This window comes from Amphibalanus amphitrite, unplaced genomic scaffold (assembly GCF_019059575.1).
Source record: "Amphibalanus amphitrite isolate SeventyFive unplaced genomic scaffold, NRLGWU_Aamphi_draft 000028F_arrow, whole genome shotgun sequence".
In the NCBI taxonomy this organism is placed as follows: Eukaryota; Metazoa; Arthropoda; class Thecostraca; order Balanomorpha; family Balanidae; genus Amphibalanus; species Amphibalanus amphitrite.
The window spans coordinates 327,898-590,000 of record NW_024881524.1 but is presented as its reverse complement, the minus strand read 5'-3'; the positions used below and the strand labels follow the sequence as shown (position 1 = coordinate 590,000).

The window sequence follows — 262,103 nt, the reverse complement described above, 5'->3', positions numbered from 1 at the left end:
AATAGAGACGGCGCTAGACCTTCAACAATTTGTCACATTTCCAGAGATGCATGGTGACAGTGCCGACATAAGCTGTGGAGTCGGTAGTCGATACCATCAAAAGGGGATTTATGGACACCGTAGGCTGTAAAATATACCGATATGAGCCCAAAGATTTCGTGATTTATTTGAGGTCATCCTTCACTGCGTGCCTTTCGAGTTCGACACCCCATCTCGCATCATAGTTCGGCTAGCTAGCATGGACGACCCTCGAGCTTACCTCCCAAAGAGCCAGATGAGTGCCATTCATTCACTCCCAGAGCTGCATCAGGACGATCGGAAGGAAGACGAGACAGCCGAACGGCGCTGATCGGCGGCTCCAATGAGCGTCGGCGCTCCTCTGAACCATCCGGTGGACCGGAACGGCGCCGCCGAGTGCCCAGGATTCCTGCGTTCCTCTCTGGTGTCGGGTGGGTCTGTCTAAAGTCCTCCTGTGCTCGCCTCTGTCTCATGAGGCCTGCTTCAATTGTTTCTGTCAGACCTAAGATTGGTGTGCTGTGAGACCTCCTGTATTCAAGCGGGTCTGCTCTCGCTTACCACGGCTCGCCTCGCATGGACTCTCCCTGAACTTCCCCGGGTCTCAGGTAGGAAGACCAGTAGTGAGTGCTGTTCTCCATCTCAGCGTCAGGTGGGTCTTCTCTGCGCCCGTTGCCGACCCGGCACGCCACACGCTCGTTAGCAACTGCTCGGCAACTGCAGCTCCACGGAGACGGAACACCGCTGCGGTGGCGGTCCCAGCTGCTCAGAAACGCCGCAAAACGAGCGGTCGTCACTGCAGCATCCGCCACAGACCAGGCTTCAGAGTTCGGCAGTTCACGGTCGACATTCTCCGGTACACGACAGCATGGGTAGATGTTATAAATTATTATCATGTATCAAACACGATCGAACAGCTCGCAGACGTGGCTCGACATCCGCTCGCCACTGCCGCGTGTGTCCGCCTCCGCGCGGCTGCCGTGGCGTGCCGTATTCCCAGGCATCCTTCCATGCCATTACCGAGCGGTCATATTAGCGCTGCGGGCGGCATTACCACCTCTCCCCTCCCCTCCCCCAGTCCCGAGAGACCGCCCCCGCGAGCTGTTACGCAAGGGAAAGGCGAACTGGGCGACAGTGCTGAGTGTGCAGACTGCCGCGATCGAAGACCTCGCCGAGCTGAGTGGACGCTGCGCTCAACTGACGACTGCTGTACCCCAGTGAGCTCCCGACCGCCTCAGCGACTGAAGGACGTGGGCGGGGGCGGGGGCGGGGGCGGGGGCGGCAATAAGCATGTATGTCCTTGTCGACGCTGTGGCTGAGCGATGGTCGATACGACTCGGATGGTGGAGCTGGCAGCAGCCGCGTGTACCGTCACTGCCAGACGAGTCCCTGGTGTAGGACGGGGAGGAGGTGACGAGAGACGCCCAATGGGTCACGGGGACACCGCCATAACTGGCCACCGATCGGCGCACAACGAGCGAGCGCGAGAGCCGCGACAGGTAATGGGAACGGCGATTAACGGGGAGTGATGAGACGATAGGACAGTGCACTTACGGAGCGTACAATTTGCTGCGCTGCTTTGGTCCCAACTTTTCAATATCTCAGCCCGATGTTGTGCGCGATTGATGTTTTTGAAGCTGGCTGGCACTATCGTTGTTTTTCTTGGCGTATCTTATTCTAAAATGGTTAGATGTTACGTTTTCTGGGCTAAAACTAACAAAGTAATGTTACAAGCTAAGCGCATTCCTTCCCAGGATTGTTTATCTTTCAATTTGTTGTCATCTTTCGAGCATCTTTCAAAATATTTCCAGTGACGTCACAGGAATGCCACGAATCCGGGCCGATCGACCTCAATCACCTCGAAACCAAAACATGCTGCCTGAGCTTAGTCTGACAGCGACTCCCCCGCCCACTTCGGGCTGCCGATGGAGCCGGCCGGCTGTAGTGACAGAGCCTCTCATCCAGGCGGCATTGGACGGCGCCGAGCAGCCGAGTCTATTGGCAGACGGTCTGCCCGGCTCGTATGTGGGTCTGACCACACACAGGGCACCGGCGCGGCGGCACTCCGAGCCGGGAATTTCAGCCACTCCCGACCGAGGCGACAGGTCAATACTGGACGCAGCCCGACCTTTGCGTCATTTTCCGGACAGACCGCTGCCAAAATAAGGCCGAAAAGGTTACCGGTTCAGGCCTGGAAATGGGATCTGTGAGACGGAACTGCGCTAGAAAACATTCCGGTTGTCAAGCCTTGTTTGAAGCGGACTGCTCAAGTTACAAAAGCCCGACTATTTGCCAAACATCCTCTTGGAACGAAAAACGCAAACGTCGAGGCTCGGTCCCAGTGCGGGTATACTCTATCCCGGTGTGACTCTGTTGGTATCGAAGTGAGACCGGCCGGCCACGGGACGATGATTCACAAGGATTCAGTGACATCGGAATATACCTAGGCTGATCATCGACTCGACGAGCAGAGCGGCTCCCCAGCGGCGTTTGGCCGTTCTGCGTCTGGCAGGGGACGAGAGACCGCACACTCAACAGAGCACACCCGGCCGCGTCCCAGTGCCCGTCCTGTCCGGGACATTCGCGGTTATCACCCTCGAATGCAGCAGCGTTTCAGGAGACAGGACGTGGCTATTGGTAGAAGATCACAGCACGGAATGCTGTAGAACATGCTGGCTGGTCACAGAACACGCGCTACACCATACGGGACTTCAACGTAGTGGCCGTAAGCTGTCACTCTCTGTGAATTCAACAGTCCGCTGCACCGGCCAATTCTGGGTGTGTTGTGATTGTAAACCGCCGCCAGACAAGGACAACAAGCGCCAGATATCAGTGTTGGTGTTAGCACGGGCGCTGTAGTGGAGTGGTGAATCTCAACAGCTACAACTACCAGCTGTGAAGCGTGACAGGTGGAACTTATCGTAGGCAGACATACCACGCCAGGTAAAAATGCTGCGATTGCTGAACTTTGCACAAGCAACACGGTCGACGACATGGGAGAAGCTTTATGGGATATCTAACTACATACGTGCTCCTCGAAATAGAAATTAACCGGCTTTGTCCCTGCGTATGACGTAGATCGTATCAATGCTCGGCGAGCACAACGCCAGCCAATATCGGGGTACCTCAGCCGGGCACCCAATGAACATTCCACTCAGCCGGTCATTGAACACCCCACCGAGTCCGTCAATGAATCTCCGTCGGAGGTCGGCCCATCAATGAGTCTCCGCCGAGCTGATCATTGAGCACCCCACCTACGTCGTCCAGGGTCTCAGCCGACACCATCAATGACTTGCCCCTTCTGGTCATACACACGGGGCAGTTCTCTCCGTAGAGTCCATCCGTGCCGTCCTCAAGGTTACGTCTGAAGGAGGGAACGGCGGCTGATCCGGCCCAAGGGAGGGAGGGAGGGAGGGAGGGACAAGTTCATGCTGCTCCGGCCCAGGGGAGCTGATGACGTCAGAGGTTCCGGGCGAGGAGCGGGGCACAGCCGTCGGAGAAGAGGGCTTCCAAGCTGTACTAACGGAGAAAGAGTCCTGCGGCGCGCTGTCGAGACGAGAGAGCCGACGGGCTCCAGGCGACAGCCCACCGAGTTACGTCACCGGCAGACGGAGGAGGTGGAGAAATCCGACCCCACCCACCCACCGCGGTATTTCGCCAACCGGGAGAATCGGTCTCCTGAAATCATCTCACGCCCGTGAGAATCGGTCTCCTGAAATCATCTCACGCCCGTGAGCCTCCCAGTTCAATCTCTCCTGACAGACTCGACTCTGACGAAGACTTCAGGTCAGTCGAGCCGTCAGGCACGGTCAGTCGCCCGTCGGACCGGGACGAGCGCGTTGGCCGGGGTCAAATTGGGCCGCCGACGGGCCTCCGCCGCCGGTCGCGGCGGCGGTCACCTGCGGGGCAGCGCGAGACGCGAGCGACACGCTGGCAGCCGGCCGGCGACACTGATGGATGGATGGCGGACCGGGACAGCGCGCCGCTCATCGGCCGGTGCCAGCGAGCGCGCACTAAACGCGGCGCCCCGAGGCTCGTCCCGGTGACAGCGAGACTGTCGGCGCAGAGACGCCGCTTCGGCTCTGGCTGTGTAAATGGCGCAGTCGATAAGCTAGCCTGATTTGTGTGCATAAGCCTTATTTGTCGTCGGTAAATCCCAGGTAGTGCAGGTAGCCCTAGACTGGGTGGGAACTATGTGAGCCACCTCCTTGACATTCCACTGGCGCGCGAGCATCCGTGAGTGGCGCACCGTCACCTCTGCTGAGTGGGGTGTTTGGCGGTGACTGGCAGTTATTCGGCAGGCTGCGGGTGGCACACAGCGTCCCTCCCCTCCTCCTCCCCTCCCCGTGCCTCGAGCAGCACAGCAGCGGTCATCGCTCGTCAGCGACGGAAGCCTCGGAAGTGGGGACGCCGGTCGGCCGGAAGGCGCAGGAAGCTCTGACTCGCGGCCCACTGGGCTGGTTCCGGCCGGAGCAGCGTTCACCGCTGAGCGGCCAGCTGTATTGTCCGCCCTATTGTGCCCAGCTGTACACTACAGTCCTCCCGCTCACAGCAGATCCGGCACCGCGCCGCCGTCACGTCGGTGACATCCGCCGTACCGGCGCTCGTTTACCGCTAATTCGAGCCGGCGGCCGCGCGCGCCCGCGCCGCCGCCACGCCCCACCACGCGTCTCTCGGCTACCGCTCCAAACATAACGATTTTCCGCTGGCCGGGGCTCGTCTCGCCCTGGCCGGGCGCCCGTCGGCCGTCGCCCGCCGGCTAATCTGGACACTGAGACGACGCTTTGTCTCATCGGACCCGGAGGCGACGTGCGGGGGAGTGCCGAGATAGGCACGCGCGCGAATTATTTATACGACCGACGGTGGCGGAATTAAGGCAGATAACAAACAGGACGAGTATAGTCCGGTGTGTCGTAAAACCAACAAACAAAAGCTGAACAATCGAGGAACTTTTTTGTAACATATAAGTTCGAGCCGAAAGTTATCGAACACGGGAAACAAAAACCAGGTCGGGATTACGTCCCGATGTTTTTACACATAAGCAAACAAAAGTTCTGTCCGAATTCCGAAAACAGAATAGATGAGTCTTGAAGTTGATGCACATTTTATCATATTCGGCGTACTGATACGAAGCTCGTCAGAGGCTGGATAGCACGAAGACGGTCACATCCAAGTCACATCGAATTCAGGGTGAAATGGAGAGACATGACAAGCTATAGGAGACACAAAGGGCGCTTCTGAGACAGCGGAGAGCGGTGAAGCGTCACCGGCCCGCGCCTCTGCTCTGACAAACGACGCCGGCTGTTACGCGATGAGAGCCCCTGTCTGTGATGGACGAGGGTGTCACAACTAAGTACGGTAGTATTACCGAGGCGCGGCTTGGGCCATTGAGTTAGCGCCCCGGAACACACCACTCGGAGAACGGAGAGGGCGAGGGACGAGACACCCTCGAATAAAGCCGGTTATTTATTGCAGGTTATTCCCCAGACACGGTCTAGGGAAGGGAAGGTAAACGATCGCCGATGGGGAGCTCGCTCCCATCGTCTGGGGTTCGTTTTAAATCGGCAGCGTTTGACTCGAGGTGACTAATCCCGAGTTAACGCTCAGGCGTTCATAAAAGACTTTTGCAATATATGGGGCATTCAATTTCATAAAGGAGTTTACGAAGCAGCTATAAATCTTCGATGCAAAGTATCACGCCCACAAAGAGCCAGAACGTAACCATTTCCGCTGATATTAGATGGGCGAGGCAGATGAATCACACACATGGGATCACAGGCGTCAGCTTAATTCACAATCGGACGTCCGAGACCAATCCGGAAGGAAATGAAACGAGGAAATGCCTATCCTTAATTCTCACATTTCACCCCTTGATAAAAAAGACCCAGCGCCAGTGTGCAGCACAAAAGCTCCACTTTCCTCCAACAAGACAGTGCCAGCACGAGCTATAAGCCACGCCACTAAATATGTAGATGCCACAGTGGTGACGTCTATAACGCCACAGTGATGAGGTCTATCAGCCTGCGGCACCGCGCAGGACGGTGCCACCGCCGCCGGCCGGCTCCACCGCGCACGTGGCCTCTCTCAGCAGTGCCGCCGGGGCCGTAAACCAGCGTGTGTTTACCGGCGGACTGCCGTTACCTGCCGGTATCTGACACTGTTTACCGGGGGGGGGGGGGGGGGCTGCCGTTACCTGCCCGGTATCTGACACTGTTTACCAGGGCTGTCGGCTGACCTGTCGGCGGTCGGTGGGATCCACTCGGGCTGTTCGAGATAGGGATAGCGCCCGATCCGAGCTGTTCGAGACGGGAATACCGCTGTCACCGACGAAAGTGTTCGGACCAACCCGCGCTACCGCTGTGCCGCCGTGATAGCCGGCCGGCCGCCGTGCCACCGCGGCGCCGCCGCCGCTCGCTGCAGCCGTCCCGCCGCCGCACCGCCGTCACCCCGTCCAGACTCAGGATGAGTTGTGAGGCATTGTGCAGGGCGGGGCCGCGAGCAGACGCGGCCGGCGGTCGGTACGCGTGCCGCCGACGCTGCCGAGCCGCAGCAGCGCCGCGGCCGCCACCGAGACCGAGATATAAATTAAAGACACGTCGTTTTAAGGCACGTAGGCCGCCAAGCTGGCGCCTTCAGCCACCTCCCCGCTGCAGTGCAAGTTCGCACTCGTTTTGCACACGTCTTAAGCATTGCGTATAAAATGTGGGTCACGTACGACCCCGACAGAGTCTCACTTCGACCGTCGCGCTGTGCGCACGGACTTATCTGCCCCGCTCGACGCCTCGCCCGGCTGAGCGGGGACAGAGTACAGAAGCACGCGCGCAGACCGACTCTCCTGCGCGCAGCCGCGCCCGGCGGGGCAGTGTCAGTGCTTCAGATTTGTACAGTGAATGTGAATTGTGCTCCGTGTCTGCGTGTTTCATCTACCGGTTTTCTTCACAACTGCTTCCGCTTCTTGCTTCGCGTATACTTCAATAAATCCTCTACGGGAAATCTTCACGTCTATCTACAACTGTAAATCGCCGAATATCAAAACCCAGGAGCTCACATAGCAGGCGGGCGGGCTACGAATGTCGCACAAACTCACCGAATAAAATACAGTCCACATCCAACCAGAAAAGAACTCCGAACGACAGTTTGTCGGCGACATTTGCTGGTCCTCCGGGCCGGATCCTGAACTATGGCAAGTGGAGAAGCAAGCCCGTCTCTAGAGCGAATGGGGGAAAGTGACAAAGAAGAAACCGCTGACATGGAAGAAATACCAGCTGAACCAGCCGCTGCAGGTCAAGGACAAGCTGCAGTGACTACAGCCCGAGAAGAACCACGAGAAGGCCAATGCTCCAACGGGGAGTGGCGGCACCTCAGACAGGTGAGAGGTCGTCATCGGGCGGCTCTCACAAGGATTTTCCGGCGCGCTGAAGCTCTCGTGACAGATAGAGCCTCACGCGTCCAGTTTGGAAATATCCGCAGAGAAATGGACAGCGCTTTCCAAGCGTTGATGGCCGTTCACGAATGTATCTCTGGATACACGCATAGTGAGGAAGAAAAAGAAAATGAGGCTCAGTACTTAAACGAAGTTCGTACGGAGAAGGAGAGAATCGAGGAGAAAATCGAGACTTTCATGACAAGCACCACAGACGAACTACAGCTGACCTCTACGAGACAGACTGACTTCAGCGAGGATGGAGGAGGGCAACCTGAAGACGGCTTGGGACGCTCAGTGTCACGCATGACCCGTAGCGTCGCTCGCCGAGCAAGGTCACAGGTTAGTGGCAGCTCGGCGGCCTCTCATGCATCAGCTGAAGCCAGGATATCATCCAAACTGAAGGAGTTGCGTGTGCGCCAGCTGGAGCGAGAAAGGACACGAGAACAAGAGCTGCGCGAACAAGAACAAAAGATAAGGCAACAAGAACAAGAACTGCAATACGAGAGAGACCTTCAGAAAGCCAGAGATGAAGCTGAAGCTGCCCGACTGGAGGCGGACCTGAGGGAAGAAATGGAAGACGAGCTCAATGCAGACAGGCGAGACGATTTTGTGGATGAAAATCTGGGAGAACCGATCACCGAGAAAAGCGTTTCTCAAAGGCCGAACTGCTCCAGATCACAACTTCGTTTCTCCGAGCCAGTCTCCATTACGCCCAGAGAACCTCTAGAACCTCTAACCGAAATAAGAGAAGAACCTCCGCAACTAGAACCTCCACGAATGGCGCCCAGTCCCGGTATGTCCACAAGCCAGACGTCATGGATAGATCAGTTGCGACCGACAGCTGCACCACGTCCGGCTCCTACGACATCCGCGTTCACTAAGAGCATCCCCCGTCTCCAGCTGCCGACCTTCTCAGGCAAGCCGTCTGAGTGGCCGCGCTGGATCGGACTGTTCCGAGCGCTCGTGCACGACCAGCCATCGCTCAGCGACGCGGAAAGAATGGCTCATCTGCAAGCGTCAGTGATGGGACAAGCGCAAGAAGCCATCGCTGGCATGTTATTTGACGGCAACCTCTACCAACAAGCCCTCAAAACTCTACAAGATCGTTTCGGCCGAAGCACGGATGTGATTAAGGTACATCTCGAGAAAGTGTTCTCGGCTGAACCTCCTCAGAAGAACAGTGTTCGATCGTTGGAGTCCTTCCATTCCGCCCTGCACTGCGCGGTCACGCTCATGCAGGCTCAAGGATATGAGGCGGACCTGTACAGCACAGAGAATCTCCGAAGAACGGTGGTCAAACTTCCAGAATATCTACGGCGTGAATGGGGTAAACATGTGCTCGAACTCCACCCAAGACATCCATCACTCATCGACCTGGACGTTTGGCTGCTGAAGCAGGTCCAAATTGCATCGCTCTGCCAAACCGCTGAAACGCCGAGTGACAGGCGAGGGAGAACCAGAGACCAGACGACTAAGCGAGCAGCGCATGCTACCGCAACTTCGTCACCAGCCTCTCCATCAACGGCACAGAAACCAGGTGGGAATGCGTCGTGTCCGAAGTGCGGTGGTGAGCACAGACTGCACCAGTGTCGTGAGTTCAAAAATCTGGACGTCGAAAGAAGAATCGACCTAATATTCGACAAGGGACTGTGCCTCTGGTGTCTGCAAAGGGGACATCTCGCCAGAGAATGTCACAACACCAAGCTCTGTGGTGTAAATGGGTGCCAGAGACGCCATAATCAGCTGATACATGGCAGCACCAAACGAACCACGCCCCTCACCGACCGCTCGGGAGCCGTAGCCAGTCGGCCTGCCAATGAAACAACTTCAGCGGCAGAAGGAGAAGAGGTACGTGTGGTGGCTGCATCTACCTCCATCGGAAAGACGGGCGGAACTCTTCTACAAATCGTTCCAGTTCGAATTCATGGAAAGAAGGCAGGAACTCACCGTGACACCTATGCTCTTCTCGATTCAGGGTCAGAATCTTCCTTCTGCAGTGAAGCTGTGCTGAACCAACTGGGAATCACAGGACAAGACGAACAGCTGTGTCTTCAGACAGTTGAAGGAACTGGAAAACCTCAAGCATCAACTAGAGTGAAGCTAGAGCTGAGCTCTGTGGCCCCTGGGGAAACTCGAAGAATCATCGTGCCTGAGGCGTGGTCTGTTCCATCTCTCGACATCTCCATGCCGAACGTCTGCAAGAAGCAGCGGGAGAAGTGGCGTCACATCAAGGACTTGGACATTCCTCAGTGCTCCCATGGACAGGTGGAACTGTTGCTCGGAGCTAACGTCAGCGAAGCAGTCATCCAGCAAGAGGTCCGGGTGGGTCAACCAGGCCAACCAATAGCTGTACGTACTGCTTTTGGTTGGACCCTGACTGGCGCTGTGTCCGACCTGCACCCTGGAAAACATGGACGAACTAGAAGAGCGATGTTCATCCAGAAAGGCTCCGCTGCCGACGAGGAACTGGACAACATGCTGAAGGACTGGTGGACAACTGAATCCTTCGGAGCCAAGTATGAAAGGTCAGTGTCACAGTCGAAAGAAGACCGTCGAGCGCAAGAGCTTCTAGAGTCAACAACCACCAAGTTAACCGGCAACCGCTACGAGACTGGCCTCCTCTGGAAGACTGACGACGACACGCCGTTTCCAGACAGCAAGGTGATGGCTACAAAGAGACTACACGGCACCGAGAGGCGTCTGGTAAACGATCAAGAGAAAGCAGCAGCTTACCAGGCCACGATCGATGCATATGTAAAAAAGGGCCACGCCAGAAAGCTGTCCAGGGAGGAGGCACAGCTCCGGCTACCCAGACGCTGGTTCCTACCACACCATGCCGTGACTAATCCCAATAAGCCAGGCCGCTTCAGGATAGTCTTCGATGCGGCAGCCAGATCGTACGGAACATCGCTGAATGACAAGCTCCTGACCGGACCAGACCTGCTGAAGAACCTCACCGGCGTCCTGCTCCGTTTCCGAGAAGAAAAAGTCGGCATGGTGGCAGACATCCAAGAAATGTACCACCAGGTCCGTGTCATCGAGAAGGACCGACCTGCGCTCAGCTTCCTGTGGCGCGACCTGGATCAAACTAGAGAACCAGACATCTATGAGATGCAGGTGACCATCTTCGGCGCCAAATCGTCTCCAGCGTCTGCCAACTACGTCCTCCAAAGAACAGTCGCGGACCATGGAGAAGACTGCGGGCTGCCAAAGAAGGCCGTGGAAACTGTGAAGAACAGTTTCTACATGGACGACTTCTTACGATCAGAAGAACATGAAGATGATGCGTTGAAGACGACGAAGCAGGTGACAGAGACACTCTCCCGAGGCGGCTTCCATCTATCCAAGTGGGTAAGCAACTCGCGGCGCGTCCTGGAGAGCATTCCCCGAGAGAAGCGCGCCCAGCCGGAACTAGACCTCACAGAAGCGGAGCTGCCCACACAAGGTGCCTTGGGAGTGGTCTGGGATGCTGAAAAGGACAGTCTGAGCTTCAGATTCCGAGACTCAAGCGTCCCGATGACAAAGCGGGGAGTCCTCCAAAGGACTGCGTCGATCTTCGATCCTCTGGGGATCGCCGCGCCCTTCGTCATCAGAGCCAAAATGTTCATGCAGCAGCTCTGGACCAAGCAACTGGACTGGGACGACGAGCTGGATCGTGAGGAGCAGAAAGAATGGGAAGAATGGCTCCAAGAACTGCCAGCACTGAGAAACATCAGTGTCCCACGCTGCCTCCGTCCAACATCAAGTGACACAATAGCGCGTGAGCTTCATGTCTTCTGCGACGCATCAGAGGGAGCGTTCGGAGCAGTCGCTTATCTCCGTACGACCTCACCAGACAGCACGCATCACTGCTCGTTCATCATGAGCAAGACACGAGTTGCACCGCTGAAGAGACTGTCGATCGTCAGACTGGAGCTGCAGGCAGCAGTGCTCGCAGTGCGCTTGGTGGACGCGCTCCAAAAGGAGATACCAGATCAAGTCAAGAAGGTCACCTACTGGAGCGACAGCCGGGTCGTCCTGCAGTACATCAGCAACGAGAGCAGACGATTCCATACATTCGTCTCAAACAGAGTGGCAGAAATCCACGACCTGTCAGACAAAGGTCAGTGGCGGCACTGCCCAGGACGACTCAACCCAGCCGATCTGTGCTCCAGGGGTGAGACAGTGAAGGAGCTCGCCGACAACCCTCTCTGGCTATCCGGCCCAGACTTCCTCCGAGGCGACGAAGAAGGGTGGCCAGAGCAGCTTCACGTTCAGAAGCTGGCTGAAGAAGACGTAGAAGTGAAAGTTGGAGCCTTCGCCACAGTCACGGTGAGGGATCCAAGGGCAGCACTGCCGACACCGAGCAAATTCTCGTCTTGGACAAAATACAAGCGCACGGTGGCCTGGATCCTGCGCTTCCTCCGCAACTCGAAGCTGAAAGGCGAGCAGAAGCGACAGCGAAACCTAGGCCCACTGACCGTGTCAGAGCTCCATGACGCGGAGAAGACCATCCTCCAGATGGTGCAGGCGGAGGCCTACAGGACCGAGCTGCAGCAGTTACAGGCGGGTCAGCAGCTCAACAAGAAGAGCGGCATCGCCGATCTGTCACCAATCCTGGACGCTGATGGCATCTTACGAGTCGGGGGGCGACTAGAAAATGCCCCACTGGACGAAGACGCTCGCCATCCCATTATAATCCCAGCAGGTTCTGATGTGGCGAGGATGATCATCTACGAAACGCACCGTCAGCTCATGCACGCCGGCGCAGAGCAGAACACACCCTGAACGAAGTTCGCCAGAAATTCTGGATTCCGAGGGGTCGTTCGCAGGTAAAACGAGTCCTTATCGACTGCGCCATCTGTCGCAAGAGAAGGGCGAGACCTCAGCCTCCAAGAATGGCCGATCTTCCCGCTGACCGGTTTAACACCTCCCATCCGTTCAACTTCGTGGGGATCGACTATTTCGGACCGCTCACAGTCAGGCGGTTCCGAAAGACGGAAAAAAGGTACGGCCTGCTGGTGACGTGTCTGGCCACGCGAGCCATTCATCTGGAAGTGTCCAACAGCCTGGATACTGACAGCTTCCTGATGGCCTTCCGACGGTTCGTGGCACGCCGAGGTCGTCCAAAGAAGGTTTTCTCCGACAACGGAACAAACCTGAAAAGCGGTGAACGTGAACTCCGAGAGGCACTAACACAGTGGAACCAGCAAAAGATCTCTGACGAGCTGAGCCAGCAGCAGATCGAATGGTGTTTCAACCCACCAGCCGCAAGCCACATGGGCGGCATATGGGAAAGAATGATCGGCGCAGTCAAGAGAGCGCTATCGGTCGTGCTCGGCGGCGAGGTGACAACAGACGAGGTGCTGTCAACTGTCTTCTGCGAAATAGAGAGCATGATCAACAGTAGACCGCTGACACACGTCACAGACGATGTGAGAGACCTGACAGCTCTCACACCGAACCATTATCTCTTGGGGAGGGGAAGCCGTTGTCTTCCCCCTGGAGTCTTCAGCAGCCAGGATCTGCACTCCAAAAAAAGATGGAGGTACGTTCAAGCACTGACGGACCATCTCTGGCGAAGATGGAAAAGGGAGTACCTCCATACCCTGATCCACAGGAGAAAATGGCAAGCTGACCAACGGAACCTAGCAGTCGGCGACGTGGTGCTGCTAGCAGAATCTGACACGCCCCGAGGTCACTGGCCGCTGGCACGCGTGCTGCAAGTGTTCCCGGGGCCTGACGGCCGAGTCCGCGCCGTACAGCTCATGAAGGCAGCAGGTGGTACGTATACCCGGCCTGCCACGAAGGTGGCGCTTCTGGAACTTGCCCCGTCGCCTCCTCAGCCATCTCATTAGCCGACCGAACGCAAGCAAGAAATGATGCTGGCTTACTGTGGACTGTCGAGCCCACGCCCCCGAACCAGTTAAAGTAAGGAAGAGTATTTTGCGTGCACGTGCTTACCGACGCACTCACTCTTCATTCTTGTTTTGCTTTGTGAATTTGAGCTTCGTAACTCACGCATATGGCCGTCTGTGCTTCGCGTTTGTCTTCTGAACCTGAACTTCATAACTCGCGCATGTGGCCGTTTGTGCTTTGTAGTTTATTCGATTTAGGCGTGTAAATCGTACTTGTTTGTACATCTTTGTCGGTGATCGTGTCATTTTGTGTTCTCCCTGTGGTCAAACACGGGGGTGGAGTGATGTCACCGACGAAAGTGTTCGGACCAACCCGCGCTACCGCTGTGCCGCCGTGATAGCCGGCCGGCCGCCGTGCCACCGCGGCGCCGCCGCCGCTCGCTGCAGCCGTCCCGCCGCCGCACCGCCGTCACCCCGTCCAGACTCAGGATGAGTTGTGAGGCATTGTGCAGGGCGGGGCCGCGAGCAGACGCGGCCGGCGGTCGGTACGCGTGCCGCCGACGCTGCCGAGCCGCAGCAGCGCCGCGGCCGCCACCGAGACCGAGATATAAATTAAAGACACGTCGTTTTAAGGCACGTAGGCCGCCAAGCTGGCGCCTTCAGCCACCTCCCCGCTGCAGTGCAAGTTCGCACTCGTTTTGCACACGTCTTAAGCATTGCGTATAAAATGTGGGTCACGTACGACCCCGACAGAGTCTCACTTCGACCGTCGCGCTGTGCGCACGGACTTATCTGCCCCGCTCGACGCCTCGCCCGGCTGAGCGGGGACAGAGTACAGAAGCACGCGCGCAGACCGACTCTCCTGCGCGCAGCCGCGCCCGGCGGGGCAGTGTCAGTGCTTCAGATTTGTACAGTGAATGTGAATTGTGCTCCGTGTCTGCGTGTTTCATCTACCGGTTTTCTTCACAACTGCTTCCGCTTCTTGCTTCGCGTATACTTCAATAAATCCTCTACGGGAAATCTTCACGTCTATCTACAACTGTAAATCGCCGAATATCAAAACCCAGGAGCTCACATAGCAGGCGGGCGGGCTACGAATGTCGCACAAACTCACCGAATAAAATACAGTCCACATCCAACCAGAAAAGAACTCCGAACGACAGTTTGTCGGCGACAACCGCCCTGTCCTCGCACGACCTGCCTTGGGCAGCGATCCTGTCCGACATGAGCTAGCTACCTTGGACATCACACCGGCCAACGAGGGCTCCCAGATACCATTGGGCATCATAACCTGACCTGACCAAACCGTGTCCACTTCCGGTTTACGACCAACCAACCTTCCGGTCTCTACGAGCTGGCACTTTGGGAACACCAGGGAGGACGGAAACAAAGCACTGAAAGTTACTGTGCATTCTGCGCTGTCTTTTTAACCACGTATATTTTGTTTTTGAAGCACGGACAGTGCTATAACACAAAGAGCATCTGAATCAAACGTCTGCTAAAGCCGGCATTCACGTCGGATATCCACGTCAGTTCATACTTCTACCGAATGTATGTATCAGCGCCAGGGGAACTGTATGATAACTAGGTACGGCCACAAACGGCGGACGTCATGTTTGCAGTGGGATTCAGCGGCGGCCCGGCGGCGCCGGCTGGTCAGCGGCGCTTACGAGTGGAGCCTAATGTCCGCGGCGCGATACCGTATCAGTGCGGCGCTGTACCGCTCTCCGCGCGGGGAAGCGGAGCGGTAGTTGCGCCGCCCCTCTCCTCCCAGAGGCGAGCGGTAGCTGCCCCGCCCCCTCCCCGAGGCAAGCGGCAGCCTGAGGGTGTACCGCCTCCCCCGTCCCCGAACGAGCGGTAGCTACCCCAACCCACCCCTATCCGAGGCAAGCGGCAGCTGCAGGGCGTACACTCCCCCCCCCCCCCCCCGATGCTCCCAGGACGGCGGACAGGTGCGCCGCGCTCTTGACAGGGCCGCGGCGGAGCAGCGGTAACACCACGCAGACGGGTGACCTCCGTTACGTCACGTGTAGAGGAGGCCGATGGACGCAGGACGTTGGCAGCTGAGGGAGACCGGGCAGCTGTGAGCGGACGCTGCAGGAGAAGTGGAGGAGGAGCAATGCAGGGGACTGGGGAGGAGGTGATTGGGTGGATGTAAGCGACATTGCGATAGGACTTGGCAGAGGAAAGGAGGGAGAGAGAGACGGACGGCGGAAGAGTTCTGTCAAAAAAGGGATAAAACACCCTTAGACCTAAGTCATATAGGTACAGCTGAGATACGGTCAGATGAGGTGAGGTATTGAGGAGCGTGCTAGCTTTATCCTCTCGAGTCTAGAGTCTTGATGCTCCACGATGTCGATATGAGATAATGATAATGGACGTGTAGCTAGCATAAGCTGCGGATATTATTCCACCATACGATATGATTCGGTGATTGGTTGGACGACAGATGCGTAACGATGTTGCATGATGTAGCTAGCTCTTGTCAGTCGCTTCATCCGCTCAATTGAGCACAAGATAACGGAGTGATGAGGCATCACTTACGATGCAAATACGGACTTCGTTCCCAGCCTACTCCACCTCTTATCGAACACTTGCATCACAGCTGACAGTAGCGCCTCTCATGTCTTACAAGACATTCAATCAACTGAGTCCAATTATTGCATCACAACAGATACCGGAAGGCCTAGCATCTTCTATTTTCTTTGGTGCAACTTACAACTAACTTTAACGCGTTATTGAACAAGGACGCCGCACGCTTGCATTTCCGTAGGAGAGCGTCCTTATCTGGGCATGCCGATTGCCGATCCTGCTACCGTGAGAACTGTCGTACCCTGCGACCTCACCGCTACAGCTGGCAGCACTGCCCCCGTAAGCCAATCCGCCGGTGCCGTATAGGCGTGAAACGCCAGGTTCGGAACGCAGCAGGCCCGGAATGGACGGGAGCGGCGCGGGCACTCCAGTAAAGGCCCGTTTATGATCCGACAGGCTGGTAGGACTGGAGCTCGTAAAAGTTGAGATAAACTGAGCGATGGAAGAGTTTGTAAAGCGGGCTCAGATGTCGGTTCACGTGGACTCGTATAAGCTGTAAGGTTCATGATCTGCGGAAGATGCGATCGATCGAATGCTTCGCTCCGATCGAGTCGTGCGGTGCGGGGATAAACGGAGGCGGGTAGCGTCCGTGAGTAGCAGTGAACGGTGATAATATGCTATCTTGACAAAAATACACTTTGAGAAACAACAAGTCAGTAGATAAAAGACCAGCAGCAGCCATACGCGACCACCGTTGAAATGCCCCATTCCAGAATGGGCATACATAGGTAGGCCTATTTGAACTACAAACTTCAGGTCGGCACAGGTCAGACGGACACGTCAGGGGACGTTGGACCGCCTCGAGCCCGCACCTCGTCCCCGGGAGGACTGCTGCCGGCCCTGCTGCCCTCCCAGCACGGTACTCACCAGATGGCGTGCAGCAGAAAGAAGAAGGCGCCGGGCACGGCCAGGTCATCACTGCCGATACTCCAGCGGCGCCGGAACGCCACCAGGCCAGGCATCGGGCCGCCTCGCTGGCCACCGAGCCACTGCCGACGGCCGCCGCCGGTGCCGCGAGCCGGCCGGCGCGACGCGATCGATGGACCCCGCACCGGAGCCGGTCATAAGACCTCAGAGACACCTGGCGTCAGAGGATGAGAAGCACTGATAAGGGACCACGACGCCAGAGAGATATTAGCCATGAGGGTCGCGCGGCGTCTACCCAAGGATGGAAATTAATTGAGTTTGTGTGGTGGGTGGGCTGCTCATTTTTTCAACAACAGTGAAACCGGCAAACGGCACGTAAAATGATCGCTATCGCGTAGTGACCACGGGAGTGACACGAGGCCGCCAAAAGCGCATGCTTGTGGTCGGGAGTCATAAATCTACTTCCGTTACCTAATGAGCAAACTCAGTACTCACAGAAAGCGATTAACTCCTACAACTCATTGTCGACTCACGATATCAAGGCTGCCTAAGGCAAGATTGCGAGAAAAAGTAAAAATAAAACTTCGTTCTTTGACTCTCCCGGCCTCTTCGCCGGTCCTAAAATAAATAAAGAACGTTTCAATGACACTAGTGACACCTGCTGGCAGTAGTTAAATAAGGTAAAAAGTTTGCTTGTTAAGTTATAATATTTTTTAATTTTTTGATAATGCAACTTTCTAAGATATTTACTTGAGTTGTAATGACATATCTAACAAGAAAGATTGCAATAAAATATCAAATAATATGTCTTTACCTGTATACCACCAGGTGTCTCCTAAACAGCTATGGGTCGGTTGTTTATTTACCATGAATGTGAAATAACAAGTAACAACGTCCATCGGCAAGCTTGGTTCGGACTTCGGGAGTGCCCATACGCGGGGTATATTAATTTTGCGAGGTGAGGAACATTTTTCTCCGAAGTGTCTAGCGACATAACAATGTTGTTTTTCTTCGCTTGTTTTAGGACATTGAATGGGACACGCCTAAGAGCTGGACTTTTTGATGACGTCTTCGGGTGACGTCATGTCGTGTGTGACGTTTCGTGAGCAGGTAAGGAAAAGTCACCACCGCTGGCGAACATTGGTGCGGTAAATGGCAAACACAAATGCTGCGCAGAAAAGACAAATGTGTAACTTCACACAACATTCGTTCGGACGACAATAGTGTCAAGGCGAATCAGGAAGTTCTTCATGCGATTGTTAGTTATCTGTCGTGCTATTTTTGTATGATTGTTATTAGCAGTTGATTTGTGAAATGTATTATCAAAATCAATGTTTATTGAACGCAGATTCAGTTTATTTTCAGATGTACCTAGGTACCCTTACACTTCACTCATCTCAAGCTGTTCAAACACCCTTGACAAAGTCGATTAAGATGAAACGCTGGGTATAATTTATACTGTGTTTTCTCTGCATTATTAACATATTCATCATATACAATATAAGGGCCACATGTTTTTTACAGGGAGACATGTCAGACAGCCCAGTAGGATGAGGCTTCGTCAAGCGTCATATTTAGCAAAGCTTTTCTTGCTTAAAAGTTAAAATGACAACACTCACTGGGAAATGGTGATATGATATTATTTTAATGGCCATTGAAAATTCTGTATGTCAGATTTGATATTCCGAACAGCTGTTTGGCAAGATATTTTCAGTACCTAAGTAATCCACTTTGCTAGAGTACTTTTGTGCGCTTTTACGTGAATGCATCCATTTCCCCCTGAAATAAACTTTTATTGTGATATCAAGCATCTTTTTTCATTGTGTTCAAACTTTGAATTTCAGCGCCAAATGCTGGCTCTGTTCAACCTTGGACCCCCATTTACAACAGCCAGAATCAAGATTCTTTGTCTTCTTTTAAGAACTGCCGGAATAACTTTCCTATCTTACTTCCCGTAACCTGAAACTTGTGTTTTCTCCACCAGGGTGCAAAATTGGTATAATGGTGGTCAAATTTGATTACCATGACATCATCACTGTAGTCATACTTAGCAAAGCTGTAGTCAAAAACAGTATTGCTAAAAATGACCACTCTTGACCAACCAAACCTCACCCCACTGAGTTCAAACACCATTGTCAAAAGTCCTTACACTTGACTCCCAGCTGTTGTGTCTTTGCTATGCGATGTTAAACATATAAAACATCTTACTATTCATGTATGCGCCATGACTCATGTAATCTTTTCACAGCCAAGACGCTCCTAAGGTACTGGGAATGTGGGGAGTGCAGCAGCATCAGTGCAGCACCGATGGTCGGATGCGACGGCTGCGATAAATGGTACCACTTCCGTTGTGCGGGACTGACTAAGGAGCCAGGTAAGCGCAAATGTTTTCTGTCTCAGTATTTTTGTTGCAGCTATAGTGATCAATGAAATATTTTCCGCACTGTTCAGCCAAACATGTATTTCAAACAATCAGAATCTGCTTCCCAACCAAGGGCGTCACCACAGGGGGGGGGGGGACGGAGGGGATCTCGTCCCCTCCACTTTTTAAAATTTAACATTACGCCTATGGCGTTGCATGGAAAGAATCGACTTGAAATGGTCCTCGTCCCCTCCAAAATGGTCATGTCCCCTCCAGTCGTCGCACCGTGGCGTCGCCCCTGTTCCCAACTACACAAATTTAGTCAAACAATGTGCCAATATGGAATTTTCAGGTTCAGTTGAATGAAATAGGAACAATGATGATTGTATATTACGTATACCTGCAAGAGAGGAAAACAGAATACATTGTATTGCTTGTCCTTCACCGATACTGTTATTTTTCCATTTCTAGAAACACCGACATGGCGATGCAGGTGGCGCTGCCTGGTGAGGCCGCGGTCTCCGGAATCGCCTGCAGACGAAGTCACCTGGCGTCCATCTGCACATCACTTGCAGCAGTGAGGCCTGCTGACAGCGTCTGGCAGTGTCGGCAACGTGCCAGACAGCTATCTGGAGTCCTGCTCACCGCAGGTCGCCGACAGGAGGGGCGACGCATCGTCTCCGAGGTCGCCTCAGCAGCAGTGAGACCCCACTGGCCGTCTTCTTAGGCTTCAACTAGATTGCGAACAACCTATGCTGAGACAACGCCCATGACGTGTGATCCGGTACCGCTACCGCACTGCGTGCCTGTGCCCGCCGTGAGCCGCTAGTGCATGGGTTCGACCATGAGAATATGTGTTTATGTTGCTTTTACTATTGTTTATACGTTGAAGTGACGAATTGTTTATTTTTCGCAAGCCTCCGCTGTCCGGTTGCCTGCAGCTCCATGCAACGCCAGCTGTACTGTTGTTTTAATGTTGTCTCTCCGCTCAGCTGTGCTGTTGCCTCTCCGCTCATAACAACCTATGCTGAGACAACGCCCATGACGTGTGATCCGGTACCGCTACCGCACTGCGTGCCTGTGCCCGCCGTGAGCCGCTAGTGCATGGGTTCGACCATGAGAATATGTGTTTATGCTGCTTTTTATACTATTGTTTATACGTTGAAGTGACGAATTGTTTATTTTTCGCAAGCTTCCGCTGTCCGGTTGCCTGCAGCTCCATGCAACGCCAGCTGTACTGTTGTTTTAATGTTGTCTCTCCGCTCAGCTGTACTGTTGCCTCTCCGCTCATATATGCACCCTCTATATGAATGGCACTACTGATTGTCACACCCACTGTCCGTATTGTCCGTAGTGGTGTCTGAGCAGTAATCGCCGTGCACTTTCAGAATGTGGATCGCTCATGATTGTTCAATACTACAATACAATACGCCCATGTTCATACAGCGTGCAGAATCCAGATTCTATTGAGGAGAGTTGAGCCAAGTCACCATAGGCTCGGGAAGAGAGCAACGTGGAGGCCCACTGCCCCTTCCCCGGCTCCCACTGGGGCGCCAGCCACTCCAACTTTTGACTGGATGTCAAGAGCGTCGCCACGAGGGGAACGAGTCGCCGGCCAGCCAAGGTAGCCAACGGCGTATGAAGGTTGCCTGACCTCGAGGAAACTGAGATGGCACCAACGGAGGTTTTGTTAAGTAGGCGACCAAAATTCGAGCGGCAGCAACCTGGGCACCTTCACAGATAGCAGTGCCGCGTATCAGGGCGCCTTCGACGTTGAGCTGGGCGCCGATCATCAGGACGACGGGGGAATATGACCCAATATCCCTCGTAAATATGTGCCTCGGAAGGGAGACCCAACCATAAAACTAAAAGCTCGCCGTATTTTATCCACTATTTTTCGAGCAGGTCCATAGATTTCCGTCCTCAAAAGTGCGGGGATATTCCCCAGTGTTTGAGCTGGATGGGACTATAGTAGCGTTTACACCGACAGGAGATTCCCATTGCCGGCTGTCGGAAACTACTGTCGGTGTAAACGCCATTCATATTTTCTGCGTCACCCCTGTGGGACGCCCTTACTCCATGGTGCCGAGCTTATCAATTTGGATATCAATGGAATCAAAATCTCTTATCGATCGATGAAGAACTAAATTACCCCGACCCGGAGAGCGTCTTTGGAATCAAAGCAGTAGCACATGACGCAAGACTTCAGGCAAATAAATCCTTCTTGTCTGAAATAAAACATTTGTGTATTGATAAGCACGTTTTATAAGCAATGGTAGCAAGATTCTCCATGTATTTGGTTAAAGTGATAATTTAGTAGCAGATGCTTACCATCGCATTTCGTTTTTTTATTTAATAATTTAAATTGTCAGAACTAGCAACATGTCTCTTCACTCAACAATAATTACAAAAGTGAAAAGGAAATGATAAATTGCTTATATTTTGGTGAAACTAAAAATTAATTCATGGCACATATTTTTTTACAGCGTTGAAGTCCAGCTCCAAAGGACAGCTGACGATCGTAGCCGAGCAGGCTGTTTGGTACTTCTTCACTATTTCTTAGAAGTACCCGTTAGTACCGATCATGTCTCACATAATAAGCTATTGGAACAAAAATATGCATGTTCTTCTAATTATTCTCCTTTCACACTTTAAATAAATACTTTTGAAATGCATTTACTAATTAATTTCACAAAAACGGCTTGAAATTTTACAACGTCAAAATACTTATTCGAATTTCCACCATTAAACCACCACTATATTACTTGCTTACAGAACCGTGCGCACAGTGCGCGCAGTTTTATCGTGACGTCAGAGGGTGCTTCCTCAGTGGCGCCCCCTGGCGGGGAACGCGTGCAAAAAGTCCAGCTCTTAGGCATGTCCATTGAATGTGGTATACGCGACGTTCTACTTCTTTGCGGCTGCGCCACATTGAGTGTTATTTGAAAGAAGCTTTGGCTTTATGCGGTTAATTTATTTCATATGCGATATTCCCTGCCTCATCCTGATTGCACTAAAAAATCAATACCAGGAGCCTGCAAATTATCAAACTTTGCAATCTCAGCAACATTAAGATTGCTTTGGTGTATGGGACACTGCGATCGCCGGTTCATGTCTCCGCAATGATGCGTGGAAAATGCATGGAGTGATGTGGACCATTGGTCATTGGTGGTACTGTGCTGAACCTGTGTGCTGTTGCAACACTGTTGGCAAAAAATGCAAAGGAGACACTTGGACTGGCCAGGGAAGTGCTGACATTTGTTGCTGACTCACCTGTTTAAACTCACCTGTTTGGGGTTCCCTTGGTCTGAGAGTAGCCAAAATGAATGCAGGGATGGGGAGAAGGGAAGGAACCCGCATAGAAAGAGCTCGCCCGATGGATGAGAACACATCCAAACGGGAAAGTGAGCCCACAAGTGCCAAATGAATGAGTTTACAAGAGTGACAAGATACAAACAGCAACATTATAATCGGAACACAGTTAACGGTCATGGGACACAATTCATTTAGATACGCACTAGAGATTAGTATACAAACAGGGTATCACCCAGTGTCACAGATAACATGGATTTGAACCTGGTTAAATCTGGTTCAGACACTACTTCGTCCGGTAGAGAGTTCCATGGAGTGATACAGCGGACACCAAATGATCTAGCACGTAAATCTGTTTGGGGACGGACGTGTGGCAACTTAAAGCGGTGGCCTCGGGTTCCAGAGGATGGCGAGAGCACGAATATATCCGATGGTTTGATTGAGCATTTATCATGGAAGAGTTTCCAGCATTGTATCATGTCAGCTCGGAGGAGCCTGCCCTTGGCCGAAAATTGGTTCAGGGCCTTAAGTCGAGAGTAGTAATCTAGGTTGCCGAGACCATGGACGCGCTTCGTCCAACGCCGCTGGACTGACTCGAGGAGCCTTAAGTCACCCACGTATCCGGTGTGCCACACGCAAGAACAGTACTCGATCAAAGGCCTTACGTGCGTGCTGAAGAGTGTCATCATAAAGTCCGGGGACCTGCAAACAGTAGCTTTAAGCAGGTTCTGAGTTAGACCCGCGGCTTTTGAAATCGTTGCTGTAATATGATTGTGAAACTTCAAGTCTGAATCAACTAAAACGCCAAGGTCGGTGTGGGAGTGGACAACCTGGATTGGGGCATTGGAGATGTGATAACATGGAGGGGGGAGAGCGTGGAATTTCCTGTGAAAACGAAGGACAACACACTTTTTAACATTCAGAGAAAGACACCAAGACTCAGCAGTGCTCTGCAGCATATCAATGTCACGCTGGCACATCTGTGAATCGAGGTCATAGCTGGCATGCGGGATATGACGAATTTTCATGTACATCTTCAGGTCATCTGCAAAAACCTTGTAACGGCATGACAGGTTGCTAGCAACGTGGTTTACAAATATCAGAAATAGGATGGGTCCCAGAACAGAGCCCTGGGGGACACCACTGGTGACACGGTGAGGGCTGCTCAGCTTTGTCTTCACCTGTACGGCCATTTGTCGGTCAACTAGGAAGTCCTCGATCCATCGGACCAGGCTGTCCTGGATACCAAGGAGACGAAGTTTTGTTAGGAGGATTTGGTGAGAAACGACATCAAACGCTTTGGCGAAGTCGAACATCACGACATCAACGACACTTCCACTGTCCACATGAAGTGACACCTCATTGTACACCAGGAGCAGTTGATCCATGGTAGACCTGCCTGCTCGAAATCCGAACTGGTGGTCAGTCAGGATGCCGTTGTCTTCCAGGTAAGCTGAGAGATGACGAACAATGATTCTCTCTAAGCATTTACACGTCACAGAAGTGAGGCTGATCGGTCTGTAGTTGAGTGCGTCGTACCTTGAACCTTTCTTATAAATCGGGACAACTCTCGATGACTTCCACAGAGTTGGGAGTTTGCCTTCTCCGAGGGACCTTTGGAATAGCAGGTAGAGTGGGTAGGCAAGCCCAGTGGCACAGTTCCTGAGAAGCATGGGGTGAAGATCGTCTGAGCCTGCTGCTGAGTTGATGTCCAAGGCCTGTAGCACAGACAGCACATCCTGTGGGTAGATGTCCATGGTTGCCATTTGGCTCGACGCTGTCTGGTGAGCTGTTGGAGGGTTAGAGTGACAGATTGCTTGGTTAGTAGAGAAAACACTGGCAAATGCAGTGGCGAATACTTCTGCCAATACACCAGGATCGTCTGAAAGACTGCCATCGTCAAGGCGGAGGGGTCCAACACTAGGACAACCAACTTTTTTACGCCTCAGGTAAGCATGAAAACCGTTTAGGGGCTGTTTTGAGGTCGTTGATTAGGTCCTGCTCGTACCTGGATTGAGAATCAATGGCGAATGATTTGAGAGCACTGTTAATTGTGAAGAAGTCTCTCAAGGCTAGCTTTGCTGCCGGACTATTCCTACCAGATGAGTAACGAGTGGATAATACCTTATCCCAAGCTTCCCTCCTTCGGTTCCTCAAGCTACGGGGAGGGTTGGTTTTCCAGGGTAGCTTTAACGATGATCGGGAGGGGGGAGCAAGAGGCACATGGTCATCGATTAACAGCTTCAGTATATAAACAAAGTGATTGTAGGCACTGTCTAGATCCCGGTATCCAAGTTCATGGTCCCAGTCTATGTCATCAAGGGCATGTAAGATCTGAGCATACTTGCCTCTATGCCACAAGCGACACTGGCTTGTCTCAGACTGGGGGAAGTCAGTGCTGAAATCAAACACATAGTTACACAGAACGGGGCAGTGATCACACCCAGGGAGCGGGGGACAGACCCGTATGGCTCCAACTCTGTCGTCATCTGTGGAGAGGACAAGGTCAAGTATGTTGCCTGAACGCGGGAACGTAGGCTCAAGTACCCACTGGGTCAGGCCTAGGGACACAAAGACTTCATATCCGAGCCTGTCCGGCACAGAAGCATGCAGGGCTGGGTCCGGGTTACTCCATATAAGTGAGGGCATGTTAAAGTCCCCCAGTAGCAGAACCTCCTTGTCCTCGCAGAAAGTAATAAGAAAGTCTAATAAGAGTTGAGTATCTTGTAGTGACGATGATGGAGGACGGTAGACAACAGCAACATGCATACCAAGCTGAATTGCTGCTTCACAGGTGGAAGATTACATTAGCAAAACTTCATGGTCTAGTTACCTGTCATCTAATCAGCCCACCAACCCTACATTTTTTGCAATCCTATTTTGCAATCCTACTTTGGTTTGCAAATTGAAATGAGGCTATGTAATAAAAGAGTGCTCTCTTTTTAATTTGTGAAGCCCCAGAAACCATCATTACTTAAAATATTTTTGGCATAAATCTGCTATATGTCAAGCTCTACCACAGGCTCCACTTCTTTCTCTCAAGCTGTTTTTCCTTCCATAATATCAGCTTTAAATTAAAAATCAATGCGAACAAAAGCATTTAGCTGATCATTTTGATGGCATTATTAGTTGCTGTGACAGTGCTGAAGGTTAGATTGTTTGACTGGGTTTTGTTAGGTTACCTTTGGTTAGGTTGGGTCAGGTCAGATTAACATTTGTTTTGTTTTATTCATAAAAAGGCTTGTTCAATCCTTCATCGTTTGCTCGAGTGTGTGGCATCAGTTTTATCTCTGAATTTTTTTTTTTTTTTTTGTTCTTGATAGCTTGTTTCAATACAACTTGATGCAGTGGTTGAAGAAGAAAGGCTCCTGTAGGCTGTAGAGTGAGAGGAGCAGAAGTGCTGATGCAATATGGCTTGAAGTTTTACTTTTTTTTTGCTGGATTATTTGGCAAGTTTAGTGGTTGTGGTGATTTTGTATGGTTTCTTGGTGATTTCTGATCATGTTATAATGCTAGAATTGCTTTGCATGCACCTTGCATTTGTAGCTATTTTCACCTTTGTGAAAATGATCTTCTTTGATGTGGGCCAATCAATGTGGATTTCTAGCCTGGTTGACTGGCTGGTGGCAGATTTGTCGCCCCAGCTAGTTCATCTTGTCGACCCTGTTGCCATGCTTAATTTAGCCATGAGGTGTCAAGTTAGTTCAGGTATGGTTAGGCTAGTTTTGATTTGATATGTTTTCCCAAAAGCATGTTTAAAATTATTGGTGTGTCACCTCGTGTAGATCTAAGTTTTGTGGCACTTTGTAAATAAAACCATAATCAAACCTAATCTTAAACCTGCATAGCACCTACTTCATAGCTACTTTGCACCTACTTAACACCTCACAGTAAGTGAGGGGCCTACCCAATCCTCACTGGAAGATTATTCCACAAACATCTAACCCTTAAGCCCTGAAATGGTATGGTAAGGTAAGGTAATTTTGGCACATTTTATTCTAAGGTTTTTGGTGAGTTGCGCATTAAAGTCTTTGCTCTTAAGAAGAAAATGAAATTACGTGCTCAGAAACACTGTAACTGTCAAAAATACAGAAAATATGCAAAAAAAAAAAATGAAGATGCTGCTAGTGCCATGTAAAGAATCCCTAATGGCACACCACCAACTACCACCATCTTTCAACAAATGACAGGGTTAAGTATGCCTGTATGTTTACTCACAATAGGTATCCAAGTTGTACGCTCAGAAATGTAAAACTGGTAGAAAAATGTTGTCACTCCCTCAATTTTTTTAACCCTACATGCGCAAAAATAATCCAAACCACACATCACCAAATGACTGCCACTGCACACCAATGACAACACAGATGGTAACAATCCAGAAATTCCCTCAGCTAACCTTACTAAACCAACCAAACATAAAGGTACAATAAGCATAATCGATAAATACACAACATGATAGATAATACGCCATAAACATGTGGTATCCCACTCTCCTGTCTGCACCTCTAACCCCTGATCTATGGCTGCCTGTAGGGCGGCTGTCATGGCGTCCGACAAGGTGACGCTCGAGGATGCTCTTTCCAACGTGGAGGTGCTCGAAGAACTCTCGCTGCCCGACCAGCAGCCCTGCATCGAGGCGCAGGCCTGCTCGGTCGCCTACCATGCCAATTTTGACACCAACTTCGAGGACCGCACCGCCTTCGTCAGTGGCATGGCGAAGTACATCGAGGAAGCTACGGTGCACGCGAATCTGGTGAGCAGGCTGGGGCGTGAGGGATGGCACTGATGGTGTTCAGCATTTAATGTGACATTTGCTCTGAGTAAATAGTGTTACGCATGACTTTCTGTAACAGCTACAGCAGCAATGATACTAGGATTGTTTATTCATGACCTCCAAGAGTATCTTATTTTTCCCACTCGCTGTAGCTGGTCCTCTCAAACATTCCTGTTGCTGTGGATATACCGCCCTTCACCAAGCTGATAAGTCGCTGTCTCGCTACAATTACCACCCGAGTGTTCCCCCGCCCGGTCCTTCATCACGCGCTGTGACCGTGCCGCCCGCAGAACGAGCTGCTGGAGGAGGGCCACCAGCACGCCGTGATGCTGTACACGTGGCGCTGCTGCTCGCGCGCCATCCCGCAGCCCAAGTCGAACGAGCAGCCGAACCGGGTGAAAATCTACCAGAAGACGGTAGACGTACTCGGACCGGAGGTGGACAAACTGCTCAACTTCATGTACTTCCAGGTACGTCAGAGCGGCGGTCCGGGAGGGGTTTGAACTGTTGATGAGGAAGTACGGTCGCTTCTTGCTTATTTTCTTTTATGGTGGTTGTAATATTCCCGGGCGATCGTCAACGGTTCTGTGGGCAATGAGGTACGGTACACATATTTTTTTCTTGTACTCAGCCTTATGGTGTGTCAATTTTTATCGATGGAGCCCCTCAGCGCCTTGAGCTAGGGCCAGGGGTGCTGCGTGGTTTTCGTCACTTCAACACGGACTCTGATAGTACGATGTTCTGCGAAAGTTTTGGCTCACGGCGATAAACGTATTCAGGTAATGTTGTGGCACGGATCACGTCTGCACGGTAATGTTGTGGCACGGACTGCGTCTAATAGCGTGGTTGGTGCTCTCATATATTGCCCAATCTTACATTAGAGCCCAGCCGTCATTGTGCGCCCTCACACTATGTGTCGATGACCTGACTGCCGTCTAGCGTCGCGGATACTATCTGCCCCCCACACACGCACTTACACAAAACACTAACCCTACCTCCCCCGCAGCGGAAGGCCATCGATCGCTTCTCGGCCGAGGTGAAGCGGCTCTGCCACCAGGAGAAGCGCAAAGACTTCGTCTCCGAGGCCTACCTGCTCACTCTCGGCAAGTTCATCAACATGTTCGCCGTGCTCGATGAGCTGAAGAACATGAAGTCGAGCGTCAAAAACGACTACTCGACCTACCGGAGGTGAGACGACTCTGGTGCCGGCTCGAGACGGTGTGAAAATCATTTATTCTTTCATTTAAACACAAGCCTATTGCGAGAGTACTGGGGATTTTGTATGACATGAATATTCAGACTCATAACCCGGCAGTTGCTGGGGTATTTCGCCACCCACCGTTTGCTGGGGGGGGGGGGGGGGCGTTAAACGCCACCAGCCAATAACTCGAGAACCAATAGGCGCAGCGAAACGCACGAGGCGGCAAACGAAAGGACGCGACGAGACGCTTCAGATGAGTACTTTAAAGTTGAATTTTGAGGTCACAGGTCGGGTCAAGGTCAGGCCAAACACCTGAAATCGGGCTTTCAGTAGCATGAACTTCAGGACTTCGCAATGGGCTCCTCTCGTCATAAACTCCGTCAAAACGGTGCACAATCCTTCATATAAGGCCTACAAGAGTGTCAGCTCCATGTAGGGGTCAGTCAAGAATAGGTCAGGGTCAAGGTCAGGTCAACCGGGTAGGCACATATCCCCGAAAATCAAAACTGATATTCGCAGCCTGGGACACATGTTTTATGGGTTACTTTGGGCGTAGAACACGATGGTGACATTCATTTTATCATATGTGTACGTATTTGGTTCAAAAAGTTCAATTTAAGAAATGCATGTATCATGGTCGTGAAGTAGTCACGAGAAATTGCCAAGATTCAGTTCAATATTTTGGAAATGCGGAATGATAATCAATAACACTGATCAACAGCCAAAAATGTACAGAGAGGTGAGCATTCGTTTCTACCTAATTCGAGGCCGCTGATTCCAAATCTGGGCACTGTTTTGCCCCATCGGGCTCAGTTTTTTGTCTGGCACTTACTGATGCCTTAAATTTTCACTTCTTATGCATTGTTGTTGGCCTATTGTAGATATCCTTAGATCTAGATTATATATCTTTTTAATCCATATTTACCACAGCCAGGCAACACAGATGAGCACAAAACTATTGAATTTGTTGGAACAGAAATGTATATCACACATCACAGCGCAATGTAGGTAATCACATATTGTACAATCACGGCAAAATGCAATCAACCAATGGTATGGTCATCCATCTGTGCTACCTCTCGACCACACAGGCAAGATTTTTGGTCATTTCAAACACTTTGGCATCTTCCTTTCGCTCAGCAACTCTTCTTGTTAGAATCGCTTCTGATTCTTGCTTTGTCTCCTCCCCTGCTGACGTTCCTCTCTCTGCAGTGTCCAGCAGTAATCACCCATCATATTGGGACCAGACTTGCCCTGATATCTGCTCTCCATCACGGCGATGTCCTGATGGAACCTCTCCCCATGCTCGTCACTGACATCTCCAAGATTTTCCGAAAGTAAATTGGATCACTAGCCATGTAATATAAAGACAGAATAACAAGCTGAGTACATGCACCTAAGAAACGGACGCAAACATACTGTAATGCCAAAACCTAACACGATACCCCATTTCTAGTGCCAGATTCGTATTTTGCACCCTAAATTACCCCAGACACAGAACTTTTTCCTTCGAAGTCACCGGCAATGTCATATAAAGGAATAGTGAAATGTTGAAAATAGCCATTCAGAGCAGATACACAGACATACTGGATCTCAAAAACCTAGCCTGATACGCCATTTCTGATGCCAGATTCGTGTTCAGCGTCACAAATTACCACAGAAATGGGTACTCTGCTTTCTGTACTATGACAAAAGTCAAATTTTGTTGTTCAGTGTAATCGAAGATAGCCATTTGATTGTTCATGGTATTGGCAGTCTAATGGCGTTTACGGCATGTCTGTATGTCTATTCTGTGATTTTATATGATTTTTTGAACATATGCCGTTTTTGGTCGAAAACTCAGAAATCATGACGTCACTAAAACCTCGATATCTCAAAAAAAAATTCCGACCGATTTTTTTTTAAACTTTGTCACAATAAACTTCAATCAATTCCCTACAGGTACCCAAATTTTGGCGCGCCTGCGGCGCGCCGTTTTTATGCTATGGCCCGGCGAAAAAGTGGGGGGCGTTTAACGCCCCCCCCCCCAGCAACTCGCGGGATAAAACAGGGAAGCGTCGTAGTGGTTTTCACGTCCATAGGCGGCGGAACGGGGGGGGGGGGGCACCGGGGAACCGTGCCAGCCCCCTTGATTTTGCCATTTTAACATTAGCCCTACTGGCGTTGCATGGAAAGAATGGTACAGCCCACCGCTAAAGTAATGTAGGGTTTTACCAATCTCAACGGTTGGCTTTGACTGGCGATTGTTTATTGCGGAGTGATCGAAAAGAAGATGTCAATAGCTAAAGTTGCAGCTGCAAGGGTGACTATACATATAAGCTACATTCAAAGTTTCATTGTAGTCTGGTTAATCGTTCCTAAGCTTCAGAAGCAGAACATACCCATGACTGAAACCGCACATTACTTCTGCTGTGGACTGTACCAAAAGCCGGCAGTGCCCCCTCCCCCCTTAATTGAAGGTGTTCCGCCGCTACTGATCACGTCTTGTTACCACTCATCGCAATAAATGTTGAGATTTTTTTTTTATAAGAGCAGCGATGTCTGGCACTACCCTCAGCGACTTCTCGGTGGTAACCCGGCTCGACCGTCTGTGCTCCGCAGGGCTGCCCAGTTCCTGAAGGTGATGGCTGACTCTCAGACGCTGCAAGAGTCGCAGAACCTCTCCATGTTCCTGGCCACGCAGAACAAGATCCGAGACACGGTCAAGGAGAACCTGGAGAAGATCATCAACTACGAGGAGCTGCTGGCAGACGTGGTCAACATCTGCGTACACATGTTCGAGACCAAGGTATCGTCGAGAGCGGGCCTGAAACGCAACGCGAAGATGGATGGCCATTTCGTAACATGTACTATCAAATTACTACGATGTACTGCTCTAGTAGAATGTCCATGTAGTTTTGCCATCGATATATTTTGCTGTGGGCTGAGAGTTTTTGTAACAAAGCGGGCGATTGCGATGAATTCTGAAAGCTTTATCCCACATCTCGATCGACTTTCAGCCGACCATACTATCCTGATCCCTCCGGCAGATGTACCTGACACCACAGGAGAAGCACATGCTGGTTAAGGTGATGGGCTTCGGACTGTTCCTGATGGACAGCGAGCAGTGCAACATCAACAAACTCGACCAGAAGAAACGCATCTGCATCAGCAAGATCGACAAAATATTCAAGGCAAGTGAAATGATGACATTATGCGTTATTATATGGACAGTGACATGAGTTTCGTTATGGGGACGGTTTTGTGGATGATTGCTTCATGATTGGAGCTCCTAAACATGTTTTACTGTTGCCACACTGAGTGCTGATGTCACAATCCGCCGCCGCTGACGAGGGCCGTTCCCCGCCGACAGGGTCTGGAGGTGGTGCCGCTCTTTGGCGACATGCAGATCGCGCCGTTCAACTTTGTACGGCGCAGCAAGAACTTCGACCCGGCCAAGTGGCCGCTGGCCAACACGAACCAGACGCACCCGCAGTCGGACCTGCTGAGCAGCCTGCAGCAGATCCGCGACGACCACCTCAAGTATATCTCCGAGCTGGCCCGCTACAGTAACGAGGTGAGGAGAGGGACGGAGACTCAGGAGGCCGGGGCGTTGGCGGGACAGCCCGCCACCGCTTGGCAGACATAGAGGGGCTTAATGATAACCTGGCATGTCGACAAGACTGCGAGTGGTTGTGTGAGCTTCATGAAAAGTGCCAGTGGGTGCATATTTTTTACCAGCTGGTCTGAATCCGTTCTAGTACTTCGGCGGATTTTATAATCGGATTTTGTAATCTCGATTCGTGAATGCTTTACGTCTGGCCTGTTGGAGCCAGATAGCTTTGGTTTGCCGCTGTAATGTTATGTTTGTCATTTACGCCATTTCAGTCTCATTGTGCTAATTGCTACGTGTGTTACCTCTGACGCGTCCGCCTCCTCGCCAGGTGACGACCACGTACAAGGATTCTCCGCGCACGGACGCCGAGAACCGGGCCATCTGCGACCTGGCGCTGCGTGGTCTGCAGCTACTCTCTGAGTGGACCTCAGTGGTGACCGAGTTGTACTCGTGGAAACTGCTTCACCCCACCGACCACCACCAGAACAAGGAGTGTCCCACAGAGGCCGAGGAATACGAACGGGTGAGGGAAGAGGGGAGGAACCTGGCAGTAGAACAAGGAGTGCCCCACTGAGGCCGAGGAATACGAACGGGTGAGGAGGGGAAGGGATGGGACCTGACAGTAGAACAAGCCGGAGTGTCCCACAGAGGCTGACGAATACGAACGGGTGAGGAGGGGAAGGGGACGGAAACTAATACCAGAACAAGGAGTGCCCCACAGAGGCCGAGGAGTACGAACGGGTGAGGGGGGGGGGACTAATACTAGAACAAGGAGTGTCCCACAGAGGCCGAGGAGTACGAACGGTGAGGGAAGAGGGGAGGAACCTGGCAGTAGAACAAGGAGTGTCCCACAGAGGCCGAGGAGTACGAACGGGTGAGGAGGGAAGGGGGACGGGACCTGACAGTAGAACAAGCCGGAGTGTCCCACAGCGGCTGACGAATATGGACGGGTGAGGAGGGAAGGGGGACGGGACCCGACACCAGAACAAAGAGTGTCCCACGGAGGCCGAGGAATACGAACGGGTGAGGAGAGGGGGGGGGGGGGGGGGACTTGTCAGCTGGACAAGCCGGAGTCATGCTCTGCGGTGGAGTATGACTATGAACGGAGACGGATGAGGAGAGAGGAGGCTGGAGGTACCCTTCACCAGAATTAGGAGTGACGATTATCAATGGAGGACCGAAAAGTTTCAATAAGTAGAGAGGCAGGGACATGACATTCGGTCAGCCGCAAACCAATCTTCCAGGATTCATAACGGAACACAGTCTGGAATATACAACAACTTGGAAGAGGCGGGACGTGAACTGTCACTTCCCCACTCATCAGGCATCGCGTAGACATCAATGCACTTTTTCCTCCAGGCTATCCGTTCTGTCGCTTTGTTGACCTTCGCCATCGCTCTCCACTAGGCTACGCGCTACAACTACACGGACGACGAGAAGTTTGCTCTGATCGAGGTGATCGCCATGATCAAGGGCCTGCAGGTGCTGATGGCCAAGATGGAGACTGCCTTCAGCGACGGCATCCGGCGCAACATCTACGCCGAGCTGCAGGACTTTATCCAGCTCACTCTGCGAGAGCCGCTCAGGAAGGTCATCAAAAACAAAAAGGACCACGTCCGAACGTGAGTGGGCGAAGTGGAGGGGTGGGTACGGTTCATCTCTGCTGGTGCCTCTCAATTTGGTGCTTGCAGGACTTAGTTTCCTTTCGCCTTTTTTCTTAGTTTGTTATAGGGGGATAGACGGAGGCCATAGCCATCCATTCGTTCATTCGGACAAAATTGTTTAAAAAAAAACATGCATAATGCTGCTGCCTCTGCCGATGGATCTCATCGGATTTTTTTCTTCTTTAAATGAGATTGAACTCTTGCGGCTCAAACTGTTAGATGTCTGTAAAATCCACGTTCTAACCTCCCCGCCCGGTGTCTGTGTCTCCAGCATCCTGACGTCGATCCGTGAGACGTGCGCCGACTGGCAGCACGGAGTCCAACCGCACGACGACCCCATCCTGCGCGGCAAAAAAGACCCCGACGGCGGCTTCGGCATCAAGGTGCCGCGCCGCAGGGTCGGTGAGTAGAGCAAGGGGATCGGTGCGGACGTATTTCGCACACGGCAGTCAGACCGGGAGAGGACGGCAGAAGATTGACGGCATGGGCGGGTATTAGTCGGGGAGGGATACTGGACTGGTCTTTTGTTGGACGACATGGCCCTGTCGAATTTTGTTACAGTCGCTCATCACCAGCCTGGCTGTGCTGTCAGTGACGACCAGTTGTTACCTAAATATGCCCTTTCTGCCCGCCAGGCCCATCCTCCACGCAGCTGTACATGGTCCGCACCATGCTGGAGTCGCTGATCGCCGACAAGTCGGGCGGTAAGCGCACGCTGCGGAAGGACATCGACGGCCCTTACCTGCTGCAGATTGACCAGTTCCACAAGACGTCATTCTTCTGGCCGTACCTGCTCAACATCAGCGAGTACCTGCAGCAGTGCTGCGACCTCTCGCAGCTCTGGTACCGAGAGTTCTACCTGGAGATGACCATGGGAAAACGCATCCAGGTGAGTTTAACGGATGCAGGACGTAGGAGTGGGGAGAGATGTGGGAGGGCGACCTGGGGTGTTTGTGTTTGGCCGGAGATGAATTCCTCAGCCTGCTGCAGCTGGTAACTTTGTTCCTATTTTGGGTTGCTCGTTTGCTGCGTAGTTTTTTTTTTTAGTGTGAGGTTTCTTTGTTTTGCTGATTTAGTTTCCTTGTTTTTTACATTAACCTGATCTTCATCAACGTTTATGTCAAGGCCAGCCTGGTTGGGCTGGTTTACCCACCAATTCATTGTTTGACCTATTTTGTACGTGATCGATTATGTCTGACATTTGCCAGGATGTTTGATGCTTTCTTGAACCTGCCTACCTGTTAACCGCATTTATGTTGGGCCTTTATTTCGCAATTCGCCATAGTTTTGTTTTGTTTATCCTGTCCACAGCATCTAACTGTAGTTTAATGTAGGTTATCCAGAAGACGTGCCCAACAATAGTTCACGAGGATGTCCATTCGAGGCAGCGTTCAGTCACTTTCTCCCCCCTCTTCTGGTCTATGGCTCTATGTTCGGGTCTCTGGTTTCTCTCTTAATGTATCTGGATTTCCTGTTAAGTATTTGGGCTCTGTTGGCGGCTCTATTTTAAGGTCTCTGGGCTCTGTTGATGTCTCTGGTTTCTCTGTTCGGGTTCTCTGGTCTCTGGGGACCCCAGCCACCTTAGTACTACCCATCTCCGTCTGTCTGTCCGTCCCGCTGCGCTGCTTCTATCCCTAATCTGTGTCGTCGCCGCGCCGATGTAGACGCTAATGTAGCACCGGCCGCTGTCCCAGATCCAGAACGGCCCGGTGTTTTACCGTTGAAGTCGCGGCTTGTTGTCGTCATCTTTTGTAGACAGTTTGAAGCGATATTATTGGCTACTTTAAGTACATAAACTGGCTGCTTGCAGTGCTCTTAGTGCTATTGATTTTTTTTTTTTTGCTAGAATTCAGCGTGTCGATGTTGCTTTTGTTTAATTCCCCTTTTTATTTTAGTGTGCATTGATGCGTTTATTTGCTGGCAAGGATGTGCTCAAGAACAGTTTTTTTTTAATATCGGTGTTATTAAAATATGGCAAAAATTTTGCCTTCCGATTGGAACTGTGATTAAACCATGGAGTATCTCATTCTCCTTTTCAGCTTACATATTTCTTCATGATATTTTGTTCAAAGTATGAATTCCAAATCTTCCTTCACAACAAGGGAATGTGATTTGTCCAAGCTTCAGCTCTCTCAAACAATGAAAACGAAGTTTAGGACGATTCACGTCTTGGGACAATTCACTAGTGGCGTTAGTCGTCATAGATGCTTATTGTCACGCTTTTATATCTTCGTCACCACCGCTTTCTCTGTCATTGTCATTCATTGCTATAAGTTGCTGGTTAATTACTGAAAGTAAAAAGAAAAGTAAATAAAGGAGCGTCCATAGCGTGGGTGTCCATTGGGCCCCGCTGCACTCTCCCGTCCCGCCCCGCCCGGCCCGCCGGCCGTGGAGCAGTAACTGAGCCTTGTGGCGTCTCTGCTCTCTCCCCGTGATCGCGCAGCACTGTGCCGCGCCGCACGAACACAACGACGAGTGCAGCAATCTGGTGGTGATGGAGAAACGTATTCAGGTCAGCGTCGGCCGCAGCGGGCCGCCGGCGGACCGGTAGCTAGCGGCGCATGGCGCCGGGGCGGGCCCGGCCGACCCCCAGAGCCGGGACGCTGCCGGCGGGATCAGTGGGTAGGACCGGAGGTGTCAGGGGGAATGCAGTGACAGCGGGTGTGCTCCGCGTCAGATGTGAGGTTCAGCGGCCGCAGCGTCTGACGCGGAGAACGCCCGCTGTCCAGCCTCCCCTCACATCTCGCCCCGCTGAGTCCGCCGGCGCCGTCCCCGGCTGGGGTACCACCCGGCCCGCCCGGCGGCTGCCCACACCCACACCCACACTGGCCTACACGCGCGGGCTGCTGCTGCTGCTGCGTGCGCGCTCACCGCTGACCGGTCCTCGCATGTCGTGGAAGTAGTAGGGCCTGCGTGCGGCCTCCCTCACTCTCTTCCTCCCTCCCCTCTCTCACCTCTGACCGACCCGGCTGGCCGGCGGCGGTAGCGCAGAGTCGAGCTGTGTCGGTGGTGGCGCCGCTACGCTGGGCTGTGGTAGCTGAATGGGTAGTCGGCAGCATGCTGTGGTAGCTGGGTTGGAACAGAGGCGCGGAAGCACAGCTGTTGCGCTGCTCCTGATGAGTGTTCTAGGCGCGGTGTGCCGTGTGTGTGTGTGCTAAACTGTGGGGTGCTCTGGGTGTGCTGTAGTGTTAGTATTTTGTGTGCTGTGTGCTTGATAGGTGTGTCAAAGGGAAGTGCTGTGATTGCTTCAGCGGAGTGTGCTGTGCTTTGTGTGTTGAGATAGTGTCCTGTGTGATGTGCAGGCCGTGCTTCTTTCTGTGTGCTGTGCTGCGTCGTGCGTGTGCTTTATGGGGTCTGTGGCCTGTGCTATTGTGTTTGATGTGTCTGTTGGGTTGTGCTGTACCGTGCTTTTCGTTTTCATTGTGTTATTTTGTGTAACACTAGTAAGTATGCCCCCTGCCTTCAACCCGCTCCACCCACATCAGCCCTGCAGGCAGCTTCCACATCCCACAGCACAGCCAGCTCCCTAGCCCAGTGCACTTGAGCATTGTAAGCTGACTCCCGTTTTCTGTGTGACGTCTTGTCTACGTGTTTGTGTCGTCAGCTCTTGCGATATTTCAAGTTACGGTGCTTATTGCGTTTTAGCGCTATTTCTAGCACTTAGTGATTTTTTTCTAATATTAATTGGCTCCCAAGTTTTGAGGGTATGTAAGTCAGCATTTGCCGAATGCCTTTTTACATGGAAGCATCACGTTGAAAAGCTTTTCTGGTTCCATTACCATTAATGAAATAACACACTGACATGTCGCATAACAATGCCTTAACGCTAACTGACCGCTCCGCCGGGCACTAATGAACTTTTTGACATGGAGCACGCCACTTCTGCTACGCGTCGGTTTTACTGTCCTAACACCTACGTGACTAACCTTTGTATGTGGCACTCTCGGCTCCGGTATGTTCCAATATGGCGGCCTCTCGGTCCCTCACGGTGTTTCGCTGTACCATTGCCTCTCATCCCTCGGTGTTGCGCGGCTCTTCAATCTGCCTCTGTAGCTAGTTGATCACAGTATGTCACTGAGCACTGCCTACCCGCACCACTCCCCTCCTCTGCCCTCTCCTCCGCCGCTCTCCCTCCTCACTCCCTCTCCGTTAGGGTCTGCACTGTGTGCTGTCGTGTGTCCCGAGCTGGTGACCTGACCAGTGACCCGCGGTGTCTGCAGTTCCCGATCGAGATGTCGATGCCCTGGATCCTCACTGATCACATTCTACGCAACAAGGAACCGTCCATGATGGAGTGAGTACTGGAGACGCCTTCTGCCAGAAACAATCACCCTGCTGAGTAGCTAAGATCACTTACTTGTAGAGCATCGATATTTTGTCTGCTTCTGCTTTTGAAATACTTGGAAATAGAGAGCTTAGAGAACTAAGGGAAATAAAGAAAATTACTTTTGAAGTAAGAGAGCTGGGTTCAGCTTTTGCCGTTGACGGTGCTTGTCAATGATGGGACCGGCAAGCCTGTCTGTCCCCTGTTTGCTGCCGCTCCCCCCCCCCCGCACCGGTGTTCTCGGGACTCGCTAACGCTCTAACTCTCCCTCTCTTCCCTCTCCCCCTCTCTCCGCGGCGGCGTCAGGTGCGTACTCTACCCTCTGGACCTCTACAACGACGCCGGCTACTACGCGCTGACCCGCTTCAGGAAGCAGTTCCTGTACGACGAGGTCGAGGCCGAGGTCAACCTCTGCTTCGACCAGTTCGTCTACAAGCTCAGCGAGCAGATCTTCGCCTACTACAAGAACCTGGCCGGCAGGTGGGGCACGGATGCGGTCTGAGCGGCTGGAGATGTTGACAATCTGAGGACCGGTGAATCGGCGTATGGTTGTTTCTAAAGATGTTAGGTTTCTGCCAAAGTGCATAGGAATCCTTGAGACGATCCGTCCCACTGTTAACCATAGTTTGCATTTCTCTGGCGTATATCGTGGCGGCTGGCGAATGGCGATAATGTGCACCGCTTACCGCTCTCTCGCTGTGAGTTCCTCTCGCAACATTCCTCGTGCCTACCCATATCTCCCCTTGCCCGTCTACCTGTCTCCCCTCCTCGCCACTTCTTCGCCCACCTCATCCACTTCGATTATCTCGCTACCCTATTAACTACAAACTTCCCTGCAGTATCCTGCTGGACAAGCGGTTCCGCATGGAGTGCGCCCTGCTCGGCACCCGGCTGCCGTACCCGCCGGCCAACCGGTACGAGACGCTGATGAAGCAGCGGCACGTCCTGCTGCTCGGCCGCTCCATCGACCTCAACAAGCTCATCAGCCAGCGCATCAACGCCAACATGCAGAAGTCGCTCGACCTGGCACTGACGCGGTTCGAGGCCAGCGACCTCACCGGCATTGTGGTACGTGTGCTGCGGAGGAGGGGAAGGGGGAGCGGGATAGGTAGAAAAAGACGATGGAGGTAGGAAAAGACAATGTGCGCTTGAGTTCGCTCTAAGCATGTGTTTAAAAAATTTAGCCTCTGCGGTGCACCGCGACGACAATGGGGTATTTAGAGAGGGATAATCGTAATATTTCTCGCAAGAGGGAACATAAAATAGCCCGTCTGATGACAAGTGTTCTTTAACTGCGTAAAGTTCATGCACCTAGTGTGCCGTGTGTCTTATCGCGCGTCTGTCTGTAGACTTCTCGGACACCATGTCCCATCCTCAGGTCGAGCTAGATGACGTTGTCCGCGACGATCAATTCCGACTGGTGGTTTGCATTCCAGCATTTGTTAGTACCTGTACCCAGTCTCTGACGCGCTGCCCATTCTCAGGAGCTGGACGGCCTGCTGCGCGTCAACCACCTGGCGCACAAGCTGCTCTCGGAGAACCTGGCGCTGGACGACTTTGACGCCATGCTGCGCGAGGCCAACCACAACGTGCTGGCGCCGTACGGACGGATCACGCTGCACGTGTTCTGGGAGCTCAACTACGACTTCCTGCCCAACTACTGCTACAACGCCGCCACCAACAGGTAGGTTCGGCGGCGGAACGGCAGGGGAAAGAGCCCTGCCCAACTGCTGCTACAACGCCGCCACCAACAGGTAGGTGCGGCGGCTGGACGGCAGGGGGAGAGAGCCCTGCCCAACTACTGCTACAATGCCGCCACCAACAGGTAGGTGCGGCGGGTGGACGGCAGGGGGAGAGAGCCCTCTCCCTGCCCAACTGCTGCTTCAACGCCGCCACCAACAGCTGGAAGCCGGTGCGGCGGCTGTGGGGAGAAGGGACAGAGCTGAGAGCGGCGTCCGACGGATTGCGTGACAGCCTCTGCTGTAAGAAGGTGGTGTTCGTGTGTCTTGTGGTCCCGGACCGTTCCGTGGACGTGTTTATGTATTCGGGTGTCAGAGCATTGAGCGGTGACCTTGTGTATGGGTGCCAGCCTGCTGTGGGCGGACTCTGTGTATCGTATATTATGGGGGGGGGGGGGGGCGCTGCTGACCGTTTAATTTGTCTTATGTCAATATGGGGCTGGGTGGTTACCGTAATTCACCCTCCTTTTCAGGTTTGTGCGCGCCACTGGCCTGGTGTTCTCCGCCGGGGTGAACCGCGAGAAGCCCCCGCAGGCGCCGCATTTCATGCTGTGGGGCAGTCGGGCTCTCAACACGTCCTACAGCAGCATCTACGGCCAATACTCTGGCTTTGTGGGTGCCCCGCACTTCCGCGCCATCTGCCGGCTGCTCGGCTACCAGGTGAGGAGGCGCCACGGGCCGTCTGGCTGTGGTGACTATTGAGCGCTGCGCAGTACAAACGTGTGTAAGTATAACAAGGTGGGGACTGACCGTAGTTTGGTGACGTCGTAGGTAGGTTGTGATCGTAGTAAGAAAGCTGATCATCTGAGTCATTGTTTTGGGTATTTCCTTGGTGCTCTTTCGGTCGAGTCTGTTTTTATTCTGCATTTCCTAATCGAGAATACGCGAATTTTGACACGTGAATTGTGCAATGCAAAATATGGGAGAGGTGTTTAATGTGCGTTTTTTCAATGTCCGTTTCACATGTCTTTGGGAAGCTGTCTTACCCCAAAATGCATCTAAGCCGTAAAACGGTTATGGACGCGAACCGCACTTTTGTGGGCGTGAAACCGCGGTACCGGCGGAAACCCCAGACTAGTAAAACGCCTTTTGGAGAGACCAACGGAGCGCGCGAGTGGGTGGGTCTCGCACGTGCGAATTGGCGAGGGGGTACCTCCAACTAACTTGTGCACTGCACCCTACTAACCGGTCCTTAGCGATGTGACAAATTTGAGCGCAATCGGCCTAGCCGTTCTCGAGATCTGGAAGTGGCACCCTGTACGTGCGCACGTGCAGAATGGGTCCCAACTGACTTTTGCACGGCACTCTACTAACCGGTCCCAAGCCATGTACCAACTTTCAGCGCAATCAGTTCAGCCGTTCTCGAGATCTGGAATCGACCCTTGCACGCGCGCACGTGCAGCAGCACCCCAACTGTGGCACATGGATATGCATTGCCTAGTGGGTGCCTACCTACATGCCAAGTTTCAGCGCAATCGGCCCAGTAGTTACCGAGATATTGCAATTGTTACAAAACTGACACCACTTCGTTTTGCACGTGGCACGTGCATAAGGTAAAATTTACCGCATGTAAATCGGTCAAGTGGTTGCTGAGATATAAGCCTCGCAAAAGCGTCCGCACGGCCGGCCGCTCATACTCAGAAATTTCCGTTAATCTACGAAAGACTGAGCTCGCTCCGCTAGGTCGTTCGATAAGTAAGGTAAAATGTATCATACTTCATTTATATGAAGAATTCAAGCAAAATCAAAAATGCCATCTAAATCTTGTAAACATTTTCTACACAACCTTCGAAACTGTTTTAGGAGCTTGGATCATTGTCCGAACACGGCCGGTACAAAAACATTGATGCAGCAGACTGTTCCGTTCTAAAAATCCCCGGTTTGTCCAAATTCACCTCAAAATGAGTGAGTTGACCCTGATGACGCTATTGCCATTAGCAATGCTTGCTGGTGAACAGTTGGAACGACGATTTCAACAAGAACGCAGCAGTGTTCTTGTTTCGTTTAATAGACAGAGTTCTAGAGCAGGTAGACTTGTGCTCGCAGGCCTCTGCATTTGGCACAATCTGTTAAGTCGGGGAGCTGATTATCGAGACCCAAAGAATCTGCGTGACTGCTTTCACCATCAGAGTGAAGTTGAAACAGTTATAGGCATCATCAGATATGCTTGATATTTACAAGGTCTTCACGAGATAAATACAGAAACAGGTCACTGAACAACAGAAGGACGTCCAACGAGGCATCAGTGTGGGATCGGCTTTGCTTTAGCAGTGCAGGAAGGCTGAAGTACAGCCGTGACCTGGCGCCGTCCCACTTCAACTTGTTTGGACCACCGGAAAACCTGCTGTGTACTTTGGAATCTTAACTGATCAGGCAATCAAGAAAATAATCAAGACATGGCTTTGAAATAGCAATAAGGAGTTTTCCAAGCAGGATTTCAACGCCGGGTTGAGTGCTGGGATAAGCGCGTGCACCTGAACGGTGATTGAATGTAGGTTCGAGTTCCGAAGGCTGGGGAGGCTGACCGAAGAGACCTGCCAACAAATGCTTATAGCCAATGTGTAGACGAGATTTCAATGAACAATGAACATACATACACAAATACACATACATATTGCTAGTTTTCGTGTCGTTGCACCAAAAAGGTGGACTGAAATACGTGTGATTTTTGCCTTACCTTATCGAACGACCTAGTAATAAAGGCTTTATACGTCCCTGGGAAATACTACATTCCACAGGCTCAAAAGGATTGTCTCCCACTGTTATCGCTCATGTCCCACTCCAGGCGGCAGTGTAATCACGTTACCAAAATTTTACGACTTTGTCGTCCCCGTTTTGCTCTCCACGACATTATTTATGGTATGTTTGGGAAGGGCTCTCTGTGGAGCCCCGTGCTAGACAAGGTAATAGATTTTAACCACAGATTGAGAAATCGACGGGTTTTCCTGGCATACATGCTGATGATACGAGGTTTATCTATCTAGTTTCAGCCAAATTTGTGGCTTTAAGGGCCTCAATTTCATTCGTATTCGTGCGAAGCTATATCATTAGCAAAGCACGTCGGTCACCTCTTCCGAAATCGCTAGTCATTAGCATGTGCGAATGACGTGCTTTGTCGTAATGGCGGAAAATTGCGCAGGACTAGGGACATGGGTAGTTCCTGTCATCTAGTGAAGCCTTTCCGAATGTACAGTAACGAATCCTACCACCAGGTGGCAGGTGCGTGCCTTTTACCGGCCGGCCTGTTGGGGGCTCTGATCAAAGTGTCCTCGAGTGATCGATATTGCTTTGTTTATAAGTCTGAGCCATGGCTTTAATAAGTGCAATAATTGGGCGGCCGAAACGCTCTTGTGATTGTTCTTTATGGCTAGGCTGTAGGCGGATGGCTAAGCCCTGGCGGGGCGCCTCTCTGTCTCCTGATCTGTGATTGGCCAGCCCTCTCGGCCGGCATGGGGTCGCCGTGGTGTATTTCTCTGTGCATCCGTCTATCTGTCTGTCTCTGTCTCTCTGTATCTGTGCATCTCGGTGTGAGTGTTTTGTAAATGTATGTGACTAACGGATCCCGCTCGACCGACGGGGCATCGCCGTGGTGTGTCTATGTCTCTCTGTCTGTGTCTCTGTCTCTGTTTCTGTATGAGTCTTCTGTAATGTTATATGACTAACTGGTCCCGCTCGACCGACAGGGCATCGCTGTGGTGATGGAGGAGCTGCTGAAGATCATCAAGTCGCTGATCCAGGGCAACATCCTGCAGTTCACTCGCACACTGATGCACGTGATGCCACAGCGGTGTCACATGCCCATGCACGACTACGGCTCGGCAGGTCAGTCGGTGTGCCACCTCCGGGACCCCTCAGCAAGACACGACTGCGGGTGGACAGGTCAATCAGTGTAACCCTCCCCCTCTCCGCTAGATACAGCTACGGTTTGGCAGCTGTCAGTGAGTATAACCCTCCTTTCGTTACACACGATTACATGACGGCACTATACAGATCAGCCCGCGCGGGTTTGGTCAGGCTGCCCACTACAGACTTTCTCACGCACTACACAAGTTCTGTGTCTGGCCAGGTGCAAAGTGGAGTTCGTCAGCTGTCGGCTGCTCGAGCGTGGCTCAAGGTCACCCCTGTGGCCGGCCTGTGCCTAATTATCTTTGAAAACTGCCGGTCTACCCGCCCGCCGACGGGAAACGGTTCGCCATTCACCGGGACTCGTGAACGGCGCCAGGGGAGCCAATATGCTGTTTGCATCCACATTCCACACCTTTGTTGGCCATTCTGCGTGATACGTGTGCTCCGTATCCCGTCCCAGCTTCTAGTTGGCGAAAGTGATTAGATGGTGTAGATGGGTAGAAGGGCGAACCGGAACCAGCCAGAGGTCTCAGTGGTCGGTACGGGGAGGCGAAATTGGAGACTTGCCCTGCGTTCTGAGTCTCTCGGACGACGAAGATTCTACATCGCCCGCCGTCCGGCCAATCACGTTCCATAACCGCAGCCAAGCCCCCGCTGACCTTGAACGGGATTGGCCGGACGACGTAGAATTTTCGTCGTCCGAAAGACATCGAACGTGGTCAGAAATATTAGGGGATGTCAGATCAGTCGTTGTCACTAGTCTGCGCCAGTTTCAAACCATTCATCGACTCATGGCTCGTCAGATCCCCACACCCAAGAAAAATGTCGATCCACAGTATAGTACCTACCTATCACCCAGTGCGCAGTGGCACCCCTCCCCGGTCGGCCGGCGCGGGACGGAACCACGTCATCTCTGCCGCGGGGTACCAATGCGCCGGTGTGACGGTAAATACCTACAGCTGCGGCCGCTGATTCACCTCGGGTAAACCCCGCTGGAACCGGCGAGGCAGTCTGACTCTGTCTGGCTATGATGATGATATGTGGCAGCACGGAAGGACGGGGTAGGTAGCCAGCAGCCAGGTGCCAGCCGTATAGACGGTAATCTGGCTTTCCATGAGGCCGGTGGGAGGTGGATGGGGGGGGGGGGGTGATTCAGACGGGCGGGCGGCGGTACCAATACCCGGAACTGGTGGCTGTGACGTCGTCTGTCTGTCTGTCGGTCGGCCGGCCGGAGCCGTGCCGCCGGTCCCGGGTATGATGACATTTCCGTGAGAGGCTGTTTTTAGTAATATTGTGAGCGTCGGCTTGTGAGAATTTGTCATCTTTTTCCGCTACATATCGAAGAATGACGTGTAGTGGCGAGTCACAGAGAATGAATAATCTTTTTCTTAGCGTTGTATTATTGAGACGGTAATTCCTTCCCTAGGATATTGTTAATCGCTGGAAACTGATAATAGGCTTGTCTCGTATTTCCCGTGCATATGACGGTTTTTATTTCGCCCATGGAATGCAAATGAGGCGTAATCTGACAACAGAGGTGCAGCTCCGCGTTAGGTTGGCATCGGGACGAGGTCACTTGGCATGTAACTGGTGTCGGGGATGTCCGCAGGATGGCAACGTAATGCTCGTCATAATGAACTGCTAGAACGATGGAGATTGGACATGCATGAATGATGTATGCTTGGCTGCGAGTTCCATTGGAAAGCTTCAGTTATCTTGTGCATATGCATATTACGACGGACGATTGTCATCTTACATCGAAACCCGTGCTCAAAGGCGTGTAGCATAACGCCTGCTATACATCGTTATAATTCAGGGCGCCCCGTCTCCTCCACGCTGAATCGCCCATGTCTAGCCCCACCAGTCTCTTTATGACCAGTGGCGCGGGAACTTCTTCCAGACTTGGGGGGGGGGGGGGGGCTGAACCATAATAGAGATCAACCTAGGGTACCCCCAAATCTAGTTTTCTCAACGGTTTTAGGCCACTTATGTTTCAGATCTTGGCCTTTTCAACCAAGAAAAAAAACGAAAAACAAAACTATTTGCAAAGAAGTGAGGTATTCCGTCTCAGCTGAGTGAAGAAACTACCGCTTTGGCAGCCTGGAATAAAGGTTTTAAGCTGCCAAATGAGTTGCCGAGCCAGTGAAAGAGGTGGATTTTTCACTTACATGCTTTCTTCCTTTGTGACCCGCAACCCCTAATTTGGGGAGGACAAGCTGCCCAACGGTTCCTGGCCTCATGAAAAGTTGTGGAGCACCGCCCCCACGGTCGCAGAGTTGTGGGGGCAAGCTTCCCCCACTGCCTCTTTCCTCGGTTCCCGCGCCTTTGTATGAATCTATGAAGTTATGTAGGTAGATTTCCGATTTCGATTCCTCCAGCTGAGGGGGCTCAAGCCTCAAATACATCACGAGCCCCCCGCCCCGTCGAAAAGTTGGAGGGGCTCAGCCCCCGCTAGCCCCCCCCCGGTTCCCGCGCCACTGTCTTTATCTCTCTCGCTCGTCTACCATCGCAACCCTCCCGGCTCACTGACGCTGCGCTGCTCGATCCGCAGGCGTTCTGGAGTACTACAACGCCACGCTGACGGACATCATCCAGTACCCGGACGCCCGTACCGAGCTGTTCCACAACTTCAGAGAGTTCGGCAACGCGCTGCTCTTCTGCCTGCTGATGGAGCAGGCACTGAGCCAGGAGGAGGTAGGACGGGGGAAGGAAGGGGCTGATGACCGGCCAGGTGGTTTTGAAGAAGGGCGCCTGCGGACGACCTCTAACGTCACCGCTGGCTTGCCATCGTGACAAGCCATATTAGGCTGTCCTGTGACTAGAGACCACTTATGACCCGTGACTGTCACGGTAGCGTTATCTTAGTCGTGAATCGTGGTATCGTTAACTGACCCGCCCCTGTGACCTGGCCTTGCCACTTGTCCAGCTTGCCTGGCCCTCTGACGCGACCATTCAGCCCCTGTAACCCCACCCTGTCCCTCTTAAATCACCCATTATGACGACCTTGTAACTGACCTTCCCCTGTGATAGACCTGTCTCTGGCCAACCTGATCGTTGACCATTGACCTGGCTCTGCAACCTGCCTTTGATATAACTCACCACTTATCATGACCCAGCAGTCCTGACTCGATGATGTGATCCGATCCAATTGCCTCCCCTTATGACCACCCCTCTGACCAACTCTGACCGCCCCCCGCCTCCGTTCGCCAGGTGTGCGACCTGCTGCACGCCGCGCCGTTCCAGTTCATCCTGCCGCGCGTGTTCTGTCGCGAGGGTGAGAAGCAGGAGGTGAAGCAGCGGCGACTGCAGGAGAAGTACGCCTCGCTGCAGGTGGTCAACAACATCAACCAGATGGGCACGCCCAGCGTGAGTCACAGCGGCGGCGGAGAGACAGGGATGAGAGAATGGGGACGAGGGCTGAGGGGAGGGGAAGGGGCTGAGAGACGGGGTCGGCGGGGAACTGAGGGATGGGGACATTAGACAGATGCGGGAGGGATGGAGATCGTGATATGGACATTGGAAGAAGGACGGAAAGTGGGTTAGGGGACAAAATGTCGGCAAGAAGAGTGGTGTGGACAAAAAGCCAGAGGAAACGGGCAGAGGGGTGTAATGGGCGGGAAGAGGAACGGAGACGCTTGCGGGCGGGGAAGTGGGGAGGATGGTTGGCTCAACGGCGTGATCCAACGCCTACATACAATTGAGTACCTCCTCGCAGGTATCGCATTTATCATAACCGGGTAAAAATTGTTGACAATCACATCCCCTCCCAGCCACCAATCCCACCGTCTCACCCCGCCTCCCCTCTCCCTCTCCAGCAAGGCAACATCGCCGAGGAGGGCGACCTGCTGACCCGCGAGCGGCTCTGCTGCGGTCTCTCCGTGTTCGAGGTTATCCTGAGCCGGGTGCGCGGCTTCCTGGACGATCCGATCTGGGTGGGGCCGCCGCCCAAGAACGGCGTCATGAACATCGAGGAGTGCACAGAGTTCCACCGGCTCTGGTCGGCGCTGCAGTTCGTCTACAGCATACCGGTCGGAGACAACGAGTTCACCGTCGAGTGAGTGACGTGGCTGCTGCCGCTGTTGGTGCTGTTGTTGTTGCTATTGATGCCTGTCGTGCTGCGGCCTCTGTGTTGCCATGAGTGCTGTTGAACCCTGGGGGTGGGTGTGGGAGCCATGGCGGGACGTTTGATTGGGAGGTTCTTAGTGCCCGTCTGTGTTATGTCGCTTAAGTCCGGAAGATCGTGTCCGTTAGTAACCATATTTTGGCAGTGGTGTGGGGTGGGGATGAACCAACCGTGGCGAACTGCCAGCACTTCCTTGTATTGCTGCAGCGTGTTTTATCAGACTATGGATCAGGCCCGGTGAGGGGTACCTAGGTTGGTGCCATACTCTGACATATGTCGCAATGGTGCAGCTCTCGCTGGCACTGTCTCTCACCTAAGTAGGGCGTGCAATATCATTAGCCAACGTTGTCCCCTTTCAAATGTTCTGCGAGGGTAAACACTGGGCCGGCTGTCCCGCTCACTGACCTGACCTGACCTGACTCGACCTGTGTTTCTCAGACAAATGTTCGGCGAGGGCATGCACTGGGCCGGCTGCGCCATGATCGTGCTGCTCGGCCAGCAGCGGCGGTTCGAGGCGCTCGACTTCTGCTACCACCTGCTGCGCGTGCAGCGGGTGGACGGAAAGGACGGCGTCGTCACCGGCATCCAGCTGAAGAAGATGGTGGACCGCATCCGGCGCTTCCAGGTGCTCAACTCGCAGATCTTCGCCGTGCTCAACAAGTACCTGAAGAGCTCGTACAGCGACCAGGACAACCTGCCCGTGGAGCATGTCAAGTGCTTCCAGCCGCCCATTCACCTGGCCAATCAGGGCCACTACCAGCGGCCCGAGCAGCTGAGGCCCGTCAGAAAGTAGACCCGCCGCGCTGTCGGCGAGTCCGTCACGCGACTGGAGCTGAACGGTTCGTCCGTGTGTACCGGCCACCGGTATCACTGGAGTCGTGAGTGACTGCAGCGAACTGTGCGGTTCGCGTTCCTTGACACTGGCTTTACTGAGGCTTCGTGATTTACCCTGCCTCGGCTGGAGTGTTGTCTCTGAGGAGATTGACATTGAACGCATGAACTGCCTGAAACTGCGCGAGATTGTGTATGATTAATACCGGCGTAACGCCGAGTGGCAAGTCCGTTATTTTGCAAGTGGACTGGCGTCGTGTTGCTTATTTTGCAGGTGGGCTGCTTTGTGCCGCTACACTTTGCTCTGCGTTTGACCATTATATTTCGTGATGCGTTTCGTCTTTTTTCGCTCGTTTTACTGTTGGCGTCTGCCGAGCGCCGCCAAGATTCGCCATTCCGCGCTGTCGCAGTGGCAGTGAATCTTACTGTGTGTGGTTATTTGGCGAGTATTGCGCTGTGTAAGTTGTGTGTTACGTATTGTATAGACCGTGTACCCTAATGAGCGCCCAAAGTTGCTGACTTGACTCTGTAGTCATCATCGAATTCAGCGTTCGCTCTTCACGGGCCGGGCGGTCCTGCTGCCTTTGCTTTAGCTGCGCACGGCGGGTAACCCGCGCTATGCATTTACATTACCTGAGACGCTGAATAACGTATCAACTGAATGATAAGACCTCCACTGAGTGAACGTCTATTCCGACTGTCTGTCTTCCCGGCTTTTCCGAGAACTGTGCTTATTTGCTGCGAGGACAGGTTCAAGTGGTGTGATTATTTCACTTCACCTTACCGCTGCGGTGGTGTTCGTGTTTTGTCTATGGGGAGGGAGGGTCAGTCGAGACGGCTATTTTATACAGTATGGAGCTGCGACCCTGCCGGTCGGAATATAGCTACGTCGTGAATGTGTTCATCTCGTGTATATTCGGCTTGTGAGAGCGGAGTGTTGTCACCGCCGGTGATTGCGGGGGCAAACTACAGATCGCCCACAACTTTCGCCATTCGCCGCCTGGTATGGCCCCCTATCCCCTGCAGAGAGTGTACGCTTATTTATAGGATTGCAGTAGGTATGTATAAGCAATGATCGCGTAAGCCATGGCGTATAAACATGCCGTCACCGTACTGGAAAGCACAGCTAATCAGCGAGGGATGGCGGAAGGGACTGGAGAGGGGAACCCCTGGCTGCGACAGACAGGCCGTGTTATGGATTGCAAATGCACTGAGGGAGGGGAACAGTCCAGAATGCGGATGTCTACCTTGGGTAGAAGATGTGATAGTTCGCCATGGTGGGAATGGTGGTTAATGGGACGGCTAAGGCCTCGGGGTGCAACTGATATCAACATTCAGCCATAAGGCTGTGGTGCTTTGTGCGAATACTGGGCTCCACTCAGCAGAAGGGTTTACCAACTAACGAGTCATTCAAACAACACAGGAGAAAATATGGAAGACAAACGCTTCCTGCTTTTAATTCATCACATAACATGGGAAATAGTAGACGCTACAATCGGAAGACACATCAGAGTGGACACTGCCGACACTTGACATTATACTTCTTGCTGGGCCATGAGCGCCACCGAAACGGACATTTGAATGGCAGCATTCACGTAAAAACCCCAATCAAAACAAGGTCTACTAGCGTAACACAGACACCCGTTCGCCCTTCGCTCGGCTCGACTACGGCCGGCCAACTGCGCTCGTAATCTGAGTAGCGCAGAATTCTAATGAATGGGCAGAAAACCGGTTTTACCGTCAGAGTAGCCATTGAGTATTCACCGGAGATTTCGCGGTCCGTCGACCGGTTCTGGAAACCGTTTGGGACGAGCGTCGGACAACCCGCCCATAGCACGTCCAACCCTGCGCCAAATGCGCACATCGGAGCAGATGGCGTAAATACACAGCCAAGGCGCGGTGTTTGGCTAGTCGCATCCTCCCTCCCCCACCCGCCCCTCATATTCCCCTCTCCGGCACCGGGGGCCCGGGGCCCGCCGCTGGGTAGCCCCATTCCAAGTACGACGTAGGGTCCCACAACTATGTAATTGTACAAAAAAATCGAGCGTTGTCTCAGAAGCGGTTCACACTGCGATGCCCGTCTCGTCTGCAGCCGATTCTGGCTATCTTGGGTCGCTTCCGGGCCCGACCGGTGACCACACATAGGAAGCACATCCGGTGCTCTGGCGGGGACCGGACGACGTTCCGGCTCAGACCGAAACAGACACTCCGGGGAGAGCTCCGGACGACGACAAACGCGCACAGGCCTGCCATCAACAGACCACGACAAATCGACAAGTGCCCTGCACCCTCATATTTTATTTTTTGCTTAAAATTGGTCTAATGGGTTGTGATGGGTGGGGAAGCCAGCTGTGGCAAGGATTTTTTTCTTCGAACAACGGTTTCCGAGATATAGCCTCGGGCAATTCTTGGAGTTTGCGCTGCAGCCCTATGTTTGGCGGCCTATAACTCAGAAACTATTAGTTTTTTTTTCACGATAAAACTTCATATGGCTCAACTCACAATCAACCAACAAACATTTTGGCTATCTCGGATTTTCAATTTTTGAAAATTTTGATCACGTGACCTTTTGTCCTATTTTTCAAAGAGTGACCTTGATATTTTCCCCACTGAAAGTCGCAATTTTGTCTGATGACCATTAAAGCCTTATCAATTGTCATTCATATGCGATAATAAAAAAAGTGGTTATCGCCCTGCGTTGACCTCAGGTCAGGTCATTTTTATGACCTGTCCATTATTACGAGCGGGAGCGACAGCGAGGTCTCGAGAATAAAGCAAGATAGCGACAAGCGGTAAACGGTAAATGGTACACACGGATAAGGTCTATAATTTTTACTGAGGTCATTTTCAGGTCAGGTCAAAGATGACGTCACAGGAGCTATAAGGAAGTCAAAATAGCGGCACTATACATATATATGAAGTTTTTCTCGAATAACTTTCAATGTATCCCAGCTAGGAACAAACTAATAGCACCATCGGGATCCTCTCGTCGATCCGCATCGAAACATATGTATGTTGACCTCGAAAGGTCGAAAGGTCAAAAGTTGACCCTAGGTCACGATCTAAGGTCAACTTTAAACCTTTCGACCTTTTGAGGTCAACATACATATGTTTCGATGCGGATCGACGAGAGGATCACGATGGTGCTATTAGTTTGTTCCTAGCTGGGATACCTTGAAAGTTATTCGAGAAAAACTTCATGTATATGTATAGTGCCGCTATTTTGACTACCTTTTAGCTCCTGTGACGTCATCTTTGACCTGACCTGAAAATGACCTCAGTAAAAATTATAGACCTTATCCGTGTGTACCTTTTACCGTTTACCGCTTGTCGCTATCTTGCTTTATTCTCGAGATCTCGCTGTCGCTCCCGCTCGTAATAATGGACAGGTAATAAAAATGACCTGACCTGAGGTCAATGCAGGGCGATAACCACTTTTTTATTATCGCATATGAATGACAATTGATAAGGCTTTAATCGTCATCAGACAAAATTGCAACATTCAGTGGGGAAAATATCAAGGTCACTCTTCGAAAAATAGGACAAAAGGTCACGTGATCAAAATTTTCAACAATTGAAAATCCGAGATAGCCAAAATGTTTGTTGGTTGATTGTGAGTTGAACCATATAAAGTTTTTATCGTAAAAAATCAATAGTTTCTGAGTTATAGGCCGCCAAACATAGGGCTGCAGCGCGAACTCCAGGAATTGCCCGAGGCTATATCTCGGAAACTGTTGTTCGAAGAAAAAAATCCTTGCCACAGCTGGCTTCCCCGCCCATCACAACCCCTTACACCAGTTTTCAACGAATAATAAAATATGAGGGTGCAAATTTAATTTTTTATTTGTCGATTTGTCGTGGAACGCCCCAGACGCGGAATGCGTCACCTCTCAGCGCACAATCACACGGACGCCCACGAACGCCGATTTGAGCGCTTCACTTTGTGAAGATGCTGAATGAGTAGCAGGAAGGACGGAATGTATATCACAGTCGTTTGGAGGACGGAAGACAGTGGCGTCATTTGTTCATGCCATGGACGCAGCGGACCTCAGAAGCGGACTTGTTTGATGGAAGTCAGCTGTTGCAATGTGTTCTGAGTCACTCCCCTGTCGGTCACACAGGGGGTTTATAAGATAAAATTTATAAGACAGGGGTCTATAAGACAAGCAGGATAAGAAACACAGCAATACAGCTTCGCCCCAGACCCTGTCCCTTGTCGCCCATTGTAGCGGACTGAGCCGGAGCGGGTTGGCCTGTGCCTTGCTCGACAGGTGGCGCTAGTTGTGGACACAGGTGGCGACGATGTTCGTACTGACCGTTGGATGGTGGCGCCACCCTAAGCCAGTGGTGGCGCAGAAAGTCCAGTGCGCCGCCCATCGACGTGGCGTTTTTTTGGCTGTGTGGCGCCGGCGTGAGACGCATGGAGTTTGTGCGCCGCCGTTCGCCACAATGTGATTCGGTGGAAAAACTTTGGTATGTTCTTTCATTATTTTATATTATTTGCCGTTTCTATTGCATTGTTAATGTGATATGAGCCTGATATGATATTAGAGATATTTCGGCGATAGGTAGACCCATGTCTATCGGATAGAGAGTGAAAATGCGTTTCTGGCTGATTTCAGAAACCTACATTCTACATTCTACCTACATTCTACATTCTACGTTCTACGTTACTACACCGCTACTACTTCTATCTACGGTCCGCATTTCTCCGCTATGCCGCTGTCTTATTTGTCCGTTCCTACCACCAATTGTTCACCTAAACAACTTTGCCTTACCATATCGTTTTCGCTGTTGGCACGCTGCCAGATGACCCTTTTGCCATGAAAGCCTGAATATATTATTTATTTGTTTTTATTTGTAGTGTCTCAAAGCCCTAACCGTTTCCCACAACAGTTTCAAAGTTTCCACAGCCTAGTGATATGGTTGTAGGTCTATGCAAAAGTTTGTCAGAATGCCAAAGGACTTTCCGAACATGATGCTGTTGTTATGAGTGTATCTCATTTGAAGATTCTGTCTTGATCGCCCGAAGAGGCTTCTCAGGGTGTAGGTCGTGTTAATGACAGTTTCTTGTGGCGAGAAGTTTTGTACTTGCTGCTGAGAATTGCAATTGTGACTCAGTTCCTGATTGGCGTTGTGCTGTTAAATCCAGAACATGTCTGTAGCACAATTGAAACAGAAGCGAGGCAGATTGTTAGCTGCACTGACCAGGGTCAGGAGGAGGGCTTTCGTCTTGATTGATACCAGAGGTAGTCGGACTCAGCTAGCGTCAATCGTCCATGAGCTTGATCAGGCACTCGAGCAGTTGGAGGAGATGACAGATAGTTTAGTTTCTGTGCTGACATCTCAAGAGGAAGTTGATCAGGCAAGAGTGTATCAAGCAGAAGCAGACAGGCAGCATGAAGAAGCGGTGACCCGGATTGAAGTGCATTTGAAGGAGAGGAAGGATGATCCACCATCAGTTGCATCAAAGCAGGCGTCAGACTCTGCAGCATCAGACAAGACGTCAGCATCCCGGCTGGCAGAGATAGAGGCCAAGGTGAAGCAGCTAGAGCTGGAGCAGCTGCAGAAAAGGCTTGAGACGGAGAAGGAAGAGCAACAGATCCAGAGGAAGATGAAGCTACAAGAAGCAAAGGATGCTCATGCAGCTGCCGAGCTGCGTGCACAGTTGGCAAGAGCAGCTGAAGATGACCTAGCGTGGGACCGGAGAAATGATTTCTGTGGTGAGACCAAGGTCTGTGAAGCCCAAGGGGCACCTAGTGAAGAAGCTGGTTCGACTCATCTCAGCCGAGCCATCCCACCAGCTGCACGAGCTGTCCAAGGGGCAGCCACTGTTGAAGTAGCCGGTCCGTCTCGTCCCAGCCACACCATCTCACCGGCCGTTGGAGCTGTCCAAGGGGCAGCCACTGTTGAAGTAGCCGGTCCGTCTCGTCCCAGCCACACCATCTCACCGGCCGTTGGAGCTGTCCAAGGGGTAGCCACTGTTGAAGAAGCCGGTTCGTCACGTCCCAGCCACACCATCTCACCGGCCGTTGGAGCTGCCCAAGGGGCACTCGGCGCCGACACAGCTGATTTGTTTTATTACAGTCATGTTCCCCCACCGGCTGTTGGAGCTGCCCGAGCACCCACTACTGAACTAGCCGGTCAGTTTCGACCCACAGCCAGTGATGCAGTCGCCCAAGGGGCGCCCTGTGTTTCATCGCTGCTGCACAATAGTCTTCCGCGCTTGACTCTGCCGAAGTTCGGCGGCGAGCCGGCCGAGTGGCCGAAGTGGTGGGCTTCTTTTAAAGTTTTAGTACATGAACAGATCTCACTCTCCCCAACAGAAAAACTGATACACCTGCAAGCATCAGTGGTGGGTACTGCTAAGCTCACCATCAGTGGGATGATGTTTGATGGGGCCCTATATGAAGAGGCGGTGCGTGCTCTGCAGGACAGGTTTGGCCGCCAGGAAGATGTCGTACACGCGTACCTGCAAGAGATCTTCTCCTGCCCTGCGCCCTCCCAACTAGATCCGGTTGGACTAGAGCGCCTGCACGCATCAGTCCACTGTGCTGTCATGATATTCAGGAGTCTCGGCTACGATGGGGATCTGAATAGTTTCGAGAACCTCAGACGAGTTGTTCAAAGGCTCCCATCTGAGATGAAACGTCTATGGGGAGAATATGTCTTGAACCTGGGAGAGAGGCCGACACTGGTGCACTTTGACGAATGGCTTCGCAGGCAGGTCAGGGTGGCCCTCAACTACGCTGCCGTGTCTCCACAGCAGAATATGGCGACTGGCAAGAAGCCGGCAGGACAGCCTCAGCGGTGGAAGGGCGACGTGAAGCTGAGGCCCGTCCAAAGAAGTGCTCTGGCCACAGAGATTGATACATCAGGCACGACTTGTGTATGCTGCAAGGAGCAGCATGAGGTGACAACGTGTCCGATCTTCTTGAAGAAATCGGTTGATGAAAGAGCCCACTTCATCGCCAGTGCGAGGTGCTGTTTCTTCTGTCTGAAGGCTGGACATGGCGTTCGGCACTGTCGCTCGGCAAGGCCGTGCGGCATCGACAGCTGCAAGATGAGACATCATCAGGTGCTCCATGGCAGCAAGAGGGTCGACCTCAGGAACACTGGCCAGCGCGTGGTAGCAGCAGCATCAGTGAAGGCGGGCGCGACCACAACCCTGCTGCAGGTCGTACCAGTCACCGTCCTTGCCAGTGGTGGCAAGGAAAAGCAGGTCTGGGCTCTACTAGACCCTGGTTCTCAGACTTCACTGGTGTCCGAAGAGGTAATGACGCAGCTGAATCTTCAAGGGGAGCCACAAACCCTCCGCCTGCAAAACGTGGAAGGATGCGGGCGCCTCCAGAACTCCGTGAAGATGAAACTGGAGCTCAAGGCGTCAGGTGGCGACGGATCAAGAATAGTGGTCCCTGAAGTTTTCTCCGTCAGGGACATCAACGTCACGGTTCCAGAGCTCCCTGACAAGAGGATCGAATGGAAGCACCTGCTGGACCTCGACCTTCCAGACTGCTCAGGGAAGAGGGTCGATCTTCTTCTCGGCGCCAACGTCCTTGAAGCGGTGCTTCAGCTGGAAGCGAGGACAGGGAAGGCGGGCCAACCGGTGGCCATCAGAACCGTCTTCGGGTGGACGCTGACGGGCACGGTGAAGGGATTCCTGCCAGAACGAACGCGCCAGGTGATGCTGATCAGGAAGATGGCTCCAGACGATCAACTGTCAGCAGCACTCCAGGAGTGGTGGAGCACGGAATCGTTTGGGAGCAGGTTTGAAGGCCAGGATGCCAAATCTCCCCAAGACGTCAGAGCCGTGAAGATCATGGAAGACACAACCAGGAGACTGGACAATCGCTACGAGACGGGACTCCTGTGGATGAGTGATGATGTGTGCCTACCTGATAACAAGATGATGGCGGCCAACCGGCTGTACTCCCTGGAGAAGACCCTGATGCGACAATCTGAGAAAGCAGAAGCTTATAAGAAGGTTGTCGAGGGGTACGTCGAGCGCGGATTCGCTCGCAAGCTAACCCCAGAAGAAGATCAAGAAGCACACCCAAGGAAGTGGTACCTGCCACATCATGGTGTAACGAACCCCCGGAAGCCCGGGAAGCTCAGAGTAGTGTTTGATGCGGCTGCGAAGTGTGGCAACACTTCTCTGAATGATGTGCTGCTCACGGGACCTGACCTTCTTAAGAATCTGCCCGGCATCCTCCTGAGGTTCAGAGAGGAACCCGTCGCTCTGACCGCTGATATCGAGTGTATGTACCACCAGGTCCAGATAACTCCGCAAGATCAACCAGCACTGAGGTTCCTCTGGAGAGATTTGGATGCAACGAAGCAACCAGAACCATACACCATGCAGGTCGCGATCTTCGGGGCCAGAAGCAGTCCCGCATCAGCAAACTTCGTCCTGCAGCAGACCGCTAAGGACTGCAGCAGTAGCACCCCGGCAGGGAGAGCAGCTAGAGAAGCGGCACTTACAAGTTTCTATATGGATGACTTCGTCCACGCTACGAGAACCGAAGAAGAGGCAGCTGAGATGCAAACCGAGGTGACAGAACTTCTCAGAAGAGGGGGGTTCAGGCTGACAAAGTGGATGAGCAGCTCGCGGAAGGTCTTGGAACGGATCGAAGCCGCAGAGCGCGTTCAAGACATCGATGTCGCGGTTCAGAGTGTGCTAGGCTGCGCCTGGAACACCATCAACGACACCTTGGGAGTCAGAGCTGTTGACTCACGTGTACCGTCAACGAAGAGAGGAGTAGTGCAAGGAGTAGCTCGACTATTCGACCCTCTGGGGCTAGTCGCTCCGTTCTCTCTCCAGGCTAAAGTTCTCATTCAACGCCTCTGGGCGGGGAACTACGACTGGGACGATGAGCTCGAGGGGACGGAGCTGCAGAGGTGGTCTCAGTGGCTCTCGGAGTTACACTATCTGGAGCGGGTAACCGTCCCGCGATGCTTCGGAGGCGTGTCGGCAAGTGACAGCTGTCGGAGAGAGCTTCACATCTTCTGTGATGCTTCTCAGGATGCCTTCGGTGCTGCCGCGTACGTCGCTACGACGATGCCTGATGGTCGCCGCGTCTGCTCCTTGGCTATGGCGAAGACCAGGGTGGCACCCCTCAAGCAGATCTCAATTGTAAGGCTGGAGTTGCAAGCAGCTGTGCTGGGCGTCAGAGTAGCAAACGTGCTACGGACGGAGCTGTCGGTCAGGGTGGATAGGGTCCTATTCTGGACCGACAGCACAGTTGTTCTGCAGTATGTGGAAAATGACAGCCGCCGCTTTCACACATTTGTCGCTAATAGGGTGGCAGAAATTCGAGAGTCTTCTTGCCCTGATCAGTGGCGACACGTGCCGTCGAGTCTGAACGCAGCTGACGTTGTTTCCAGGGGAGCTACGTTGTCTGACCTGTCATCAGATTCTCGCTGGAGCGCGGGTCCTGGGTTCCTGCTCCAGGAGGAGAACTGCTGGCCGGAACAGCCATCTCTCACGAGTACGGCTGTACTGAAAAACGACCCAGAAGTGAGGACGGAATCAGTCATGCTCACTGTGAAGCATGACTCTGATACTACGGTGCTTCCCGACGCTTCGAGATTCTCTTCGTGGACGAAGTACAGAAGAACCGTGGCATGGGTACTGAGGTTTGTGAAGAACTGTGCCCCAAAGTCCTGTCAGGAACGAGCAGACTGGAGACGCGCAGGACCTCTGTCAGCAGAGGAACTGAAGCAAGCAGAGACGAAGGTACTGAAAGACTGTCAAGCTAGATGCTTCGCTGAAGAACTGGCAGAGATCCAAGCTGGCAAAGAAGTGAAGACTGAAGGGAAACTGCGACAAGTGACACCTTTCCTGGATGGTGAGGGTGTGATGAGAGTCGGTGGGCGTATCGACAAAGCGCCCGTGGCCTATTCGACTCGCCACCCGGTGATCCTGCCATCGAGAGACGACGTTACTCGCCTGGTAGTGACGCACTGCCATGTGAAGGTTCTTCACTCAGGACAAGAAAGAACGTTGACAGAAGTCAGGAAGACATATTGGATTCTGAAGGCCCGCTCGACAGTCCGGAGGATCCTACACGAGTGTACCGTGTGCAAAAGACGAAGAGCGATCGCGCAGGTCCCAAGAATGGCAGAGCTGCCGGCCAGCCGGTATGACACGTCCAGAGCCTTCAGCACGGTAGGAGTCGACTACTTCGGGCCAATGTTCGTGAAGAAGTACAGGAGGACCGAGAAGAGATACGGCGTCTTGTTCACCTGCTTCTCGACCCGCGCAGTACACCTGGAGGTAGCAAACGCTTTAGATACGGACAGTTTCGTCATGGCACTGAGGAGATTCATGGCAAGGAGAGGGAAGCCAGACTCAATGTACTCCGACAATGGGACGAACCTCGTCGGAGGTGAACGTGAGCTCCGTGAGTCTCTACATGAACTCGACCAAACTCGCATTACTGACGAACTGAGTCAGGAGAACATTAAGTGGACTTTCATGCCTCCCAGCGCCAGCCACATGGGCGGCGTATGGGAAAGGCTGGTGGGCAGCGTAAAGCGCGCGCTCAGAGTGACTATCGGATCTCAGTGTGTGACCGATGAGGTACTCCACACTGCGCTGCTCGAGGTGGAGTCAATGGTCAATGGACGGCCGCTGACACACGTCAGTCCTGACAGTACGGATGTTGAGCCACTGACGCCAAATCACCTTCTGCTCGGGTGTGCCAGCGCCAACATGTCTCCTGGCATATTTCAAGACAGAGAGATCAGCAGCAAACGACGTTGGCGTCAGTCACAAGTACTGGCAGAACATTTTTGGAAGAGATGGCGAAATGAATATGTACCAACACTAGCCAGTCGGCAGAAGTGGTTGTGCGAGAGAAGAAATCTCAAAGTTGAAGACGTCGTGCTGATGATTGAGGCAGACTCGCCACGCGGGTTCTGGCCCCTGGCCCGAGTTGCAAGAGTGTTCCCGGGCTCGGACGGAGTAGTTCGTACCGTGGAACTGATGGCAGCGGGGGGAGGCAGGTACCGGCGCCCGGTCAGCAAAGTGTGCCTCCTGGAGGAGGCTGAATAAGCTCAGAACTGTTCTGTGTCAGAGCTGAGTTGAAGGATGGCTGTTATGTTGGTGACGACAGTGTTGTCCTATCACGTATATCCCAAGTATCCTATGTTTTCCTTTTGTTTCTTCCTAACAGATCCCTCCTGATGGCGGCTAGCTGCGGCGGAGGTGCTCGTCGGCTGAGGCGAGCTGGAGTCCTCCGAAGCTGCGTCCGGGGACGCTCATCGGCGGCGGCGAGCTGGTGCTCTCCGAGGCTGCGGCGAGCTGGTGCGCTCGTCGGCTGCGGCGAGCTGGTGCTCTCGTCGGCTGCGGCGAGCTGGTGCGCTCGTCGGCTGCGGCGAGCTGGTGCTCTCCGAGGCTGCGGCGAGCTGGTGCGCTCGTCGGCTGCAGCGAGCTGGTGCTCTCCGAGGCTGCGGCGAGCTGGTGTTCTCCGAGGCTGCGGCGAGCTGGTGCGATCGTCGGCCGCGGCGAGCTGGTGCTCTCCGAGGCTGCGGCGAGCTGGTGCTCTCCGAGGCTGCGGCGAGCTGGTGCGCTCGTCGGCTGCGGCGAGCTGGTGCTCTCCGAGGCCGCGGCGAGCTGGTGCTCTCCGAGGCTGCGGCGAGCTGGTGCGATCGTCGGCCGCGGCGAGCTGGTGCTATCCGAGGCTGCGGCGAGCTGGTGCGCTCGTCGGCTGCGGCGAGCTGGTGCTCTCCGAGGCCGCGGCGAGCTGGTGTTCTCTGGAGCTGTGGCGGAGACGCTCGTCGGCCGCGGCGAGCTGGTGCTCTCCGAGGCTGCGGCGAGCTGGTGGTTCTCCGGAGCTAGTACTGCGGGAGCTCGCCTGCCGCACGGAGCTGGTGGCAGTGGGCGGCGGAGATGACTGCTGCTCTCCGGAGCTGTGACTTCGGCAGCGAAGCCGATACCATGCGAGGCGTGGTGTCTTCAGGATGAACGCTGTATATGTGTGCGCGCGGCTGTGGCTGTTGAGTGGGCAACGTACCGAAGAGGTTTTGTGTTCAGGCTTCCGTTATCCCCGCTCAACGAGGTGTCATTACGACACCGGGGGGAGGATGTAGCGGACTGAGCCGGAGCGGGTTGGCCTGTGCCTTGCTCGACAGGTGGCGCTAGTTGTGGACACAGGTGGCGACGATGTTCGTACTGACCGTTGGATGGTGGCGCCACCCTAAGCCAGTGGTGGCGCAGAAAGTCCAGTGCGCCGCCCATCGACGTGGCGTTTTTTTGGCTGTGTGGCGCCGGCGTGAGACGCATGGAGTTTGTGCGCCGCCGTTCGCCACAATGTGATTCGGTGGAAAAACTTTGGTATGTTCTTTCATTATTTTATATTATTTGCCGTTTCTATTGCATTGTTAATGTGATATGAGCCTGATATGATATTAGAGATATTTCGGCGATAGGTAGACCCATGTCTATCGGATAGAGAGTGAAAATGCGTTTCTGGCTGATTTCAGAAACCTACATTCTACATTCTACCTACATTCTACATTCTACGTTCTACGTTACTACACCGCTACTACTTCTATCTACGGTCCGCATTTCTCCGCTATGCCGCTGTCTTATTTGTCCGTTCCTACCACCAATTGTTCACCTAAACAACTTTGCCTTACCATATCGTTTTCGCTGTTGGCACGCTGCCAGATGACCCTTTTGCCATGAAAGCCTGAATATATTATTTATTTGTTTTTATTTGTAGTGTCTCAAAGCCCTAACCGTTTCCCACACCCATCTAGTCCCACCTCGCCCCACTGCCTCTACCCCATCTCACCCCACTGCGTCCCAATACCGCCCGCTGCTCCCATCCCGCCCTTTCCCGTACCTCATCACATGGGGCGGCGTGTCCTTGACGAACAGTGCGTAGACGGAGTTGGGTCCCGAGCGCAGGCCGTAGCAGCAGTGGTCGTCTGATATCGAGTAGGTCTCCGTGGCCTGCGCGCCGTCGCTGCCGCCTCCGCCGTCTGCTGACACTGGCGGCATGGCAGACAAAGGTCACCAGATGCCATGCAGCGAGCACAGAAACATACACATACAGAGACTGGTGGCCAACGTAGACGGAGTGCGGGAAACACGGCAAGGGAGTGGCTTGATTATTTCTGGAATGCGAGTCATGCAGAACTCATGCGGGGGGATGTGAGTCAAGGAGCTGGCGGACAGAGCACGGTATACTGTAGACTCCTAAAGCGTGGACGCCCAGCGGCTTTCGAACGCCTAGTTTTCCGGAGGCCCCAAAACATAGTGTTTCCAACATCGCGTCTCACGCCCATCACGAAGCTGAGCTGCCCATTGGATGTTTACGCAGTAGGTATAGCGCTAGCCGTGATCCGGATTTCAAGTCTGTGTCCAGTGCATTGGATCGAGTCCCTCCCCACATCTATCTAAGAGGGTGTCTCTTCCTTGACCTGACTGAGGTGCCTCATCCCCATCCCGACGTCGGGCTGGCAGCTGCCCCGGTATCCGTCTGTTGAGTTCTCACACGGACCGGACAGGGGAAGGGCAGGGCAGGTGACCGAAAAGATGAGTCACGAGTCCACTACAGTCGAAATCAATGAGCGACCCCAGGCCCTCTGCGCGTTTACCGCGATCATCGGCTTTAAGAAAATATACGAAAGGAAGTCCGACTTACAGTCTCTGGTTCGAAACGATTCCACACATTTATAATCATTTATGAGCAATACCAGTTTCCCCATGTTTTCCCATATTCGTCTCTACAACGAATCCAAACATCAGAACAATAGCGTCCATTCTGGCATTCAATCACGTACGAGACTCGTGCCCATGCCTATCTCCTGGCCCGGGGGGCTGCGTTCGGCTGTCCGGCAGAGTCGCAGTGTTCCCCGAAGCGCCCTGCCACCATCGGTGGGCTTTCCTGTCGTAGCCGGCCGCCGTCGTTCTGCAGTCTGCAGCCGGCACGGGGTTTCCGGGCGGCGGAACGGCCCACCAGTTGCGCCATTCGACACCGGTGCCAAACGACCGACGGAGGGGGACAAGGGAGACAGACAGGGGAACAACCAACAACAAATGACCAGGCGGGCAGCACTGAAAGAGTGCTGGGACAGCCGGCACCGATCCGTAACGATGGACCGGCACTACCAACACTAATGAGCCCGTACAAATGACACCAGGAGACCGGCCGGGACAAACGGCGGGCCGGCCCCAATACATTGGTCCGGGATAACGCGCACTATTGGACACCGCGACAACTGTCACTATTGGTCCGGTACAACGGGCACTATTGGATCGGGACAATGGGCACTATTAGATCGGGACAACAGGCACTACCTATTTGACCAAATGAACGGACGCTATTGGACCGAAGGAGCGCCGGCACCAACACACCGCGATGACTGGCCACCGATGACAAGGAGACACAGGTCACGGGAGGCATGCTCGGAGCAGCGAATACAGTACTCACCTGGCGCTGAGCCGTCGAATCGGCCTGGATGCAGCTGACTGGCAGACATTCGGTAGAAGGCCCGCAGCTGGCGGCGGCGGCTCTCGATGGCGGCGGCGGCGGCAGCGGGAGCGGGGGCGGGGGCGGCGGCGGGCCTCTCGGGGACTCCGCCGTGGGGGCTACAGGAGGCCACACAGCGCTGGATGGCATCGCTCTCCACCAGAACACTGCGGCAGAGATCAGATCAGGGGTCAGGTCAGACCAGAGGACAGGTCAAATGTCAGATAAGGGCTGCCACAAGAAACCAAGTCGGGTAAGGTTAGGTAAGGGCAGGTCACAGGTAGGGTAGGTCACAAGTAAGGGTGGGCCATAGGGAAGAAGAGGCCGCAAGTAAGGTCAGATGTCAACGGCACCATCCACACTGCAAGGACGACGGAGGTCAAGTCAGAGGCCATGGGTAAAAGGTCAAGCCAGCACGGTCGCACTCGGCACTCCAGTACAAGACCAGCCCCATCCCCACCATAGACTGCATGAGCCACAGAGAAATGTAACGGCGTCTGCAGCAAAAGAAACAGTGTCCAAAGCACAGCAAAGCAAACACACCATCACAAACAGCGTTCAAAAACAACAAACAGCGCTCCTCCACACCAAACAACGCCCTACTTTTGTGGACGACCTACTCATGTTGTTTTGATATGACTGAAGCCTGAGCGACGAAGACTTGGCATCTCGGATCTTTTGCTCAGCCATGCTCACTCAGCTCAGCTTTAGCTGCTGGTAGAGTGCGGCCCCAATGTATGGCATTGCCGTGCGCGTCGTACGGTGTTCAGCTCGTGCAATGCACTGCAGTTCGGAGCGGGGCTAGTGTTATTTAGCGGTCACATTAAGCAAACACCCACCGTTGTTATTAACATACACAACCATCCAATTCCTGGCGTATATCTGCCTTAGCCTGGGAAATGTCGTAAGACCGTGTGTGTATACGACCCACGTGTAACATGGCGTCACCAGCAGCCAAACAGATGAGCCATGCGCGTACTCGTGCGGAACGGAAAACCCAGTGACGCGCGGTCCGCCGGAGGGCTGGGGTCGGGAGCGTGCCGGAGAGTCGGGGAGCGGAGTGGGAGTAGGGCCAGAGAGTCGGGGAGCGGAGTCGGAGCAGGGCCGGAGAGTCGGGGAGGCGGGAGCGGAGTCGGAGCAGTGCCGGCGAGTTTACACATGAGTCCGATCACCAGCCACCGACCAGCTGAGCGTCGTCTCTGATGGACCGCGCTGGTCCTAACGCAGGCTGTCAGCTTAGCCCTAACTAGTTATTTGGAGAAGGCGATGATTCAGGTTCCGACGCACCAATATACATGTTCTTCGATAGTTAACCCTCGCCCGCACATGGGGGGGGGGGGGGGTGGTTGCCACACCCCCCCCCAGGCAGTCTTTCTGCTCTGCACTCAACATTTTTAAAGCTAGAAGGCTAATTTTTTGTATAGCTGCTCGTCTATTCTTTCTTGATGTCCACAGAAAATTTCGAGTTTCTGTGATTTTTGGTTTCGGAGATATGACCTTGTTTTTCAGGTCATATCATGACCCAAATGGCCAATTCTCAACATTTTGCGTTTGCCATGGGCCTTGTGAGCTTTTGACACCCTGATTTCGGCCTTTTTTGCCAGTCTTACCTCCCACCTATCATGGAACATGTTGTTCGACGATGTACAGGGGTCAAGGTCAGGGTCAAGGTCAACCTAGGTCATCTAAGATAATTGCGTTTTAGGCAAGCTGAATTTACTTTTTGTGAAGTTTTTTGACTGCATTTTTGGTAAAAGCTTCTCAGATCATGATTTCATGTGATATGAACCCAAAAACAATCGGTGCACACATCAGTATACACACAGACACACACAGACATACAAACACATATCATTGACCTTGACCTAACTTGACCTGAAATGACCTCAGCAGCAAAATTCTGGTCGGATAGTGTGACAAAGAGGTTCTAGCTGGCTTGGCACCAGAAAACAGCATCGTCATCGGTATTTGATAAGCAGCGCACTTGATATTCAACGGTGACCCAAAACAGCAACATTTTTTAGTTTGACCTGACCTGGAAGGTCAATGACTGACCTGAGAAGGTAAAACTGGGCATCATTGGATTCGTCTCTTCCCAAAGAATCTTTTTGGTTTTTACTGCTAAGCTCTATCTCCAACAGGAACGAAATGGCGCGGGGGGTGGCAACCACCCCCCCCCCCCCATGTGCGTTCTAGGATGGGAAAATGGCATGTGCGGGCGAGGGTTAAGGGCTTGGATATTCTACTCGAAGGCACATTTTTTTTCAAGCAAAAAGTCTTCTGATGACCATGCAGCGGGATCGCTGCATGCGTCCTGCTGCCACCGCTGCAAGGCCGCCCCACGCTGACACTGGACCTCGCATGCCGGTTGCGAGTTTTTGGGTTTTCGGGTTTCTTCAAAGTCAAATAATATAATATAAGCTGAGTGACCCACACTACCATCTAACAAGCGAGTCTGCATGTTTTTAGCTTGCGAGCCACCTTGCATCGCATTCCAAAAGTTGATTTGGAGTCAACTTTCGATTTTCCTCGCTGCGAGTTCTGCGAGGTTTGCGGGGATCGTTGGAGTCGAATTTAGGTTCGTTGCGCTGGTATTGCGACTATGTGTAATTTTCTGAGGGTGTACCGGCTTCACTGCATTCATGAAGTTTCCATAGAGGAACGGTCTAACCACTCTATGAATTAGTATTATGCCTGCAAACTCAAAACCCGCACTCGCAACCCGCATGCGAGGTCCAGTGTGGGTCCAGACCTCTAATAAGACAATTGTATGGAATTGGAAATGCGCACGCATGTGTACGCCAATGTTCGTGAATCTTATTATGTGGATGACAACGGCCTCTTCCAGGTGTACCCTAGTTAGTAAATCACTGAATGATAGCCTACCATTACATATGTGCCAGCCGAATAGCATCGTGTATGGATCACAATGTATTGTCACAACTCGATAAAAAAAAAAACAATGGCCCGCATCACAACCAGCTCATACCTATTCGTATACAGAAACAGTGTGCGCGCACACACAATCATTAAAGCTTGTCATTGCCTACCCGAGAATACCGATCAGACAATCTCGTACTGAACATGGCAGCACAGAATCCACATACCGTGATATCGAGACAGCAGCAACCAACTGCGCTCGACACTCGCCCCAGCAACCCTAATACCGACACTCGATGAGCGAACGCGCACACTTGGCGAGCGCTTCGCCGTTTCAACATGCCCTGAGAGGCTACACGTCCGGTGAATACAGGACAGCACGCACATCCTTTAGTCGGCGATCTTGATCCGGTTCAGCTTTCTGTTCAGCTTCTTAGTGATGCTGCGCTCGAGGCCCGGCACGAGGAACTTGACCAGTGTCTTGCTGTTGGCGTTGATGATGTTCTGTACGAAAGCGCCGACGTTGCCCAGCTCCTCCAGGAAGATGCTGAGGTCAGCCAGCTTGAACTTGGCCGTGGCGTTGTGCAGCACGATGTCCAGCTGCTCCGGGTCATCCGGGTTGATGTCGAGCATCCAGTTGGCGCGCACCAGCACGGTGAGGTTGCTCAGCTCCAGCTGCACGCGCGGACTGGCCGACAGGAAAAGGTAGCTGATCTTGGCGAGGCCCGTGGCCGTCACGTTGGCGAACGAGAGGTTCAGCGCCAGCTCGTCGCTGCTGAACGTGATGTCGTTGATGCTGAGCGTGCTGATGCCGTGCACCTTGAGGTCTCTGACCGAGGTCTGCACGCTCTTGCCCTCCTTCGGCTCGATGTCGTCCAGCTTCAGCGGCTCGAGCACGATATGTTCGCGGGCGATGTCGAGGCCGGTCTGGAAGTTGGGCCGCGCCTTGTCGATGGCGCCGCGCAGCAGCTCGGCCAGACACGGGCCGATGTTGTCGTTCTCGCTGCTCACCTGGCAGAAGGCGAACAGCGCCTGCAGCGGGATGCCGCCCGCCAGCGTCTCGAAGCTGGAGCGGCGCGGCCGGCTCAGAGCCGGGGAGCCGGCCGCCAGGCTGGCGGCGGCCAGCAGCGCCAGCAGGGACACCAGCGGCCGACGGGTGCGCGCGGCGGACATGGCGACTACAGCGGGGCTCGCGGACGGTCTGACGGCCGGCGGCGCGCCGGCGCCCTTATAGCAGCTGGGCGCGCGGCCGTCCCCCTCCCCGCCCCGCCCCATCCTGCACCGGACCGAACGGGGCGCCGCGGACAACGCAGCAGGGGCACCCCAAAACACTGTGCTCAAAACACACTGCTCAGGTACGGATAAGGCGCACTATTTATTACATATATGCACGTTTACCCTAGTTACATGGGCTGAATGGTTTGTGAGCCTCCGATGGACGCACATTTCCTTCTCTCCACGACCAAACTCCTATCTTGATCCCGGGCCGGCCGGACGGTCACCACTCACCATCATCCGACGGAGGATCCCCATCAGAGCAAGTGTTTTCATTTGGTGAGGTGGCTGTTTACCGATGATAAAGTCAAATTTGTTTCTTCTCTTAAGTCAACGGGATAAATAACAATTCGAATCGCCCTTGCCCACGCATAAGGCGTTTTAAATAATTGCAAACATGCTACAGACATCAACTTTATGCCGCATAAAAAACAGAATGTTATGATGGTCTAGGTATGACTTACGAAGCCCCATGGCATAAAATTGATAAAATTGATGTATTGACAAGCACGAGCCGTATGGCAATCAAATATCCACGCATCATGCATATCACATGCGCGGAGTCAATTGGAATGCCGCTTGGCTGCCGCATCGCCATTAGCTCTCCATATAATCAGAGACTTAGACAGTTCAGTGCCAGAGACCAGAAGAGGTTTTAGACAGACAGTACGCACAATCATTTACATAGAATGACTTTAACAAGGCCTTTTAATTCAGCTGATTTGACGCAATAAGTCGGAGATGACGTAACAACACTAACAAGCGACTACTCAACTCAACCTTATCGAAACTGGACACGCCTGGCGTACTGGACATTGGAACTCCGAGATAAACAATGGTCAATGGCCACAGGTCATTGGGTATTCAATGTGAAGCACATGCCAGCGTGAACTTTTGGCACGAAAAATGTCATCCAGCATGTCATCTCAAATATCAGCATCTGGCTGTAGAGTGCAGACTGCGGGCCCCGGTAAAATTGATCGCCGGAGCCGTTCAATTTCGCCAAGACGCGGAGCTGCGGGGCGGCGTTTCGCGAGACGGCGTCCCGGTATCCGACCGCGCCGGTCACGTCTCTTCCCTTGGTAAGTACGCACCGCGCAGCAGCCCAAAGTGGTTCCCCGGACCGGGTGGCCGTCTGCAGAAACATCCCGGCGCGCAGACGGGGGGGGGGGGCGTGGGTCACCGAGGGAGGTCGGGGCGCCAGGCCGCTGGAAATCCCAGCTCTTCCCCTCCCTCCCCTCCGCCACGTGCACAAGCACGAGAGGGGCAGCAACGGAGACCCACAGCCCGGCTCCAAACGCTCCAGTTGTGACAGTTCGAGCCGCGGTGGTACACAGCACAGTAAATTCGGAACTGTTCCGTGACGCTGTACACGGCCAAGGTCGTAGATGAGAGCTCGAGCCTCTGCACGGGGCGTGACCTGTCAGCCAAATACAAACAAACTAACCGGCTGGGACAGCGGGACCGACCGACAATGCGGCAGGCTGTGTATGTGTATGCTAGGACATCGTGTTATACATTTGACGGCAGAGATCTGCACACTGAAGCTGGTATGCAGCCGTGCAATGCTTACAAACGACTTTCTATATGCTCCACGGTACAGCCTCTCAAGAATCCACTAACTTTTCAAGTATTTGCGCCCGTGGTGACTCGTGAGCTAATACAGAAGTACGTAAGTACTGAGAAACTACATATGCATCAGGGACGGATCATGGTGCTTCCCACATAAAAACAAAAACTCTCCCAACCGTCCCGAGCCTCGCAAACTTCGCAAACCACATCCGTTCCTATATTAAGCAATAAGCAGTGACCTAGGTGGGCGGTATATATCGCTCCAGAAACATCACAGTTTACAGACGAGCGACCATTCTTGGCTGGCCACTGACGACTGCTGAGGATGGCCTTGTCAGCTCACTGGAGACGTCAGTCCGACACCGACCTAGTCGGGGTGCCGCAGAGAGGGAGTTGAGCGGGACGATATATAAAGAGGTGGGGGACTGACAGCGGGGCTGGGTACAGCATGGCTGAACTGAGCACGACGGGATACAACCAGCACTGACCTAAGCGCAGGGCAGGGTACATACAGCGTGGCTGACCCGTGAGTAGTGAGGAGACCGTGGTGTCCTGTGGGGTGCAGCCGAGACGGGATTCAGCACTCTTCTCACTGCGTGATAGGTATTCTTTTTTTGACAAAACATAGAATAACTCGAAGAGAAATAACTATGTTATAACTCGAAAGGAATTTATAGAACAGAGAAGCGCCATGGCCCACTCTGTCAAGTGGGCCTATCATTATCTAAATCATACGTCAAGTGTCCCAACAAATGGCATAAGTTTGTTTTACGCCAAATATAAACCTTTGTATTATATTGCAGCCAGACTGGATGGAAAATGTAAACACGATAACACGCCCAACGGCCTTTTACTGCACCTGGCTCTGCCGGAGTCGGTGACACGGTCACTGACGGCAGCTGCCGCGGGCGCCGGGGGAGCCGAAACTGCGCCGGCGTTCGGCCCCGCGCCGCGGCCGGTCGGTTGGCGGGGCACGCCACCGACGGACAACCAGACAGAGATCGAGCTAACCGTATCGCAGCTGCTGCTCGACTACCTGACGCCGGAACGACTGTGCGGTGATAACCAGTATTACTGTACCAAGTGCACCGGCCTGCGGGACGCCGAGCGCCAGCTGCGACTGCTCTCTCCGCCAGCCAACCTGGTCGTCTCCTTGATGAGGTTCGCGGTTGACCGGCGCACCGGTGCACGCCGCAAGGTTCTCACCCCTGTGGAGCTCACCGAGTGGCTGACAGTGCCGCTAGCCACCGGCCCGCCCGCCCAGTACCGGCTGTATGCAGTGATAGTCCACGCGGGCCATTCGCTGGACGCTGGCCACTATTTCTCATTCTGTCGCGCCTCCGGTGGCGGTGGTATTGATGGGATGGACGATACCGGCTGGTGGCGGCTGGACGATACGTCAGCGGTGCCGGTGCCGGCGGCCACCGCGCTGGGCCGGCCGCGCCGCTCCACCGAGGCAGCCTACACGCTGCTGTACCGGCTGACCGATGCAGCGGTGGCGGGGGCGGCGGGCGGCTTGTCGGCGCTGGCCGCCCTGCCTGGCCCGCTGCGAGCTGCCGTGGAACGAGACAACGCCGTTTTCCGACGGGAGCGGCAGAGCCGGACGGCCAGCGCACTACCGATGGTCCACGACGGACGGCCGCCGCCGGGTGCCGGCTGCGGCGGCGACAGCGGGCCCGGCGTCCCTCGGATGCGTCAGCCGACGACGAGGCGAAGCGGTCCAAGCAGGAGAACGGCCACAACGGCGTCAACGGCCAGGCGGCGCCCCTGATATGCGTCCGCCCCGACCTAGACCCGCTGCCCCGCCCTTCTGATCTGCTTGTATTAATTAATTAAATGCATAATAACATAATGCACTTGATGCATGTTTCCATTTTTTACGCCCAACTAAGGTGCGGAGCCTCGTCCATCTTGGTGTTATGCTTTACGAGTGACCGATAACATAGTCTTCGAGTTATTAATAATTTTGTCGGGGGAAAAACGAATACCTACCGGCTACCTCGCAGGTTGATGACGGCTATACACTTTAATGTATATTGTGTAATGTATAACTGGGACTAGCCTGAGCGGGCCGGGGTACAGCTGGGACTGACCTGAGCAGGGCCGGGTCGAGCACCACCGATGCAGGCAGGTCGCGGGGATGCGCCAGCTCCTGGAGGCGCACTGTCTCCAGCACGGGTCCCCAGTGGCGCACCGTCTCTCGCTCGAGCTCCTCCAGGGATGGAGTCGGTCCGCAGAGGACACACACTTCTGAGACCTCGGAGAGCCGGCAGACGAGGAGCCGGAACGGGACCTGGACGGCAGGGGAAGTGTCCACGTCAGGGCCGGATCACACACGGACACGGGCGCTGACATCGACACTGATGTGAAGACGGACACTGATATTACGAACACGGACACCCATAACGACAACGACACAGCTACGGTACGGATACGAATACGGACTATACGGACACGGACGCAAACACGGATACAGACACTAGGACAGTACAACAGACACATTCATGGACGCACGTCGTTGACATTATGATTGACACGAGACGGGGTCTGGACACGGGGGTATTGGACATGCAGTAAACAAGGGTTTTGGGGTTTGATAGCTGAGCACTCAGCATGAAATAAAATGGAACACAGCCTGACAGTTGGTTTAGCAAGTTTGTAGCACTCAGCATATAAGCCAAACAATCAGAATAACTGATATTGGACAGTGCATCTTGCTTTGTGGACAGCTTGGCGAGCTTGCATTATGCATATAAATATTACATAGAATACCGTGACACATTGTTTCTGCCAATTAGCAAACATCATGTGCCTTTGTAATGCGCTTTAACCCCTACTTCTACATAGAACTAATTGACCGCTAGCATTCTGTGCACGTTTATATGACGCAATACTTGCAAAAGGTGAGCATATTATGCCTGTGTGGCTTCCCTGTGGGCGGTTTTCCCAGCGATGCAATGACGTGCCGCAGGGACGTGATCAAATAAACAGTAAAGAACAGGTTACGGGAAAGGTAGGAACCACACAGAAGAGGAGCAGATGCCACACCAGATAACGGTAAAAAAAAAATAGTAACGGCACAACAGGGATAATCCTTCGTCATAAGGAAATATGAAGGACAAACATTATACGGGAAAGTCATCAGAGCATCCACACTCCACAGCCAAGAAAAAAGCAATAATTTCACAGCTAAGACAATGGCAAATCCAGATCAAAGGGCAAAAGACATATCCAGGCGGCCAGGCCTAAACGTAATAGAGCGAGAAAATATGTAAAGTTAAGCAGACATTTACATGCGACAGTTCGAAAAAGTGCCTTTTGTCATATTTGAATTTTTAGCATAAAGTCATCGCTAAGACAATTATAAAACCGGACACAACAACCGGACCATGTTGAGCCAATATTGTTAAATTTAGCCCAGGAACGTCAGAAATAGAGATTCCCTGGGTGGGAGGGCCCTAAAAGCGTCTACTGTCCGTTCGCCGTTACTTTACCAGCTGCAAAGAACAGCGGGGCGTAGAGATATTGAGTGGTACGATTGAATGCACTACAGCGCCTCCTAATCCCGGGCCCTGTTTCACCGGTGATAGCTGCAGCACGCTGCTATGAAACTGCGCGAGCTGACATAATGTGATGACGTCACACTAATGACGTTTCGTGTAATCCGTGAGCTTTTTCATAGCTGCGCTGGGAACGGGGTTGCTGTCTCGTTGAATGCGTTTGATACACATGCTTGATCGCACGGCCGTGAAGATGTTAGCAGCAATATTTGATGACATCACACAGATTGATGACGTCACGGTTTGTTGATGTTTCCATGGAAACCCAATTTGACACGTGTAATAGCAGCGTGCTGCTATCACCGGTGAAACAGGGCCCCGGTGAGTTGTATATCCCTTTTCCCATCCGCTCCCACCCGTTGCTCACGTGCGGGCTCTTGACGGGCAGAAAGACGGAGACGTCCCGGGCGGCGGCCGAGCCCCGGGCCGCGCGAACGTACATGGCCAGCAGGCAGAGGTCGCGCGCGGCCAGCTGGTGCCAGTTGCGCGTGGCCGCCGCCAGCCGGCCGTGCACCAGAAGGCAGCCGTAGGTAGAGTCGGCTGACTCGGTCACCAGCTCCAGCGCCATCTGTGCAGCGGGGGAGGACACTCAGTCACCAGCTTCAGAGCCATCTGAACAACGAGGGACGATACTGAGTCAGCAGCTCCAGCACCATCTGAACGGCGAGAAGGCGAGGGCAACACTCAGTCATGGATGAAGGAGAACCTGGATTGGAAACTAACAGCTGATTGCGTTCCCTTCGGTAAGTGCCCGAGAGCACGCGCGGCGTGGGTAACGAGAGGGACTGCGGGGGCATTCCACGTCAAATCAAACACCGAAATCCGTCATCCCCTTCGATTTTTCTGAAAATTTGTAGGCAGACTGGGCATGGTTCAAAACTGAGTTACGTGTAATATTTTCGAAATTTGATAACGTATCGCCGAGATATAGGTCATCGAATATAGCCAAAAATGCCACACATCATTTTTTTAAATGCTTATAACTCTGGTTCCTTTTCTGTTATCAAAATGATATTAACAGGGTCTTGTAGGCAATTGATAAGGCTTTGATTTTTTATTATAAAATTAAATTGAAGTGACCTTGAAATGCATTTGACCTTGAATTAAAACAAAAAAATTTAAATAGCAAAAAACACGCCACCTTCGATTTGAGTAATTTTTACATATTATGTCCGTCACAATGTTCCTAACCATCTGTGAAAAAATTGGAGTGGGCCATTCATAACTTTCGCGGCAAACGCCGTTTTCATGCATCAACATCACGCAACCGCGCGTGACCTTGAAAGACAGAGTCAAGACATGCTTGCTTGTGTGCACTTTCTGAAATGAATGATTGCTGATAAGTGATATCCCAAACTCTGCGAGAATGGAAATGCATAGTCATTGTAGTCAAGCATTCACGTTCCATTGTAAAAGTGTCTCAGGCAAATGGTATTTTGCGGTGAATTTTGAGCCGTGTGGAAATGCATCATGAAATAAATTCAACGGAAACATTATCACGCAACGATATCTTCACGTCTTTTGATCTTAACTATACGAAAGAACATACATGTTTGAGTATGTATGGGGAATTTCTAGTTAATCCGATAATAAATATGGCAGTTTGAGTCCTGCTAAGAGTAACATGTCGCGCGGGAAACGCAGCAGTCACAATTTTGTGTTTACACGTTCATATTTCAATTGTTTACCAACCTATTTTCAGAATTCTTTCACCATAAGATTGCCTGTACATTTCTTAGTCTTCTCACAAAATTTGACGCGAATCGAACGTAATCAGCGGTAAGGAGCGCGATGTAAAGACGGAACCGTTCCGTTCCGTCCCGGCACAGTCTACAATTCAGGCGGCGCGTAGCGGTCGGCGCCGGCTGCCGAGTCGCCGCGTCGCCGCGGCGACAGGATGTTCACTTTACACCGCTATTACTAGAACAGTTGTGAACCGATTTTCTTATTGCTTGCACGATGAGATGTGCAATTCAATTCTGGACAGGTAGCCATAAGTAATTTCGCATCAATATTATGAGATATTGGCGAAAAACAGGAGGGGTGGGGCGAAATTCACTCTTCCCCCTCCACTGCGCGTGCTAACATACGTTTGCATATGTGCCATTTTCTTCAAAACTTATGAATGGCCCACTCTAATTTTTTCACAGGTTGTTAAGAATATGGTAGGCAATAAAATATATGAAAATGAGCCAAATCGAAGGTGGCGTGTTTTTTGCTATTTCAATTTTTGTGCTTAAGAACAGAGTTAAGCAAATTTCAAGGTCATATATTTAAGTCGATGCAATTCTAAACAAATGCTTAAGAAATTACCTAAGCAGTAAGGTTTATTTCATTCAAATCAAACAAGTACAACCAAAGTTATGGTCGTTCAAAAATATAAAGATGCAACATTTTGTAAAAATTTGATGCCCTATATTTAGAAGACCTGTGGTCAGAATGTGCAAAAAACATCAATGTAATGTCCGGGGCGACACAGGAACTCGCTCACAAATTTATAATGAAATCGCTGATGGTAAGGTGCAAAACAGCCGATTTTTGTTCGATTTGACGTGGAATGCCCCTGCGGCAGCGGGAGCCGCGTCCACCGCGCATTCACTGGCGCCGCGTAAGCTTTCACTGGCGCCGCGTAAGAGAAAAACACTAGAAATGGCCATCACTTTCAAGGTCGCCTGTATGCTGCCCTCGTGTACGAATTTTGTGCGCAACGGAAAATAATAGTTTTGGCCTCATTCGATAGCCTGATCAATTTTGTCCATGGCATATATTTTCTAAACCTAAAAATAAATGCGCATTGCGGTCTAATACCCGTTTAAAAACAGGCCGCCCCGCGTCCCCCAAAGACCGTAATGCTCAAGGTATATTGAGTGTAAAGGCCTGGCTACACTATGCGTTTTCTGCGTGCGTTTTTGCAGGTTTGCGTGTTTTGCGTAATATCGTTCTAGGAAAAAAGTTATAAACAATATAATTTTTACTTTGGTTATATACAAAAGCTAATATAACTCTTATGTAACTAAAATTTAAGGTGAAAAACATCACAAAAACGTAATATCGTTCCTTTTTCTAGAACGATATCACGCAAAACACGCAAACACGCAAAAAACGCACGAAGAAAACGCATAGTGTAGCCAGGCCTTAATGCTTACCGGCGGGTGTTTCCAGCAATGATACCTACCGAACGTTAGGTGGCAGGGCGATCGCCCGGAATGCTGCCCGTAATGTGAAAGGAATAGGAGTTTCCTATCCAGGTTCTTTCATCCATGACTCAGTCACCAGCTCCAGCAACATTTGAATGGTGAGGGAGCACACTCAGTCCCTAGCCGTCTGAGCGGCGAGGCAAGAGCCTCAGTCACCAGCCATCTGACAGTGCAGGACGACACTCAGTCACCAGTCAGCTGACAGTGCCGCAAGACACGATTACAGCCCAGTCCAGACGGCACAGCACGACGCGATTACAGTACGGATAGTCATAGAGAATACGATTCGAGCGCGCGCACACACCAGAGCATTCCTCCACTACATTCCCAAAATAACGACAGGTTGACCGGCGTGGTCACTGACCTGCAGTTTGGTGGACGGCGGCAGTAGCATGACGTCCGGCAGGCCGGTGAGGTCGCAGAAGGTGTCGTGTCCCTCCTCCAGGCCGTCCAGCAGGCGATCCACCAGTCGGTAGCAGCCCTGAGAGACGTAACACAGCGTCACACATAAGGGCGGGATTCGTGTCACAGTAACGCTGAACGCATCATATCACCGAGTTGGGTAGTGTGCCGTTAGCCGCGGGGTTGTTCGCACAATGAATAATGGTACAATGGTAATTGGTATGAATGCCGGAAAGCTCAAAACACCTTCATTTACTTATGCAAAGAATTTACCAAATGGCAGTCACTTGTAAGCACATGTGCGCTATACTCGTAAACATGCAAAAGAAGCATCGGATTTGCTGCATTCGATGTTTCTGCGCCTTCACGAACCTTGAGTTGCCGTTTGACCTTTTCGACGTTGGCCATGTTTGCGAGGTCATCGACCCCGACGCAGAGAACCATGGCGTCCCAGATCTGGTCCATCAGATGGTCCAAGTGGATGGGGTCGCCGGTGGACAGCTCGCAGATCAGGATCACCGTCACACTGCACGGAGTCGGTCAGAGTTACACATCCCTGTGCTGGTACGTCAGCGACAGGTTCGAATGTTGAAACGCCCTAATGAATTTTGGTGGGCCGTTGATCGTTACATCGTTAAATACGATCGCGTATTTAAATAGCATCGCGCATTAGGAGCCTGCTCCAGCGACGGTTCTTTGACGTCCACGTCAAATCCACTAAAATACATAAAATCTTAAATAAAATGTGCACAAGTAGGTACAATTGAAGTAGCACGGCAATTGATAAATATGAGATAAAAGGGTAAAATCAACCTCGCTACTGTGCACCAGTTAATTTGTTAGGACAACTGAGGCTCGCACGTGGAATCGAATGATCGCTGCATGGCTGCAACATCTCCCTTGAGCAGTATCTACTCAATAGTTTCGACTATACGTTCGAATTTCTCCCACTGCTTCCGGATCGACGATCAGTCGGCGAGAAAGCCTGTCGCCAATCGCTGATTGTGAATGTCCGCAAGTTGTCGAAAGGTCGAGCCATCTAATGACTGACTGCAGTGCAAATCAATACGATGCATGAGACATACCAGGATCAGATCAGAGTATAACTGCAGCTGGTAGATCAGCTCACCTGTCCTGGAACTCTCTCCATCTTATTTGGCAGCATGTTGTCTCCACACTTAGTAGATGAACATCAAATGACTTGCCAAAAACAAACGCTCCATTTAGGGCAGCCTGGATTGGAAATGGTAGCTGAAAAAAAAAACAGAAGCATCAGTTTATAACAGAGAACTTATGTTATGATATTTTTCCTTAGTGTCATCAGGTCTTTAACCAGGTCTTAAGCATAAATTATATGGTTCTGTAAACTTAAATGAGTGAGGCAAGATTTGTGTAAATATCTCAAGAACATAAGAGTCTACCAAATTTTCATAATTAGGTGGCAGCATGTGAGATACCTTCTATAAGAATACCTATCGAGTTAGGTAGTAGGTACCTATCTAGTCTGCAAAATTAAGAGTTTTTAACCCGCGCCCCGTTGGGCTCTGCCGAGCAACGCGCCCTGTTGGGGGGGGGGGGGGGGGCATTTTGGCCCCCCCCCCCCTAAGATCTCGAGAACCACGCAACCTAGCGACAAGCGGCAAACGGTGTTGGATAGCCCTATCAGCGAACTACCTTGTGACCCAATTTTATTGACCTAGATCAAACCAATGACGTCACAGGTCAGGTCAAAGGTCGAATTTTCACCGTTTACAGGCATTTCAAGAAATGCGTTGTAAAATCGAGTAAAATGCATTTCATTGAAAATCATCGATGGGGAAATGTTCTTCAAACACATATTTTACTATTTGAGGTCACTGATAACAGGTCAGGTCACAGAGGTCAGGTCACTGGGGGGTCACAATATGAAAGTGTCGTGTAATACATGTTTTATGGCCCATTTTACATGACAAATGCGATTATGTGGGTCAGGCAGCCTTTGGGGCCAGCTTAGGTCACGTTTTGGTCAAGGTCAGGTCAAGGTAAGGTCAAGGTCAGGTCAAGGTCAGGTCAAATTAGGTCAAATTTTAAAGTTGATATTTTTGCATAAAATGGGTATCGATTCGATGCAGCTCGTCACGGGGAGTTCAATGGTGGTCTTTGTTTTGCCCTACGTGGTCTAGAATCGCTAAAAATTGAGTTAAAAAATTTGACGTCTTCATTTTTGAAGTTTTTTCGCTATAACTTGGCCAAAAAACGAGATATCGATCTGAAATTTGGTATGTATATAGAAAAGCGCAGGGACTATTACATATATTCCAGTTTTTCGAAATCCGGAAATTTTTGGTTTTTTTATTTTTTCTAAAAAAAAATCATTTTTTTTTAATTTTTTTGGGGTCAAAAACCCAAAATTTTCAAAATCCGAGATAGCAGTTTTGTAGCGCCGCTTTTTGTCTACTAGACCATATAAAGAACTTTGAAATTGCTTTGTAACTGTAGATTTGGAGGGTGTTTCAAGATTGCATGTTTTTTGCCCATTTTTGCTCAAACATGACCTCAGTTTGACCTCAATAACTCCTGACCTAAGATGACCTAAGACTTGAAATTTGGTGTGAAGGTGTCAAATTGATGCCCAGGAAAGTACTGAAAATTTGGCGGCGCTGTGCGCCGCCGTTTTCTTGCTATTCAGGAAAAACCACAGGGGGGGCTAATTGGCTCCCCCCAACGGGGCGAGGGTTAACGTATACCAATCTTGGAGTTGCACTAGAATATACCAGAATTAGAAATTTTGTGACTGATCATCCAACTCATGAGAATTCAGTCAATTAGGATCTAGATCATAGGATATTGATGTTGACATTCTGTCAGCCCTTTTCAATTATCGTGTTAGCATGGTTTACTTACTTCCTATACATTACATGCAAGAAAGCGATGCACTGATACATGAAATACAGGCAAGAACAAGAATTTGTGATCCATGGTAGGAACCTATCAACATGAATCCATTAACTGAATGATAATTAAAATACTTTGTCAGCTATAGCCTGTATGTATTATATATATAGGTACGCACCAATTAGGTCAACTTACATTGGCAATGTCACCCTTCTTTTTGCAGAGTACAGGAATCCCAGCTGGTGATGATATACAGCATAGATAACTTGGCATTGCCAGATTTTCATTAAAAGCATAATAATAAAACAAATCGTCCCAAACCCCTCCCCCAGCGCGCGGCCAGGGCCCTGTTTCACCGGTGATAGCAGCACGCTGCTATCAAATTGCGCGAGCTGACGTAATGTGATGACGTCATACTGCTGACGTAAGGGGCAATTCTGGCGCACGATTGCCGCAATATTGTTTTACGTCATCAGCTAAATGTTCGAAGTTTATGTCCAAATTTTTCCTAAACCCAACTTCTTTTAAATACATCATATTGAAAAAATATATATCAAAAATATATATACTATTATGACTGCGTAAACTCTTACTTTTAGGCTCATACGTCACTTAATGCCGCCGCCAAGGTCGCGGCAATCGTGCGCCGGAACTACCCATTACGACAACAGTATGGCGTCACGACATGACGTCAGCTCGCGAAACGTGATAGCAGCTTGCTGCTATCAGCTTGCTGCTATCACGTTTCGCGAGCTGACGTCATGTCGTGACGCCATACTGTTGTCGTAATGGGTAGTTCCGGCGCACGATTGCCGCGACCTTGGCGGCGGCATTAAGTGACGTATGAGCCTAAAAGTAAGAGTTTACGCAGTCATGATAGTATATATATTTTTGATATATATTTTTTCAATATGATGTATTTAAAAGAAGTTGGGTTTAGGAAAAATTTGGACATTAACTTCGAACATTTAGCTGATGACGTAAAACAATATTGCGGCAATCGTGCGCCAGAATTGCCCCTTACGTCAGCAGTATGACGTCATCACATTACGTCAGCTCGCGCAATTTGATAGTAGCTTGCTGCTATCACCGGTGAAACAGGGCCCCTGTTTCAGCGGTGATAGCAGCACGCCGCTATCAAATTGCGCGAGCTGACGTAATGTGATGACGTCATACTGCTGACGTAAGGGGCAATTCTGGCGCACGATTGCCGCAATATTGTTTTACGTCATCAGCTAAATGTTCGAAGTTAATGTCCAAATTTTTCCTAAACCCAACTTCTTTTAAATACATCATATTGAAAAAATATATATCAAAAATATATATACTATCATGACTGCGTAAACTCTTACTTTTAGGCTCATACGTCACTTAATGCCGCCGCCAAGGTCGCGGCAATCGTGCGCCGGAACTACCCATTACGACAACAGTATGGCGTCACGACATGACGTCAGCTCGCGAAACGTGGGCCCTGTTTCACCGGTGATAGCAGGGCCCTGTTTCACCGGTGATAGCAGCAAGCTACTATCAAATTGCGCGAGCTGACGTAATGAGATGACGTCATACTGCTGACGTAAGGGGCAATTCTGGCGCACGATTGCCGCAATATTGTTTTACGTCATCAACTAAATGTTCGAAGTTTACGTCCAAATTTTCCTTAAACCCAACTTCTTTTAGATACATCATATTTCAAAAAATATATAATAAAAATAAATGTACTATAATGACTGCGTAAACTCTTACTATTAGTCTCATACGTCACTTAATGCCGCAGCCAAGGTCGCGGCCATCGTGCGCCGGAACTGCCCATAACGTCAGCAGTATGGCGTCATGACATGACGTCAGCTCGCGAAACGTGATAGCAGCTTGCTGCTATCACCGGTGAAACAGGGCCCAGCACGCTGCTCTCACGTTTCGCGAGCTGACGTCATGTCATGACGCCATACTGCTGACGTTATGGGCAGTTCCGGCGCACGATGGCCGCGACCTTGGCTGCGGCATTAAGTGACGTATGAGACTAATAGTAAGAGTTTACGCAGTCATTTTAGTACATTTATTTTTATTATATATTTTTTTAAATATGATGTATCTAAAAGAAGTTGGGTTAAAGGAAAATTTGGACGTAAACTTCGAACATTTATTTGATGACGTAAAACAATATTGCGGCAATCGTGCGCCAGAATTGCCCCTTACGTCAGCAGGATGACGTCATCACATTACGTCAGCTCGCGCAATTTGATAGTAGCTTGCTGCTATCACCGGTGAAACAGGGCCGTGATAGCAGCTTGCTGCTATCACCGGTGAAACAGGGCCCTGTGCCTTCTGCGCCAGTGCACGCAACAAGCGCGCAAGAAATGGATGATCTTTCACCTATGTGGTCTCGAACCTAGCGGAAATTTGGAAACCTTCTATTTGAGGTAAATGTTTTGCATTTTTATCTCAAACATGCAGTAAATAAAAACTGAAATTAAAATTTATACATTTAAATAAATTTAAAAAACATTTTATTTATTTATGGAAATCATTTTATCACAGGTATAACCTAGGCACTAATGACTAAGGTGTACCTTGGCATTACTTTATTGAATTTGAGCATTGCGTTTTGTGGGGCCTTGGTAACAACTGGATTTCCATTACGTCATGGGTGATGGGCCCTGTTTCACCGGTGATAGCAGCACGCCACTATCAAATTGCGCGAGCTGACGTAATGTGATGACGTCATACTGCTGACGTAAGGGATAATTCTGGCGCACGATTGCCGCAATATTGTTTTACGTCATCAGCTAAATGTTCGAAGTTAATGTCCAAATTTTTCCTAAACCCAACTTCTTTTAAATACATCATATTGAAAAAATATATATCAAAAATATATTTACTATCATGACTGCGTAAACTCTTACTTTTAGGCTCATACGTCACTTAATGCCGCCGCCAAGGTCGCGGCAATCGTGCGCCGGAACTACCCATTGCGACAACAGTATGGCGTCACGACATGACGTCAGCTCGCGAAACGTGATAGCAGGGCCCTGTTTCACCGGTGATAGCAGCAAGCTACTATCAAATTGCGCGAGCTGACGTAATGTGATTACGTCATACTGCTGACGTAAGGGGCAATTCTGGCGCACGATTGCCGCAATATTGTTTTACGTCATCAGCTAAATGTTCGAAGTTTATGTCCAAATTTTTCCTAAACCCAACTTCTTTTAAATACATCATATTGAAAAAATATATATCAAAAATATATATACTATCATGACTGCGTAAACTCTTACTTTTAGGCTCATACGTCACTTAATGCCGCCGCCAAGGTCGCGGCAATCGTGCGCCGGAACTACCCATTACGACAACAGTATGGCGTCACGACATGACGTCAGCTCGCGAAACGTGATAGCAGCTTGCTGCTATCACCGGTGAAACAGGGCCCTGGGCCCTGTTTCACCGGTGATAGCAGCAAGCTACTATCAAATTGCGCGAGCTGACGTAATGTGATGACGTCATACTGCTGACGTAAGGGGCAATTCTGGCGCACGATTGCCGCAATATTGTTTTACGTCATCAGCTAAATGTTCGAGGTTAATGTCAAAATTTTTCCTAAACCCAACTTCTTTTAAATACATCATATTGAAAAAATATATATCAAAAATATATATACTATCATGACTGCGTAAACCCTTACTTTTAGGCTCATACGTCACTTAATGCCGCCGCCAAGGTCGCGGCAATCGTGCGCCGGAACTACCCATTACGACAACAGTATGGCGTCACGACATGACGTCAGCTCGCGAAACGTGATAGCAGCTTGCTGCTATCACCGGTGAAACAGGGCCCAGTGCCCCCCGGACGTGACGTAGTGTGCTCGCGCGCGTGCAGGGCCCTGTTTCACCGGTGATAGCAGCAAGCTACTATCAAATTGCGCGAGCTGACGTAATGTGATGACGTCATACTGCTGACGTAAGGGGCAATTCTGGCGCACGATTGCCGCAATATTGTTTTACGTCATCAGCTAAATGTTCGAAGTTAATGTCCAAATTTTTCCTAAACCCAACTTCTTTTAAATACATCATATCGAAAAAATATATATCAAAAATATATATACTATCATGACTGCGTAAACTCTTACTTTTAGGCTCATACGTCACTTAATGCCGCCGCCAAGGTCGCGGCAATCGTGCGCCGGAACTACCCATTACGACAACAGTATGGCGTCACGACATGACGTCAGCTCGCGAAACGTGATAGCAGCTTGCTGCTATCACCGGTGAAACAGGGCCCAGCTTGCTGCTATCACCGGTGAAACAGGGCCATGATGTCACACCACGGGTGACGTTTCACTGCTGCTGCTGCTGTCCACGGAGGGCAGCGTTTGTGAGTGGAAAACAGTAGCAAAATTGTAAATGAAGGCAGTATTGGCGCTTATGCTACATATGAAATTTATAACAGGTATCAGTGTATGTTTATTTTTGTTACTTTTCATAAACCCTCCAGTTTCCAGGGTCTGCATGCAAAAGTTCTGGGCCCTGTTTCACCGGTGATAGCAGCAAGCTGCTATCACGTTTCGCGAGCTGACGTCATGTCGTGACGCCATACTGTTGACGTAATGGGTAGTTACGGCGCACGATTGCCGCGACCTTGGCGGCGGCATTAAGTGACGTATTAGCCTAAAAGTAAGAGTTTACGCAGTCATGATAGTATATATATTTTTGATATATATTTTTCCAATATGATGTATTTAAAAGAAGTTGGGTTTAGGAAAAATTTGGACATTAACTTCGAACATTTAGCTGATGACGTAAAATAATATTGCGGCAATCGTGCGCCAGAATTGCCCCTTACGTCAGTAGTATGACGTCATCACATTACGTCAGCTCGCGCAATTTGATAGCAGCGTGCTGCTATCACCGGTGAAACAGGGGCCCTGTTTCACCGGTGATAGCAGCAAGCTACTATCAAATTGCGCGAGCTGACGTAATGTGATGACGTCATACTGCTGACGTAAGGGGCAATTCTGGCGCACGATTGCCGCAATATTGTTTTACGTCATCAGCTAAATGTTCGAAGTTAATGTCAAAATTTTTCCTAAACCCAACTTCTTTTAAATACATCATATTGAAAAAATATATATCAAAAATATATATACTATCATGACTGCGTAAACTCTTACTTTTAGGCTCATACGTCACTTAATGCCGCCGCCAAGGTCGCGGCAATCGTGCGCCGGAAGCGTATTTACAAATTGCAACCGAGCTCCGCCGTAGGGTATTTTATTTCCGCCGTAGTGTATTTCACTTGGGGGATTTTCTACCATACATCTGCCTGAGCCTAGGGTAATTACAATTTGTCGGCTACGTTAAAAAATGATGCACCTTTTTTCGCAGTATAGGATATCGCATGTGCATATTTCTGCCTTTTGGGTGCGCTTTATCGGTTTTTCGTGAGTAACTCGCGTAAAAACCGTCCGATCGCGACGAAACTTTCAATACCCCCGATTTTATCAATTTTACACCTACCCTGAAAATTTCATGACCCTGACCCAAATGACCTTTGACCTGGCTGTGACCTATTTCTCGAGACCATGTTTGGCCCGAATCGCGATTCGGCGTATGTCGGCTCGCACTAGCCGCGCGGTTGCAGTCTTCACGTGGTTTTAAGCGTTGAAACATGTGATATGATGCTGGTCCCATGCATTAGGGTGGGTGTCAAGGTCAGGTCAGCTCAATGACCTCTGATGACCTCGGTTCACTTTTTCGAGTTTTACATGTTTCTAGGCTAGTTTTTGGAGCTGATTTCGAATTAAGCAACCATTTGAACATTACAGGGGGTGTAACGAAATTATCCGGACACCTTTCTTCCCGCTGTAAAAGTAAAACAATCTGGTACTTTTTTAACTGAGCTTGAAGCCACCTTTCATAAAAACACAGTGGCGACTGGCGAATGTTCTGGAGCATTTCAGCCAATGGATTCTCCAGCACACTGGCTTTGATGCGGACCAACGCCGTCTAAACCTGTGCCTGCGGTTGAGCAGTGCTTATGGCGGGTGGCTCTTCATACACCTCCTGCTGAACAAGAGCCCAGGTTTTCGATTGAATTGGGATCGCGACTTTTTCCAAGTCATAGGCGTTAGCCCAGAATGATTGAAGGTTCTATCGGCATCACTTCCCGTTCTTTTAGGGACTTTTAAGTAGCGCGCCGCCCCGCATGAAAACAGCTTGGCTTGAATCAGGCATCAGTGCGCGTTCAGAAACCATGCCCTCCTAATATGCCGTCTGGTTGAGCGCCTCCAATCATGCTCCACCGTACCTTCCCTGGAAAAGCCCTTGCCTATGGGGCAAAATATAAGGGACAAAAACACAAAACAAGACAGATAAAAACAAAGCAAAATTAACTCATTACCTAATGAAATTCAGGCTGGAGCAAAAACATACATAGGTAATAGGTATATATGTCAAATTAGAATGAAAGATTAAAATCAACCTGACCAGGCCCTACGGTCTGACCGGGTCCTAACCACCTTACTTCGCCTAACTTAACCCAATTCAACCTAGCCTACCACAACACCTGCAGAGGTACCTTCCTGGAAAAATGACGCCCAGGGAGATGACTGTCCAACTTATTGGAACACTACCATGATTGCTTGTCAAAATGTGTGTCATCATGCTCTTGTTTGACGAGTGATGTATAATAAATGTGATATTCAATAATTATCTCCTGACTGTTGACTGTTGAGTGATCAAAATATTCAAATAATCAGGGTACAATGCTGTACATAGTGCACACTAATCATGTTGTTTTTGTGTAGGCCCTCTCCACATTGTTGTGTGCACTGCTATGTGCACCTTAAGTAAAAAAGTGACTGGTGGTACATGACAAAAGGAATTGAGCAACTGTGAAGTTCATGCCCTTGGTCTTGCTGGTGCCAAATGCCTATAGCTATAGCAGGATCAATGAGGGTTGTAGACATGCTACATACATTGTGCATTGAAGATATTGGCACAAATATATATATTGAGACGGGTTACACAGCACATTGGGTGGACTCATTATATATTGATTGGGTGGTCTCAATATATATATTTATATTTGATATATAGATTGGGTGGTCTCACAATATATATATATATATATATATATATATATATATATATATATATATATATATATATATATATATATATATATATTTGTCTATTATTACTCAACATATTGGCACAAAGTTAATCCGTAATTACTATGCTTAACACCTAATGCAAGAAGCGACATGAATGCCTAGATGATAAAGCTCTCTGGTCAACATCACACAAATTTATTGACATACCTTGCATGTACATATTTACATTCATGGCAAATACTTTCGATTTGATTCAGAAACTAGTTGCTAAGCTTGCATTTTTGTAGGTACAACGACCATATATTAAATCATAAAAAACCTTCTCATGGCATTCATCACATACCTTTTTACTGAACAAGTACCTAGCTACCATGCAATGATTCTACAATTTGTCCTCAATCCATCTATATCTCAACTGACACAATGAATTTCAAATACCCTAACAAAACCTATAACTGTACATCAGAAGAATGCAATACTACAAGAACTATGAATTTCTTAAGTTATTCTCACATGCTGGAATCAGGAATTTTGAAACTCTACTTTTGTCGTCCATTTCTATGTTTGATTGAGCCATCATATAGAACCGTTTTCGTTCTTCAGTCACAAGCTTTCACACAAATCTTGAATTTTTACACATCATCTTGAACCATGCTCCAGTCTTTCCAACAAGGTACTATGTAACATCAAAGCAATTTTGATTTGTTACAACAGCTTCAGATCATGATAGGCTTGAGGGTTTGTTACACCATTTGCCAGACAAATCTCTACAAAATGTGTATCAATTCCCAAACTAAGTAATTGATCATATCAGTATTTGCAGTTTCCACACAATGTTTCATAATACTATTTTATGTTTGTATAAAGAAACTCAAATAATCCACAATTCACAGCAATGACTCAGAAGCAAACAAACATTGCGCCAGATTTCGTATGAAACGCGCCATCGTCCTGAAGTTTCTACCACAGACGGTAGTTCAACCGCAGCCGTAGTGCGAAAACCCCTGCCCGCCTTACCCCACGGCGGAGCTCGGTTGCAATTTGTAAATACGCGCGCCGGAACTACCCATTACGACAACAGTATGGCGTCACGACATGACGTCAGCTCGCGAAACGTGATAGCAGCTTGCTGCTATCACCGGTGAAACAGGGCCAGGGCCCTGTTATTTTAGAGTCAAGCTATTGTACTAAGGGATTTATTTTGGCAATTTAGTCGTGTGTTAGGTTATAAGGCTGCAGAAACTTTTAGTTGAGGTTGGTATCCACTATCCAGTTGCAGCTATAATTGTGTCATATTTTGTATCATTTTCTGAACATGTTAACACCTACCTATATGAATTCAAATATTGTGATTGTAGAAAAGCAGTTACCTTCACATTGCAGCGGGGATTAGAACAATTAACCACACTTGTTAATGTTATACAAAAAGCCTGTTCGCCATCAATTTTGGGAATTCAAATTGGGTATTGGTAAGGTAGACATAGCACAAGCTGCCCTATGCACGAGAATGGGTCTTTTTAACCAAACCCTTTCTAACCTGACCTAGAACCTACAGCCTTAAACCTAAAATTTACAACCTATGACCTAGTCCTACGGTATGGCATATCACGACAGCTTGTGCTACGTCTGCTACCATGACCCAACTTTGTTCCAATTCATACCAACTTGGGATGACAGTCACTGCAGATTTGTGCTGACCATGTAGGTCTTTGTTACATTTGCAATTCTATTGTGTTACAGGTTCGGCGTTCTACAGCTGCGACCCGCCATGGCTGGGCCACCGCGGCGGCATCACCTTCAGGGTGGACCTTCCCGTGGCCACCCACCAGTTGGACCCGCCTGCAGTCTGCAGGGAAGCTGCCCTGCGAGCCATTGTAGAGCTCCCGCACCCGGACGTCACTATCTGGTCGGACGGCTCGGCTCGCGGCGGGACGGAACAGGGCGGCGCAGGCGCGCTGATCCAGTTCCACCACCTCAACAGAGAAGAGACCGTGCGCGCTCCTGCAGGGGCGGTCTGCTCCAGCCTAAGAGCAGAACTGACCGCCATGCGCGAGGCGTTCGCGGTTGTGGCCGGCCTGGAGGACGGGGAGTTGGCATCGACCAAGTCGGTCCGCCTCCTCACCGACTCAAGGTCTGGGCTCCAACTACTCGGCCGCGGACCAGCTAACCAGACCATGGCCCTGGCCGCCGAGGTCTGGAGGCTGCTGAGCACCCTCGCCGAGAACGGCACCGAGACTGTCTGCACGAGTGGGTGCCAGGCCATGCCGGGCTGGACGGCAACGAAACCGCCGACCGCCTGACTGGCGACGCCACGGCGGGCGACCAAGACAGCGCACCGATCGACCTGTCGAGTGCGCGGGCCGCCGTCACGCGCCATGTCCGGGAGCTGTCGCGACAGAGGGCAACCGCTGCCCACCCGCACCCGGACCCCACGCCTGGCCACGACTCCCTGGCTCGCTGGGGGTCGGTGACGCTGTCCCAGCTGAGGACTGGCACATCACCGCTGACCCGTGACACGCTCCACAAGATTGGCCTGGCAGCCGACGACGAATGCCCCGCGTGCGGGGAGCCCGACAGCGCGGCGCACCTACTGACCGATTGTCCGGCCTATGAGGCGGCCCGCCGCCGCCGCTGGGGTGTCGACCCTCGCCTGGTCGACGTCCTCGGCGGCCCGGCGACGAAGGTCGTCACCTTCATCGAGGATGTTGGGCGGACCGAGCCGCCGCTCGACCCGCCTGCGCCGCCGCCCCCCTGAGCGGGTTGGCGGTGGGATGCAGAAGAAGAAGAAGAAGCAACTGCCAGCGCGCCACGGCGGCGAAGCCGAGTTCTGCCGCTGGACCGCCCGCGCAATGGCCAGCACAGACAAGAGACAACCGAATCACAACACCTACAATTACGTTATTGTTATGGTATTGTTACAATTAACCCTGCTCTTTCGAGCGTGGATGCACGCTGAAATTGTCGCATAATTCCATGCAGCTTCCACCCTTCTGCAATACAAAGCTTGAATACAAAGTAGTCTTGCAATAGGTTTAGAACTTATGTGCAGATTGTCGATGCTGGTTGACTTGATGATTGGAATTGTGTTTATCTGTTTCATCTGTTTTGACTTAAATATATGGCAATGGACTATGGCCTACCTTGGGAAGTGTCTCTGATTTCAACAAAACATTTTTCATCAGGGTACGCTGCAGGGTACATAGTACAACATACGTAGTGAAAATTTTGAGCATGTATGGGTGCGCATGTGGAGATGTAGACTGCGAATGAGGCGGACTACGACGGTTTTTGAACAAATTAAATCTGATTGACAACATAATGTAGGACTAAAAACTGTCAGAAGAATATTCACAGAATATTCACTTCACCCGGTACAACGAAAAGGGAAAATCAGGGAACAGAGGTAGGGTACATCTCGAAGATTAAATAGCAGGTGCCGATTGGTTATGGATCATCCAGCTCAAGGTACTGCCTTGTGCTGCTTTATTGTTAACTAAAATTGCTTCCACCTTGTATAAAAAGAAGTCATTATAAAACGTTTTAAAAAGGTTCTTGAAAAATGTTAAATAATTTGAAGTTATATTTCTGCAGAATTATACAACTGTATCATTCTTTACATGTCAATATTTGTATATTATTTAGCATATAAGAAAATAGTGGCCTCAAGTTTCCAGGAAATATCTGATTTTGCTCTCTGGGCCACCGTAGATCTCTAAAAAGTTAGGAGCCGTCTTTATTATTTAATGTATGAAACAAAATAAATTTTCACTGCTCAAAAGTGGAAGAAATGACAAATGAAAAAAAAAGTTTTCCTACAGCGTTGCAATCCAGATTTGAGGATAGTGATGGGCCACTAGAAAGCAAGTAAAAGGTATTGTAAAAGTACTCCACAAGGTAAAAGTAAGGAACAAGAATATCCTTATACTGTTTCAGAATTTGGTAACAAACATTTTTTATGTGTTTTAAATACCCGTATAAATTGATACCAGAATCAGTCTTGATGATATTATATGGTTTTTGTATGGTGTTGGTGGTACTTGAATGACCAAAGTCAGTACATGTCCATCACCTTTCGATGGGCCTGTTCCAGCGCCTCCAGAAACCTCCAGAAAGCTCCAGAAAGCTCTAGAATCCTCCAGAGAGCGTTCCAGCGCCTCCAGAAAGCTCCAGAAAGCTCTCGCCAAAGCTCCAGAAACCTCCAGTAGCCTCCAGAGAGTTGAGAGGTCCAAATTTCTCTGGAGGCTCTGGTCTACAATTATGGTGCACATGTGACAATCACGAATGTAAACAAAGGACATTTGACTGATTATTTTACAACTTGAATGTAAAGAAAATTACATTGCTATAATTTTATTTATCTTTTTAACTAAAATTGAAAACAAATTTTGCGTTTCAAGAGAGAACAATCGTCATTCTTTTGGTATCTATGACGCCAATCTCCAGAAATCTCCAGATTGCGTTCCAGCGCCTCCAGTAAAACCTCTGGTAGAGCCTCCAGTCAAGAATTTCTTCTGGAGGCGCTGGAACAGGCCCGATATTTCTGTGGTGCTCTCTCCCATTTCATAGCTGCTCACGGTGTTTTCTGCTGACGTCATATGGTGCTGCTCCACTAGCGCCACCATACGGCGTCAGCTGGCGAATTATCCAGTTAATACCAGAGCCCGTTTTGTGTGTGAGAGAGATATTGATATAGGGGCGAGGCTACAAATCGTGGTTTGTGTTGCATAATACCAATACTGAACATTTGAGAGACGTTTTTTATATTATTTTTGTGATAATTATTATTGGAATTTTGCGTCTGGTAATTCAAGTGATTAGCTTTAAAGCTGAAATTGAAATGGCCTCAGCCTTGCTCGAAAGAATGAGACTAATGTGAAGAATTGTTTTTTTCAGTTTGTTACTTTGTTATGATTTAAATTGTGTTTTGATCTCCCCTTACATTATTATCGAGATCTTAGAAGTAGCTGGATAAGCATTTCAAACATTCGAGTTTATTGTTCATTGAATGAGGCAACTCTCTGCAATAAACGAACAGACCATTATGTTGAGTGCACAGTAGGTACATACGGTCATGCTCAGGTATGCCCCCACGGAAACGAGTGGATGCGAAACGCAGGCACGAGATCTTGTTGCGGAAGCTAAAAATGAAAATGAACGTGGTAACTTCCCCAGTAAGCAACATGATGGTCAAAAGAGACATGGCATAATCCGCATTACAGGAAGGTCTGGAACGCATGTGAAAGAAACACTGGATGACTCGTAAAGCACACGCAGTTACGACGAACACATGAGTGCGCACATGACTCGTAAAACACACGCAGTGACGACGAACACACGAGTGCGCACACCGGGCGCTTGTCGGGTACATGTTGTGCATCACTGGGCGCTAGTAGTCGGTAAGCAGCACATAGGTGGCGCAGAGATACTACAGATCGAGAACATCACGTGCGAACCGTCGGCGACCCCGAGAGGACGGTGGCAGCTCCCGGTCTGAGCGAGGGGTGGTTAGGGAACGCGAGCACGGGTGACAGTGATTCGGGAGACACACCGGTATAGCAGTAGGCTGTCGGTCAGGGGAGTGCGTCCCTGATTCGAGGGCCACAGCTGGAGGGGTCGCCGAGGGCGATGAGGCAGCCTCCAGCGTAGACGCCGACCGGCCCCCGTTACTCACTTGGATGGTGGCAGGGAGGGTTCCCCAGATCGTAAGTCGGGCCCGGTTGGCGGTCGAGAGCGTGATACGTGACGGCAGCAAGGACGACCGCCGCACACCTAGGGCGCTGAGGGTATCCGGGCCGCAGCAGGTCACTGTGGCACCCGTGTCAGCCACTGCCACGCACGTAACTGGTGGCGGGACCGCGACACTGTCACGGGCCCGGTCGGTGCATGGGAGGCTGGCCACGTCGACTTGGACCTGCACCGGCAGACGGTTTGATGCTGGGCCAGCGTCGGCGATGGAGCTGCTGCTCGGTTCCAGGATAAACCGGGAGCTCAGCTCTAGGAGAGTGGCGTCAATCTCATCTGCTGTTTCTCTACGAGCGGGCTGACGAGGCCGGTGTTGGCTACGGCAAACAGCTGGCAGATGGCCACGACGACCACAGGTGCAGATGTGGTTGACTGCCTTACACTGGCGATGGTGGTCGTGGGCAGCCTCCCCACAGTTGCGACAGACTGTGGGGGATGCCTGGCCGCTTGGCTGTGGCGGTGCGTTGGTGCGGGGTCCAGAAAGTTTCAATTTTTGATACGAGGAGCGAATCCGACCCAGTTCTTCACTCTGGATAGCTTGCTGGCTCCGTTTGGCGGTTTCCTTCGTCACTGCATACTGCTCGGCCGCCGCAAGTGTAAGCGGAGTTTGAGTCAGCAACTCTGATTGCACCTCGGTGTCGCACAGGCCCGACAAGAACTGGAATAGCACCATTTCCTCCTCGAAGCTTACTGCCCGGTCACAACGGCACTGTACGACCAAGTGACACTGTCGCGCCACCTCACGCAGCCTCGCCGCGAATTGCGCCACGGGCTGACCGGGATCTTGCTTCATCCGCTGGAGCTTGAGGATGTGGGATAGCCGGTTCTCAGGTCGCACCATGAGGTCTGCGATATGAGTCAGGAGTTGGTGCTCGCTCAAGGATGTGAGTCCAGCACCAAATCGGGCGTACAACAGGCTGTACGCAGGCGAAGGCAGCGCTTGCAAGACAGTGTCTGGGTCATCGCCAGATATGCCGGCCCTTCGCTTGTAGGTCGTGAGCTGCTGCCTGAAGACCCCCAGCGCCGTGTCTGTTACAACACCATCTGGCGAGACCTCCAGTGTTGGTAACTTGGCCTTCTCAGGGGCGGCAGCAGCGGTTGGTGGGTGCGACGCTGCCTGATGCATCTGCAGCAGCTGAATGCCCACTGACCCGTCAAGCGCCGGAGTCTGGAACCCACAGTTGGGCCAGGGGCACTGCAACTGGATTGCAGAGGGCGTAGGTTGAGCAGGAGTGGTCATAGCTGTAGTTGCAGGCTTGTCGGCTCGATCAGATAGCAAAACTTCAGTGGAGTTGCCTCATAGCTGGATAAGCATTTCAAACATTCGAGTTTATTGTTCATTGAATGAGGCAACTCTCTGCAATAAACGAACAGACCATTATGTTGAGTGCACAGTAGGTACATACGGTCATGCTCAGGTAAGAAGTAACTGTAACACTACCTGAGAAATACATTTTCAAGGCCCTCTGCTTTTGCCTTTCATTTTGTTGTATGGGTGGAATCCGAAAACAGGCTGGCGGCTGCCGGAGGGCATTTTTAGTCACATAATTATTAGGATATGCTTCCCCTCTTGGTACCTTTGACAGGCTTATTGTCTTTTGATTAGGTCAAGCAAATTTCAAGATCCTTGATCACATCGTCCCAGGTGCCCTGTTTTCATATTCCACCATTGGGTATTGGTAACCGTGGCGTCACCGGGGCGGTAATGTTTTCATTCAAGGTTAGGATTTCCTGTATTAGGCCGCCGTGCCAGGCCGAAGCATGCTGTGTCGTCACTGGAAGAGAAGATAACTTACCACGCTTTCAGATTGAAATCGACTCAGACCGACTCAAACTCAGACTGACTCAACCGACTCAAATAGATTCCGATCGACTCAAATCGATTCCGATCGACTCAGACCGACTCAGATAGACTCAGAACGACTCAGACTGACTCGGATCGACTCAACCGACTCAAATAGATTCCGATCGACTCAGACAGACTCAGAACGACTCAGAGAGACTCAGGCAGACTCAAACCGACTCGGCCGACTCAAACCGATTCAGATCGACTCAGACCGACTCAGACCGACTCAGATAGACTCAGAACGACTCAGACTGACTTGGATCGACTCAACCGACTCAAATCGATTCCGATCGACTCAGACAGACTCAGAACGACTCAAACCGACTCAGGCAGACTCAAACCGACTCAGGCAGACTCAGACCGATTCAGATCGACTCAGACTGACTCAGACCGACTCAACCGACTCAATTTGATTCCGATCGACTCAGACAGACTCAGAACGACTCAAACCGACTCAGGCAGACTCAAACTGACTCGGCCGACTCAAACCGATTCAGATCGACTCAGACCGACTCAGATAGACTCAGAACGACTCAGACTGACTCGGATCGACTCAACCGACTCAAATCGATTCCGATCGACTCAGACAGACTCAGAACGACTCAAACCGACTCAGGCAGGCTCAAACTGACTCGACCGACTCAAACCGATTCAGATCGACTCAGACCGACTCAGATAGACTCAGAACGACTCAGACTGACTCAAATTGATTCAGAACGACTCAAACCGACTCAGGCAGACTCAAACTGACTCGACCGACTCAAACCGATTCAGATCGATTCAGACCGTCTCAGATACTCAGAACGACTCAAACTGACTCAGATCGACTCAACCGACTCAAATCGATTCCGATCGACTCAGGCAGACTCAAACCGACTCAACCGACTCAAACCGATTTAGACCGACTCAGACAGATCCATCGGTTTGACCTGAATCATCAGACCTGAATCGGTTTGAGTCGGTCGAGTCAGTTTGAGTGTGCCTGAGTCGGCTTGAGTCTGTCTGAGGCTGTCTGAGTCGTTCTAAGTTTGTCTGAGTCGATCGGAATCGATTTGAGTCGGTTGAGTCGGTCTGAGTCAGTTTGAGTCGTTCTGAATCTATCTGAGTCGATCTGAAATTCTGAATCGGTCTGAGTCTGCCTGAGTCGGTTTGAGTCTGTCTGAGCCGGTTTCAGTCTGTCTGAGTCGTTCTGAGTCTGTCTGAGTCGATCGAATTCGATTTGAGTCGGTTGAGTCGGTCTGAGTCAGTTTGAGTCGTTCTGAGTCTATCTGAGTCGGTCTGAGTCTATCTGAGTCGGTCTGAGTCTGCCTGAGTCGGTTTGAGTCTGCCTGAGTCTGTCTGAGTCGTTCTGAGTCTGTCTGAGTCGATCGGAACGATTTGAGTCGGTTGAGTCGTTTTGGGTCAGTTTGAGTCGTTCTGAGTCTATCTGAGTCGGTCTAAGTCGATCTGAATCGGTCTGAGTCTGCCTGAGTCTGTCTGAGTCGATCGGAATCGATTTGAGTCGATCGATTTGAGTCGGTTGAATCGGTCTGAGTTAGTTTGAGTCAGTCTGAGCAGATCTGAATCGGTTTGAGTCGGTCGAGTCAGTTTGAGTCTGCCCGAGTCGATTTGAGTCTGCCTGAGTCGTTCTTTGCGTTATCTTCTTACCCATTGACGTCACAGCATGCTTCGGCCTGGCACGGCGGCCTGATGCAGGAAACCTTAGCCTTGAACGAAAAAGCTACCGGTGACGCCAGGGTTACCGATACCCACTATTGTATATGGCAATAGGCACGGTAGGTACTTGAGTTTACATATCAAAGAGGGCCCAAAGAGTCTTAAATGACCTCCACTTTGGTGAAACCATGCAGCAAGCATAACAACTTTTGCTATCTACAGGGTGTTTCACTAAAAGTGTCAAAAAGTAAAAGGCCTTAATGCACATAATAACAATGTTTTCTATGGACATTTGCACATCATTCCATCCGCGATTGTTGGACATTTGAATATATAAAAATGATATCACCGTCACTCAAACCTATTCCACATATCCGCCGCTTCTTTTGATGCACCGTTTCGGCACGTGACCGGAGGTGCCTCACAGCCCGTTTTCATCTTCAGCGTCCAGACTGTCGGCAAAGCCTTGCATTGTGCTATTCAGCTCCAAAAGTGATGCGACTTAAGTCTTCCTCAGCTCTGCGAGAGCTACTGACCAAAACCAGAAGGCTAGCGGTGACAGATCGGGGCCTCGCGCTGGCCAGGGGCGGGCGGTGAGGCAGCTGATTATTCGGCCCGGGAACGGAACTTCTGGTCCAGCCAGTTCTTGGTGGCTACAGCCGTTACAGTGGTTGTTTCTGATAAATTGGGGGCTTGGCTATTTCTGATGTTGAAATAAGCTTCTTGTTATCTTAAAAGGCCCTAAAAAGACCCTGAACTTTTCAACGATTTCCGCCGGGAGGTGGGGGCGACCCGCCTTTTTTTGGACTGGAACCGGCATCAAAGGAACCTTTTTAAACCTCTCAAGAAGCCCTTTGAAGCTTTTACAATCTGGGTCGTAGCGAGGTGAGAGAGTGAAACGTTTCCTGAAAAGTCGGCGTACGGTTTCAATGTTTCTGATAGCACCAAATGTAAGTGTAATCCACCGCTCCTGTTGCGGTGTAAATAACCTGTTCTTGTTCTGTATAAGGAAAAAAACGACTAGTAACTTTGGCCTCCTGCCCTCGCTCCGTATGAGTGTAAAATACATCTTAAGTGGCCAAAGCATAAATGTCCAAAAATTTGTAACAAAGCCACGTGCGCAACCACATGCTTTGCGTATTTTATATATCTTTAATAAGCATTTACTTTTTGACACTTTTAGTGAAACACCCTGTATGATAGCTTGATTTTGTCTGTGTGGGGGCACTCAACCAGCCTGGAGTGTAGTGCAGATCTACTGTGTTTCAGCACAGACTTTGTATAGATTGGTTGTGGTGTGGGTCCTGATGTGGTGCCATTAGTCTCAACATAAGGGTTCAGGTGACCAGTAGTTGGAATATGGTTTAAAGACCTCAGTTTATGTCCCTAATTGCATAGGGTGGGGTCATGGGGTGCACTTTTTCCAAGGCTGATGGCTGTTGACTGTCAGTCTGACAGCTCAACTTATTGGCATTTTTGTGCTTTTTCTAATCACAAACATATTTTTAAGTTGCATAGTAAAATTATTGGCTTTTTGCAGGCCAGTCCCAAATTTCAGTGCTGTTTATGTGAACTGACATTATATGTGTGACACTGGGCTGCCCACTTTGTTACTCTGGTTTGGAGCCAGCTGACAGCTCATCTGCTGGCTGATCAACTGGCCATTGACATTAGCAACCATAAAGCAAAATGACAAAGTGTTCTTCTCTCTATAATCACTTACTCACAATGATTTTCACTGGTCTTGAATGCTGATCAGCCCATTGTCATGTGGCTAAGAAATTGGTGAAGTTCTTAAGGAAGTCTGAAGAGTTTTACCCTTGGTTTAGGCTAAGCAATGTCGTGCATGACACAATTATTTGAACCTAATGAGGATAAACAGGGGTGTTTGAACCCCTCCTTCATATTAATAGTTTGTTCTGGTGACTGGTCAGGTGGTTTTTAGCTACTGGTTTTTCTTTCATGCATTTTCTTTTCAGAAGCAATGGATTCAGGCAAGGCAGATCTGCAGAGTGTTGTCAACAAAGCACTTGCTGACTTTGTCCAGGAGCACATCCCATCTGCTTCCTTGGAGTAAGTGGTGTCATAGAATGTCAGGGTTGGCACCAGCACACATCCTTGGGAGGAGTAACGGCTAGGGAGGTTGGAATTTTACCATTGTCAGTTATGGCTCAGTTTTGCTGTCTTATTGCTCACTTTCAGTCTACTTGCATATGCTGGCATTACAATGGTGCCTGATCTTACGATTTACAACATTATGATATTGTGTTATTTCTATCAAAAAGTTTTAGCTTAGCAGCACCTAACTGATCTCGCTACGCACTCTGTCTTCCAGCTGCGTGGACGACATCGTGTTGAGCTACGTGGTGGGCATCCTGGAGGACCTGGGCGAGGACGAGGACGGGTTCGACGTGGAGGGCTTCACCGAGATGCTGGCGGCCTACATCCCCGAGTTCTCCGAGATCAGGCCCGAGCAGGTGTGCGAGTGGATCTTCGGTCTGTCGGCGGAGCTGGCCAAACGCCGCAAAGGTGAGGAAATCTGCCCGCCGGACTCCCGCGGAATGCATAGTTTGTCGGACTTGCTATATGAGCGACAGGCACATCACACAGAGTGAGTGTGAATCGTACTTTCTGGCCTGACCTGACCTGACCTGACTTTTAACCTAACTGTCTCTGTATACAGAGGTACGTCAGACGGACCCCGGCTGTGTGACCCGGTACCCTGACCTGACCTGTCCGCTGACCTGACTGTTGTCTCTGTCCTTGCCCACAGAGGTACATCCCACCGCTAAAGTAATGTAGGGTTTTACCAATCTCAACGGTTGGCTTTGACTGGCGATTGTTTAATGCGGAGTGATCGAAAAGAAGATGTCAAAAGCTAAAGTTGCAGCTGCAAGGGTGACAATACATATAAGCTACATTCAAAGTTTCATTGTAGTCTGGCTAATCGTTCCTAAGGTTCAGAAGCAGAACATACCCATGACTGAAACCCCACATTACTTCTGCTGTGGACTGTACATCACACGGACCCCGGCTGTGACCCGGTACCCTGACCTGACCTGTCCGCTGACCTGACTGTTGTCTCTGTCCTTGCCCACAGAGGTACGTCACACGGACCCCGGCTGCGACCTGGTACCCTGACCTGACCTGACCACTGACCCTGACTGTGTGTCTCTGTCCACAGAGGTGCGTCACACGGACCCCGGCTGTGACCCGGTACCCTGACCTGACCTGACCACTGACCCTGACTGTGTGTCTCTGCCCGTGCCCACAGAGGTGCGTCACACGGACCCCGGCTATGACCCGGTATCCTGACCTGACCTGACCACTGACCTGACTGTGTCTCTGTCCGCAGAGGTACGACACACGGACCCCGGCTGTGATCTGGTACCCTGACCTGACCTGACCACTGACCTGACTTTGTGTCTCTGCCCGTGCCCACAGAGGTGCGTCAGACGGACCCCGGCTGCGACCTGGTACCCTGACCTGACCTGACCACTGACCTGACTGTGTCTCTGTCCGCAGAGGTACGACACACGGACCCCGGCTGCGACCCGGTGGCGCTGCTGGCCTCCCAGATGGAGACAGCCGTCCGGCCGCGGCACAGCTCGGCTGCCTCGGGCTCGGAGGAGACGGCCGACGGCTCGGCCGGCGGCCGCACACCGCGCCTCTCCGAGACCAGCGAGGCAGGATCGGACACCAGCGACCAGGCCGTGGTCGAGGTGGGTGTGAGGAGGCTGGGAGGAAAGGAGACTACACTGCAAGGAGACGGGCGGGTACCGTGGAAAAAATGACGTTGGTTGTTGTTATTATCGCTGTCCCTCCGCTCAATGATCAAGCGTAGCCGAACGGCCATGGAAGGACCTGGCAGCGGACGTCAGACTCGGAGCCGCCACCAATACGGCGTCTCAGTCTCGCAGGTCTCTCACTTGTGGATAAATAGACCCCAGCAGGCGCATGCGGGTCCCCATGAGTGTCGGGCAGCGCGCCAGCACGTGCCCCGGCGTGTCCGCTTTCTCTTTGCAGATGGGCACGCGAGGCGGCTGCATTTCTCACAGCGCCTGCCGGGTTTTGCGTCCAATCATTCAATTCGTTGAAGATTCAAAAGTGTTAGCAGCAATTGACCTCATCCCAAATCATGATTGAAAACGAATTGAAAGTTTTCCAGACACAGCCCTCAGCAGACTCGTGGTAGCCGTTAGGTATTTTTTTTTTTCGACAAAACCGGTATGCTATCAGTCGGTCGGAACTTACTGCAACTAGAGGCGCCATGCTCCACTCCTTCGATTGGGGCCTATCACTAAATAAAGTACATATATGCCTTGTGTGGCAACAAAATGCAAAAGTTTGTTTTGGGGGCAATTATAAACTTTTGAGTTTTGTTGCCAAACTGGATGGAAAATGAATACGATGGTATTGCCAATCCAAGGTGCGGAGCCTCGCGCGTCTTGCTGTTACGATTTCCGAGTGACGGATTGCATAGTACCCGCGTTAAGGCCGAGCTACACTATGCGTGATCGTCCAGGAAATAACGTGCTTGATCTGCGAGTTTGCGGGTTTTGCAGAAAATCGGTACGCAGGTCAAGTTAAGCTGATAGGAAATACACAGGGTCAGCTACACTGGGGTCACGCAGATTCAGTCAAGGAAATCCCGGACGTTTAGTACAGGGAATGCCTGACAGTCAGGACGGTCAGGATGTTCCGTACCGATATAAAGTTCAGAGCTACGAACTTTTTTGCAGAATCTGCGAGACTGCGTGATATGAGACAGTTATTGGCTCACTTGGTGGCGCACCGTATGAATCCAAGTACGTAATTAATAATTGTTTCTTTTATTTTCATGTGTTATTGATGTTTTATTAACAAAATAAACCATTTATCGATTAAATGGTATAAAAGATAGCAAACTTCAGCGCTTGTTGCGAAACCATTTAATAGTTATTATTACGTCAGCGTACAATAATTCACGCAAATTCTGGAAAATCGCAGAAACCGATGTCAAGGGAGTCTCGCAATCACGTATCTGCATATCACCTACGTAATTTCCTGCAGTGTAGCTCACGCATAGTGTAGCTCGGCCTTTATTCTCGGTTTTGTCGAAAAAAGAATACCTACCACGCAGTTTGCAGAGGGCTGTACTATCGATAGGAGCCGTGCTACATAGTTTTGGTTGCTGTTGAGAGCACGTCCTAGCTGTAGCCAGTGGCTGGACTGAAATTCTTATTCTGCCCACTTCCTTTTCACCATGACCTTGTGTCTGACCCATTGTCCTGACTCCTAGTTCCGGCTGACTTCTCGAATACCTCGACTGACCTCTCTAAACCGACTGACTTCTCTGTTAGGACGACTGACCTTTTCTAACGCCATTGACCTTCTAACCTAGGTGTCAGGTGACCTCTGGCTCTGTCACGCTCCTACTGGCCCCTTATACCCTAGCTTACCTCCATGCCCCCTGGCTGACCTATCAACATCCCCGATTGCCCCCTATAACCTGACATGATCGACCTCTGTTCACTCGGACGACTGACTGTACTGCCCTGACCCCTCCCCAGGAGGAGCTGCGTATGCTGGCGGACATGTTCCCGGACGACTGACTGTACTGCCCTGACCCCTGCCCAGGAGGAGCTGCGTATGCTGGCGGACATGTTCCCGGACCACTGACTGTACTGCCCTGACCCCCAGGAGGAGCTGCGTATGCTGGTCGAAATGCTCCCGGACGACTGACTACTGCCCGGACCCCCTTCCCCAGGAGGAGCTGCGTATGCTGGCGGACATGTTCCCGGACCACTGACTGTACTGCCCTGACCCCCAGGAGGAGCTGCGTATGCTGGCGGACATGTTCCCAGACTGCTGACTGTACTGCACTGACCCCCAGGAGGAGCTGCGTATGCTGGCGGACATGTTCCCGGACCACTGACTGTACTGCCCTGACCCCCAGGAGGAGCTGCGTATGCTGGCGGACATGTTCCCGGACCACTGACTGTACTGCCCTGACCCCCAGGAGGAGCTGCGTATGCTGGCGGACATGTTCCCAGACTGCTGACTGTACTGCACTGACCCCCAGGAGGAGCTGCGTATGCTGGCGGACATGTTCCCGGACCACTGACTGTACTGCCCTGACCCCCAGGAGGAGCTGCGTATGCTGGCGGACATGTTCCCGGACCACTGACTGTACTGCCCTGACCCCCAGGAGGAGCTGCGTATGCTGGCGGACATGTTCCCAGACTGCTGACTGTACTGCACTGACCCCCAGGAGGAGCTGCGTATGCTGGCGGACATGTTCCCAGACTGCTGACTGTACTGCACTGACCCCCAGGAGGAGCTGCGTATGCTGGTCGAAATGCTCCCGGACGACTGACTACTGCCTGGACCCCCTTCCCCAGGAGGAGCTGCGTATGCTGGCGGACATGTTCCCGGACGCGTGTCGTCTGGAGCTGCACCACTGCCTGTCGCTGGCGGCCGGCTGTCTGGAGAAGGCCGCCCAGCTGCTGCTGGCCAGACAGGAGAGTGGCGACGCCATCACCCAGCAGCAGCAGGTGAGTACGGGAGACGTTGTCACCCAGCAGGGGGTGCGGGAGACGCCATCGCCCAGCAGGGAGTACGGGAGACGCCATCACCCAGCAGGGGGTAAGAGAGACGCCATCACCCAGCAGGGGGTACGGGAGACGCCATCACCCAGCAGGGGGTACGGGAGATGCCATCACCCAGCAGGGGGTACGGGAGACGCCATCACCCAGCAGGGGGTAAGAGAGACGCCATCACCCAGCAGGGGGTACGGGAGACGCCATCACCCAGCAGGGGGGTACGGGAGATGCCATCACCCAGCAGGGGGTACGGGAGACGCCATCACCCAGCAGGGGGTACGGGAGACGCCATCACCCAGCAGGGGGTACGGGAGACGCCATCACCCAGCAGCAGCAGGTGGGTACGGGAGACGCCATCACCCAGCAGGGAGGTACGGGAGACGCCATCACCCAGCAGGGGGTACGGGAGACGCCATCACCCAGCAGGGAGGTACGGGAGAGGCCATCACCCAGCAGGGGGTACCGGAGACGCCATCACCCAGCAGGGGGCACGGGAGACGCCATCACCCAGCAGGGGGTACGGGAGACGCCATCACCCAGCAGGGGGTACGGGAGACGCCATCACCCAGCAGGGGGTACGGGAGACGCCATCACCCAGCAGGGGGTACGGGAGACGCCATCACCCAGCAGGGGGCACGGGAGACGCCATCACCCGGCAGGGGGGTACGGGAGACGCCATCACCGGGGTACGAGAGACGCCATCACCCAGCAGGGGGTACGGGAGACGCCATCACCCAGCAGCAGCAGGTGGGAAGTGACTAGTGGCAGGCCGCGACGGGTCCTGCAATTGCAAACGGCTGCATGCTCGGCGTCGGGAAACTTCGTCATTAGATAGCCAGGAGCAAACACTAAAAAAGGACCGAGTAGCATGAGGTCATTCTTTTCAGCTTTGTTTGTTTTGTCCGCTGTGTAAAGGTAAAGTGAGGGGCGTAAAATGAAACCACAGAGCTGACAATGTTTGCTTCGCATGTCCAGGTGCTGAGCCGCCGGCGCGGCGACCGCCGGGAGCTGGATGACGAGTCTCTGAAGGCCAGCATCATCGCCAAGTACAGCTACCAGGACGTGGACGGCAGCAAGCGCCAGCACAAGCCGCACCTGCCCAAATCGGTGAGTCGGGGACTGGCGTGAGTACAAACCGCACCTGCCCAAATCGGTCAGTTGGGGCCTGACGTGAGCTCGGTCCACACCTGCCCAAATCGGTGAGTCAGGACCATACCGCGAGCACAAGCCACACGCCCTCCTAAAGTGGTAAGACAGGGCCACAATGCGAGCGCAAGAGGCACCTGTCCAAATCGTTCACCGGACACTGTCGCCGGAGCAGGCCATCGGGGCTGGGATGGCTCTGCTGGCGCCAGGTTACCGGCTCCTCGGGCTCATATTGAGAGGCCAAACCGTGGGGAGAAGACGTGCAGGTTTTTTAACACAGCATCTCTTTGATGGGCCCTGAGTATGTGCTTCGTATTTTGTGGTACCGTAATTCACCTCATGCTGCATGGACGGCGATGGCCGCACTAAACTGTAAATTGTTCGCAATTACTCGACTTTGATTATGATGAGCTCAAACACTTGATTTTGTCTCCTCACCTTAGCACCTCATCACATTGCCAGCAATACAATTATTAGAACACAGCGTGATGTGCGAAGTCCCTACGATCTCGGGTAACATCCTTGCGACGTTCCGCTCCCGCAGTCGCCCAAGAAGCTGGTGCGCTACCTGGACAACAAGGTGGTCTCCCTGAAGGGCGAGCGTTTCACGGAGATCAAGCGCAGCCCCGAGACCAAGGACGAGATGAAGAAGACGTACGTCAGCCTGAAGCCGCTGAAGCAGTACCGGTTCCACTAGTGTGCGGCCGGCCGGCGGCGGCGCCGCACCCGGCCGCCGCCGCCCCGCCGGCCCAACGTCAGATGATGCTGGCCGGGGGCCCGGGCGCCCCCTGCTCCCCAGCACCCCCGGCGGCCGGAGGTCCGCCCACTCCCCGTATCTGTCCCCGGTGTCTGCGGACGAGCGCGTGTCGCTGGGTGTGCGTGTCGCCGTCGAGGTCGGCCCCTCGGCGCGGTGTCGCGGTCTCGGTGTTCGGTATGTTTCCCTAGCACACGCCGGGCTCACAGCACACTTGGCCGCACGCTCAGCAGTCCACAGGGTCGGGTAGGAGAGATTAATTTCACTTGTAGGATGCTCCGAGCCTGGGAGCTTTTCGATATGTTTACACAATTTAGGAAACGTTGGTTTAACGTTACAGAAGAAATGCGAACTCGCAAGAATTATGCTGAATTCGACACGAAATCAATTTTAGGGTTAGTTACGATACGACACGATAACCACCGTCGTAATATGAAGGGTGTGGGGAACGGGCTCTCATAGTTAACAAAACTGTCACCATATGGTAATGGTATTCAGTGGCCGCGTTGTGTGTTCTAGTCACTCCAAATTTTGTAACCTTATGTGATAAGTTAACCGTAAGCACGATCTTCACTATTGTCCCGACATGTCCCCATTATATGACGCATTAAGGGAAATTACCACTACCGTTTTGTTATCGCTATTATGAACGCGACGTTACAAAATTTAACGGAGTGATAATTTTTCGCAAGTTATAGGAACGACGTTTATGCCTCATTCTTTTCTTTTTAGTGTTACTTGCTTAATTTCATCGTGTTCTCAAACTTGCGTGGCACCATGTGAAACATTCTCTTTGCAGAAGATAGGAAACAAATATGATTGTCTTTCAAGTGTATAATGTCGCACTGGTCGCTTTCTAAAGATCTGAAACCAGTTTCTCCGTTTTTTTTTCACAGCTTTCCATTGCATGTATTTTGTTTTCTTATACCTACTTTCTTTGAGGTATTGAGAGATACGAGCGCTGCCGATCGGTCTTACTCCGCTGTCTTACTCCGCTGTACCGCCGCCAGTCCGGTCTGTTGGTGGCACGATCTCGCTGGTCTCGCCGCTGCCGTATGTGGCTGCGCTGATCCGCTCCGGGCCGAACCGGCGTTAGATGGGTCGGGGTTGACCGTGTGCACATCTCAGGAGGTACCCGGGCATTGTCAGTTGTGAACGACCACAGCTTGATGTTAAACGCGCTGCACTTGCAACCCGTTCGGTCTCACTGATTATGATGTTTTCTGACGGCGTGAGCTGCTGGTTTGTTCCATTATTTGACCAAGAAGGATGTCGTAGGATGCTTGGACTCACATTAGTTCCTCTGAGCGTATTTTGTGTGTTGCACACGTATTTTTCCGTTAACCGTCACCCATGTACCGATGTATGTGTTAAGCCAGTAGGATGTACGGAGTCTGTGCGCGAGTGGCACGATCGCTGTGTCTGTAAGAAGTTCGGCTTGACGGTTTGGAGATGGAGCATTATCGCTCAGCTTGTGCCAAGCTGCGTGTTGGACCCCCAGCCCTCCAGGCACGGTCGCCAGTCGCACGCTCCGACACTCTGTCTCCGGCTCTTTCCTCGCTCTGATCTCTGTCATTGGTTGGCGCCGTGCTCCGCCGCTCTGCCGGCTCTCTGTGTGTGTCGCGGCGCCCTCGCCGGAGTGTGTGTGATAGCGGTGTGTGCCCGGTAGCGCTGTGTGTTTGTTGTGTAGTACAATGTTATTTGGCCGCTGCGGGCCTGTGAACTGCCCGCTGACGGCGTCACTAGAGATTACTATATGTTGCTGCCGTTGTGTCATTTTTCACTATCTCAGAGAGTTTCATTCGTTTGGAGTCCGTGTTTTGTCACAGCGCCGGTCGTTGGAGGCTGCGCACTTCAGCTCGGGACACCGTTCTTTTCTTCACTGCGCAGCTACTGCCTGCTTTCTGAGCTTTGTAGACGTATGTCGTCATGAGACCAATTCTAACTGTTCCACTGTGCGTATGTGTGTACTGTGAGTGGCTTTGTGCTCACTGAGTGACGAGAAGGCCCTCTGGTGACCGCACCAGCACTGTACCGGTGTGTACCCGATGAAAGGGACGCGGTGAGGCCGCCGGCACGGGGGACCCCGGCCGCTCCGGCTGGCTCCGAGTGGCCGCGCTCATCAGTCGCCGCACGGCCGCTGCCAAATACACGCGGTATGTGTGTACCGAGGCTGCTACTCTGACAGAGTGGGATATTCAGCACATACGTACTGTTTGAGATGGTTTGTAAGTGAGGCAGCTGCCCTGCCCAAAGCAATGCGGTGAGGTCTGGCATTGGGACCAGAGAGCCATACCCTCTCCTCTCTTCAGATTTTTATTCTCATAAAAGCTATGACGTTTCTATATCATCAAAACGTCGGTTTGGAAGCCGAAGATGAGCTTGCGTGGCTCCTCTTTTCATTGCAACTAATTGAGCATGCAAGTTGAGATGCACTTGTTTCCGACATATCGGTAAGGTTCATGCTTGCTGACCAATCTGAAAAGGCAGCTAAATCCACAAGCTTGTTTTGCTCTTTTGCACGGAAATGTTGAGACTCGTCTCAGATTTTCGACTAGTTAGGCGGATGCAGATTGAAGAAGAAGGATGTGCTGGTGCGTGCCTGGCAGATGTATGATGCACACAGCAGAAAGACTTCAAAGTTGTCTGCTGGGGCCTGAGTGCATACATACCCTGGGAGCATACGGGTGATTTTTTTGCTGATCAACCAGTTTGTTGATCAACCAACCACACTACTGCGGGACCCCAGCTGGTGTCGGCAGTAGCGGCGGAACACCTTCGGCTCTGACGGGGGGGGGGGGGCACTGCCGACTTTTGGTCCCATTCTTTCCATGAAACACCCAATGTTGAAATGCCAAAATCAAAGGGGACACGGTGCCCCGGTGCCCTCGGCCCGTTCCGCCGCCTATGGGAGTCAGGCTAAATCAAGCTGCTCATCCAGCAGCTGACAGATCTGCTAATCGATAATGCCGGATGGATTTTAATCTGGAATGGTGCGTGATGCACGCTGTCGCTGAGGCAAGGCCCTAAAACATACACTGGTTTACATAGCCTTGCATACGCTTAAGTAGGTGCGCTCGGTGCGCTGAGGCAAGCGCTGAGGTGTCTTGAAAGTGGCACCTCTAGTCAAATCATGTTCCATCACTTTGTTATCTGATCAGTCTTTACTGGGGCACTGTTAGAAATTGTCTGAAAATTAAATTCATAAAATGATTTATTTTATACAAATTGATCCCATTCATCAATCTCAAAGCCGAAATTTCTTATCAGAAATGACTAGTTTCCCAGTACTAAATAACTAACCGCCGAAATCCGCCATTTTCGTTCGGCGTGGTGGTGCTTTGGGTCCGTTTGTGGTGTAGTGTGAAAAGTGTGTATTTCATACTCATGTGTAGTTGAACATTGCGATAGGTAAGTTTATGGTTCGCTTGTTACCTTGATGCATTTTGACGTTTTTCAGTTACTGGGAATACGAGATTTTACTTGCATGTTTCTTAGCGTGCACTTGCCGGTGTGCGCCATTTCTGTCTTACGCTTATTTTTGCTTTATTAACTGATTGACTCATGTAAGATACGTACAAGATCTGCTTTTTCATGTTATTTTCTGTAAGTGTTTCCTCTCATTGTTGTTTTTATGTATATTTATGATTGGGATTGGTGGGTAGTATTGTTTTCATTTTCAGAGAATGGTAGGTATCTGCCTTTCTCAGTCAGTTGGGCAAACTAGGCGGCGGGAATCAAAATATGGAGGCATCAAAATATTGATTCTAGTGGGCGGAGCTTTGACCATATATGGGCATACGTGCAGACCATCACAGAAACGTCAATTCTTCAGCAACCGGCTACAATTTCAAGATAGTTTCTTCACAAAATGAAGAGCAACGTTGAAGCTACCCGCCAGGCACGAAACAATAGCCCTAACCTCTTAGGTTAGTTTAGGAAAGCGTCTTGAAAATAATCAAGATTTTGATTCATCACGGCGGCTAATCCCGGCGAGAATCAATATTTTGATTCCGCAAACAGCTGGCTAATCATTATTTTGATTCTGAAATCAGCTGGTCTATCAATATATTGATTCTGCGAACTGACTTTCTGCAGATGTACTTCACTCTTCAAATTGATTTATGGAACGTTTCTTGTGTGCAAATAATGCAAATTCAATAAATTCATGAAGATATTATCAGCACAGGATCGTGTAATTTTTTTCTAGACCTTATTCCCACGGTAGACCAGGGATTTTCAGCACTCACCCTAGCTCCCTGCTCAAAGCTGCAAGCCTTCGAGGGAATGCGTGAAGGGAGCCGTGCTGACCTTTGTATAGGGGTTGTACTGAGTCGGAGCCGGAACCGAAGCCCGACCATTTTACTCGGAGCCGGAGCCGGAGCTGGAGCCGATTTTTTCCTCCGGAGCCGAAGCCGTCTGACATTTTCACGGCTCCACATCCCTGCTTTGTAGCATTGATTTTGAGTAAAAAAAAGTTAACTTATCGTCTTTCACGTGTTCATGAATGTGTTTCTACGCATCTGTATCCCGTCCCATTTCTGTGGAGTACAGTAAGAGATATTTCGCCGAACAATATACTCAAGCCCGTTGCACAAATTGCACAATTTGAATGAAAATATGATACACGGATGTATTTGCATTCGCAAATAATACGATGATATTCATAACACATTTCACAAAGATCCCTGCAATTGCCACACATTTGCCATCACAAAGCCCTGTCGTTGATGCTCACATCCCATGCAAAGCAATACTCACTTTTAGGACACGTCTCTTATTCAATATGGCTACGTATTTGCAAAACATGCAGTTAATAATATTTGAAACTGAGACCTAACCAATAAGACATACCATGGACAGGTAAGAAAAACAAATAAACGTCTGGAGAATGACTTCAACGTCTCGATGTTGCCTACTTACAAAGAACAATTTTCGGTTTCGAATCAAATACATGAAATAAATATAAACAAAATTTGTACAGATACACTCAATATAGGGTTTATGATTAGCACGGCTACCTAAAACATCAATCCTGTCAGGTTGAGCCACTTATGTCCACACCCAAAGCAGGTCGCTTTGGAACACCACAAGATCCCATATTACCACCGAAAACGGTCACCAATTGGTCTACTGATCAGCATCTTCAGAACATTCTCGACCGAAAAGCTATCAGTCCTGTCTGTGTTTTGGTTCGCTTCATTTGGGCTATGCGCACGTTTTTCTACTCCGGTTCTAGGGACGAGATAGCAGTCATCACGCGCTGCACCAGCTCGTTCTTTGACAGGTTGGTGACGCTGTCGTCATCCGGCAGGATAAACACGTGGCGCATTTCACCCTCGGCCCCGCCAGCCACATACACACTTCCTTACGTCATATTGTTTCTCGCTACGAGATCAAAGTTCAAAAGGTCGTGATGTAGGTAGTCTCCGCCCAGCCCGAGTCAGGTACTCCACCGGTTGGTCGGGTGCGGCCAGGTCCGCGCAACGCCGCCCTTCTTCGGTCGACGCTCTGGTTGACAGGGATGGCGTTGTCATACAGTTGCCTGTCGACTGAACAGCGATTCAAGACGCCATCCTTGACCCTCTGAAGCTGATCCCCGCAACGACCAGTGTTTGAGCCTTGGTTGACCTGCAGCAAACAACAGAACAGAACACAATAATTAGGACATTTGTGGACAATAGATTAGGAAACTATATGTGTTATTATTCTATTTGTTCAGCAACTATTAATTTTAGAATATATTCAATAAAAATTAAATACTTAATGTCGCTTAAATTTCCACTGAACGTCACCAGGTGCGCCAACAACTGTCATCTCATGCAGTTATATAAATTCTGCCAAAAAAGTAGATCTGAGGCCAGCTGTACCAACAGAAAAATAGGTGGCTGCTGGATTTTTTTTTTGTCTAAAAGTTACTTCACATACAGAGCATGAACAGTACAGCCCTATCCGTTTACGTGCCCATCATGTAACGCTCCATATGTGAAGCAGTCTTTAGGCAAAAAATTCCAGCATGCAACTATTTGTGTTGATAAAACTGGCCTCTAAAATTAACTTTGGCATGGACAATCCTGAAAATTAACTATCCAGCATTCCCTGGACTGACGTACATTAGACACATAATTTTCTTGAAGATCACGCATAATGTAAATATGGCTTACACCATTCAGCAACTTGCTTTTGTTGCACTTACAAATTAAAGTTGTAGCAACAATTGGGTGAGTGAGACACAAGCAGAGGCTAAAACATCCAAATTATGTAAAATACTGGACATGCACTGCCCCCATTTCATGAGTCCACCCAACAATTCTATCATGTGAGACAAAACATTAGGCTTCTTGTAACTAATTTATACCGTAACTTTTAAAGGACATCATATTTCACTGAAATACTACACCTAAGACATCATTTTCAAAAAAATATAGCTTAAAAAGACAGCAGAAAAGTGAGAAGGCGTCCCGCGCCGCTGACGTCGCTACCGCGCCATGTTCCTAAAACCATCTCTTAAAACGAGTTTTCGGTAAGAAACGTTAAGATCACATGCCTGAAATTGAAAAACACACTTCAAAGTATCTTAAAATATGATCCATTGTTACTTACACTTCAGAAAAGGTCGCTTAAACAAAATAAAACCGGGAGCACTACGTTGCATCCAAACACCCACGACGCCGGCGCGAAATGGCGGGAACCGGAAATCGTGGCTAGATACAAAGAAAAAGAATATTTCTTATAAATGAATTATACAACTAAATAACGCATTTTTTATTTTCTTTTAGACAAAATTATGAAAAAATTACAGAGGCTTGTCGTTAATGATAAACAGAGCAAGTTTTAACAGCACGTTTTTGTTGAATTATGGCGGCGAAATCTTTATGCCATCCGTAAAGGTACGCGCGACAAACGGCTGATAGCCATGCAGCGAAAAATTGAAGCGGGGAAGTTTTTTGTATTGACTTGTCGAAAAATCTCGCCGTCATGGGGGTTATTTCCGCCGTAACGGGTCGTCTGAAGGTGGGAACGTCCCAAATTGAATCAAAATATTGATTCTATGCCCATATATGGTCAAAGCTCCGCCCACTAGAATCAATATTTTGATGCCTCCATATTTTGATTCACGCCGCCTAGTTTGCCCAACTGCAGTAGGCGGAACTATGGTCATGAGTACCCAAATATAGGAACGTTCCCATTTTTAGGAACGGAGTTCCCAAATATGGGAACGGGCGTTCCCATTTATGAGAACGGAAGGCAATTTTTCGGCCGTTCTCCCACTAAAACTCAAAAGTGCATCACGTCTCAAAAAAGTGCACGCTGATTTAAGTATCTACTAAATCTCCATAAAGCTATCTTTAATCTGACCGTGGAACAAGGAAATTGACCGTGGAATGATATTTTTAATGATTTTTTGAAAATGACAGAATGGTGGAAATATGGGTTATACGCAGGGATGCGGAGCCGGAGCCGGAGTCGGAGCCGGAGCCGCCGGAGCCGGCATATTTTGCCCGGAGCCGGAGCCGGAGCCGGAGCCGTGAAACAATATAGACCGGAGCCGGAGCCGGAGCCGGAGCCGCCAAAAAAGGGGGCGACTCCGGCTCCTTTTTATTTTTTGAGAGGAAAAAAAATAATTGACCTAGTTCGGTTTGACAGTACAAGGCAGTGAAACATATGGTATGTACTTACGTCATGGGCCATCAAGTGAATGAAAAAAGCCGAATATCCCCAGTATCCCACAGTACGCAATCAACTTCCTGTCTGCTCCTCCCCCCCACGTCTACTGCATCCCCAGAACATGAGGACCGGTCATCAGGTGACGGCCATTGTTTTCAAGCCAGTGCAGTGGACTGCGACTCCCAGCACCGTCTCTGCCGAGACGGGTGTCAGCTTACGATGGTTCAGTGAACTCTGATTCCCGGCGACTGCGTTTCCAATGCCATCGCTTCCTAGTCCTTTGTTCTGCCAGTTCTCTCCGAGGTGCGTTTGCGCGGGGACGCGGTCATGAGCCGGTCATGGCAAAGAGTAACGCGTATAACCAATCCAATTTTTCTTCCACCCGTATTTAATTGATTGCATAGGGGATGTACTGAGTCGGAGCCGGAGCCGCCGGAGCCGGACCATTTTACTCGGAGCCGGAGCCGGAGCCGGAGCCGCCATAACATTTCACCCGGAGCCGGAGCCGGAGCCGGAGCCGATTTTTTTCTCCGGAGCCGGAGCCGGAGCCGGAGCCGTCTGAAATTTCCACGGCTCCGCATCCCTGGTTATACGACATTTAACATGCAATTTTAAGGAAAATGAAGCATTTTTTAGTTTGAGGTAAAGTATAATAATTTTCGCCTGGTTATGAACTTTCATACTATCGACACCAGATGCTGACAAATGCAAGCGAAGACGCGGACGGTCCCGAGGTAATATTGTTGACTTTTGTGTCGGGGCGGACGACCGCGTGGAACGTGAGTGAATTTACCGAGCGACTGTTGTAAACTCAGTTTAAGCGGTTGAAAATTATCCAGCTGTATTTTATCATCCCGGAAAGACATATTTTATTTGGATGCTAGCTGCTTAGAGTTGTTTTATAAGGAGCGTCATGAGCGTGGTTTTTGTCTTCCGTGTTTCTAAGCGTGATCGTTTTGGGGGAATTTCTCTTATATAGCTCGCTCTGTGTGGCTTATTTATAATTTTTATGCTGATTTCGATAATTCCTCGTGCCCATCCTACCAGGCCTTTTGCCACTTACACTCATCAAGAAAGGAAAAAACTAGATTTTCATTGGGACTAGGTGTTTTGAGGGTGTAACATATTCAGCGTTCCCATTTTTGGATACTTCCTTGTACTCGTCAACTATCGGTGATAAACAGACAGGTGCTTGACATGTCTCCACCCTCAGCGCGGACGGTGGATATAGGTATGGAAGACCTTGTTGAACATCGCTGAGCGTTGTGAATTACGTAATCCTGCAGAGGGGGGCGTGCCCGCTGCGAGATCGACGGGAATAAAAGCGCAGAAGACCGGGCGAAACATGCGACGGTCTTGCCGGAAAGGTCATCTGATGATTGTTGCGTTAACAATAATTTGCGGCGTTGGACGTGATGCTTGTTAATGAAAAGAGCCCCTGAAAGGCGTCGGTGAAATCGTTCCCAATTTTGGGTACGCCGTTCCCATAATAAGGAACGCTTGCAGCGCCAGTGTACGAGAGCGTTCCCAAATTTGGGCTCGCGGCCCGGATGATGGACTGCTTTAGAAATAGGGGAACGATTTGAAACTACGATGGGCCTTACAATATCAAACTCTTTCCCAACAATATTGAGACAAATATCAGGCGGTTCACGATCGTTTTATATTTTTTGGACGTCATTTAACGGTTCTTTTTCTTGTTTTAAATAATGCCTACATGGCGTTCCCATATTTGAGTTTATCGTTCCCAAACATGGGAACGAAAATGCGTTCCCGAAAATGGGTACGCTTGACCATAGTTCCGCCTACTGTTCTGGTAGGTACAGCCTGAGGGCTGTTCACCGGCGCTGCATACTGCTGCCTGTGGTGTGTGTGTGGAGTGGTGTGTGCAGCAGGCGTGGGGTAGGGGAGGGGTAGTCTGTATGACATCACGGTCACACGGCTGCGGGCTGTGTGCTGTGACGGAAGGCTGACATGGCAGTATGGACGCAGTGGACAGAGCTTGGAGGCTGTGTATGGTCCTACCACACACAGGGCCCATGAATAGCCCTCTGATGTCTGTCATGTATATATGCAATGCTATATTAGTTGTTGGTAATCCTACAGTTATCGGCATTAGTAGAACAGACGTCACACAAAGGTTTTCAACTCACCTGTTCAACTCACCTGTTTGGGGTTCCCTTGGTCTGAGAGTAGCCAAAATGAATGCAGGGATGGGGAGAAGGGAAGGAACCCGCACAGAAAGAGCTTGCCCGATGGATGAGAACACATCCAAACGGGAAAGTTAGCCCACTAGTGCCAAATGAATGAGTTTACAAGAGTTTTCAAGAGAGATGAATGAGTTTTCGAACTGAGGAGAGGCGCTGTAGGTTTGTAGGTTGTAGGGTAGGTTTGTAGGTTGTAGGTTAGGTTAGGTCAGGTTAGGTTAGGTTTGTTTAGGTTTTGTTAGAAAGAAGCACCTCTGGTTATAGCGCCTCTCTTTGGTTGGAAAACCTTCGTGTGACATCTGCTCTACTAATACCCAGTTATCTTACACCTGCCTTAATCCCATGCTAGGCTAAATGAGAAAATCACTTAAAGAAGAGTGAACGAAATAAGCATCAGACAGTGTCCTGAAATCGATTTTTTTAGTGTGACTGAAGCTGTGAAGATGTCACTGTTTCAAAAGAACATCAAGTTCTATATCGGTGCCAAACCTAAACCACTGAAAATCCCTTTAACAGTATCTCATGTGGTATAGACCCAATAAAACCTAATATTGTTTATACTGTGAAATGAACTGCCAAGGCTAACCCACAGCACCATGAAACTCTATGCTGATGACACAAAGCTGTAGCAGCCAGTGTCAAGCAAGAATGATGCAGAAATGCTCCAAACTGACCTGGAGAGTGGAGGACACACTAGCCTTCTGGTGAAACAAGTTGCTCTTACAGGTCAATGTGACAAAATGTAAAGTAGTGCATTTAGGCACCCAAAGTCACGGAGAAAGATACATCTCCGTATCTGAAACGGCATAAAGGTATCTGAAACAGCCAAATGGAGAGGCATTGGAGCTTGTAAAAACAGACATGGAGAAGGACTTAGATCTAGTTTGCTGAAGTCTTCCTCCCACTGCCTGAAGGCTGTGAATAAAGCCATGTCAGCACTGAAACTTCTTGAATGGCCTTTGACACCCTGACTACAATTAGAACTTTGGTTGTTGGTAATCCTACAGTTATCTTACACCTGCCTTAATCCCATGCTAGGCTAAAGGAGAAAATCACTTAAAGAAGAGTGAATTCACTAACATTTTGCAATAAAAGCATTGATTTATTAAGGCATGTTTTACTTGCTGTATGCATAGAGTACAGAACTACAGAGGTTGCAATGTTTAAAGTTGGCTGTATTGGCAGTTGTCATCGATGTAAGTTGTATTAATATTTATTCGGGTTTATTAGAAATAGATTTGTTACATTGCTTTTATTCTTTCAGGAGCCCCCACTGGACCTTCCCTCACACAATGATGCCACCTGTAAGTACCTACAAAATCAGCGTGATCTGGATAAAATTTGTTTTGCATTGTTCAATGGTCACCAAAATTTTCTGAAAAAAGCAATATTTTCTTTTTATTCAAATTCATTGCAAGACCAATTAAATATACCTAGATGCCAAATATGTGTTTTATTATTTGAATTCACCAATCTGTCCTGCGCATTGCCTGTCTGGAGTGAGCTGCACTGACGCTGTGTTTGTGTGTGCTGCCAGACGGACGCGGCGCCGCAGACCAAGGTGTTTGTCGGTCGGCTGTCGTCGGCCACCAAGTCCCTCGACCTGCGCAAACTGTTCGAGCGCTATGGCGAGGTCACAGAGTGTGACGTACTGGGCACCTACGGCTTCGTGCACATGAAGTCGGTGGACCAGGCCGAGACGGCCATCCAGAAACTGAACGGCACAGACCTGCACGGATCGCGCATCAGCGTCGAGCCCTCCACCGGCCAGCGGGGCCGCGGCGGCGGCCGCGGCCGTGGCGGCGGACCGATGCGCGGCCGCGGAATGGGCGGCTTCCGCGGCCGCGGCTCGGACCGGTTCGAGCCATACGGCCGCTCCTACCCGCCGGCTTCGGACGGGTGCGTCATCTTGGTTCTCCTTGATGATTTCAAAATAGCAGATCCCTTAATTTTTTGTTGCTGGTACCTGTATTGGTTATTGGTTTATTATTATAATAGCAACCTTGGTCTTCAGTATACTCTGTAGTATGTATGTGCCATTGCTATCCACTTTGCTGTCACTATTAATACAAGCATGTGCTAAGCGTTACACCTTACATGTTTGAATATTACAGTCCAGGCTGCTACCTTGACATTGTGGCTCTATTTCGCAGCTATGGCGGTGGCGGCTACGGAGGTGGGTATGGCGGCGGCGGCGGCGGTGGTGGCGGCGGCGGCTACGGTGATGGCTACAACGCCGGCTACAACGGCTACGGTGGCGGCGGCGGCGGTGCGGGCGGTGGCGGCTACGGGAACGGGTACGCCATGGACCGCCGGCCGCCGCCAGTGCGCACAGCCGTCGGCGGCTACTACGACGATTACGAGCGGCGCGACCCGTACGCCCGCTCACCGGCGCCGGCGCCCGCTCCGGCGCCGCGGCCAGCGCCCTACGACGGCTACGACCGGCGGCCGCCGCCGCGCGACCCGTACGCCGGCGCCGGCTACGACGCGCGCGGCGCGCCCGGCGGCTACGAGCGCCGCGACGACTACGGCGACGCTTACGGCCGGCGCTCTCCGCCGCGCTACCAGGCCGAGCCGGCGCCCAGCCGCGGCTACGACGGCTACGACCGGTACGCGGCGGCGCCGGCGCCGCGCGGAGCCAGCCCTCCCAGACGGTGAGTACCGCACGGGCTGACCAAGGGGTGGAGGGGGGGGGGGATGGGGTGGAGGACTGGCGCTGGCGTGGGTCTGACGGTCTGCTCACCGAACCGGTCGTAACGCGTCGGGTCGGGTCGGGTCGCCAACGCGGGGCAGCTGGCGTCCTGGCGTGCTTTGAAGTCGCTGCCGAGCGACTACGAACCGGGACGGGACTCTCGCAACTGTATGGGCCATGATACGCCCGCGACACTCACGACTGCTTTCACAGACTTGGCGAGGACGTAACGTCATATCGGAATCGTGCGCACTTGGCATGTTGCTTCTTCAGGTGAAGGGGGTAAAGGCGCTCACGTTAAACAGTGGTGTGTTGCCGAGATCTTTATGCGATTGGCGGAGTATTCTGTGATGAACTTACGCCTACGTTCGCAGGTTTACCATGGAGACTGATGGTTTAGCTCATATCTGAGGGTCAAAGTTGCGTGATTTCTGATCTGGCTTGTGCCCGAGAAGTGTGACATGGGTGACCAGGCAAACGCCTTGCCATATAACCTTTTCCTACCGCCGCTTCTAATCCACAACATCCTGAGTTTGGCTGATTTAGAGCTGTTTTTAAAATGTCTGGGTTCCAAATTGGACATTGGTCATGAAAATGGTCCAACAGATCGGACTTAAACGGGCTGTATTCTCACAAGGTATGAAACATTGCGTGCGTAAAAATGAAGATGCCGACTTCGTAAGTTATCAGCCATCGCCTCTGCACCGTTCAAATTTCCTAATCCCCACGCGATCCCGTTTCCGCAAGTACGATGCGCCTCTGACTAAACGTGGTCCTAGAACACGGAGGAGATGGCGTCCATGACGAGCGGGCATTGCGCTGGGGCCGGCGCGGCGCGACTGGCTGCCAGCCCGGCCTGAGACTGGTGTCTGTGTGTTCTAGCTACGCGCCGCAGCACCGCGAACTCACCGCGGTGCGCAGGTACTAGGCGGCCGCCGGCGGCGAGTGGCGCGCTCCGGCGTCACTCAGACGCGAGCACCGCCTCAGTACGGCGACGGGAGACGACTGCACGGGAGAGAAGACGGCGGAGACACGGCGGCCGCGCCCGCCCAGGAGCAAACCCGCGCGCCACGCGGTGTCCTGATTGGCTTCGTACTAGATTTTAGCTCCATGTGTACCCGGTTTCATGTGTTGGGGCGCGGCGGTGCCGTCCCACAATAAAGCACACATACACATCCAAACGGGCGTGTGTTGGGCGTTCCAAGGGCGGGCGAGCTGAGAGCTGAGAACGAGCGGAGAACGGTCTCTCGGGCGGCGGAGAACGTAGCACGGCAACCGACGGGCTCCGATTTTCGCCTCTCGCTGGAAGCGGGTGTGTGACGGGTGGGTGGCTGGCGGGGTGGGTGGGATCGGGGCTGAATGTCGTATGCGTGACTGGGGCGCACCCGAGCTGGTGGCGTGTGACGAGACAGCGGAGAGTGGTGTCGGCAGCCAGCGATCGTCAGCGAGCGGAGGACGTTCGTCGTGCGATCACAGTCGGCGGAAGCGACGGCCCGAGGTGAGCTCTAGCACAGTAAGGCCGGGCGGGCGGCGCCGAGCCACAGTGACCGTCTGCCCGTCTGCAGCGAACGCGACGCGTGCCGACGGTGCTCGGCGCACGCTGGGAACAGGAGCGAGTGGCGCGTGGGGTCCTCCGGCACTGGCAGGGCGAGTGCGAGCGAGTCACCGCGGGCGAGTGGTCCGTGCCGTCTGCTGTGGGGCTACCGCCTACCATCGTCTGCGTGTCTGCCCGGGTGGCACCGCCACCTCCCTGCGCTGCACTACACCCCAGTCGGATGCGTTCCGTACATCGGTGTTTGTGTGTCTGCATGAAAATTTCGGGTGGTCATATATGCTGGCGTGTGCAGACGACCTGAACAGGTTTTCACAGATTTGCAAATTATGTTTGTTTGAGTATGTAATCGCATTCAAATGGACCTCATGTCATTTGCGTTTACTTTTATGACATTGATGATTTATATTTATCTTGTTCGACCTAATACATCTGAATTTTTAAATTTCATCTAGCATCACTCATGTGACTGAAATTTTGCCATCATTTAGTATTTGCTTGCTCTTTAGTAGTGTTGCCAGCTTTTATTAACATTATCGCAAGTTGAACTTATTACACTGACATGACATACGCTGTACTACCGTAATTGGAGCTCTGTCCTCCCATCTGTCCGTCCTTCTGGGGCCCAGCGGTCGGCTGTAATTGTGCCGTGTGTCTCCCCGCCCCTGGCAGCTATCTGACGCGCCCCTGTCACTCCAGGAGCCTGCACTACCTGACGTGATCGGCCGACTGCCGACGATAACGGCCGCCCACGCCGCGTCGGGTGAGTTTGCCGAGTCTTCGTACGGCCAGTTGTGGTATCGTCAGTTGCCTTCATTTCATCATATATCGTAATATTGTTTTTGCTAATGATGCGTCACCTCTGTTTCATTAGCTGTAGTGAAAGCCTACGTCGTTTAGCCATTCTTTTAAGATTAACATGGCGGAGAAGAGCATTTAATGTACATTCTACGAAGTTCGGTTTGCTGCTCACTGATTAAAATCGGTTTTGTTTGTTCTATCGACTGTCCTCGTTTGTTGTCACGTTCTTCGTGTATGTGAATTAATATTTGTTGGTAAAGGTGTCCGTTCTCCATCCTGGTACTTTCGTCTGTAGATGCTTTAACCGAGTGGAGTTGTTGCTTATATACCTTGTGTGTCGATTTGTGCTCGCCCATGACCCGATATGCGTCGTCCCGCCGCCATTGCTGACCCATTGCGCCCTGTTGCAGGCGGCCACGCTGTGACTGATACTCGGGGAGGGAGCCGCGGCAGCCGCCGGAGACGCCGCGGCCACACGTCGCCGCAATCTGCCCGCCCACCATCCCGGCCCACTAATGTGTGTTTGTGCATCCCGCGACTGAAATCGATGTTCATCGTCATTTGGGTGTGGTTTTTACTTTTTAGTGCGCGTGACGATCGGTGTGCGCCGTGAATTCGGGTCCCGGCAATACAAAGTGTCGCCTGCCGGTGGCCGTAAGCGGGGGTCGGTCGCTGAGGGGGGGGGATGTGAGATGTGTGAGATGTGTGTAAGAGTCTTTGTATGTGTGTGAGAGCTGTGCCGGCGTAGCTGTGTGGCCGGCCAACCATTCCCATCGGCCGGGCGCGCGCTGTTCGTTCTGTCTGCGGCGCTGGCACTCGGCGGGCTCCGGCGCCGCCCCAAATACAGAGCCCATTCATCGCTGTTGGCCCGTGTGTTTGCTGCGAGCGGCGGTAGGTAGACTGCGGAGTCCACCTCCCCGGCTGATCAGGGGCCGGTGGCAGAGCGGCAAGGACTGACGGCGTGTCGTGGGTCGGCTGCCAGTCTCATTTGACCTGGAGCTCTCTGTGCAGTGCTGGTCTCAATGGAACTAGATCTCGGTAATATTGCAGGGCGCTGCTGTTTTATACTCGTCTACGGGCGATATTTTAGTTTTTTATGTTTTTATATTTTGAAATGGTTGGCGAGACGCGGGAAACTTTCATTGGCGATGTCTTTCGGTTGGTAGTAATGTTACCAAATGTGATGACCGAATCTGAAACAACGTAGTAGTAACTTAAGACTGACGATTTCGAAGCGATATACTCAGTACGCGAAGATAACGCTGTATGCTAATCGTCAGCGCCGTACCGTCCAGAGTAAGAGGCTCAGGAGGCGCTGGACAGAGGTCTCAGCCGCCTCTGGTGCCGGGTGCAGTACTGAGGAGAGACTGTCCTTGGTGACAGTTTGCGCATTGCTCATTGGTTTCCGATGCCCATCTCTTCCCATCTTGGTCTGGGTTAATTTATGTTCCTTCGCGGCTGTGGAACGCCCTGTTGGCTGCTGTGCGATAGCGAGTGTATGTCGGACTGTATCGTGGTTCCTGTCCAGGCCAGCGCCAAACTGTGAGGGAACACGACCGTTTGAACGAAAGGCTCGTATTTTGGAGCCAACGGGCGCGACACGGTGTTATGCATGGTGGGGCAGCGAGGCCTACGTCATTTGGGCATCGTCATCCTCAGTCTCCAAATTTTACGTGGAGGTACACTACCATATGTTGTACTCGTATTCATGAAAAATACATTTCTTTGTGTAGTTTTAGGTAATTATGGTGTAGTAATATTGGTTGTAATGCTTTGCAAGCAATGCACTGAAATGTTTGATGGACATCTACTCGGAAATGCACAGAATTTTGAAGTGAAGGTTTTCAGTGTTTTTGTTTTTGTTTTTATTAGCTACTGCGTGGACATACCTACCTGAGGAGAGCCTGCCCATTTTATCCAATGCTGCGCTTTGGGAACCGAAAATCGTAACCTTGTTCGACATTCCTACATATTTCAGCATTCGATGTGGACTTGAATTGCCTTGCTCATCCATTTCCCGAGAAAAGCGAAATATGAAAACAGATTGTGGAGATGTTGTGAAATTGGAAGCTGCCAGGGAGCCTCGGGTAACGCGTGGAGATGTAGAGGAGAGCGGAAAATTGGAATGCCCATTTCTTCCATGTCTGAATTGCCACGGAGGGTCGGACCTGGCGTGACTGCAGTAGCAGTGTCGTAAAGTGACTGCCGAATTGTATAACGATTATTGCTCTGCGATTTTTTTTCTCGTATTGCATACTCGACTCTATCGCCTTTGGCCAAAATACACTCATTTACTGAGTGCTTCAGCATGCGACGGTACGTTCATGAAATTGATGGCCTTGTACCTTTCAAAGTCTAATTTTGTTCATTTATAAACAGCCATTATAGCTAAACATTTTAGGGTTCACTTTGATTCATTGAAAATAATTTTCTGATTTTTGGCTGTCCTAATGAAAACAGGAGACTGAATTAGTCACTTTTTTGTTGGCACGTCTGCCTGCGCCATCTTAGATTTGACTCACGTGCGTCACATATGTCGAAATAAACTCGCTTTGTTCATTTTGTAAACTTCCATTCATTTATATACGGAGTTTATAACCGTGTCCGTCGTTTAGTACAAGATTTCTGTTGAATTTAGGTAAAGTTATGCTCTTATTTTGATTTATTTTTATTGATTTATATTTATTATTAATGTCAAACATGCATTGTAATTTTGAAGCTGATAAATGGTGATGTGTCTTAAACTTTAAATTCAAATAATTAGATTTCAGTCAAAGAATGAATGGGAAATTCATTGATTTAAAAGGGATGATGCTTAAAAATAAGATTAATAATTATTTTTCTGTTTGCATGTACATAGAAACTTTCAACTTCTCTCCCTGAATCATAATTGTAATGAGAATGGAGCAGACGTGATTCGGAAATGTGGGAATTTTTATAATATTTATGTCTGGTGTTATGTGCCTTAAATGGTTTTTTATAACTCCTGTTTAAACGGTCATTGTTTTTTACATTTGTTTGCAGTTTTGGTGACTATTGTTATTTGTAAGCTTTGATTACCCGTTGGTGCCTTTTGTTAACATCGGGTAAGCACTTCCATCAACTTCTAACAACTTTGCTAACCACTTCTATCAGTCAGCCTTAAGTGAGGACTGCTTATAATAGTTCTGTAATATCAGAATAGACACAATGATGTATGTAGGCATTCCTTTTTCAGATCGTACAATGTATTGGAAGTTTCATGCTGCGCCTTCAGCAAGAGTAGCTGAGCTCCTAAATAAAGAGGTGAGTGATACCAGGCTCTTCTGATTTATTTTTAGCATTATTTTTCAAATAGCTTTTTCCCTTTAGGCACTGCAATTATGATGGCTTGTACTGGCTGAGCTTTTCAAGTCTCTGTTCTTAGGTACCTAGCTATTGAGTTGTATGATAGCATAAACTCTCTCTCATACTCATTTTGTGGATGTTTTCATGGTTCATTGATATTTAGTTATGTTTGTGTCGTTGATTTAGTAGATGCCTTATTCGGGTGCATTATCTCTGGAGCTAAACACAATTGATGGTCAAAACTGCCCTGGATAATAATGATTTTGTATCATTTTTTATTGACCCCTCTTTCCTCATTTCAGGATGTCACATTAGAAGAATTGTTGGATGAAGAGGATATCATACAAGAATGCAAAGCTCAAAATAGCAATGTGATAGACTTGTGAGTATGATGCACATTGAAGCTGTGGTTTATGGGACAGTAAATGTGTTCATCTTCTTCACAAGCCTTGCTGAGCAGGACCTGTGTTCAGGGGAGGATGAATGTGACCTGGCTTGTGAGCTGAAGCCTGGTCCCAGTATGGTGCAACAGGTGGTGACCTGTGGCCTTTCTAACATCCATTGACACTAGTTGTGACCAGCGTCATGTTCCCAGGTCTATTGCAGCCAGTACTGACCTGCCATCTGTCCCCAAGTTGGGTGCAGCTGCAGGTGTCTTGTGATGTCCCCTATGATAATCTAATCTCTGTTCATCTGTATCGACAGCCTGGTGTAGATTTGGTAACCTGTTTGTCCCCTGGTGACCCCCAGTCTGGCACAGTCAAATGCTGAAAGACCTCTGACCTCTGATAACTGATGCTGATGCAACTCTGATTGCTGATGCTCTGATCTCACCTCTGATCTGAAATGCTGACATGACCTCTGATTACTGACCCATCCCCTGTGTCCCCAGTCTGGTGCAGCCCGAGGTGATGATGGCGCTCGTGTCTCACATGGTGACCGAGCCGGACCCGACCGGCGACGTGGCCTCCCAGTACCGCTACGCCAACATGGCCTCGGAGATCGTCACGTGCAACGTGCCGGCCATTATCGACCAGCTGGCTGGCGAGCGGCCGCTGCTGCGGCGGCTCTACAGCCTGCTGGAGTGTGAGCCGCCGCTGAACCCGCTGCTGGCCAGCTACTTCAGCCGCACGCTGGCGCTGCTCATCGTACGGCGGCCCGGCCAGGTCAGAAAGGGGGAGACGGACGGGTCAGACCGGGAACATTGCGCTGCTGATCGTACGGCGGCCCGGGCAGATTAGAACTAGGGGAGGGGCGGGTCAGACCGGGAACACGGCAGAACAGATCAGAGGGAGAAACAGAGGGATAAGTAAGAAACGGGGGCACGGCGCTGCACGTCAGACGTGGGGGGACGGACGGGTCAGGTCGGGAACACGGTGAGGCTAATCAGATGGGAGGACAGAAAGGACGGGTCAGGCCGGAAGGGCGGGGACTTTGCTTGAGAGCTGGTTTCTCATTTGGTTTACCTCCTGTTTGTTTTCACGCTTTGTTTATTAGGGGAGGAAATGCTGAAGACACTACTTTGGGCGCGTGATCACCCAATTATCCGAAATCCAGTTTACCGAAGAGGCGGATCCTCTGCTAAAACTTCTAACGCACCTCCGTTTTGCTCTCTTTTCCAGAGCTGGTACTCGTATCAATTCAACTGCCTCCAGGTGTTAGAATTTCTCAAGTCGATGGACACGTTCATTGACCTGGTGCTGCGCCACCTGGGCACGTCTGCAATCATGGACCTCACGTGCAATCTCATCTCGGGCATCGAGGCGCCAGAGTATCGCCAGAATGCGCTCAATGTGAGTATGGACGGTGGGCGTGGCATGGTGGATGGTGGGCGTGGTCTGCGACTGGTATGGTAGCCAGTGGGCGTGGCCTGGTGGATGGTGGGCGTGGTCTGTGACTGGTATGGTAGCCAGTGGGCGTGGCCTGGTGGACTGTGGGCGTGGTCTGTGACTGGTATGGTAGCCAGTGGGCGTGGCCTGGTGGACTGTGGGCGTGGTCTGTGACTGGTATGGTAGCCAGTGGGCGTGGCCTGGTGAACTGTGGGCGTGGTCTGCGACTACTTCCGGGTGGCTGAACAGGTAGGTGTGGTTCTATCAGGGCGGTAGACGTCATTAGCTGGGCGTGGTTTGGTGGCATTCAGGGTGGGCGTGGTCTGGTGGACGGTGGGCAATTGGGCATGGCCTGGTAACCTGTGAGCGTTTTGTGAGAGGCAGGGTGAGCGTGGCTAGGGGAAGGTGGACGTAGTTTGATGCCTTATGGGTGAGGTTTTGGTTGCGGTAGGCGTAACCTGCTCTGATGAAGGGTGTGGGCGGTGGGCGTGGCGTCATGTGGATTAGCTTGGTGGGTGGTGGTCGCTGACACCGCCCCCCCCCCCCCCCCCACCACCACCACCAAAGTCCGTCTTGGCCCGGGTCAGACAGTCTGGAGATATGCATTCCTGAGGGATTGATTTTGTCTGCCCTGAAAGGAGCTGTTCCCGTCTCCCGTGTATCGTGCCCCCCCCCCCCATCCTACCCGGTGGGCGTGTCTCCGTGAGTCTCCGCCGGTGCCGACGTATGGGGTCGGTCGGGTGTCCCCGCCGGCACGCGTCCACCGTTTATGGCCTCCCCTGTCGCGCCGTCGTAAAACCAGTGGCGTCGCGCCGGTGGGCGGGTGACGTCACCCGACCGGCGCCGGTCCACCGGGTGACGTCATCCAGTCGGCGCCGGCCCACCATATGACGTCACCCGATGTCCCTGAATCGCAATCGGGCCGTCGGCCACACGGCCCAGCCGGCTACCGGTGGTCAAAGGCGGCTCTCCTTCAGCTACTTGCTATTCAGTATACATACTGAACGTTTTGGCCTGGCTGTGCTGGCATCACGGCGCCACGCTTTCCGCAATCATAAACAGGTTGTTTGAATCGTTTGGACGTCATGTCGCGACAAAAAACTTGTTATGCTTTTTTCGACAGGATTGGTTGCCTTGATTATCTAGCCGTCAATTTTTCATCGTACGGCAACTGCTATCCTAACGGCCGTGACCCTGACGACTATGAGCCCAGCAGCCGTGACCTCAACCACCGTGACCTCTGTAACCGTGACCTCAACCACCGTGACCCGAGCAACCGTGACCCTAGCTAACGTGACCCCAGCAACCGTGATGCCAGCAACGGTAATCCCAGCAACCGTGACCTTAAATACCGTGACCCGATCAACCGTGACCCCAACCACCATGGCCCCAACCACCTTGACCTCTCCCCCCTCCCACCACCACCACCACCACCATCTGGCGACCCCGCGGTGACCTCTGTACCACCCGTGTGTCATCAGTGGCTCAACGACCAGCGGCTGGTGCAGCGGCTGGCCGAGCTGATGGCCGATGGAGAGCACCCCGACCGGCAGGCCAACGCCGGACAGGTCATCATGTCGGTGGTGAGCTGCGCGCGCCAGATGGCCCAGCAGCTCGGCCCCGGAGAGAAGGAGCCCAACCCGCTCGTCTCCACCATCGAAACGTGAGTGGAAAGCGTTTGAGAAGGGCGTGTGCCGGAACTTTGTTACGCTATGCCCCCGACCGACTGTGTGTGGTGCTAATTTTCGGCTGGCTAGTCGGTTGGCGCCTGTGTGTTTGGACTTCGCTCATGGGTACGATTATGGCACGGCCGACGTTTATGTTTGATGAGTTATTTAACAGGAGACTGGCACGTGCTGGGGTGTGGCGTGGAATCGTGTGTGCGTGGGAATTATCTTTATGGTTGGACTTGTTATGTTAACAATCGTAGTCTGCCAGTGTTGATATGGTCGACGGTAATGTTCGGTGGAAATACGTATGTGATGGAACTACACACACTCTCGCCCTTACAAACATTCAAAACCTGATTTCTTACGAACCTTTTACGAATTTTATCTTGGGAGTCTGGCTATTAAATTCCAGCCAAATGTGAAAGTGGAGTTGTTTGTGTCTGTGATTGTCGGTGGTCCGTATATTCTGGCTGTCTGTGTGTCCGTGCCTCATAGGACGGAGTTTCTATTGTCGGTGACGGTGTCCGTGTGTCTGACAGTGTGCTCCCCGGTAGGACGGAGTTTGTGCCGTCGGTGCTGGACGGCGTGCTGTCAGCTCCCTGTGTCTGTATGTGACGGATATCTATCTGTGTCTGTGTCTGACTGTGCGTCTCTGTGCCCCCGGTAGGACGGAGTTTGTGTCGTCGGTGACGGTGTCTGTGTCTGACTGTGTGTCTCTGTGCCCCCCTTTAGGACGGAGTTTGTGTCGTCGGTGCTGGACGGCGTGCTGGGCCCGGCGCGCACCGAGGCCGGCCTGGTGAACGCGTTCCTGGTGTTGCGGCTGCTGCTGGACACGGGCCGGCCCGGCGCGCCCTACGCCCAAAACGAGGCTGACGAGGAGGTGCCGCCGGAGGAGCCGGCCAGCGTGCAGGCCGTGGCGGACGCGCTGCTGCCGCGGCTGGCCGACTGTCACCGGCTGCTGCTGGAGCCGCCGCCGCGGCCCGCCGTGCCCACCACGTGCGGCCGCCTGGAGCCGCCGCTGGGCGCCACACGGCTGCAGGTGGCGCGTCTGACCACGGCGCTGCTGGCCGCCAACCGGCACCCGGTCAACTGCCGGCTGGCGCAGCTCGGCACCATCGACCTGCTCCTGGTGAGAGACTGCTGCTGGTCATACTGCTGGTGAGGGGACCCGCTGGTCAGAGCCTGGGAGCTGCTGCTGGTGGGATGACCTGCGGGGGGGATACCTGCTGCTGGTGGGAGCGGGACCAGTAAGAGCCTGCGCTAGGTGGGTGCGGTTCCCGTCCTTGGGCTCGCTGTGGTCGGTTTGTTTGCTGGAGTACGTCGTATGGGTACGTCGACACTGTTATAGTCACATGTGCCGTCCGCTCCGGCCGGCTGGCGTGGCGGATATAGCCCTGATAGCTGCTGCTGAGGGACTTTCCCGCCGAGGACATTCGACAGTCATACGGACTGTCGTTGGCTACTGATTCAGCACCAGATACCGGCTCTTATGCATCAGCTCTTACCCACCATATCACAGCGCATATCTAGCCGTTTAGCCGGGGTCCAGCCCAAGCGGGAACGGTGCGCCTACGATCAGACCCATGTACGAAGTTGTAGCTGGGGGACGAGTCACGAGTGCGTTAGAACTCATTGCGTTCGTATTTGGATCGGTCGCACAGCCCCTAAGACCCTTACGTTCATGTGTATAGATTCCCGTGGTGCGTCCGACTGACAGTCCAGTTGGGTCCGGTATGATCCGGTACAATCTGACACCAATGGTGACAGGACGTCCGTGTTCCGTCCCTCCCGTGGATATGTTTAGACATGTGATTTATCGTAACTTCGCGGGCCACACGTGCTTTGGTGCGAGCGTACTGAAATTTGGTATAGCGACGGCTACCACTGCTGCGTGCTAACCAGGGACGTTTGTTGTATTTGCGTTGTTGAATGTTCACCTTATTTCATGTCTTTGTAATCACGTGCTTACTATTCTCGGATCGGTTTCAGGACCTGTTCTTCCAGTACACGCTAAACAACTTCCTTCACTCGCAAGTAGAGCAAAGTATCGCGCTCATCCTAGAGGCTGAGCCACAGGAAAGTGAAGAAGGCAAGAGTTGCCACCCACTTCTAGTACATGTAAGTAGGCATCGAGGCAGTGAATATTTAGCACCAGTACCGAATGTGATTTGACGATGAAACTACTGAGTTTAGCCATCCCTGTGCATTCTGTTAATCCCGAAATAAATCCCTTGTGCAGTTTCGTTTATATTCACACATATGTCCCCTCTGGGACATGACAATTCGCTTGAGTAGGTGCCTATCCGGGCGGGCGACGGTGCCACTGTGTTGATTCGGCCAACCCTAATGATTGTTCCGTTGTGTTTCAGATTTTCACAAAGACAAAGCTAGTGCAGAGGATACTTCAGGGCATGGAGGAGCCTCAGACAAACGGCGAATCGTCCGAACAAAAACGGTATGTAATTAGCGCTCTTGTTGACACTCGTTTTTGGTAATTGTACTCATTTTGCATGGACCATCGGAAACACTTCAAAGGTAATTGTGTTACGAGAAAACCCAAAGATGTCACTTTGCCAACCTACATCTGTTTCAATGTCAGTGTCTACTGACTTCGTATTGATAAGTTACAAGATAGGAGGATGCAGACTGTGTTGCGATGCATATTTGCTTATAAGTAACTGCAAAACGTAGTTGGATCATTCGTTGTCAGTCCTACCTACCTCTTACGCATCTAATGTCGCGATGTCCTCGGGTACGCTCGCGTCTTCTCCCACTGTCTTCTTCGTCCGAAGATCTCGCCGCCCCACATCCCTGTCTGCCGCCTGTAACCGTCCCCCCCTCCCCCCCCCCCCCGACAGGCGGTGTTTCCGCTCATCGCGCGCGTACTGCGGCCACCTGGTGAATATGGCCAACAAGGTGTGCTCGGCGGCCGAGGAGGGGCCCAACGTGCAGCTGGTGCGCGAGCAGCTGGACGCCCTGCCCGACGACATACGAGCCAGCTGGCAGGCCTTCAAGGAGGCCAAGCTGCACAGGATCAATGAACAGAACAAGGTATGATGGAAGCACTGGGCCAGATGGGACCCACTGGGAGGGAGGGGAAGGGGCGATGGGCTGTGTTGCAAAATTATGAAGATTGCCCGAAAATGTGTGTGTGGGCATGATAAAGACATTCTGATTAATGGGAAAGACGTTAAGTTTTGATATGTTCAGAGAGGGCACGTCAGCTGCTCACCGTTGTTATATTTCAGTTAATAGTGACAAGGTGAGTATTTCCCGATGGTTGCGGTGCTGCCATGTTGTGTATGAATATTCCTTATTACTATTGCTAGGTTGTTATTGTCGAGTCGTGTTCCATGTGCTGCCGAGCGGTTTAACTGATGACGTCTGTCTGTCTGTGTGTGCCGCCAGCCGGTGTTGCCGGAGACCAAGCAGGAGACTGCCAGCGAGTCCGACTACCGACAGGTGACCGAGGCTCAGCAGGCCACCATCCTCAGGGTGAGTGATTCGCCTCGGCCCTGCCTGGCATGGCATCCCCTCAGACACCGAACTGTGCCTCGATCCAGCCTACCACAACACTCACCGATGTCGAGTAGTGCCCGTCCCCACCCACCTAAAGACCCTCTCAAACACGGGAACCCAGCACACGTCCGGTCTTGCTCCTCTTCACTAATAATCCTGACGTGTGCACTGTGCGCTGTCTACTGTTCGAACACACGCACCTGTGGGCTCACTCGGGAACACTTGCAGTTATTCGTTATCACTCTCGACGAGTCACAACTCATCGATCGTACGAAGTAGTTTGGATTCTTTCGGATGATTAGCGTGTGTATTTTTTTGTTTAAGGATGCTGTTTTGGTAGCGTTGGCACGGGAGAAGGGAGACAAAGTAGAAGTTTTGTGTTACAAGGGAGGGCTAGAGTAGCCAGTGTGTGTCCTAGGGAATAGTACAGAGTAGATGTTTTAGGTCATAGGAAGGGGTAGAGTGGCCGGTGTGCGTTAGGCGAGGTGGCGTCGCTGTTCGGCGGGCTGTTTTGTACAGCGGCGCCGCCCGGCCGTGTTTATGTGAGGTGTAGGTGGCGGCGCTGTTGGCTGGGCTGTTTTGTACAGCGGCGCCGCCCGGCCGTGGTTTCAGACGTTCCACAACTTCCAGCTGCTGCACGCGAGTACGGCCGGCGCCGACGGGCAGGGCGCCGACGACCTGGGCGACGACGACGGCTACAACGACATCGGAGACGGCCTCAGGTGGGTGTGAGCACGGTCATCGGGTGAGGGGACGGCCTCAGGTGGGTGGGAGCGGTATTGGGGCGAGGGGACTGGGCAGGTTTGTGGAGAATAAGTCGTGGCAGCTGAAGGAAAAGACGAGACTCTATGCCAGTGAGTAGAGAATCGTTTGGTTATTGAAGTACAGAACGTGGGGCTAGGAATGACTGCTGACATTCGGATTAGTGGGGCTGGGGATAAGTCAGTGGGAGGAAAGTCGTCAGATAAATGGGGCACATGATATCAGGGGCAGGGCAGTCGGACGCTAGGTTTTTGGCTTCCAATCGTATCTACATTCGACACAGGCTATTTTCCTCTCAATTCGCTGTTCTTCTCTCCGCGACATTACTACCTTCATGCATGCATGCATGCATGCATGGCCGTTGTGGGCGACTACCGATCACTCACTCCCCGTCTTCCGCCGTCCCTCAGCGCGTCGCCGGACGAGGTGACTCCAGTCGGCCTGCTGTCTCTGGACGCCGGCGGCGACGGCCGGCCGTCGGCGGTCGACCTGTTCGCGGCCGCCAGCGAGGCGGACCCGTGGCCGGCGCGGCGCACGGCCAGCCTGGAGCCATGCCACAGCAGCTCGGATGAGGACGACGAGTCGGACGAGGGCGGCGCAGGCGACGACAGCGCGCCGGCGCATATCTCCATGGAGGTAGACACGAGCGACCCGTGGGCCGCCGCTACTGCTACCGACTCACCGCAGGTGGCCATGGAGACCAATATGTGGGAGGAGGCGCCCCCGGCAGCGGCGCCGGCCGCCGGAGACGCGGCGGAGACCGCACAGTGGCCTGCCTTCCAGTCGCAGTCCGACGCGGTCACGGCAGCGCCGCAGAGCACAGGTGAGCTGCGGACGGAAATGAATGTCGACATCGACACCAACTGAGGTTCTGTCTACTACCTGATGGTGTCTTATGCCGCTTAGCATAGTGTACGCAATAACCTACCGGTCTGAACGGTATTGCCATCGTTTGCCTGACTCATGCGATGTTTGTGACTGTACTGCACTCAGTTGTAGGACTTACGATTGCTTTGTGACAATTCTCGACGGTTCATTGAATTTTTAATTTTAGTTCAACTCCGTCATGCCGGTCATATTTCCCGACTATCTACCCTGAGAGCCGTGTCCCCATATTACGTCTTTTTATTGCCACTGTCGAGCCAATATACTATCATGTGTCCGTGATCATGCAGGGACCATGACCCACCACTCCCACAGAATCCTCGGCCGGTACCGGCTCGACCACCGAGCAGCCTTCAGCGTTCCACGCGAACTTCGAGGCGGCGTTCTCAAACACGTGCGCCGTCCAGGAGGATGGCCAGGTGTCGTCGGACGCGCCGGCACCGCCCGGCCGGCCCGAGTCACTGCAGCTCAGCGCAGGCGCCGGCTCCATGGAGGTGCAGCCCGAGCTGCTGGTGGCGGAGCCGGTGACGCCGCCGGCCGACCGGCCAGGTCAGTCACAAGCCACTTGACTATGACTGCACGGAATATCTAGTCTACGACATCGTAGTGTCGTAGACTATATATTCCGTGATGACTGGGAGGACTGAGGGGCTTATGAGTAGCTGAGACGGTGCCCGCTTATCAATGTGCGCTACATTAAATTCTCTTATTTTGATGCGGGATCTGAAAAACTTGAGCTAGAGTTAGGTAGTTCCATAAAGACGCGTCTTACGTTTTAAATTGTTTTTGACTCGGCCTTAACGTTATTTGTTTCGTTGTCCTCTGCAGAGTCTCCGCACGAGCTGAACTCGACGGGAGGCGACTTCACTCCGCTCTTCCACGAGTCTTCCGTGACGGCGGAGTCCGCGGCGGCGACGTCCGAGGCGGGGGACGGTAGCGGGGAGTCGCCGCTCTCCGAACCGACGGAGCAGCTGGCCGACAACTACAGGTGAGACAGACTCACAGTCGCGCAGTCGATTACAGGAGCTCCTCATCGGCAGCAAGGTATTCGAGTTTTTAGAGTTCAAATACCGCCTCGGTGTTAGAGATCCTTCATTACGGAGCGAGCGAAGCGAGCGAAGTCTTTCCTTAGATTAACGGAAATTTCTGAGTATGAGCGGCCGGCCGGCCGGCCGGCCGTGGTCACGCTTCTGCGACGCTTATATCTCAGCAACCACTTGACCGATTTACACGCGGTAATTTTTGTAGGGTAGCTTCATTCCTTCTACCAAGTATTGGACTATTCCCGATGCATGTAGGTGACCCCTTATGCACGTGCCACGTGCAAAACGAAGAGGTGTCACTTTTGTAATTGTTGCAATATCTTGGTAACTACTTGGCCGATTGCGCTGAAAGTTGGCATGTAGGTAGGCACCCACTAGGCAATGCATATCCATGTGCCAGAGTTGGGGTGCTGCTGCACGTGCGCACGTGCAGGGGTCGATTCCAGATCTCGAGAACGGCTGGACCGATGGCGCTCAAATTTGGCACATGGTTAGGGGACCGGTTAGTAGGGTGCCGTGCAAAAGTCAGTTGGGACCCATTTTGCACGTGCGCACGTGCAGGGTGCCGCTTCTAGATCTCGAGAACGGCTGGGCCGATTGTGCTCAAATTTGGCACATCGCTAGATACCGGTTAGTTGGGTGCTGTGCACAAGTCAGCTGGAGGTACCCCCTCGAAATTTCGCACGTGCAAGGCTCACCCTCTCGCTCGCTCCGTTAGTCGCCCCAAAAGGCGTTATACTGGTGGTTAGCTATTCTGATTTCAGTCGAGCGGTTAATAGATTCAGTTGTTAGTCAACTGCCCTGCCTGAAAGCTACCTGGTGTACGAGCCCCATCGCACAGTCTTAAGGCTATTTGGGCCTGCTTGTATGTATTTATCTCCCATAGATGGTGACCTGTTATGACGAGAATGTACAGTAGAATCCGCTTAATAAATCCACGGATAATAAATTCAGTCGCTCATTGTGGCCGCTTGAGCTGTTCCCGGATTTTCCCCATAGATGCCTATAGTTAAATCCGCTTAATAATTCCACGTACTCCGCGTAATAAAGCCACTTAAGAGTTCCGAAGTCCGCAATAACGTCTCCCCATTCGAAATGTTGCATCCAACCCGCTCCTAAAAAAAAAACGCGCTGGAGCAGTGATCTGCTGCAGTTGGAGTTCTAAAAACAGAAGGGGTTCAGGGCTAGCAAGAGCGCAATTAACATGCACTTCAAAGAAAATATGTTCCCTCAAAGCAGGCACGCTCGACTGTTTCGCTGGCATTGCAGGCATGACGGGGAGTGATCGTGGATGGATATGTTGACTTACGTGCTGTGACGGCTTTGCTGAGTGTGCGCTGGTCAATTTCAGGGGGACATGCCCCCGCACTACGGTCACTACAGTCGCAGGTTCGGGGGCATGTCCAACTCTAAAACCTGGGCCCTGTTTCACCGGTGATAGCAGCAAGCTGCTATCACGTTTCGCGAGCTGACGTCATGTCGTGACGCCATACTGTTGTCGTAATGGGTAGTTCCGGCGCACGATTGCCGCGACCTTGGCGGCGGCATTAAGTGACGTATGAGCCTAAAAGTAAGAGTTTACGCAGTCATGATAGTATATATATATTTTTGGTATATATTTTTTCAATATGATGTATTTAAAAGAAGTTGGGTTTAGGAAAAATTTGGACATTAACTTCGAACATTTAGCTGATGACGTAAAACAATATTGCGGCAATCGTGCGCCAGAATTGCCCCTTACGTCAGCAGTATGACGTCATCACATTACGTCAGCTCGCGCAATTTGATAGTGGCGTGCTGCTATCACCGGTGAAACAGGGCCCAGCTTTTATACATAAGGCTGCATTACTAAAGTCAAGTTTTGGGGTTCCGGACCCCTTGACCCCACCAGTGACAGAGACTAGTCTGCTCACTTTCATGATTGTAATAAGCAAGGCAATGAGGAATGTAAGCCAATACGCTTGCATTGCAGGGAAACGGAACGTGCAGCTGCGATACAGGCTTGTTTAATGAAAATAACTGACTCCGGTTAATAAAGCCACCGCTTAATAAGTCCAAAACACCTTGTCACCAAGGTGGATAAGCGGATTCCACTGTACTTCCGGCAAGAACCCCTTGCAGAGTAATTTGTAGGTCGGTGTCGCTCTGCCGTATATGAAGTTTAAGCATATCGAGTCGAGCCCTCCCGGCTGGCAGTGCTACCCGCCCACCTTCCGACACATTTCTGTACAGTGTCCGTCACAGCTGGTCTGCGAACTAAATGAACATCGTTACATAACACCACCATGACGACTATTTAAGGCTAGACCTGAACTGGACACTTTCCGTCCCCGACTGGCGGCGTCCGTAAGGTTTTAGCTCGTCACTACGTCCCTGGTACCACGTTATGGCGCCATCGGATACGTGTTTCCAGGCTGTAAACCACACGACACTGCGCGACGGTGACCTTTGCGTTCTGTGAGTCCAAATCACGACCGTTGTAACTGACGACTGCCGTGTCCGCCACCGGGCGGGGCAGCTGTGTTCGGTGGCAGGAGTAGGCTGGAGCGGCATTTTGATTTCACAGTCACCCGCAGCCCTGACAAACTTTTTGACTACGTGATTAGCTGTCACCCTTGACCTGACCTTATAATCTGATCTGACTTGTAATCTGATCTGACTAGGGATCACTCATATGGCATATTATGACGTGACATATGTTATGATCTGCTGGTAGTTTACTTGTCTCAACACTTTTATGTTCACCCATCTGTGATTTCCCGGCCTGACCTGATTTGCGACTCCCGTATTTATTCTGAGTTGTGACTTGGGACTCTGTTGCCTGCCTTGTAACCTGTGACCCTCCACCTGATTGCTGACATCTGACCTCTCCGTCTGATTTCTGACCTCTGACCTGACCTCCCGGCAGCTTCCTGACGTCGCAGGGTCTGATGAACGGCTCTGCGTCCGAGGGCGAGGAGGGCGGAGAGCCGGAGCCGACTGCCGAGCTAGCCGCCGCCAGCCGGACCGCCGACCTGCCCAGGTATGTAGTGCGATCTGGAGAGACAGGCAGACAACCAGACGCATAGCTGGGGAGAGAGGCAGGACATTCTCTTGATGAGAAAGATCAGTTGTTAGCAAAGACAAATGCATTCATTATCTCTGCGTTTTTAGATAACTTATAAGTCATCTAATATAAGTCATCTAATCAAATCTATACCTATTTTATCGTGTGGCCTTGGGGATACATTCTCGATCCTTGACTGGGTGAGCGTCTTTCTTACGACCCGTGCCATGACGTTTCACCTGTGGGTGGTGCTGCCATCTGTGTTCAGGTCAGTCACGACATTGCCAGAGCTCTTCCTGTGATGTCTGACCTCCGTTTGTCGCTATATGTCTGATCTCTGTTTCTCGCTGTATCTGACCTCAGTTTCTATATATGTCTGACCTTTGTTTCTCGCTGTATCTAACCGGCCGTTCTCACTGTGTCTAACCGCCCGTTCTCGCTTTATCCGACAGCCCGTCGAAGGTGGCGGCCGCGGAGCCGGCGGCGCCGCAGTCGGAGCCGCACGTACCGGCCTGAGCGGCTTCCGGAGCAGCGCGGGCCACCCACAGAGAGCGTGAGAGCGGGCTCATCAGTCGGCCACTAGCACAGCAATACACACACTGACAGATATACGGGGCGCAGCTGCCGCCTCCGCCGCCTCCGCCGTCGAGCCGAGCCGAGACGAGACGAGACGAACCGATTGCGAGAGTGACTGACCGGGTGATTGGGCGTGTGAGTGTGAGTGTGAGAGGGCGAGAGCCAGCGAGCTGTGAGATTGAGAAAGAGAGCTGTCCAACTACGCTGTGATACGCCGCGCTCCCGTCGCAGAGGCCGCCGGGTAGCGCCAGTCCCGCGCACAGACACACAAACAGACATACCTACACACAAACACACACACACACACACACAGGTACACCCACGGAGACATGACAGGCGGCCGGCGCCCCCGGCCGGCGCCCCCGGCCGCGCGCGCCCGTCCCGGCCGCCGCCGTCACTCCCACCCGACTCTGTATAAAGTGTAGTTTTAACGCCTGACAATGGTGCCAGCGAGGCGCAGCGGGGAGTGGGCGCGCGCGGCCGGCGCCGCGCCGCCTCGGCTACAATCATGTCGCATAATTGAGCCGGGCCGGCCGAGTGACGCGCGCCCCCCGGCAACAGTTTTAACCGGTTTTCGTTTGTGTGCGGACGGCGGTGACGGCGCCGCCGACACAGTCTGAACATTCCAGGAGGGTGCGGGTAGCGCCGGCCGGTGCGCCGGCCGCCCGACCTGACCTGACCTGACCCCGCCCCGGCGGCTCGCGACTCGACCTGAAGTGACCTCACGTCCGGCCGCGGCCGCCGCCGCCGCGCCGCGCCGCGCCGCTGATGATGTGTCGCTCGCCACCCCATGAGAACTCCACTTGCCACTCTCTGTATGCATTTTACTGGGTATCGCGGGTCCAACGCTTGGCGCTGGGAAGCGACGCGGGCAGTGGTCCCGGCGAGCAGCGTGCCTTTTGCCTGCCCCCGACTCTGACAGCGCTTGCCTTCCCCTTCCTCCCCGTCCCGTCCTGACCCCTCCCTCCCCTGTCTGTCCGTCTCTCGTCTATCCAACTCACCTGAGCCGCTGGCCAGGCCCGCCGCCGCCGCCGCCCGTGCGCTGAGCGGGGCGGCTCGGGCGGCACGGCGGGCCTGTCGGGCGGACAGCTCCCATTGGATGAAGCGGGTGGAAGCTGCTGAAAATGTACCTTGTACAAATGTTAATATATTGTAGCCAGTGGATCGGCGTGTGGAATTGAGGTGCGGCCGGTGTTACGGGGCGGGGGGGGGGGGGCTCTACCGGATATGGGTGTGAAGGGGAGGACAGAGATGGGAGGCGGGGGAATGTGCTGAAATGCCGGGGACAGTGGGGAAGGACAAGTGCGGGGAACGAAGCAAATAGTCAAGGTAGAGGGCACTGGGGAAGGGCCAAGGATTCTGACTTGCTGTCTGTCGTGCTTACAGGTCATTGGGTGCTAATAGATGAACATGTTGACTCGCCGTTAGCAAATAATTCCACCCAGCGGCACTAATAAGTCACGCTATTTGAATTCTATTAGCTGTGTGTGTTGTCATCACGAGAACGCTACCACAACAAAGCAGGTCGACAACACTTAATTCAGCTCCTTCGAGCGAAATATGTGGCCCGAGCTATTCTCGTCCATTTGGAGTTACACGGTAACTCCCCACGCTGAGTCTGACCTCGGACAATAATTCTTTCCCAGTCGCCTCCCTCTTCCCTCCCTCCCCCCCCCCCCGGAACAGCAGCGGGTCCGGCCTGTCCACAGTCCTCAACACCGACCTACACCGCTCTCTGTGCCGTGACCGCGGTGACAAACTTGTGCCTTTGAGTGGGGCCGCGGCGAGGGCAGCGGCGGACCAACTTTGTGCGTTATCGACTGTCGGAGCTGTCGACACGGGCGGGGGCGGCCGGGCGGTTAGTGGAGCCGCAACTTGGCCACATAAACTGGGCTGTGCCGCGGTTCCGCGGGCCTCAGTCGCTCGGAATTAGACTGAATGGGCGCGTGAACGGGCCGACGTGTCAGCGGGCGGCGGGAGGGAGGTATGTGGGGGGGGGGGGTCGGCATGGAGAAATGGCGGAGGACGAGACGGCTACGGGGCGGAAGGTGTCACCGATGCCAATGACCAAACGATGCATTGATCTTGTCTTGGTTCGCCTGATGCTGAATATCGATAAAATAGTAACGGAATAGCCATAAGATGGTATGAAGTTGAGTCATCCCGTCAGCAATACGGATTCATATGTCACACTCACGACCTGTGTTTCTTGTTCAATAGCGAATGTATTCGGTTTCTGTTATTTCCAGGAATCATTATGACCTTCTTCGTCGCTCTTTTTGTCGTGTTTGGTCTGTGTGTGGTTTTGCTCTATACCTCGGTGCGGTTCGTTATTTTATATTTATAGAGACTGTTGACCCTTGCATGGAATAAGAAAGGCGAGCTAGGTCGGTCACTGGGCTGGCCAGATATGCCAGTATACGCGGCAATGGTTCCTGGCCTGTGCTGCGACATGAGATAATTCACTGCTCGCTGGCCGTATGGCATCAGCCACTTATACGGTACTGTGACTTACACTGGCATTAAAGTGTGCCAGCCGTCAAATCAGAACCTACCGGGTCGGTCACATTGCCGATGACAGAATGGATGGAGGGTACATGTGCGTCAGTTTAGATGCACGTTTGCCCTATCTCTCTGATAACAGCACTGTGTCAACTGTCAGGTTAGCTTCAGCTATGGTAATCACCCGATGCCTGCTGGGGCTGCTGGTGTGGACAGCGCCCGTTTTGTTTCCTCATGTAACGAGTAACGACTACTGTTTTGTCAGATAACTACTCAGGGCTCCCAGAGAGGTGCTTTGATACATCACCCTGGTTTATAGACTTCTGGCACTTCTGTTCGAATGGGTATTGACACGGGCATTGACAGCTTATATCTGAAACCCGTGCGGGGCCTCGTTTTCCGGAGCACATTTCTACAAGTCGGCGTCTCCGAAAAGCCAGCCGATCCTGATTACAAGGAACTGCGCTTATTAGATATGTGTTCGAAATCCCAACTCGGCATTAATGGCGGAAATATATAAGGGAAGTATTAGGGAACTAATCCCCTCGGGCGGATTCGATTCAATTGTCAGGCGGGACGTGCCGCGGCCGAGTTCCGAGCCCTCGTCATTCGTAGGCGGCTCGTTCTATGGAGATCCAATCTGCACGCCATTTGACCGTAGGCCGTGGCCAGAATGAGGCCGCTGGTTTCGCCGGGTGACTCCCGTCTCTGTCAGGGGTGACACGAGTCGCGGTACATTAGTCCGCCGTGATCCACGTGGCTTTCCGACTTCTTCCGCGTGGAGTTTTGGGGTGCGGGCTTACATCGAGTCTCCACATCGCCCAGTCGTGGTCCGTAAGGGATCAGACGCCGGCCCGCCCTCAGCGCCCGACACCACCCTGTCTGTGAAACTGGCCGACGTCGGCCGCGCTCGCTGCGCAGTTGGCCGGCCGGCCGATCTCATCGGGTTAATTTGCTGTCCGACCGGGCCGGCGCTGCCGCTGACAGAATGCAGACCAACAGGCCGGGTTGGCCGCTGACCTCTCGGACGGCGGCTCTGATGGGCGCCGACGGGCCGCCGAACTGGGTCAGATAGAGCTGGTCAGCTTTAAACGATCTGGTTCAAATAATGCTGAATGTTTTTGTTCAGTAAAACTATATGCGTTGGACATTAAACAGTAACACATATTTGCCGCAGTAACCTACATGCAGTGGTTATTGTAATATGTAATCGGCACGAAATCAATTCCTCCTTTGAGTGTTATTACTTCAGTAATGGCGGAGACCGCGCGCCTTCATGTGTGATAAGACGAGCGGGATAAAAGAACGTTAAAAATTCATCATCGCCATGTCTTTCATTTCTCCGAACGCGCTGTTATTTCGCTGCAGTGATGACCTCGGCCGCTAAAAGCACGTCCGTTCTGCATATATGAGCAATACGATCTCAGGCAGGGGCTCTCGGTTTACCCAGTATCAATATCTACACAGGCCGTGGTTCCAGCGTTGGTTCCAGCGTTTGTCGTTCTATATACCCACCCTGGTTCCAGCAGTGTGCCATTCCCTTCACAGTCATGGGTCACCTAGCAGGCCATCTTTGACAAAGGAGTCAATGTCTCTGGGCGATCAAATACATACTCGTACACTCGGGGGCAGATTGATGTTCCACAACTCTTTATCCACCGGGTTCCTATGGCTCAGCATTGGCAGCAGCCGCCTGGTACCGGTAGACTGTGCCGCTTCACTTACTTGTTAAGCGGCACAGCCTACCCACACCGTATGCCATCGGTCTGGGTCGGTGGCTGGAAGGCGATGTGGGCCGCCTGTGACGTCAGCGCAGCGGTGAGGGCCGAGCCCGGAGGCATGGCTCGGGTCGGCGCGGCGCGGCGGCTGGCGAAGGCTGGGGAGTGAGGTGGGGTGGGAGCACGGACCATCGCGCTGTTGAGCGAGTGTAGTTAACTTTCGCGTCTCAAGGCGCCAATTATTCTACCTAACAATTGTGCTAAAGCAGTTGTTAAAATGTCCTATCCCCAAGACAGCGCCTATCATCATACTTGCCATGCACATTACGACACACTCAAACGTGACATTGGGACAGCCGATAGAATTTATATCACACGTGCATCGAGTTGCGGAGCTACATTGTTTTTAACAGATATGTATTAAGGCCTTGATTGAGCTCATTGGTGTCTATTATTTCGCACAGCAATCGTCCAGAGACGTGGGAACTGGGGTTTTTGGATAGCGCGGTGTCCCAACTTTAAAACTCTTATGTTCCTCTAATGTGTGGTCGCAGCCACCAATAGCAAACCGTTCCATCTAGGAACAAATAAGTCGCGCACCTGGGACGGTTCGAACCGGGGTTCTCCAACCGGGCACCCCACGACGCTAGCGTGTATCCACTGAGCTGCCGAAACCAGCGACCACCCGCCGCGGTCAAACGCGATCAAATGTCACAATACTGTCATTGGCGGTCAGCGGGTGAATGTCATTTTGTTTTGTGCGGACGAGGACCATTCTCGGTAGCTCAGTGGATGAACGCTCGTGTCATGAATTGGCCGGTGGGTGAAGCCCGGTTCGAACCCCCTGAGTGGCTGACTTTTTGGCTCCTAGTTGGAACGGTTTGCTATCGTAGGCTGCGACCACATATTAGAGCAACAGTAATAATCGCTTTAAATTGGAGCGTTGGCTGCGGCACTACTCATAACCCCCAGTTCCCACGTCTCTGGACGATTGCCGTGCGAAACAATAGACACTAATCTGCTCAATCAAGGCCTTAATACTAATATGTTATACAAAATATAGCTCCGCACCTCGATGCACGAGTGACATAAGTTCTATCGGCTGTCCCATTGCCACGCTTAAGTGTGTCGTAATGTGCATTGCAAGTATGATGATAGGCGCTGTCTTGGGGATAGGACATTTTAACAACTGCTTTAGCACAATTGTTAGGTAGAATAATTGGCGCCTTGAGATGCGAAAGATAACTACACTCGCTCAGCCACGCGATGTCCGTGCTCCCAACCCACCTCACTCCCCAGTCCTCGCCAGCCGCCGCGCCGCGCCGACCCGAGCCATGCCTCCGGGCTCGGCCCTCACCGCTGCGCTGACGTCACAGGCGGCCCACATCGCCTTCCAGCCACCGACCCAGACCGGTGGCATACAGGTGGGTAGGCTGTGCCGCTTGACAAGTAAGTGAAGCGGCACAGTCTACCGGTACCAGGCGGCTGCTGCCAATGCTGAGCCATAGGAACCCGGTGGATAAAGAGTTGTGGAACATCAATCTGCCCCCGAGTGTACGTTGCGGTGTCGGGCTGCCGGCTGCGTGCTGCGGCACAGTCTCGTTTCAGGCGTTCACTGCTGCTGCCATCTAGGGACAGTAGCGCGAAATAAAGCGTGAGCCTTGCGGCACAGTATAACTTCAGGCACTCACCACTGCTGCCATCTAGGGGATAGGTTTTAAGTTATGCGGCGCGATGCCATCTCAAACTTCACTGTAAACATCTGGACTGGAGAAATTAAGGGATGATCTTGCATGTAGCGATCAGTTCGTCGTTACCGTTTGTGTGCACTGCGCAGTACCTTTAAAACCGTTATACAATGACGGTCATAGCGGCAGACAGCCTCGGCCTTCGACAGTTCACTCTTGTTGGCATTGCACGTCTTCGTGGTAATTTTTGAACCGGTAAAACACATACCCTTATGACCGCATCATTAGCCTTATCGAGATGCGGCACCTCCGAGGGCGTTTCTACGTTCGCGAGTTCCGAGTGGAGGCGCCGTCATATCCGATCTGGCATTGATTTCATCTCGGCGCGGCGTTAGCTACCCGCCGCCCCAGTAGAGTCGGGTCTTTGAACCGCCCCTTTCTCCCCGCGTCCGTTTCGTTCGTCTCGTTTTCACGAGTCTGCCTGTGGCGCTGAGGAAATGTCGAGCTCAGTTTCCGGTCCCGGCTGCAGTCTGGGAGCAGTCCGTAGTCGGGGGAACCAAGGGACGGCGGAGACGGTGGCTAGGAAGGACGGACGGAGACAAAAGAGGAAAAGCGAGTAATGACAAACGGAGAGAGTCGATAGAAGAAACAAACGGTGGGAGACGGGTTAGACAAAAGGGAGACAGTAGTTGGTTGGGACACTGGACAGGCGAATAGAGACGACGGAGGAAACCATAGGGAGACGATAAAAAGAGTGCGATAAATGAAACGGCGGAACGAGGTGGACAAGACAGATGGAGAAGGATGGACAGGTTCATGGATAGTGAAAACACGCTACTTGGCTTGTTTTGAAAAGTCGTGCATTCGACGGTAACGTTTTGAAGCTGGCAGTGCATGAGCTCTTATTAGTGCATGAGCTCTTATCAGTGCATGAGCTCTTACATGAGCTGGCTGTAACACTTTTGATTATTATCGAAGTCTGCTCGCTGTAACCTAACCAGGGATATTGTTTGCAGCCTTGGAGATGTAGTACCTATGCATGCAGGTCTTTGAATACGTGTATACGGTGCTATAGCTGAAGTCGCTCTCCGCCGCGCCGTTCGCCAGCGCCGGAGGACCGCCCGGCGTCTGGGTCGGATCGGCGCCCACCCGGGAGGGACAGCCGACCCGGCGTCTGGGTCGGACCGGCGCCCACCCGGGAAGGACGGCCGACCTCCTCCCAGGCCGGCGCTCCGAGCGATCCCGAGCGGCGTTCCGGAGCTGTCGATACCGACTCGCGGGAGACGAGACACCGCGAGACGCCGCCGTCGGCGCGGGGGCGGCGGTCGATGGAGCTCCTTCACGGCCGATGACCCGCTCCGCCCCGGTCTGCGGCCGCCCCACCACACCACACACCCACTCTAAAATGGACGCTGCTGTATTTGGAAAATATGCACTTGTACAAAGCGGCGTGTCCCGGTCGGCGCGGCAGCGAAGCCGTCTCCTCTGCACAGGTTTCCGTGTCGGATACGGACGCGTTGCGTTGGTGAGCACCTGACAAGCTTTCTGGTCAGGCTAGAGACGGGCGGGGCACCCCGTGCCCCATCCACTGGCGACCGCAGCTCGCCAAGAGACGCGCCAACAGAGCGATAACGGCATCCCCAGAGACACCTCACGCCTACACAGACACGAATGACACAAATACCGATAACAGTGGCATTCAGCATACGCAAAAAACCCTCGGTTACTCACAAAGTAACTTAGTGTAAAATGACTCATCTTCAGAAATCATGCAATTGAAACATGACACTGGATCATTTAAGCAGTACTATTTAAACATATGCAATATCATTTCGCATGGTGATTCACAACTTAATGCCCCCAATTTATCTGTTCCGCCCTGAAGCTCTGCCTCCTCTGGTATAAGTCTCGTCACCGCTCGGTGATGCAGTTCGGCTGCACATCTCAGTTCCGCACGGCGTCCGCCAAGGTAGCTAGAGGCCGGTGCGGAACGCCAAGACCCGCCGGAGGACCATCCTGCCACACACACAGCGACTGCAGATGGTGGCGACGGACCTCACTCAGCCACCGTCACGGAAAACATCCGTCTCCGGGCGAGCGCGAGACAGACCAGCTGACAGAGACGGACAGACGGACAGATAGACAGACAGACAGATAGACGGAGCGCATCGAACACGTACTGACAGGCGCCGCTTCCGCCATTTCGCGCCACTACAATCGGCGGCGCGCCGGCTGCAGCTGGCGCGCCATAAAAAGCGCGCGCCCCGGGACGTTGGCACTGAAGCGTCGGGCCACATCTAATGAGCGCATAAATCTGGCCGAAGTAGTAAACAGCCAGTGCTGGCGCACAAAGGGCGGACACTGCGCGCCGCTCCGCTGGGCGGGGCTGCTCCGCGCGGCTGGGGAGGGAGGAGGACAGGGACGGCGCTGAAAGCGGACGTTTAAACAGAGTGCGCGGAGATAACAGAGCTCCCCACGGCGGACGGCAGTCCTCTGACGGACCAGTCTCTGAGTCCCGGCTGCTCAGACAGCCTCACTACATCGCTAACGACCAGCCACTGCGACCGCGCGGGTACTGGCGGCCACCGCAGCCTGACTAGAGCTCTGGAGCGGCGCGGTGGCGGGCCGCTGCCACCGTCTCATCACTAGAACGGTAGTGAGCAGTTCCCTCACACCCAGCGTTCACTGTCAGTCGGGAGCGGACGAGCCGCGCCGCGCGCTAGGTGCCGGCGGCGGCGGCGGCGGGCCCGCTGGCCGGCCGGCGTCACACCTCTGTCCCGTCCACGCCGTCACCCTGGACCGGCGGCACACCGGCGCCGTTCACACGCGGCTTGGGCGGCACCGGCGGCGGCGCCACCTTCTTGGGCTTGGCGGCCGGCGCGGGCCGCGTGGGTGACGGCAGCAGCGGCTCGTCGCTGTTGAAGCCGGGCGGCGGCGGCGGCGGCTCGTCCACCTCCTCTGGCTCCTCGGTGAGCGGCTCGATCAGCTCTGTACTGATGGAGCGCGCGTGGCCCGCGTAAGACAGGCTGCCGTGCGACAGAGGGCGGGGAGCGCGCGGCATGGTGGCGAACACACTGGTGGCCGGCGCCGCGGCCGGGTCGGCACGATTCTCCACCGGCACGTAGTAGACGGGCGGCCGCTCCTGGCCGACCGAGGTCAGGCTGAGCCGCGAGCTGCCGTCCACCGTGGTGCGCGGCCCGAGCGTGTCGTACACGGGATCGGTGACCAGCGGCGAGTTGCCCCAGCTGGGCGTGCGCGGCCGGCGCGGCAGCGTCACGTACGCCGGCCGGGAGCGGCCCGCCGGTGGGTACGGCTGGTACGCCGGCTCGGCGGCCAGCGACGATTCGAAGCCGGCGCGGCCCGAGCGCGGCAGGTGCAGCAGGTCGGGGAAGTCGCGCCGGCCGCTCTCCGAGTCGGTCAGACTGCGGCGGCGCGCGCCGGCAGCCGCCGCGCCCAGCGCCGGCGGCTCGGTGGCGTTGCACATGACGCTGCTGCCCGGCTGGCCGAGCTCGGCGCGCGCCCCCAGACGCTCCAGCTGAACATCCGTCTGACGCTCCGTCTGCGGCAGCTTCTCGTAGCCGCTGCCGTTGGACGTCTTGTGGTTGAGCACCATCACCGAGTCGGTGGTCGAGCTGGACTGTTTGTCGGAGCGGCGGCCGCGGCGGCAGCAGCACCAGCAGGAGATCACCAGCAGCACCAGCAGCAGCGCCGCGCCGCCGGCCACCGCGCCGATCAGCGCCGGCTGCTGGAGCAGGCCGTCGGAGCCGCCCGGCGCCGCCTCCACCGCCGTCCGGAACACGAGCGTGACGTTGTGCTCCACCACGCCGCCGGCGTTCGAGCCCACGCACAGGTACTGGCCGGCGTCCTGCTCGCCGACGCGCGTCACCGTCAGGTTGGTCCACCGGTTCACGTTGCCCTCCTCGTGGATAATGTAGAGCCGGTCGGTGCCGCGCACGGGCGTGTTGTTGCGCAGAATTCTGCCGCCGCTGAGCACCCACTTGGTTTCGGCCGCCGGGTTGCCAGAGATCTGGCATCGCAGCGTGACATTCTGGCCGATGTCGGCCACCACGGTCGGCTCCGGGATGGTGATCTGGGGCCGGCAGGCGAACTCCTCCGAGCTCGCATCGATCCAGCGTTTGCCGATCAGCCGCTCGGGCTCCACGCAGGTAGTTCCCAGCTGGTAGAGTTTATGCTGCACCAGCCAGTCGCGGAAGAGCCGCAGGTGACAGTCGCAGCGCCACGGGTTGTCGCGCAGCGTCAGAGAGTTCAGCTTGGTCAGCGACTGGAAGATGACCGGATCCAGCACGGCCAGCTTGTTGCCGTCCAGGTTCAGCTCGGCCAGGTTGGTCAGCTTCTTGAAGGCCCGCTGCGAGATGGTGGCCAGCTGGCAGTGGCTCAGGTTCAGCTGCTGGATGCGCGGCAGCTCGGGGAACTGCAGGTCGTTCAGCTTCTGCAGCCGGTTGCCAGAGAGCGACAGCTGGCGCAGCTGCACGTTGTCGGCGAACGTCTCTGTGTCGACGCTGGTCAGCTGGTTGTCTGCCAGGTCGAGCTCGGCCAGCAGTTCCAGGCCGCGGAACGCGTGTCGGTGCAGCGTTTGCAGGCCAGTGCGCGCCAGCAGCAGCCGCTGCAGATTAACCAGGCCGGCCCGCTGCAGCGCGTCCTCGCCCAGCTCGTTGACGCGGCCACCGCTCAGGTCCAGCACCTGGATATCCGAGCTGAGGCTCGCCGGCAGACCGGGGCCCGGCCAGTCCGAGCAGTCGGCCACCTTCTTGCCGCCGCTCCACGTGCACCGACAGACGCTCGGACACTGGGTCGTGAAATCCGCGGCGCATACTGAGACCACCGTCAGCAGCAGCGGCAGCAGCGGCGGCGGCCGGCTACCTCCTCCCATGGCCGACACGAGCAGCGAGTCGACTAATGCAGCCGGACGTCAGACAACCTGCAACAACACAAAGCCGGACGTTAGACACCCTGCACCAACACAACAGTGGGCTTCAGACAAGCTGGCTGCAAAATACATACAACACCGGGCGCCAGATGTCCTGCTGTAGTAAAACATTACACAATCTGCAACAAAACAACAATAGACGTCATACAGCATGTAGCAGCGCATCCCCTGACATAGGACAGCTTGCAACAACACGACACTATCCGATCCACACTGGAAAGCACCCGTGAAATGCATAATATGGCCGGCCGGACGGACCCTCGTTCCCACGCCGCTGGTGCCGGGTGGTCGCCCCGGCTGCCTCTGGGGTGATCAGTGGGTTATTTCCGTCCCGATACCAGCTCTGACGTGGAGGTTCGGAGTCCCTCGCTGACTCCTCTGGCACACCGCGGGGGAGTGATCCCTCTAATGGAGTCCTGTCAGTGGCCACAGCCCGGCCCATCACCACATTTACCGGCTATCAGTTATGATCAGTATAATTTCATGCGGCCGGTCCGCGCCGGCTAAGTGAATTGCCGGTCAATATATCCGTATTACCTCGCGGCGGGGTGGGACCCGGTGGGGGTGAGGGCGGGGGCGGGAGATGCCACCTACCTGACAGCTGATTAGAGGGCGGGGCAGGAGGGAGACGGTACTCTGTCGGAGGCTGAAGGCGGCTGTTCTGAGGCAGGAGGAAGAGACGGGATGGATCGCGCGAAAATACTGACTGGGTGTGAAAGACCGCAACTGGAGACGTTTGGGAGGACCGCCAAGAACTCCAAAACGGAAGGACAAAAAGACTCTAAAATAGCTCTCAGACAGCAGTTGCCGTATAGCAGCGCTCCAGATGGATCCATAGCTACGTTGGGCAGTCCCTGCATCGCCAGTACACGGCGCGGGTTGTAAGCCTGTCTGGTGACTGTCTGGTGTCAACACAACTTACACAAGTGATGTGGCTTCCTACCGAGCTGTCAGAGTGATAAGCCTGTTGCTTAGGTCAACTAGTTTCTTTATCTGGCGGTTGGTGGGATTATTGTAAAAGTTCTCGCCCTATTGCCCGATCAGTAATCGGGAGCACGGGAGATGGGAATCCTGAGAGTGGGCATGAAAACGGGTGACAAATGTCGCTGGGTTGAATGTGTTCCCAATAGTTGTTTATTATGTAGTAACAGTCGGATGTCGCGTTTGGAAACTGAGCGACTATGGAACTAACACGATTACATTAGGGGAAAGTGGGGTAAGACGGTCAGGGTAGGTAAGACGGGCACCCCTTCTGCAGACCAAACCAATAGCGCTACGAGCAAGAAAAGTTAGGACCAGAATTGCCTTTCCCACTACACACCACCATTCAAGTCTGGTGAATTTGTGTTCAGTCGATAATCTTTTATTTTGATTTCTTTAAAACACTCATTTCATTGAAAACATCCATAATGTATTGTGCAAGCTTTTGTGTACAGCACTATAGAGTTAAAAACTCGCAATCACTTGTGGTACACTCATATGCCAACAGTGTTCATTTACGGCGGATTTGCTTTGTCTGCATCAAATTGTCCACAGCGAAAAATCGTGCTGAACTTCTGACATTGAGTTTGGGGTAAGACGGGCAACTATGAACCCAATGGGTCTGTAATGGTGAAAATATTTTTGTTGCTGTAGGAAAAAAGAAGCATTTCTAATAAGAATATGTTCGATTCCGATACTCACAGACATGTTAGCAATATTCCTTCGGCACAGTTTATTCTCGAATAATGAATGTGAAAAACGGTTCTACATGGCTTCTGAACTAGGGCCTATATAGGAGCATACGCCTTCTGCACGAATCTCGTATACTGCCATTTCCGAAGCACTTGAGACCAACGAGCGACTGTATAAATGCGGCTAATCTCGGGCATTTGTTGCGAGCTGCGCTGATCGGTGAAAGAAGCTGGCCGTCTTGCCCTACCCATGTGACCGTCTTACCCCATGGGGTGGGGTAAGACGGGTTTTTGCAAGGTTTTGCAAAAATAGCTGCAGTTTATTTGTTGAATCAGGTCTAAGTCTCATCTTCTGGCAAATGAAAGTAAAATGTCTGAAAAAGGTTTTCACCCAGTTTCCCGTTTCTATGATGTTTCTAACCGGCCGAAAAATGGCTCCAAAGTTAAGGTGCCCGTCTTACCCCACTTTCCCCTACCTGTTTTAGGTAGGGGAGAGCGGGGAGAGTTGTATCATGTCCAAGTTGTATCAGGGCGAATTGTGCCAAACTTATCCAGTGGATGGCGCTCGCGACACGACCAGCCGACGAGGTTTTCCGGGCGCCATCTTTCCCTGTTCTGTCTTGTGGCTGAGTGGACGCGTCTCGAGGTGAGAGCCGATTTTATGTTTTTTTAATGTCATTCTAAAAAAATAAGTTGCAAGAAAATGTGTGTTTTGGGCATTTAGATGTCCACGAATTTGAAAGATCTCCGTAGCGGTGGTGAGGGTAGGTTCTAAGGCTGCGTGAGTGAAAACAGATTTCTCCAGCTGTCCGCTGTTTTTTTTTAGCACGAGGATGTTTTTCCAAGATGGCGGCTAGGTACAGTGGGTCTATTTAAGATCTCCAGAGCCACCACGTGGCGCTACGGTCGGGGTAGGGCGAGTCCAAATCCCGAGGGAAGTGAGGTCACCGGTCATTGTGGGGGAAGGAGGGAGGGGGAGTGAGGCGGTATCACGGCGCATGGGGCGTGCGTAGCGCCGGGAGTGGGCCGCCCAGGGCCGCCCGCCACTGCGCCGAGGCTGAGGGGAGGGGATGATGGTTGCGGTCGCGTTCACTCCGGTAGGTATGGTGGTATCCTGTTCATGTGGAACCGGCAAGAACGCGACTGAAGGGAATCATTATCTCAAACAAACGGGCAAGCCAGAGGCAGCGTCAGTTCCAGCCAAAATGTTGAACAATGTTAATTGAAATCTAGGACGTATTCATAGCATGCAACTTTTCAGTCGATAGTTGCATGATGCTTTTCATGATGCATGATGAGGCTTTTCTAAACTGTTATTTGAGTTAGATATTTTTTCATTTGGCACGTTCAGTTTTGGTGGGTTTTATCGGGTCGAAAAGAATCAGAAAAGAAAAAAGAGTTGAAATGGCTCCAGACAAATGACAAAAAATATTTTCTTTAAAAAAATTAACTTAGCTAAACGTTTATAAGCGATAATTTTGACTTTTGGTGAGGATATTGGGGAAAGATATTGGGGAAAGATGTCATCGTGCTTAGCTGTGTTGCAGTAGAAGGAAAGATTTTGGTTGTGTCTAGATAAAACCAGAGCCGGGAGTGGGACTCGAACTCACGACATCGCGTTCAGCTCACAGGTTACCCAACCTCAACGCTACGAGCACCTATCGCCCTGCGCAGCTTGCTCAGTGTTTCGGCTAAAGTTCGGCCAAAGTGTCTGACGTCTGTCAATGTCACGAGGCGAAACCCCAAGGTAAATGTCCGTCCCGGTAGCTCGGTCGGTAGAGCGTTGGACTCCATGTGCCATGTGGTGAAGGCGCACGTCCCGGTTGCAAAAGTCTGGGTTCGAAACACGACGTGTGCTTGACGTTTTTTAGCCTCCTGAGCCTGACGGGTATGGTTGTGGTTGGTGGCAGGCCGCTGCAAGGCGAAGTCGAGGGCCTGAGGGGACCGGCCGTGCGCGGCTATGTGCGCACGTTAAAATTTGGACTCTAAACCATAGACCATTTTGACATAGACTTAACCTCAAAACCATAGTCTGCAATAGACCAGGAATTGCTTGATCGGAGGGTAGATGGCAGGGTCAACGCTTAACAAGCTAGGCTTAGCGGGGACTCTGTCCTTGTGATTCCTTCCATCCAAAAGGTTCCGGCCAAATTTATATTAAAAAAGGGGGAGCCGAACCAGGTTGGGCCCGAGTTGAACCAGGCTGGACCGGGGTCATACATGCAATCATGGTCAGACACAACAGAAGTTAATTTCGGGACAAATATTTTTATTAACTGATCTTATTGTTTTTTAGCCTACACGTATAATAACTTTTAGCTTTTTTTAACTCGAGACTTCATGCACAGAAATGTAGCGTTCGTCCACTTTTCCTCATCGTCTCTTAGCGACTTGATTTCATGTGGCGGCGGAACGGGGGGGGGGGGCATCGGGGCCAGACATGTGCATGGATCCGAGTGGTGGATCTATGACCTCAGTGGATCTCGAAGCAAAGTACAGGTTGGGATCTATGATCCCACCGGATCCGGCGTGAAAAATACATCTTGGATCTATGATCTCATATGATCTGACGATAAATTAAGAACATGGATCTATGATCTGAGTGGATCCCACCATGCACCACATTTGAAACCATGTTTTAAAGGGTTTCTTTGCCAATAAGTGACACAGAGCTATGGATTATGACGTGCGATTACATAAAATCACTAAAACAGAACGTTTGTGAGTTGAAACAAGTGCTTTTTTGGGATGTATGTGGTAACAAAAAATAAGTGAGGATCTATGATCTCACTGGATCTCAAGCAAAAAATGAGACTCGGATCTGTGATCCCTATGGATCTCTCGAGAAATTACAGAGCTGGATCTATGATCCCGACGGATCCGAGATCAGGATCCGTGGGATCAGATCCCAGATCCATTTTCTCGGATCCATGCACATGTCTGATCGGGGCACCGTGCCCCCGTTTGATTTTGGCATTTTAACATTAGCCCTATGGGCGTTGCATGGAAAGAATGGGACCAAGAGTCGGCAGTGCCCCCACTTCATTAAAGGTGTTCCGCCGCCACTGCTTGATTTGACCCTAAAGGAGTCTTACCAGGCAAAGAAAAAAAACACCTGCGTTATCCCTAAATATTTGCCCAAGGGCGCTCTACGCAAGAAACGCCAGCCGGTCAAAAAACTGGCGAACGAATACGATCTTTCTAGTGCTTGAAATTATATTCAATGAAAATTTCAGGAGACATAAATAATCTTAATCCTTATAGCTAGGCGCTCGGAGCATTCGCTAGCATTCCATTGCCAGCTGCATTATCAACGCCACATTTGCATTACTTTGGGTGCATCATACATAAGTAACAATAGGTGAACCGGCCACAGCAAAACCATGCCTCATTTCCTTCCAAGCTGCCAAGCTAACCGGCCGCCCGGCCCACCACCGCGATATGGAACAACGCTTGAGTGCGCCATTTGCCTACGGCAGTGCCCCACCGCGCCGGGGCTGTTTGACAGGTCACCCGCACCGTGACCTCGCCACCCGCTCCCCCCCCCCCCTCCCCGCCCACCTCCCAATCGGGCCCAGCTCGGTAGTGACCTCTCCTTGAATTTGACATGGACTCGACTAAGGCTCAACGCCATCTAGTTACGTCTGGAGATCCTAATAAGATCCACTGTACATGTTGTATCAGAGCCGGGTGGGGTATGTTGTAACATGTATGTATGTATGTATGTATGGGTATGTTGCTTTTGATCGCGAAAGCTAAGCCCTGGCTCGCGTTTGTAGGTAGCTAGTCAACGCTCGTTCCATTTCGGCACAATGTGTTGGCTTCTTTGCTCTTAACGGGCCACTTTTGCGTCTAGTCTGTTGATGTTTCGTTCGGATTGCATTGACCTAAGTTTGGTCTAATAAAGTGAAGCCTTTGAGCATACCTATACATTGTATTAGCCCCATTTAATGTTGTTGTTATGTTCAAAACCAGTAGCAAGCACATTCCCTGAAACGTGAAATAGTGATACAAATTACCCCACCATGTGATACAACTCACCCAAGCCATGGGGCAAGTTGTATCAAAAACATTGTTCTATTCGGCAGACCTTAGAAGAAAAACTGGTAGAGGTAGCGGAAAAGTTACTTTGCACAAAAAAAGCAGAAGAATCAAGGAAGGGGATAGTATGGAAATAATGAGTTTATCACGGATAGTTACGAGCTTATGGGTCTCGGAGTAAAAACTGATACAACCCACCCCACTCTCCCCTACCTATTTCATATATCACGCGGATACAGGTGTAACAAATTATCTCAATAAAGGCGTGAGTGAGGTCACCATTAAAAACGGTTGACTCCGTTATACCTTCTTGTAAATTTGTAATTTGTTTTTATATTGTGAATGGACAGATCGATGATTGTATGGGGCACCAGCCGCCATTCTTTCCTCCCACCTGTATGGATCGCATGGACTTAAGAGTTCGCACCTCTTAAGGACAATGGCGTGCCGGTGGCAGCGCCGGGCTGATAAAAACAGCCTCGTCGTGAAGAGTTTCAAACTGAGCTGGCCTCGACGGCAGGACACGGCGCTCCCGCATAACTCTAATTAACGCTAATTACTCTGTTGACGCGCGAACGATGACGGCGTCGGCGCTGAAGAGCGGAGGGGTGGCCGTCCGTGTCGACTGAGGATGGTCGTCCGTGTCGACTGAGGATGGTCGTGTATGGAAGGGTGGCCAGTCGTGTTGGCAGTGGATGGTCGTGTATGGAAGGGTGGCCAGTCGTGTCGGCAGAGGATGGCCGCCCCCATGTCGGCGGCAGAAGATGGTGGGATAGGGGGTGAGATGGTCATGGTAGCGGGGGATAGACAAACGAATGATTTCCTCGGCCCCCCGACACTTGAGCGGACAAGTAGGTAAATATTAGGTACGAAGGTAACACATCCATTTTAAATATAACTAATTTATCAGCACAGCTGCGAGGTTGCCATGATTGACCTGTCTCGAGGACTTTTCGATGACCCCTCACGTAGGTACCGTATCATTCGTCGTTAAAGTTCGATCGTACGTTTTCCTCAGCCTGAAATTGTAGCCGTTGAATTACAGGGATTCCGACTGTTGTGTGCGTTGTAGCGTCAAGCGTGTCCCGTCCCACAGTCGGCAGCGTGCAGCGGCCCTCCCCGTCCCCACCCCGGGAGGGAGGGAGGGAGGGGTCCGAAGGGCCGCCGCCCCCGTGCCGCCGGCGCGTCGCTGCAGGATCTGGGCCGACAGTCCATTACAGGCCGCTACCGCCCGCGCCGGGGCGACAGGGAACGGGGCCACGCAATTATCCGGCGCGGTAGACTGACGGCGCCCACATGAGTCTCCCATGCAGACACCTCGGAGTGGCGCCTTCTCTTGGCTCTCAGAAACGGTTATAAACTATAGCCAACAAGAAATTGCTGATGGTTCATTGTGGACCCTCCTTTATCATTCCCACGAAACTGTTACGACGTTGGTTCTGATGGTCACCTGTTACTCGCAACAACTCCTTTGTTTCGCCAATTACCGTCACTAAGGCAACTGGCAGCGTCTATCCATCCAACCGGACTGGAAAAGGCGAAAGGAGAGAGAGAGAACGAGAGAACGAGAGATAGAGGAGGGTGAGACGCAGCACCGAGCCGAAAACTGTGTCCACAAAACGAGCCTAAGCTAGATCTATGGTGCCACCGGCGACCCTTGGGAGGGCGAGATTGGAAGTGGGGAAGTTGATCCCCCAAATGAGGACAGTTAACCGGCCTTGGCCGCCGGTCCAATGGATGAACAGAGCAATTTATAGAGCGGTTTCAGTGCGGGCGAGGGGAAAGACGCCGCGACTATTGCGAAGATGGAAGACGAATGAGGCCAGGAGATTACGACAAATGCTGCGCAAGTCCACTTGCCGACCACTGACCGGGGTTTAGAGTCGCGCCGGGCGCTCAATATCAACGCCTCCTAGGTACTCCTGGAGAGCCCGTTTCAGTCGTCTGATCGCAACAGTCGATAGATACCCTCGGCCATTTGCTGCCACTGGATAAAAGGGAGAATAAAGATGAGCCAACTCCAATGAGTCGAATTCCATAGTTTCGACCATTCCCTCAGTGACAGAGGAAACACGTCAAAACATATCCGGAACATTTCCAGGATATTCTCGAGATCGGCATAGGTCTGCCGTTTGGGGTAGATTTTGTCATCGTGTCTGTTTTCTGTCGTCTGTCTCGTGACGTCTGTCGTCTAGCCGTCTCCGTCATCGAACGTTGCGCCCAAATCATAGCCGGAATGCCCCTCCAACCACTGCCTTCACCACCGTCAGTCGCTCCGACCGTGCGATTCCAGATATGACTCCGCTCCAACCCGACCTGACCCAAACGGACCCAGCCCGACCCAGCTCGTCGCTCCCGGTCTGACCCGCTGAGGCGCGCGCTGTGCCGCTCCAGCGCACAGCAGAGATCGTATAGTACACAGCACGTCGGCGTGGGGCCATATTTCAGCCGAGCGGCGCTGATCGGACGGCCGATCGGTTGATTTACCGGCCGGCCCGGACGCTAATGACGGCGGTGGCAGAGGCAGCGCCGACGGCGAATTAATGCCGCCTCCCCGGACACAGGAGCCGCCCGCTCACTCGGCCGGGATAGACAGGAGGCGACGGAGAAATATCACACGGAGAAACGGGATGTCATAGAGGGCAGAGACGGGATATCATACAGCGGAGAGAGAGAGAGAGAGAGAGAGAGAGAGAGAGAGAGAGAGAGAGAGAGAGAGAGAGAGAGAGAGAGAGAGAGAGAGAGAGAGAGAGAGAGAGAGAGAGAGAGAGAGAGAGAGCGAGAGAGAGAGAGAGAGAGAGAGAGAGAGAGAGAGAGAGAGAGAGAGAGAGAGAGAGAGAGAGAGAGAGAGAGAGAGAGAGAGAGAGAGAGAGAGAGAGAGAGACCCGCCGCTGACGGTGCACCGTACAGTCTGTATAGAAGCAATAGCTGCATGCGGCACAGCCTAACTACAGGCGTTTACTGCTGCTGCCATCTAGCGACACACCGGAAAGTAGCGCACGCTCTGAGGCTTTGCGCCGGAACGACATCTTATGTAACATGGCAGAACAACTATTTTATATGAAAAAAACGCCAAGGTCAGGTAACCGGCACACAGGCTGACTTCCGTCTCCGTCAGCAAGCGCCGCCATCGGAGCCGAGCCGAGCGTTTAGTTCCCACTAACACGGCTACGCACTACTATAAGGTACCCGAGCCATATTCAGCGTCCCTTGACACTATGATTAACTGCGCAGTCGGCTGGCATTAGGCTTCACTGGAACGAAAGGTCACTGTGCTTCTCGGAACAGGGCATATCCCGGATGCATCTGGGAATATGAGCCGTGGTTAATTCACAATATCAACCGCAGTTAATTCGAAAATATACCTATATTGCGACACTTCCCTGCCAGCTGATTCAGTCACGCAGTACCGCCCCGCACAGCTAATCGATAACTGCTATGCGTGAAACGATCTCTTTATCCGAGACATTTCGCTATGGAATGGGAGATCGTCGAGACAATGCAGGAGCAGAGCGGCCGACTCATGGGAGCAAAACATCTAATTTCACGCTGAATTTCCGTCCGAGGCACGCATGGCTGCCGTCAGGGGACGGTCAGCAGGCCGGCGGAACCGGCTGGCCGTCACCGGTAGTTCGCCCAGGAGGGCGTGGAAAGCGAATCACGGAGAGAGGATGGCAGCGAGGACAGAGCGCGGGAGGGACTCGGGTCGCCGCGGCGGCGGCTGTTTTCCTGTTGATCGGCGGTCGGCGGCGCGGCCGTCCCGACAGCGGCGACGGCTGGCGCCCGAGATACGAAGCAGCTGTGTTTTAGCGCGGCCGATCGGGCGGCCTTTTTATGCCCGGCGGCGGAGGGCGGCTGTACGATGTCCGCTTTATGGGGGCGACACCGGACGGCAATGCCATTCGGCCGGCCATCGGAGCAAATTGTCTCATTGAGCCGCATCCCCGTTGGTTTCACTGTCTCGGGAAATGTGGCCTATTAAAATGGAGACGAGTCTGCCCGTTAGGCCTCGCCAGACCGCCGCGTCTGGTGCTCGCTGCGGTCGCATCGCCGCGACATTTGTACAGGGTCGGCGTTCGGCGAATCAGTCCCCCGATGGCCAAATATCTCCGACGAATTTCAGAGGCGCAGCGTCGCCCGGTCGTCTCGAGTTCCTACTGGACTGTCAGATCCAGCAAAGGCCTGACCGCGACGACCTCCAGAACTGCTTCCGAGCAGCGTCGCTGGCACACATCAGCCGCGGCGCGCTAATGGGGATGGAAGGCGGTCCGCAGGATCGCTCGATTCTCCGACAGGACCCAGCTTAGAGCTTACTATTTTATTTACATGAGACGCAGTGCTCACCTCACCACTCCTTTGCACAGCTGAAAAAGAGCTCGTCTATCTCTCGTCACAGCTAACTCGTCATTTAGAGCTCAACATTTTTATTAAATAGAGATAGTTCAGGGGTCACAATTCTTCTGCAGTTTCAGGTCTTAGCTCACCATTCCATCAAAACTAGCTCAAGGCTCACCATTCCTCTTCAGCTTGCATAGCTGACTCGGAGCTGACTATTTACCTTTACAGCGTTAGCTCACCGCTTGCTATTTCCCGGCAGATCAGCCCGACGTATACGATACCCAAACAACCGTCTGCCATGGACATCCATTTAAGCTGACCACAGAAGTGGTGTCCTTTCAATCGCCCAAAGCGAACGAACGATAATAACATGGCTGACGGCATGGCAATCAGGCAACTTAACTATATTTGTCGTCCGCTTATGTCATCTGATATCGGATTTCCCCAACGATATCTGACGGCTCCGATCCTGTTGATCGCAAGCTATGGTAGGATCGAGGAGTCAAACGCTTCCTGAATAAGCAACATAACATTCCGGCGCCGAAAACAGCCAGATAACTCAGAAACTGCAGTTCGTTCTGCCTTTTTCTTCCTCACCAAAAGATACCCCGCCCAAACATGTTTTTGTTGCGATTCGTTTAAGTCTTCCGGTCGGCGTTTCCGCCACCAATGTAAGCGGCACGATCGGCGCGGCGCGGCGTCATAAGGCAGGGCGTGGTATGCTATCAGAGCTGTCTGCCACACGGCCCTGCGGTGACAGCGGTGCCGGGAGGAGAGAGGGAGAGGGGGTCTGTGACGCACGCCCCGCGGCGTGGGCGTCCTCCTATCGGGCCTATCTGAGTCCACCGATGTGCGCCGTTCCCCGCCGCTGAGTCATAAAGCTAGCTCAGATAACTGTCGTATACCGCTCAGTTCGTGACTAATTTGTACCGGTCGGATCTGCCTGTCCGAATAGCCAGTCACGGGCTCACATCCTCAGAACTGACTCCGAGGCGCTACCATGTCGAGCCCACAATCCTCAGCATCCCGAGACGGTCCGCACAGCTGCCGGTTCCCAAACACCGAGACAAATGATATTGGCCGAGAAATTCACATCATGCAGGTCAAGAAGCCCTTTACTGCAACATTAATTTTACACAATTAATGAAAACTCTTGCGCATGTTCAAGGGATTTTTCACTTTTCAACCCCGCCTTTGATCCGGAGGTGGATTGACTTTGAAACGGTGTAGGTCTATGCGCTACTGCTCGGAGCTGCGAGGTCTTGGCTGCGTCCCGGCCGGCCCAGCTAGCCAGGCCGCTTCAGGGCCGACTCCTGGGAACCGCCATCAGCGGCAGCTTCAGACGGACGTCTCGGGTTTCACTGCGAATATTGGGCCAATATCGAGGCTGGGCCGGCCGTGGACGGCGCTGTCCGGGATCGGCCGTTTCCGGGGCGGGGTCAGAGCCGCGCGCGTGACCCGGCACGGCGTGCTTGTCGGCCGTCCAATTTGTCCTCTGCACGGCAGGACAGTCGGCCGCGGACGTCCGTCGACCAGCCGGTAATGAGAGTGCAGGACCAACGGTGCAGACTGCGGCCGGCACTGCTGCCGTGGCGATTACTTTAGTTTTTACACAAACGCTTGTGCTAAAATACAATAACAAATGACAGCAGACGGGGTGCTCCATCATAGAGGGAGTGCCACCAGTGTGTCCGCTCCCAGGCTCCTTAGTATACCGCCGCCACGCCGTCCATCTCTGAGGCTGGTCCCGCGGCTGCTGCCCGTCCGCCGAACCACTATACCCTCTGCTCGAGACAGACACGGCGGCTGAATATTTTTGAGGACGTGGTCTCTGAATTATGCAGCCCGAACCGCCGCGCTCTCAGGATCTCCGCATTTATATAACAGGCGGCCGATGGATGTCGCGGCGTCGTCGCTATTTGCAGCCGCTCGAGAGCCGGCCCGAGGCCGTTCTGCGCCTGGCCAGTCTCATGGTGAACATATGCCGGCTGACAGTCAGTCTGAGCGCCAGTTCATCAACTTCGGAACACAAATGTTGGGCTGATGTGGCCTGAGTCCATACCAGGGATATGTGACCACAGGGCACACACCAACCGATCTTATTTTGCTTTCTTGCAGGGAATTATTGAACAATGTGAGAAGGGAAACGTTTTAACGCAGACCTTACGAGGCTTGGCATTGCTATATTGTGTGATCTTGGCCAAATTCATAATCTCAAGCCGTTAACAGAAAACACAAGAACTGCTAGTGTATTCTGCACTGTCACTTGGGACTGGGAACATCTAGCGTGTCAATCTTAGCAGTTAGCATACGGGTATACGCATGTGACTTAACAATGGTGTGATTTAAAGTGAATCAGACCGCATTTACTTGGAGCCTAATTTATCTAATGAGCAGCCAGTTATCTCATCAATTACCTACACCTGACAAACCATTAGTACGAAATCATTTAATCGTTACACATAGCACTCAACTGAGGACATTTAAACTAGCAAGAAATTTAGTTAGCAGCAACACGTAATAACCATTTCAATACGAAGATCGTAAAACAAGTCCGCTGCTATTTCCTCTCAGGCTCCTGCTATCGCCGATGGTTCCACACTTCCGCACAGTCCCCGTACACCAATTACCGCCTCGCGGACGGCGGAACAAAGCGGTGGAGCGCGGAGACGTCCGCGCCCGGCCGCTCGTAGAATGTGTTTAGCTAATCCATCTGCTCGCGTCAGCGGCGCTGTCCGGGCCGGATGGGTCCGGCTAACAAACGGGGACGGACGAGCGAGCGCGCCTCCTGTTTACTGCTGTCGGCAGTGCTACACATCGCGCTCTGGCAGCTAGTTTCTGGGTATGACCCGGGCCGCGGTCCGCACCCCGGCCTAGTTACCGCGCCAGAGTCACCCACGCGCCGCCGCCGACCGTGTTTGTGACTCGCCACGGCAGCACGGCGACCGGGCACGTCCACGGAGCACGGCCGGCACGGCAGACACGTGCCGGGCGGCTGCGGCGTGCCGGCCGGCTGGCCGACTCATTTCCGGAGCGGCGAACACCTGGTCAGGCGGCGGCGTCCGGCGGCGGACACGGCTAGTCGCGAGGGCCGCTCCACCGGCGGGCGAGGTCGTGGCGAGCGGCGGGCCACCATCACACGGTCGGGCGGTGCCGGGTCGGCGCCGAGCCGCTACAGCGCCGCGTCAGCACCGGTCGGCGGCGGAGCTGGCGTGCGTCGCGCTGTCCTGGCGCGATACGCACCGGGTCTGTGATGGATGATCGCGGCGCCGGTGGCGACGGCCGATCCCTGGGGAGCGGGGGACACGTGCTGTCGCGATGACAGCGCCGTATGTAGCCCGCCACTCAGCACCCCCGGCCGCTGAGCTGTGGTGTCGCCGCCTCTGGTTCTGCGGTGCCGGGAGCGGGCGGTCCATCCATCCGCCGGACAGTCCGCCCGCCGCGCCGGCTCGGTGGTGTGCTGCCGATTGTCTGCGCTGTTTATCTATGGGCCCGCTGCGCCGCCGTCGGCCCGAGAAAAGAGCCCGCCCAGCGCTATGCAGCCGGAATGGGCCTCATCTATCGCACTTCCACACTGCCAACAAACGGCCCATATTTCTGCGTTTTCTCATCAAAAAGGCCGCCTCGCGAGGAAATGTATCCCGTTCGGGATTCCACTCGACGTCTGCGAAAACAGCGCCGGGGCGGCATCGATGATCGGCGCCGCTGCCGAATGATTCGTCCGATTATTTCCGCGGTCATCGCAGCCAAATCGGATGGCAGAGCGCTCTGATTTACTGATGTTCCGAAGACATCAACGTGGGACGTGTGCGTGGGATGCAAATATCAATTAGGTTGAAATATGAAAATATATGTCTAACGAAATCCATGTAGGCTGCATACTGAAAATTGCTGGTGGAATGATTCATGGCCATTCACCACTTCATACCGCTTTACGGAGAGTTGACACCCACTGGACAAGTCAGTCTCTTCCTGCCGGCTGGAGGAGACACAGGACTAATGCAAAACCAATGTTCCCTGTCCGTTCAGCCACCGATCCGACTGGGCAGGTCAGGTGTGCCGCTGGAGTCTCAGAAGCCGACTATGAGCCAGAGAGGGGGAGGAACAGTGAAGGAGCCCGCCCGCATTGGTCGCGAGCGGCACTGAACGCCGCCGTCCGTATCAACGCATCGACACATTAAAGGCCGTCTCCTGGCAGGCATGACAGCCTTTGCATTCGCAATTGCCATGAATAGGAAAGTTGGCTCCTTTGAAATGGGACATACCGGGAAGGCTCTGGGGAATATTTAACGTAGCGCGCAATAACTGAGCCCCAATATACGCCACGGGTCGGTATTCTGGATAACAAACCAAGTGAAACGCCGCGCTAATAGCCGCGCTGAACTTAATAGAATTCTAAATGCGGATGCAACATAAAAGTTCCATAACTACGTTCAAGTTTTGTGTAACTTATTCATTGTACAGACCTTGCTCTGAAAGGCATTTGAAGTTTTTGCACGAAACGCTTGTTGACTAAAGCGCAGTGGTGACCCTCAACCCTGATGGAATGCACGCATTCTTCTAAAAAGCATAAAAATTAGGTAGGGCTTGTGAGATCAAAATTAACTTGAATATGAGGAACCTGTCATGATAAACTTGGTGAAATGTGATAATTTTCCGGCCATTTCGTCTTAATAAGGTAAATTCATAATTCCCTTAGCACTGGCAGCTGAACGACGAAAGTCAGCAGCCCCAGTTCCAGGGGCGTAGGCAGGGGGGGGGCCACTGGGCCATGGCCCCCCCCTTGGGCGCCGAAGGCGCCCTTTGCGATTGGAGGGCGCCGAAGGCGCCCTCCAATCGCAAATGCAATTGTGATATAATCGAATCGAAAAACAATCGCGACTGGAGGGCGCCCTCCAATCGCGAATGTGTTTACAGGGAAAATACGGATGGAGGGCGCCCTCGGAGGACGCCCATTCCAAATACGCCCTCCAAATACGGTTGGAGGGCTCCCTCGGGCGCCCTCCAACCACATTTGTAGGCTGTAGCTCTCTAAGCGTAACGGTGGTCGCCTATGTAAGCCGCTGTCCCGTAAATAAGCGCCCTCTCACCCGAAGGCGCCCTCCTGTAGGTCGCCACCCTGCTACATATTGCCGCCCTTCTGCTGATCGGCGTCCTCATAATTATTGGCGCTCTCCTACCTATTGCCCCCTCATGTGAAATTTTCAAGGCCGCCTTTCTCCTTTTTGGCACCCTATTGTTCAGTGCCGCCCTCCTACCTATTGGTTCCCTAGTCCTTCCTGTTGAATGTTAATCGGGGCCCTTCTCTTATTGGCGCCCTCGTGTTGATCGCCGCCCTCCTAACCACTGGCACCCTCCTGTTGATCACCGCCCTCCTATCCACTGGTACCTGCCTGTTGACCAGCGCCCTCCGCACAGACGCCCTCCTGTTCGTGTCATCCTCTTGAGCAAAGGCGCCCTCCTCACCATTGCCACCCCCATTTTAATCGTCACCCTTCCGCTCATTAACGACTTCCAGTTGATGACCGCCCTTCCACCTATTGGCGACCTCTTGTTGATCGCCACCCTCCTATTGGTGCTCTCCTGTTCCTCGCCATCCTCTTACCTGGTGGCGCCCTCCTGTTGATTGTTGATCGGGGCCCTCCTACCTATTGGTGCCCTCCTGTTGATCGCTGCCCTTCTATCCATTGGCGCCCTCCTGCTGCTCGCCAACTTCCTACCTATCGGTGCCCTACTATCGAAACTCGGGATGTTGATCGGGGCTCTCCTACCTATTAGCGCCCTCCTGTGGATCGCAGCCCTTCTACCTATTGGCAACATCCGTTGATCGCTGCCCTCTTATCATTTATTTACTCCTTTGGCATGTTTTTCAACTTAGTCGTTCTATTGCACATAGTTGATGTCTTGCCTGTGAAAACTGCCACAAATGAACGTGCATTCAGCACAATGAATGAAGTACCTATACCTACCAAAACTATCTACGCTCTACGATGCATAAAACACGTCTTTGGTCTTAACGGATTGATCCTACTTTACGTGCATCATGGCATCTATATGGATTACGATTAAGTATTGTCAACAGGTTCGGCCGCAACAGCAGGCATCTGAAGTTTCGGTGATTGAAACTGGTTATGTGGGTACACTGTATGCATCTGTGAGAAGGCTATGAAGGCTGGTCTGAGGTAATTTGGATGATGTTTACGCATCTCGCGCTCCGGTATCAATCCGATACGGTGATCTGGTGCGTAGATATGCCACCGCCAATAAACTTTTATACATCGACACCCATGAGCCAAGCTTTCTATACAGTTTGTGTGGCAGCGGCCCGACCAAACCTTAGGTATTTTTTACACCTTCAAATTTGGTAAAAGAGCGAGAGGAGCTTTGAACGGTGATCGTATAAAAGGCGTGCCTAAAAAGCGGAGGAAAAGGTTGTTTTCAAAAATTTCGCGCGCCTTCGGCGCAGCATTTCAAGAACACTTGACCTTTTGTGACCTGGAGTATAAAGAATACACACGATGCAAAATCAATGCAGCACGACCTATACGAGGTTACGCAAAAAAAAAAACTGGTGGCATGGTAAAAAACGCCTCCCAACCCCCCCAACCCCCACCCCGCTGAGCGATTTTTTATCTCGCGACCGTATGGCGCCCTCCTTGGGTGAGGTGGCGCCCTCCAAACCCTTGGCCCCCCCCTTCGCGATTTTCTAAATACGCCGCTGCCCAGTTCTACCTAGAAATATAATAAGTATCCATAACACGAGATGTGCCGAATACGACGTGGGCATTGGGCGCCTAACACATACCATACTTTTGCAAAGTAAGTTTGTGAACACGTCAGAAGACGCGCACTACTAGCCCGGCAGGTATTTAAATTAGCTTCTGTAGATCCTCTGATCAGCGACAGCTTCTGCAACATATTGCAGTATTACATAACGCTCACTGCACATTTGATCATGATTGACCTTTGAAAAGCCTCAACACCAGAAGCTCGATAAGAACGGGAACCACGGGTCATTACTAGTGGTGTCAATTTCAGAAAATGTATGTCCAAAGTCCGTCCAATGTCCAATGCTTACGTCGATTGTCCGTCCAAAAATGTCCAAGCTAGCCATTTGTCCAAAGATGTCCGACACCTACGCAATAATTTACACTCAACACTGTTATTTCATTTGCTTTTCATGTACCGCTACAAGCTCAAAAGTGTTAATCATATCGAAAGCTGAGCTTTCTAATAGCCAATCAATGTTAAACACGACTACTTTTTAAAAATGTTGAGGTGTTGTAGTGTTATGGAATCCGAACTGTTATCTGTTGTATACAATGGCCAGGTGGAACGTAAACTGTATTTTACACAAAATGGCGGAGTCACGTGAGGTCGTGTGAAAAGCACTAAACTACTGCCATATAGCGAACACTACACCCGCCGGCCCTTGAAGTTACACTTCACGCCGATCACGTAAATCGGCGCGGCAAGAATCGGCGGCGTCCTCGGGAGGAGGCCGGCAACTCACGGCGCGGGGTGCCGCCGACGGGCGCCCTCTGAGGCGGGCGCGGCCCACCGGGGGACCGGTCGCGAGCAGCGCCGGTGGCGGCCGGCAGCGCGACGTCAGCGACATCTGACGGGCGGGCGCTCTCTGTCGGCGCTGTAGGTGGCGCGGTGGACGCTGTCGGCTGCGGCGATGGCGGCTGGGGCTCGCCGGAGCTCGGAGGAGCCGGGTCGGCCGGCGGCGGCGGCGGCGGCGGTTCCGGCCCGTCGGTGCTCGGAGGTGCTGAGCCGGTCGGCACCGCGTCTGGGATGCGGGCGAGGTGTGCAGCGTTCCTCTTTGTCCCGTCAGACAGGATGAAGGTCGCCGGGCCGAGCTGTCTGGCGATTCGGCGCGGGCTGGAGAACCGACTCTGGTTCTTGGGCACGTGCCCCTGTCGCCGCACGCGCACCGTGTCGCCAGGCTGGAGATCTGACGGCCGGGTGGCCTGTCGCGAGTCGTACCCGCGGCTGTTGCGCTGCTGCTGGGTAGCGACTCGGTGCTGTAGCGAGCTGTCGCGCGGCGGAGTCTCTGTGGTGACCGGCAGGTGCAGACGCATGCGCCGGCCGTGCAGGAGCGCCGAGGGTGACTGGCCGGTGGTGCAGTGCGGGGTCGCTCGGTACAGAGCGAGGCGCTGTCGCACGTGTCCGCTGAAGCTGGCGGCCGTCCGCGACTGCAGCTGTGTGGCCTCCTTGAGCCACACCTTCACCTCTCGGTTGAGCCGCTCCACTGCTCCGTTTCCGCGCGGCCAGTAGACGGCAGACGTGTGGTGTCTGATACCGCGCTGGGCCAGATACTGTCGGAACCTGTCGCTGGTGAACTGGGGTCCGTTGTCGGTCACCAGCTCGTCACACAGTCCCTCTCTGGACCAGGCCTGGCTCAGGAACTGGATGACGTCATCAGTCTCGATGGATGACGTCAGAGCGACCTCTGGCCACTTACTATGGTAATCCGTCATAGTAATGGCGTACTTTGCAGACGGTGGGGCGCCGGGGATCGGGCCCACGATGTCCAGTCCGAGCTTAGACCAGGGCCGGTCTGGAAGCTCGACCGGTTGCAGCGGCGCGGGGCGCGCCTGCTGCGTCAGCACGGCGTCCTCTGCGTGGCAGGACGGGCAGTCGGCGACCAGTGCAGCGGCGTCCTTCGACATTCCAGGCCACCAGGCGAGGTCGCGGAGGAGCTGCTTTGTTCGCACGACACCATCGTGCGCTCGGTGCGCCAGTTGGAGGTACTTTGAGCGGAGCGCGGCCGGGACGACGGCGCGGTCCGGGCCGCGCAGCACGACTCCGTCCTGGCGGACTTGCAGCTCGTGCCGCACGGCGAAGTAGTCGCGCGTCTCTGGCGTGCACTGGCGCGCGGCGTCGGGCCAGCCGGTGCGGATGACAGACCGCAGCTGCTCCATGACTGGATCGGCGGCCGACGCGGCACATACATCGTCATCAGTGATGACGTCACTGACGTCATCGGTGAGCAGGGCGACGATCTCGTCGCCGTCCGTCTCGGCGGCGCCGGTGTCCGGCAGCGGCAGCCGCGACAGGGCGTCAGCCACTGGGATGCTGCGCCCGGGCCGGTACTCCACTGTGTACGAGTACGGCAGCAGGCGGGACTGCCACCTGGCGATGCGCGCGCCGGCGCGGTTGGACGTCTTCGGCGTGAGCAGAGTGGTGAGCGCAGAGTGGTCCGTCCGCAGGGTGAATGAACGGCCCCACAGGTACGTCCGCCAATGCTCGACAGCATTGACCGCGCTGAGGGCTTCCTTCTCGGAGACGGAGTACCGCGACTCGGCGTCGGTGAAGGAGCGGGACCAGTACGCCACCGGCCGCTCCTCGCCGTCCGGCTGGATCTGAGTGAGCATGGCACCGGCGCCGCGGTCGCTGGCGTCGGTCGTCACGATCGTCCGGAGGCGGGCGCTGAAGGGCTTCATCACCGGCCTGGCTGAGATGAGCCGTTTCACCTCGTTGAAGGCGTCGTTGGCCTCCTTGGTCCACTGGAACGTGGCGTCCTTCTTCAGCATGATGGCGAGGGGTCTCACCACAGCGGAGTACTGAGGCACGAACCTGCTGAACCAGCCGGTTGAGCCCAGGAGACTGCGCAGCTCTTTTACGTTGGTGGGAGGCGGGGCCTCGGCCACGGCCTTGGTGGTAGACAGGAGAGGTACCACTCCGTGCCTGGAGAGCTGATGACCGCAGAACTCCACCTCTGGCTGGCTGAAGGAGGACTTCTCTGTATTGATGGTGACATTTGCCTGCTTGAGGCGGTCCAGCACGGTGCGGAGGCGCCTGTCGTGCTCGGACTGATCACGGCCGGTGACCAGGATGTCATCCAGATAGTGTCCACAGCCATCGATACCCTGCAGTAGATGACTGAGCAGCTTCTGGAACGCGCTGCCGCTAGACACCAGGCCGAACGGGACCCTGGTGTAGCGCATCAGGCCGTCTGGCGTGAGGAAGGCGGTGATGTCACGCGAGTCCTCGTGCAGGCGCAGCTGGTGGTAGGCCGACTTCAAGTCGATCCTGCTGTAGAGGGTGCCACAGAGCTGGGACTCCAGCTCGTCGATCGTGGGCAGTGGGTGAACCTCTGGGACGATTTGGCTGTTCGGCCCACGCAGGTCTACACAGACCCTGATCCTGCCGTCCTTCTTCCTTGAGACGGTCAGCGGGCTGATCCACTGAGAGGAGTCGATCCTCTCGATGATGCCTGCTTCCAGCAGACTGTTCAGCTCTGCGGAAACCTCCTCTCGCACGGAGAGGGGCAGCCGGCGCAGCTTGTAGGCAGTTGGTACTGCGTCCGGCTTCAGCTTGATGCGGTGCACGTAGCCCTCGATGGCAGGTAGCTCTGACGGGGCTGAGCCTGCCACCGTGTAGATGCTGTGCGAGGCTGGGTGGAGGGTGACTCCCAGGGCCTGCAGCAGGTCCATACCCATGATGGCCTCCGTCTTCTTGGTGTCCACCAGGTAGAAGTTTGTTGGCACAGCCTGATTATTGTAGGTCACTGTGGTAGGCAGCGTTCCCAGGACTGAGAGTGGCTGCTGGCCGAATCCGTAGAGCCGTGAGCTGGAGGGGCTGAACGCCACGCCTCTGAACAGCTCCTTGGCACGGTTCACACTCAGGAGTGAGCAGGTGGCACCCGTGTCCACCTGGAGGGGTACCTCCTGTGTGACGTCACCTGCAGTCACCTGGACGGTACAGGTGAGGCGTGACCCAGTGGTGGCAGCACAGGAGAGCACGTTCAGCTCCTTCACTGCCTTGTGGTGCTGTCGTTGAGCTGGCCTTGCAGGGGTTGCTCCACTGCCACCTCTGCACCAGCTGGCGAAGTGGCCCTTCTTTCCGCAGGAGTGGCAGGTCACTCTGCGGGCTGGACAGGCAGCATCCCTGGGTGCGTGGTCCTCACGTCCACAGTTGGTGCAGAAGTCGCTGCTGACGCTCTGCTGCTGCTGCTGCTGTCGCTTCTGTTGTGGCTTCCTCGTAACTTTTGCCACGGATGAGACGGGTGGGGCTGCAACTGGTTGGGAGATGGCTGCAGCCTCCCGCAGGGAGTCCTCATAGGTCTCTGCGACACTCAGGACCTTGTCCAGAGTGAGGTCCCTGTCCTGAAGGAGCCGCTCCCTCAGGCGCTGGTGGGGGGTCTTCTCCACCACCACGTCCCGGATGAGTTCCGACTCCATTGCGCCGAACTGGCAGGTGCGAGCCAGGCCGCGCAGAGCAGCAACGAAGTCTGCTGTGGACTCTGTGGGGGCCTGGGCTCGCTGTCGGAACCGGAATCGTTCCACGATGACGTTGGTCCGGGGAGTGTAGAACTCCCGGAGCTGGCGGAGGGTGACGTCGTAGTCGTCCTCGCCGTCACGTTTCGCGACCGGCGGCAGGGTGTCGAACACCCGGTACGCCTCGTCACCGATCGCGCACAGGAGCAGAGCGCGCCGCTGCTCGGGGGGCAGGGGGCTCGTGCCGCACCTGGCCAACAGATAAAGTTCGAACTTTTGTTCCCAGTTCCTCCACGGGACGGCCGGCGTCCCGGGATGGGGCAAAAACGGCGCGGGTAGGGGCGGTCCACTGTCGCCGCTCATGGCCGTACCGCGGGCCGAAACACAAAAAAAAAGTTACACGGAAATTCGCGACACGCGATTCCACTAGAGTCCGCACTGATCTCGTGCTTAGTCGCCAAAATGTAGTGTTATGGAATCCGAACTGTTATCTGTTGTATACAATGGCCAGGTGGAACGTAAACTGTATTTTACACAAAATGGCGGAGTCACGTGAGGTCGTGTGAAAAGCACTAAACTACTGCCATATAGCGAACACTACAGGTGTAGCAAGCGATTGTCCAAAGTTGTCCAAAGCCTGCGGCCATTGTCCAACCGAATTCCGAATTGGACATTGGACAAAATCGGAATTCCGAAGATTCAAGTTCCGATTGACACCACTAGTCATTACGCCTAAAAATCCCGATACCGTAAAGTATCAAGCTATTAACCCTATTAGTGGCAGGCTCCTGGCTACCCCCTATTAGTGGCAGGGGGGGGGGGCTGTTTACGACCCCCCCTTGATATCTCGAGATCTAACGGGCCGATTTTCAAAATTCAAACGGCATTCGATTTCGCTCAACGTGATCTACATTTCTAAAAAATAAAAATTAAGAAATGTCAATAGGGGGGGTAGAGGGGGGTAAAAACGGGCAAATTGCAGATACATTTTAGACTGTTTATCACGGCCAGGTTTCTGAACCAATCTTAACGCAACTTTTGCCGATCGATAGAGAATGAACCAGGAATTCACATGGATCCTAAAAAATATGCATTTTCAAAAATCATAGGCGGATACAGATCATTGAGATTGGGGGTACACAAAAAGTATAGTAAATAAGGTTTTTGTTGGTACTGTTTCTATAAAGGGTGGTAATGGTCTTGTTATGTTATAATTTTCTTATGAGAGAACGACTAAAATTGTATTGGTAAGGCATAGGCGGTGTCAGGGCACCTATGTTGGGAGGTAAAACATAACCCCCCTTTTTGGACGCCTGGATCCGCCTATTATAGCAAAAACGTGTCAAAAGAGGATGCACAATAACTGTATATGTTATCACATGATACCTTTTATTCACTGTTCGTAAAACTGGTGCAGCATCGTGATCTGCGCCCAAATGACTCGCTTCACGAATAGGACCCCCCAATTCCCAGTGCTCTGGAGCCGCCCCTGGTAAAGTTATGAACTTGAAATTTTCAGGGAATGTGCCCAATTTAGTTTTAGGAAAAGTCAGAAAATTTCAGCATCGTAGCTTCAGCGGTTTCGGAGATATTCTCGAAAAACCTGAGGGGTGGATAAAAACAACCCCCCCCCTGCCACTAATAGGGTTAAGGCACAGTCTCTAATCAGGAACTGCCTCAACCGACTTATGGCTGCCAGGAGCGTTGCATGACCTTAATTCGCCGAAGTGATAGCGGCCTCGTGTGACCCAGGTTCGTGAGAAGTGAGACCCCAGTCGCTGATCAGACGGCTGCCCGAGCTGGTCACCGGACAGCTAATCCGCTGTCATAAGGCGACGGATCGGCGGAACTGTCAGGATCGGGAGCGGCGCTGACAGGATATCTACCTCGGAAACTGACAGCCTAAAGGTGGAGTAGGTATGTGGGCCATAGTGCCTTGGGTCGAATTATAGTAATCCCACGACTTATCGGGAGCGGAGCTTGTTACGAACTCTTAGCTGACCATGACGAAACACCGAATAAAAATATCACTAGCGTTTACGAGAAGGAAAGAAATCAGCAACCAAGGTATGACAAATATTAGCTAACTTTATGACTTTCGAGCACCAGCCGCCAGCGCTCTAGGTCGTGTCAATGACATGTTGTGTAGCATGTGCTGCAGAACCACTTTTCATAAAAAGCACCAACTAAAATTACGAATACCTACATTAGTCGAGACCAACAAAGGTAAGTAAAATGTATGTCAAGAAATTAATTCAATGCCAATTAACACCGAATAGTAAATGTTCAAATCACTCCTTCCACAACCACATTATAGTTTCTCAAATGTCAAGTGTGTTTTCGTCGTGGTGGACGCACAAGACAAGCTATATGTATACAGTCCTCTGCTCTGCACCCACCCATGTGTTGTCACTTCGACTCGGCAACTATCCTGATCTATTTCACTGCGCCAAGACAGAGCAATACGCCAGCCGTCCATCCACGATTTTAAGTGGTACATAGAACTTTGACAACCGTTTCACCTAATCAATACGTGACGTGAATGAGATAAAATTTCACATGAAAACAATGAACGGTTGTTGAATGCTACGTTTTTTCAGCTCAGAGGCTAAATCCGGTATTATAGTGTAATATGATGTCAATGTTATACCAATAGGATTGCTACAAAAGAGGCATAAGCGTATCACCGTTATTTATTGTGCACGAACACTCAGAAATACGACTCGACAGTCATCCTCGTATCATCATCACGAGCGGCGAGACGGCGCACTTACCCGTCCAGTTTATTGTTCCACCAACAGGCAGGCTGCAGTCATAATACACTACATTGGTCGGACATGGCTCTCGCAATATCGGCTTCAAGAGGACACGGCCGTAGGCCGTACGAGATTAACGAGATTTAAATTGCACGAATTGGCGAAATCCGAGCCAGACGCGCGTCCCGTCTCCAAAGCCGGGAATTCTTATTTGGAGGCCGACTAGGATCGCTAGTGAGATTTATTCGCGCCCGTCGATTGCGGAAGACCTATCGGGCAGAACGATGCTTGAGAGCTGCTCGAGCCATCGATTGGAGGTCGTTAATCCGGCGCTCGGATTCGGTCGGACGGTGAGGGAGTGCTGGGGCGACGACTCAGCTCCAGGTGAGCAGGAGACACCGCCCTTCCCACCGGGCCCAGCGGCTGACCTGGACACCGGTCACCGGCAAAACAGGTCATGCCTGACACTGGACAGCACAGACGATTAGGAGCCGGTAATTACTCAGAAAATGTCGCAGCTTTCATGAAACGCCACCCTATGAAAAGTGACGTCTTTGTCATTACTCAAACCGAAGCACTACAGGGTTCACCACCAAAATAACAGCCACCTTCAACGGCCTCGTGATTCATCGATTAGCGGGCTAACACTCAAACCTCGCCGACCCGGCGACGGCGGTCGTGTCCTCGCCGCTGGGCAGCTGTTGCGCCGCATATGTGCCATCTGCGCCGGCCGGAATGGGCGGCTCTTCTGCAGCGTCCGACGTCGCCGACTGATGGCCGACGGCTGGTGGCGGTCAAATGACGCTGACGGGGCCGTCGGGCGACAAACGACGCCCGCACGCTCATAAGACGCCCTATGAAGCCGCAAAACGCAGTCGGCTGAGCATGGTTTGACTGTGCGGGGCGCACAGTGGACGGCAGGGGAGAGGTCAGAGGGTGTGCAGTTGTGAACTGTTTTGCTGGCTATTTACGTCTGTGCACTGTGGATCTGCACGGTACAGCTAGTACAGCTATATTTACTAGACAACCAATTCAAGCTAGAGGAACTTTGATGTACCAAGGATGTGCTTTTCGAGTACCTAACAACATCCATATTTCAACCGGGAAACTTAACAGAAAATTGCTGGTGCCTACATGATTGTGCTTCGTTTTAGCGGGAGACGATATTCTTGTGAACGAAGCAAATGCCACTATGTTTTTAGAAGATCTGAGCATACATTTCACTGCCCTACCAAGTTGTGAGAATCCACAGGTGTCTTTTTCAGAATGTTACGATGTCAAATGTCTCAGAGTTGAATTGACCTTAATTGCAAAGCACGATGAACAGTGTGTCACGGCTATTATGCGTCCCTCCCCAGGCTAACTTAATAATCTGGCTTCATCAAGCCAGCATTATCTGTTAAATACCGGGACTTAAGCATAATAGGCAAATTACTTCGCTTCTGGTCTGTAATTTAGTCGCCGGCTGCGAAACTTGGCCGTAAAAGTGAGACGAGTCTCCGGAGTATGGGCGAGGACATTTCGGGAGCTTGGCTCGACAAGCTCGCGGGCGTCGTTCCAGTCGTGGGCGGTGCTAAGAAACTTCATTATCCAGGTAGAGCGGGGGCCTCCGCGCTACGCCTGGCCTGGCGAGAGGGAGGGGGCGCCGGCTCGCAACAGACAGGAGCGAGTGCCGAGTGGGTAGTGGGGTGAACGCGGAACTCTGGACAAACCATGGAAGAGTGAACAGTCGTTACCGGCGTACCGCGGCCGATAATGAAACAAAGTTTCCCGCTCATTTTGTCTGGTTAACAGCGAGACGAACTTCACCGGCTGACATCGGATGACAGCGGTCATGACAGTGCTGTTTAGGTCATCGGCAGTTATGATGATAGGGAAGTTGTGACAGTCATGTCAGACAGGAAGACGGATGACGGTAAGGCGATAGGGCTGCAGACAACTGCGCTCTTCCGTAGTGGCACGGGACGACAGATTTACAGTTTACATTGCCCCTGACAGAGTCTTGGGCGGACGGCCGCACTGGTGGGCTCAGGTGACTGATGTATTGACTGTCCTGTTCTTCGATACAGAGCGAGGGGGCTCCGCCATCACCCGGGGGAGGAGAGGGATTCCTCGAACAGCTGATCATTAAACAGCGGCGCGTGCGGGGCGTGTGAATTATGGCTGCCATCCGCGGCAATATCCGCGCCGAGAGGCGGCAGCGGGCGGCGACACGGGCGGGCGCCCGCTGACAGACGGGACATGACAGACGGGCCATGACAGACAGCATGTGACAGACGGTACATGACAGACGGGGTATGACAGACGGGACATGACAGATGACCCTTGATAGACGGCAACTGGCAGACGGCGGTTGACAGACGATGCGTGGCAAGTGGTTGTTTGTATAATGCATTGTAAAAAGCAAGTTTTTGTGAGAGCTTCCTTCTACCCAAAGCAGGATAGACGCAATGTCCTCGACACACCAATCCGCAAGCACTCACATTTCGATAAAAGTTTTGACAAGATCCTGCGTAAAACGGCGATCAGCATGCATTGCCCTCACCTCGCGCGATAGGGTTTGCTGATGAAGTTTATCGGAAAATAGCAACTTGTAAAATTAAGAGAATTTATGATTAGTTAAGTTTTCCCATTTAAAGTTTTGAGCAGCACGTAAGAGTCGCAAACAGCTGTTAACTCCTTGGTTGTTCGGGGTAAAACGATCACAGGATGGCTACTTTGGGCAAGGTTTCAAAAGCAAAACATTTAGACATAAGCGCCCAACCATTTGCATGTTCGTCGATTGAGCCATCAAGACAGTCGCAGACTGCTCGTCTCTTTCAGTGAGCTCCGGCTCTGTCTCTCCGCTCCTCTCCCCTGTCGATACGCCGTCTCGGCTCCATTCCTCTCCGTCTCTAGCGCTCTCCGCGGCCGCCGTTTGCCCCTTTTCACTCGGACACGGCCGAGCGCGTGCCGGCGCGGACCGCCGCCGCTAGCCCTCGCCGCCGCTCGGTCGGGCGAGCCGCGGAGGACGGCAGAGCGGCGCGCCGCCACGAGCGATGGACGGGCAAAATTGAATCTGTGCTCGCCGATTGATTATGGCTCCGACAGGCCGTCAGCTAGCGGCTCAGGCCGGCTCGGCGGAGCCTGCTGCTGCCGTCACCACCGCGCTGGCACGCCGCCCACGACAAGACACGGCCGCGGGGGGAGGGCGAGCAGGTCCCCCTGTGCGGCGTGCGCTCCTCGGCGGCGCTATCGACGCCGTAACTCAGCCAGACACTTGACCGGGCCGGTCGCCGCTGACGGCCGCCCAGTTTACGGTCAACTATGGATGAGCCGGCGCTCGTTTAACGGGCGTCGTTACCGGCCAGCCAAGGAGCTGTGAATCTCCGAGTGGCGCGGATTGACGGGATGGAGAGCCGCGACTGTACCGAGCACGACCGGCCGTGTTAGGTCATCGCTCACACATCGGCAGGTCTGCATACTATAGGGATGCAAACGGGGGATCAGGACAGGCGCATGTGAGCGTAGCGTAGGAACAGTGCACATGTAAAACTTCATTGATTCGATTACAGCTGATAAGGTCATGCAGTTTTCAGTGAACTAATTCAAAACTGAATTAGAGAAGTTGTACTAGCGTAGCGTATGAGGACGATTCGGGACAGTCTGCCTTACTTGATCACCCATTGAGGTAAATACTTCACTTTGCTTGTAGATATTTAATTTGCCAAGTCAACGATCACTTCACTAAGCAGTGCCTGAAGCAAAGCGCGTGGATATCCGCAGAAGGGGGATGCTGAACATATCGTGTGAGTAAAACTTTTTAATAAGTTAATTTAAAACTTGCTCGTTTGGAATTCCACGTAGTGTAAACTTGAGATCAAAATGTTCCTGGATGCGAACTGATGAACTTGTTAAAATGTCGAGCGCCGGCTCGACCAAAACGTTCAAATCTGATGGACTGCGATATGATGCCACACGCTCCACTGCAGAATCCAGCTTGATTTGTCTTACACCATCAAGAGTTCCCGCTCAACCGCGCCTGCATGTCGTGCAAACACCGGCAGAGCAGCACGCCGGACGCCGGTTTTGGCCCACTCCTATAGCCTCCGCTGCCCAACTTCTCGGTCCCAAATCCACCGCGCCGCCCCAGCCTCCGCCGCGCCCGCCCCGTTGCCGCCCAACTGCCGAAAACAGGCCGCTCGATAGCCGGTCCGGGCCAGCCGGCGCCCCGCCTCTCTCGGTCCGTCTCCCATCCGCCGGGCCCGACCCCAGCGGCGGGGGTGGGCCGGCGCCACCCCACCGCCACCCCGCCGCCACCCCGAGACCGTTTTGGCGGTGTTGTGCGTGCTTCCGCGGCCGCTGAGGGCGTTTGTTCGCGGGCGCCAGTCGGCAGATCAGATGGGGTCGATGTCGGCGGAGCCCCGGGGTGGGGCAGTCCGGGCAGTCTGTCAGCCAGCAGAGGAGTGCTCCTCCGCTCCTCCCACTGCGCGCGGGCGGGGAGGAGCCGGATGGACGCGGCCCGGGGGACACGCATCCTGCTAACGAGGTCATCTCGCGGTCGGAAGGTGGCGAAAACAGCGCCCGTCAGCCGCCTGAAGCGGTCCCGAATCAGACCAATCACGGGCGGCGCCGCGGGACGGCGACCACCGGCGACCGGAGCCGGTGACGTCATAAGCGCCCGCCTGTTGCCAGACGACCATCAGCGCTGAATGCCAGATTGGACTAATCACTGTGAATGGAGCAATCACGTCTGCGAGCGACGGAATTGCGCGGCGACGAGAGGCGACCGACGTTCGACGAAGGCCGGTGTGCGGGACAGGGAGGGACGGGCGGGAGGAGGGCTGACGTCGGTGGGCTTCTGGAGGGATGTGATGGAGACAGCCGTGATGTGATGGTGTGATGTGTGGTGTGATGGGTAAGGCGGAAGGTGGTGATAATCGATGGGTGGCATGGACTGTGCGACAGGTGGCAGCGATTGGGACCAAAACTATAAAACGTAAGCCGAAATGCTTGAAGATGGACCTGAACGATAATGCAGTAGAAAGTCGAACCCATCCAGTTCAAGAATGGAAAATGGCGTCGGCTTCCATTCGGTATCGAAACGAGCGTAGCTCGGTCACAGTCTAAAACCTGAGCCCCCGACCGCGTGAAATGCTCCCACTACTCTTGTGCAATCGTCCAACGGAAGACCGACGGGCCGACTGGTGAGATTTGTGAGTCCGCCGGGTATCTGAGACCACTGGTCCACCCAGTGATGTCAGTCAGTCGTACACAGAGACTTCGGAGAGTCAGTCCGTCACCACCGTCACCGCCCGTCATCCACCACAACCCATGATGGTCTGCATTCAACGATATGATACACCCATTCCAATGCAGGATACAGCTCGAATCCAGCTCACCGTCAACAATCTTCACAAAATACAGGCGATGGCCGTCTACAGTCGTCCATAGCGTTCAGTCTTCCTGTCAAAAGACGTTTCCCGGCAGCCGTCCCTCGTCACCAGCACCATTGTCCTCTCCCAACCATCACCAGGGACATTCCCTCCGCGAACCGATCAGAGGGTTCGCTGGCAAGGGACCGGCGCGAACGGCATACCGTCCATATAGGGCAGCGGCGATGGATCTGCGGTGGGGAGGCGCTAGTCGCTGATGAGCTCCGTAATGACAGGCCGCGGTGCGTCCCGGCGGACCGCGCCTGTCGCTGCCGTGTCCGGCGCTCCCCCGTGGCCGCGGACAGCATCGGCTGCCGCAGAGCCGCAGACAGCCGCCGGCCGCCGCCAGCCTAACCGCCGCGGGACGGCCGGCGGCGCGCTCCCCCGGCGACCGTCCGTCTCCGGCTGACCGTCTCGGTCGGGCACATCAGCTCGCCGCTCGCCGCTGTCGGATGATGGCTGGTGGCTCCGAGATGAGCTCGGGAGCGTCCGGCGCCACTCGGCGGCCCGTGATGACCTGCCCGGCCTCAAAGTACCGCCCGGGGCCGGCCGCCGCGGCCTCTGAACGTCCACGCCTAACTCTGTTAGAACGGGGGCTGCTGGGCAGAGCGGTGTGATGTAAAAGAATGGATGAAGAACGGGCCGCCGGGGTCTACTTGGTTCCAAACGTTCCATCAAAAGAAGTAAAACTTCGTCAGTATTTATGCAGCAATCCAATTTTCATAATGCGCTTGACTAAATTCCTCCTTGAAGAGGGCAGCAGATTACGCCCTACTGCATCAGCGTCTCCCAGCAGTATAAGTTCGCTGTTAATATGCGATGCTAGGATTAAGCGATAACTAGTAGAGTGTTGGTTCTATCAGTGTTCTATCCGGTTATATCAGTCTCGCGGACGAGGAGTAGGCCCAGTCACGGGTTACAGGCTACGTGACTGTTTCAAAAGAGCAGCCAACTGCTCGTCGGAGGCGAAACGGTCCTGCTATTGATCCGAGCTGTTTGCCTTTCAGCCAATCTCCGCACGACCAGGGTGTTTAACGATCCCCAAACCTTGTACAGAGGTGTTAAAGATGTCACGACAATGTCAGAGCTTTATAAGTCCCTCGGCGACACAGCCATCACAGGGGCGCTACAGCAGCACGCCGTGAGTACTGACACCTGCAGCACCAACCAAAAGTTACGATGATCTTGTATCGATAATCTTGCATCGAGTATCAGTCCATTGATAAAAAGACCTGTCCAAGTCTGGCGTCTGTATAAATTGGTCCATGGCTGACAGACTAATCAATTTATCAATTGACGGAAAGGTGGTCGACAGTCCGTAACCTGACAAGCCTATTCACAAGTAAATGACACGCCCTGTACTTCCATCCGGAGAAGGCGTATCAGGCCGGCGACCGTTATGGCATTTCTACTTCTCGGCACACGCGACTGATCCTTGGCGATGCCAGCAGTGTGATCACCTCAAATGGACACATATCCGGGCTGACCGGCGGACTTCCGAACATTTCCGTAAACTGGCCCAGGGACTCTATGGCCCCATCCCGAGCGGCGAGTGTGGGAATGAACCGCATCTCCGCTCGGAAGTCGCCTCAGCTGAGTTCTCTGACGAGGTTACCGCATGGCTCCGTAGCCGGCACAGGGCGCTCCTCGATGGGCTACTGAGCAGCGATCGCTCCCAGTGCGTAAACAGCCAGCTGGGGAGGCCTCCGCAGGCCACAAGTGGGGTGTTCTAGCGGCCGGTCACGTGCGCTCGGTAGCTGCGCCGTGCCGCCGACGGCAGATCCAAGGAAAAACAGCCATCGCAACCGGGCGCCAGAGATGGATTTTCACGCTGCGCGGAGAGGGGCGGTTTGCGTTCAACAGGACTGGGAAGCCGCAACTGCATTGCCGGAGTATTTGTAAAGCTGTAACGTAAGAGAGGCATCCAGACGAGTACGTAGCAAGCGGACGTTGAAAATCGTGCTCCAACAGGGCATTCCCAACGAACCTACCTCGAGGGCTTCGTATTGCGGTTATTTCTTTAGCATGCCAACGAATACCAGCAGGCGTTTTAGCTATCTCGGGCACGTAACACTGCCCCAGACTCATCCCTTTCCCCAGCAGCATGGCTGGATGCCCATTCGACATACCGATGGGTCGGAGTTGCTCCCCCCCCCCCCCCCACCGGCACGCCCGAACTGGACAAAGCGCGTGCCGCCTTTGTCCGGTGACGCGACGAGCGACCGACAGGTGCGTCACAGCTTAGGGCCGGCGGGGCCCGAACATAATTACCCGTATCGGTTTTAGCTTCTGGTGTGACCTAACAGGGCCAGTCGCTGTTACATATAAAACAACAGCTAAAATGGCCGAGCGAATGTCGAGGAACGAGCGAATGTCGAGGAACGAGCGAATGTCGAGGAACGAGCGAATGTCGAGGAAGACGATCATCAAATCATTGGGTGATAAAAGAAGGCATCTGAATATCTGACAGACCAGCCGACTAATGACAGATGTTCGACATGTCGACAAATTATGACGGACAGCCAGAGGACCAGGCCGGGAATCCCGTATCCGCTGACCGACAGGGCTGTCGGTGGCTGTCGGCTCTGCTATTAGGGCGGTGACATGTCACCACGGCTGCGACTGGTCATTAGGTACCGGCGGCGCTGTCAGACAGATCCTATTATCCCGGTATAAATACACGCGCAGCCCGGCAGGATCCCGATAATACCCGATATGTCGTCTATTTTCACCGAAGCACGTCTGAACGTTCTAAGTTACGTCGCGCCCATATGCTGATTCAGTTGATACATACGCCGACATGGCCCCAGAATCCCAACCGACAATCCAGTATATAAAAGCCGGACACTAAAGCCACGATATGAAGAGTTTACGGTATAGTCAGTCCAAGAAGCCAAGTCAAATAGTGAAACAGCGATCAAGGACTCGAGTCAGCTCTGAATGTTACCGGAAATTTGAATTTTACGCTTGACTTTACGAGAATCCAAGGAGAAATTGTTGATGCTTCTCGGAAGAATCATTGCGATCGTAAGTGGTTTTATTTTCTATTATTTAAAAAAGCAAATATAGCGATATGGAGCCTGTCCATGACAATGCCAACTCGTGCCTGGCCGAAGTGTGGGATCTGGACGACGTCCTTTGAAAGAAAGAGGAGTCGCAAATCGAACTAGCCCACATCGCCGCCACTCTTTCTTTCAAGTCTCAGCTGTTACAGATGACCACCATTTCAAGGGGATCCGCCAGAAATATGGTGACTGATGCCCCAAATATATCAAAAGTGTATTGTTAACACCTAGGCCGAAGCCGCGGGTCGGAGCGAGCTCAATCTCTCCGGCAGCGTTTGACACCAGCCGTGGCAATCTCATGGAAACCACCGGGAAAATGCTAGCGCTCGACCCAAATAGGCTTCCGGCGAGCTCGGGCGCGGCTGCCGGCGCCGTCAGTCGGGGCTGCCGGGCCCCCGGCGGCCGGTGTAATCCAGCGCCGATGGCGCCGTCGAGGAAGCCAATTCATGGCCGATAATCGAGTGTTGGCGCCGTTAGTGACCGGTAACGGCCCGCGGCGACCCCGTAACGGCCGCGAGATGCCATCGCACGCGCCGGCTTTGTGTGTACAGAATGATGGAGGAGTGGGAAGAGGGCTCATCACAAGGTAAGACGAGGAAAAGTTCAACAGAAAAGACCAACGTTATGACAGGACAGGAGTTAAGGACTTGCAATGTCACTCTCAAGTTATCTTCGTCAACCACGGAAAACCTGACAAACGAACACATTTTGATGTAGCAGAATTTACACCCTATTGCCGACTACTAAAAAGGCAGCCGATTCAGGTCAACTCCAATCTGGCCCAAACATGAAAAAGGTTCCGTTTGAACCGGCCCAGACCAGCCCCAGCTGACCGGCCAGTACCTGCCGGTATTTACATAGGTCACGGGGCCCAGATCGGCGGAGCCCGCGGGCATTCAGCGCGCCAGGGCTGCAGCACGGCTCCCCGAAGTCATCAGCCGATCCAAAGCCCGCGGACCGGCTGACATTCAGACGGGAGGCCGGGCGCTGCACGCGCGCCCTCGCCGCTCCGTGCCGGCCGGCCGAATCGGTCGGCGCCGGACTGATCACCGCGGGGCCGCTGTGAAATCGGACCTGCCGACCGGCCCCACCTGAGACCCCGGCATCGGCCCGGGTACTGAGCAGGCCGGCGCGGCGGGTCAGCGGGGCTGCCTAACGGGGGAATAGACACGGTACATCGCTAGTGGATATAGACATTAGACAGCGTCAACGGCGGGTAGTGATGGTAACTGAGCTAACGACACTGCCGACATACCGTTGCAGCAGATACAATCAACAAGGCGAGTTCACCCAGAAGTTTGCTGCAACAAAGGTCACTCGGTGAGGTAGGACAAAGCTGGTCACTTAATCGATCTGTTGATTCTTGGACAGGTTGGGCCTTCAACAGACGTGTCGCTAACAGCGTCAGAACTTTGTCCAAGAGTGTCGGCAAGTGCATTTTGACCGTGTAATTTCTTCGTCCGGGGGAGCTCGGAGTTGGAAACCCTGACCGGCCCGGCGCGGCGAGCTCGCCCTGGCTGACGGCGGCTCGAGTTGGCCGACATCTCGGCTGGGCCGCGCATAATGTTACGACAGTTTAACGGCTCGTCTCAGGCTCGTCAGACAGTTGGGAGGTCTCACCTGAGTCGGAAGGATTCCGGTATGGAAATGCTGGCCGGCAGACATGGCGGTGTTCGGTGTTGATTTACCGAAACACTGGCGAGTGACAACAGGCGCAGTTTCCGTCCATACCCACTTGCTCACCGAAACAATGACCGAATAGTTTCTGGCTAACCGGTTAACAGCAACCAGGGGACGATACATACTTAAATAAGTGGACTTTACAATCTATACCTATCGCCTATGATTTTAACACTAAAAAAAAACATCTCGACAAAAACTAGTTGTCAGCACGTTTGCAGTGTGCGGCCGGTCGTCAAAATGGAGTTTTTTTTTTTGCCTTAATCGGTCCTCCTAACAGGCGGTGCGCGGAGGTCGAAAGAATTGGACACTTTTCAGTATAGCGTTACATCACCGTCAGAGACCAGCGCGGAGCTGCTGAAAAGCCTACACAGCAAGGGGCGGAGACGCTGCGCTGCCATCAACGACATCTGCCGAGACGAGTGATCTCCATCAAAGAGACGGCTTCCGTGGCGTCGAAATGGCATTCATCGAGTCAAATCAACCTTCACTGAGCCTAGGTGACCTCTGTGCCGCGTCAATTCATCCCACGCGAAGACAGAGTACTTTGACCCGAATTGAGTGAATCATGTGGGGTGAATATCACCTCAGCAGCGCCTCCACCGGCTGTTGATGTTCGCTCTCCTGCTGTCGCGATGACTGGGTGTGTGAGTCACCTGGCGTTCTCGGAAGTTTGATATCCTACCCACTCGATAACGTGTCGAGCAGCTATGGAACGTGGGTCTATAGGCATATGCGACTGCGACTGGGCGACTTGCCAGTGTCGCAACCGTTATGGTATGTCAGCGCAGATATCGATGGAATGTATGAGAACATTTGCCCGGGCAGATGTCTTCATTGCAGGGACATACCTACCTATCGCGAACACAGAAGTAGGCGCTGATAATGATGATGATAATCTGCTAAGCATTGAAAGCTCGTCATTCGACAATTTCATCAAAAGCACCTTGCTTGCCAAATTTACCTAGCCCCGCCGGTGGCCACCCGCCAGTAGTTCCATATGGGATCTATTGGTTCAGACGAGGACTGCAACACCAAACACACGTGGCAGCCTCAGCCGGCCGCCTCCCTACTGTAGCGTACGGGTCGCTCGGAGCCCGGAACGCCTCTCAACTGAGCCATGTGGGCGGTCGATTCCTTTTCATCAGTGTCCAGCCGCCTGCAGTGAATCAGCTCGCTACCGTCCGAGACAGTTCATCTAAATTTCAGCCGGACTTTCCGAGGTCCATCCCGAGTCCACCTGGGACCATTCACATGCCTCCTGGTCGGCGCAGTCCGCCTAATACCCACCTGTGCGGCTCATCTAAGAGCACCACTAAGGTCACTCGGCGGTCACCCGAGGCCCGCTGCACGGGTCGTCGCGGCGGGAGCGATTGTCATGCTGACGACCGGTCACCGCCGCCTCCCGACCCGGAATAGCAATGTCGGCGGCCGCGGAGTGGAGCTCGCTCGATAGATCCGCCGTCGACCGGCCGCCGATGGACGCGTGACCACGACAGCGCCGGCCGTCAGAGAGAAGTGATCGGTGGTCGGCGGTCAGCGGTCAGAAGGGAGAGGTCAGAAGTCAGAAGTCAGAAGTCGGGGTCAGAAGTCGGGGGTCAGAAGTCAGAGGCCAGTATCCAGCAGTCCCTACCCAGTAGTCAGTATTAAGTAGTAAGCATTCAGTAGCCAGCAGCTAACAGTGATGATGGCAGGGTCGGAAGTCAGCAGTCAAAAGTCAGCGGTTAGCCGTGAGGGAGAAAAGGTCCGTGGTTAGATGTCGCCGGTCTTCGGCGGGCGCGGGCGGTGGTTCCGTCATCCGGCAATCAGCGATCAGCTGATTGCCAGCTGAACGGTAGCTATCGGTCACCGCAACCTGGATGTCATCAAAGTTCGACTGCCGTTCCACCCGCTCGTTGAAGTTGTGGGCTAAACGGAAATGCGGCGTAGGTAGATATGTAAATGTGGCCGAGGCAAGATTTGACCTCACTACTCCGGCAAGGCTTTGAAAACTGCATCATACATCATAAGGTGTTTCGATGACACATGTTTCAAAGTATTTCTGGCGCGGCTGAAGTGACGCCCGGTTGGCCGAAGTACGACCGTAAGCCGAAGGGAAGCGCTGCACGGGGCGGTGCCTTTCATCGTCTGATCACTGTTGGAAGGCTGAGCGCCGCCGGCGGCCGCCGGCAGGCCGGAAAATGTCCCCGGTCTCACCACGGTGACTATAGGTCTCACCACCCGGCGGCTTTTTGCCCCAGCTGACGACGGGCCGAGATTGAACGGAGACGCGTGCCTGCTCTTCGGACGGCCGACCCATAAATTACTCACCGTTAATTATTCTGACGCCGCCGAGCCCCATCAGTATTCAAGGCACACGTAGAGCGCCGGTAGCACGAAAATTACGACAGAAAAACGCAGGTCACGATTTATTTGGGGTTTTAAACCAGAAAAGCTTTATGTAGGACACCACTTAGGACTTGAGTTAATAAATGCAGCCCTTTGTAGGTCATGTAAATATAACATAAAAGGAACCTCAAACAATTCTCGTTTACGTTTGGTGGGTGTCTTCTCCGCTTACGGTTAGCCGGTGGCGGGGAGCCGTCAGCTGCAGTGTCTGTTGCACGGCGACTGTTCCACCGACTCCAGTCCCAGATACCCCCAGACAGCCCGGCGCCTGGTTGTCACACCCAGAAAATTCCTCCTCTAGTTCTGTGTCATTGCCCTCTCCCCATCCCCTCCACAATCGGCATTATGGTGCAGTCTGTGCAGTTATCCCATTACAGCGGGCCATTACACGGGTGCCCATTTGTGCGGCGCGGTGTTATGGGCGCGGTCACGTGGCGCGGTCAGGTCGCTCGGTACAGCTGTGACCTCCGGCGGCTGGCCGGCCATGAATCGTGCCGCCGCGCCGGCCCGGTTTGTTTCATTAGCTAATGTCGGTAATCACCAGCCGCAGGCGGTACTCATCAATTGCAACGCGACGCGCCGACACGGCCTCTCGTCATTAATCTCTCTCAGCACTAAAAGGAGACTAACTTTGCAGTCGGCTCCGGCTCCACAAGTCAATTATGTACCATCATTGCATGATTACTTCGCAAAAGGACTCTCATGGGTATCCAGCTTTGCACGAGATAAAGCGTTCGAGCTCCATTAGCAAATCTGTTAGAACTACAACACCAGCCATTACTACTTCAGGAAAATGTGCTCGCTTGAAAGCCTTCACGTGAACTCGTTCCGAATACAAGTTTGGATAAAAGTGAAGTGTAAAATGTTGCATGCAGCCGACGGTCTGACAGCAATAAATCTGTTCCGACCACAGCAGTCTGTTGTGTTCCATTAGCTAATTATTGCGGTCGCACTTACATTAGTGGGACGGCCGATATTATTCATCTAACTATGCCAGAAAGGCCTCACATAAATTCACAATAATCAGAACGATTCCAGGGGACCCAGAAGTCAAGGAAAGGTGTAGCTCAATACTGCCTATTTTGTCGAAGTCATTCGCTTGCTCATAGACAGACCTTTCTGTTTGTTTAACTGCTGGGTTTAGTGCCGCGAGGGAACGACATTACTATGCGCCCATTATAATGATGCTTATGCCTTATGTCGCTACCATGTATCACATCACTATGCTCTTTCTAAGGGCAACAAACATTATGCGTCATTAAGCACCAACCGATCATTGAGAACTGTTGTCCCTTAGCATCGCCTGTAACGATTAGAACCGCTGTAACTGCCCAGTGCTCTGTCCTAGGTGGCGATTCACTCACAGGCTACATTCACAATACCCAGCCTCTCTATACCGTTCATCATATCACAAGCATCCAGCCTGAGCCAGCCGTCTCCTTCCCGCCCCTCCAAAGGCCACCCCTTTCCGTCCCCTCGGTTTCTTCCATAGCCCTCCCTATCTCGCCCTCTTCCACCTAACCAGAGGCTGCCAAACTCACCTCCAGCACAGGGCAGTCCGTCTCATGTCTCGCCGAGCCGTCCAAACGCTGCACCCCTCTCAGAGCAGTCGCCGAAATCAATACGCGGCTTCTCTGAAACCAAGAGGACACGGCGTTAGCATTACAACTCGGCGCTGCTGGCGGGGGAGCACTGAACTGCCGGTGGAAACTTGCCCCGCCGGGCAGACTGCGGCGTGTGAGTCTGACAAAGTGAGTTCATTGAGGGCGCAGCACGTGCCAGACACTCGCCAAGAAAGTGCGTGCGACATTGGCAACAGCGTGACCCGACTACACGAGGATTAAATACATTGTGAATTCAAACTGCATAGCTCATCACCGAGTCTCTAAAGTTAACGCTAGTTCAGATTATCCTATTCATCCTCATTCATTCCTCATGGATAAAATGACTACAACCCACGTTGCCGCGCTCAACTAAAACCGGTTATCAGTCTTGCGGAACAGCATAAGTTCAGGCGTTTGATCCCCCTGCCATCTAGCGGCAGTCTAGGAAGATCCCACTGATGACGAGATCACGCTCGGTTTTGAGCGACTTGTTTCTGCAGGTAGCGGGAGGAATGCGCAGCATCTGATCGGGATCTCTCAAAGACTGCAGTGACCAATAACTCGCCGGAGGAGCAGAAGATGGCAGCGCGATGTAAGAACGTATAAGAACATGAAGCAACGCTCGATAAGGCTATCGCAACATAAATCATAATTTCCCTGGGAGGTTCCGTTCCGATGAACAGCTGGCCTCTACAAGCGATAAGTATAATGAGGAGTGTGATGACACGACTACCCAGCCTCTAACCAGCTCGAGTAAAGCTGATTATAGGTTTCAGGGCGCTAAAACCGAAGCCATTCACTACAACGATAGTTTCCAGTTATGGTGAAAACCAGCAACAAATGCAAAATATGGGGAATCGAATTATTTCAGCGCAACATTATCGATCGGCATTAGGCATAGGGGAAGGAGGGTGAATTGCGCCACCTTTAGGAAAAACGCTAATTGTAAGAAAACTGCTGGAGATATAAGCATGCACTGGTAACCATTTCGAAGAGGAACTCATTGGCTACGATTTAAGAGCCTCCCGATCAATTAAGAATGTTTCGTTTGCTTCTGACAGCTGCTTTTTCAGAAACATGTAAAAGGGCGCATTTGCCAACAACTGCTGTAAATTGCGCCATGGGGATGGCGCAATTAGAACCCAATTGCGCCCTATACTTTAACATGGCTAAGCGAATGAGACGGAATGCATACACCCCGGCAGTGCAATGTCATTGCGGCTTACTTTAACATTCATAATGTTATTCACGCTGGTTAAATAATAAATGTAGGTGTAAATCGCGATGTATTTTTGCCCAGGTAGATAACTTTACATGTGTCCGTACGCTTGTAAAAGTGCAACGAAAACGTTTACTGTAACCGACTAGATATATGTGAACGTATGCGCCTATACGGTTACATTTTCAATCGCTTCTCTCAAAATTAATAATTTTTATCGTTTCGATAGCTTTATGACATAAGTTTTTACTTTTTGTCATAGCTGTCACCTCTCACGCCTGAGTCCATGTTGAAAATGTCGTATTTTGTCAATTACACCACAAGTTCGTAGCCTAAATGGCAGCTGCATTAAAAGTTTGACGAGAGAAATAATTTGCGGACTGACGACAGCGGGTTGCTCCCCTGCCTGACATTAAACTCCTTCTTTATTGCAATCAGTTAATGATGCATTCATACTGTCGTGATACAATAGCTAAACCATTATTCTATTTGCGCCCCCCTGGCGCAATTGCCATGGGCGCAATTAAAATTGGGGTACTTTTTAATAAAAGCGAAGAAGTTATCATAAAGATGTTGAAGGAAGTTTACTGTTTCAGTGAAATATAATGAAAAAAGGGGTTTTCTTTCTAAATGTCACTCTGAAAATCACACAAATATCACAAATTTTTATAGCCAACGGTTCAAACGACTGCAAAAAAGCTAAGGAAACGCCGTAACATCTTTGATGGCGTAATGAGCCTTGCTGATTGGCTTCATCGGAGGGCTTGGGCCATAAAGGGAACTATCCAGTGGGGAAAATAATGTTTTCGAACACAAAATTCAAAACATGCCATTGAAACCGTGGGAATGTTGGTGGGCGCAATTGGTTAGGAGGGCGCAATACACCCACTTTCCCCTACAAAGTGAAAGCTTCGCCTTGACACGCTTTAAACAATAAACATAGATGACAAATTGCGTACCAATATACAAGCACATGCATCTGGGAAATAAAATAAGCATTACTTTAAGAGAATCTTTAGAGAATCTTTGAACGATAATCTTTCTTCTTAATTGCATAATAATCACCTAATAAACGACCAAGGTTTTCGTGGAAGGGGACAATTTGCAAGCGCTGTCAAGAGGATTGGCTTTTGTGCGCGCGAGACTTAAGGTAATTAAAAGAAAGCATTTGAAGAATGAAGTCTTTTTACGAGTTAATCTAAAAGAACTATCCGAGGCTCCGTAGCCAGCTATTCTGTTTTCTTTACAAAGCGCCACAAGTCCCTGGGTTCTTTCGTCAGTAGGCACAGCAAACTTGCGCCACTAATTTAGCGCTGCATCGCGCCCAAGTTGGGTCGAGCTGCGACTCAGCGCTGCAGCCTCTCATCGCCTCTGCCGACACTCAGCAGAAGGCATTCAAATTGACTTCACATGCAAATTCGCGACGAGGCCCAAAAACTTAATCCAATTTGCCCGCTGCGTCCTCTTCGAATGATTTGCAACGAGATTAGGGGAGTCATCAGCAGAGAGGAACGCCTCGCTGAATAGAGACGGGCGCCGCGGTGAGGAAACGGGGGCGGTGGCAGTCATCTCGGCGCCGCAACCGAGAATAGTGGTCAAAAATGCTCACACAGCAGCTCGGTCGACTGAACACCACACCTACACGTCCCCACAAAGCTGAAAATACCGGGAGTCAAGGTCCGTGTCGGCGGCAGTATGAATGAAGTGTCTGAATGGCGCAGTGGCAGTGACGGGCACCGGATGTGCAAATTCCCGGAGATCGAGATACATCAAACAGAGCCAGTGAATGGTAATTATTAGGCACTGAGCTCACTTATACATACACCGTCACTCAGTGTATGGAATGAGCAGCATCGCTTTCGTCAACCATTTATAGAAGGGCCTTCAAGAAAGCCGCCACTCGTAAGGTTCACCTCTAAAGACGTAAAGCGCGAGTATCAAGAGCGTTGTTATATCTTATGTTATATCTTTTGTTATATCTTATCGTTATTATATCCTCTAGGCCCCTAACGAGCAGAATCGCGTACCACTTCGATTCTTGCGCGGTGTGCGCACTTTCCGTTTCCAGAAATTCTGCATAATGAAGCTTCCTGCGTCTAACTCTGACGACACCTTTCGACAGCAATGCAACGTAACGGCCCGGAAAATCGCGTTGAGTTGCGGTCGCAACACACGGCTGCTATTTATTTAGGTAGGCATTCATTTTTTATTCATTCCTTCCTGCTCAGTTTCTCCAGCAAACGATAAGAATGGATTAACTGTAGCTTCCCAAATCTCAACCCCATACAGACCTTCGAGAGACCAAAAGCCGGTGGCGGCCGATTGCGGGAGCACTGAAGATTCACGGCGGCATTCCGTCACTGACCGCAACCGTCCACCACTCCCTGTGTTCACGAGCCGTCAGCCACTACGACACCACTGTCAGCCAGTCTGACCAGTGACCAGACCAGTGACACCTGTCTACGACCGCCCACCAGTCTGACCTCGACCGTCCGTCTCTCTGACACGAACGTCCACCACTGGCTAAAGCCGTCCACCACTGGCCAAAGCCGTCCACCACTGACCACAGCTCAGCGGCCACCACTCCCACTGTCCACGGGCCGTCGACCGTCGCCTGACCGGGCAGCAGTCGGGCAATCCATCTGGTGTGGACATCCACCGGGGGACGCTCAACGGCAGTCGCGTCCCCGGCCCCATCTGCTATTCATGGGGTGGCTACGACGGCAGCTTTGGCGCCATCAGTGGCCACCGCACCAGCCCGTGGGTTAGGGTCACTTGTCGAATAGGATCTTTCTCTCCCTCCCTCTCTCTCTCTCTCTCTCTCACTCTCTCTCTCTCTCTCCACTCTCTCCAACTCTTTCTCAAACCCCTTCTGACCTATCACAGCACCCGGCGAGTCACTCACACTCAGCTGACCTCTCCGTGTCAGGTCACGGTTCTTCGGTAGGCCATCTGATGGTTTCGCTGGTCCGATCCGAGCCAGGATCAGTGGGAGACAATTGGATTGATTCCAAAAAGCAGGGTCTCCCCTGGCACACGAGGGAGGGCCCAGAGCTTCCCGCAGTCCTCTCACTGCTCACCGCAGAGGCAGGATCGGGCCGGTCTTTCCACTCGAAACAGTGATTTGTGAGATTTTCCTTAACACGCTGGTAAAGATATAGGAACGGAACAAAAGTCGCTTTGGGAGTTTTTGAATTGCAAAGCGCATTACGGATAAACCACAGTTGCATCGCATCCCATCGCAAAATACAGAAGGCAATACCAGTAGCCCACGAAGAAAAAAAAAGCTCAAGAGCATGGCTTCATCCGCAACACCAAACTGTCCAAATATTTTAGCAGCCGCTGCCATTCAAAGGCCATCCGAAAGAAGCCGAACAAAAATTTAATAGACATCGGCGTGGCCCGCCCGCCTCGAGGCGGTAACAGAAGCCAAACACGCTCACGCCTGTCAGGCGCACCTACCGGTGCTTAGGTTCTCTCTTCAGACCAACTTTGGCCGGTGAAGGCTGGCAGTCCTCAGTGGCTGGCAGCGGAGTTTTTGCCGTCGGGCGCCGGCACCTCCGCGATGCTGTCACAGACAGGTGGTGGGCCGGCGCGGCCGAAAATGGACCTCGGCTGAGGCAAACACAGCCAGCCACTGGCAACTTGTTTGCGCCGCTGCGCCACGGATTGACAGAGGAATGAGCTAAGTTGGAGCTTTCTCAATGAGTCCGGAAAGTGCTGCGCAAACAGCTTTAGCAACAATTAATCGAGGTTTAAGCGAGTTTTTCACCTTTGGCGCGCCAAGATTAAATGCAGTTCAGAAAAATAAGTGCGAATTAGTGCATTGTTACACAAACTTGGCATTATTGCAATGTTTTGGGCTGACGGGAATTATTCAAACTTGAACGATAGTAGGTTGCCAAGTTACTCGAAGTGTTTAAAATAGAAAGATTGAATGCCTTCGAAAAAGGGGATATGTCTGGCGTTTGAATTTTGGCAGTATTCCTCGGACAGAGCGATACAAAAACTTTCCCTGAGACAGAGGGACAAAAAAACGTGAAAGCGCCCATAGCAAGAGACAAAAAAAAAGCGACTGAAAAAAAAAGAGAACAACACATCTCATCACCAAAAACATATACAAAGTATAGTGAGAACATGAATAGCTTGAAGCACAGGGTCTCATGTGCTTCGATTCACATGGACGAAGTGCTCGCTAGCACCAACTATCCTTCTCTGTACACCATGCCACAGGCTGCCGTTTCCTTTTAATTGGGCCCAGGGTCGCTAACGACACGTCGGCCATGTGTAAGAGCTAACGGCCAATTACAACCACTCAGTGGGCTGGAAGTGGCCTTTTCGTCTGCCTTCCAATCAGGAGCGGGTGGCGCCGGCCGCGTTGGGTGCCGCTCAGCCCCGTTATCCGCCCCACCAGCCGGCCGTTACTGCTCGTCGGCCAATAGCGCCGCCAAGCGTCAATTTCGACGGCCGCCTTTGTGTCCCCGGCGGGCAGCAGCCACCGGGCGCGACACTCGGCAGACCGGGCGTGCAGCTGAGTCCGCCCTGCCGTCACTCATTCAGTAGCGCGACGCATCCGATTAATTCAATTAATACCGTCTCTAGCATACATAAATTAGTATCACAAGCGCATATCAATGATTTAAATACTCCGACCCTCATCCACCGCTCATCAGTACTATCATGCGCATGAACTTTTGCACGAACACCGAACAATATAGGCATAGGTACTGGGAGAAGTGTATAACATATGCAACCCCAGCAAACAGCCCCTCCCACCCTGAAGCCAACTACACTCGAAGTGGGCGGGGGAACCGTTTCCGGACGCCCCCAGCGCAACCAATGCAGTGGTGCCTAAATCCGACCTCAAACGGCCACCACCAGAGCATCAGCAGCGGCTAAATCCGACCCCAGAGGGCACCCACCAGCGCATCAGTAGTGGCTAAATCCCAGCGAGCGGCCGGCCAAATAAAGCCCAGTCGGAGGCACTTCAGCACTGCCCCGGCGCCGGACTGCCTCAGATGAGCGGCGGTGGGGGAGGGGGGGGGGGAGCGCCGGTGTTGCAGAGGGGAGTGGGAGGGGAGAGGGGGGAAGTCTGGACTGGCAAGTTGACAGTCACAAACGGAAATGGCTGATGAGAGTGGTGAAATAATTAACCGCCTAACAGTGAGATCAAAAGGGAGCCAAGAGAATTACTCTCGATATGTGATAGCTCAGCACGTTTAACATTGATGAAGCCTAATGTTTTATTATGACAGCTTTTGTGGTCGTTTCAAAGCTAATTCCGAAAATTCAAGCAGTGCAAGGATGTAATTCAATATCAAAGAAAGAACATGCACTATGTGCATTCAATGTGCAATTGCATGTGCATACAATATGGGTTCATGTGACAATGGCACGCTTGTTGAACTCATGTTTGCAACTCATTCCGCTTATCGGGATAAGCGGAACTTTTCGAAGAACTTATAGGCACAGGCAGTCTCCGTGTGACGAATGACGGTGACAGTGACGGTGTCTGTGACGGTGACGGTACGGTTTGTGTTGTGACGCCGACTGCCCTCTAACATTGATCGCTAAAGCAACTGTGATTTCTCCATGTGTGTGACGGTGATGGTACTGAGACAGTGACTTCCCTGCATGACGGTGACGGTACTGTAAGTAGGAGGAACGGAGAGACGAGCCGTTAATGGCAACTTCGACCGGCCGCCTCATTACAGACAGCACGGCGGCGGACGACCGGTCGATCGCCTGGAGCTAGAGGGCCGTAGATCGAGGGTCGAGGATCCGAAATCATCGGTACGGGGGCCAGATGAAAGTGGGTCAGATACAGGGTGAAAGACATAGGAGGTTCGGGTACGTAAAGTTAGGGCCAGGGGAGGCACACGTTTACATGTTCAGGATTCCAGAGTCGAGGAGATTCGGGCGTGGTTGGGGTCGAAATTGTATGTGCAGTTAGTTGTGGTCGACATTGGACTGGGTACGTCACCAGGCCTTGAAGAGAGACGGCTAAATGCGTTACATGCCAGCCCCAAACTGCTTTTAGCTCTTAATCCCTGACGTCAGCGGACAGGCGGTGGCCATTCCGTCCATTAGGGCAGTTGTCGTCCCACGACCTCGCCCAACCTGCAGAACACTGAGCGAACGCTGAACACTGCACGAGTGTCCCACAGGCGGACAAACGCGGGTCCCTATACATATAGGTCACGGATACGCAGAACTCCCCGCTGAGAGCCACGGCATAGGAGACGCGCCATCAGTCGGTCAGCCCGGGATCTCAGCTCTCAAAGGAGTAGATAATGAATCTTATCAACTTCATCTTGAGTCTCCACCATGAGAGCGGTAGCCGTGTCTGGCAACATCAGCTGATTGCCGATAACCAGCCTTGGACCGGCGCAGAGGAGATCGCCAGCCGAACTCGACCTCTGACCTCGACCGATGGTCATCCTTTACCCCCCCCCCCCTCCCCCGCAGAGGTCGGTCGTCAGTCACAGAACTCGGCTCGGACGGTCCATCGGTCACCAAGGTCGTCAGAACGACCGACGGTCAGTCATGGGAATGGGACTGGAGTCGATCTGCCCCCGGGAAACGGCCGTCTCCTTCGATTATTGACCAGAGAACGCAGCATGCAGAAACCAATGCAGCTAAGAACGGTGTAAAATATCTAAGGAAGGCAACAGACAAATCTAGAATGAATCAAGACGACTGGCGACCGGCGAAGAAAAGAGAAATGTGAGGATATAAGAAGATAGATAAAAGACGTCGCACGCTTGTCTTTATTCCTTTCAAGTCTACAGGTCGTTTCAATGTGTCAGAGTAAATCGAAACGTCTGCTGCGTAATCGATACTTTATACATCTACGTCAAATCCATCATACTCATCTCCGTTAGTACTGGGCGCTCGTAAATGCAGTCTAGTTGCTGCTTTCAGCTCGTTCCAAAGTTCTGTTCCGTCTCAATTGGCATTACGACTTAGGCTCCAAAGTCGTGTCGGGTTCATCGCGATAGGTCTAGATAGTGCAACCAGCCACCAACCGCCAAGCCTTGATAGTGGCATGTATTATACGAGTAATATAGCCGACCTACGAGGGTCCTCAGGGCCAGTGATCAAGGAGCTAGGGTCGTCCGGCGACATACCCACCTTCGATCTATCGATCCCCGATGTCATTCCCTTTTATTGCCGAGCGGTGAGTCGGAGTTCGACGGGGAGAAGTCGGGCACACCACAGACGGAGCGTCGAGGCCGTCGCCGCGCCGGGCCAGTCATAGCCGGACGGACAGAGGCCATTCCGGAGGTTATCTGCGGACATTTCACGGCGGAGCACCACTGCGCGGCGCGGCGGCGCTCGGAGCCGCTCGGCTGGCGGCTCATGATCGGCCACCCCGGGCCGCCACTGTCCCATTCAGCGGCGAATTTGGCGACATCGACTCGGATCCATTCCAGAGCCGCACCCAGAAATGGCGTCCTCTCAGCCTGGCGGCCTGACAAAAATATACTCGAGCACGCCCTAACCCTTCTCTTAATCCGACTGGGATTCTTCCGTCGAGCGCGGCATATTTATTCCGTCAGGATCATCCAAAGACGGCGCAGTCGAGAGAGAGGAGAGTGCCGGCGGCTTTGAGTCTGCCGCCATTATCTGCTGCTTGTGAGACAGCAGCACCGGGAATAGTTCACACAGAGGCAGACAATAGAATGCATAATGTGCCCGGAGCGTCTGAGGGCGGCTCAGTCCCGCTGCCGCCTCGATAGATACGACAGAAACTGACATGAAGGAGGAGCTGATTGATGGAAGGGCAGATGGGAGCCGGCGCAGTCGGAATGGCGCTCGGAGAGCCGGAAAGACAGAATGGCAGGCGGGAGAGAGGAGAGTGGCGGCATGAACGGACCGTCAGCGGAACGGCAGTGCGAAGAACCGGTATGAACAAAACGGCAGACGGGAGAGCCGGTATGGACGAATTACGAAACGGCACAAGTTCACAAATGGGATAGCCGGTATGGACAAAACGCCAGAGGGCGAGCCAGTATGGACAGCATGGTAAACACCATAATCCTGATTTGGTAATGACAGAATGGCAAATGAGAGCGTCATGTCCGCAAGTGCGATCTGCCGATTGCTCAACATTTCCGATAGCCCCCTTTGGTACCCGAGTCCCGAGGCCATTCTTCCTTGTCATGCCTCACCTTCGGCCGGACCTGGGGTAATACCGGAAACCGCAGCCCCCCTCCCCTCCTCCCCGAGCCCAGCATGGCTTCCCGACACCGCCCGGGTACCCCCCCCCCCCCCAGCGTGGTCCGATAGCGGTGAACCTGGGTCAAATGCACCAGCTCGGACCGTTTTTGCACTTTGCTCCTGATTAGACACGGGGCAGTGTCGCGCGGTCACCCCGCACCGGGCTCGGTGAGCACGCCGGGCACAGCACGCCGGGCACAGCACGCCCGTCCGATGGCGCGCGGAGCGTGCTGGGAGCTAACCCGTGGGACCGGGCAGGTGGGGACGGTTAGCGCAGGACATTGGGAAGGTAATGAACAGACTGGGACACGCGGGCGGCTGATGAGGGGAGAGGACATTCTGGTGGAGCGGACAGTGCGGATAGACAGGTGCCTGTCTGACGGATTATTGATCTAATCCAACTAAATGCCTCTGTATTGGGACGATTGAAAAGGCTTAGCAGTTCAGGATTACCTGAGCCGACTGCCACAAATTGGATTGATAATAAACACTGTTAAAATTTCCAACTCATCTAGCAGCTCCCGGTAGTTCTGACTCTAAAATCCCATCGACATTCTTGGCCATGAGTATTTCCGAACGATCGACGTCACCGACATCGACAGCCTCGTGACCTCGCAGGAAGCCCCGCACCCCGTCGTCCGGTGCCGCCGATCCCGTGAGCCCACCCTCCGGCCACACCTCAGCATGTGGCGGTATCTGAGGAACGGCCGGCGTTCAGTCGCCTCTGGAAGCCCCACGAGCGGGGACACGGGCGCTGACCCGCTTCCTCTGACACGGAAGGTGACACTACCGGCTCCCGCCGGGCGCCTCATGGTGACAGCGGTCAGCGACGGTCAGCAGCCCGGTCAGCGGCGTCAGCAGCCGTCAGCTGCTGATTGCTGACGTCAGCCAGCCGATAATCCGCGAGTTTGTTACTGTCTACTGGCCATACAATGAGGCGTAAAATGTGGAATGAACAGAACTGTTCACTATACCAAGCAACAAACTAAATCACCGAAGGTGAGCGTCACTGTATTTGCTGTATTCGCCGATAAAAACAGGTCGGTTGTCACATTAGATATAAGCTACTTTGGATTACGACAAAGGACTCGATGGTTTCAAAATGTTACCGCAAAGATAAGACATCATACGATAACAATGGATCGTTTTGATCGACCATTAGATAGGAATGCCGATTCTTTTGCAAATGTTACCTCTTCAGGTCGCAAGAATCAATAGACACTGTTTTGACATCAACGTTGACAAAATACCAGAATTTCGCCATAAAATATGTATCAGTAACATCTCAGCCATTGTTGTAATTAAGGAGCTAATTTCAATAGCGACTTAAAATTATTTAGCCTAAGCTGATCAGTGACTAAGTTAGGAATTAAATGTAAATTAAGGACACGCATTGGTAATAAGGACCCAGACAAACATTTCTGAGCAGTGAGCTACACGGGAGTGCGTCAGCTCGTAACTAAGTATAGAGCAAACATTATTATTGCATTCATGGTATTTTGTGCCTGCAAAACAAGTCGGTACTTAGTGTACAATGTAGCCTGAACGTGAAGAATAGGCATTTGAAGCGGGATTGCCAAATATGGATGATTGAGCGATTGCATTGTGAAGCCAAGTAAATTTATCACAATCAGTCTATCCGATTATACATCCCGAAAAATCTGAACTGCCTCATAAACGATCATAGATGTAATCTGATTATCATTGTTACAGCAACGGCCGAAACAGGACTTCCTCCACAATCAGGGCTAACGTCGGAGGCCACTTTACCATTTTGTTCTGTAGCTGAATAGCCAATGAACACTTGAACAGTTCATTAAATTGTACAATTTTTAATAACCGCATAAGCAGCAGGTTGTTATGTTGAGAAAATGTTAAAGGGACTATCCCACCTTTAACATGGGGTTTGAGTTGAGATAGCCAAGTTTGCGGCGAGGTTCAGAAACCACTATCTATCTAGGTTGCAACCCCCGCGGCCTCTTGGTGTTGAAGAAATTCGTTCCCTTCATTTGAAAATGGGCCGCCTTGTACAAGGCCCTATCTTCAACATGGAGCGACCGTTAGTGTGACGTCACCTCGTTTAGTCATTCTGATTTAAATGGGTTTGTTCGTTGAAAAATCGCTTAAAACTTGGTCTGAACTTTGTTGTGGTGCCTACAGAGTAAAAAGAATCAGCTTTATGACAGTAATGTGGCCTGGGGAAGGAGGTAGTTTTGGGCAGTGACGTCACATATTTGAAAGTTTGTGTTTGGAATATGGGAAGCCTAAGATGTTAAATGAAAAATAAATGCCAGAACCGTGTTCCTGGTCATCCAATCTATAAAGTCGGGCACAATTTAACTGGTTTAAATATCCATTTGAGTAGGATTTCGGGTTTTTTGAAACGCTGAGTTTTTGCAGCGAGCTTTTTCTCTTAGGGCTTTACGAGATATCTGCGTGCACACATGCATATTTACGTCTGGACAACGAGTTGCGTTGGAGAGGCCGGAAATAGTGGCGATTTCAGGACCGCAAGAATGGACCGTCATTGGAATGATTCTTTTTCAAACCGTGCACTGTTTTCGGCCGAAATTTAATAGTTACTACAAAATATTTTGTAATTACGTTTCCATCAAGAATGAATGTCATCAGGGCTAAATTTTTAATACTATTGCATTTTGTCAAGAAGCATATAGTGCTGTTATATTGCAGTTTTAGCGCGTTTGTTACAAAATATGAAGCGAATAAGCGTCAGTGTAATTCATCAACAGTGCCAGAAGTTAAATTGAGGGAAAGCTATGCTAAATGCTCTTGTCCATCCACTAAAATTTATTAAATATTTTGCTTTGTGTATTCCAAAAGGAGAGGGAATTATTTCATTTGTGCCTTCATGTCAGAATTGAAGGTGGATCATTAAATTTTCAACGCAGTTTACAAACAAGCATTTGGTCTTTCTCGTTTATAAGCAGTACAAGTGGCTAAGAAAAGGTTGATCAATCCCAAACCGTGCACTGTTTTCGGCCGAAATTTAATAGTTACTACAAAATATTTTGTAATTACGTTTCCATCAAGAATGAATGTCATCAGGGCTAAATTTTTAATACTATTGCATTTTGTCAAGAAGCATATAGTGCTGTTATATTGCAGTTTTAGCGCGTTTGTTACAAAATATGAAGCGAATAAGCGTCAGTGTAATTCATCAACAGTGCCAGAAGTTAAATTGAGGGAAAGCTATGCTAAATGCTCTTGTCCATCCACTAAAATTTATTAAATATTTTGCTTTGTGTATTCCAAAAGGAGAGGGAATTATTTCATTTGTGCCTTCATGTCAGAATTGAAGGTGGATCATTAAATTTTCAACGCAGTTTACAAACAAGCATTTGGTCTTTCTCGTTTATAAGCAGTACAAGTGGCTAAGAAAAGGTTGATCAATCCTGAAGTTCAGTCATCGTACCTCAACTTGGCAGCAAGATCCCCCAAGGACAGAGGATACATTGTATACATGCCCTGTAAATCAAAACAAACAAGCATTTGGTCTTTCTCGTACATAAGCAGTGGCTAAGAAAAGGTTGATCAATCCTGAAGTTCAGTCATCATACCTCAACTTGGCAACAAGATCCTCCAAGGACAGAGGATATATTGTAAACCTGTCCTGTTAATCAAAACATTTTTGAGCCTTCAAAGGCTTAAGTTATCTGTGGTGTGTTCGGAGTTAGGCTATGCCGTTTTTGTTGTATGTTTATGTGGAGATTGAATATAACTGTGACCCTGTGCTTGTTTGTATACTTACGGTCAAACAGGGAACAGCACATTCACATAACATACTCACCTAGCACCTAACTCATAGCTGTACCCTGCAGGATCTGTACTTGTTCATGTCTCGAGCATTAACAAAGCACTAAAGTAGCTTAGTAATCATTTCCCACATTTTCTGAGCATCTAACATGACATACAGCAGTGCAGAGCAGCTTCAGAGAAGAAACAGTTTAAATGCACAGACTCACACCAGCCACCCAATGAGCCAGTTCCTCAGTTGACTGTTTCCCTGGACACAGCTTGGCAATGTGAGCTAACTTTTGGGAAGTTGAAGGTTAGCAGGTAAGATTGAGTTAGGGTGAGTACCTACCTATAACTGGGTGCTACTGCCATGCAGGTCTTGAGTAGGCTGCAAATATGTGTGATGATTGACATTGAGGTTAGGTCAGCTGTCAGGTTAGTGAGGTTCAGGTATGCTCATTGCTCAGGTCACATTTTTATGGACATTTGGCAAATTAAAAAACTAATAATCTGATCTAAGCTATCCCGACTAAACAGACACAACTACTGACTATAGGAACTGAGCACCTACCTACTTGTGCCTACATCTCATACCATGTCAAAGTAGAGTTCCTTGGTGGAAGATTACCCTCAGTACTTTTTATCCCAGCCCTGTGAAGAAAACTAATACTTCTAAGCTCTGAGTCACTGCTGGCCATCCACAGGAAGAAACACTGAGACTGAGAGCTTTGCCATTGTATATTGGACCAATAATGACTATCACGAATGACTATGAACACATAATATGATCACATCGTTGCATGGATTGTCACATTGACAATTTTACTACAATCCTTTTTTCAAGAAATACAGTGATTATGATTAACATCAAAATCAACATTAAGTGGATTTAGTGATCCAAGCTTTCTCCTCCAGTAGCAATGGAATGATCGCATGTTTCATTTGCCAGACACTGAGTACCTGATGCACATTACAATCTGCATAGCATCTAAGCATAGTAAAACTGCCCAAGTCCATTCATTCTAGATTTTAACTTGATAGTTAGCACTAATTTATCTTGCTGTTGTAAGTTATCATTCAATATTCATACCAATGCATCAATATGCGCTCATCAGTTAACATTTTCTGGCATGATCCTGCTCAGCGTGCTCTTCAGTATTGCTCCAAGGTCTGCAATATTATAGCTTGTTTTTAGACAATAAGCTCTTTTAATTTTACTTTTTCTTGCTGATATATGAGCCCGATCAACTTGCGTTTATCAACCAAAATTTCATAACTTGTTCAACTTGATATTGATATTGCTCAGCCTCAGTAGTCACAGTCAAGACCTTTGTCAGCCTCCTGGATACTTCAGATTGTTTTCAGTCAACATGCTTCTTAAATATGATATAAGTCAATCTTAAGGGATTCAAAACATCCAACAAAACGACGTGCAAGAGCAAGAAAACCACCAGATAAACTAAAAAATGGCCTTGGAACAGAGCCAAGTGGTGCTCCAATTGTTTGTTTACAATGATTGTAGTGCTGATGAATTTTTAGGACTCTGAACGTCGGCTTAAAAAAAAAAAATGAAACGTTTTTACTAAAGTTGTAAGGCAAGTAATATTTATCTGAAAGAACTAAAATATTCAAAAGCCAAACACTATTGAATACATGAATCGGAACGAAAAAGTAACCCAAAAATCCAGCCTAATCACCGGCTCCTAAAACTGCAACACAATCAGCACTTTTCCCCGCAACTCGTTGTCCAGACGTAAATATGCTGCACACATATCTCTTCAGCATTGCGCGTGACATGGAATGCGGCTAAATTCACGTGCGATTGTGAGTGAGGTACCCCCAGTTGGAAGATTCGGCTGTAGAATATGTAGTTTTAAATACGTAGTTTGACGTAGATCTCGGAAAAGTGAGATACGGCCAGGAATGAGTGTGGGTACCTCCGTCCTGAAGATTCTGATCGGCGCCGATTGAAATAATTCGCCGTGCATATCTCGGCTTATTGACGACCGATTGACACGAGACAAACACCGATCGATACCAAATGGCTCTGGGGGGGGGGGGGGGATAGAGTGGCAAGTTTTCCTACCCGACGAACCCGGAATTATCCCGAGGGGGTAGGGGTTGGAGTAGAGTCGGGGGAACGGGGAGGGGGTGAGTGCAAGTACCAAGTACTTTCGCAAGTACCAAGCAAGTACCAAGTACTTTTACAAGTACCAAGCAAGTACCAAGTACTTATGCAAATACCAAGCAAGTACCAAGTACTTTGGCAAATACCGAGTACTTATGCAAGTACCAAGTACTTTGGCAAGTACCGAGTACTTTGGCAAGTACCAAGCAAGTACCAAGTACTTTTGCAAGTTCAGCAAGTTTTTCGCCAATATCGAAGCTTCTAGACGTCCGATCGTCACCGGAAAAACACCATTCGATCCCAAATTTTCTCCCGAATCTTTTTATGGCCAAAGCGACGCGGAGCGAGCCAAGATATCTTGTTTAATTATTCATTTGAGTAGGATTGCGGGTTTTTTGAAACGCTCAGTTTTTGCAGCGAGCTTTTTCTCTTAGGGCTTGCGAGATAGCTGCGTGCACACATATCTCTTCAACATTGCGCGCCTCACAGGAATGCGGCTGAATCACGTGCGATTGTGAGTGAGGTACCCCCAGTTGGAAGATTCGGCTGTAGAATTGTAGTTTTAAATACGTAGTTTGACGTAGATCTCGGAAAAGTGAGATACGGCCAGAAATGAGTGTGGGTACCTCCGTCCTGAAGATTATGATCGGCGCCGATTGAAATAAGTCGCCGTGCATATCTCGGCTTATTGACGACCGATTGACACGGGACAAACACCGATCGATACCAAATGGCTCTGGGGGGGGGGGGGATAGAGTGGCAAGTTTTTCTACCCGACGAACCCGGAATTATCCCGAGGGTGTAGGGGTGGGAGTAGAGTCGGGGGAACAAGGGGGGGGGGCGAGTACAAGTACCAAGCAAGTACCAAGTACTTTCGCAAGTACCAAGTACTTTTACAAGTACCAAGCAAGTACCAAGTACTTATGCAAATACCAAGCAAGTACCAAGTACTTTGGCAAATACCGAGTACTTATGCAAATACCAAGCAAGTACCAAGTACTTTGGCAAGTACCGAGTACTTTGGCAAGTACCAAGTACTTTTGCAAGTTCAGCAAGTTTTTCGCCAATATCGAAGCTTCTAGACGTCCGATCGTCACCGGAAAAACACCATTCGATCCCAAATTTTCTCCCGAATCTTTTTATGGCCAAAGCGACGCGGAGCGAGCCAAGATATCTTGTTTAGTTATTCATTTGAGTAGGATTGCGGGTTTTTTGAAACGTTGAGTTTTTGCAGCGAGCTTTTTCTCTTAGGGCTTGCGAGATAGCTGCGTGCACACATATCTCTTCAACATTGCGCGCCACACAGGAATGCGGCTGAATCACGTGCGATTGTGAGTGAGGTACCCTCAGTTTCAAGATTCGGCTGTAGAATACGTAGTTTTAAATACGTAGTTTAACGTAGATCTCGGAAAAGTGAGATACCCCATATGCTTAACACAGAGCCGAGCGGCGGCTGACAGGTGGCCGGCTCTCGGGAGATCGGCAGCCGACACTCGAAAAATCGACAACCCGCCGCTGAATGCGCGTGCGGCAGTGCTGAGCCGAGTCGTTCCCACGGTCTGGCGGCCAGCTGGGTGGGGGGCGGGGTGGGGAGTGGGGCGCCGATTGCCGGCCGCTTCTCCACGGGCAGGTGCTGCCACCTGCGCAGTAGTTCCACTGGCGGCCGCCAGGCCCGTGCGGCAAGCGGGCCGTGCGCGGTAGTTCCGCCAGCGGCCGCTAGATGGATACCGCCGCGCGCGTCGTGTCTAACCTGACGAAGCTACAAAAAGTTAGATAACTTTAATAAGAGGGACGGTAAAGCCACAATTCCAACGCTGAATGCTGGGCAAAAGCAAAGGGATCCAACACAGCCATCTGTATTTACTGTATTTACCCTTTTCAGTCAGCGATAAGCCCCAGCAATCGCACCGCTGCAAAACTCGCAAGCTGTTCACCGTGCAGGGTATTGCATTATAACCACCCACCGGCTCTTTCAACGCAAGTGTAATCGTTTAATAGGTAGGACGCAAAAAGCAAGGAAGACATGATAGGTAGGTGAAATAAAATACGAATTGAAATTAAGCATAACTCAAATCAAATTGCAATCAATCATTGGAAACAAATCAAAACGAACTGTGACCAAGGGAAATTTGGAATGTCTTTGGTCGTCTTAAGACGTCTGATTTAAACGTCGGAAAGGAACAAGTTCTTTGCGGTATTTAGGCAAGTAAATACCAAGTATTTTAGAACAAGTTCTTTGCGGTATTTAGGCAAGTAACTACCTTTGGCAGGTTTTCAGTACATTACCAAGTAGCAGGTGATACAGCAAGCTGGCAGGTATTTTGGCAAGTTCAAGCTGGCAGGTATTTTGGCAAGTTCAACAAGTTTTTCGCGAATATCTAAGCTTCTAGACGCCCGATCAACACGGGACAAACACCAATCGGTCCCAAATTTTCTCCTTAATCATTTTATGGCCAACGCGACGCGGAGCGAGCCAAGATATCTTGTTTAAATATCCATTTGAGTAGGATTTCGGGTTTTTTGAAGTGCTCAGTTTTTGCAGCGAGCTTTTCCTGTTAGGGCTTGCGAGATACCCGCGGAAACACATATCTCTTCAGCATTGCGCGCCACACAGGAATGCGGCTGATTCACGTGTTTTTGTGAGCGAGGTGCTTCCCTCCGGGAGAAATTCGCCGTCCCCATATGCTTAACACAGAGCCGAGCGGCGGCTGACAGGTGGCCGGCTCTCGGGAGATCGGCAGCCGACACTCGAAAAATCGACAAGCCGCCGCTGAATGCGCGTGCGGCAGTGCTGAGCCGAGTCGTTCCCACGGTCTGAGGTACCCCCAGTTTGAAGATTCGGCTGTAGAATATGTAGTTTTAAATACGTAGTTTGACGTACATCTCGGAAAAGTGAGATACGGCCAGAAATGAGTGTGGGTCCCTCCGTTCTGAAGATTCTGATCGACGCCGATTGAAATAATTCGCCGTGCATATCTCGGCTTATTGACGACCGATTGACACGGGATAAACACCGATCGATACCAAATGGCTCTGTGGGGGGGGGGGGGGAGTAGAGTGGCAAGTTTTCCTACCCGACGAACCCGGAATTATCCCGAGGGGGTAGGTGTGGGAGTAGAGTCGGGGGAACGGGGGGCGAGTGCAAGTACCAAGTACTTTCGCAGTACCAAGCAAGTACCAAGTACTTATGGAAATACCAAGCAAGTACCAAGTACTTTGGCAAATACCGAGTACTTATGCAAATACCAAGCAAGTACCAAGTACTTTGGCAAGTACCGAGTACTTTGGCAAGTACCAAGCAAGTACCAAGTACTTTTGCAAGTTCAGCAAGTTTTTCGCCAATATCGAAGCTTCTAGACGTCCAATCGTCACCGGAAAAACACCATTCGATCCCAAATTTTCTCCCGAATCTCTTTATGGCCAAAGCGACGCGGAGCGAGCCAAGATATCTTGTTTAAATATCCATTTGACTAGGATTTGGCGTTATTTGAAACGCTCAGTTTTTGCAGCGAGCTTTTCCTGTTAGGGCCTGCGAGATACCCGCGGAAACACATATCTCTTCAGCATTGCGCGCCACACAGGAATGCGGCTGATTCACGTGCTTTTGTGAGCGAGGTGCTTCCCTCCGGGAGAAATTCGCCGTCCCCATATGCTTAACACAGAGCCGAGCGGCGGCTGACAGGTGGCCGGCTCTCGGGAGATCGGCAGCCGACACTCGAAAAATCGACAACCCGCCGCTGAATGCGCGTGCGGCAGTGCTGAGCCGAGTCGTTCCCACGGTCTGAGGTACCCCCAGTTTGAAGATTCGGCCTTAGAATATGTAGTTTTAAATACGTAGTTTGACGTACATCTCGGAAAAGTGAGATACGGCCAGAAATGAGTGTGGGTCCCTCCGTTCTGAAGATTCTGATCGACGCCGATTGAAATAATTCGCCGTGCATATCTCGGCTTATTGACGACCGATTGACACGGGATAAACACCGATCGATACCAAATGGCTCTGTGTGTGTGTGGGGGGGGGGGGGAGGGGGTAGAGTGGCAAGTTTTCCTACCCGACGAACCCGGAATTATCCCGAGGGGGTAGGTGTGGGAGTAGAGTCGGGGGAACGGGGGGGGGGCGAGTGCAAGTACCAAGTACTTTCGCAAGTACCAAGCAAGTACCAAGTACTTTTACAAGTACCAAGCAAGTACCAAGTACTTATGCAAATACCAAGCAAGTACCAAGTACTTTGGCAAATACCGAGTACTTATGCAAATACCAAGCAAGTACCAAGTACTTTGGCAAGTACCGAGTACTTTGGCAAGTACCAAGCAAGTACCAAGTACTTTTGCAAGTTCAACAAGTTTTTCGTGAATATCTAAGCTTCTAGACGTCCGATTAACACGGGACGAACACCAATCGATCCCAAATTTTCTCCCTCATACTTTGATTGCCAAAGCGACGCGGAGCGAGCCAAGATATCTTGTTTAAATATCCATTTGACTAGGATTTCGGGTTTTTTGAAACGCTCAGTTTTTGCAGCGAGCTTTTTCTGTTAGGGCCTGCGAGATACCCGCGGAAACACATATCTCTTCAGCATTGCGCGCCACACAGGAATGCGGCTGATTCACGTGCTTTTGTGAGCGAGGTGCTTCCCTCCGGGAGAAATTTGCCGTCCCCATATGCTTAACACAGAGCCGAGCGGCGGCTGACAGGTGGCCGGCTCTCGGGAGATCGGCAGCCGACACTCGAAAAATCGACAAGCCGCCGCTGAATGCGCGTGCGAAAATGAGCGAGGTACCGCCGTTCCGGAGATCCGGCAGCCGGCGGCCGGCCGACGGCTGGAAAATGCCACCTGCCGGCCCGGCGGCAGTGTGTCAGGCGGCGGGCGGCGGGGCGGGGTTTCCCCGTCCAGCGGCCGGCAGCGCTGAGCCGAGTCGTTCCCACGGTCTGGCGGCCAGCTGGGTGGGGGCGGGGTGGGGAGATGGGCGGCCGATTGCCCAGTCGGGGCAGGTGCTGCCACCTGCGCAGTCGGCCGGCACGCACGCTTGACAGGTGCTGCCAGCTGGCGGCAGCATCTCATGCCACCTAGCGGCCGGCTCCCAGCGGCCAGGCCACAGAAACGGCGGAGCGGCAGACAGTCGCCGTGACGTCACTGGTGGCTAAGAGTTCATATGACGTCACTGGCGGCTGACAGTATTTCGTTGATACTTATATCTCAGATTCTAGATGTCAGATCGACACCGGACAAGCACCGATCGATCACAAACTTGGGAGGTGGACCTTGGGGGGGGGGGGGCAGCCTGTAATAGAGTGGCAAGTTTTCCTACCTGACGAACACGGAACTATCCCGAAGTAGCAAACTATCCCGAAGTACCAGGCAAGTACCAAGTACCTTTGCAAGTACTAAGCAAGTACAAAGTATCTTTGCAAGTACCAATCAAGTACCAAGTACTTTTACAAGTACCAAGCAAGTACCAAGTACTTTTGCAAATACCAAGCAAGTACCAAGTACTTTGGCAAATACCGAGTACTTATGCCAATACAAAGCAAGTACCAAGTACTTTGGCAAGTACTGAGTACTTTGGCAAGTAACAAGCAAGTACCAAGTACTTTTGCAAGTTCAGCAAGTTTTTCGCGAATATCTAAGCTTCTAGACGTCCGATTAACACGGGATAAGCACCAATCGATTCCAAATTTTATGGCCAATCACGTGAGCGACAGCGAGCAAGTAATATCTTGTTTAGTTATTCATTTGAGTAGGATTTCGGGTTTTTTGAAACGCTGAGTTTTTGCAGCGAGCTTTTTCTCTTAGGGCTTGCGAGATAGCTGCGTGCACACATATCTCTTCAACATTGCGCGCCTCACAGGAATGCGGCTGATTCACGTGCTTTTGTGAGCGAGGTGCTTCCCTCCGGGAGAAATTCGCCGTCCCCATATGCTTAACACAGAGCCGAGCGGCGGCTGACAGGTGGCCGGCTCTCGGGAGATCGGCAGCCGACACTCGAAAAATCGACAAGCCGCCGCTGAATGCGCGTGCGGCAGTGCTGAGCCGAGTCGTTCCCACGGTCTGAGGTACCCCCAGTTGGAAGATTCGGCTGTAGAATATGTAGTTTTAAATACGTAGTTTGACGTACATCTCGGAAAAGTGAGATACGGCCAGAAATGAGTGTGGGTCCCTCCGTTCTGAAGATTCTGATCGACGCCGATTGAAATAATTCGCCGTGCATATCTCGGCTTATTGACGACCGATTGACACGGGATAAACACCGATCGATACCAAATGGCTCTGTGGGGGGGGGGGGGAGTAGAGTGGCAAGTTTTCCTACCCGACGAACCCGGAATTATCCCGAGGGGTAGGTGTGGGAGTAGAGTCGGGGGAACGGGGGGGGCGAGTGCAAGTACCAAGTACTTTCGCAAGTACCAAGTACCAAGTACTTATGGAAATACCAAGCAAATACCAAGTACTTTGGCAAGTACCAAGTACTTATGCAAATACCAAGCAAGTACCAAGTACTTTGGCAAGTACCGAGTACTTTGGCAAGTACCAAGCAAGTACCAAGTACTTTTGCAAGTTCAGCAAGTTTTTCGCCAATATCGAAGCTTCTAGACGTCCGATCGTCACCGGAAAAACACCATTCGATCCCAAATTTTCTCCCGAATCTTTTTATGGCCAAAGCGACGCGGAGCGAGCCAAGATATCTTGTTTAAATATCCATTTGACTAGGATTTGGCGTTATTTGAAGTGCTCAGTTTTTGCAGCGAGCTTTTCCTGTTAGGGCTTGCGAGATACCCGCGGAAACACATATCTCTTCAGCATTGCGCGCCACACAGGAATGCGGCTGATTCACGTGCTTTTGTGAGCGAGGTGCTTCCCTCCGGGAGAAATTCGCCGTCCCCATATGCTTAACACAGAGCCGAGCGGCGGCTGACAGGTGGCCGGCTCTCGGGAGATCGGCAGCCGACACTCGAAAAATCGACAAGCCGCCGCTGAATGCGCGTGCGGCAGTCCTGAGCCGAGTCGTTCCCACGGTCTGAGGTACCCCCAGTTTGAAGATTCGGCTGTAGAATATGTAGTTTTAAATACGTAGTTTGACGTACATCTCGGAAAAGTGAGATACGGCCAGAAATGAGTGTGGGTCCCTCCGTTCTGAAGATTCTGATCGACGCCGATTGAAATAATTCGCCGTGCATATCTCGGCTTATTGACGACCGATTGACACGGGACAAACACCGATCGATACCAAATGGCTCTGTGTGTGTGGGGGGGGGGAGTAGAGTGGCAAGTTTTCCTACCCGACGAACCCGGAATTATCCCGAGGGGGTAGGTGTGGGAGAAGAGTCGGGGGAACGGGGGGGCGAGTGCAAGTACCAAGTACTTTCGCATGTACCAAGCAAGTACCAAGTACTTTTACAAGTACCAAGCAAGTACCAAGTACTTATGGAAATACCAAGCAAGTACCAAGTACTTTGGCAAATACCGAGTACTTATGCAAATACCAAGCGAGTACCAAGTACTTTGGCAAGTACCGAGTACTTTGGCAAGTACCGAGTACTTTGGCAAGTACCAAGCAAGTACCAAGTACTTTTGCAAGTTCAGCAAGTTTTTCGCCAATATCGAAGCTTCTAGACGTCCGATCGTCACCGGGAAAACACCATTCGATCCCAAATTTTCTCCCGAAGCTTTTTATGGCCAAAGCGACGCGGAGCGAGCCAAGATATCTTGTTTAGTTATTCATTTGAGTAGGATTGCGGGTTTTTTGAAACGTTGAGTTTTTGCAGCGAGCTTTTTCTCTTAGGGCTTGCGAGATAGCTGCGTGCACACATATCTCTTCAACATTGCGCGCCTCACAGGAATGCGGCTGATTCACGTGCTTTTGTGAGCGAGGTGCTTCCCTCCGGGAGAAATTCGCCGTCCCCATATGCTTAACACAGAGCCGAGCGGCGGCTGACAGGTGGCCGGCTCTCGGGAGATCGGCAGCCGACACTCGAAAAATCGACAAGCCGCCGCTGAATGCGCGTGCGGCAGTGCTGAGCCGAGTCGTTCCCACGGTCTGAGGTACCCCCAGTTTGAAGATTCGGCTGTAGAATATGTAGTTTTAAATACGTAGTTTGACGTAAATCTCGGAAAAGTGAGATACGGCCAGAAATGAGTGTGGGTCCCTCCGTTCTGAAGATTCTGATCGACGCCGATTGAAATAATTCGCCGTGCATATCTCGGCTTATTGACGACCGATTGACACGGGATAAACACCGATCGATACCAAATGGCTCTGTGTGTGTGTGTGGGGGGGGGGGGGGAGTAGAGTGGCAAGTTTTCCTACCCGACGAACCCGGAATTATCCCGAGGGGGTAGGTGTGGGAGTAGAGTCGGGGGAACGGGGGGCGAGTGCAAGTACCAAGTACTTTCGCAGTACCAAGCAAGTACCAAGTACTTATGGAAATACCAAGCAAGTACCAAGTACTTTGGCAAATACCGAGTACTTATGCAAATACCAAGCAAGTACCAAGTACTTTGGCAAGTACCGAGTACTTTGGCAAGTACCAAGCAAGTACCAAGTACTTTTGCAAGTTCAGCAAGTTTTTCGCCAATATCGAAGCTTCTAGACGTCCAATCGTCACCGGAAAAACACCATTCGATCCCAAATTTTCTCCCGAATCTCTTTATGGCCAAAGCGACGCGGAGCGAGCCAAGATATCTTGTTTAAATATCCATTTGAGTAGGATTTCGGGTTTTTTGAAGCGCTGAGTTTTTGCAGCGAGCTTTTCCTGTTAGGGCTTGCGAGATACCCGCGGAAACACATATCTCTTCAGCATTGCGCGCCACACAGGAATGCGGCTGATTCACGTGCTTTTGTGAGCGAGGTGCTTCCCTCCGGAAGAAATTCGCCGTCCCCATATGCTTAACACAGAGCCGAGCGGCGGCTGACAGGTGGCCGGCTCTCGGGAGATCGGCAGCCGACACTCGAAAAATCGACAAGCCGCCGCTGAATGCGCGTGCGGCAGTGCTGAGCCGAGTCGTTCCCACGGTCTGAGGTACCCCCAGTTGGAAGATTCGGCTGTAGAATATGTAGTTTTAAATACGTAGTTTGACGTACATCTCGGAAAAGTGAGATACGGCCAGAAATGAGTGTGGGTCCCTCCGTTCTGAAGATTCTGATCGACGCCGATTGAAATAATTCGCCGTGCATATCTCGGCTTATTGACGACCGATTGACACGGGATAAACACCGATCGATACCAAATGGCTCTGTGGGGGGGGGGGGGGGGGGAGTAGAGTGGCAAGTTTTCCTACCCGACGAACCCGGAATTATCCCGAGGGGTAGGTGTGGGAGTAGAGTCGGGGGAACGGGGGGGGCGAGTGCAAGTACCAAGTACTTTCGCAAGTACCAAGCAAGTACCAAGTACTTTTACAAGTACCAAGCAAGTACCAAGTACTTATGGAAATACCAAGCAAGTACCAAGTACTTTGGCAAGTACCGAGTACTTTGGCAAGTACCAAGCAAGTACCAAGTACTTTTGCAAGTTCAGCAAGTTTTTCGCCAATATCGAAGCTTCTAGACGTCCAATCGTCACCGGAAAAACACCATTCGATCCCAAATTTTCTCCCGAATCTCTTTATGGCCAAAGCGACGCGGAGCGAGCCAAGATATCTTGTTTAGTTATTCATTTGAGTAGGATTTCGGGTTTTTTGAAACGCTGAGTTTTTGCAGCGAGCTTTTTCTCTTAGGGCTTGCGAGATAGCTGCGTGCACACATATCTCTTCAACATTGCGCGCCTCACAGGAATGCGGCTGATTCACGTGCTTTTGTGAGCGAGGTGCTTCCCTCCGGGAGAAATTCGCCGTCCCCATATGCTTAACACAGAGCCGAGCGGCGGCTGACAGGTGGCCGGCTCTCGGGAGATCGGCAGCCGACACTCGAAAAATCGACAAGCCGCCGCTGAATGCGCGTGCGGCAGTGCTGAGCCGAGTCGTTCCCACGGTCTGAGGTACCCCCAGTTTGAAGATTCGGCTGTAGAATATGTAGTTTTAAATACGTAGTTTGACGTACATCTCGGAAAAGTGAGATACGGCCAGAAATGAGTGTGGGTCCCTCCGTTCTGAAGATTCTGATCGACGCCGATTGAAATAATTCGCCGTGCATATCTCGGCTTATTGACGACCGATTGACACGGGATAAACACCGATCGATACCAAATGGCTCTGTGGGGGGGGGGAGTAGAGTGGCAAGTTTTCCTACCCGACGAACCCGGAATTATCCCGAGGGGGTAGGTGTGGGAGTAGAGTCGGGGGAACGGGGGGGGGCGAGTGCAAGTACCAAGTACTTTCGCAAGTACCAAGTACCAAGTACTTATGGAAATACCAAGCAAATACCAAGTACTTTGGCAAATACCGAGTACTTATGCAAATACCAAGCAAGTACCAAGTACTTTGGCAAGTACCGAGTACTTTGGCAAGTACCAAGCAAGTACCAAGTACTTTTGCAAGTTCAGCAAGTTTTTCGCCAATATCGAAGCTTCTAGACGTCCGATCGTCACCGGAAAAACACCATTCGATCCCAAATTTTCTCCCGAATCTTTTTATGGCCAAAGCGACGCGGAGCGAGCCAAGATATCTTGTTTTAACAACATTTTAGAAGGTGGGATAGTCCCTTTAAGTTGCATGATACCCCGAGTTTGGTTTACAGTGCTCCACCAGAATTATGAGCCATCGAAATCTAGGTCAACGAAGTCACTAGCAACGTCATCAACCAGCACCGTTGCTCCGAATCACATCATTGCACACATACCTTAGCAATGGCCATCGCCCACCCAATCCACTTCCCCACCCCCGCATCCCCTCCCAGCGCACACTGGGCCGGGGGTCCGGAAAAGTGCTAGAAATTATTTGTGATTGAGTTGTTGATCTCAGTGACAAGCAAACATGCTAAAAACGAAGTGGGGCTGCTTAGCCCTCGCCGGACCTATTATCGGACCCCCCACCCCCTCGGCCGGCCGAGGGGGGAGGGTTGGTACGACCCCTTTTTGCCGTTTCGCCCCTAATGGAGCTAGAGCCTCGCGGAAAAAACAAGCGTGTGCGCCGTTTCAAGGCGGAACGATTGATACCCGATTTAAAGGTCCCAGGTCGACCGGTAACCTCTGAGGTGAAGTCAAAAAGCCCAAGGTAGGGTTTGGTTTTTGGCAAATAATTTCGCAAAAAATGGCCGCAGAGCAGCGATTTTGGCACCATCGTGTTCGCCTGGGTCAGGCGCGTCGAATGGTATACTTTTTGTTCGGGTGAAGTCAACTTAAAGGGACCCTCCCACCTTAACATTAGTTTTGAGTTGAGATAGCCAAATTGGTGGCCATGGCCTGAAAATACCGGTTTGGGCACTCACAACATCGAAAAATGCTTTAATTCGGAGATATGGAATTTCAAACTTGCAGTTTTCGGATTCTAAGGGGCTAATGCATTGGTATGCCCCCTTAGAATTTGTGACGTCAGCGGAGGTGTAACGATTTTTAAATCTTTTACTAAAACGTTTGGTAGCACGCGGTGGTATATGCTGCTTTGCGCGCAACAAATGCCGCACTTTCAAATAAAGTCGCTAGGAACAGCGGAGATCCCAGAAAGTAAACAATAGTAAAAGTCTAATATCTTGAAAACCGGTGAATATTTTTCGATGAAATTTGGTAGATATTCGTTTTCGCTCTTCCTGAACCGAGCGACATCACTTTCATGCCAATTCATTAACTTTTTTGAAGGTGGGAGGGTCCCTTTAAGGTATTGACCTCGAGTCAAGGTCAGTTCAGAGCCCATCAGGCCACGAACTTAATCGAAGGAGGTCGTATCGCATATCATTCGATTCGGGAGGTCTTCCCGAGTCCATTGGTGGCTTTCCCGAGTCGCTGGCTCAATTTGATCATGAGTTATTGACGAGAAACTCCTATGACCGGTGTGACGTCATAAATGACGTCACGGAAGGTCAAAAATGCAAAAGTAAAGCATCGGATCTTGCAAGGAGTGCACGAAATCACGATTCCGTGTGCTTGAGATAGTTTGAAATCATTCCATGCGCAAAAACAACGGTTTCCTTATTTCCCCATTCACTTTTAATGGTGAGGTCACGTGACCTCGAAGAGTAGCAGGCATTAGCAAAAATTGCGAGTAGGGCATGACAGAAAGATGATTGGTGGTTTGTATGGCATGGCCATTTTTAGCGGCTCGAAATAACATTTCTCAAAAAGTCTAACTAAAGAGCAAGTTGTTGCTGATTATCACTGACTTTTGTTTAGGGGTCAATAGGGGAAGTTGGGGCAATGCCGGGGTTGGGGCAAAGCCGAAATTCGAGATATTTCGAAAACCGTACGACATGGATGCCGGTCTGTCAGTGATGCTCTGAAGCTTAAGTGACTACCAATTATCGCATGTTTGTTACCAGTCGTCATTCGGAATACTTCGGCTGTGAGGGCGCCAAGAGCGTTTTCAAGGTACTACTCCTTTGTACTACATGCGTCTTCGAAGCTGCATTTCCTACTCATTATGCTACCGTTTGTCTGGCCATTTCGGTCAAGTAATCTTCAGCACGTCTTTGCATAAGTGTGCTGCCTATTTTAAATTTATACAGCACGTTGAAAAGTTATGGGCCTGCAAATGAAAGTATGGCTGGCTGGGGTAATGCCGAAAACGTGCAATTACGCGCGTTAAAGCATGCTACGTGAACTTTACCGCTGTAGAATCGCAACGCGTATTTTTAGTCACACAAATTACACTTTTAACCGACACAACGGCCTGTTACCATAAGGAATGATTTACCCGGCCTTTTCTTATTATATCACACAATTATAACTACCAGTGTGCACCAAGCGTCCTCAAGCTCTTAAAACGCGTCTCAGCTTTGACGAATTCTGGATAAAATTTTAGATAAAATAGCAAAACATCAATTTCGGCATTCCCGTAGACAAGGGCGGATCTAGGGGAACGTTTTGGGGGGGGTCACCAGTCGGCCGACATGCCAGGTCTGATGAATGAATTCTGACGACCGGGGGGGGGGGGGGGGGGTAGGGAGCGAGTATGTCGAGATCCAATGACATTTGATCTTCGTCGTTTCTGAGTTGAAGTTTTATCGTAAGTCACTCGGCTCAGTAGTTTTAGTTAGTGAAACCCACCTATAGAGGAGCGTCGCCACGGATTTTTTTACTGGGGGGGGGGGGGGGGGCGGATCGACCGACTTAAAAACCCAGAAGTAGTAGATATAGTTACCTCACTTATGCATTAGTCTAATGCCCAATGCATTAGTAGCATACAGTCACGATCTCTCTTATTGACCTGTGTATGAATCGGCGGCGCGAAGCGCCGCAAAAATTTGAAAAAAGTTGTCAAAACACAGCTCTAAAACACAAATATTACAACCCTTTTAGCATGCTAGTACAAGCCGGAGTTCCTTCACAGTGCACATATGAATTCCGATTCAATTTGACACGGTTGGTGTTATTACAGTCACGATCTCTCTTATTGATTGGTGTATAAATCGGCGGCGCGAAGCGCCGAGAACATTTGCAAAAGAATGTGTCAAAACACAGCTCCGCTCCAAAACACAAATTTTACCACCCTTTTAGCATGGCAGTACAAGCCGGAGTTTCTTCACAGTACACATATGAATTCTGATTCAATTTGACACGGTTGGTTTATGTAATTACAGTCACGATTTCATATTGACCTGTACGTATGTACATGAATCGGCGGCGCGAAGCGCCGCGAAAAATTTGCAAAAACATTTGTCAAAACACAGAGGGGGTCTCCTCTCTACAGAGGACCACCGATCTCTACTGCGGGCCTCCTCTTTTCACAGGGCCTCTTAACTACAGAAGGCTTCCTCTCTACAGAGGGCTTCCTCTCTACTGAGGGTCTCTCCCTTTCAGAGGGCCTCCTTTACAGAGGACCTCCTCTCTTCAAAGAGCCAGAGGACCTCATCTCTGCAAAGGGCTTCCTCTCTTCAGAGGGCCTCTTCTCTACAGAGAGCCTCCTTTCTTCAGAGGGCCTTCTCTCTACAGCGGGTCTCCTCTCTTCAGAGGGCCTTCTGCATTCAGGCGGTCTCCTTTCCACAGAGGGTCTCCTCTACAGAGGGCCTCCTACCTACTGAGGAGTCAGAGGGGCCGACACAGACACTAGCGGTTATTCACTGGAGGCCCCAGGAAGTAAGAAGGGCCCTAGCTGTCAGGCTGGTCAGAGTGCCCTGAATGTCCTGACGTGATTTTTGGGATTCCCGTGAATTTCTTTCGCCTCCGACGTGATTTTGACCTGCCAGGGCCCAGGGGCACTAAAAATAAAACAAACAAAATAAAAAAATGGAAATAGGACATCACCAAAATTAAGTGGCCGAAATCCGTTGAGTTTTTAATTTTGCGTATAGGTAGGGGCACCACGAATTAAATTCATGACCATCCCCTTGGAGTTTTCCTGGATCATCCCCTGGTGCTCGCACGGTTGAGACAAAAATGAGTAAGATTCTGGCCTTCAATACGCCTTTTCACGCAACACGATCCAGAAAAACAAAGGTATTAGCTCAGAAGTGTTTGACATGTGATTTTGAGCATGCAAGACGGCGTCTATAGCGCATTTAGGTCTTCGGCTTTTGGGGGGGGTCAAATGACCCTCTCAGACCTTTTGGGGGGGGTCATGACCCCGTGGACCCCCCCCAGGATCCGCCACTGCCCGTAGATCATTTCTCCCATTTTCGGCTTTCCCCGCAGTCCGGGGCAACGCCGAAAAAGTCACTTCTTTGATATTTTTAGTTTGTGCGCTTAACGGTATGCGAATTCATCAAATGCGCCTGGTATGTTTGAAAGGCAAAAGACTGGCCTCTCGAATGACGCCAACAAGAATAGCTTTTGTTGTCTACCTTGCGTGCTACGGGCGTCAGAAAAAAAAGTATTCGGCGTTCCCCCAACTTCCCCTAATGACTGAATTTTTGAGTTTGGCCCAGAAATGTTGACAGCATTGTGTGCGTTGATCAATTCTGAGCTCAGGGACATATATTTTATTTAGATTATAAGCGTTTGTTTTTCACAACTTCCAGCGTTTTAAAGAGCGCCGGGCCTTCAGTAGAGCGGCGAGGTGACAATTGCCCCTACATCATGTGGTTTACTGGCGCATATCTCGAAAAGTAGCAGGGAAAACAAGGCTATATAAACCAGGTAGAACGCTCCGGGAAAAAAGTTGGAAACAATAAATTAGTTGCGGCATTCCCTGATGACGCGAATATGGGTCAGCGGCCGGCGGCCGGCGGCCGCTAACACTGTATGAGGGTGAATGCACGGAATTTTTGCTTGTTGGAGATTGCGCTAGGCAGTTAAATGTTAATGTTAGGATATGTTTCGAAAGTAAATTGAACGACGCTTCGAACGCCGTCAATGAATTTGCGATACGACGACTATTTGTTTAGTTAGAGCCGGCGAACTTTTACCTTCCGACCGCGCGGGGAGGCGATATGGTGCCACACTGACGGTTTTTACGACAGCTCAAAATTCTTTTGAGCTAAAGAGCTGAAATTTGACATGTCCAATATTTTGATCAAGCTAGATCTTCTGGTACAAGTCGCATATTTGAGGTACGTAAGGTAAGGTTGTTGAGCTAAGGTGTCACTCGTGAGCCTCTACATAGTCCAAAAACAACGCAATTTCTAAGCACTCAGTGCCAAGAAATCCTTCACAGAAACATGATACTTGGCGGAAAGAATGGCTGTCGGTTTCTTACCGTTCGTATGTATCGTGTTTTCACAAGAGTTTAGTAAGGTCAGGTCCCTCACGTCACCTCCCCTCATAACTCAATAGGACTAGGTGTACTATCATAGAAGCGTTTATCAATCGCCGGAAATCTTAGCCAATCCCACTGGACACTGGATCCATACCCACATGGGGCCCTCCTGACTGGCCACTCCCTCTGAAATCCAAAATAACATTGGGCTGCGGCCATGGTTATGTATTAATGCTTTTCACTAACAGAAATACAACAACTTCAACCAGCACAATGCACGCCGCCACAACAGTCCGACCAACGTCCCTGATATCGACTAGCACTCGGCCGGATGCACATATGCGGAGCCAATCAGTCCGAATGTGACCTGCAGCTTACAATTGCTGTGTCGCATGGCGCGTGGCACAGGACGATTCCTGGCAGCTGTCGGCTGGAGTGGAGAAACAGCACGTTGCGACACACCGCGCCTGCGACAGAGCTCAGCAGGGCTGGTTGGAGGCTGGAGCAGGAGGTAAGGGCGGACACAGGCACAAACATTGCAGGACAAATAACAGGATGTCAGTTAGGGATATAAATATAATTCAAGACGAATGATTCAAGACGGACTGAAATAATGCACATTTTGCTCACTTGGATACCAACTTCAAACTTGATGTTTATAGCACCACGGAAACAATGGCCACACAGGAAAGAATCAAAAGATGAGGTGTTTTTAACTCAAAGTAAATAGAGGTTGCATATGATGGAACAGCCCGAAGTGCAGACAAGCACATATTTTTGGTAATAGCTATCAGCTGTCCTACTCCTCTTCTCCCTTCATCAACTACTGGACACATCTGAGGAAGCACCAATGTCCATAACAAAAGCTTGCAAAGTAGTTTTTTGAAGCCAAGGGAAATATGCCTACATCATGCATGTAAACTCAAAATTACACATGCATGACAAAGGAAGCTTATGTAAAGAGAAGAGTTGGCAAAAGCATTTCATAGTTAAAATTCAAAACTGCACACAGGGCAAACATAAAAAGCAGCAAGTGTGCTGTTCTGTTATGCTAAGAAATAGTCCAAAACAAAATACATCTTTTCATGTTTGAATTGGTTGTTCTTCTATGCCACTTCATCCATATCTTGATTACAGATGGGCTGTTGCTGTAGGCTGATGAAGTGACACTTGATTGCCTTTGTGCGAGTTTCAGTTGCAGCCTCCTGGGTACTGCACTGGAAAGCAGATTGAATTGAATGCCTCTGAAAGATGGGAATACAGGCAAAGTTAGCTGTAGTTGTGTCAATGATAATAGACATGCTATTTTTGTCCTTTGACATACATTTGTTGAAGTACAAAAAGGTACAAAATAAATTGGTTTGTTTTAAGACACGTGCACTGCACAAAGCCGCCCACACATTACACAGGGATATGAAATTGGTACACATAAAACTTGATGATTAAAAAGGTCAAAACTTGCAATAATAATTGAAGTAAAAGTTACAATCACAATCATTTGATTTAAAATGACTTGACAAGTCACCAGACGCACACTCCTATTCACTTAAGAAAGGTTTTTATGCTTTCATTATCCTCCACATATCAACCAGCTTGATACCAGGCTGTGAAATAGTGTGTACATAATCCCATGTTGCCATTTAATTAGAGCAAGTGGGGTACAACAACAATGCTGATGTTAAACCCACATCTGCAACCCGTACTGCAGTTTCAATCGCCTTACAAGCACACCTTCTGGCAGTTTGATAGGCAGAATGGTCATTACTACTTTCTCCTCATATTCAACACATATTCCCTTTATACAGATATAGTTTAGACCTGGTTATGGCAAGCATTTTCGAGAAAGGATATGATCAAAGTCCAAGACAAAGGTCGAGAGAAACAACACCAACATAAAACACCGACTATGTAGCACTAATACTGTCAAATTCATAAAAATATATACATGAGTCGATCAGAAATTCACTGTAGATTTCGAAAATGGTGTCAAATGCCACTCAAATACCTCCATTCGCATGTACGAAGCAATAAAACACTGACCATCAATTCCGCGTGCCATTCTCCATAGGCCACTGTGTATTAAATAACGCGTTCACTGATAGCAAAAAATGAGACCCACATATGACGCGTTTGCTACCAGCCAATCAGCGCTCGAGATGCCGAACGCTGATTGGTGGAGAGGGCCGTCGTTAGCAGTCCATTACACGTTGTTTTCCTTGAACATGTGCGTGAGCGCTGATGCTGCTCACGGGTTGTTGCCATTTTTCGTAATGCTGAAGGCACGGGAGCGAACCCCCCTGAGGGAAAAGCAGCAAAGCACCTATATGGAACAAAAGATGAGTAATCAGAGGCTAGTATAAAATGTTCATTTTTAGCCGCTCGAAATAACGTTTTTATAAAAGTCTAATTAAAAAATTGGATATGATTTTAAATTACGTCTTGCAGCTGCTTGCAAACAGCTAGCTTATCTTGCAGAAAAGCGATGCAATATGTCAGAATGATGTTGGCACAGTGAACAACAGTGCCCTGAACTAGTCTGACAGGAAATTTCGTTCAAAACGACGATTGGTCAACTAATAAATTACCACTAAAGTTCATCATTAAAATCGGTAAATGTGGTGGCCTATAGAGAGTCTAAATTGTCTTGTGTTTGGTGACAACTGACGACCTCAATTTTGACCTTAGGGCAAAACTAGCATCGGAATCGTATTCTTCTATCAATTTGGGATTAAATGATATCTATTTTGTTCATATTGCGGACAGTCAGTTTGGGGGAATTTCTAGCGCTTTTTCAGGCTGCCGGCCTACAGTGCAGCGGCCCGCGCTCCCACGGTAGCTGCCGGGAAAACTGGCGAGTCCGTCCGCGATCGGCGACTTTCCGCGTTTCATACCGATACCGCAGGCGGTCGAACATCGCCACCGACTGGGGACGTCGGCTGTCCGCGATTTTCCGCAGTCGTCAGCAGGGGATGGGGGAGGGGTGGCTGCTGTAATAGGTACGGCGGAGCAGCGAGCGACCCGTCCCCTCCCCCGGCCCCGCTCCCGCGACAGGCGGGGGACGGAGTGGTGGGTGGCGCCGACCGCGTGCACTCTGGCCCTCTCTCTCATGGTGGAGAGGGGGAGGGGGAGGGGGTCGCCGCCAGCTGCTGGTCAAGATGCGCCAGGTGGCAAACGGGACGGGGCGGACCCGCCCATAGGTCCCGCCGGCCGGCCGGCAGACTGTCCCCGCCCCTCCCTCCCCCAGACCCGTTCTGCCCCATCCCCTCCCCCACACACATTGGACGCGGGGATGACCGATTCGGGGTAATCCCGATAGCATAGATCGGTATTCCCCAGAGACAAAATATCGGGCAAAAAATGCTACATCGATAGGCACGAAGTGTGTCAGGGCAGGGCTAAGGGCATAATTAGACACGAGCCTGAGTAACATTTGTGAGCCAGAAACTTAACGGACGGTACCTAATTTCCATCAACTGGCAGTCGCCATTACGGCTTCAATATGCAATTCAACATCTTTTGATGGGCATGGCATCCCAGTGCAGGCGGCAGCCCGTAGTCCGTACGTTACACTGCCCCGTCTCCGGAGCCGCGAAACAGTGAGTCTCATCAGCCCAGGCGGGGACGCGATAAGCATATCAAACATGATAAAGAGAACCAATGTCAAATGCGCAGCAAACGGTCTTCACCTCAGCAACGCGACTGAACCCGGCGCGTAATGCGGTACTACGTGATAACCTTGCGCAATGTCTGTAAGATGAAAAACAAATTCAGGCGCTAACAAATAACGACACACATCAACATATTCGATCGGATAAACCGGAGCCGGGTCAGCCAAGGTTGTAGGATGTTGCCGTCTTTTATCATGCTCCTCTTCTGCAGACATTGACGGAAGGCCTGAGCCAGCAGCACCCACTTATGCCTGTAGCTACCAAACAGGGGTTTATTGGGTTCAACATTAAAACTTACCTGCAGCTGGTCGCTGGGGTCTGTCTCTGCTGCGGCGTCCCTCCCAGTCTGCGCTATCGCCGCGTTATCAGCTCACGGGACACGACCGCACACACCACACGCCGCCGCCGACCGCGCCACACTGCCGCTGACTGCCGCCGCGGGGCGCGCGGCGCGCGCGGAACCGTTTTCCCGCGCCCTGCCCACCTGTCACCTGCCGCAGTCCCGCGGCGCATGCGCACTGAGGAATGGGCCACCGCCGCTCGGTAACAACAATGCCGTACCTTGTTTAATGTTTTCATATATTTATCATCTCATTTGGACCTGGTAGGGATCAGGAGAGGGCGCCTCGATCCAACAGGGGATGCGGACCGCGCAATATTTGTAAATGATTCCCAGATAAAATCTGTAACGATCATTACAAATATTGCATTTTTATATTCTACCTAGGTATATAAAAGAAGCCTCGTCATAGAGCCAAAACACATTCGTTTTATTTGTCAACGATGAACGATCATTGTCATCGTGCCAGTCTTTTTTTTAACAGTGTTATTATACGACTACGGACTTCATAACACATGAACTAAAAATATATGGAATGAAAATGAAATTATGAATGATAAAAGCATCGATTATCGAAGCAATCATGAGTAACATAAAGACAAAGTTAAAAAGCAAAAAAAAATGCCGGAAATCGCTGCGTCGACGCTCAATGTTTGTGTGCAAGAAATAGGAAAATTTAAAGAATCCAGAGTCCAAGGCCTAATGTTAAGTCTATGAAATAAATTTAAGTGAAAAACTTCAAGTACGTTAATTACTGCTTACAACTGCATTTATTATAAACCTAACACGATACGTAAATAGTTACCACTTACCAGTCTACTCATGTCAGTACTCAGTAGGTAGGCATGTTGGATTTGCAGGTATTACTGGATTAAAAAAAAAAAAAACAGTGAATGTATAGAAGGCTTTAAGATCCAGGTTCGGAAATTTTTCATTAGTTTCTTCTCGGGAACTTATTTCATATTCAATACGTGCATTCGATCTATTTATATCAGCTGGTGGCCAGTTGAGCAGCAGCATTCGAACGGAATATGGAATATTATACCGTTTGGGCCGCAGTCCATGCATATGTGCGAGAGGGTTTGTTCAAACACATACAATGATACATACATGCTCATTACTAAAAACTGTGGTCTTTCATTAGCTGAAATTATGTTTTTTTCAGCTGGAGGTTTGATGAATCAAGCTGATCAGGCAGCCCGAGAACAGTAGAGTTCGAGACATTGTCCAACTGCTGCCATTTCACCAAGGCCCTGAGCTGACCCCTATGGCAGATCCCGTTTGGAGCGCCCTTGGTGGACAAATCTGAGTCACCACGTGCCGCCGCTGCACTGGCAGACACCAGGAAATGAGCCTTCAGACGGACATGACAGCGCAGTGAAGCCGCGCTTATTTCCAGCTAATCCCCCTCGGGCTATGGAAGACAGCCAGTGGGATGGTCTGTCACCCAACAGACAACGACCTCAGACGTCTTCGGCCGTGGAAAAACTCGAAGGACATCTTATTATTAAATTGTTGCATAATCCGTAATGCATAACCGGAATAGCCATCTTTACAACGAGTAATAAACCTATCACCCATCAAAAATATGGCGTTCTATAGTTTTTGATTCATAGTTTGAACGGTACCCATTGATGGTAATGATATCTAACGGGAGTTAAAATGGTATTGAACGACTAATCTATTAATAGGTAAAATGCCGTTGTATTTGGAGCAATGTTCCTCACCTTCTCCATTTTCGGAACTCGGACCCCGATTTTTCCGCATTGCCAGAACAATCAACTCACTGACTGCATCGTTGATCGTCCCTAATCATCGCCCTGAGGAAGGTCTCGATGGCCGGCCCCGGTCGGCCGCCGGTTCCGAAGGCGATCGCTCTCGTCCACGGTCAAGTCCACCGGCGGCCACACAGAGGCTGATCGATTTCGGATGAACCGGTCGGAAATGACACTACCGGAGCGCGGCCGTCACGTGACCGGGACGGCGGACGTGACGTCACCGCCGCTGGAAGTGACGTCACTCTGATGGCTGCTCGCCGGCTGACGGAGGAGAGTAGAGGGGGAGTGAGCTCGCCCATGGAGATCGCTATCCATCAGAGGCCCGCCAATGACCGGCCCCGGACGGGAGGCTCTGGTCGTGATCTGGTCGACTCCGGACGGCCTGGCGGCGGGGTATGACGTGTGTAAATATGACCGATGGAGATAGCCCGAAACAGACAGACAGATATGCCGCACTGAGGGCGCACTCCACTGTCGGAGCCGGTACCCGTTTGATGTTTGGCGGGCCTATCGAACGGGAAAACCGTACCGACCGATGTTTTCTGCAAATAACATGGGCGCCGTGGCAATTTGTATGCCTGAGTTAGTGTTCGCCATTACCTAAATATAAACAATTAAAAATCAAATATGCTAGTGCATTTTCAGTTTATTAATGCAACCACTTACTGCAGTTACCAGTGATTAAAACAAAGTTTTCTCATCCAAAAGCCTTATACATCGACGGCATGCAGAATCAGCCGGAACATGACTCCAACTTACCGACCCTTATGGTAACGGAACTGAACGTCAAACGCCACTCATCCGTACTTGGCCATTGTCGGAGTATGACAACTTCGCTCATTTCCCGATGCGTTCATTCCACTGATGATGTCATTTCCGTTCGTGCCGAGCTGCTCCGGGGTGGGTATTCGGTAAGTTGTCACACGATCGGGCGCTATATATTACCCGCCCCCGGACCATCCACGTGTCTCCGTAGCAGCACGTGCCATGCGACGATGGCAGGACGATGCGTAGCTGACTGAGCACATACTCCACTGTTTATAGACAGTGTTTGAATGTTTGGCCGGAGGGGCCACTCGAGTCCCCCTTGGAAGGAGGAGGGAGGGGAGAGATAAGTGGTTAAACCGTGGCGACGGCGTCAGCGCAACGGTCATGCCACCTTCGGTACGTTTTCAACCGAGCGACGTTGAAAGTACATTTAAACTGACTGCACCGTGTATATGTAGATAAGCTCATTGTTCAAACAAACTTGCATTTGTCTGGTCAACACCGAACACGTCAGCTTTCAAATCCGTTCCAACCGCTCGATAGCCGCACTACATCATGTGCCCTGACGCCACAGGGCCCAATCTCACCAAGTGCGGTAAACTCATTTTGCGGTAACCTACCCCAAAACGAATCTCACCACTGCCGTAATTTTTTATGTTACCGCATCGAAATAACCCCATGGGATAGCTTCGGTTTTACTGCAAATTCTTCATGTGCGCAGCTGCTCACGGCCCGAAAGCAAGTAAACAAACCAAACAATCAGCTGATTGCCCCCAAATGTCGGACAAAAATTACTGCAGACATTTGTGCCGTAATCTCTAAATTTTATACTAATTGTGAGCAAGAATCAACAATTAAAGATGTAATAAGAACTTTATAAGAAAGAAAAGAAATAAGTTTCTTTTTTAAGATTATTTTTATTGCAGCCTGCGCCACCTATGCTTCCTATTTGCAGTACCCAAAACAGCATGCAGATGTCGCCCGTGAGTCTTGGAAACTGAGGTGCCGCTTGGAAAGAAGAAACACGCTCTCGTTGCCATGGCGACAAAACAATTGCGTTCTTTATATGGCGCCGGCGTGATTAGCAGCTTTTCTACCAATCCGAAGCGTCGAAAAATGGGGTTCTTTTGCAGGATTTGCACAAAATGCGGTAAATTACAGCATGGGGTAGTCTGGGTTGGTGAGACTGGATTATTTGCTTGGGGTTATATCGGTGCGGTAACTTACCGCTACCCCAATCAAGTTTACCGCACTTGGTGAGATTGGGCCCAGTGACTGAACCCAGTGTCTATCGGGGATATATCACCTACCCCCGCGCCCTCGGGGACTCATGCGGCCCTCCGCTCACCACCGCTCGTGGAGTCCCACGCCGCCCTGCGCCATTCTCAAATGAAACTGGGAGCGGGGTACTGTCCTCAGCGGTGTGATATCTCACACCGAGACGCACGCCGTCCCGCACAGGTCGCCGGGGGAGGTCAGGGCAAGGGTCAGGGCAGGTCTCCACTGAAGGTCGGCGGCCCACCCGCTCCTCAGGGTCCCCGGACACATGAAGGATGGGTGGCACACGCCGGCGGGCGGCCGCACACCGCCACTGAAACATGGATGCTCTAATATAGCGCGAGTGGTGCAGGGATGGCGGCGACCGACCGCTGCGGTCACACGCAGATCAGACGAAATTATAACCCGCCGGTTCCGGCTGCTTGAAGAAAATCAGTTCAATAAAATCCTAAATTTTAAGCCGCGACGCAAGTGCAAGGTCCATTGTCATTGTCACTTTGTCATCAACATTGTCTTATGTTGATGAATACAGAAGATGAATAGCAATAAACGTGTAGTGAATTTATGCAGCGAATCACATAATGCATGACGACTGGAGACTCAAACGGATTGCTTTGCAGTGCAGTACCGTACCGCATTTCCCACTTGCGACTCATTTCACCCTTCTAAATGCGCGGTCGTCAAGTCTAAACGCATGGTGTTCTGCGTAAAGACCACGAACCTGGCTTTCTCCGAGGGCAAACGATTTCTCGGTATGTATGTCCTGTCTAACTGACCAACTAACTGAGGTTTTTGTAATCTGTGCTGGTTGCTGGATCACTACTCACACTTTGATGCATCGCTGGATCACTACTCACACTTTGATGCATACCCCGTCCAGGGCCCAATCTCACCAAGTGCGGTAAACTCATTTTGCGGTAACCTACCCCAAAACGAATCTCACCACTGCCGTAATTTTTTATGTTACCGCATCGAAATAACCCCATGGGATAGCTTCGGTTTTACTGCAAATTCTTCATGTGCGCAGCTGCTCACGGCCCGAAAGCAAGTAAACAAACCAAACAATCAGCTGATTGCCCCCAAATGTCGGACAAAAATTACTGCAGACATTTGTGCCGTAATCTCTAAATTTTATACTAATTGTGAGCAAGAATCAACAATTAAAGATGTAATAAGAACTTTATAAGAAAGAAAAGAAATAAGTTTCTTTTTTAAGATTATTTTTATTGCAGCCTGCGCCACCTATGCTTCCTATTTGCAGTACCCAAAACAGCATGCAGATGTCGCCCGTGAGTCTTGGAAACTGAGGTGCCGCTTGGAAAGAAGAAACACGCTCTCGTTGCCATGGCGACAAAACAATTGCGTTCTTTATATGGCGCCGGCGTGATTAGCAGCTTTTCTACCAATCCGAAGCGTCGAAAAATGGGGTTCTTTTGCAGGATTTGCACAAAATGCGGTAAATTACAGCATGGGGTAGTCTGGGTTGGTGAGACTGGATTATTTGCTTGGGGTTATATCGGTGCGGTAACTTACCGCAACCCCAAACGAGTTTACTGCACTTGGTGAGATTGGGCCCAGGTTCCAACCATTGCCGTCGGCTCACGCTTCAGAGTCCTTATCCAAAAGGTATTATAGGTATGTACAGGGGGCGTCGAAGTCTAGTTCCTACCAACCTGGCACTCCCATGCTTACGTCACCACGAGGACGCCCGAGGGCATTTACGTGTTGAAGATAGGGAAATTGCCATAGTTTAGAGCCGCCTGGAGGGCAACCTTGAGATAAATGATAATGTAAATGTGTGCTAATATGATCATCAACATGTTATTTATCCAAATCCAGGGCCAATTAATCGATATCTTGTCACGTTTTCCAGTGGTGATGCGCTAACTTTCGTGGTTCTTGCAGACAATAAGGGTGTTTCATAGTGCGATTCAGCCGCATTATCGACTTTAATGCCATAAACCGCCACGGAACATATGATTTGCAGCTGCCTGGCGTGATAGCTGCCAGTAGGGCTCCGGAGTCGGAGTCATGAAGTCGGTTGGAGTTGACAGTTCTGACCTGAGTCGTCGAGTCGGAGTCAGAGTCGATTTTAAAAGCTGGAGTCTGAGTCAGTCACCGAAATTCGATCCCCTCCGCAGACCTTTCAGGGTTCCGTAGTCGGAGTTGTAGTCGGTCGGAGTCGACAGTTCTGACCAGAGTCAGAGTCAGAGTCGATTTTGAAAGCCAGAGTCGGAGTCGGAGTCACCAAAAATCCATTGCCTCTGCAGACCTGCTAGGGCTGTGGAGTCGGAGTCGGTCAGAGCCAACATTTGAAATCAACGTCAGAGTTGCTTTTTGAAAGTCTGAGTCAGAGTCGGAGTCATCAAGAAACCCATGGACGATCCGCAGTACCATGCAGTAAGGGCGCTGCCGATCGATGCCCTGAAATTGCCTATGATTTATGAATTGAATGAATAGATGGCAATTAATTAGGTACCTGCTATTATTCATCCCTTGCCACTTGGAGGACTTACTTTCAGTAGAAAAAGACGCATTATTTGTTTGTTTATTTATTGACAAATATTTTTTAGCAGTTAGGGATACAGACACAAAACACAATGATAGCCACCTCGCTGGTGCAAATCATTGCTAGATAATGTTGAAATGTGTTGCCCTTGAAGGATCTGCTGATTTTCCTGGCGACTCTCGTTTTCAAGTAACTACTGGTCTTGTAGGATCTCTTGATCAAGATTACTTTACTACTCAGGTTGGTTCACTAGGGAAATAAAGGCGCCGTGGTGACGTCACGGATTTGGTAGCAATCTGGTAGCAATTTTTGCAGACATCAATGGCGCACGTGTTGTTTGATCGTCGCCAATACTATTTTACTGCACTATTTTGTTATTTCACTGCAATGTATTGTACATAACATTTGAAAATTAAAATAAAGAAATATTCGTAACCCAGCAAGTCAGTTATTCTTTGAGGCAGCACTCTGTCAGCATTGAGCCTTCAGAATGTGTTATTTGATAGACTTTCCCACATTTTCTACTCTTGTGGAAAATTTTCTTAGTCATCAAAAATGTATGCACATATGAATAATTAGAACTTCATTTTCAAAGTTTTATAGAAATAAGATTTCACATTACATTATCATAAGGCTACCTGTCCATTTCGTCCAACCAATTAAATATTCATCCAGCAGAAGGCAGGTACCTCTGAGAAGGTACTGATATCTCTTATCTACTGTACCTACACCAATATTTCAGGAAAATGACAGAGACTGAGAAGCTATTAAAACTTCAGCGTATGAAAGGGATGTTATGGCTTATGCACATTGAAAAACATCAGATAATGCTTTTGAACCATCTCATTCACCAGCACACATCAATCCGGCTCCTGGCTTCTGTCAAGGAAACATTCCAAAATAATGCATTATTTTATTTCATTGACCACCTTGCAAAAGACAAACAGCAAACACATCACCACCAAAAACAAAAATAGTCAACAGGTAGGTACCAGCTGATCTAGCCGTGCTGTGTCATGTGCCTTTGAAAAACTTGAGCAGTCAGGGTTGAATAAACACCCCAAACTTAGCCATTCATGCATGAACAAGTGCAAATTCTGGTCGAGCATTTAAATAAAAATGAAACTAACAGCATTGTAGGTTACAATTATAAAAAAGGCAATTACAAAAAAACAGCAGAGCTTACTCTACAAGGCATAACCATTAATTTTATAACTGACATCCAAATTCGCATCTCCGAAGTTTAACCCACCTACCAGCCACCTGCACATTTCTGCGCACATGTGCTGCGCAGTGTGCACAGTCACTACACATTACACAATTATGAGAATTAAAATAGTTTTAAACAATCAAGCAAGTCAGGACTGGTATGCAGATTCACAAGTTCTCTCAACATCTTCAATTACCAACAATCAAGAGCACCTTGTGATCTCAGTAACTCCGCAGATCCATCTTCTGTTTTCCATTTTCAGTTTTTAATTGAAATATAAGTTCCATCTGGGAGACACATGTTGCATCATTATCTTTAAACAATTATTATGCTTGAACTTTTGATTTTTCATGTGAACTTCACTTCAAAAGTTGATTCAATTTTTTTTTTTTTTTGTTAGTGTCTTTTTTTATCATTTTATTAACACAATTCACATAAAACACAAACAAAAATAAGCATAAAACATTTTTGTGCTCCCGTCGGCGACCCGCCTGGCCAGGCCGGGACGATGTCAATCCGTGACATATGCCGTCCCGGCCCCGGGGAGAGCTGTGGGATACCTCCCCAGCCGGGGAGATCTGATGGCTACCTCCCCGGCGCTCCAGGCGGGCCGCCAGCCCCCGCCCGCACCGCCCGGCAAGCAGCCCCGGGCGGTGCCCCCTAACCACCGACCGGGCGAGCGAAGCGTCGACCCGTCTTGGTCGGCGCTCCGCACGCCCGGCCGGCCGACCGGCCCCTCACAGGAGGGGCCAGTCCCGGGTTGGCCCGGATGGGTCATGGGGGCGGGGGCTTGTAGCGCGCACATCGTTTTCCACTAACACTTTATATAACAAACACCATATGCATACATACAAAGGACAGTCATTTTAACATTGTGTATCATCGACACCTGACATTTGCCCCTTCCCCCCTTCCCATCGTAGGAAAAAAAACTGTACACATCATGTTGCACTACGCAAACATCGTGACACACAACAATAATTAGTCACAAAGTGCTTGTTTCATATTCTAAGGCGGTTACCTTTCTACACGCTCCGCTAAAGCGCAAAACAACGAGCCCCAGGTATCGTTGAATTTCGTTTCTCGATCATTTATTTTATAAGCATACCTTTCTACTTTAAGATAGTTGTACAGGTAAGTGACGAATGTGGGCTCAGATAAGTGACTATTGCATTCCCTCTTATACCATATAAACTGTTTTCCCAATGAAAGAATAGTATTGATGCGCTTGCAGACCGCGGAATCGTTGTGCTCAAAACCGGTGACTACGACTTTGTATGTAATATTGCGCCCGTTAAATAACTCACCAATACTGCTCCAAAAAGCCCTTACTCGGTGGCAATGCCAGAATAAATGTCCAATTGTTTCCACCTGGTGACAGTACGTACATCGATCCGTATCTTTGATGTTACAAGTAAAAAGAAGTTTGTTTGTTGGTAAAATTCTTTTTATGCATCTGTAATTCAACCATTTTAGATTAACATCTTCAACAGCGTAATGCAATCGTGCGTAAATAGCAGGCCAATTCAGCCGCCTTCCACCTTCAAGCTCTGCTTCCCACTTTGTGTGCGATTTTTCACCCCGAGTAGCATCTAATACTTGTTCTAATAACTTGGAGTATGCCCATCTTGCTGGTTTAGATGAATTTTGCAACTGTTCTATAGATGTTGCATTGACACTTCTCTGAAGGTTTCGTATTTTATTGCTCCAAGCGGTTGGCACTGCGTTTTTTATTGCCGCTGAAACCATTGGGTGCACACCAAATTTTTGTGAAATTTCATTGACTGTCATTAATTCTTTCTTTCGTAAGTTACATATATCTGCTAGTCTAATGATACCTTTTTCTATTAGATGTTTCCTGTTGATATTGGCATTGCTTTCTATGTTCAAATCTTTGTTCGCCCATAATATGCTATTTTGCAATTGATCTGTGGCACTAAGATTAGCTCCGTTAATGTTATTCCATGCAATGCACGTTTCCTCCCAAAAAGTATTCTTTACCGTGTTTTTTATGTACTTTGCATTTGTATTGCAGTGAAACAGCGTTATGTCGTCATTTAGAAAAAGCATTGGGGTCACCAGGCCCTTCCACTTAGCATCGTGGCTTTTATCTAGGAGTCTTTTTATCCAGGTAACCTTTAAACTCTGTGCCTGAAGTGCTAAGTCTGGCACCTTTAGGCCGCCACCTTTATATTTACTTTTTAATGTCATACGTTTGACTTTATCTTTCTTTCCGCCCCATATGAATTTGAACATGAGCTTTTCTACTTCTTTTATAAATGGTTTTGGAGGAGCTGGAAGCACTGTCATAACATACACCAGCTGAGATATCAATTCGGTTTTCAAAAGGTGAACGCGCCCGTATGGAGTAAGACCGCGACCTATCCATGGCGCTAGTTTATCCTTCATTATGACAAATTTCTCATTATAATTTATTTCTGAAATGTTAATATTCGGGTTGTTAGATACCTTCACGCCCAATACATTAATGGGTGTCGTTGGCCACTGGATATTAAATTGCGTGCAAATCGGCTTTCTTAAATGCCCGTTCCTACCCAACCATAGAGCTTGTGACTTATGCCGGTTCAATTTCAGCCCAGATGCTGTTTCGAAGTCCTCAAAGGTATCCATACATTTATTTAGAGATAGCTCAGATCCATCCATGATAATCGTTAAGTCGTCAGCGTAGCTAGATACTTTAACATTTGCTCCGTTAATTGTCAGTCCTTTAATTGCATTTTCTTTACGAATTCTCTCTAGAAGTGGTTCAAAGCATATGATAAATAAAAGACAACTCAAAGGGCATCCCTGTCTAAGGCCTCGCTCAATTTTATACGGGCTTGACAATTTACCGTTTATTTGCACATTTGCCTGACATGATGTATCCTGCCCACCATTGTAAATAATATCAATCCATCTGCAAAAGTCTCTTCCAAACCCAAATCGTTTCAATGTCTTTTTCATGTAAGACCAATCAACGCTATCGTAAGCCTTTTCTTGAAAGGATTCAATTTTTAAAGTTGATATAGGTAATTTGTATAATGCTACGATCACGGCGCATCAAATCACAGATAACTTGAAAATAACCAAGCAAAAGCCACATTCTTCAGCAAACTATGAGAGCTATCTGATCCATGCTGCGATGAAATAATTGAAAATCGCCAAAATCAGTCGAAATATGACAATTAAATTAATATTAACTTCACAAAACTCTGATTTGTGAGGCAATGCGCAACAGAAATGCGAGGGAATATGGTAGTAATCTGGTAGCAATTATGAAGGATTTCCCCTGTAGCTGATAAAAATCACAAGAAACAATTTTTTTAACGCAGAGGAAATCCTTTATTATGAGTTGCAAGGACCATTTGATAGGCCCATTTTAGTCAAATATAGGCCGATTGTTTCGATTTCAACCCCATTTATCGTAATGAGACGAATCCATTGGCTTAGTGGTATGTCTTTTGAACACATGTAGGCCTTAGATTTCTCCTTAGCCCGCCTAAAACACACCATGCTTTGCATGCATTTCTATGGGTGAAGGAAAATTCATGCGCCGTGATGACGTCACGGTAAAGGAATTCTGAAGCTCGTGAACGGGGGCTGCTCTTGATTGCTCACCGTCTGGCATATAGTTCCAAGGTTTTCTGAAAGCTAATCAAACGTTATCATGGCTGCTCTTGATGGCATGGCGCTTGCTGGTTCTGGGCTCTTTATTGGTGGTTCTTGCGTCTGATCCTGTTGCTTCATGTTTCATCATATCACATTAAATTTATAATGGAACAGACACTTCTACCTTTTATTTCACGATCAGTCGACTTGCATTTACCCCTGTGGCCTGCTGGCCCTTTTATTTCCACGATAGAATCTACCAATTATTGAAAAAGCCTCGGATAAAAAAGCAAGAAAAGTATGTCAAGTTAAATAATTGAGACGGTTCTAGAAAACCAGAAAAAAAATATCAAACAGCCTGTCCATCTCACTTCCCTCACTTCATAACAAAAACAAACCACGCAGCAAAACATGCGAAAGAGTCCTTAGCAACGCCTTAGCAACGCATTTGTCTGAAGTGCGCAATATGTGTCACATCTGGAAAATTTAGTAGCTACTTGATTATTCAACTAGAGTTGAACTATATAACCTAGGCTTTTATATAAAAAATAAGTGTTTGCTTATCGAATTTATAGTAACTGGTTGCTTAACTTCGAAATAATGATTTATTACAGAAAAAGCTTGTTTGCGACATATTTGTAAAGAAACAACGGAAATAGCTTTGACTCGTACGCTATTCTAGTACATTTTTGGTAGAAAACTTCGTCCAACCTTATGTTTTAGGGCCTTGGGTATGTAGGTATATTATAGGTAGGTATGCGCTATGCATTGCAATAAATAGAGCCTATGTACTTACATGGGGCGAAAGCTATATCACGATCAAGATTACTTCTGACAATGATCGCTTATCACATATCACCTAGATTAAGCTTTGTTAATGTAAGTCTATTAAATTGTAAGCATGATTCTATCAGGCATAATCAACGGGCATCAGAGCGGTTACCCGACTTTGTTTAGCCATGTTACGTCTCTTGATCATTGATCAATTAGCGGTGCCAACATAATCGTCCGATTTTGGGACTTACATGAGCGATTTGCAAGGGGATTTAGTTCACTATAGATTGAGCGTAATCATTATTCATTCACCATCAATAGTCAATACGTGAGTACCTACAGGCCCTTGACTATTGAAGGTGGGGCTCGAGCTGCGCCTTGGAGAGAAGCGGGCTGCTTTTTTGAGGCAAGGAATATGGCTCAATCGAAATCCCCTTTGCTTATAAATACTTTAACTCTTCACATATATTTCGCCAGTTAAGTCCTCCTCATTAGTTTCGTCCTAAGTGTATGTGAAAAGTTGTAGAGCATTTTCGTTATCCAGTTTATGATAAGTGTTCTGAAACGACCAACGAATGTAACATTAGAGTCCCTGCTTAAGTGCTCGTATCACAGACAGACGTGAAAAATTACGCCTAGCAGTGTTACGCCAGACAACCTGCTCCGTTCGTCAACCTACACTTAGGCCTCGGCCTACATGCACTTCTCTATGAATAATTTTCCACAGACGCCGTGTGACAAATGGCAGCGCTATAGGGCCATTTATAACGGGCCTGCGTTAGCTTTGTGCTGTCATCGGAAACGTGCTACTGAAGCCGAGGCGGAGCCGCTGGAGAGTCGACTCCGGGCCGAGGGGCGTCATCCATCACGGAGAGGACTGAGAGCGGCATATCAAACGGACACACAGACGGACAGACAGACGGACAGACGGACAGACGGACGGACAGACGGACAGACGGACGGACAGACGGACGGACAGGACAGACGGACGGACGGACAGACGGACAGACGGACAGACGGACAGACGGACAGACGGACAGACGGACAGACGGACAGACGGACAGACGGACAGACGGATGGGCGGACGGACGGATGGGCGGACGGACGGATAGACGGATGGTCTGTCGGGCGGACAGACGGGCGGACAGACGGATGGACGGACAGACGGACAGACAGAGACAGACGGACAGACAGAGACAGACGGACAGACAGAGACAGACGGGCAGACAGAGACAGACGGACAGACAGAGACAGACGGACAGACGGACAGACAGGACAGACGGACAGACGGACAGACGGACGGACAGACAGCCGGACGGACGGACGGACGGACGGACGGACGGAAGGACAGACGAAAAGACGGACAGACGGACGGACAGGCGGACAGACGGAAAGACGGACAGACGGAAAGACAGAGACAGACGGACTGAGGACGGACGGACTGAGGACGGACGGGCAGACGAACAGACGAACAGACGGACAGACGGACAGACTGACAGACAGGCGGACGGACAGACGGACAGACAGGGCAGACGAAAAGACGGACAGACGGACAGACGGACAGACGGACAGACGGACAGGACAGACGGATAGACGGACAGACGGACAGACGGACGGACAGACGGACATATGGACAGACGGACGAACAAATTGACGGACAGACGGATGGGCGGACAGACTGACAGACGGGCGGACAGAGGACGGCGCCTAGCTCTCTCCAGTCCGATATGTTCACACTGCACATGGACGAAAAGAAGGAAGCACGAACGGAGCCAATCCGTCCCAGCGTGTCCGGCTGTGGAGCAGGCCCAGAGGAGGCGGCATCAAACAGTGGCGGACCGGGCGGCCGAACTTTGAGAGGACCACCACCACCGCTGCCGCCGCGCCGCCGCCTATTGATCCGACTCGGGCCCGGCGCCCAAACTCGGCCACCCGGCCCGAACGGGCCCCTGAGACACGTCCCCGCAGACGCACAACATATTACTGCAGATCGTTCCGCGGCCCGGCCGGACGCCGGAAAACACCGCGCCGCAGCAGAGAACACAAGGACGGCGTCTGACCCGCCGTCAGAGAATAAGCCGGCAATAAACGTCTGCAGTTGACTCAGGATGTAGACAGTAAACAGATTGCAGTTTTGTTCAAACAACACATTCAAACAATACATTCTGGGGCGATAACAGTACACCGCTTCGAAATTTACTTCTTGAGCATAACTGGACAGTGGACTTGAGCATAACTGGATCGTTCTAGGGCTCTTTATAAACCGTTCGGCATTTATGAGGAAATTAATGTCTTACGAATAGACGTTTTGCATGTTTCAAGTTATGTGAACTGTGAAACTGAGTCGTTCTTGAAACTTTCAAATCGTTTATGATGAATCTGTCAAGTAAGGACCGTTTTATGCTCGGAGAGATGCATTGAAGTGACATTAAAGTTTCTTACTGGACCTGGAATTAAACGAAATACATTATATAACTGATCATGTGAGCATCTCGGCTCAATTGATCTCAATTCTCAACATCACAACTTTGCTGAGTGTTAACTAAGCCTGCAACTGAGTTCGGTTCTGCAGTGTTGGCTGACGGGACTCTGTATAGGACTGTGCGAGATATGGTTGCCATGGATACGTGATCTGATGGACGGCTGTGACCCGGCCTCTCGAGGGGAGGGGGCTGTCAGGGGCAGTTGCCGGGGTCGGACGCGTGGTCCTGCTGCAGTGATTGATGGCACTGACGCAGTATCCGTTATCGTATTCACCAGTCCTTACCATACACACAGTCAGTTCCAGCAGTCATTATAATCCCCATGTCATACACAAAGCCTGTCCATTATATTCCCACATAACATCATATGCGGATTCTGGGGCGGCTGGTCAATTGAGTCATCAGTGGTCACACAGCTTCGGCATGGTTTCACGAGCTGCCCTCTACCAGCGTGGAGGCCGGCGCCCTCGCGGGTCGCCACACATGTCTCGGTGATCGCTCTGGGTGCAAGGGAGGCCCTCGAGCCCGGCCCAGTCACCTGTCTAACGCTGACCTCGCATTCTCGCCTTACGCGACATGAATGTTCCCTAGAAGCGAGGACCGTTTTAAAACCACGGCAAAGACGGACGGATGACTTATCCGGTCTACAGCCTATCGCACCAAGGCATGCTGCTGCACTACCTGCAGGGCATCCGAAGGCAGGCCTCACCAGAGGCGAAGAGCTCAAAGCTTAGCTCCGTGGCTTACCAAACAGGCCAGATCGAGGCCGGCAATCCAGTTCAGTCCAGTATAGCCCTGTTTTGGGTCCATTTCGCACGGATTAGTTCAGTTCAGTCTAGTTTTGTGCAGCCTTGACAAGTTCAATCCAGCTTAACCCTATTCCTGGCGGGGGGGGGGCCTCAGGAGCCCCCCCCTGAGGTTTTTTGGTTATATCTCCCAAACGCGTTGAGCTAGGAAGCTCAAATTTTCTGACTTTTCCTAAAAGGCTTCTACGCAACATGTCTGAAAATTTTGAGTTGATATGACCTCAGGTCAGGTCACCAGAGGCGGTTTGGTGACGCTACCTCAGAAAAGTTTGCAATCACGCCAGAGCTAGAGTTTTTGACCGATCAATTTCTTCTCTTCAGGGTTTAGTTAGGGTACCAGTATGTGCAATTTGTATATCTCGGAATTTTGATATCGGTGACCTAAGGTCAGGTCAATTTCGCGACCTCCCCATTATAAGTCAATGGGGGAAAAATCAACTCCCTGTTTTTACCACTAAAACGGGTCGGAATGGCCCCATATACCATACATGACTTCATATACGATCAACCTTCACTACCTTGAGGTCTGTTTTGCTGTTGGGCAGCTGTGAGGTCATGTGACGTCATCAAAGGTCACCAAAGGTTTTTGGCCAATAACTCCGTACAGGAACAAGATACAGACGCGTGGATGGTCTCATTGTGTTCAGCTCGTCAAGACGCATCGAATGATATACATGATGACCTCGAGGTCACGTGACCTGAGGTCAACCTTTGACCTTGACCTTTCGAGGTCAACATATATATCATTCGATGCGGATTGACGAGAGGATCACGATGATGCCCTTAGTTTGTTCCTATCTTGACTAATTCGAAAGTTATTCGAGAAAAACTCTCTCCATATCTAGTGCCGCCATTTTGACTTTTTCGACCCCTGTGACGTCATCTTTGACCTGACCTGAAAATGACCTTATTAAAAATTGTAGATCTTGGCCGTGCGTATCCGATGCCGTTTACCGCTTGTCGCTATCTTGCTTCGTTCTCGAGATCTCAGGGGGGGGCCGAATCGGCCCCCCCCCGCCAGTTTCTTGTCCCGGCGGAGCCCGCCAGGAATAGGGTTAATTCCAGACGTGTTCGATTCAAGATGTGTCGGTCTCCGTCCAACATGTGCTACGCAGCTCCCGTCAGAAGCCTGACGGTGTCAGTACAAGCACCAGTCGTTGCGCAGTGATAGTTTGGACGCCAGCCGTTAGTTGCAGTCTTAGTGCAGGAGTTAGCCGCGTCAGGGTCAGGGACTTTGTTGACCGCTGTGCGATCGTCAACTCGTGCCGTGTGTTGTGCATTGTGCGGTGCCATTCGTATGCACTCGCACGGGTCACCTGGCGCAGCTCTGTATATCCACTCGTTGATCGCCTGTATCGGACCCGTTACCGGCACTCCAGTAGCGGGGCCGGCGGAGGTGGGCGGGTGGGGTGGCCTGCCCGGGGCAGCGCCGTCAGCTCTGAAATCTAATGAGCGGCGCGGCGCGAACAAGGTGCCGATAAATTAGACGGGGGCGGCGATACGTTTTCGGCGCGAGCGGCTGGCGACCGATGGTGAAATAGTGCCGCCTGTTAGGGTCACAAAAGGCAGCACCGTGTTTGATAACAGGGCGTGTCGAGAAATACGACCCGAAAATGAAAACAATGTTGATGATGAATGCATTGGAGTGCAAATGCGGCTGAGCCAATTCAAAATGACTTAAAAGATCACAAAAGCAATGGGTGTGAAAGAGATGTTGCGTCACCAGCTTATTTCGGGAAATGTTTCCGATTTCACGCAGTGTCACAATGGGCCCGCTATTTGCTATATGTATAATTGAATTTGAGCCGGGCTGTGAGCCCGGAATAACCGGCTGAAGCCTGCACCCAGTACGTACCTACATACATACATCCGTTACATTGTTCTCGGTACACCTGACCTTGTGTACCTACTCAGTACACCAGCCCTATAACAACTAAACTGCAATGCAACTAACTCCAATTGCGTCCGGTACACCGATCCTATTGCACTGTACACTGGTCCCATAACACCCGGCAAACCAGTCTTCATCGTGCCCAGTACACCCGCTCTATAGCCGCGCCTTTTGGGATTCCAAGCGCACCCTGGCTGCCGGTGAGAATATTAAGCTCATTGGGGAACTCGGCCGAGCACGAGCGTGCCAAAGGCTGTGCCGGCCGAGTCGCGGACAAAGGGCTCGAAGCACGGCCGCTGCACGGCGCCGGCCCGTCTGCCGTGGCCCAAACGAGCCGCCTACACGGCAGCCGGCATTGTCATTAGGGCGGACGGCCGCATATGGCACATCGCCGACGGCCGTTTTATCACACCAGCACCGCGCCGTTATTAACCCGACCGACATACAGTGGTGGGGTATGCACAGGTGCGTCGACCCTGCATGGCTTTATTAGGCGCGCGGCGCCGTGCGGACATGGTAAGGCGTCAGTGCAGATGATTCTTCAGCCGACAGCTGCCAGTGTGATAAGCTACACGTTACAATAGCAGAGTAACTGTTTGGAAACGGCTTCATGCTTCATTCTGACCGTGAGATCTAGGGCCAACTGCTCGTTCATAACTGACAGGCTGCTTACTGCCGCTTCACGGCAGTAACCAGAACTATGTCGGCGGAAAGGTCGACGGTGTGTTATGCAAAGTTGACACTCAAGTCGTCATTAACAGCGGCATAGCCCTGTTTATGGTCTCTCGGGAAGGTTTATAAACTGCAGTGGGTCACCGCCGTCACCTCGCTCCGTTCTGTTGTTCGCCGCCCGCTAAATGTCAGCCTAGCTCAGTGCAGTGGCCGTTCAGTCGGAAACCCTGGCGAAATATACCTGACCTCCCACACCGCAAACCGCGCTCACCGCTCCCAAGGAGTGGTACCGGATTAGAGCCAAAGGCAGTGTGGGTAGACTAGTTGGGTCATACGGGTGGGTTGCGGCGTTAAAAGTGCGACGAATAATTATAACAGCACGCAAGAGTCTAAATGAGGAACATAGTTATGAGCATGATAAACATAAAAGCTAGGGCGATTTAATTGACCGTTATACCCGTTTGTTAACCTATCCAGGCAGAGGCAGGACGGCGCGGCGTTTGGATTATACTGCATACACGCTTCCGTTGAAATAATAAAGCTGGTGTCAAAACAACGTTTTACACATTATACACAGCATACAACATACGTAACTGATTTGTGACTAATAAGTGATTTACCCGACCCATCGCATAGTCCATCGGACCTCCCTGAAACCACCTCCTCCCCTAACCACTGGTCCACTCAACTTACCTCCTCCCCTCCCCCCACCGCCCGGTCCACTCCAAGTCTGGTCCACACTCCACAACAGGTGGACGGACTCTGCAGAACGGTCCATTTACCGCTATGACCACGGCCAACTCTGGCCCAGGCGACGGCTCCCTTCCCACGTCTAACCAAATCAGTGCAGGCAGCGCGGCTCGGCGCCGACGGGACGGGGCCCGGACGGCCACCCAGAGAGCAGAGCTCCCGGCGGTCCCGACACGACCCAGCCAAAGAGAAAGAGAGAGAGAGAGAGGAGGTGATGGGGTGAGCTGGCAGCGACAGGACACGTTCCCAGTCTCCGCCGGGCCCGGGCTATTTCAGCTCCGCATTGGACAAAAGAGATGATCGCCAGACGCCAGCTAGGGGATATTCGAAACGGGATCTCTGAGCGGGAGGGCCCTCATTCGTCAGGAGGCGATTCTCGTCTGATACGATCGACATCAGACGTAGAACGATCGATTTATCACGAGGCAGCCGTAGAAAACAGGCATTGGAAACGTTCGTGGCAAAAGTTGCCTAGTTTGCATTCATATTTCATAGGTTTAAAATGCAAATTGCTGCTATTCTTTGCATGCAGTCACGCCCACGTGTCGGGTGAGATTGATTCAATTTGTTTGTTGATGTTTACAGACGAGCCGACAAACTTACTGAGCAAACTGTCTCGTCTTTGCTACAGGCACGTGGCTGAATGTCGACGACGGCAGCATCTGCAATACACATTTATGGATTCCGACATTAGCAGCACTGACTTGTTGTTGAAGCAATGACTATCGCGAAGCATGTGGCAGGAGGAAAACTGAATATTCGAAGAGTGCGGTGCCTTCAATTATACCTATATTTTTTGAACATTGCACAGTGGGGATTTTTCCGATCTAGCACGTATTTATTCGTAGAGGGTAAACCATAGGTAGAATTGTAGCCAGATTGTGCACAGATGTTGGCTGGTGTGTCCTGGTGAGAATTTTACCTGTAAATGTGCATAATCAACATAGTATAGGGGGTTCAATTGGACCCCCTCTCAGCCGTTTGGCCCCTGATCAAGCTAGAGCTTCGCGGAAAAGTCCAGCGTGCTGCCTATGACGAAATTAGGCCGAATATATCCAATTTCAAAGTCCAAGGTCATAAGCTGACTTTCCAAGTCAGTTTAATGACCCAACTAAAGTTGGGAAATCGAGACCTCTTGAAACTTCGCAAAGTTAGGGTGTTACGGGGTATTTTGGGGTGCTGATCACGAATTTCATGTTAGTTTTGATCACAGACGATGTCTTTATGCATTTAGGCCAGGTCGGGTCAGGTCAGGTTAGATCAATTAGTAGGCGTCCTGCCGGCCATCCATAGAAGTGTCACCTACTACTGATAGCTTCGTAACATGGAACGAAGGCACTAGAACTACTTCGTAAATATTCAAATGGCTGCTAAAATCGAAATCAGCACCAAAAACTACCCTAGAAACAAGTAAAACTCGAAAAAGTGAACCAAGGTCATCAAAAGGTCAATGACCTTGACTTGACCTTCACGTGACCTTGACTCCCACCATTATGCATGGCACCAACATCATTTCACATATTTGAACGTTTAAAACCACAAAAAGACTGGAAACCGCGGATAATGTGAGCTGGCATACGCTGAATCGCGATTCCGGCCAAACATGGTCTCGAGAAATATGCCACAGGTCAAAGGTCAGTTGGGTCAGAGTCATGAAATTTTTAGGTTAGATGTAAAATTGATGATCTCGATGGTACCGAAAGTTTCGGCGCGATCGGCCGCTTTTTGCGCGAGTAATTTGCGGAAAACCATGGGGTTTTATCCGACCCCTTCCCCCTCCCCCTCCCCACAAGTGCGATGGTTAATAAGGTTATGGTATGTATAATTTACGCTTGTCATCCTATTCCTAATGAATGTGTCTCAGAAAATATGCATCATATAAATCACGAAGTAAAATAATTCGCCTATGTCCGGAACATACCTATATCGTGCTGTTTGCCCTAGCGCTCCTCGAGTGAGGTGTTAAGATACTCTAATGTAAATATTTCGTGTTCAGGCAAGTTTCGGCAGCCAAACTAGGCGTTGTCTTGTGCAGAAGAAAGTGGCGAATTCGATAGGATATATTTCGGAGTGGAAAAGTGTGGAGAACATTATTGATTTCCTACATTTATTTAGAATACCATTCCTTCAATATGGTGTCTGTAAGGGTTTTTTGTAAAGGGCATTTTTGTGACCTTAGTAAGGTTGTGGCATACTTTCTGTTTGCCATTCCATTCCTAATAAAGGTGCCTTTCAGGCGATATGCAACTTTAAGACCTCGCAAGATTAAAACCAACAGGACAGGACAATGAAATTGAGCTATACTTTCGGGCCTTGCTGAGCCCATTGAGTAATCACGCATGAGTGTGAACTTTGGGCGCATTTTTCCTAGTTTTGCTGTGGACATACAGATAAAACAATGCCATATATGAAAAATTCAGACATTTCTTAGCCCTACTGACACAAAAAATAAACTAAAATCCAAAAAATATTTTTTGAATTAATAGGCGCTAGATCGGAAAAATCCCCACTGTGCATTGTGCTAATTATATCGACAATTTTTAGCTGACGCAAAATATCTAGTTGAGCGGTAAATTAGGTAGCCTATGTTATGAAGTATGAACGGTGGGTAATTGCATACAAACAGCAGCGGCCTGCGGCCATAGGTATACCTAAAGCAGCAGCAGCCAGCAATATCTGCTGTCAGTTCAAAATAGATCCGCATATATTCATAAGCCCATGCATACCTTGTGCACTTTGGTAGGATCATGTTATTATTCATCCAAATCAACTCTGCGTGAATTACGAGAACATGCTTACACTGACATTGCCGTTCTGCCCTTTTCGTTGAAGTATTGTCTCTCATAACGCTAATGCTTCGATGACGCTTTGTATAATCTGATCGGCCCCGGTCGTCTGTCTGTCCCAGCCAACACGTGGGTGGGCTCGCAGCTCCGGAGCGACCCGAGCTCGACAACGGCACCTGTTCAGTTTGCAACTAACTATGGTAACGACTGACGGCTCAGTTCAACGGTCGTTCCACACTTCAGAGGATAGGGCAGGTCGTAACCAGGTTATTTTCCAAATGTCAAGCGTTGCCCGTGAAATGTCAGACCGACCATCGCCCTAGACTTCGTTCACAGCGCCGAGTAGATCGCCACGATCCACCGTGAAACTTATCTCCCCAGACATCAGTCATGGGTCGCAGAGAACTCCACTAAGGCCGACCCTTCACTCACCTGGTATAGCAGTGTGACACGCGAACAGAAGTGGATGTTCTATGCAGACTGTCACCTTTGGTGATGTAGACAGTTCAGGCGCTGAGACACCCTGCTATTTTCAGCATCACTGTCTCTGACAAGCTGCCAAGTTCTTTGTTTGTCCGTGAAGTAATTGCCAGTGGTCAGCACGGTGTCAAATGTTGACACGGCGTTGGTCTATCCCTGACACAGTTCCGGACGTCCCTCACAGAGTGTCAGCGCTCCATGGCACAGTGCCGTACCGGTGTCAGCAGTCTCTGGCACAGTGTCAGCGCTCCATGACAAAGTGCCGTCCCGTTGTCAGCAGTCTTTGCCACAGTCTCTGCCACTCTCTCAGCAGTCCCCGGCACGACTCAGTCGGCCTGTTGCGGTACACGCCGCTCCAGAGGCGGCCGGGCGGCGGCCACGCGCAGTGCCGTCCGTCGGCGGCGTCACTGCCGCCGCGGCCGGCCGCGCCGGCCGCCCGAGAGAGCCCATCGATCCGGCCCGGCGAGAGGGGAGCGCGGCGCCGGCGCTCCGTCTCCGGCGCCGGGCAGAGCCGCGGAGATGATCCGTCCGAACTGCCCCCTCCCCTCCCCTCGCCCCATCGCCGGCCGCTCCCAGACTCCCCCTGGGTGGGGCGGTGGGGTGAGGTGGTAATGTGTGCGAGTTTGATTGACCGCAGTCTTATGACGAGACCGAGCCGCCACAGGGTGCGTATTATTTAGGCCAGGGTTCATAATGTCCAGGGCACAATGTGTCCAGTGCTCGAATTGGCCAGTGCCTTGAATTGGCCAGTGTTCACATTGTCCAGGGATTACATGGTCCAAAAGTGGCCAACTGGCTGCAGATAGGGTAAATTCAAAGAGGCCAGGGTTCATAATGTCCAGGGCACGATGTGTCCAGTGTTCAAAATGGCCAGGGTTCATAATGTCCAGGGCACGATGTGTCCAGTGTTCGAAATGGCCAGGGTTCATAATGTCCAGGGCACGATGTGTCCAGTGTTCAAAATGGCCAGTGCCTTGAATGGGCCAGAGTTCATAGTGTCCAGGGATTACATAGTCAACCCAACCCAACCAAACCTAACCTAACCTAACCTAACCTAACCTAACCTAACCTAACCTAACCTAACCTAACCTAACCTAACCTAACCTAAGGTAATGATGTTTGCCTACCAGGGATAAGGAAATAGTTTCTCGCATGAATAGATTGCAAGCAATAGTAAATCAAATATTTTTAGGTTAAGTGGTTATGCATCAGGCTTCAGGCCTTCGGCCTGAAGCCAGATACATAACCACTTAACCTAAAAATATTTGATTTACTATTGCCTGTAATCTCTCCTAAGGCATTGCCTTCGGCACTGCACTGCTTTGCATTGAGCTGATTCCGTGTTTTTTACATAATGACGTCACTTTCAGTGACTATGTAATCCCTGGACATTATGAACTCTGGCCCATTCAAGGCACTGGCCATTTTGAACACTGGACACATCGTGCCCTGGACATTATGAACCCTGGCCATTTCGAATACTGGACACATCGTGCCATGGACATTATGAACCCTGGCCATTTTGAACACTGGACACATCGTGCCCTGGACATTATGAACCCTGGCCTCTTTGAATATACCCTATCTGCAGCCAGTTGGCCACATTTGGACCATGCAATCCCTGGACATTATGAACTCTGGCCCATTCAAGGCACTGGCCATTTTGACACTGGGCATAGCGTACCCTGGACATTATGAACCCTGGCCAGAATGAATGCTCCCCGCCGCCACACGCCGCACGAACTCCGGTGCCCGCCTCTCGCGCAGGATCGTCTGGCAGGTAGACTGTCCCGCGGCACACCGGCGCTCGGCGGGACAGTCTAACTGCCAGTTGAGCCGCCACGCTGTCGCACTGGAAGTGGATGAACGTGACTCGAGAGAGTCGAGAGAACAGTTTCTGCACTGGTTCATGATTAATTAACCAATTATTTTTCTAGGGGGGGGACCAGTGCTGCTCAGGATAAGGCACAAGGAAAAATACCCTCATAAAATGTCATCTACAAGCATTTGAAACCCATGTTTATAGACAGGCACAGAGGACCACAAGAATCACAAAATAGAGGCATAAAGTTAAAACACTCCATCCATCGACATTGCAATCTGACCATCTAATACAGTGGAACCCCACGCTTATAAACTATCAACTGAATGACGGACGTCTCGCTTGCGGGCTTGAATGAAGGACGCTTGCCACGCCCAATAGTCACTATGGCGGCCTGACACCTCAGGTCTGTGGCGGGACCGATTACTTCCCCATCATGGCATCGTTTGTGCCCGCAGGGTCAGGTGACCGGTCACTGGCCGCCGGCGGAGAGCGGCCATCGGTCATCGGTGGCCGTCAACGACAGGACACCGGGGGGGGGGGGGGGGGGGGCGACACTGAGTGGCATTGACAGGCAGGAAACGTGTCGTGTCCGAGGACAAATACCACTGATGAGGGCGGAGTGGTCACTGGTGAGTCAAGCCACTACCAATCATGGACCGGAAAAGGACCAGACACTGGTGGACCACTTACACTACTGCTGAAAGACTGGCCAGGTGGACCACTGCCACTAACAGACCATAGACCAGGCCATCGATAAACCAGACCAGAAAATTGGACTGTTCCAATGGGCCACTGATGTACTTTCATACTGGTCCGGTGGACCTCCTAGTGATGGACCAACCATTCTGTGGTGGAGAGTTGATGGGTCAGACTGATTGTCTGCAAATGGACCAGAGCCATCCATGGGGAGAGATCAAGTCAGGCTGAGGACTGGGGTGGTAAGCTACCCTAGACCTTTGCTCGAGAAATTACAGATCGGGCTTTCGAACATCTGTGTCTCTTCTCTGATCAAGGAAGAAAGGGAGAGAGCCGAGAGAGAGAGAGAGAGAGAGAGAGAGAGAGAGAGAGAGAGAGAGAGAGAGAGAGAGAGAGAGAGAGAGAGAGAGAGAGAGAGAGAGAGAGAGAGAGAGAGAGAAAGAGAGAGGGAGAGAGAGATCCGACAAATATACTGTTTTTAGAGGTGTTTTATAGAGAGTTTTTAGATAGTTTAATAGAGCTATTTTTCAGCCGTTTTCCGTTTTCTGTTTCCGACACCTTCCTGCCGCCGTAGCGTCGAGCGATCAACAGAAAACCCTGATAACTTTTATGCCTAGACATAACGAGCAGAAAGAACAGAAAACGTCTCGTTCTCGTTTCGCAATCAGCGAGCAGCTACCGAAGCGTTACGAGAGCCCGCATCATCAGCTCTGTCAACATAAGCAAGCGACAAGAGCAGCCAGCATCCTATCGGCGGCACAGGTCGCCGAGAAAATTCACCGGAGTTCTATAGAATCCAGGATTCAGAGTGCCAGTTCAGGTCGTCAGTTTTTGACATGTTTATTTCCCAATAATATGTGACGATACATTTTCTTTATAAAAAAAATATTGCGACAAATTGGATGCTTACAGCTCATGCCTCACAATCAGCAAGCGATGAGCCCGAGCGGACTATAACAAATCTGACCAGTAGTCAGTCGATGCCGATGGAGCATGGGTATAGGTAGCTAATGCACCGATGACCGACCAGTTTATTTGACTGTTATGATACACCCAACCACTGCCAGTCGACGGCTTATGCCATAGCAAGTAATATACACTTGACTTAAATCCGGCGTCAGTCGACGGAACCGGCTTATGTCAGGTGCCGACGCTCGGAGCCGCCACTCCGCGAGGACCCCGTCGCTACGGTAGATCGGTCGTATAGTGTTTTATGGCGATTGGTGTAATCTGCTATTCCTCTGGGGGGACACATAAGGGGAAAAGATTGAGTCCTGAGAGTCCACATCACTATCAGCACCAGGGATTTCTCCTCATTGCTGATAGCGAGATTGGGGCCCTCGCAGCACATGCACTGCTTAGCGTGTGCTCCGCCTCTGACAATCTGTCCATTCAAACATAGCAGCACTGTTGATGGCCTCGAGGCAAATTTGCTAGCGAGTCAGAAAACAACCATACTATAAATTGCGCTAGATATAAGACTGATGGCAAGCCAGGTATAAATCAACTATAGATCATAAACTTGTATAAACAACAGGGCAGCGCCTCGATTGACACTGGTGACCCTGGTTTCAGTGCGATCAGCTATTGAGACCATGAACCGGAACGTAAGATAATACCTACCAAATAGATATTCACCGATGCATACAGAGCGGCATTGCGTCCAGCGTTCAAGACCGCCTTTTTGGATCGGCCAGTGAAACAGCGCACACTCACGAATGTCAGCGCTTATGGTGAAGCCGTGTAGCGGATGTTTCGAAACTAAGACAGTCTGTTGAGGAAATGTAGTCTTGACGCGATGGCTATTAGCCTAAGCCATCCCGGCGGAACAATGATGTGGTAAGTTTGAAAAGGTCTTAGGTTAGACGCAGAGTCGAGTGGGTGGCTGCAGCTGATGCAGCGCCCGATGGGATTTCTACTTGTCAACCTTACAGAATGTTCCCCCCGTGCATCCCAACGCCCTCCATGAGCCGACCCACAGGCACGTCGTCACCGCTAAACGGAGTACCTCAAGAGAGGCAAGGTGTAACGGCTATCGAGGAGGCGAGCGGGGAGACTGACCGTACAGTGTCTCAGTCCTCACTCTCATGAAATCTACCTCGTTTGTGCGTAACATATAGGTAACCAGTGTCAGGTGAGAATGCATGGCTTCGCATGGTTTTGCGTAGGCATCCCCGCGCCGGATCGGACGGTAGAGATCGGGGCCCTCGTAGCACAAGCTCTGCTTAGCGTGGGCTCCACCTCTGACAATCTGTCCATTCAAACATCCGAATTGAAGTTATTAAGCCTCGCACTTGCAATGTGTGCGTGTGTGTGTGTGGGGGGGGGGGGGGTCGGAAGGATTCCCTCGGTTCTTCGCGAATAGCTCGCAAAAAAAACGACTGATGGTATCGAAACTTTCAGAACCTTCGGGTCGGGCCACCGCAACCGTTTGACCTGCAGATGTCAGCAAGGGTCACGTGACCCAAATTTGCACAGCGGATTGTGGCCCACCCAGGAGGTAGAGCTAGAACGATAAAAACGATACCATACAACTCGCCAGCACCTAATCTTACTTACTTTCCCATGTAGCAATTTGACCTATCAAAGTCATGCGATGACCTAAGGTCTAATTTGGGCCACGAGACCTTTGCTGACTTCTGCCTGTCAAATGGCTGAGGGTGCCACCGAATGGCTCGGGCTGTGTCTGATAAAATGTTTATGTTACAGCCTCTATTGTGTGCAGGTTTCAGCTTGATCTGACGTGTCCCCAATCTGGGCTGAAACCGGGCTGCGATCCGTATACGGATCGCAGCCCGGTTTCAGCGGGGATGTCGTTTATTTGTACATTTTGTCCTGCCGAGGTCAAACAGGGTCACATATCGAGAAGCGGTTTTCAGGAAAAGTTACTACGGCTTATGAGCTATCCGATATGATGTCCTTTGATTTGGAATTGGGCTGATCCTTATCATAGAGAACCAATGTGCAAGTGTATTTTTGACATAACCCATTAATCCACAAATGACCTTAGTTCATCACATGACCTTGAGAGGTCAAATTGCTAGTGGGATGTAAGATCAGCTGCTGGGTAGTCGTTTGGTGTCGTTATTATTGCTCTAGCTCTACTGGGTGAACCACAATTCGCTGTGCAAATTTGGGCCACGTGACCTTTGCTGATCTCTGTAGGTCAGGCGGCTGGGGGTTCCATCGAATGGCTCGGACTGTGGATTGTGTATGTGGCTCCGCCTCTACTGTGTGCAAGTTTCAGGTTGATCTGAGGTGTCCCGAATCTGGGCTGAACCTGGGTTGAATACCTATTGAATACCTAGTCTTGACCTGTCTTGACCGGACAACAATATTCGACCGCCACCCTTGCAGCGCAGCCATTCTATAACTCAGGAACTACTGGACCGATCGGAACGAACGAAACACCATTCGAATCAGGGGGTACGATTTTATCAGCCGTTTCGAAGATCGTGACCCCAGGTGACCTCGGTGACCTCAAAAGGTCAACTTGGCATTGACACCTATTGCAGCCATTCTATAACTCAGGAACTACTGGGTCGATCGCGAAAAAAACACCACCAGTCGAAACAGCGTATGCGATTTCATCAGCCGTTTCGAATATGGTGCAGTCGCGCTGCTTCGACTGCATCCCACACAGCTCGCTTCTGCGTAAGCTCGAGCTCTACGGTGTAGATACCCGCTGGTTCCGGAGTTACCTTGCCAATCATTATCAGCGTGTGCAGCTTCACTCTACCGGACCGTCTCGTGCTCACACGCTCTCACAGCCGCTACTAAACTCTATCGGTACTTACCAGGGTTCATCGCTCGGGCCATTGTTGCACAATGTGTATGCTAATGACCTGCCGCTCTACACCGACAACTCCACCGGGATCATCGCCTACGCGGACGACGTCCAACTGTACGTTTCCGGACAGCCGAGAGACATCATTCAGCTGAAACGGTCACTGGAAGGCAGTCTATCAGTTCTGTCGAACTGGTATGGCAAGAACGGCCTCAAGTTAAACGCTGCCAAAACTCAGGTGATCGTCCTCGGCACGCCGGAGATGACTCGTCGTCTGCCTCCCATTACCATCAACTTCTGCGACTCCGCCATCACCAGCTCTGACACTGTCAAGAACCTGGGAGTATGGTTTGACAGTTTATTGTTTATTGTTTATTGTCACGAATATCCAATCATATCCTCTGAGAAGGGCTATTCTATGATTTTCGTCATACAATGGAGAATCGGAGCAAAAGCTCCAGTTCGCACCATTAAAAGAACAGCACATTAAAACATCATTGAACACACAGAATTAAAAACACTTGGGTAAAATCGCAGGTAAAAACAGTTAGTACATACAAGCTGGTGATCTAACACGATAACGAGTTGGCTGTATCCCGCACTAGCGCCGGGACATGAACTCACGTTTGAGCACTGCTTTCAGACGTCGCGCCGTCAGATCCTGGCGATTTTTAGCTATGACAGCGGTATTATACAGTTTCGCGACTCTACAATGAAACGTTCTCTGGCCATGATGGGTATGGGCTCGGGGCACTGCTAGAAAATTTGATTGACGCGTGCATCTGCTCGCAACCTGATGGTTTCTCTTGAATTGAGAGGCCACCGATAGGGGTTGCTTCTGCGACAAGATACGATGAAGGAGACAGATGTCGTTGAGGTCAATAAAATCACGTGCTGACAGCCATCCTAGCGATCGCGTGACATCTGAAATGTGGTCAAATTTACGCCTACCAGACATGACACGTGCCGCGAAGTGTATCACTTTCTGGATTTTTTTCAGATGACAGTTTGAGGCGTTTCCGTACACTTGTGCGCAGTAGCGTAGATGAGAAAATACTAGTGACTCGATGAGCTGAGCAAGAATGAATGATGGTAAGACATTTTTCGCGTTTGCAAGTCCAATCAAAATACCACAGCACTTGGCGACAGTGTTATCTATGTGTTTAACCCAACTTAGATTTCTATCAAACGTGACACCAAGATTGAGCACATGCCCACTCTGAGATTCGAATATAGTCTCGCCTTTGAACTGAACCGTGATCGGCGCGGCGTCTTCTGGTTTTGGCAGCATGCGTGAACCACCGATGAGGAGCAGCTCCGTCTTCTTCGTGTTCACCTTCATGCCGTGCTGCATGAACCAGGTCAGCATGTCGTCGAGGAGAGCTGACATTGCAGTCTGGATGTCCGCCAGCCGGCTCCGTGGTCCCGTCACAACGATCTGGGTGTCGTCAGCGTACCTAGTGACGGTGACTCGCAAGCCATCGATAGTCGCTGGGATGTAGGTGGAGAAGTCGTTGGCCATGATGTTGTAGAGCAGGGGGCCCAGGGAGGACCCCTGGAACGTGCCCACCGTGATGCTGCGGGGCTCAGATGCCGTCCCGTTCACGTGCACCTGCTGGACGTGGCCCCGGAGGTAGCTCTCCAGCCAGCCGGTGGCAACCTGCAGCAGCCGGAGCTTCTCCAGGAGCACTTCATGGTCGATGACATCGAAGGCCCGGGACAGGTCAATCAGGGCCAGCAGGGACACCTCTCCCCTGTCCATGCCGAATAAGATGTTATCAGTCACCGTCACGAGTGCTGTCGTGGTCGAGTGAGCTGCCCTGAAGCCATGTTGGTCCTCGCTGTACAGATGATTTCTCTCCATGTATGACGTCAGCTGTTTGTGTATTATTTTCTCTATGATTTTGCACATGATGGGAACGTTGGTGATGGGACGATAGTTGGCAGCCTCTGTTGCATCACCGCGCTTGTGCAGTGGGATGACTACCGCTCTCTTCCAGTCGTCCGGCACCGTTTCAGAGACGATGCTGCAGTTGATGATGCGGAGGAGTAGCCGCCCGATGACAGGGAACGCCAGCTTCAGCACGTGGACAGGGATGTCGTTCTCGATGACGCTGATCTTGTTGGGCATCTCGCTGATGACACGCTGCAGCTCGGAGAGTGTGACTGGCACGAAGTTGAGGGCGTCCGTGTGCACGCGTGGCAGTCGGACTTTCAGTGGGCGGCGGCCTGAGGCAGAGAAGTCGTGCACTACGGACGACTTTGTGTCACTGCCTACTGACACAAAATAGTTGTTGAGCTCGTCGGCTGACAGTCGGTCAGGTACCCTTTGCTGCTGCTTCTTGGGAGCGATTATCGGCTTCAGCTGCTGCCATAGCTTGGATGGTCCCGCTTGTTGAATTCGGTACGAGATGTCGTCGCGCAGGTCTCTTCGAATTGCTTGTTTCGTCTTAGCGTTAAGCTGGTGGTAGCGCTCGGTGTCGTTTGCGGCTTTTGCGATCCTGCGGTCGGTGATGAGCTCGATGGTCTCGTCTGAAAGCGGCGGCGGCTTTGGGTTACGGACTTTTATACTACGAGCTGGCACGTGTTTATCCAGTATGCTCCAGAAGATGGCGCTAAAGGTCGCCCATTGATCCTCGCAGGTCCGGCCGCGTGGTACTTCCAGGTCCCAGTTGACTTTTCGCAGGTCTGTTAGCAGATCATTGTTGCAGAGCCTTCTCCAACATCGGCCGGTCTTGAACGTTGCCTTAGTTCGGGAACGTGTCACGTGCATCTTCATTGTGACTTTTTGGTGGTGTGAAGTGTAGTCGCATCGTTGCACGGCATGTTCTGGTCGCACATCATCGTTGGTCAGACTGGTCAGACAGTCCGGACGTCGCCGTTTTCTGTACTCTGCGGTGTCAGGGTACAACGAGCTGCCGGCGGACCTGCGCGCTCTCAGTCAGGCTCGATTCAAGCCGGCACTGAGGGAGCATTTGTTTGACCGCGAGCGAGCCACTTAGCTGTCCTAGTTAGCACACGTGAGGTGAAGAGGGTGAATGTGTGAATGATTGCGGTGACTGTTGTCATATCCCATTCGATTTGTATATGCACAACGACTTGGACATAGAATAGCCGTGTTTCCACGGACATGTCTGTAATGTGAAATAAATGGTGACCTCAGGCGACCTCGGTGACCTCAAAAGGTCAACTTTACGTTTTCGCCTATTGCAGCCATTCTATAACTCAGGAACTACTGGGCCGATCGCGACGAAAACACCACCAGTCGAATCAGCGTATGCAATTTATTCAGCTGTTTCGAATATGGTGACCTCAGGTGACCTCGGTGACCTCAAAAGGTCAACTTTACGTTTTCGCTTATTGCAGCCATTCTATAACTCAGGAACTACTGGGCCGATCGCGATGAAAACCCCATCAGTCAAATCAGCGTATGCGATTTCATCAGCCGTTCTAAATATGGTGACCTCAGGTGACCTCGGTGACCTCAAATGGTCAACTTTACGTTTTCGCCTATTGCAGCCATTCTATAACTCAGGAACTGCTGGACCGATCGGAACAAACGAAACACCATTCGAATCAAGGGGTAGGATTGTATCAGCCGTTTCGAAGATCGTGACCCCAGGTGACCACGGTGACCTCAAAAGGTCAACTTGGCATTGACGCCTATTGCAGCCATTCTATAACTCAGGAACTATGTACATGGCCGATCTCGACGAAAACAACACCAATCGAATCAGCGTACGCGATTTCATCAGCCGTTTCGAATATGGTGACCTCAGTTGACCTCGGTTGGCTGCAATAGGCGAAAACGTATAGTTGACCTTTGAGGTCACCGATGTCACCTGAGGTCACCATATTCGAAACGGCTGATGAAATCGCATACGCTGATTCGACTGGTAATTCCGTAGAATAACGGAAATTTCTGAGTATGAGCGGCCGGCCGGCCGGCCGTGGTCACGATTCTGCGACGCTTATATCTCAGCAACCACTTGACCGATTTACACGCGATAATTTTTGTAGGGTAGCTTCATTCCTTCTACCAAGTATTGGACTATTCCTGATGCATGTGGGTGACCCCTTATGCACGTGCCACGTGCAAAACGAAGAGGTGTCACTTTTGTAATAGTTGCAATATTTCGGTAACTACTGGGCCGATTGCGCTTGAAAGTTGGCATGTAGGTATGCACCCACTAGGCAATGCATATCCATTTGCCACAGTTGGGGTGCTGCTGCACGTGCGCACGTGCAGGGGTCGATTCCAGATCTCGAGAACGGCTGAACCGATTGCGCCCAAATTTGGTACATGGCTAGGGACCGGATAGTAGAGTGCCGTGCACAAGTCAGTTGGGACCCATTTTGCACGTGCGCACGTGCAGGGTGTCGCTTCCAGATCTCGAGAACGGCTGGGCCGATTGTGCTCAAATTTGGCACATCGCTAGAGACCGGTTAGTAGGGTGCCGTGCACAAGTCAGTTGGAGGTACCGCCTCGCAATTTCGCACGTGCAAGGCCCACCCTCTCGCTCGCTCCGTTAGTCGCCCCAAAAGGCGTTATACTGGTGATTAGTGATTACGAGCGAGCGAGCGCAGCGAGCGAAGCGAGTCTTTTCAATATAACGGAAAAATCTCAGTATGAGCGGCCCGGCCCGGCCTGTAACGCTTTTGAGAGGCTTATATCTCAGCCACGGGCGTAGGAACGTCATGAAAAGTGGGTGGGCCACCCTGTCAAGGGGCCTCCTTTTCCAGGGGGCCTCCTATTTTCAGGGGCCTCCAACTTTTGCCTCGTCCTGCTGGCTGCTTTCGAGTATGACCTCCAAATCTAGCTTCTGAGCTCGGGCAGATGTACCCAGGGGCGTAACCGCTTAAGCGAACAGTGCGGAAAGTCCGCGCACCATTTTTAAAACTTATTCCCCTCCGATTTTTTTAGAATCTATTTGCCGCAAACGGCGCATGACCCCTGAAAACCCTTACACAAATGTCTTCCTCGTTTCCCAGGTGCCCCCATTAGCTTCATAGGCGGCAGGCGCCCTCTTTGGCATATAAGCGCCCTATGTATAGTCATCAGAGACATCCCTATATGTCCCACAGTCGCCCCGTTGTCGCATACAATGTGCGCTTATCATAGACGTCTCTCTTTTATGGACACTTGAAGGCGCCTCTCTTTGCCATGCCGGCGCTCCTGTTTCTTATGAATGCACCCCCAGGCCCCATGGCATTGATCAATTGCAGTCTGCAGATCTCTATTGCATGTGGACGCCCATATATGTAGGCTTCAGAGGCGCCCCTCTTTCGCATTGAGGCGCCCCTATGGGCTTCATAGGCGCCCCTCTATTGCACGTAGGTGCCCTACTGTCTCAGAACCGCTCCCCTTTGGCATGCAGACGCCCATCTTTCGTACGGAGGAGCCGCTGTGGTTCTTAGAGATTAGACTTAGAGGTGCTCCCAGACGCAGATGGGGCTCTCGGAGTCGACAGTGTGGGACCTTCAGTCGCTGATGGGTGCCCACCAGATGTGGACCCTCGGAGACGCCGGTATGGGGCTCTCAGAGATGCCGGTATGTGGCCCTTAGAGACACCGGTGTGGAACCCTCAGATACTTCAGTGTGAAGCTCTTACAATTGCTGGTGTGGAGCTATGAATGCGCTGGCTTAAATCGCTCAGAGGCCGGTACATGGACATTAGAGCTCAGTGAGAGCTTGTGTGGTGCCTTCAGTGGCCTTGTGGAGCCGTTAGACATCAACATGGTGCTCTCAGGAGCCGGTGAGTCCTCGGAGTCACTGGGGGCCTTCAGAGCTCCGAGATACTGGTGTGGGGCCCTCAGAGGTGTCGGTGTGGGTCCTTCAAATGTACCTATAGAGCCTTGAGATGCACAGGTGTGGTGGCCCACAGAGGCGCCGGTGTGGGGCCCCCAGAGCCACCGATATAGGGCCCTAAGAGACACTAGTATGACCCTCAAAGGCGCCGCTGTGTGGCGCTCATAAACACTGGCGTGGAGCCACCACAGGCGGGTGGAGCCGTTAGAGGCCGGAAAGGGCCCTTAGATGCCTACAAGGAGCCTTCAGAAGCCGGCGTGGCATCCTTATGGGGATAAGCGTGTCTACTTAGGAGCCCTTGAGGTGCTCTCATGAGCTCTGTGGGGCCCTACCGAGCCGTAATATGGCCACGGCCAGTTGCCGCCGCATGGCTCTTCGGACTATCATTCTCAGGGGCCTCATCTGCCTAGTTTGAATAGAAGGGCCTCTCAGACCATCAGTCTCATGGGCCTCCTCTGGCTAGTATAAATAGAAGGGCCTGTTAGACCATCAATCCTAGGGTCCTCCTCTGGTTAGTATAAATAGAAGAGCCTCTCAGACCATTAATCTCAGGGGGCTCCTGTGGACAGTATAAATAAAAGGGCCTCTCAGACCATCAGTCTCGGGGGCCTCCCTAGAAAAGTGTAAATGTGGATGGAGGGCCCCCTCAGATTCATTAGGAGTGGACCTCTCTGACAATCAGTCTCAGGGGCCTCTTGTGGCCAGTATGAATATAAGAGCCTCTCAGACCATCGGTCTCAGGGGCCTCTTCTGACTAGTGTGGATAGAGGGCCCTCCCAGACCACCGCTTTCAGGGGCCTCCAGTGGCCAGTTATATGAACAGAAGGGCCTCACAGCCATCAGCCTCAGGAGCCTCTTCTGACTGGTGTGAATATGAGGGCCTCTCATACCATCAGTCTCAGGGGCCTCCTCTGCCTAGTGTGAATATAAGGGCTTCCCAGGCCATCAGTCACAGGGGACTCTTCTGGCTGGTGCCGGATTGAGGGACCTCCTAGACCGAAAGTTTTGGGGGTCTCCTCTGGCCAGTATGAATAGAAGGGCCTCTCAGTCCATCAGTCTCATGGGCCTCATCTGACTATTACGGATAGAGGGGCCTCCTCTGACTAGTGAGGGTAGGGGGCCTCGGCTAGACCGCCAGTGTCAGGGGCCTATTCTGACTAGTGTGGATGGAGGGGCCTCCCAGACCACCAGTCTCAGACACCTGACTAGTGTGGATAGAGGGGCCTCCCAGACTGCCAGTGTCAGGGGCCTCCCCAGACCAGTGTGGATATTGGGGCCTCCTCAGATCCACTAGGGCCTCTCAGGCCATCAGTCTCAGGGGCTTCGACTGACAAGTATGAACAGAGGGCCTCCTTGGATCCATCACGGCCCCTTGGAGTCCGTGCGTGGGGATTCGTGGAACTTATTTTTACGGAGTTTGTTTATTCTGGAAGGTGACGACGTCCTCTCAAATCGAGACGAGGGGCTCGAGTAAAAAGTGGGTGGGCCAAAACACATGGTTGGCCCCCCCACCTCGAAAAGTGGGTGGGCACTTGCCCACCTGGCCCCCCCTGTTCCTACGCCTATGATCTCAGCAACCAACCGCTGGACCGATTGGCCTGCGGTCTTTTTTGCTGGGTAGCCCCATCCCTTCTACCCCGTAATTGACTACTTTTGATACATCTCAGTGACCGTCGTGGCACGTGCCACGTGAAAAGTCAAGGGTGTTCAAGCTGTTTTGCAAAAGTACCTACTACCTAGTGATTTTGAGAGGCTCATATCTCAGCAGCCGCTTGGGCGATTGACTTGCGGTAATTTTTGTAGGGTAGCAGCATCCCTTCTACCAAAAATAGGATACTCTCGATGCATGTGGGTCACCCCCAGTGCACGTGCAAAATACAAGAATAAGAGGTGTCAAATTTGTTCCCATTTTAATAACTCGGCAATTACTGGGGGGATTTCGCTAAAACTTGGCATACCTACAGGTAGGCATCCACCAGGCAATGCATTCCCATGTGTTGCGGTTAAGGTGTTACCGCACGTGCGCACGTGCAGGGGGCGCTTCCAGATCTCGAGAACGGCCGGGCCGATTGCCGCATTGCGCTCAAATTTGGTACACGGTTGGGGACCAGTTAGTAGGTTATGTCCATAAAGTTAGCGTCGTATTCGTATTCGGATTCAAATTCGAGTAATGATTTCGCTCAAAATTGGCATACAGATAGCCCATGGCACGCTGAGTTCGAAAATGGTGACCTTTTTTCCTAGGTCAAACCGTTTGACCTTGAGAGGTCAAAATACTGCGTACCCTGTAGAATCTTTGTTTATGGTCCGATTTGAAAAATTCGACCACCAGTGTGTTCGTCACATCGAGAAGCAGTAGCACATTCAAAAAAATCCGAGGTCAAGGTCATAGGTCAAGGTCAAGGTCACTTTAAAAATCGCCGTACCCTATAAAATCTTCATTTTTGGAGCTATCGGAAAATTTCGGCCACCACTGTGTTTGTCTCATCGAGAAGCAGAAGCACATTCGAAAAAATCCGAGGTCAAGGTCATAGGTCAAGGTCAAGGTCACTTTAAACGTTAATTTTAGTCCCCGTACCCTGTAGAATCTTTGTTTATGGTCCGATTTAAAAATTTCGGCCACCACTGTGTTCGACTCATCGAGAAGCAGTAGCACATTTGAAAAAAAAATCCGAGGTCAAGGTCATAGGTCAAGGTCAAGGTCACTTTAAACGTTAATTTTAGTCCCCGTACCCTGTAGAATCTTTGTTTATGGTCCGATTTGAAAATTTCGGCCACCACTGTGTTCGTCTCATCGAGAAGCAGTAGCACATTTGAAAAAATCCGAGGTCAAGGTCATAGGTCAAGGTCAAGGTCACTTTAAACGTTAATTTTAGTCCCCGTACCCTCTAAAATCTTCATTTTTGGAGCTATCGGAAAATTTCAGCCACCACTGTGTTCGTCTCATCGAGAAGCAGTAGCACATTCGAAAAAATCCGAGGTCAAGGTCATAGGTCAAGGTCAAGGTCACTTTAATCGTTAAAATTCGGATTCAAATTCGAGTAATGATTTCGCTCAAAATTGGCATACAGATAGCCCATGGCACGCTGAGTTCGAAAATGGTGACCTTTTTTTCCTAGGCCAAACCGTTTGACCTTGAGAGGTCAAAATACTGCGTACCCTGTAGAATCTTTGTTTATGGTCCGATTTGAAAAATTCGACGACCAGTGTGTTTGTCTCATCGAGAAGCAGTAGCACATTAAAAAAAAATCCGAGGTCAAGGTCATAGGTCAAGGTCAAGGTCACTTTTGAAATCGCCGTACCCTATAAAATCTTCATTTTTGGAGCTATCGGAAAAATTCGGCCACCACTGTCTTCGTCTCATTGAGAAGCAGTAGCACATTCGAAAGAATCCGAGGTCAAGGTCATAGGTCAAGGTCAAGGTCACTTTAAACGTTAATTTTAGTCCCCGTACCCTGTAGAATCTTTGTTTATGGTCCGATTTAAAAATTTCGGCCACCACTGTGTTCGTCTCATCGAGAAGCAGTAGCACATTCGAAAAAATCCGAGGTCAAGGTCATAGGTCAAGGTCAAGGTCACTTTGAACGTTAATTTTAGTCCCCGTACCCTGTAGAATCTTTGTTTATGGTCCGATTTAAAAATTTCGGCCACCACTGTGTTCGTCTCATCGAGAAGCAGTAGCACATTCGAAAAAATCCGAGGTCAAGGTCATAGGTCAAGGTCAAGGTCACTTTAACTAAAATTTACTAAAATTAACTAAAATTACGTTTAACTAAAACGTAATTTACGGGACTAAAATTAACGTTTAAAGTGACCTTGACCTTGACCTATGACCTTGACCTCGGATTTTTTCGAATGTGCTACTGCTTCTCGATGAGACGAACACAGTGGTGGCCGAAATTTTTAAATCGGACCATAAACAAAGATTCTATAGGGTACGGGGACTAAAATTAACGTTTAAAGTGACCTTGACTTTGACCTATGACCTTGACCTCGGATTTTTTCGAATGTGCTACTGCTTCTCGATGAGACGAACACAGTGGTGGCCGAAATTTTTAAATCGGACCATAAACAAAGATTCTACAGGGTACGGGGACTAAAATTAACGTTTAAAGTGACCTTGACCTTGACCTATGACCTTGACCTCGGATTTTTTCGAATGTGCTACTGCTTCTCGATGAGACGAACACAGTGGTGGCCGAAATTTTTAAATCGGACCATAAACAAAGATTCTACAGGGTACGGGGACTAAAATTAACGTTTAAAGTGACCTTGACCTTGACCTATGACCTTGATCTCGGATTTTTTCAAATGTGCTACTGCTTCTCGATGAGACGAACACAGTGGTGGCCGAAATTTTTAAATCGGACCATAAACAAAGATTCTACAGGGTACGGGGACTAAAATTAACGTTTAAAGTGACCTTGACCTTGACCTATGACCTTGACCTCGGATTTTTTCGAATGTGCTACTGCTTCTCGATGAGACGAACACAGTGGTGGCCGAAATTTTTAACTCAGACCATAAACAAAGATTCTACAGGGTACGGGGACTAAAATTAACGTTTAAAGTGAACTTGACCTTGACCTATTACCTTGACCTCGTTTTTTCGAATGTGCTACTGCTTCTCGATGAGACGAACACAGTGGTGGCCGAAATTTTCAAATCGGACCATAAACAAAGATTCTACAGGGTACGGGGACTAAAATTAACGTTTAAAGTGACCTTGACCTTGACCTATGACCTTGACCTCGGATTTTTTCGAATGTGCTACTGCTTCTCGATTAGAAGAACACAGTGGTGGCCGAAATTTTTAAATCGGACCATAAACAAAGATTCTACAGGGTACGGGGACTAAAATTAACGTTTAAAGTGACCTTGACCTTGACCTATGACCTTGACCTCGGATTTTTTCGATTGTGCTACTGCTTCTCGATGAGACGAACACAGTGGTGGCCGAAATTTTTAACTCGGACCATAAACAAAGATTCTACAGGGTACGGGGACTAAAATTAACGTTTAAAGTGACCTTGACCTTGACCTATGACCTTGACCTCGGATTTTTTCGAATGTGCTACTGCTTCTCGATGAGACGAACACAGTGGTGGCCGAAATTTTTAAATCGGACCATAAACAAAGATTCTACAGGGTACGGGGACTAAAATGAACGTTTAAAGTGACCTTGACCTTGACCTATGACATTGACCTCGATTTTTTCGAATGTGCTACTGCTTCTCGATGAGACGAACACAGTGGTGGCCGAAATTTTCAAATCGGACCATAAACAAAGATTCTACAGGGTACGGGGACTAAAATTAACGTTTAAAGTGACCTTGACCTTGACCTATGACCTTGACCTCGGATTTTTTCAAATGTGCTACTGCTTCTCGATGAGACGAGCACAGTGGTGGCCGAAATTTTCCGATAGCGCCAAAAATGAAGATTTTATAGGGTACGGCGATTTTTAAAGTGACCTTGACCTTGACCTATGACCTTGACCTCGGATTTTTTTGAATGTGCTACTGCTTCTCGATGAGACGAACACACTGGTGGTCGACTTTTTCAAATCGGACCATAAACAAAGATTCTACAGGGTACGCAGTATTTTGACCTCTCAAGGTCAAACGGTTTGACCTAGGAAAAAAAGGTCGCCATTTTCGAACTCAGCGTGCCATGGGCTATCTGTATGCCAATTTTGAGCGAAATCATTACTCGAATTTGAATCCGAATACGAATACGACGCTAACTTTATGGACATTCCGCACGTGCAGCCTGCAGCAGGGGTGTAGGATCGCAAAATAGGTTGGGGGGGGGGGGGGGCTGAACCCCGGACGCCGGTGGGGGCGGCGACGAAAGGTGCTGACCAGGAGGGGGGGGGGTGAACTAGAACTGGAAAAGGTGCTGACTGGGGGGGGGGGGGGGGAGCGTGGACCGTGGTGGTGAAAAGCGGGTCTATGACTTGAGCGATATGACTTAATCTCTCCCCTGGATCCAAGTTCACACTTATAAAATAAGGCGTAGGTATTTATTTATACTCCGGCTCAACTTTTTGCAACCACATTTATGCAGTGTATGTTCCCGCTCTTTTCAAATGCAAAGTTGAAAGTATGCCACTAAAACGGTATACGAGTATGTATGCTCTTATTATACTTGAGGCTGATGAGAGATTCAATTTCTTGATTGAATCAGTATTTAGATTCCTATCCCCTAGTTTGGCAAACTGTTTTAGGGGCTCCTTAGAGGGACCCTCACTTTCCTAAAATCTAGGAACTCATTTTTCACCAATCACCCACTTCATTTCGGAAAGGCTAGTTTTTGTGTAAAGATTGTAGACTGTTTAATGGCTCCCTTTTGGCTGCCTGAGGGACCACTTCGACTACTTCTAGGACCACGATAGCGGTATTGACAAAGTAGGCGATCGTGATCGGTAAAGCAGGACCGTTACGGAACAATTTCTGTTGTAGTAGGTATTTCGCAAAACCCCGCATTCTGCATATCATTGGAAGCATAATTTTATTTTTTAAGTTGTTGGTCGTGTAGCCACACGAATACTCCCAAAATGCACGAACAATTGCAGGCACGTACCTAGAAGTTGGCCAGGGGGGCGGAGGATCCCGGGGGGCCTCCTCTATACAGGGGTCCTCCTCTCTACAGAGGGCAAGGGAGGATCTAGGCGAACGTTTTTTTATGGCGGTGGGGGGGGGGGGGGGGGGGGGGGTTACAGGTCGGCCGACATGCCGGGTCTGATGGATGAATTCTGACGACCGGGGGAGGGGGAGCGAGTATGTCGAGCTCAAAAGGCGTTTTTAAGATGAAGCTTTATCGTTATAAGTCACTCGGCTCAGTAGTTTTAGTTAAATCCACCTATACAAGTGCGTCGCCACGGATTTCTTGGGGGGGGGCGTATCGACCGACTTCAAAACCTAGAAGTTGGTATTGTTACCGCACTTTTAGCCTAATGCATTAGTAGCATACAGTAGCGATCTCCCTTATTGTCCTGTTTGTGAATCGGCGGCGAGAAGCGCGGCGAAAAATTGCAAATAAAAAGCATTTGTCAAAACACAGCTCCAAAACAAATTTTAAGACCATTTTAGCATGATAGTACAAGCCGGAGTTCCTCAACAGTACACATTTGAATTTTGATTCAATTTGACATGGGTAGTGTTATTACAGTCACGATCTTCCTTATTGATTGGTGTATGAATCGGAGGCGCGGAGCGCCGAGAAAATTTGCAAAAGCATTTGTCAAAACACAGCTCCAAATCACAAATTTTACAACTCTTTTAGCATGGTAGTACAAACCGGAGTTTCTTCACACTCCACAGTACACATATGAATTCCGATTCAATTTGACACGGTTGGGTGGTGTGATTACAGCCACGATCTCGTATTGACCTGTAGGGGAGAGAGGTCATATTGCGCCACCTTAAGGATATCGGCCTATTGCGGCTAAAGTTGACCAGCTGTCATGCTTGATGATATCTCAAATTGTACCTCAGTTATTTTGGCATCAAATTACAACTCCTTATTTGTTTCAAACCCATAAAGATTAACAAGAGAAAAGTTTTCCGACACACCTGCAAAGGGCGCATTTACGGACTTCCCCATCAAAAAGCGCCCATGCCTCTCATGTAAAAGCGCCCTATTAAAAACAACGGTTTGCCACCTAACTAAGTAGCCTATTTGAACGTGTCAGCCCATTAACCATTTATGCTGTGAAGGCTAAGGTAATGGTAAGGTGAGCGCTCTAATAATCAAAGTGTTCAATGAAATGTGTCCCAACCACCAGATGCTGTTTCTCTGGGTTGAAGAATAGGGCGCAAATAGGGTGGGCGCAATTACGAATGGAACACATTTTTCATGAGCTTCAAATATGGCGAGGACAGCGAAGCCACGGTGGTGTTAAACTTTCAAAACTATCATTAAACGAGCAATTAACAATGATTATTAGTTGAATCACTATCTCTAAGATAAACCATGACACTAGCAAAGGTCGAAATAGACTGTTTCGCGTAAGAAAATATAGGAAATCACAAAAAATGGTCTGCGAGAAAGCTGAGACACCTCACCTGCCACCGTGGACCGGAATAAGAGTGAGTTATTGGTGGTGAAGTAAATGCACACATTCGAGCATTCATTCGAATCGAATTTTGGACAGGAGGAAGGTGTGGCGCATTTAAGAACATGGCGCAATATGACCTCTCTCCCCTACGTACACAAATTTGAGAAAAAAAAACACAGAGGGCCTCCTCTCTACAGAGGACCACCTCTCTACTGTGGGCCTCCTCTTTTCACAGGGCCTCTCAACTACAGAAGGGCTACTCTCTACAGAGGACTTCCTCTCTACTGAGAGTCTATCCCTTTCAGAGGGCATCCTTTCTTCAGAGGGCCCGTCCTCTCTAGTACAGGGGACCTCCTCTCTACAGAGGACCTCATCTCTGCAAAGGGCCTCCGGCCTCCTCTCTACTGAGGGAGTCCTCTCAACAGACGGCATCCTCTCTACAGCGGGCCTCCTCTCTTCAGAGGGCCTTCTGCTTTCAGGCGGTCTCCTTTTTACGGAGGGCCTCCTCTCTACATAGGGCCTTCTTTCTACAGATGGTCTCCTCTCTACAGAGGGCCTCCTATCTACAGAGGGCCTCCTCTCTACAGAGGGCCTCCTCTCTAGAGAGGGTCTCCTTTTTACAGATGGTCTCCTCTCTACAGAGGGTTTCCTCTCTACAGCTCTCTAAAGGGGCCTCCTCTCTACAGTGGGCCTCCTCTCTACTGAGGAGTCAGAGGGGCCCTAGCGGTCAGACACAGACACTAGTGGTTATTCAGAGGAGGCCCCAGGAAGTAAGAAGGACCCTAGCTGTCAGGCTGGTCACAGGCCCTGAATGTCCTGACGTGAGTTTTGGATTCCCTTGAATTTCTTTCGCCTCCGACGTAGTTTTGGCCCCGTGGC

General features: G+C 51.3%; 9 protein-coding genes and 1 long non-coding RNA gene across 19 annotated transcripts in view; 4 read left to right on the top strand and 6 right to left on the bottom strand.

The window, feature by feature from the left end:
* LOC122365249 (diacylglycerol lipase-alpha-like) overlaps positions 1 to 16,872 on the bottom strand; it is a 51,485-nt gene extending 34,613 nt beyond the window's left edge. For both annotated transcript variants that reach the window (XR_006253708.1, XM_043336284.1), the window contains exon 1: positions 16,738 to 16,872. Coding sequence is in view for 1 of the 2 variants with exons in the window: in XM_043336284.1 (XP_043192219.1) it covers positions 16,738 to 16,832 (95 nt within the window). In the remaining variant the exon portion in view is untranslated. The remainder of the gene's footprint in view (positions 1 to 16,737) is intronic.
* Positions 16,873 to 25,841: 8,969 nt separating this feature from the next.
* Positions 25,842 to 49,408, top strand: LOC122365236 (cytoplasmic FMR1-interacting protein-like). 2 transcript variants are annotated; one of them, XM_043336243.1, is made up of 22 exons: positions 25,842 to 25,860; positions 26,945 to 27,164; positions 27,476 to 27,655; positions 28,192 to 28,373; positions 30,988 to 31,174; positions 31,416 to 31,559; positions 31,739 to 31,942; positions 32,310 to 32,504; positions 33,389 to 33,603; positions 33,917 to 34,047; positions 34,281 to 34,534; positions 36,089 to 36,157; positions 37,866 to 37,939; positions 38,276 to 38,449; positions 38,809 to 39,037; positions 39,454 to 39,653; positions 40,182 to 40,368; positions 43,392 to 43,530; positions 46,106 to 46,248; positions 46,765 to 46,920; positions 47,370 to 47,608; positions 48,116 to 49,408. In XM_043336243.1, exons 2-22 carry the CDS (start codon positions 26,955 to 26,957, stop codon positions 48,468 to 48,470), a joined length of 3,867 nt encoding a protein of 1,288 aa, XP_043192178.1. In that variant the 5' UTR covers positions 25,842 to 25,860; positions 26,945 to 26,954; the 3' UTR covers positions 48,471 to 49,408. The 2 variants fall into 2 exon arrangements, with proteins under 2 accessions (XP_043192178.1, XP_043192188.1); XM_043336253.1 differs by lacking the exon at positions 36,089 to 36,157.
* Positions 49,409 to 52,381: 2,973 nt separating this feature from the next.
* On the bottom strand, positions 52,382 to 79,113 carry LOC122365244 (protein fuzzy homolog). Its single transcript, XM_043336267.1, has 9 exons — positions 78,947 to 79,113; positions 77,007 to 77,128; positions 76,250 to 76,403; positions 75,840 to 75,956; positions 72,646 to 72,846; positions 70,812 to 71,011; positions 62,953 to 63,158; positions 61,360 to 61,507; positions 52,382 to 52,614 (listed from the first exon to the last, which is right to left on the bottom strand). The coding sequence occupies exons 1-9, from the start codon at positions 79,022 to 79,024 to the stop codon at positions 52,557 to 52,559; spliced, it is 1,284 nt and encodes a 427-aa protein (XP_043192202.1). The 5' UTR covers positions 79,025 to 79,113; the 3' UTR covers positions 52,382 to 52,556.
* Positions 79,114 to 90,548: 11,435 nt separating this feature from the next.
* Positions 90,549 to 105,792, top strand: LOC122365208 (CUE domain-containing protein 2-like). 4 transcript variants are annotated; one of them, XM_043336232.1, is made up of 7 exons: positions 90,549 to 90,569; positions 97,080 to 97,173; positions 97,436 to 97,629; positions 98,626 to 98,822; positions 101,484 to 101,636; positions 102,660 to 102,791; positions 103,375 to 105,792. In XM_043336232.1, the coding sequence occupies exons 2-7, from the start codon at positions 97,085 to 97,087 to the stop codon at positions 103,525 to 103,527; spliced, it is 918 nt and encodes a 305-aa protein (XP_043192167.1). In that variant the 5' UTR covers positions 90,549 to 90,569; positions 97,080 to 97,084; the 3' UTR covers positions 103,528 to 105,792. The 4 variants fall into 4 exon arrangements, with proteins under 4 accessions (XP_043192167.1, XP_043192146.1, XP_043192154.1 ...); XM_043336211.1 differs by having other exon boundaries at positions 90,556 to 90,657; XM_043336219.1 differs by lacking the exon at positions 90,549 to 90,569 and adding an exon at positions 92,090 to 92,194.
* A 1,097-nt stretch (positions 105,793 to 106,889) lies between these two features.
* LOC122365193 (RNA-binding protein 4.1-like) lies at positions 106,890 to 119,370 on the top strand. 2 transcript variants are annotated; one of them, XM_043336192.1, is made up of 6 exons: positions 106,890 to 106,995; positions 114,724 to 114,763; positions 114,997 to 115,358; positions 115,613 to 116,113; positions 118,403 to 118,466; positions 118,915 to 119,370. In XM_043336192.1, exons 2-5 carry the CDS (start codon positions 114,752 to 114,754, stop codon positions 118,422 to 118,424), a joined length of 897 nt encoding a protein of 298 aa, XP_043192127.1. In that variant the 5' UTR covers positions 106,890 to 106,995; positions 114,724 to 114,751; the 3' UTR covers positions 118,425 to 118,466; positions 118,915 to 119,370. The 2 variants fall into 2 exon arrangements, with proteins under 2 accessions (XP_043192127.1, XP_043192126.1); XM_043336191.1 differs by lacking the exons at positions 118,403 to 118,466; positions 118,915 to 119,370 and adding an exon at positions 117,034 to 117,332.
* Positions 108,198 to 110,710, bottom strand: LOC122365202. The gene is made up of 2 exons (XR_006253701.1): positions 110,188 to 110,710; positions 108,198 to 109,215 (listed from the first exon to the last, which is right to left on the bottom strand). It is a non-coding gene; the product is annotated as an uncharacterized LOC122365202 (long non-coding RNA).
* Positions 119,371 to 121,021: 1,651 nt separating the features above from the next.
* LOC122365175 (serine/threonine-protein phosphatase 6 regulatory subunit 3-like) lies at positions 121,022 to 136,323 on the top strand. Of its 4 annotated transcripts, none has more exons than XR_006253697.1 (18): positions 121,022 to 121,142; positions 121,722 to 121,789; positions 122,134 to 122,213; positions 122,724 to 122,997; positions 123,454 to 123,624; positions 125,142 to 125,323; positions 126,063 to 126,459; positions 127,320 to 127,448; positions 127,700 to 127,785; positions 128,189 to 128,381; positions 128,739 to 128,825; positions 129,480 to 129,571; positions 130,022 to 130,434; positions 130,812 to 131,045; positions 131,325 to 131,484; positions 134,448 to 134,561; positions 135,038 to 135,497; positions 135,638 to 136,323. XR_006253697.1 is itself a non-coding variant. In XM_043336180.1 (17 exons), exons 2-17 carry the CDS (start codon positions 121,730 to 121,732, stop codon positions 135,099 to 135,101), a joined length of 2,736 nt encoding a protein of 911 aa, XP_043192115.1. In that variant the 5' UTR covers positions 121,022 to 121,142; positions 121,722 to 121,729; the 3' UTR covers positions 135,102 to 136,323. The 4 variants fall into 4 exon arrangements, 2 of the variants coding, with proteins under 2 accessions (XP_043192115.1, XP_043192106.1); XR_006253696.1 differs by having other exon boundaries at positions 129,462 to 129,571; XM_043336180.1 differs by having other exon boundaries at positions 135,038 to 136,323.
* Positions 136,324 to 142,470: 6,147 nt separating this feature from the next.
* LOC122365171 (leucine-rich repeat-containing protein 24-like) lies at positions 142,471 to 219,337 on the bottom strand. The gene is made up of 3 exons (XM_043336153.1): positions 219,210 to 219,337; positions 184,139 to 184,231; positions 142,471 to 146,008 (listed from the first exon to the last, which is right to left on the bottom strand). The coding sequence occupies exon 3, from the start codon at positions 145,958 to 145,960 to the stop codon at positions 143,834 to 143,836; it is 2,127 nt and encodes a 708-aa protein (XP_043192088.1). The 5' UTR covers positions 145,961 to 146,008; positions 184,139 to 184,231; positions 219,210 to 219,337; the 3' UTR covers positions 142,471 to 143,833.
* On the bottom strand, positions 159,255 to 167,891 carry LOC122364961 (uncharacterized protein K02A2.6-like). The gene is made up of 3 exons (XM_043335792.1): positions 165,480 to 167,891; positions 163,583 to 165,386; positions 159,255 to 159,358 (listed from the first exon to the last, which is right to left on the bottom strand). Exons 1-3 carry the CDS (start codon positions 167,655 to 167,657, stop codon positions 159,255 to 159,257), a joined length of 4,086 nt encoding a protein of 1,361 aa, XP_043191727.1. The 5' UTR covers positions 167,658 to 167,891.
* LOC122364955 lies at positions 170,692 to 229,567 on the bottom strand. The gene is made up of 3 exons (XM_043335780.1): positions 228,925 to 229,567; positions 228,394 to 228,885; positions 170,692 to 170,820 (listed from the first exon to the last, which is right to left on the bottom strand). Exons 1-3 carry the CDS (start codon positions 229,456 to 229,458, stop codon positions 170,692 to 170,694), a joined length of 1,155 nt encoding a protein of 384 aa, XP_043191715.1. The 5' UTR covers positions 229,459 to 229,567.
* Positions 229,568 to 262,103: the final 32,536 nt, after the last annotated feature.

Excerpts from the sequence above, each read along its gene's own strand:
- LOC122365244 (XM_043336267.1), bottom strand. The coding sequence starts at position 79,024 with ATGCCAAGTTATCTATGCTGTATATCATCACCAGCTGGGATTCCTGTA. Across the intron at positions 77,129-78,946 it reads AGAAGGGTGACATTGCCAAT|CTACCATTTCCAATCCAGGC; the intron begins GTAAGTTGACCT and ends TTTTTTTTTCAG. Across the intron at positions 71,012-72,645 it reads TGCCCGTCAAGAGCCCGCAC|GTCCCGTTCCGGCTCCTCGT; the intron begins GTGAGCAACGGG and ends CCTGCCGTCCAG.
- LOC122365175 (XM_043336171.1), top strand. The coding sequence starts at position 121,730 with ATGTATTGGAAGTTTCATGCTGCGCCTTCAGCAAGAGTAGCTGAGCTC. Across the intron at positions 123,625-125,141 it reads ATCGCCAGAATGCGCTCAAT|TGGCTCAACGACCAGCGGCT; the intron begins GTGAGTATGGAC and ends GTGTGTCATCAG. Across the intron at positions 131,046-131,324 it reads GCCGCCGGCCGACCGGCCAG|AGTCTCCGCACGAGCTGAAC; the intron begins GTCAGTCACAAG and ends TGTCCTCTGCAG.
- LOC122365193 (XM_043336191.1), top strand. Across the intron at positions 115,359-115,612 it reads TACCCGCCGGCTTCGGACGG|CTATGGCGGTGGCGGCTACG; the intron begins GTGCGTCATCTT and ends TCTATTTCGCAG. Across the intron at positions 116,114-117,033 it reads GGAGCCAGCCCTCCCAGACG|CTACGCGCCGCAGCACCGCG; the intron begins GTGAGTACCGCA and ends TGTGTGTTCTAG.
- LOC122365208 (XM_043336232.1), top strand. The coding sequence starts at position 97,085 with ATGGATTCAGGCAAGGCAGATCTGCAGAGTGTTGTCAACAAAGCACTT. Across the intron at positions 97,630-98,625 it reads GCTGGCCAAACGCCGCAAAG|AGGTACGACACACGGACCCC; the intron begins GTGAGGAAATCT and ends CTCTGTCCGCAG. Across the intron at positions 102,792-103,374 it reads AGCCGCACCTGCCCAAATCG|TCGCCCAAGAAGCTGGTGCG; the intron begins GTGAGTCGGGGA and ends CCGCTCCCGCAG.
- LOC122364961 (XM_043335792.1), bottom strand. The coding sequence starts at position 167,657 with ATGAGCGGCGACAGTGGACCGCCCCTACCCGCGCCGTTTTTGCCCCAT. Across the intron at positions 165,387-165,479 it reads GCCTCCGGACGATCGTGACG|ACCGACGCCGAGTCGCGGTA; the intron begins ACCGACGCCAGC and ends TCCCGCTCCTTC. Across the intron at positions 159,359-163,582 it reads CGTCGGCGGCACCCCGCGCC|GGATCGGCCGTCGCCACCGG; the intron begins GTGAGTTGCCGG and ends CCCGCTCCCCAG.
- LOC122365236 (XM_043336243.1), top strand. The coding sequence starts at position 26,955 with ATGGCGTCCGACAAGGTGACGCTCGAGGATGCTCTTTCCAACGTGGAG. Across the intron at positions 27,165-27,475 it reads CTACGGTGCACGCGAATCTG|AACGAGCTGCTGGAGGAGGG; the intron begins GTGAGCAGGCTG and ends TGCCGCCCGCAG. Across the intron at positions 37,940-38,275 it reads AAGGAACCGTCCATGATGGA|GTGCGTACTCTACCCTCTGG; the intron begins GTGAGTACTGGA and ends CGGCGGCGTCAG.
- LOC122365171 (XM_043336153.1), bottom strand. The coding sequence starts at position 145,960 with ATGGGAGGAGGTAGCCGGCCGCCGCCGCTGCTGCCGCTGCTGCTGACG.
- LOC122364955 (XM_043335780.1), bottom strand. The coding sequence starts at position 229,458 with ATGGATGGATCTGAGCTATCTCTAAATAAATGTATGGATACCTTTGAG. Across the intron at positions 228,886-228,924 it reads CACAGAGTTTAAAGGTTACC|TGGAAGGGCCTGGTGACCCC; the intron begins TGGATAAAAAGA and ends CACGATGCTAAG. Across the intron at positions 170,821-228,393 it reads ACTCCAAGTTATTAGAACAA|TCGGCGACGTCGGACGCTGC; the intron begins GTATTAGATGCT and ends GTCGGCCATCAG.